The 271,155-nt window shown below is 32.1% G+C and overlaps 4 protein-coding genes and 5 long non-coding RNA genes across 30 annotated transcripts; 5 read left to right on the forward strand and 4 right to left on the reverse strand.

Annotated features, from left to right (window-relative positions):
- Window positions 1–33,596: 33,596 nt before the first annotated feature.
- Window positions 33,597–87,884, reverse strand: LOC127735403 (mitotic apparatus protein p62-like). 2 transcript variants are annotated; one of them, XM_052245581.1, is made up of 10 exons: window positions 87,552–87,884; window positions 81,703–81,800; window positions 66,036–66,158; window positions 64,446–64,542; window positions 60,408–60,559; window positions 59,872–59,916; window positions 57,898–57,989; window positions 57,070–57,097; window positions 41,731–41,781; window positions 33,597–33,745 (listed from the first exon to the last, which is right to left on the reverse strand). In XM_052245581.1, the coding sequence occupies exons 1-10, from the start codon at window positions 87,601–87,603 to the stop codon at window positions 33,686–33,688; spliced, it is 798 nt and encodes a 265-aa protein (XP_052101541.1). In that variant the 5' UTR covers window positions 87,604–87,884; the 3' UTR covers window positions 33,597–33,685. The 2 variants fall into 2 exon arrangements, with proteins under 2 accessions (XP_052101541.1, XP_052101542.1); XM_052245582.1 differs by lacking the exon at window positions 59,872–59,916 and having other exon boundaries at window positions 87,552–87,875.
- A 135-nt stretch (window positions 87,885–88,019) lies between these two features.
- Window positions 88,020–111,437, forward strand: LOC127735407 (nucleotide exchange factor SIL1-like). Its single transcript, XM_052245586.1, has 10 exons — window positions 88,020–88,251; window positions 90,103–90,254; window positions 91,860–91,955; window positions 92,512–92,628; window positions 102,579–102,676; window positions 104,107–104,295; window positions 105,134–105,255; window positions 105,814–106,075; window positions 106,773–106,828; window positions 111,064–111,437. Exons 2-10 carry the CDS (start codon window positions 90,110–90,112, stop codon window positions 111,353–111,355), a joined length of 1,377 nt encoding a protein of 458 aa, XP_052101546.1. The 5' UTR covers window positions 88,020–88,251; window positions 90,103–90,109; the 3' UTR covers window positions 111,356–111,437.
- On the forward strand, window positions 97,714–100,173 carry LOC127735413 (uncharacterized). Of its 5 annotated transcripts, none has more exons than XR_007998403.1 (5): window positions 97,714–97,765; window positions 98,948–99,012; window positions 99,273–99,337; window positions 99,740–99,934; window positions 99,999–100,173. It is a non-coding gene; the product is annotated as an uncharacterized LOC127735413 (long non-coding RNA). The 5 variants fall into 5 exon arrangements; XR_007998400.1 differs by lacking the exon at window positions 99,273–99,337 and adding an exon at window positions 99,111–99,207 and having other exon boundaries at window positions 97,716–97,765; window positions 98,948–98,980; XR_007998399.1 differs by lacking the exons at window positions 97,714–97,765; window positions 99,273–99,337 and adding exons at window positions 98,588–98,610; window positions 99,111–99,207 and having other exon boundaries at window positions 98,948–98,980.
- Window positions 97,909–102,581, reverse strand: LOC127735410 (uncharacterized). Of its 13 annotated transcripts, XR_007998392.1 has the most exons (6): window positions 100,189–102,581; window positions 99,865–99,929; window positions 99,670–99,734; window positions 99,268–99,397; window positions 98,878–98,942; window positions 97,909–98,475 (listed from the first exon to the last, which is right to left on the reverse strand). It is a non-coding gene; the product is annotated as an uncharacterized LOC127735410 (long non-coding RNA). The 13 variants fall into 13 exon arrangements; XR_007998396.1 differs by lacking the exon at window positions 99,268–99,397; XR_007998387.1 differs by lacking the exon at window positions 98,878–98,942.
- A 3,341-nt stretch (window positions 111,438–114,778) lies between the features above and the next one.
- LOC127735397 (uncharacterized) lies at window positions 114,779–159,413 on the reverse strand. Of its 2 annotated transcripts, none has more exons than XM_052245573.1 (4): window positions 159,285–159,413; window positions 147,509–148,620; window positions 125,840–127,722; window positions 114,779–114,887 (listed from the first exon to the last, which is right to left on the reverse strand). In XM_052245573.1, exons 2-4 carry the CDS (start codon window positions 147,960–147,962, stop codon window positions 114,870–114,872), a joined length of 2,355 nt encoding a protein of 784 aa, XP_052101533.1. In that variant the 5' UTR covers window positions 147,963–148,620; window positions 159,285–159,413; the 3' UTR covers window positions 114,779–114,869. The 2 variants fall into 2 exon arrangements, with proteins under 2 accessions (XP_052101533.1, XP_052101532.1); XM_052245572.1 differs by lacking the exon at window positions 159,285–159,413 and adding an exon at window positions 153,629–153,901.
- A 250-nt stretch (window positions 159,414–159,663) lies between these two features.
- On the reverse strand, window positions 159,664–208,596 carry LOC127735394 (exocyst complex component 6B-like). Of its 4 annotated transcripts, XM_052245565.1 has the most exons (25): window positions 208,436–208,596; window positions 203,129–203,294; window positions 202,080–202,218; window positions 200,899–200,944; window positions 199,971–200,175; window positions 198,229–198,390; window positions 196,634–196,702; window positions 194,849–194,932; window positions 191,671–191,717; window positions 189,329–189,449; window positions 188,613–188,684; window positions 187,119–187,168; window positions 184,334–184,487; window positions 181,430–181,444; window positions 180,665–180,774; window positions 179,130–179,241; window positions 178,349–178,428; window positions 177,183–177,237; window positions 176,604–176,676; window positions 175,689–175,795; window positions 171,723–171,743; window positions 167,854–167,995; window positions 167,380–167,453; window positions 166,754–166,866; window positions 159,664–165,768 (listed from the first exon to the last, which is right to left on the reverse strand). In XM_052245565.1, exons 1-25 carry the CDS (start codon window positions 208,591–208,593, stop codon window positions 165,627–165,629), a joined length of 2,517 nt encoding a protein of 838 aa, XP_052101525.1. In that variant the 5' UTR covers window positions 208,594–208,596; the 3' UTR covers window positions 159,664–165,626. The 4 variants fall into 4 exon arrangements, with proteins under 4 accessions (XP_052101525.1, XP_052101526.1, XP_052101527.1 ...); XM_052245566.1 differs by lacking the exon at window positions 181,430–181,444; XM_052245567.1 differs by lacking the exon at window positions 171,723–171,743.
- A 25,782-nt stretch (window positions 208,597–234,378) lies between these two features.
- Window positions 234,379–235,386, forward strand: LOC127735412 (uncharacterized). The gene is made up of 3 exons (XR_007998398.1): window positions 234,379–234,447; window positions 234,802–234,865; window positions 235,121–235,386. It is a non-coding gene; the product is annotated as an uncharacterized LOC127735412 (long non-coding RNA).
- A 1,347-nt stretch (window positions 235,387–236,733) lies between these two features.
- LOC127735418 (uncharacterized) lies at window positions 236,734–238,417 on the forward strand. Its single transcript, XR_007998407.1, has 3 exons — window positions 236,734–236,868; window positions 237,595–237,658; window positions 238,318–238,417. It is a non-coding gene; the product is annotated as an uncharacterized LOC127735418 (long non-coding RNA).
- A 1,136-nt stretch (window positions 238,418–239,553) lies between these two features.
- On the forward strand, window positions 239,554–242,273 carry LOC127735415 (uncharacterized). The gene is made up of 4 exons (XR_007998405.1): window positions 239,554–239,917; window positions 241,411–241,485; window positions 241,744–241,794; window positions 242,152–242,273. It is a non-coding gene; the product is annotated as an uncharacterized LOC127735415 (long non-coding RNA).
- Window positions 242,274–271,155: the final 28,882 nt, after the last annotated feature.

Here is a 271,155-nt window from a genome sequence, read left to right on the forward strand (position 1 = left end):
TCGCAGAGAAGTGTTATCGACAATGTTCAAGTCGCCAGTAATAACGTGGCCAGCCGAATTATATATCAATGGGGAGCTAGCACAAGTGAAATCAAGAGATTAAGACTTGAATTGGTCAATTTTGAGATCCTGCAACAGAATTGTTTATAATTTAAAAATTTAAGTTGCAATTGGTTTGGTATATTCGCTTTAGTTTTCCAATTGTAGAAATGAATGAAACGGTAAGAAGAAAATCCGTCCATGAGACAGCGTTCAAACGATATCGAAAAACTAAAATACATCAGATTAAAAGATAAAGTTTAAAAAAAAAACTGTTATCTCAATTTGGTCTTGTTTGATAAATTTCTGCGATTTATGGTTTCTGGTTGTACCGTTGTAGTTCGTTTGAATCCTTCAGAATTTATCTTAACATATATATAAAAAAAATGCCATATTATTCTTTATGTCTAAAAGAGAATTTAATGATTCCCATTTATTGGCTTTAATATGATTTTATCTCCATTTCGTTTTGCATGCTGTAAATGAAATATACATCAGGTATGAGTTTATGGCATACATTTCGTTTTCAGTTATCAATTTGTGAAAGTTTTAAAACCCTACTTCCGTTTTGAAAGTTTGTCCATGCAATTTTATTAATAAATCTTTAATGATATTTGCAAATGCTTCTAAAGGTGAGATGGGGAATTTTCCGGTAGTTAAGAAGATAAAAGCCCTGTTTGATGTAGGTGTTAAGATGGAAATCAATTTGAAATAAAAATGAACTTATTTAGATAGCTGGAGCCGACTTGCGGGTTCATTTATAGATCTAATAGTAATTCATTCATAAATTGACGTAACGGATGGTTTACGAGATGACATTGAGTCGGTAAAGGATCTGACTTTATCCCAAGTCATTATTTGTCACTGAAAGAAATATTTTTATTCTCACCACAATTAACATACCGTTTGTTCAATACTTAAACTTGATGCACCAAAACATATACCTTTTTTATATTTATGTTGTAAAACCTAGAGCTTATATATTTACATTTAAAGGCAATTACATTTTTTCACTGCAGCCATACAATTTCTTGGCAATAGTGTCTTTGTTTCACAATAAATATGTTATGTCAGAAAATGTATGTTATGCAATATTTTCTCAGGTGGAAGATTACTTTTGACAAAGAAGTTACTTAATCAGATTTGAAGATCATTAGGTAGTAGTCATCCATGAAGATATGTATTGCATGCGTAAGAGTACTGGTAAACAGTACATTATCTCGCATGTGCATGTCTTTATATTGCATTTTAATTTATTCTGAAACACGACTACACGAAACAGTGCTACCAACACACTGTGACACTTTTTAACAGTTTTGGCATAAATGTGCTCATGGAGCATTTCAGAATACATTTTTCGTCCTCGAAAATTACGTTTCACAGCCTCTGCGTCTTCGTAAATGGCGTCTTGGCAAATCAGAACGTTCGACAAAGTGACGTTACCATAATGCAACATCAGATATTAGTTTTGCAATAACATGTTAGCACAAATCCGGCCATTGGTTCTCCATTTTGAATTATTATACATATTGTCATGACGGAGTATTTTAAAGCTTACATTTAGGTATGGGGTTTTCAGGTTTTTGAAGGCTATATGGTGACCTTTAGTTGCTTATTTTTTCCTTTGATATCTGGTGGATAGTTGTTTCATATGCAGTCATGCAACATCTCCACATTTTATGAAATATAAGATAAACTTCACCTTCTTTTGTGTTTGATGTGTTTGATGTGTTTGATTTTTAATGTACTAGTTCACAAGTAATAGCTCGTAATAAAACATGTCACCATACCCGGACTCAATAATTGTGCCTGCTGATTATATGTGTCTAATTTTGACCCGAAAGAACGAAGCAGTTTACTTTCTGCAATTTTATTGGTAAAATGTTTTAGTTAAACAACCTGAAAATGCATGTCATTTGGACCTTGGTGACATCGAGGTAAGACAGTTTATACTGAATAAATTACAGAACCGTTAAATAAATATGCTTAATTTTTTTCCTCACGAAAGTTTTGTGGTGGATTAAATTTTGCGGTGGTTGACAACAGGTGTATTTTTTTCATATATTAGTTTAAGTATGGGATTGTGGTTTCGGGAAAGTCTATATGTATTATCTGAAAATTCATTCTTTGACTTATGTTGTTTGATCAGCTTTTTGAAATTTGACTCAGTGTCATTGGTTGTAAATAAATTACATAATTTGAAAAATAATAAATATTTATAATATGGTAAAGCTCTTTAATTTTTGAAACATGAATAAAATATTGCTAAAGTATAACATATTTGGAATTAAAACATTTCAAAGCTTCTGCTAATACGTTCGAATGAAAGCCAGATATTAGCTACCTACTTGAGTCATAGTGATTGGATGAGCTTAGTCTTCAGAACCTGACTTCATCATAGTTTTGCCATTGCTCGTTTTCCACGAATTTATTTTTTGTTTATTAAGTTGTAATCTGATGACAGTTTTCATAATTCAATATACTAAATTTTCTGCTTACGAAACTCTCAAAGATAATATTTGACTAAAGTAGTTTTAACCTAAGTTTTTGCTTTAACAATATTTATTAATTGAAATTTTATCAAAACGACGATTATGTGGTGAGTATTTTCTTATTTGTCTAAGAGTTAATTGGTTCATCTATATACCGATTTGAGTTAACTTAAACCTACGAACGACAAAACAGAAAGTAAAACAATTGCAAAAATAAACATTCAACAGAAGAGATAATTAAGGGATGCGAACGCTTTCATTTGGAGGAATTCTACCGTATACAAATATTTTAGTTTGTGATTAGGTGGTTTTGCGAGAACCACTGATAATAAGTTAATCAATATATTTTGCATGTAATTGCATAAGTATCGGTCAAGGCCTGTTGTTACAACTTCTAATTCGCCCTCTCAAAGTGAGATTCTGTGAGCAATTGGTTTTATAAAACGGTTGTTCTTCATTAAATGAAAATGCCGAATTTCTAATGTTTCTTATAGGCTCGCTTCGGCAGAAAAGAGTTCGAAATTTTCTTATTAGAATCATACATTTATTTTGAAACATGATTAACGTTGGGTCAGTTTAAATTGGAACCACTGATGATGTCAATAATAGTTGGGTATATAACTGCATTGATATCGGTAAAACTCATTTACATGGAGATTGTTTAGACAAAATAAATCTGTGTTAATAGTTTAATTACGATAGTATCAAATTGTTCTTTTAATGGCATGGTCAATCGATATTATGAATAAAATAAGCCATATGATAAATTCCCCGAATCCACGTTGTTTTTTTTTTTCTCTGAAAAAACTTTTCAAAGATACCAAATTTACAATTTTGTATTTCAGATGCGTATTTCGTCATCTATTGTACATAAGATTCATCATTGGCGCTTGAATCAAAACAGTAGGAAACGAAATCAAAGACAAAGTCGAAGAGAATTATTAAACGAAAAATTCAAATATAAAGTGTGCCAAATCTTGCTAAGGCCATTCATGCCTAGGGTGTTTAAAATCCTTAGTGTTTCAGGAGAGATTTCAACACTTTATGAACAGGAGATTTACAGAAAATGGCTTTCTTTGTGATACTCCATGTCATCATAGGAGTGCTGATTACTAGAATGGTGATACCCTCGGTGACGAAACGTGCACCAGCAGCGTCAACGACTCTGTTGCTAAACTACAAAGATACAAGGCTTATAATATTGTACGCTAGTCTACATAAAATTCATAAGTGGCGCTCGTATCAATATAGAAGAAAAAGAAATCAAAAACGAAGTTGAAGAGCATTGAAAATTAAAAAATTCAAGAAGTTTTCACAAATCTTGCAAAAATTACGTTTGACTGGGGTAGAAATAACTAAGATTTTAATATTTTGTGAACAGTAAATTTACCAAAAAATGCCTGTATATATGATAATCATATTTCATGTCAACATAGAATTGCTTACTACAAAATCGTTTATAATCTTGTCGTTGTATAGAATTAAAAAGTAAAATTACAAAAACACCGAACTCCGAGGAAAACTCAAAACGGAAAGTCCCTAATCAATTGGCAAAATCAAATGATAAAACACATCAAACGAATGGACAACAACTGTCACATTCCCGACTTGGCACATGCCAATTGTTCTCTTGTGTATTGGCGTAAAAGTATACTTACTAGTTTATAAATGAACGATTGGTATGCAAAATATTGAATGAATAGGTTTTTTAAAATTTGAAAAAAAAACGTCAAAGATTCCAGGATTATACTTTGGTACGCCAGACGCGCGTTTCGTCTACAGAAGACTCATCGTTGGTGCTTGAATAAAAACAATTGTAAGGCAGAATCAAATACGAATTAAAAGAGTTTTTAAAAACGAAAATTCCGACAAGGTTTGATTAATTAGACTTAGGCAATCGATGCCTTGTTCAAGAAAAAAAACTTAGTGTTTCGAATAATTCAACATTTCATAACAGTAAATTTACCAAAAATTAACATATAAATGACATTTTATGTTGACACAAACGTTTTCAGCGAGAAAAGGTAAAATTGTTCAACAATCCGTTATACTTTCTTCTTCGCTTTTCTTCCGTAATTTCTTCCAAATACCAACACATTCTATTCTGAATATTTCAATATTCTAATGTTATGGCTAGTCTTATTTTAACCAAAAAAGATCAGCAAAACGATTCAGAGCTTCATATGATTATCTATTTTAATTTATATTGCAGTTTCCTGGAAGTTATTTCGCATTAATCAAATGTGTCTGAATAAAGCCAGACGAAATAACTATGTCATGTGTCGCAACATATATAGTCCTGGTTATCCATTGAAATGAATCAAAATATTTTTTTTGCATTCCAAAGAATTAAATTTCGGATATTGACTATGAAGAATTGTTTACATGTATGTTGGAGATGACATTGGGTGCATTAAAACATAAGTTGTGGTTTATGATGCATTTTAAATGACGTGCTTTCATTGTTTTCTTTCTTTAGTCACTTAAAACTAAATATCAAACTATTAGAGGGTAAACTATTTGACAGTCATCTGGAAAATATGTACAAAGTAATGTTTTATAAGCAGTTTATACCCTGTTTGTATGTAAAGTAACTATATGCGAATTGTTGTTATAAAATAAATAAAATATCTTATGGAAGTGTCACAAATTGATATACATGAATTAGCGCGATGAATATTGTTTGCACGTGTAAAAGATCAAAATCAAGCCAGGTTTGAGTAATGTGGTGGCACAAAACACTTAACCTCTTCAACTGAAAAGAGACCAATTACATTATTCGTATATTTATTATTTTTCTATGATGACTTATAAATGGAGCACTTTGCTTTTTTCCCCTTTTTCTGGGTAATTCAAAATATTAAGAAACACTTTTTTTTAACTGTTACCGAACACATACTAAGTATGTAGAGCTCATGTATGGAAAGAGAAATACACATATAACAAAAGCTTTAAAAATGACAAAAATGCTAAGGAAAAAGCATTCAATTATTATTAGATTTTTGTAAGACTTCATTTAACGTCATAAACCTGCTGTATTGAATTTCGTTTATTCTTTGTAGTCTCAGGTTTTTGAAAATTTACAGATTAAATCAAGATTGCCTATATAAGGAAATTCATTAAGGACCATCCATATATTATTCCTGACAGAATTGTTTCAAATTAGTCTGATATTTAAACGAAGATGATGAAAATGTAAATCTTATAACGACGGTCGAACGACCATTGGATGCAAAGTGATACCAAATAGCTCATATTTGGGCAAGAAAGCTTCTTGTAAAATCCTATGTCGTTTTTTTTTCAAATTTTAAACAATGTTTCTTTTTTTTAAACTTTCATCAATGTGTTGTTGTCTTATTGGCATATCTTTGGATTAAAAAAAATCAAATAAAAAATAGACATGCAAAAGAAAAGCGACGGATACCAAAGGGACATTCACACTCATAAGTCGAACATTAACTGACAATATCATGGTAAAAAATACGAACAGACAAACACCAGTACACCAAAAACAACATAGAAAACCAAAGACTGGGTGATATCAGGTGCTCCGGTAGGGTAAGCAGATCCTGCTCCACATGTGGCAAGCGTCGTGTTGCTCATGTTAGTACAAACCCTGTGATAAAAATTTAGTTTGAAAAAGACTTCACCTTTTTGAATTTACCTTGGAGTTCGGTATTTTTGTTATTATTTTTTATTAATTTTTAATCATTCTCAAACTATTGAGACGACAAATTCAACTAAAATTTTAAGGTGAAAGCTTAACACCACTCTACTGCTAACATGGATAAAGAGAAAGGAGCATTTATAGTTAATTTGTAGGGACTATCACATGGACCCACATTGGTTGCTGAGCATGAGAATCCATAGACGAGCCCTTTTTTGGCATTTAAGCCGATTTTCTACCGAAAAGATAAATGGCGGCGGAGATTATTATGCGGACATCTAAATTTCAGACGTGAACTTTGATATTTTCAATTATCTCGTAAAATTGCTTTTTATCTTATAATTTTATATATTGATAAATCTTTTTTGAAATGTAATAATAATTTTTTTTTTTTATTTCTTATTTATTTTACAAAAACGATTCTGTAGTAACGTTAAAAACCCATGATTCATCTAAAAGAGATAAAGAACAAAACCTACTCATGTTTCAAAAGCGGCGGTTTTATGTGTTTTTTTTTCTATTTATATTAGTAAGGTCAATGTATTATTAATTAAATTATTTCGTAATGATATATTAGCAAATATAAGTTCACCCGGTGTATTTATATATATATACAACTTTACCATATACGTTATCTATCCGATAACCAATGGTAATATAGGGCGAACACCACTTACTTATAACTTGTCTGAAATTTAGCCCATTACAATGTAAGATGTAGCAAATGTTGTTTTTCCCTCACCTGGATTTGAAATCGTGCTTCTGCGATATTGTGGCAACTTTGTCAGGTGTTCAGCGCCCAAGACAACTCTTCCAACCAGGCTATATAAAAAATGTACCTTTCCTTGTCGGCTTCATCAAGGATTATAACATAGTACATGATAATTTATTCATAGTTTGAAGGGGGTTTAAACTCTACAGCTATAAAACTAATCTATGTTGTAACATTTAGATGGAATACCTTGCAGATCAACAACTGTTTTGTATCTGCATTAAAGGATGATAATACTGACTATATGCAGTCATATCGTAATCATTTAATTATATACGTCTTAATATGTAACTTTATGACAGACGTTCTCCTTCGGATGACTAAGGATTATACAGGGCAAACACCACTAATTAATTTTACTTCGTCTAAAATTCAGCCCAACAATGTTAGTTTTTCTTCCCATAGCGGGATTCGAACCCATGGTTCTGTACGTCACCTGCATTGGATATCCCGATGATCTATATTCGTTGCTTGTGGGTATGTTATATCCCTCTTAAAACCTTTTTTGATTATTATTATTATCATTTCCTTATCATTATATATACTTGTAGCCATTGCCATATATACTACGCACGTTTACAGAATTTTCATAATAGCAATCAAAGAGCTAATTTTCGTTTTGTTTTTATGAAATATATTTTTTGATGTATTGAGTAAATTCTTTCGTTTGAAATCCTCATATTCATGATTCTATCAAAAATAAAATCTTAAACAAAACATTAATTTGTTTCCATTCAAATTTTGTCAAATTATATTGCAATCGAAACATTTTACAAGTTTGATGAATACAAGCGAAAACCGCAAAAAATCAAGTGGAAACGTTTGCATAATTTTCACACAGTAATGTCGTTTTGCCTACGATACGTATTCAGTGCATGGGAAATTTCAGTAGAGATATAAAATTGCCAATTATATTTCATATTTTTGAAAACTAAAAAAAAATTTAACTAGTATACATACATTTATGACATAAATTGGTCATCTTATGGAAGGTGACCGAGTATGAAACATAAATACGAAATAATTTTCGCCATATCTTGTCCAGTAGAGAACCATGTAAAATACAATATTGCAGTGACATCAGGTAAACCTGTCAATCAAATATATACATTAGAAACTCATTTATCCTTATCGTGGGAACAAGCTGCAAAAAGTACAAAATGTTTATCTCTGGGATAGTTTATAATGCTCTTAGATAGTAACATATTTTCAGTCTGATGGTTTAAAAAATCTTTTATTACCATTTATGTCTGGACTGAAATGTCGTTCATAAATACAGACCGTTATAGCTAAAGAATGAACAAGAAATAAAATATAGTCTTTATTGCTCAAGATATGTGGCGCATTAATAAATAATATAAACATGCAGCTCACACAAATTTTTAGTGTATTTAGAATACAATTGGATGGGTACGTTGATGGAAAATGAAAAGATTAAAGATGAATAAAATCTACTATCTGTAGACATTTTATAGGGCCATATTGGTTAAAACCAGACTAAAGTCAAGATTTTAAATTGTGATTGTTAAAACTGAAATGTAATTATATCAGATAGCAAACTCTTTTCTGTCAAACAAATCGAATAAATTAACACTCGTCGTTTTGAAAAATGATACCATCCTCTTTACAAAAAAATATATGTTTTACAAATGAGGAACATGTTTTAATATCTAAAGATACTGTAACATGGTCGTCTTCGTTCATTGTCCATTACTTTCAATGAAAATCTTATAATTGGTGATCGAGCCCCAAATGAAATTAGATTTTTTTAAAGAAAGAAATATCAAATACTAGTGAACGTATTTTAAACAAATAAAATTGTTAATACCTTATATATATCTTAAATGTATATCCGTTAAAATAAAGGAAACTCCTAAGAAATTCAAAAGTTTAATTTACCAACATTTAGATTATATTAAATTTATAAAATTCCAACATCTTCAAACCGTTCAGAAACAACTAGGACAATGACATAAACAGTTTGAAGATGCAGGTAGACTTTGCGGACTTTCTTGGATTAAACGACTACAGACAGAGTATCCCCTAGGTCTAAATGACATTATAATGGGCCAATGGAACATATCTTAAACTTCCTCTGTTGATATCATGACTATTGTTGATAGAAGACAACGCAATCATAGGTCTCATGTCAATCGCATTAACCGCAATCAACGAAACAAACATCGTTCTAATTTTACACTTGATGATTTTTTATCTATATTTAAAAACAATTATTATGCCATCTGGGCCAAATACCAATTAGTAAATAACATAATATTTATAACGAGTGTGATACAGTATCGTCTTTCGGTCCAAAATATGAGTGTATGAGTCACACTCATATTTTGGACTGAAAGACGATACTGTATAACGAGTGTGATACAGCATCGTCTTTCAGTCCAAAATATGAGTGTACACGTATTATTACAGCCTTTTGTCACCATAGACTGTTCCCTCAAATTGACAAACCTGAAGATCATAAAAAGTATTTTATAAAAATAAAATAAATTAATACAGGTATTGATTTTATAAATTTTTCTGGTATTTTTCATGACTCTACCATTCAAAACTTTATATCTCCATATTTTGATAACATAGAGCCACTTAAAATTTCTTATTCGTATAAAAAAAAACCAGTAGAAGTTTAATGTTCAGTTACATCAGACGTCATTATAGAAAATAATGCTCCTTCGACATGAGAATGTGAAACATCAAAGTTTAGATATGATCCCTATGGCAATGTAATTACAGGGGACCTCAACATCGTTCAAGACCGATAGTTTATAAACTTTCCGAAAAAAGGACGAAAATATCGTCCACCGTCGAAAATAAATTGGGAAGAGTGTCATCAGGTTATTAAAGATACTCTTTCATCCTGTTGGAATAAATGGTGTAAACGGGAGAAATCTGACAAAAAATCATTTGATTCCTGTTTGAATAAATGTCTGAATATTGTTGATATTCGCATATCACATTTCGAAAATAATTTAGAAGTAAATAAAAGAATAAGTAATACGCCCATTTCTAGGATTAAAACAAAATTCAAGTACTCGCAAAGCGTTTTGTGTTCGTACCGGCCTACAAATCAGCCAACAATGTGGTGGATGTATGACGTAAGTACGCTCCACAGAGAGTTATATAGTAAATAATCATGTCACAACCACAGCTCAGCTTTAGGCTTCTTCTGAACATTTGAAGATCCCCACTATGTATTGGTTACCTAAACTACACAAAAAAACCGTAAAATATCGTTTCATCTTGCCTGCTACTAAGTGTTCTACTACTAGACTTTCAGTGCGTTTAACTAGTTCCTTAATTACTATTAAAGAACTGATCATTAATTTTTGTAATAAAACATATGAAAAAAGTGGAATTAACCATTTTTGGAGTGTAAATAATTCTTTGGATGTTTTAGATAAATTACGTGCTTTTGATGGTCCTTTTGATTCGGTTGACAGTTTTGACTCTTCCACTCTTTACACTGCAACTCACATAAAGCCTTTTTCTCAAACGAGAAAGATAAATATGCTAGACATACTAACTGGAGGTGTGATGAGCTGATTAAAGCCATAAATTTTCTCCTTGACAACACTGATGTACGTTTCGGCAATAAAGTTAATCGACAGATTGTAGGTATTCCTATGGGCACCAATTGTGCCCCTTTAATAGCAGACTTGTTCCTGTATTGTTATGAATCACAGTTTATGGCCAAACTCAGTAAAGACTCGTCTAAGTTCTATTTAATTGATATATACAGCACTTACCGTTATCTTGATGATATTTTGCGTTAAATAATCAAGAATTCTCTAAATATACTGCAGAGAATTTACCCACAGGAACTTACCTTAAATAAATCAAATATTAACAGCAATTAGTGTCCTTTCCTAAATATAGGCATTTCAGTTTTACACCAGAACCTCTACACAAAAAATTACGATAAAAGGGGTGATTTTTTATTCCCTATTGTTAATTTTCCTTTTTTGGACGATGATGTTCCTCTGGCACGATCTTACGGTGTTTATATAAATCCCAACTCGTTCGTTATGCCCGTGTCTGTAGTGACGTTTTAGATTTCAATGAGCAAAATCTATGTTTTACTGGTAAATTATGAAGTCAGGGATTTCGTTACCACAAATTACTAAAAACCTTTACTAAATTCTTCCATAGTTACAAAGATTTTGTTTTCAAGATTGGATGTACCTGTAAAAAACTTATTTCAGACGGAATAGCACATCCTAAATTTTACGGTGATGTTGTTTACCGAGCCCGGAATAGTATATACGATCCGGGTAAACTTATCGATCCTTTAAATAAACTTAAATTCAACACTGTAATTAGATCTTTTAAAATTATTTATATTGGTATAAATATTGATTTTGTTATCAGTAAATTAAAATTATACTAAATAGTTTTATTATACACATATGCACTTGAACGGTACTACAATCTGCCGGTACCTTTATTTTGACATTGCACAAGGACATGTTTTTCTCTGACTGTTAATGACGTGTTTACACTTAATCCATTGGATGTTGGATGTGTACTGGTTGATATTTTAGTCTTAGATACATGATTTTTTTTATTAGTGTTATTGGCTTTCAGCTCTCAGTAATTGCGAGTACTCTCAGATCTGTACTTAGTGTCCTTTTTGTTATTAGGGATGAAAGATGGATAAATACCCTGCCACGTCGGGTCTATGTTTTTGTTTGATTGTTCTGCTTTGTATCGATCTGATGAATGAAGCCTTCTTCAACTGATTTTTATAGTTTGTTCATATGTTGTGCCTTATTCACCACTGTCCAAGGTTAGGGGAGGGTTGATTATTACCCCCCACACACAAACACCCCCCCCCCCCCCCACCACCACCACCACCACCACCACCACCACCACATTCTTAATGTGCCTGTCCCAAGTTAGGAGCCTGTAGTTCAGTGGTTGTCGGTCATATTTGTTTTTCGTAAATTTTTTTGTTATAAATTTGGTCGTTAGTTTTCGCAAATGAATTGTTTCATATTTTTTTATGTCGGGACCTTTTATAGACGATTATACGGTATGGGGTTGAAGGCCGTATGGTTGCCTATAATTGCTTACATCCACTTCATTTAAACTTTAGTGGATAATTGTCTCATTGGCAATCATACCTCATCTCCTTATTTTTAAAATGAGATCTTAGTTGTTAATTATATACATTGTCCGGATAATATGGGCATTTGCAAAGTTTACCTCTTTGTCGGATTCATCCTTATGATGAGTTGGTCTGCACTTATCAACACAGCCTCTGTCTTGTGTACTTTGCTCTCTGTGCTATAATTTCTTCATCTGAAGTACGTGTATTTTCCCATATTCTGTGGCGAGGGATGAAACATAAAATTGAGAATGGAAATGGGCATGTCTTTCTTAGGAGCTCATATAGCAACGGACAAAAAAATAGCACCGAAAAAAGCGCGATTAAGAGTCATGTCCGGAAATATGAAAAATGAATAAGATATAATGTTAAAATAGGTATAAAAAGAGAGACGAAGGATACTAAAGGGACATTCAAACTCATAAGTCAAAATTAAAACTGACAACGCCATGGCTAAAAAAGAAAAAGACAAACAACAGTACACAAAACACAGCATAGAAAACCAATTAAAGATTGAGCAATACGAACCCCACCAAAAACTGGGGGTGATCTCATGTGCTCCGGAAAGGTAAGCAGATCCTGCTCCTCATGTGGAATCCGTCGTGTTGCTCATGCAATTATAAACCCGGTGATAGGTCTAGTTCGGTAGGTCACATTGGATGGAAAGGGGACGAGATAGTAGTTACGACAATGGAACATATTCATCGTCATCTGTGAAGCAGATATTCCATAACGGTCAACCACCTCGTGATGCATATGGCGTCCGTAAAATTTACGAAGGGATGACTTCAACTTCACCAATTGGAACTATTCGTTTAATATCTTCCTTGTGAACAGTAACCCTCTGTCAAGGAAATCATGATAGGAAATACAAGCCCTGGAATATCGTATCAATTTGGAGATATATACTCCGTTTGCAGGCGCTGCTGGAATGTTGCTACATAGAAATGGAAAGTTCACAATTGGGAAGCTGAAATCATCTCTTTTGTCGTAATGTTTTGTTTTCAACCGACCCTCATTGTCAATTTCTAGATGTAAGTCAAAATATGAGGCAGACTTAACTGTACCTGTTGTATCCTTTATCTCAAGTTCGATGGGATAGATGCGTTCAACATAGTCACCAAATTTTGAATTATTTAGTGAGGGAACATCATCTATATAGCGGAAAGTGAAGTTTAAGGATACTGCTAACTTCTTTTCTTTCTTCCTAAGAAATTCATGTATGAAGTCAGCCTCATATGAATAAAGGAACAAGTCGGCAAGAAGAGGAGTTGGTTCCCATGGGTATGCCGATTGTTTGTTGAAAAACACGTCCTCCAAACATAACAAGTATGTTGTCAATCAAGAAATTAAGCATCTTGATAGTGTCAGTTTCAGAGAATTTTTTTGTTTGAATCAGAGTGATTTTTACAAAGTACGATTTATCCCTCCCTAAGACAAGAAATGTGTATCTACGTAGGCCATTCTTGTTTATGAAACACGGAGCACTTGGAAGACCCATAAATATAAAGTTGTTTGTAAGGACACTTGTGACACAACTTTATACTATTAAGAGACAAGTGCCTGTAAAAATAAATAATTCGAATTAAATATTCCAAACAGTCAAATTCACACTACAAAAGTCTAAAAGTCTGAAAAGACCAGTTTTTGTCTTAATTTGCATGAATTTTTACTCGACATTCTCCAAAAGTATGACTTGTGTCTTAATTTTTCTTGACAAATTCTCATTTATATTAAATTTGTATGAAATTTACTCGACATATTCTCGACATTCTGAATATGGTCTTAAAATTTCTTGACAAATTCTTGACATTTGAATACTGTCTTGAAATTTCTCGACATATTCTCGACATTCTTATTTTTTCTCAGTATGGCTTGACATATTCTGAACATTTTGAAACGTGTCTTAAATTTTACAGTTCTGAGTTATACAAATCATGACCAATATTCATGATATAACTTTAATCTTTATTTCTCTTTATATGATATACTGTTGTTTCAAGTTACACTTCTTTACAACAAAAATAAAAGTTGGGCATGTAAAATAATTGAAAATTTGGGTATATAAATATTTTTACAAATGCAAATATGGCTATGAAATCTAAAGTATAAAATAATTCAAATGTGGTTGTGTTGATATAAAACAATTTCAATGTGGGTTTTTAAATAATTACAAATTTTGATTCCTAAATCTTATAAATTAAATGATTCAAACCAATCATACTGTAGACATATTTCATTCTACATTCATAATATTCAATGTTGATATGGTAAATAATTATTATACCAAAATGTGGTTTATATAAATAGCAAATTATGATGATATACAAATCATTCATTTAACAGAAGAAAAATTTGTGTAATGTCATCTGTTGGAATATATTAAGTATTACACATGGACAGGATGTTCCCCATAAAATTAAGGTATTCCACACCCCAGAGTACACACAACTGTCAAATAGAAGTTATTGCTTTACCTGTAATCAGCCATACAACTTATCAGTTGACCGACCATGCCACTACAATTTAAAAAGTTTGTTGATAGATGAAAATGAAAATCATCATTTTGATGAAAAAAAATTGAATTGAAATGGATTTTCTTCATCAAAATTATGAAGTTAATTATTTTAACATAAAAACAAATTGAATAATTCCCAAAGATTAAAAGAAAATTATTATCTACTCCAGGAATAATAAAAAAAATGTATTTATAATGGGTCCCATCAATGATTTCTATAGAAATGGTTCTCAAACAGACATGCATAATATAGCTCTAAACATTTTTTTCTTTTCAGGAAGGAGTTTTTTTATTATTTATTAATATTTATTTTTGATAAAAAATTATAAAATTCAACACTCAAATTTGAATAAAAAATGTTTTTGGGTTGTTCTAAAAAATAAATAAGGTTTTTGAATCAAGATGGGAACAAATTCTTTGACCTGAACGAAAGCCCCCCCCCCTCTTTTTTTAGCTACACAAACCCAAAAGATGAATTGTGGGGTCCAAAAGAGATACAAGACACCTATTTTAGTAAAGCAAATTTGACTGGCAGTTTTGCGAACGGCAAAAATCTAAATTCTGTTTGTCAATACCTTCTACTTATATTCCAAGTGAAAACAATTACTTAAATGTTTAATAAAAATAAATCAAAATTAAACTACATGGGGGATTATTCAGGGTATTACAACTTAGTTGCACCAAAAGGGTATCTTACTATATATACCAAATTAATCCTTGATTCTTCAAAGTTTAGTTTAGCCATAATAAAAAGGAGTATATAACAGCAATAGAATGTCATAAACAGTGCAGAATAAGTCTGTTCACATTTCAGGCGAAATTTATACTGTTGAGATAGTGTCAAGACATATTTAAGACTGTCAAGAATGTGTCGAGACATATTCAGACATTATTTAGAATGTCAAGAATATGTCGAGACATATTCAGACATTATTAAGAATGTCAAGAATATGTCAAGACAGATCGAGACAAATTTAAGACAGTCAAGAATTGGTCGAGACTAATCCAGACTCTTATCAGATGATACAGGAAGTGTCGAGAAATTTTTAGACAATGTTCATACTGTCAAGACACTTGTCAAGAAAAATCAAGAACCTTATTAGACAAATTCATACTATGTCAAGAATTTTTAAAAATTATTCAGACAAATTAAGAATGTCGAGTAAAAATTCATGCAAATTCAGACAAAAACTGGTCTTTTCAGACTTTTTGACTTTTGTAGTGTCAGGTTGCGTCACAGATGACCATGGCATATTTGCCGGTATTTTTTTCACGCACGATTCATAATTGGGCTTTTCAACGAGATACTCTGTCCTTGGTTTATTGACGCTTCAAAAATGTGTTTAATACATAATATGGTAATTGAAGACAAACGGATTTATTGCAAACATATAATAAATCATGTTATATGTTACAATTTGGTTTAGTCGAGTTTTTACAGTTTCTTACTTCACAGTGCATATTTTTATTTGAAATAATATTCTAATTCCAATTGAAGATATACTAGATTTCACATGGATAGGATATTCTTATTTGTCAAGAATATTATGTGTTTGATTTATCATGTTATATGATTTTTGACGAAGATGAAACATGTAGTTTTACTTGTATGAGGGAATCAATATGCTTGAAGTAAAAAATTAAAAGTCGTTTTGAAGCAAGAAATACATAATTTAAGATCACATTTTATAAATATTTACATATGTAATCACCATAGTAGGGTATGAATGGAAATTTTCAAAACAACAGCTATGAATTCAAATGACATCAAATGTAATAATTCTTACAACAAGAATATTTTTCTCACGTTTTAGTGATTTGCTTATAAATTCCTTAGGATTGAAATCTCAGACAAATAATTTAAACTAGCTTATCAAAAATTGTCCCAAAAACTTGTCCACACTATTTTAGAGATAGGGCCAATCTCCCCTGAATTTATTTCACATTAGGATTGTCTTTAAAAAATTCATTCAATCTTAACGACAGTATTGCAGCTTCATGTGTGTACCTAGTTACTAGTATATATGGTATGTTATTAAACATATAACGAAATTATCAATTTTTGATTGAGTACATGGGAAAATATAAGAATAAGAAAATTATCAACCAAAAATTCTATTGGAAGAAAACCAATTGTCTTTTATAAACTAGTATCTATTTACTCATTTTGATATAAAATTAATAAATGCATTTTGGTCTTGAACATTCATTTTCATCTTAACAACATTTTGTCAATTCAGTACTGTTCGATAGCATTTTAGACAATTCAGTCTGTTACTTATGCATACAGGTAAATAACAACAACTGAACAGTCTGAACAAATCTTAGTTGACTGCAACCGAACTGTGTGAACAGTACTGAATTTACCGCAGTGAATAAGTGTGAAAATTGACTGAAACACGGAAAATTACTTACAAATTATTGTTCAGTCTTTTAGAAACTATGGAGATCAAAATTACCATGTCAGATCAAAATAGGTTTAATAGTGGATGTCCTTTTATGAAAATTTAGAAAATATAAACAATTAACCTTCAAAAGCAATGAATAGCGAGGAATAAAAGCACTGGTCAAATCAGGGAGAATTACAAATTTTTCGCTTTGTCTGGACTAGTCATCAAAAGCATATGTCAATAGTTTAGAATATATCCGTTGAAAGGTTGAAGCTAACGATAATAAGATAATTCAGGTTAAAGAATTTTTTTAAGTCATGTAAGTTTAGGTCACCGTTATTAACGTGGGCTTTATGGGTTTTGAATTGCCTGCTTCTAGTATAATGTCTATGAAAAAAAAATGAAATTCACCTTTGGGGTTATTTTCGAAATCAGACTTGTGAAATGTCTGATGAAATTCGCTTTGTCGTATGTAAATTTTATAAAATGTCATTTAGGTTTATGAAATCTGAAACTTAAATATTTCCTTGATGTTGCTTTTGAATTAAAATATAAAGAAAGAATGTAATACCGGATTGAAGTAAGAATTGACTCAGTAATTTATTATATTCTTTATGTTTTAAATAATTCATCCAGCTTTCATTTTATTAAAAATCTTTATCCAATAAATGTTTGTTCAGCCTTAAGAAGTTTGGCAATAAGGGTTTAAAAATTCAGTCTGATGGACATATTTAATCATAACAGGGTAAATACTTCATCTCCGCATCATTTTTATATCTTGTTTACACATTCCAGAGTATAAAAACAGCTTTGTGTCATACCACGTATCCTTATTCTTATATAAAAGGAAAAGCTGGCACTAAATAAAGTAATATTTTTGGAAAGAAACAGAGCAATAAAGCAGAAAATGACCATGAAGGGAAATATGTTTAGTTCCTTTGGCCGTTGTTCATTGGTGCATGGATTTAATTAGAAAATGTTTGTTGTAATTTTTTTTTTTATTTCTCTTGAAATATGGTTAACATCATAAACTATCAATATCAAGTGCCATGTTTCCGACATCGTATAATTTTATGTGCTTTAAAAAGGTTGTCAAATCGATTAAAGTTCAAAATTGAAATATTTAATAAATAATCAAAATTCACATCACTCGTAGAATTAAAACAAAATTGAATAATGACGGTGTAGACATCAATTCTGTCAATTTCATAAATACCCGAATACAACTTTTGTGATGCGAGTAATCTTTTTTATTAATATTTTAGAGTAAATAAAATTGTTATTAAGATAAGGATATCATAAAAGAGACTGCAACCCATTGAGAAGAATATTAACATACAGAGGGCAACATATAGTCTTAAACAAAGGTTTTCTAAACTGAATGTCGCGATAAACAATTTTAAATAGGAAATCCACCATTGTCTACATAAGGAAATGCCTGTACCAAGTCAGGAATATGACAGTTGTTTTCCATTCTTTTGATGTGTTTGAGCTTTGATTTTGCCATTTGATAAGGGACTTTCCGATTTGAACTTTCCTTGGAGTTCGGTATTTTTGTTATTTTACTTTTTAGTTTTTAATTGGTAGAATTTATTGTGTGGGGTTCTATGAATTCAAAGTTGGCCGAAATGTAGTTTATATCGTGATATTTCCAAAAAATATAATAAAACAAATATAGATCGCCGAGCTTCAAGCTACAGATTGAATGAAAAGTCCTTTTTTTCAATAAACAATTCTTCTGCTTAAATTTATCCATTATGATAAAGACCTTGTACTAAATATACAGATTGTTTAAGTTTCGTTTTTCGGTCTGGTGTCTTGCTGTTGTTTATCTTTTCGTTCCTTTTCTTTTTCGCCATGCATGGTGAATGTAAAACCAATTCTTTGTTCGTCTTTCGGCACTTATACATCTTGTTTTTCAATGTTTTGGCTTTGAACGTTCCTACTAAGGTTAATCCAACGAGCAATGTCATACCGTATTGTAAGCTATAAAAGCCCTCAGTATGACAAAATGTGAAACAATAAAGAACAGAAAAACGGCCTAATTTATACAACAAAGAAAAACCAATATGGCAGACAGCGGCAACCACTGGGTTATAGTTTACAGAGAGGCGAAGGATACCAAATGGACATTCAAATTCATAAGTCGAAAATAAACTGACAACGCCATGGCTAAAAACAAAAAGATAAACAGACAAACAACAGTACACAAAAAGGCTTTAGAGAGGCATTAAAAAGCATGTGGCGGTTTTTAACATGTTTGTGAGCACTCGATTCTCACCTATTCTGGGACAGTAGTGTAACAGCACAACCTAAGGCCAAACTGTAAAAATCAGTTGCAAGAATTGACTCATCAGTTCGATTGACTGATTGTTGATGTATCGATTGATTTGGTAACTGTTTAATGTCGCGTCAACGTAAAACGGCTAACTCGTTTTAGTTTGTCCCAGTCTAAGTCTTGCAGTTATATATTTAGTAACTAATCAGTATGTTTGTTTATATAATCAAAACTGCATTTAGTACATGTAGTTTACTAGTTAGGAATGACTGTAAACCAACAAATGGAAACAAGACACAATAGCAGCGCAAGAACAAACTGCCCAAATGTTGAATCCTCATTGAATCAACGATGTATTATTGTTCGACGTCTGTTCAGTCCGAAATGTCTATATCACAACGAAAACACATCGGTTTTACGTTTGGTTCAACTACATATATGCTTTGCAGAATCATTGGATGGTATCTAACGCCCAGTTCGCAAATCTTTTGGCTATATCCATACCAAACTCATCAAAGATATCAGGCTTATACTTTAGTATGCCAACGTGCGTTTCATTTACATAAGACTTATCAGTGCACGACACTCGAATAAAAACAGTTAGAAGACTGTAAGGAAAATATTTTGCGAAATTGAAAAGCATTGAAAACCAGAAGTTTTAGAAAATTGTTTCAAATATGGCTAAGAGTGTAGAAAACCCTAGGCGTTTCAAATGATTTTAACAGTTTATGAACAGTTAATATACAGAAACCTATCTTACCAATGATATTTCATGTAACTAAAGCATAGAAGTGCGGACTTACTGGGCTTGTGATTTCTTTGAAGGACAAAACAGTGGTATCGACCAAGACGGTTGATGTGACATGAATATTGATATGCTGTTTTTACCACATATGGCACAATATGATGTTTATGGCAGGTTTTTGATTTTGTTAAATTTAGTCCCTGTTCACCAAACAGGGATCAAACCCACAACCACTCTGCAATGAGGCGACCATGTCAACACCAGCACACCGAGGCAATTTATATACTAGTTTACGAAAAAAAATCAGTCTTCTTTTAAATATCACAATTGGGCTTCTCGGGAATATCTACAAGCAATTGATATAGATGATATTATCTAAACAGATATAAAGATTGTATGGAGTTAGTTGATCAATTAAAGCATTTTTGCAAGTAAGTATGAATATGTTACATAAAGGATTATTACGGTTACAAATATTATAATTGCAACCATATATCTAAAATATATTTGCAACTAGATATCTAAAATATATTTTCAACCAGATCTCTAAAATATACTTGCAACCAGATAATAGTGTCTAAAATGTTCCAGTAAATTAAATAACAAAATTTGTTTGATAAAACAATTCAGAAGTGTGGTCGAAAAGTCGTTACACTAATTAAAAGTCAGTATATCACATTCGAGAAATAAAGATTTTTGGTATATTCTACTTATAACGAAAACCTCCATAATGAGTGTTTTCTCTAGTATACATTTAGGAATATGTAAATTGAGACTACCAGAGACGTTCTCAATCTCAAAACATAAAACATGTATATTTAATTCAGCAAAGAAAGTGTAAGTTATTAGTAAATATCCTGCAAATAAATCATAATTTAGATATCATATTAGAAATAGAAAAATGATTTACTTTCTTTATATTTCACCTCGGGGTACTTATTGAGGTAAACACGTTTTGTCCTATTCATTGGACGAACAGACCATTTTGTAATGATTAATTTCCAAAGTATGCATATAATTTGGTTTAAGTGAATGAAAGATGCAGGCTCATGGTCTTCCAGATAAAAATCTATCACATTTAAATGACTTTGATGTTCAATTTAAAGGTAGATGTAAGGTAATTTGCGTTTGATGGTGTCACTTTCTTTAATCGTATCAGTTTAATAATCTTCATTAATTTTATTCCACCACTAAATGTGCAATTTTGTGCATGCAGTATACACTTTGCATTGCTGTCTAAATACTTACATATTACTGGTGTTTTTTCTAAAAACTGTTATCATATCAAATTTGGAATTTATAACTCAAAAATTCCTTTATATGATTAATTGGTTTAATTGAGCATTATTATGTACAATCTGTTGGTTTTGAAATTATGGAAATTACGATATACACTTATAAATCACTTTCTAGGCATAACAGTCAAAGATCAACTTGCTGCTCAGGAAAAATAATATTAAAGCAAAATTGATGTTGCCTCCTTTGTTTGTATGTCTTTATTATGGGTGTCCAAATATTTTGGACTATTGTAAAAAAGTATAACAAAAATACCGAACTCCAAGGCTAATTCAAAAACGGGAAGTCCATAAAAACTGACAAAATCAAACGATATCAATCAACGGAACAAGTGAAAAGCAACTATCATATTCCGAACTTGGTACAGGCATTTGCCGAAGAAATTGGTCGGTAATATTTGCCAAGTGACGTTGAGCAGTCATCGATCAATCTATTTTCAGGTAAGATAGACTTAACGGCTCTTTCTTCACTGGTATTTTATTTTACTGTGAACTTTTTGTTTTTCCACTAATCGAGAATTAAAAGGGAATGGTTAAGAGGTCAAAATACTATGTGTTTTAATTCAAATGCGTGATATAGGAAAAGCAGAATACGCTTACCCTGTCCACGCAACCGGTCTCACTCGTTTGTATTTTATGCGATTCTATCAAGTGCTTTCTCTTGGTTTGTCTTTTCGACTTTTGCACATCGGTAACCGACGGTTGCCTCTTTTTAATCCCAGTCACGTTTTAGATTCCTATACCATGTATCAGGAACCCAGTCAATAATTGGCATTCGTTATATCTAATTATTTTTGGGGTTTCGAAAATTTGACGTTTCCATCTTAATCACAGCAAGTCTACACTATATACAAGTTGTAGCTGATCTTGAATAAGCATTTTTCAAGTCCACGTGTTGATCTCTAACTGCCTTTTTTTTTTTTTTTTTTTTTAAAGAAGGCGAAATGTAGACTAGTATAACCACAAAAATGAGGTCTTGGAGAAAGATGAACGTGTGTAGATTGGATATGGTGTACGCCTTACTATGAACTATTACCTTTCAAAATGCGTAAAAAAAATCTGCTTAAGAGTATTAGATTAGTAAAACTAGGTTTCTTATTCATGTCAAATTATCATGTTCTCGTTTTTTTTAATCAAACTTGCAGGATTGTCAGTGCAGTATATTTTTTTTCGATCACTTCTAATGTCGATGGTAACTTTGTAGCTTTCCCATAAAAACTTTGTAAAATATCATACAAACAGTCTGGTTTGATGATAGGAACCACAATTTGATCATGTATATAATCTAAAGCTTGCAAATACAGAGCGTGAGACGCTTGGAATTAAGGAACAATAACTGTTATAGATCGTGTTGTATACAGATTATCTTGATGTCAATATTCTAATTGGACAAACATCAAGGTAGGAAGCGGATAATATAAGTTGACAGGATTGATGTCAATATTCCCAACATTTGATAAAGGCAACGGAACAGATGGTAGCCCCTTTTTTCTCTAGCCCCAATAAATCACCATACCGCCACTGTAACCCCCCTCCCCCCCCCAAAAAAAACAAACAAAAATCAAAAACAAAACACACATACATACATACATACATGATTTAACTATTTTATTTTAATCAACAATAAGTCTTAAATTACTATGTAAAGTTACCATAATCGCCAATTCACCTGCATATGAATCTTTTTTTTATTCATATTCCACTACCAGCAGCAGAATCGAAATTGTTTTACTGGCTTTGTATACTTCCCCCAACATCTTCCACAAGCTTTGTATACTTCCTCCAACATCTTCCACAAGCTTTTTGGTTAATCTCGCTTCATCGAATAAAAACCAAATCCCATTATGAGTTTGCCTGTCTGGTATATAGAGTCCTATTTACGAAACGATCGACAGGATTATATCACTCGAACCTAAAGCATGATTAACTGATTGTCGCTTGCCTAACGTCCAGTGACAAATATTGCATGAATATTCAGACGAGAACCAATTAACTTTAAATGTATAGGTATGTTCTGCAAGGCCAAGGTATGTCGACCGATATAAAGGACAAGAAATTTAGACTGCAAGTGGAAAATGTGGGCATTGGATAGGCAAAAATTTAGTTTGCGACGGACCACATTCAGAGTTGTTGAAAATGTACGGACAGAGAGCGTGTCACTCTCCAAACACGGAATATCGTATTCTGACCGGACGCGGCTGCGTATTTATACATCCGGTAAAACACTTACTTAACGATTTTTTTTCTGCCGGATGTTATATGTTCAGGGATGACCATAATTCTCTACCTCAGTCAACACTTGTAGACCGAACCTTTAGCGGATTTGACCCAAGTATATTAAAATATGTATATCAATTGGAAAAATGTTTACTTTAAGGATTCGTAATAAAATGTATCTACACAACCCAAAAACACACATCGGAAGTGAACAAAAAGTTGTAATTTAAAATGAAATAAATCATGGTTAGTTTTCAAACTAGTTAATGGCAAACCAAAAACACATCAACCTAAGTAGTGATTTCAAAGGATGAAGGCTATTGATGTGGTTTGACTGTGTCATTCTGATGATTTTGTTATCAAACCGCAGACTAGATTCTCCAATACAATATCAATATAGTTTTAATTTATTGTCTGGTATTTCAAATTAATTTTCATACAATTAGAAAGTTAAAACTAAGTTCCTTTTACAGGCGTCAAAGCATAATTCCCCTCGTTTAATGTCTAGTAAATGAAAGAAAAATGGAATATATATTATATGTTCATTGGAAAAAATCTACATAAAATAAACACAAATATTTTTAGGACTAATGTAATTAAAATCTGAGGCATATAATATAATTGTAGTACATGTCTCTGTTAAAATTGAATCTCCACAACGGCTTATGTTTTGTATGCTTGGTAGCAGCATTAGATTGTTTTAGGACTGACCTGCTTTATTATGATTCAAATGTCGTAGGCGAAAAAATTGGTCACATGTATACATGCAGTAACTGATTCGTTATCCCCTGGACAACAGTGAAATGACAGTGGCGGATCCAGGGGGGGGGGGGGGGGGGGGTCCGGAGGTTGAAACCCCCCTTTTTTTGGACGATCAATGCATTTGAATGGGGACATATAGTTGGAACTCCTCCTTTATCCTTGGTTAGGAACCCCCCCCCCCCCCTTTTATAAATGGCTGGATCCGCCCCTGAATGATATAGTCCTACGGTCATTCTGTTTGTCACAATTTTCTTAAACAGTAAAATTGGAAACTGTGTAAATGTACTTTTACTTTTCAGAGTGCTCATTTTACACAGACTTTTTTTTAAGATGGCTTATAACATAGACTGGTAAAAATTTCAGTTAATTGCTAAAACAAGTAGTTAGTAATAAGCAGGATTCGTTTTATCAAAAATACGTAATAATCCTATAATTGGCATGCCCAAACCCTCATATAAATTAATCCACGATTACTTTAGATAAACTAGAATTAGTTAATAAAATTAGTTAGGCTGTATGTTGAATTTTATCTGTTCCGTACCAAGATAATGAATAAAACAGAATGCAAGTTCAAATTTTCTTAGACATGAAAACTAAAGATAGAAAAAAACTGCCATGTTGATGCCCGTTCCCAAACCTTTCGTTAAGCATGCGTGTAATACAAGGAAATCGATCTTGAGCCATAATGTGCTACGTCATTCTAAGAAAAATGTGTATGGACGCATCAGTTTACAAAGTATTATTGGTATGCTTTTTCAATTTTCATACAAAAGTTCCTCATACAAAACCCACATCAAATAAGTCTAACATTTGTTTTCCTCATACAAAACCCACATCAAATAAGTCTAACATTTGTTTTCCTCATACAAAACCCACATCAAATAAGTCTAACATTTGTTTTCCTCATACAAAACCCACATCAAATAAGTCTTAACATTTGTTTTCCTCATACAAAACCCACATCAAATAAGTCTAACATTTGTTTTCCTCATACAAAACCCACATCAAATAAGTCTAACATTTGTTTTCCTCATACAAAACCCACATAAAATAAGTCTAACATTTGTTTTCCTCATACAAAACCCACATCAAATAAGTCTAACATTTGTTTTCCTCATACAAAACCCACATCAAATAAGTCTTAATATTTGTTTTCCTCATACAAAACCCACATCAAATAAGTCTTAACATTTGTTTTCCTCATACAAAACCCATATCAAATAAGTCTTAACATTTGTTTTCCTCATACAAAACCCACATCAAATAAGTCTTAACATTTGTTTTCCTCATACAAAACCCACATCAAATAAGTCTTAACATTTGTTTTCCTCATACAAAACCCACATCAAATAAGTCTTAACATTTGTTTTCCTCATACAAAACCCACATCAAATAAGTCTTAACATTTGTTTTCCTCATACAAAACCCACATCAAATAAGTCTTAACATTTGTTTTCCTCATACAAAACCCACATCAAATAAGTCTTAACATTTGTTTTCCTCATACAAAACCCACATCAAATAAGTCTTAACATTTGTTTTCCTCATACAAAACGCACATAAAATAAGTCTAACATTTGTTTTCCTCATACAAAACCCACATCAAATAAGTCTAACATTTGTTTTAAGCAAATTGGAATTGCAACTATTCACTGCAAATTCTCGGAACGATATCTACTAGAGTGGTTAAAAACATCAGATTTTTTATGAACATTTTAAAGAACAGAACAAATGCGAGATCTGCATGTATTTAACCATATATAGTACAGATATCACACAAATAATTACAATATCAACAGATCCATGGAAATGAAGTCAATGTCAATGTCAGATGTAACCTGCAAGACGAACATGTATACCTTAGAAGAATCAAACACCAGAGAATTGTAAATGAAGACCAGGGGCGTGTTTTATTGGTCTCTTCTGTACATCTCCAGAATGTCTTCTGGTGAAGAGTAAAAAAAAAAATGAATCTGGCCTCTTCTGGAGATATTCTGTAAAAGAAGCAATAAAACAAAAATTCAATTTGCCGTCGAATATAATAGATTTTTTTTATGTTGGATAACATAAACGAAGTTTACGATGATTTATCAGAAAATTTAGTTACGTCAGTTCATTCGGTAGACATGACTTTAATTGCGTTCTCCGTTTTGGCATTGATGTAATTATATTATAAGGGAAAAGACAAAGAAAATTGTTGGAAAAAATCGCTGTGTATGTGAAATTGTTTCTTTATGCTTTTCTAACTTAATTTTAACAAACAAATCCGGCTTAAAGCTCAGACCATTTTTTTTGGAATATGTATGTACTGGTAAATGCCTCCGTTATCCGAAGAATCCCTCGAAAGCTGCGAGGGTACAGTGGCATCCATGTACACTCCCTATCGGGATTAATGGAGATGTGTCACTAACGTATATGTATACGACAATTATTTTTACAAGGACGATCAATCCCCACCTAACACAAAGGGAGTACTAGGACACCGGGAAGTCTGTTATGGTGGAGGAAGCCGAAGACCTCGGAGAGAACCACCGGGCCACTCGGCGGAAACAGACAAACCAGGGAGATATCAGAAGATTGATCTCCAGGTCAAAGTAGGGGACAACTTTGACCAACCGAGGCCCCCAAAGTACCCATTCTAGTTTAAACTCCGGTCTGGGTACCAGAGATGTGTGTGAGAGGGTGAAAATTACCCTTCTGATGTACTGATATTTTTAGCACCCCGAGTGAGAATCGAACTCGGGACCTTCAGCACTGTAGCCATCGGTCTTAACCACTAGACCACGAACTCACATAATCTATACAAGAATTTGTCAATTTTTGTCTGGTATATGATCGAAAAGGACATCTTGTCTATAAGCATTGTATATAAAAGATATCGCAGAGTTCTCAAAATCTGTAATCCCTGTTAGTCCTTGAAGAAAAATATACTGGTCCTAACTATTACTTCTATTTCAAAATACCAAAATTGTGCCGATCCTTGCAATATTTCGATGGCTAAAACCTTCGGACCACCACTTTTTGAGAACCTTAATTGTATATGTTTTTAAGATACTATAGTATACAAGGATGACTAAATCCGTTGGTTGTGTACTGATTGATACTTTAATCTGGGAGAGCATGATTTCAAGCCGTTCAGTTACCGAAACACTCTTTATTTCGGTGCTTTACGTTTATCCTTTTAATGTTAGTTGTTTTTGTGTCTCGTACCGATTTTTTGAGTAAATCCAATTGCAACTGATTTTTACAGTTTGTTCTTATGTTGTACTGTTACATCACTACTCCAGTTTAAGGGAGTGTTGCCGCTCACAAACATGTTTAATCCTGCCACATTCTCCAAAGTCAGGAACCTATAGTTCAGTGGTTGTTGTTGGTTCATATCTGTCAACTCATATTTGTTTTTTTTTTTAAAGGTTTTGATATATATAGTTAGGCCGTTATTTTTTTTCGTTTTCATTGTTTCATATTTTTCATGTCGGAGCCTTTTATAGCTGACTATACGGTATGGGTTTTTGTCATTGTTGAAGGTCGTACGGTTGGTTATAATTGCTGACACTACTTCATTTGAACTCCGGTTGATAGTTGCCTAATTGGCAATCATGCCACATCTCCTTACTAGTTTGATATTCTATACCTGACTTTTAAATTCGTGTTTTTTTCTGAACATGTATGGACGTTAAAAATAAGAAACCAACTGAAATCAATCAATTTAAACTCGTGTTAAATAAGGTGAAAACCATTTGAATTTTTAGGGAGGGGGACAGGAGGATTTTGAATATGAATATGGTGGCCTGGTAAGAGCTGGAAAAAATAGGCATGCTTAGCGACAGATTAAAAATTTAAAATGAATAAAAAAATCCGCAAAAAATCCACCTGCCCCATTCCCCTTCCCAGAATATTAAAGAGTCGTCCCCTTACTGTTATTGTCCGTGTAGTTTTTATATTTATCCAGCTTATTGTCCTTAAAGGAATGTCCTACTAAGGTTGCCATACCATAAAAACGTTTATCACACAACTCACATTCTATTATATCTGCATTTATAAATTTATTAATGTCATTTTAACTAAGCGGCGTCCTGTTTGTTATGTGCCTCTGCCGTCTAAAACTACATATTTAAAAAGAAGAGATAGAAGAGAGCCAGAAGATCTTCCCAATGCAAAAAAACAGAAATGAACCTCTTCTGGCTCACTATTGAAGAACAAAAAAACACGCCCCAGAAAAGCAGGCAAGACATGTCAGCGTGTGCACTCTGTCGAATATTCTGCTGAATTTCGACATTTAATCATATAATGGTTAATTACATGAAGATCTCGTATGAATTTTGTTCTTTAACATTTAAACATTTTCATAAATAAGCTATAGAGAAACAAACAACAACCAAGACTGATTGGTGCTACAGAAAGACATAGACATCTTAGGTACATAGGATGAAACTTGGGTAATGCGTTTTCAACCTGTAAAATGTAGACCACCGAATTTAGGTACACTTTAAAAGACATATAACTAGAACTTTTAAAATCAATAAAATACCTTGGAGTGAGCATCAGTAGCGATTTACATTGGGGAAAACACATCGAGGATATACGCAATGAATTTTATAGAACACTTGGGTTGTTAAAACGAAATCTGACATTATGCCTTATTACCTTGACCAGAGACATATTGTATTATATGTCTCTGCCTTGACACACGCGCGATGTGGTCATGTCCATGGACGTGATATCGTATCCAATCAAGATCAAGATCAAGTCAAAATATAGTTTATCTTATACTTATAATATCTGTTTAACCTACAGAACCACATAAACTTAAAAGTTAACAAATGAACCATGAATATGAGGTAAAGGTAGGATGACTTTCCTGGCCACCTTAAATTAGAGGCAACAGTAGTTTACTGATATTCAAATCTCATAAATACATCAAGAAGTGAAAACAAAACTCAGAGAATCGTATATGAAACCCATAGGAGAAAGACCGGGTGTTTTGACAGGACGAACGTCTCCTATGCATGCATCACCTGCCAAAAATCATTCCTTACACCATATAAAAGGTTGACATTGGAGAAACAGGCCATGCAAATGAGATCAAAGTCAGCTTAATCCTGCCAGGCATGTACTTCCGTTACAATCATTCCATACCTCAAATATGGCTGAAATATTGCTTATAGTAACTGAGAAACAAACTTAACCGCTTGATCACTGATCCTTGGGTCGAGGCAAAGGTCATGTGAACATTATCTGACAGATATGTAGCTCTGTATATTCTCATTATGCAAGTACCAAGCAAATACTAAGTTAAATCGATTTGCTAAGCGATTGTTCACAAATCTGACACTTTTTCAATGGAAACTTCTCATTTTATTGATAGGTTATTGGGTCAAAATTGGGTAAAATGGTACGAAACTCGCAGACAAGTTATACATGGTAACAATACCATGCTTTACATCAAACAATGATCAACATCAAGGCCATTAAAAAACAGAAAACATGTAAATTTTGAAACTGTATTTTGTATGTTTCTTATCTTTATATACAACATACATTAGTTGTCCATTACTATACACCTCTATTTGGATCATTCTATTCTCATAACATGTATGTATCTGTATGCCCCACAAGGGCTCCGAATTTGAAATAAAATATGTTTAATGTTTAATGTTTTAAACCTGGTAATAAGGATTTTACATTATTACTATTAAAATCCTTGCTAGAAACAATAAAAACAAGTAAAATATGGCACTGCCAACATGTACTCCCCAAACTGCTTTAAGTATTTATTGAAAACATCTTTATTTCAAGGGTTAAAATACTAGTATAATCTGAAGGACAAATAAATATAAAGACCCCTCTAAATTGCATTTAATTCATAAATTCAACAACACCTACTGTTATCTTGATGATTTTTTTGTTGAATAATCAAGAACTTTCTAAATATACTGCCGCAATTTACCCAAAGGAACTTACTTTCAATAAATCAAATATAAACGGTAAAAACTGTCCTTTCCTATATTTAGACAGACATATATATGTCTTTGATTTAGCTTAATTCAGTTTTACACGGGAAACTCTACACAAAAATTAACGAAAAAGGGACGATTTTTCGTTCCCTATTGTTAATTTTCCTTTGTTTGGACGGCGATGTTCCTTTGGGACCATCTTAAAGTGTTTATATATCACAACTCGTTCGCTATGCGAAAAATCAAACTAAATATGTATATGCACTTTCATGGCTCTATTATCTTTCGATACCTGTGTCTTGGCATTGCACAAGGTCGTGTTTTTCTCTGACTGTTAATGACGTCTTTACACTAAATCCATTGGATGTTGGATGTGTACTGATTGATATTTTAGCCTGAGATGCACGATTTTTTTATAAGTTGATATTGGCTTTGAAATAGCTGTCAGTAACTGCGAGTACTCTCAGATCTGTACTTGTGTCTTTTTTGTTGTGGGGATGTATAAATATCCTGCCACGTCCGGTCCGTTTTTGTTAGATGTTTTTCTGCTTTTTATCGATCTGACGAGTTAAGCCCTTTTTAACTCTTTTTTATGGTTTGTAAGCATGTTGTACTGTTACACCACTGTCCCAGATTAGGGGAAAGGTTTGGCGCCAGCAAACTAGTTTAACCCCGCCATTTTCTGTGTGTGCCTGTCCCAAGTAAGGAGCCTGTAATTCAGTGGTTGTCTTTTGTTGCTGTATATCCTAGTTATTTTTCGTTCATTGTTTTGTACATAGATCAGGCCGTTACATTTCTAGTTTGGATTGTTTTATATTTGTCATTTTGGGGCCTTTTATAGTAGACTATACAATATAGGTTTTGCTCATTGTTGAAGGCCGTACAGTGATCTATAGTTGTAAACTTCTATGTAGTTTGGTCTCTGGTGGAGAGTTGTCTTATTGTAAATCATACCACATTTTATTTTTATATGTACAATTTTTGCCAATTTTTCACTTTTTTATGTTTCAATGCACAATTGGATCCCATTTTGAATTTTCTAAAAGGAAATTCTATTTAATAGTGACCTTGACATTTGATCTTAAATCAATAGGCTTTCATCATCCATCAGTACAAGTTTCCTTCCAATCAAAGAACAAAAACTCTAGCTATATAGAGACCACATTTCAATTTTTATTAAGTAACCTCATTCCCCCTTATATATCTTCCATTTGTACAAGTTTCATTCCCATCAAGCAAAAAGTAAAATAACAAAATACTGAACTCCAAGGAAGTGATACAAGTAACCATTTGTTTCTGACAATTGAACCGACGGACAAAGCGATTACTATATGTTCTGGAAAATGTTTTTGTTGAGCATGAAAATAATAACTCCACTATGATCACAGAAATGTGAAATAAAAATTCATCATTTTCAACCTTTTTTTTCGGATGTTTAATGAGATTTGAGATTGAAGATGAAACGTTTCACCAAATTGAAGCCTGGAGCCTGGAGCCTCAAACCTATTTTTTCATTTGTATGAAGAATTATCTACCTGCAAAACTTGGCAGACAGTAATTTAGCTGTTAGTACTGCATGTGTAAAGTAAAAATCTGGTACCAAATGATGCTACTCCAAAATGAACACAAGAGAAATTGTGTTATTTCAAAATACTACTATGCGGAGGATGAATAAACATGTGTAGGGCCTTTTATAGCAAGTTATGTGGTATTGGGTTTGCTCATTGTTGAAGGCAGTAGAGGGAAATAGTTGCTAACATCTCTGTCATTTGGTCTCCGGTGGAAATTTTTCTCTTTGGCAATCATACTACATCTTTTTTTTTATCTAATAGTATAGCATCTTTTACCTGTAAAAATGTGTAATAATTCATATCGAATACCAACAAGAAACCAACCAAAAAAATCCATTATTGCAGCAGATACCTGGACTTTTGACCAGATTGCCTCCCAAACATAAAATTCTACCCCTTTCCTTCTGTATACAATCAAGCAAGAGAATCAGTTACAACCCAGAAAAACCATTTTCTATTTTAGATAGAAGTTAACTGGACCTTTAACCTGTCCACTCCAAAATCAAGACTTCTTCCTCTACCTCAGCAAAATGGAAAATAAATGTTTCCTTGTTAGTGTTAAGGTATATTAAAACTCTTGTTACGCCATAACAAAAAAACATCCTAGATTCTCACTCCCTCTAGGATCAGATTTAGCAATTCTTTTTTTAATCACATTTCTACCTTTCTTTCAGTTAGGTTTTCACCAAAACTAGTGAAAATTGAATGCCCCCCACTAATTTTCCCAAAATTTTTGGAAGAGAAACTAGGCAACGAACAGGTACACATTCATGTCAATTGTTAATCATATCAGATTTCCATGTGCAAACCAATCTTTCTCGAATAACCTTGAGGTATGCTTTGGACTTTGAAGTTTTGGGGAAACTACTTCTGTTAAGTGGTCCAAAATATTCCATTAAAATTTCAAAAAGATGTTCTCCATTTGTCATCCAGTAATAACAAAACAAAATTTTCCGACTATCAAGAATCACAACTCTGAAATGGTAAAAGTGAAAACCACGAAAAATTAAACAATCTGTTTTTAGTGGTCCAAAACACTCCACAATCAATTTTATAAAGGGCTCTCCATTTATTATTCAGAAACCACAAAATTTAGAATTTTTCCTAAAATAATGTATCACAACTCTGAAATGGTAAAAGTGAAAACAACAAAAATCTAAATTGACCCGACTTTAGCGCTCCAAAACACCATTTAAATTTAAATTAATTTCAAAAAGTGGTTCTTTACTTATCTGGAAACCAAAACGACTGACAGACAAAAAAAAATGTGTATTTTTTCCAACAATCAAGTACTTTGAACTCTTGATTAGTAAAGGGGGGAAAATCAAACTTACCTAGTCTTTAGTAGTTCATAACATTCCATTAAACTTTCAATCAATTTCAAAAAGGGGTTCTTTACTTTAATATCTGGAAACCACAAACTTTTGAATTTTTCCTACAATTAAGTACCATAACTCAAGAGTGAAAGTAAAAAACAACCAAAATAAAAAAAAAACCTGTCTTTAATGGTACAAAGTAGGCAATTAAAATCTCAATTTGAAAAGCAGTTCTCTTATCATCTGAAAAGCAAAAGTGTGACTGACAGACATGAGGATTCCTATATACTCTTGACTCTGTAGAGTAGGGGTAAAATGAAATATTAATAGCATAACTATCAACTGATAAACAAGGAAACATGATAACTATAAGACTCCTTTGAATTGGTGGAGCCTTATAATCTTAAGGTTCTACTTCATGTTGATCAATCTATAAAAAAGTAATATATAAAAATGTTCTGAAAATTTTATTAATCTAAACAAAATGTCGAAAATATCAGCACTTTTTTACTATCAAGTCCATAATCAGATGTAATACTATCTACTTGGCTTTAGTGGTTTTCTTTGCTTTCTTGGAATTTGCATCTTTCTTTGGAGAGACCTGTAAAGATAAAAAGAATAACTTGAGTACTCTAACCATTATTGAACTCACAATAATGTTTAAGAAAATCAACAAGAGTGCACACGCTGAAATGTCTCGCCTACTATACTGACCATTGATTTTATGTTGATAGTCCTACATATAAAGTTTTACTACAAGTATCACATTAACATTTATGATCCAAGAAAATGAGGTCAAGGTCAGATAAACCAAACCGGAAATACATGTACACCTTTAATACAATCATTTCATACACAGAATATAGATGACCTATTGTTATAGTATAAAAGAAACAGACCAAACCATGGAAATTCTATACTGACCAATGAACCATGAAAATGAAGTCAAGGTCAGATGAACCCTGCCAGACAGACATGTAAACCGTAAAATCATTCCATGCATCAAATATAGTTGACATACTCCCTTAAAGTATCTAAGAAACAAAGTTAACCAGGAAAACTGAACATTGACCAATCAACCATGAAAATGAGGTCAAGGTCAAATAAAACCTGCCAGACTGACATGTACATCATAAAATATTTCCATACACCAAATAAAGTTCACCTACTAAATACAGTATTAGAAAAACAGACCAAAACACAAAAACTTAACATTGAGCAATGAACCGTGAAAATGAGATCAAGGTCAAATAAAACTTGCCAGACTGACATGTACATCGTAAAATATTTCCATACACCAAATATAGTTGACCTACTGCATACAGTATAGAGAAAAACAGACCAAAACACAAAAACTAAACTATGACCACTGAATCATGAAAATAAGGTCAAGGTCAGATGACATCTGCCAGTTGGACATGTACACCTTACAATCATTACATACACCAAATATAGTAGACCTATTGCCTATAGTATCTGAGATGTGGACTTGACCACAAAAACTTAACCTTGTTCACTAATCCATGAAATGAGGTCAAGTGAAAACTGTCTGACAGGCATGAGGACCTTGCAAGGTATGCACATACCAAATATAGTTATCCTATTACTCATAATAAGAGAGAAATTAACATTACAAAAAATCTTAACTTTTTTTTCAAGTAGTCACTGAACCATGAAAATGAGGTCAAGGACAGTGGACATATGACAGACAGAAAAGAAGTTAGTTAACGCCGCCGCCGGATCACTATCCCTATGTTGAGCTTTCTGCGACCAAAATTCACAGGCTCGACAAAAATGAGGCCTTGGGAGTAGAGTAGTTCAGGCAGATATTTTTTTTAAGAAAGAAATTGTATGGATAACTGCAGTGTATCATCATGAGGTAAGTCATGTTTATCTAACAGGCAAACCTTTAACACTTTTTCTGAAAGTTTTATTTTAAACTCTTTATATTATCTGTTTCTATGAATGAAGCATTTATAACTTCATCTAGACTCATTGTGCAAAGGGCCATAATCCATAAAAATTGATGTAATACAACCTGTGTTCACTCCTGTCTACTTCCTGATATGACTAAAATGTTTAAAAATTTTAAATCAAAACTTACAGTAAGCTCATAACCTTCTAAAAAACAATTGTTGAAAACAAATAACCTCCTGTTGCACAACTCTTCTTCAGAACTAGAATTTATAAGCTGGAGCAGGCAGAAGTTTCATTGAACATCTAGTAATTATAAATTGTTTATATGTCTTAAAATGTACAGAGAATCTGCCACCATTTGACCATGCATCACTAAAAATATGACCGAACAACCTAAGGATGTTACACCATCCCAAAATTGTACCTTAACTAACTTCTATCATAATCTCATTTTGGTATCATAATAGATACTTTATATATATTCATTTTACTTTTTATACAGTATGGATGCCCAATATTTGTTTTTCTTAGCAAAGAAAATTCCTTCAACCTTTTCTAAATTCTAACTCTTTTGTATTCAAATAGAGTTATATATATATCATCCAAAAAGTAACAAATGTTTTTAAAATAGTTCATTTGAAGACCAAGATCTGATAGGATTCAAAATCATTCAACAAAAATCTATTCTTTCCATTTGTTTTTCTTTGCATGGGGTAAAAATTAACATTTAAACAGACATCTTTAGTTCATTCAAGATTTCTGAAAACAATCTAGCTTGATTAACTTTTCCAACCAGTATTTTTATGAATGAAATTTTCAAGTTGAAATTCAGAAATGCTATGATACTGTGGAATGTTTGTAGTTTAAAAATAATAAATTATCCATGATAAAAAATGTGGGTCATTGATAAAAATTTGTACACCATCGGGAAGTATACCATTAAGAAAGTGCATTTAACCTGCAACACAACAGCGAAATGCAAGGTCGTAGAGCAATACAAGATTTACTAGTTTATGTAACAAGCAACTTATATTTCTTAAAATAATTTCCCAATGCAAAGTTTTGATGTAGCTTTACTTCAAATCGAATCAATACACAATGACAGATTATGCAATTTAAAAAAAAAATTCTTTTACAACCCAACTGTTTCTCTGAATATGTTGAAAGTGTCAATACCTAGCCTTCATAAACTCCTAAAATGTTAGTCTTAAGCTTAAAGGTTACAAAGCTCAATGCCATTAATGCTCATCTCTAATTTCATATCTGTGCAATACAAAATTAAAATGGCCAACAGCAGTTTGTGCCAAATACATTTGTACTTACACATACAAGCCCAAGAGCTCTTTTCAAGGAAATACTTTCATATATCTATCTTTATCGAACTTATTCAAAGATTATTCTATTAGCAGAAAGCCCTTCTTTAAAAGTAATTATCAAAGGGAAGTTAATGTTTTTTATGTACTTTTGATCGATTTATGTAAACCCTGAAATATTTCTTTATTTAAACCTTGCAACTTTTTGAATATAAATAATTTCATTTATTGAGTTGTTTTCGTGTAAATTTGCTAGTTGTCATTTGTTTTAAAAAGCTATGGATAGGAAATAAAATATTTGATGAAACGGCTCATCCCAATAATATAGTTTCTTTTTCGACCCAACAAAACTAGATCGCAACTCTATTGAAAATTCAAGGGGGTATGTTTTTAAAAACCCTAATCATTTAATCGACAATAAATCAACAATTTCCTATTTACTTAATCCTGAATTGGCCACCGATAAGAGCACGAGGCTTGACATTGACTTCCAACACTTATCTAACTTTCTTGCATTAATTTTGCACCAAAAATAGCTTGTGATTGACAGAAAATCCTGTCACATTCCACAGTGACATGCTGTAATCGGAGATTTGCAGAAGAGGATTTTGAATTTTTCCCCCTGCAACGATGGAGCCATGAACCTCAAGTGTGGCAGTGTGATTAGACTAGCACTGTGTCAATACATTATCTACGACATTACATAAAGCCCTGTAACAAAATGTTATCAGGAGTTATGCAGAACTGATCCAGGTTTTGCAATAGAGAGGGGACCTTTAATCCATAGCTAAACACTTAATCGGACTGTTTGAAAAAAATTAACGACCTCCTAAGGACACAGAAAACCACTTCTTTTTCTCAAGAGTGTTGACAAGTTGTGTCTATCATTAAATAGTCATGGAGAGCGGCACAGTGAACAAATATTGGTACAATTTCTTCAGATAAAACTAAGCTAATTTTTGGAAAATTATAAAAGTCTTCTCAGTAATGCAGCTAACTTGAATGATCAATTTGTTCTGTAATCTGACCACAAGTATTTTTGTTCAGAGGTAAAGATATCACAGATTGCATTCATCATCTAGCTAACAATTCCATTGTCTTTCTCAGTAATTAACGGAACAATTAAGAGGCTTAGAATTTTCTGTCAAGTTTGCAGATGATGAATTGTGTTTTAGACTGTATATCCAATAGCTTATTCCACAGGAGCTATTTAACATAAAATTTACAAATATACAAAGAATATATCTTGTACCTAAGAAAAAACTACACACATACCTGGCATTTTGTAAAATGGTAATATTTCAGTCAAAAATTGGTCAATCTTTACCAAACTCGCATGTGATCTACAACTACTCATAATACAACTATATACAAAATATCAACTCAATATCTGCAAAGAAGGCTAACAAGAGAACAAAAGATTGTTTTGGAAATCCAAGGACTGAAACTAGGTCAAACGAGGTCAACTGGTATGAGTTATCCATTTTTAACTATGCATCTTTACACTAAAAACCATGTTGGATATTATTATTTTCCCGGTATTTCTAAATGATAACAGTAGTTTAATTTTAGTTCAAATTAATATATTCCTTGAAATTTGATAGCAAATTGTCTAAAATAATTTTTAGTTTATTTTTCAACATTAACAAATATTTTGTATCAATAATTTTGTTTAATCAGTTCTGAGGAATGTAACACATACAATTCAAAGTAAATCCCCAAGCATCATGGAGGCCAAAATTTACAAAGAGGTCTTTAGAATAAATAATTGACAACAGAAGTAGCTCACTCTTGATGTTCAACCATTTTAGCAAGATACCATCTTCAAGACAACAAATATCTGAAAACAGTCTGAACATCTGATTTCAGGGTTTTTGGGCAGGCACAATGAAATGCTAAACAATTTGGACAGGAACAATGAAATGCTAAACAAATTGGACAGGCACAATGAAATGCTAAACAGTTTGGACAGGAACAATGAAATGCTAAACAGATTGGACAGGCACAATGAAATGCTAAACAGTTTGGACAGGCACAATGAAATATTTAAGGCCAAAATAAAAATATTGTATGTTTGCCCAAACGCGACCGACCCAAAAATAAAACTGCTGACTCAAATTCTTTTTTGCCGTTTTTGGAAGAATTTTTTTTTTTCCGGATTTTTTCGTGTTCGCTCCGTCATCGTATAAAACTTAATGTTCGTCGTCTTTGCGTTTGAAAGTAACTGTGAATACGATTAAAAGAAAGCGTGTAAGAGGCGCAGTTAATCGATATATTCCATGTTCTCGGTTTTTATCTTCTGTCACAGATTTAACGAACGTAAAGAAGTAAAACATGTGAAATGGCAGACAGTTTTTTTACGCTGTCGTCATCTGTACTACTTAAAATAAACCAAAAAATAAAGCCTATTGTGTCTAATAGGCTTTATCGCTTTAACAATAAGAAAACCTGGAATGATGTTTTTGATGACGTTGCCGATCCTGATGAGATGGACATGCGGAAAACCGATGAAGTCGTTGTTACTGTATCCGACAAGAGTGGGCTACAAAATTTCGAGCCTGACATGAGTGAACCTATTGAGGTTGTACAGGAATTGACAATGTCTCTACAAAGGTTTGACGGAAAAAAAAGATATACTGTTTTAATATTTTCATGCAAATTCTGATAAAAAAAAAAAAGAATTTGCCTACCTACCTACCCACAGCCAGTCATCATGGGTCAGGTTTGGGCAAACTGGAATATTTTTAATTTCGGCCTAACAGATAAAAATCACTCCTAATACTTCTGAATGAACCTGACTTTAAGGTGGTTTTCCAGAATTTATTCACACTGTCATCGAGATCATTCTGTCCTGTACAAGAAGGTTAGATCTTCAAGTGCAAAAATACATTTCCAAAGATAAATCATGACTCTCCACTGTCCCTTCCATAGATCTATATAAAACAAGATTGATTTGAACATTTAAATGTGTGCCTGTCCATCACCTGTTCAAACACAATAAACCTATATAAACCACAAGTCATAGTTTGAAATTGGCACAGGATCTACCAAATACAGAGGCAACCACAATATATCTTCAACAATATCAATAAAACACCTGGTAATTCAATCCAAGGCCATAAATTACCATGCTGGGTTGTCCCCCTTTAAAGTCTTACACGATTGATGCCTTATCACACTTTTCATGAATCTCTTCTTTGAACTGAGAGATAAACAAGTGACCAATGGCCTCTAACAACCTAGTAAATCTGTTGGTTTATTGTCAGTCTGAGTACAGTAATCTGTTAAACATAAGTGTTCAATAAACAAATGGGGAAAGAGATACCCAGCGATGAAAACTCACTATTTACAATGCTCCACACAAATCTTCATGTCTGTAGCTATGTATATATGACTAAAAGATATGTGTGGACTGCCCCCTACTGTGCATTTCAACATCATGACAAGGGTCAAATTAAATACAGTAGGTACCAGCTTCCCGTTGTCCTAACACCTTGCTTTTTAGACATACAAAGTTTGCAAGTCATTCTATTTTATGTTGAGATTAAGATTTTCAAAATGCCCACTTATCAATTAGCTTCACACTTTAAACAAAGTAGAAATTGGTGCCAATTCACATTTGCAGTTTTGATCCACTTCAAATAATTTTAGTGTATAATAAACAGATTTAATGTTTTAAAAGTTATTCACTAAGCTGTGCACTAATCTGACACATGCTGAAAACAAATGGACATCAATTTTGTTGTTGTTTGAACAAAGATATTCATTTTGTAACAATCAGAAAAATCTTGTCAGCGGTTGAAGTTTCTGTTATGTCTATAAGAGAATGTCCTGTTTATAGTAATCTTTGGTAGTACCTAAAATTCATTAATAACCTAGTCAACTCTGGACAAATTACACCCGATATATGGACACTAATATCAATGTTGGAAACCAAATTTTGACTTTTTTCTGACAAGACTTTATAATGATGTTTGGTTGCCATCTTCCAACTATTCAGCCCACATCTTTCAAAAGCAATAATCTTGATTAGATATTGAAAACTGCTTTTGACACACAGGTCTCCCCACTTGGCACATATCAAAGCATGCTTTTTCACAAGTCATTCAGATTCTGTAGTTCTATATTGAAATAAGGAGATGTGGTATGATTGCCAATGAGACAACTATCCACCAAAGTTCAAATAAAGTGGATGTAAGCCATTATTGGCAACAGTACTGCCTTCAACAATGAGAAAAACCCATACCGTATAGTTGGCTATAAAAGGCCCCGACATGAAAAATAAGAAACAATTCAATTGAGAAAACTAACGGCCTAATGTATAACAAAACAATTTACGAAATACAAATATGAGGAGCTTGAACCAACAACCACTGAACTACAGGCTGCTGACTTGGGACAGGCACATAAAGAATGTGGCAGGTCTTAAACTTGTTTTGTGAGTGCTCAATCCTCTCCTTAACCTGGGACAGTGGTGTTACAGCACAACATAAGAACAAACTATAAAATCAGTTAAAAAGGACTCATCAGATCAATACAAAGCAGAAATACACCCTAAAAAAAACACAGACTGGGCGCTTTAGGGTATTTATATATCCCTAACATCAAAATAGACACAAAGTACAGATCTGAGTCTATTCACAGTTACTGACAGGAACAGAATAGAATTATATGTATACTTGGTTGTTGAAAATGCAGCTTTTTTATTCTTTTCTATATGGAGATGATGTTTTGAAATTTTGATTAAGTTTGTTCAACTTGGATTAAATCACAATAGGGTTCAATAGACCTTATCGCTATTTGGGAATCTGTGACACTTGAACTATTGACGTCATACAACAATCACTTTTCCTTTGTGGCGTCAGACATTTTCTATTGTGATGTCAAAATTTGACGGGAACCTTTGTGATGTCTAGTAATGGCGGACAAATAGCAATAACATGTATTTTCTTGGGTAAAGGTAAACCAGTTATTTAAATGTTTTATAGGGCTGCATGCAGACTTTGGCAAATCTACCAATCAAAGAAAAATGTGATTTTCCCTCAATTTATTATGAAGGTGAACAATACAGATGCAAATAGTACAATAGACTATTTTCCTATTACCGACTTTTGACTCCGGATTATATAATTTGTCGACTGGTTACCTTGGACATCATGGTACCAAGCCAGGTAAGAGCAAGCTAAAGAAGTAAAACCAAGTGTTTCTTAGAGGATCAAACATGTGGGGTGAACTGAAAACTGCAAGACGTAACAGACATGGTCAAAGTGTCTTTGTATCTGAATGTTTAGAGGGCTTCAACATTGCTTTCTTGTATGAAAAGAATAAATATTTAGTTTTTTTATTGATATTTTACCTTGGCCATCTTTCCACCTTTCTTTGCCTTTCCATCATCTTTCTTAGCTTCCTGTAATCACAATTGACAATGGTTAGGGTAGTACAAAAAAAAATATCTAGATCTCCAGTAAAGAGATATCTACAACAGGATATGAATCAGTATGGATGTGAATATTTCACATGTTTCTACTCAGAATGAGTTTTTAATTTACTAATGTGATAAGTAGGAAGACTTTAACTTAATAGTCACATAATAGTCAACTGGTCATATCTGGACCTTCATTTAAACATTTTAAACAAAATACAATAATAACATGGCAGTAATAATAATTTCATAACTGTAAACCAACTTTTTTTTCGTGGATATTTTATTTTGCGTTTATCTCTTTCTTGCCGTATTTGTGGAGATTGATTTGTTTTCTTGATACATTTATAAAAGGGAAGATACAAGTTAACATATTCACAATGATTTACATTTGTTTTATTTTTCTACCTTCAAAAGTCACGAAAAATAACAGAAAGGTTGTTTGTTAAGTCAGGTGACCAGTTATGCCAGATTCTTAGCCATTTAGCTGCAGTTCAAGAAAGCAATTGCAAATAAAAATAATAGGGCCATCAATGTCACAGCTATTATCAAATACTAAGAGGTCAATAATTCATAGACCATCTACAAGTAAACAATTGTTATTACAAAATTTTAATAATAACAAACAGTGAATCTTTAAGGGTCTTGTTTGCAAAGTAATTCTCATTGAATGGATCAGATGTCCAAATTCCATATCAACTCTTAACAAAAGGCAAACATTTAAATTGAAGGTCAAGCTTAAGTAATTGATTTGTTCAGGGCAAACATTTGAATTAAAGGTCAGGTAATTGAGGATGATTTTTTTTCTTAAATTTGTCATGAAGATGGAACAATAAGCATTGAAAATTATTTTTGGGTACAATCTAGAAACATTGGGAAAAATTAAACATCAATTTATCTCTACATATAATGCATGTTGAAGGGGCAACTTAAATTTAGACCAATTTCCAGGATAAAAACTGGAGACAAAAATTTCCCCTCAAAAAACAAAATATTCAAGGTTACACATACCCATGCTACATTTTTTAATTACCTCAGGCCGACATGTTTAAGCTGAAATATTAATAATTCAAATTCTATAGAAGTTCTATGCTTCAGTTTTTTAAGTCATCTGATCACCAGACAGCAATGAATTACCACAAATTACAATAACCATTTCTTCTTGAATGCATTATAACATAGCAAAAGTTTTGTTTGATAAAAGCCAACCACAACAAAGGCTTGGCCAAACTGAGGCAGACCAAGAATCAGAATCGGCAAACTATTTTTGATTTATTATGAAGCTGCACCATACAGGGAAATGCAAATAGTATAATTGTTGTACTTTATACAGAATTTATCAAAACAAATAGGTTTCACAACTATAAGCTAGATAAGCTCCTAATGAATAGCAGAACATAAGAAAATTGGAAGAGTAATTTAATATGGTATATCAGATCTAGTATCCCTTCAGTTTTACCAAAAGAGCATTTCTAGTTAAATCCTATCCTTATGGGTTCATGAGATGACCTGAGTAAATGGACAACGTGTGGTTAACATCAATGATTCAAAAGACCAACATAAAACCAGGAAAGTGTGCAAGAAACTGTCAAACTTTTTTTTAATATTTTTCTTCAAGTTTTTCAAGATATGACAATTAGTTGCCTTTTAACCCTCATGTTATAACAATGTTTTTTGGTTGAAGAGATCAAAAACACTTAATACCATTAGGATTATTCAGGCAAAGCTTGGTTGAAATTTGTCAAGGGGTTTCTGAAGATTTTGGAGCTTTATGACAAATGCAAACACAGGAATTGCTTAGATAGAATTGGCTACTACTTAGTAATATAAATTATAGATCACCAATTTTTAGAAGTTTACAATTAACAAGTACTTTCAGCTTTTAAAGGGGTTTTCATCCATATAGAAAAGTATCAGCTGTATGCTCAGCATGTCTCAAAGTAAACTCCGGTGTACATGAAAATTTAAAAATGACCTTATATGACTCCAATACACCAAAATGTGTACCTGCCAAACACCTTGTCCAGGTGATAATTAGATTAATATGTTAATATGTAAACAAGAGGTTACCAGATAATGACGGGTCAATGATAAAAGGTAAATACATGATTATTTCAAATACCACTCATGTTTACACTGTTGATGTGATGGTAAATGAACTATGAACATCCCTCAGTCTGTGAAAACATAAAATGTCTTGTTAAAAACAAATCAGAATATTCTTATTTTGTTATATATGGTAATAAAGTTATATCCAAGAAAAATAGTGATGTGTAAACTTGACCGACTCACAAAATTACAAGTCTGCAGGACTAAATTGGTGAATGAAAGGTCCTTTCTACACATCAATGGCGTCGGAATTAAATTTTTGACCAACAAGTCAAAAAAGGACAAGCTTAAATAATAAATTCTGTAAATACTAGTAAAACTATCAGCAAAGCTCACAATCATACACAGGATTTGCCATATGTATAGATGATCATATATATGACAAAGTCTTGGGTTTGCTACATAAACTCTTATTTGAATTGAAAAATGGAATACAAAATCATGAACTAAACGGCAATATGTAAGCAAGATTCTTATCTTGCTGTTCAGTTTATAGTCATATGATACTTAAAATCTTTAAAAAAGTTGGAACATGTTTTAAGTACTTGAACTGCTAAGTTTTACTTTAAAACAAGTGTATGTAAATTTCATCGTAAAAGAAACTCCTTTATCTTATCAAAATCTTCAGAAATGTACAGCTATTGAATAATTGTCTTTCTGTACTCTAATCGCAGACATTTTTCCGTTTGCAGTGACCTAAACTATGAGATCTCTTGTTGGAACTTTGGCCACTGCACAGTTCTAAGTGTGAGGGGAAAACCGTCATGAAAGAAAGTAAACAAATGTGCACTGGAAGGTTAATAGTAATAATTGATTCTTATAGAACAAATTAAATGCACCAAATCATTAAACAATTGTTACAGAAAAGTTAAATTAACAAATGGGAATGCATGAAATTTTTTTTTAAAAGTTAACATCGCTCTATCAATTCACTTATTTTTCACGTGATCCATGATTCTGTCTTGATTGTTTATCAATGTCACTATCTGATAAACTTTGGCAACAAACTTGAAAGTTAATAAACTTGCTATAAACAATCACTGAATTAAATATTTTTTGTCAATAATAGGTTATAGATTTGTAATAAATGTTAAAACGTGCATAGAGGACTTAATGTAGTATATATGCATGCATTGGTTCTATAATTTCCTAAACTTTATAATTACAAGACACTGGTTTCAAATAATTAACATAATATGCAATATGTGGTTTCTTGTATTAAAATTTTTGTCTATCTTGTTGTAATGGTCATTTTTACTGTACAGCATTTGTCCATCTACTGTAAATTCAGAAATTATTGTTTGCATTTATTATTGTGATTTTTGAAGAATGGACATAAATGCGAGATTAATTATTGCGATTTCTGGAAAATATACATACTGATATATGTATCGGATATCTGAATGCGAGTTCTCACTCAGTCGCAATATTCGCAATAATAAAAACCTCGCAATAATTTCTGAATTTACAGTATAAAAGTGAAAAGGCAAAAAAATTAAAATTGGTAAAAATGGTCTGTAAGGGAAACAATGCCTACAAATAGTTGTCGATAACTTAAGTAGAAGAAGGACTAGAACAAGTAAAACTGAGAGCTACTGATCACTAATGATACCCCCGCCGTAATATATTTCGGTAAACAGGAAGTTGTTGAGTGATGAATCTGAAAACGCATCACACAGTAAAGTTGACTTATATAAACCCCGAAACCAAATTTCAGAAACCCTTGTCAAGTAGTTCCTGAGAAAAATGTGATGAAAATTTTCAACTTGGCTATCATGTGTAAAATAATACAAGTGTTCGATAAACAGGAAGTTGCTAAGTGATGAATCTGAAAACGCATCACAGGGTGTAACTCACTTATATAAACCCTGAAACCAAATTTCAGAAATCCTTGTCAAGTAGTTCCTGAGAAAAATGTGACGAAAATTTTCAACTTGGCTATCACGTGTAAAATAATACAAGTGTTCGGTAAACAAGAAGTTGTTTAGTGATGAAACTGAAAACGCATCACATGGTGTAACTTACTTATATAAACCCTGAAACCAAATTTCAGAAATCCTTGTCAAGTAGTTCCTGAGAAAAAAAATGTGACAAAAATATTCATGGGACGGACGGACTGACGGAAGGACAGACACAAATAAAACAGTATACCCCCCCTTTTTTAAAGCGGGGGTATAATTAGCACAAAAGGAGATGACACAGTGTCTGAGTAGAAAGTTGATGAACCAGGGGTATGTCAAAGAACGTCTCGTCCTTTTTCTAAAAAAGTTCATCGGAAGGTAACAAGACCTTGTTGACAAATATTTCGTATCAACTTCACAAATAATATACGATGGTCTTGAAGTAAAGATTCAGGGTACTGACGTTGTTTATCGTCTTAATAACGTGTTATAGCATTCTTTTATTCGTCTTTATGAATATTACTTTTACTGTTTGGTCTGTTTTTGGTGATATCCATTTGACGTGGCTCTGTACTTATACATCCCGTCATTGTGTTATTGTGCTATGTTAAATTTTGTATAGTTGTCTTTCATTCTTGCTAAAGTGCTTTGTCTATATGCCTTTTTGTGTTTCTTTGTTACATATTTGTTTGTTTTTATAGTGATTAAGATTATAACACAATGTTGACTGCTGTACCCCTATTTGGCATTTTAACCTATTTTGTCTGTTTGTTTTGTTCACATATCGCGGTCAATACATTTATAATGGAATTTTATGTGACTGTCATACAAGTGAGAGGTTTAGCTAGTTATAAAACCAGGTTTAATCCAATATTTTCTACATAAGAAAATGCCTGTACCAAGTCAGGAATATGACAGTTGTTATCCATTCGTTTGATGTGTTTGAGCTTTTGATTTTGCCATTTGATTACGGACTTTCCGTTTTGAATTTTCCTTGGAGATTGGTATTTTTGTTATTTTACTTTTGAATGTTTTTATCTATGATGGTTTTCAGGTAAGAAGACAATTACTTTCACAGTACTTTTGTGTTCGTTTTTTTTTTTTTTTTTTTTTTTTTGCAAGGGCACCATGTGGTTGAATATGAATCATCATGCAAACTTGCTGAGGCAAAATCATATTCCTTATATAAACGGATGAACATACAAACAGGACTTAAACAATTCACTATCAAATTATTGTCAGAGGTATAAAACTAAATATCATCAATTCCATCCCTTGAAGTTTTTCAATCTCATATATTTTAAAGCTAGAAAATTATAGAAAACTAACTTTTATATATATTTGAAGTGAGAAAATCCATAAAATTCTAAAAATTACATTTTGTTTATTCAATTCTTCATACAGATTTAAATTATGTAGAAAATTTTTCCTCATAAATTTCATCCCATACTACATTTTTATATTAAAAGAACTTGAAATTGAAATATAAAATGGTAATGAACGTAACAAATCTTCCTATAAAAGATACATACTCCCTATACATATTCTATAAATTATACAATGTATCCTTGATCCACCCATGTTGTTAAACAACCTATAATATGCTCGAACAGAATGGAGGAAATTCTTGGGTGGCCATTGACAACAGAAGTGGAAAAATAATTTTCTGCATGGTCATCTGTGAAGAGTGCTGTGGTGAAAAGGTCATTAGTACCAATTGATGGGAGTGAATCGAATTGACAACATGCCTGTGACAAGTCAAATCCTACACAGATTAACGCTGTAGAAATCAACTATCCACGAAAACCTTCTCATTATACTGAACATATGTACCATTTGAATCGTGACATCTTTTATAACTAGCTTTATGGCATCAATTGTAACATGCTGGTTGATGCAGTGCACTCCTTTCAAAATTTATCCAGGCCTTATTTCACCTCTGTCTAATGGAAAAATAATCGGACATTTTCTTTATATATTAAAAGTGAAATTCTTCAATGAATGAATTTTTCTTACAGAAGTTCAAGCTTTCCTTCACTTTTCAGTGAATGTTTGATACAGCATTTATATGTTTAATTCAGCTTCTTTTGAACATTTGGAAAATTTATTAAACCCAATAAAAACGGAGAAAATTGAATCATTTGCTATCAAAAATAGAAAACTTGACATTTATTTATTATATTTTTAATGCTTGTTCTTATGAAGAGTTTGTTAATTTACAGAAATGCCATTTTTGTAGTTATGTTACTATTCCCGTTTTTGCAATAGAACTGGGACAAAAAACTACACAAATTGTTTGAAGTATGTTTTTACCTTTCCTTCTACCCTTCTAGGTTTTGTAATTTTTAGAAAATCTTTATAAAAAAATACAATGAAAAGTGCATAGTTCGAATTTCAATTACTTGTTTTTCCCAAATACAAAAAAGTTTTATATGACATGCTACACAAACTCTTAGGGAGGCAAAATAAATAAGTCTTAATTTAATTTTCAAATGAAAGGATTTTTTTCAATAACAAGTGTTTTTAAAAATTTGCATTTTGCAGGTGGTATTTTGTATGGCCATATAACAACATACCATAAAGATTGTTGATTTAGAAACAAATCTATGTATACAGATTAAAATTCTTCACTGAAATGAATCCAGTTTAAATTGAAATGTCAATGTCAAAATACCAACTCATCCCATGTTATAATAAAATCTACATTCCAAATTAACACTTAAAATATGTAACTTCATCTTCAAATACAGAATTATTTTCTCAAAGATTTGTATCCTTTTTTAAAGTTAAAGCCAGTATGAAACAATCAATGATAGTTTCTCCATGGAAGCATAGGGTATTTGTATCAGTTGACTATTTCAAGTATTATTTCTCAATATAAATTGTTCACAATATAAAACTAGAGGCTCTAGGGAGCCTGTATAGCTCTCCTGCATCTTCAACAATGGCCACTTTTTTAGTAAAAATTTGTAAGGTGTTCCCCGGAACTCTCTGTCTCGCTAACTATTGCTGCTGTCAGTGTAAAAGTGTACTGTTGACTTAAAAAGTGAGTCCATTTATCAGTAAAATACAGAATTTAAAAAAAAAAACACTCTTCAGATGCTATTTCTTGGTCTTGAAGATTAGCTTCTGTCCAAGATTCATAACAATCCTTGAAGGTTTACTAATTTTATCATGTCAAGAAAATTTAATCCCAGACTGTCCATCTATCAGAAAAATACCGAAATTTAAAAAAATATTTTCAAAAGTTTGCTTCAGACATTATCTCATAATCATAAAAAAGTTTCATAAAATTCTATGAAGGTTTGACAAAGTATTTTATGTGTAACAAACTTTAACCCCAGACGGTATCTACTTGTTAATTGTAAATAAAACTAAGTCCATTTATTAGTAAAATACGGAAAAATGTAAATAATTATTTTCAAAATTTTGCTGGATACTGTATTTTGGTCATTAACAAGCTGCTGTCCAAATTTCATATGATTCCATGAAGGTTTGACAAATTTATTGATGACTGAAAAACTTTTACCTCAGGTTATGTGTAAAAAAACTAAGTCCATTTATCAGTAAAATATGGAATAAAATAAAAATAAATATTTTCAAAATTTTGCTATGGATACTGTATTTTCGTCATAAACCAGCTTCTGTCCAAATTTCATAAAATTCCATGTAGGTTTGACAAATTTATTGAGGTCTTAAAAAAATTTTAACCACAGACTGAACCTAAATGTTTACGTCGCCGACGGATTCTAGGATCGCTATGACTCGCTTTCGCGAAATAAATTTTGCAGGCTTGACAAAAATCCAGAGTTCGCGAAAACTTATTTTGACCCGTCGGTCATGGGACCGACAAAGCATGATTATTTGTCAATCCTACAAAATTTTAGCCAGTCCAACAAAATGTCAATTTTATCCTGAAATAAAATTAATAACATATTTTATCGAAAAATAACTTTATTAATATTAGTTTTATTCTTCACACCAACAGGCAAATTAACAATGAAGTCCCAGTTCAGGTCTTCTGATTGTTCTTATTTAAAGTCATCTTCACTATCCATTTCATCATCTGAATCACTTTCTCGGCTGTTACAGTATTTGTTTGCTCCATTGAAGGGTTCAATCTCCTGTTTTTTGCCAGGGATGGCTCTATGAACAAATTTAGTAGGCCACGTGTAGATCGTCCCTTTGGTTTGTTTATAATGAATCCGTAAACCAGTACCGGAAATTGGCAGCGGGTACATCTGATAACCGATGTAAACATGTATTGGAAACAGTTGCGGTACATCTAATAACCGATGTAAAAATGTGCCTAAATATGCACTACAACAGCCGTTTTTACATCGGTCATCGGGACCGGCAATAGCCTTCAAAATACTGGTCCGAGCCTCATTTTGACCGACAGGACGGACCATTTTCACGAACTCTGAAAATCATCAATGGGGAATAACTTTTTTAAGAGCTATATAACAATTTCAGTCATGTTGACATATCTTGTCCTGCTGGTGTTTTTTTTTTTGCTTTTTAAAGATTCTATTTACATTTGTATTTATTATACTTTTCAAGATAATAAAAACTAAAAAAAAAAGAAGGTAAAAATCATCTTTAAAGGGCAATAACTCCAATAAAGAGATGACTGAAGATTTTGTCAATGTGGCTTATTTGTACATCTCGTCTTGCTGATCGTTTTTGTTATCTAAAGTTTCTGTCTTAGTTATCAAGATAATAGGCAATAAAGAGTTGCACCTTGAGCGCATGATACTTTTCAACGAATAAAGTTCCATAACTCCTCAATATCACATCCGAAATTTATGAAAATAAAGAGCTGCGCCATGAACGCATGATACGCCCATCGCATTTCAAAGAATAAAGTTCCATAACTTCTCAATGTCATATCAGAAATTTACAAAAAAAACTAAAGGGAGGTTATTTCAATAGATATAAACCAGTTACCAAAGTTTCATAAAAAATGCTTAAAGCGCTTTCGAGTTATTATACGAAAACTGGAAAATTCCCCAACTTGGAAACGTAAAATCTAAAATTTATAAAAATCAAAAGGGAGCGTAGGTCAATAGATATCAACAATCCACCAAAGTTTCACGAAAACTACTAAAAGTATTTTTGAGTTATTGTTCGAAAAACTGGGAAATCCCCCTTTCTTAATGAATAAAACCCCATAACTAGGAAATATAAAATCTAAAATTCATAAAAATCGAAAGGGAGCTCATATCAATAAATATAAACAATTCACCAAAGTTTCATGCAAATTAGTTAAAGCGTTTCTGAGTTATTGTCTGAAAAATGGAAAATCCCCCTTTTTTAATGAATAAAACCCCATAACTCGGAAACGTAAAATCTAACATTTATAAAAATTAAAAAGGGAGCTCACTTCAATAGATATAAACAATTCACCAAAGTTTCATGCAAATTGGTCAAAGTGTTTTTAAGTTATTGTCCGAAAACTGGAAAATCCCCTTTTTTTAATGAATAAAACCCCTTTATCTCAGAAATGTAAAATGTAAAATTTTTAAAAATCCAAAGGGACCTCACGTCAATAGATATAAACAATTCACCAGTTTCATGCAAATGGGTCAAAGCGTTTTTGAGTTATTGTTCGACATGTTGACGGCGGACAACGGTATACCATACTACGTCCCGTAAACGAGCCTATAAAAATACTAAAGGGAGTTTATCTTTATAGATATAAACCAGTCATCAAAGTTTCATTAAAACTGCTCAAAGCATTTTTTAGTTATTGTCCGAAAACAGGAAAAATCGAAAGGGAACATATTAAGTCAGGAGCCTGTTGTTCAGTGGATGTTGTTTGTTGGTGTGGTTCATAAGCGTTTCTTTTTTTTTATATATAGATTAGACCGTTGTTTTTCCTGTTTGAATTATTTTACACTTGTCATTTTGGGGCCCTTTATAGCTTGCTGTTCGGTGTGAGCCAAGGCTCTGTGTTGAAGGCCGTACTTTGACCTATAATTGTTTACTTTTTATACATTGTGACTTGGATTGAGAGTTGTCTCATTGGCTTTCATACCACATCTTTTTATTTATATTATGTCAATATATATAAACAATTCACCCAATTTTCATGAAAATTGTTTAAAGCATTTTCGAGTTATAGTCAGAAAACTGGAAAACACCCCTTTTTTTTTATGAATAAAGTCCCATAACTCAGAAATGTAAAATCTAAAACCTATAAAAATTAAAAGGGAGCTTACGTCAATAGATATAAAAAATTCACCAAAGTTTCATGAAAATTGGTTAAAAGCATTTTTTTAGTTATTGTCCAACATTTTGACGACAGAAAAGGGTATACCATAATACGTCCCATAAACGAGCGTATTTAAATGTAAAATCGTCATTAAAGGGCAATAACTTTTATAAGGAGTCAGTTGGAAATTTCAGTCATGTAAACTTATTTGTAGATCGTCTTTAAATCATTATAGTTTCTATCTATTTTAGTATTTAGCATATTAGGCAAAAACACAAACAATTGGTAAAAATTGTCATCAAAGAGCAATAACTCCAATAAGGGGTCGTCTGATTTCATCCAAAAGACTTATTTGTAGATCCTGCCTTGCTGATCACTTTTCAGGAATAAATTTTCTTTCTATCTATTATAGTTTTCAAAATAATCAGCAAAAATGGAGAAAAACAAGAATGTGTCCATAGTACACAGATGCCCCACTCGCACTATCATTTTCTATGTTCAGTGGACCGTGAAATTGGGGTCAAAACTCTAATTTGGCATTAAAATTAGAAAGATCATATCATGGGGAACATGTGTACTAAGTTTCAAGTTGATTGGACTTCAACTTCATCAAAAACTACCTTGACCAAAAACTTTAACCTGAAGCGGGACAGACGGACGGATGGACGGACGAACGAACGCACAGACCAGAAAACATATTGCCCCTACTATCTTAGGTGGGGCATAAAAATGGTAAAATGTGACATTTATGGTTATTAACTCCTATAAGACATCTGACAGTTTTGACGTACATGGACAGCAGATAGATCAACATTCTGAACATTTCTGTCTCTATCAGATTTTCTTTATTCAAAGTGGTTTTCAAGATAATAGACAAAACTTGCATTTTACCCCATGCTCTTTTTTTTAGCCATGTCGACCATATAGGTTGGCAGGTGTGGTCAATTGACATTTTTCAAACTAGATATTCTAATGATGATTGTGACCAAGTTTGGTTAATTTGGCCCAGCTGTTTCAGAGATGATTTTTGTATGATATAAATCAATAACACAAAAAAATGGAAGAAATTATCATTAAAGGACAATAACTCTAATTATCTATTTTTAGCCATGTTGGCCATCTTAGTTGGAAGGCGGGGTCATTAAACACATTTTTTAAAACAGGATACCCTAATGATGATTGTGGCTAAGTTTGGTTAAATTTGGCACAGTAGTTTCAGAGGAAAACATTTTGGTAAAAGTTAATGACGGACGCCAAATGATGAGAAAAGGTTACTTGGCCTTTAGGCCTGGTGAGCTAAAAAAAAAAAAGATGTGTTATGATTGTAAATGACACTACTATCTACAAGAGTCCAAATGACATGAATTTAAGAAACTATAGGTCACACCATACAGCCTTCAACAATTAGCAATACCCATACCAAATAGTAAGCATTAAAAGTAAAATAATTCAAATTGAAAAAAACAAACAGCCTGATTTATGATAAAACACAGCATGCTTTAGTGAAAAATTGTTCAAACCTCAACTATACATCAAGATCAGAATTTATCATGGTATCTCTTACATTTATAAGTATTATTATTTGTATGATGAGAGTGGTTGCCAATGAAGCTTTCAAGTTTCTTCTCTGGTATTTCTAGTGTTATTGTATTTTGAGAATGGTTGCAAAACAATATTTCAAGTTTCTTCTCTGGTGTTTATAAAGATGTTCATTGAAGACACACCTGTATGTGCTGGATAATTTTAACATTTATTCTACTTTCTAACAAAAAACTGATAGTGCAAAACTTATGCTGGTAAAGGAAGAAATTGAAACTTTTACACAAAACCTTTACATCCTATAATTATCATATTAAAGTACATATGCCTGTATAGGAAAAGGTGCATCACAGATTCAGCCAAATTGAGGTAATTTTTGTTTACCTTCATGATTTGTAAGACTCAATTAAGGCCCAGAAGAGCCACACGAAACTCTTATGCAATTTTTTTTAATCTTGAGTATTGGTTCGATGTTAGTGCCACCCTTTTTTTTAATCATGTTATTATATGACTGAATGGTAAATCTTAGTTTAATGAAATTAAATTGTCTATGCCCTAAAAATAGTTCATGTTCTACAAGAATAGCAACTTCTTATGTGTTTCTCACCTTTATGAACTTGTATACAATTCAGACCAAATGTGATTCAATATAACCATGAAGACTTGTTTATTCTGCCTACTGGTCTAGTCAGAGGTGAAACAACAAACATTTATACACCACTCAAACTCTCTTCCTTCACAAATATAAACACAATAGTTAAACACTCAATAACTATAATGTTTTTACAACTACAGACCAACAACACTTTTATAACCCATTGACAAATAATGATCAAAGACCTTTCATTTATATCTTTAGTCTTTACAACTTGTAATCTGGATCAAAATGTACAATTTTCAAAATGAATTCATGGAGTCGGTATGATACAAAATTCTACTTGTGTATCAAATCAAGCCTATTTTAAAATAATTAAAGGTTACATAAAAGTGCACAAACTGAAATGACCCTCCAGCTTTACTGATCATGACTGAATTCTATGTTGAAAGTCTTAAAAAGTGGAGATCTTTTTCACATAAAGTTAACATTATAAATAATCCATAAAAATGAGGTCAATGTCAGATGAACCATGCGAGACTGACATGTACACCCTGCAACAATTATATACACCTAGTTATTGTAGTTTCTGAGAAAACATACTTAAAAACACAAAAAAGTGATGAGGCAAATTAACCATGAAAATAAGGTCAAGGTCAAATGAATACTGGCAGACAGATAACAATTAACTATCATTTGACATCAAATATAGTTGACCTAGCTGTTGCTAGTGGTATTTGGGCATGTACCCAATATAAAAACTGAATGTAGATAAATAAACTATGAAAGTGAAGGTCAAGGACAATGGGCTGAAAGTTCATACCACAAGGCATCTGAAACAAACGTGAAGATTATCCAGCTTTTCTATCTTCCTAAGATATGAAGCTTACATAATGGCTGCTGGATTAGCACTCCGGTCTCATTTGTGTTTGACTGTACTGTAGTTTGAAAGCAGTTAAATATCACAACTCCAGATATCTTCTTTGCAAAATGGTGATGTGAGAGGAATTGAGGGCATTTTAAAATACATGATGTAGGAAATGATTCCAATACACGATTTTCTAAAAGAAATATTATGAGATCTGGTATGATAACCAATGAGACAGCAAAAACTCTACTACAGATTATGGTAATTTGTTCCATTCTCCTGCTGTTCTCGGAAAGAAGAAACGATAGTAGACATCTCTTTTCACTCTAGCTTGTCTAAGATATAATAATGGGGTTTCAAAGTTACAGGACTTTAACCATTTGAATTAAGGCATTTTTTCACATATCAAACACTAAACTGCAGTATGTCTGGATTGATTTCCACAAAACTTTATATTATTGATTTATAAAAGGAAGCTCCCTTTTGTGAAGAAGCTTGAAAACAAAGGATGTAAATAACTATAGGACAGGTTTGTGTAAATCAACTAAACTTTCTCAATTATTCTTCAGTTGGCTTTCGAATCATCTTAAAGATTATTTTACAATGGAATAATTTTTTCTTTGCTAATTTTGCCTATTTTCCAATTCTTTCAATGGCTATTTAAACTTCCAGACAAACTTAACCAATAAAATTTAGTATCTTTCAATTTATTTTTTGTCAACACACACTGATCCAAGCACACACAAATGTTTTTTATAAGCCCCAACAAACTCTAGCACCAACCCAGGTGCCTAGTCTGGAATAAACATAGGAACAGGTAATAAAACGTGAACAAAATTAATAAACCTAGCAAAATGTCCCCCACTGCTGTGAAAATTAGGAATTAAATTGTGTGTCACAGTGTGTCTTAGTGGTAGAATAGTCAAAATATGGTAAATGTCCAATAACTCCATTAAAATGGCATTATCAAAATAAAGGTATAACTTCGGTATAACCTAACAAGTAAGAGAGCTTTTCTTTTAAATGATGTCACCTGGAGTTTCATTCAGAAAGCTCCATTGTGGTACAAAATTTCAAAAATGGTCCAAGTCCTGTAACTGCAGTAAAAATTGTCAAATTAAAATGACTATAATATGGTGAACAACACATGATGGTAAACAATCCTACCAAGTATGAGAGCTTTCTGTCAAATAGTCTGCGGAGTTCCATTCACAAGGTGTCACTGATACAATACTCAAAATAAACACTGCACCAAGAGGGCATGATACACTCTTATTGTGCATATTGAAATTGCTGCAAAAATAAAATGGGATATCTAGGAGACATTAAATCAGAGGCAAAAAAATGGTTCTCTAAAAAATTATGCACTGTTAAAAGCCCCACCACTCTGGAATGATAAACCCGATAATTTTCATATTCACCAATTCAAACAACAGCATTAAGTTTGTAGTAATTTGATCCAAGCAAACTATAGCTACTGCACACACTATTTAAAAACCGCCTTTTATCTAAAACTCTGGATCATATCGGAAATATTTTCAAATTAAATGGTGTGTTCTGTTCACCAGTTCCAACAATTATGTAAAGTTGTGGTACAACATGTGAAAAAATTTAATTAAATTAGACAAGTTAAGTCCTGCAACTCTGGAACGTAAAAACAGAAAATTAAAAAAATCAATCCAGACATACTGCAGTTAGTGTGTGATATGTAAAAAAATGCCTTAATTCAAATGGTTAAAGTCCTGTAACTTTGAAACCCCATTACCATATCCACCCCGGTGTGACAGCCAGGGGACAATAAAAGGAGACTGTGTATACAAGACTACATCAACACAAATTACCACAAGGTAGGTGTCTGTTCAATGTCTAGCTTGAAATAATCAGTAGTCTGAAAAGTTTTGAATAAATCTAACAAACTATTAAAGAATTGCCATCAACACCAATAACACAAAAATTAAAGATTTAACACAAGACACTGACATGGTTCCCTTCTTATGACAAGCATATGGCTATGTGGAGGGGTTAAGTTAGTAAATATACTCACTTTGGCATTCTTCCCTTTCTTTTTATCACTGAAACAGAATATTGAATTTCAGTAAAAAAAATATACAAAGAAAGACAACTGCATAGACATTTGAAACCCAATGACCTAATCTTCCATGCAAAATAATTTTAACAAAAAATAAACCAAAGCATGAAATATACACAATAGATATAGGAAGATGTGGTATGAAGCATGTTGTATTTATTCGAATTGTCAAAATCAAAATATCAACATCTAATACTGTTATAATGCAGGTTGATTTCTAATATCAATCATTGTCGAACACATTTCTCTATAATTGCCAAGCAACACTATATATCTATAAAGCTCAACAAGCTTTGAAATGTTCAGAATTAAAAGCAGAAACGGAAAGGTATGTCTCGTACAATAAGAACTCTTCATACAATCATTAAATTTGGCATACTAATTTTAAGCTTGCATCATAATAAACGTGTGTACTAATTTTCAAGTTAATGTGACCACTTCAATGTATACTACCTTAATCAAAAACTTGAACTTGATAAAGAATTAACTGAAGAACAGACAGACAGTGGATGCATAGACCAGAAGGTATAATGCTCCACTGATATCATAGGCAGAGCATGAAAAGTAGTGCAATTCTATAAGAAAACATCCTTCAGATGTTCACAATACACACTACCTGAACAGATGGAACATTTTTGACCTAGAAAAAACAACAATATAGTGTCAAACCTTACACCTGCATGCAGTTACCCACCAAATTGTGAAACGTTTTAAAAATCATGTGGCAACACCAACTATTCTGCCATAAATACAATCTTTGGTTTAATGGTTAGTGATGCTTACCTTTTTTCTGGACTACTCATTTCTTCTTCATCCTCTTCATCGTCCATACTTTCATCTTCATCCTCTTCATCCATATCTTCTTCAGCCTCATCCTGTAATATATTTGGTCAACAACAATCACAACAATGTGATAGACAAAAGCTAAATACAGGATACAGAGTATTTTCTGTCCATCAAACAAAAATACCATATATAAAACTGTGATGCTAATAATCAACATTAGTTTGTATGCTATCATTCATTTTATTCTCACTTCTCTGCTCATAACTTCACGACTTTTGATATGAAACAGTTTCAACATTAATGCCTCCTTAAGTTTGAACCAAAAAAGATCAAGTCCGTGTTCTACCAAACCATTTTCAACAATTTGACGACATAAGCACAAATGCTTGGCCACGTTTTAGTATGGCAAACTCTAATAAACATCTGTGCCATGAGCGCATGATACGCCCGTCGTCTTGTGTGTGAATTTTTATGCAATAAGCATAAATAGTTTCTGACATACGGTGTGACATGCGAAAACCCCCCTTTTTTTTTACAAAAAACTCAATATCTCTAAAATAAAATTTTGAATCAAAACCAAAAAGTATACAGATCTTTAGATTAATATAACTAAAAAGTGTGTAAAATTTTAAGCAATAATCATAAATCGTTTTTGAGATACGGCGCGACATGTGAAACCCCCCCCCCCCTTTAAAAAAAAAAAAATCAATATCTCAAAAATAAAATTTTGAATCAAAACCAAAAAGTATACAGATCTTTAGATTAATATAACTAAGAAGTGTGTAAAATTTTAAGCAATAATCATAAATCGTTTTCAAGATACGGCGCGACATGTGAAAATCCCCTCCCCCTTTTTACAAAATACTCAATAACTCAAAAATAAAATTTTGAATCATCACCAAAAAGTATACAGATCTTAAGGTTAATATAACTTAGAAGTGTGTAAAGTTTTAAGCAATAATCATAAACTGTTTTTGAGATACGGCGCGACATGTGAAAAACCCCTCCCCCTTTTTTAACAAAATACTCAATATCTCTAAAATAAAATTTTGAATCATCACCAAAAAGTATACAGATCTTAAGATTAATATAACTAAGAAGTGTGTAAAGTTTTAAGCAATAATCATAAATTGTTTTTGAGATACGGCGCGACATGTGAAAAAAAACACACACCTGTTTTAGTTACTAAGTCCCGTAACTCAAAAAGTATACAGATCGTTTGACCATCATAAGAAACAACTATATTAAGTTTCATGAAATTTGGATAAGTCATTCTCAAGTTACGGTGCGACATGTTTACACCGGACAGATAGACGGACAGACAGACGCCGGACTTTTGTATACCATAATACGTCCCATCAAAAATTTGACGGGCGTATAAAAACCACTTAATAAAATCTGTAAAGCAGACCATGTCCTGTAACAGAATATGTACAAGTTAAATTGAATCATGTCAAATCTTTTTCAAGGAATTGTTGGATAAACTGATGTAAGCAGAAAGTCCCAAGTTTTGGTATTGGAAACCCCAAAATTGCTCTCAAAAATTAAAACAGAAGCACTTCTTGTCCTGTAAAAGAATCTGAGCAAGTTTGGTTGAATTCTGTTGAGCCAATTTTTTTTAGGACTTTTAGATTAAAGTGTTATAAGCAGAAATGAGTAAGTCCAGGTTTTGGTACGGGAAACCCCAAAATATCACAAAGATAAGAAATTACACAAGCAGGTACACAACTTCATGTCTTAGAAAGAATAACGTCTGGTGATTTTTTTCAAGGAGTTGTGGTTTGACCAAGTGTGACAGAGGACACAAGAAGTGATCACTGATGTCACCTAGGCTGGACACTGGCACAGATGATAAGATGCTTTAATTTCAAAAGACTATCAAAACAAGTGTTTACTTTTTAAGAATGATCACCCCACAAGTGTTATGTGCCCCCTAAAATCTGCAAACATGCAGTTGCACAATGAGATTACCTCATCTTCTGAATCATCTTGGCTCACTTCCATCTTCCCTTTTTTCTAGAAAAAAAAATGATCCCATTAAATGAAATTCTGGGGTGAAGATGGAAGTGAAAACAAGATATACCTCAATTTACCCACAATTCAAGGCCAAATAAAAAACTAGTATACCCAACACAACTGACCCAGAAAAATCTCGAAGTGAAAATCTTTGCCTTCAAATCCTGATCTTTTTTTTTATTTCTTTCTGGATTAATAACATGTTTATATTTGTTCTGTATCCAATATTAGTTTACAGAAGAATATTTCCAAAAAATGCGGCAGAGGAAATATTTTCTACACTTTTATTGTCTGTTGTCAAGTATAATAATCCAATATAAACCAGTTTATTATGTGCTATGCATAAATTACAAGTTCTTTCTTTCTTGATCTATTATAACAAGTGTTTTTTCCATTATTTTCTAGAGTAATTTTACAGAGCTTCATCTACAATATGAATAATACATATAACCTATGTTGCCTAAATACTTTCAATTTTTTTTTACAAATACCTTGTTTTTGCCAGATTTTTGTGATGATGCTTTTCTCTTTTTTGTGACTTCGACTTTCTTGGGTGATTCTTCTTCCTCTTCCTCCTCCTCCTCCTCTTCTGTGCATTCTAATTCTGATTCATCTTGTGACATATTTCTATCATCTGGATATTCTGGAAAATAAAATGTTTTCTTGGAATTTACTGAAAACATAGAAAATCAATTTAAATTGGAATCTAAAATAGCAATTTGTCAGCAAACTTTTAATCTTGAGCCTTTATATTTAGGACAATTGCTTAAAAAAGACTTTCCTTTTAATATAACACATTTCCTATGCATTGAAAAAATTAGACAAATTAAAACCCTTAATGACATAATAACCCTACTCTACTGTAAATTCAGAAATTATTGCAAGGTTTTTATTTATGCTATTAATGCGACTGGGTGACAATAGCCATAATAAAAACTGGCATTCTGGTATCTGATCTTATGATCCTTTACAATAGATAATTTAGCTAATCTGCAATCAATTCCATCTGCATGCCTAATATATCATGTACTGTGTTACAACTCTAGATTCTACTGAAGAGGAAAGGTAACACTAGGCCACCGAAAGCTGATTAGTTCAGTCTAGGTGGCCGAGTGGTCTAGAGTGCTGCAAACAGTGCAGGCGGTGTTTTCTCGATATCTCAATAGCATGAGTTCGAATCCCGGTGAGGGAAGAACAAAAATTTGCTTCCGCAAATTTGCAGATTTAACATTGTTGTGCTGATATATAGAGTAATTATATATATATATCATCTTCACTGGTGATCCAATGGATGGATCTGTCGTAGAGTTGTCACTTGTTAAGACGTACTTATATATATATATCTATATGCATATTTCCTGATATCACAATAATAAATCTAGTATTTTTGTCCATTCTTACAAAATCCCAATAATGAATGCATGCGACAGTTTCTGAATTAACAGTAACTGCATGTTCTTTAAATTCAACATCCTAATTCCCTAAAACCCTTTGGAACTCTCATTTTGCGGAAGAGTCAGCATACTAGAACTCAGATTTCATTTAATATGCATTGTGAGATTTTTTAAGAAATTTTTTTATAAAACATGATACTATTGGGGTGTAGATTTTGTCAGGTCATTAAAGATTGCATATTTTGGCGTTAATATTGATTCACTTATAGGGTCTTTGCATCGGCACTAAACACATTTATTTAAAAACCAGTTGTTGGCATGACACGGGTTATGTTCTTCTCATATATGTTATGATGGTATGATACTAAACCCCTAACGGGAAGGATTGTGCCTGATATTCATATGATGAAGACATAATCTTTCAATCAGTTTAATTGAAGTCTGGAGCTGGCATGTCAGTTAACTGCTAGTAGTCTGTTGTTATTTATGTATTATTGTCATTTTGTTTATTTTCTTTGGTTACATCTTCTGACATCAGACTCAGACTTCTCTTGAACTGAATTTTAATGTGCTATTGTTATGCGTTTACTTTTCTACATTGGCTAGAGGTATAGGGGGAGGGTTGAGATCTCATAAACATGTTTAACCCCGCCGCATTTTTGCGCCTGTCCCAAGTCAGGAGCCTCTAGCCTTTGTTAGTCTTGTATTATTTTTAATTTTAGTTTCTTGTGTACAATTTGGAGTTTAGTATGGCGTTCATTATCACTGAACTAGTATATATATTTGTTTAGGGGTCAGCTGAAGGACGCCTCCGGGTGCGGGAATTTCTCGCTGCATTGAAGACCTGTTCTGTTGGTGGCCTTCTGCTGTTGTCTGTTCTGTGGTCGGGTTGTTGTCTCTTTGACACATTCCCCATTTCCATTCTCAATTTTATTACTTGCAAATTCATTAACTGCTCTCTTTTTTTAACATACAGTGGGAATGGACATCCTCTTTTCAAAACTACCCTGGTGAATAATTAAACATTTGTAAGGTAACATGTTGCGCAGGGGACAAAAATAAAATAACAAGAGTTCCAGTTTCCCCCGCATTGCACATATTTTATCTGTTAAACATGTTAAAGGGCAATAACTATAATTAACCTTTTTTTTTTTTTATCTTTAAAACTTTTTATAAATATCTTAGAGAAATGAAGTTTTGAGAGCAATTGCAATGCAATTTCCAACATAATTAACTGGTTTGACAGATGCCCACTATTTCTATGTCCCCAGCAACGGGTCACGCGGGGGGCAACAAAAGCAACTAGATGTGTCCAACAACAAGAATGGCCCTGCTTTCAAATTTTCAAAGTCCAAAGCCTGCAATTCGGCAAAAAATCAGCAGAGCAGAACCAAACTGCACTCGATCTGTAAATCATCATAGTAGACTCGAATACTAAAAATCAGCACAATATGTGAAGGCGGTATAACTGTTTGTTGCGGAATGACAGAATGACTGAGATGGATAAGGTTAATAGTTAAAACTATATGACCCTGACCAATTTTTGGCGGGACCATAAAAATATATCTATCTAGTATATACAAGAAAACAAGATTCCCACAAACCCGAAACAAATATAACTAGAGGATAGTAATAGGAGACATCATAGAGGGCACCCCTGGAGTTAATAAGTAAACTGTGATGCAACTGATTATTTCATGAAAACACAGCTTATACTAATGGATGGAAGAAATTTTATAGTTGCACCACTAATTCATCCCTGAAGTCCAAAGGGTTTCAAAGTTAAAGAGAAGACATGCTATTTTTGTACATATGAAGGGGGATGGTTAAATAAAACAGGTAAACTAAGTTTTTTTTACCATGATTTTCAAAGAATGACTTTTTTCCTTGTACCCAGCACACCTTCTCTAAGTAGTCATAACAATGCCAAATTTCATTACCTCTGGAATGGTAAACCAGAAAATTTTCAAAATAAAAAGGGTATATTCACCAATCCCAACAACAGTATAAGCTTTGTAGTAAATTGATCTAAGCATACAATAGCTAGTGCACAAAATTTCAAAAATGCCTTTTATTTATCTGACGGTCAAAGTCCCATAAATCTGGAATGACATATCAGAATTTTTTTAATTGAACCCTGTGTCATACACCAATTCAAACAATTATGTAAAGTTGTCAGCAAATCAATCCAAACCAACTGAAGTTATGGAAGAACGTGCGAAAAATTTACTGCCAATAAAAGTACCTAAACTCTTAACAGAGAAACAGAAAATTGAAAACATTGAAAGGGTGCTTCCTTTCACCAATCTGAACAATAATGAGGCAATCAATCCAGGCATACTGGTTTTAATGCGCAATATTGGTAAAATTGCCTTAATTCAAACAGTTAAAGTCCTGCAACTCTGGAACAACAAAGCAAAATAAAACAATATGTCGGAGGATGTGAACGCCCCAACTCAAGCTTTGCAATTTTCAAAGTTAAAAAGGAGCATAACTCAAGAATAGTAAATGACTATCTGCAAAAATACGAAGTCAGTGTGTTGTTATCCGAAGCATTGTGTAGGAGTTTCATAAAATTTGGATGAGACAAACTTAATCTAGAGTGCGGAAATGAAAATGGGACAGATAGGACAGACGGAGTCCAGGGTAACACTTAATGCCCCCATTGTTAAGCAGGGGCATAAAAAATTGAAACTTGAAAGGGAGCTTTCCTCTATCAATCCTAATGTGTTAAAATAACCTGAGAAATGGTTACGGCAAATTTAAATTATCTTACAAGATGTTGACAGACAGACAAACCATAATGTGTTCCTTTTTCGACGGGCATATAATAAAATTTAGTTATTATGATTTCAAGGAATGCAAAATACAAGTATTGATATCAAAATTTAAAATGCAAAATGTTTTGCAAAACCCATCCTGTCACAATTTTTGCATTAATAAAAACAGCACAATTTTTTTTGAATTTATAGTAAGAGACTGTCCACACATCACTGGTGCTTGGATATGCAGTATTGCTACCATTTTAATCAATGAAAAAAATTATCAAGGCATTACACTGCCCGTCTATAAGAGTTGTTATGAATTAAGTTATTCTTTATGTCTGAACAACACTACATCATGATAACAACTCACCTACTAACTGTTGAGCTGATAAACAAACTGGTCCACTACCCTCCACAAGTCGAAACACTACAGCTACTTCATGGCCGAAACTCACATCTAAACTTGTCTACAAAACAAAAACATTATCATGGTTACTAAAGACAATGCACTAAATGAAAACAGAAAAAATGTTCTGAATATAGAATTTAAAATAACATGGAGCTTAAATGTATTCAAAGTGAAAAGACAGAATAAAAAAAAAAAAAATTCAGCCTTTTTATGCAACTGAACCATGAAAATGAGGTCAAGGACAATGGACATATGCCAGACAAACACTAAAGAGTATAATTATCTGGATACCAGATATAGATTGATTGTTTAACATGGACACACATTTTGACTTCAACAATCGGGTCACCTACAGACCCTTCAAATTAACTAGATCAACTAATCATAGACACAGATTAAAATTTTGAATGCCAGACACGCATTTTGTCTACAAAAGACTCATCAGGGATGTTCAAATCAAACATATGGAGAATGTGTCCACACAGATGATGATGATGCCGCCCCCCCCCCCCCTCCTTTTTTGCATATAACTTAATAAAGGGTCATAACTACAGAAATGGTAAAAGTGACGCCACCCAAATTCGAACTTGATCTGTGTTAAGTGGTAGCATAAGTTTCATTTTAGTTTGGTTGAGGCAAACTAAAGAGAACGAAAACCATTTTGGGCCGTACATACAGACGAACAAGGGTCACACTTCATGCCCTCCCATGCTGCGACAGGGGCATAATAAATTAAAAAGGCTACATAAAGTATGAAATTTTGAAGAACATTTAACAACCCAAAATTCCGCAAAGTTTTGCCAAATACAGCTAAGGTAATCTATTCCTGGGGTAGAAAATCCTTTTTTGAAAAAAAATCAAAAGTTTTGTAAACAGTTAAATTTATAATTATGATCATATCAATTATAATTCGTGTCAACACAGAAGTGCTGACTACTGGGATGGCGATAACCTTGGGGAGAAAACCTCCCCAGCAGAGACATCGACACAGTGGTTGTAAATAAACTCGTCATAGATGCAGTGTTTCTTTACTGTACAGAGAGTATGGCACTTTTGTTACACTACACATTGAATATAAAACGGAAATTCTGACGAAACATGACTGTCTCATTACACCTTTATACAAACAATCTATAGTCTCAATAATGTAAATGGTAAGCTGACCAATGCTTGAAAACTCAATGTTTGAGAAAATCATTGAACCATAAAAAAGATGTCATAACCTGATATTCTATTTCCTTTCCATGCAGGATGTACTAATTTGCTGCAACAAATAAGAATAGTGAGAAGTAGATATAAAATAGTTTTACCTCAAGATGAAGAGACATTTTCAGAATTATTAACAAATTAGATTACTTGTACCATGGAAAAAGTCATGAAACTTCAGTAGTAGAGGAAATCAAAAGATTTTTTTTAAATGGCAAATGTCTTTTTTCACTACTGCTCTACAATATAGAGAACCAGCACTAAAAAGAAAGAAAATAACTCACTTTCAAAAGACCCCTGTTTTAAGTTAGTTCAGTTTCCTCTTAAATATATTGTAGTACTTGCCATATCATTTTTTCCTAATGTTAATGATAATAGTGGTTGTTTCAATTCTTTTTGATCAAAATTCTTTGTTTCTATTTGTACAAGATTTCTTTCATCTTTTACTGCAGATGCTCCTAAAACTGCCTGAAATGGTTCAATATATTATTATACATGAAGGCCAATATAAAAAGTATATTTGTTTGTCCTTCTATTACCAATCATTTTAGGTGTTGGAAGGTAGGCAAATTTTATTTCATTATAAAATTTTTTACAAATTTTGTCACAATAACCAGTTTCTATTTACAGTATTCTTTTGCCTATTGTTCACAAAATGCACATCTGCATTTTTTTGTGCAATTACTAATGTTGCATGACAGAAATACAGGCACTGCTTTGTTTTTCTAGTCTTTTTACTGTTTTTTATAGTATAAAATGTACATGTATGCAACCTCATACCTTAAGCTATTGTCTTAACTTATTGCTAGCAAGATTTTGCAAAATTATAAACAAGAATGTGTCCATAGTACACGGATGCCCCACTCCCACTATCATTTTCTATGTTCAGTGGACCGTAAAATTGGGGTCAAAATTAGAAAGATCATATCATAGGGAACATGTGTACTAAATTTCAAGTTGATTGGACTTCAACTTCATCAAAAACTACCTTGACCAAAACTTTAACCTGAAGCGGGACAGACCGACGGACGGATGAACGAAAGAGCGAACGCACAGACTGAAAAACATAATGCCGCTAGGTGGGGCATAAAAATAATGTGCGTCATAATTGCTTTTTCTCAAAAGACCTAAGGACAAGAATGTTATCAACTACAGGTCCCCAAATTGGCTTCAATAACCAGCAAAACCATACTGTAAAGTAAAAAGCTCTGGAGGGCACAGGGATATCAGAATGCAAAAGCACATCCATGCCTTTTTACAACATGGACAGGAGCTTCTGTGTCACAATGTTTTGCTTTATATTTCATGTTATGAGAGATCTTGTTGTGCTGAACAGTTTTACTACCTACTTTTTCTATTATAGTTTCTACTACAAAAAAAATATTTGATTTTTACAGTTTGTTATTATGTTGTGGTGTTTCGCCACTGTCCCTGGTTAGGGGGGTTGAGCGCTTAGAAACATATTCAACCCAGTGCCTATGTCACCTAAATTTGTTCTGCCCAACAGAAGTTCCCAGGGAACTGTTATAAACAATGCCGTAATAGCTGTTCCTGTTGGAACAAATATTCTCTACCTTTTATTCTGTTAGGAACAAAAACATGAAAATATTTGTTCCAGTGGAACACTACTATAATATTAGTTCCAGTGGAAATAATATTGCAGAATACTGTAAATTTTGAAATTATTGCAAGGATTTTATTAATGCGAATAATGTGACTACTTGAATATCGCAATAATAAAAACTTGCATTCTGATATCAAATACATATATCTGTATGTAGCTTTTCCAAAATTCGTAATAGTTTAACTCGCATTTTTGTTAATTTTCAAAAATCGCAATAATAAATGCACGCAACAATTTCTGAATTTACAGTTTTTCTTTCACTTGGAACTTATATTATGAAGGAACTTCTATTGCATGACACCTATCCCAAATCAGGAACCTGTAGTTCATGTATGTCAAATTTGTTTTTCATCAATTCATTTGTTATAAATTCTATCTTCTATAGTATCTGCAAAAAAGAGTAACAAGAGTGCACACGCAGAAATGTCTTACCTGCTTTACTGACCATTGATTTTATGTAGAAAGTCTTAAAGATAAAAGTTTTACTACAAGTACTGTAAATTCAGAAATTATTACATGCATTCATTATTGCGATTTTGTCATTTTAGACTAAAATGTTATTTTAATTTTTGCGATATTGAGAAAAATCCTGTTTAATTCATATAATAAATTTCAAAATGCGAGTTTAAATTATTGCGATTGTTACAATCAATCCATACAACAAATATGGTTGACCTATTACTTATGGTATTTGAAATAAAATGCTTCGCTAGGCGCAGCTTGATACGACCGCAGAGGTCGAACCCTGAACAGTTGGGGCAAGTATGGACACAACATTCAAGCTGGATACAGCTCTGAATTTGGATTGTGATTAAATATTTGACACAGCATAGGTTTCTGACACAGAAAGAATGTGGTCTAAGAACTTCAATTTTTTTAATTTACCTATTATGGTCCAATGTCCAAAATCAAAATACATGGTTAGATTCAGCATATCAAAGAACCCCATATATTCAATTTTTGTTGAAATCAAACAAAGTTTAATTTTGGACCCCAACTTGGACAAACTTGAAAACTGGTCCCATAATCAAAAATCTAAACACATGTTTAGATTCAGCATATCAAAGAACCCCAAGAATTCAATTTTTGTTAAAATCAAACTAAGTTTAATTTTGGACCCTTTGGACCTTAATGTAGACCAATTAACAAAAACGGGACCCAAAATTAAAAATCTAAAAACACGGTTAGATTTGGCATATCAAAGAACCCCAATAATTCAATTTTTGATGAAATCAAACAAAGTTTAATTTTGGACCCTTTTGACCTCATATGAACCAATTTGATAGCGGGCCCACAAATAAAAAATCTAAATACATGGTAAGATTCAGCATATCAAAGAATCCCATATATTCAATTTTTGTTGAAATCAAACAAAGTTTAATTTTGGACCCCAATTTGGACCAACTTGAAAACTGGGCCAAAAATCTAAAATCTAAATACATGTTTAGATTCAGCATATCAAAGAACCCCATATATTCAATTTTTGTTGAAATCAAACAAAGTTTAATTTTGGATCCCAACTTGGACCAACTTCAAAACTGGTCCCATAATCAAAAATCTAAACACATGTTTAGATTCAGGATATCAAAGAACCCCAAAAATTCAATTTTTGTTAAAATCAAACTAAGTTTAATTTTGGACCCTTTGGACCTTAATGTAGACCAATTCAAATAAACAGCTGCGCCACGAGCGCATGATAGCCCTTCGTCTTGTGTGTGAATTTTTATGCAATAAGCATAAATAGTTTCTGACATACGGCGTGACATGCGAAAACCCCCCCTTTTTTTTTTTTTACAAAAAACTCAATATCTCTAAAATAAAATTTTGAATCAAAACCAAAAAGTATACAGATCTTTAGATTAATATAACTAAGAAGTGTGTAAAATTTTAAGCAATAATCATAAATCATTTTTGAGATATGGCGCGACATGTGAAAAACCCCTCCCCCTTTTTTTTACAAAATACTCAATAACTCAAAAATAAAATTTTGAATCATCACCAAAAAGTATACAGATCTTAAGGTTAATATAAATAAGAAGTGTGTAAAGTTTTAAGCAATAATCATAAACTGTTTTTGAGATAAGGCGCGACATGTGAAAAACCCCTCCCCCTTTTTTAACAAAATACTCAATAACTCAAAAATAAAATTTTGAATCATCACCAAAAAGTATACAGATCTTATGATTAATATAACTAGAAGTGTGTAAAGTTTTAAGCAATAATCATAAATTGTTTTTGAGATACGGCGCGACATGTGAAAAAAAACACACACCTGTTTTAGTTACTAAGTCCCGTAACTCAAAAAGTTTTAATCTTATTTTCACCAAAAAGTATACAGATCGTTTGACCATCATAAGAAACAACTATGTTAAGTTTCATGAAATTTGGATTAGTCATTCTCAAGTTACAGTGCAACATGTTTACGCCGGACAGACAGACGGACAGACGGACGGACACCGGACATTTGTATAACATAATACGTCCGTCAAAATTTGACGGGCGTATGAAAACAGGACCCAAAATTAAAAATCTAAAAACACGGTTAGATTTGGCATATCAAAGAACCCCAATAATTCAATTTTTGATGAAATCAAACAAAGTTTAATTTTGGACCCCAACTTGGACCAACTTGAAAACTGGGCCCATAATCAAAAATCTAAATACATGTTTAGATTCAGGATATCAAAGAACCCTAAGAATTCAATTTTTGTTAAACTCAAACTAAGTTTAATTTTGGACCCATTGGACCTAAATGTAGACCAATTTGAAAACGGAACCAAAAACTAAGAATCTAAATACACGGTTAGATTCGGCATATCAAAGAACCCCAATAATTCAATTTTTGATAAAATCAAACAAAGTTTAATTTTGGACCCTTTGGACCTCAATGTGGACCAATTTAAAAACAGGGCCCAAAATCCATAAACTAAATACACGGTTAGATTCAGCATATTAAAGAACCCCATGAGTTCAAGAATAAAACCCCATTGAAATTGGTAAGAAATAAGCAATTTATACGAAGTATCTTCTTTTGCACAATACTGTGCAATAGAATATTTCTTGCTATTGTGCAATACTGTACAATTGACAATTTCTTGCTATTGCGCAATATTGTGCTATTGGATATTTCTTGCTATTGCTCAATACTGTGCAATTGAAGATTTCTTGCTATTGCGCAATACTGTGCAATTGAAGATTTCTTGCTATTGTGCAATACTGTGCAATTGAAAATTTCTTGCTATTGCACAATACTTATTATATAATAATTTACACATCCTGTTTGGTGTGTATCTCCTACCATATCATTATTATTTGCTTTTAAATATAAATCAGAAATAACCAACTTAAAATGGAAAATTTTAAAAGAAAAAAAAAAAAAATCCCCCCCCCCCCAAATTTTTTTTAACCCCCTTATGATTCATCACCCCCAAACTCAATCCCAGCCTTCCCTTTGTGGTATGGTACCTTGCAGTACAATTTCAGAGAGATCCATACACTTGAACACAAGTTATTGTCTGGAAACTAGAAAAATGCTTATTTTTGGCCCCTTTTTGGCCCCCAATTCCTAAATGTTTCGGCAATTACCCCCAAACTCAATTCCAGCTTTCCCTTTGTGATATGGAACCTTGTAGTACAATTTCAGAAAGATCCATACACTTACACACAAGTTATTGTCATGAAACTAGAAAAATGCTTGTTTTTTGCCCCTTTTTTGGCCCCTAATTCCTAAAATTTTGAGGCAGTTACCCCCAAAATCAATCCCAGCATTCCTTTTGTGATATGGAACCTTGTGGTACAATGTCAGAGAGATCCATACACTAACACACAAGTTATGTCTGGAAGTTACAAAAATGCTTATTTTTGGCCCCTTTTTCCTTTACTGTTGGTACCATAACCCCCAAAATCAATCCCAACCTTCCTTATGTGGTATTGAACCTTGTGTTAAAATTTCATAGAAATCCATTCACTTAAACTAAAGTTAGAGTGCGAAAACCAATGTGTCTTCGGACGACGCCAACGTCATACCAATATACGACCACAAAATTTTTTTTGCGGTCGTATAAAAATCACACTTAACATTGACCTATGAACCATGAAAAATGGTCAAGGTCGGATTATATCTGCCAGACAGACATGTACACCTAACAATCATTCCATACATCAAATATAGTTCACCTACTGCTTATATTATTTGAAAAATTTGTAAGGGGTTCCTTGGAACCCAGTGTCTAGCCTGCTATTACTGCTGTCAGTGTAAAAGGTTAGTATTGACTTTATAACAAGAGTGCACAGGCTGAAATGTCTCGCCTGCTTTACTGACCATTGATTTTATGTTGAAAGTCTTAAAGATAAAGGTTTTACTAAAAGCATTACAGATACTTAACATTTAAAAAAATCTATGACAATTATGAAGTGAAGGTCAGATAAATTGTGTCAGACAGACATATACACCTTACAATTCTTCCATACACCAAGTATAGCTGACCTATTGCTATAAGTATTTGAAAAACAGACCAATACACAAAAAATTAACATTGATAATTGAACCATAAAAATGAGGTCAAGGTCAGATGATACCTTAAGCTTCCAGACAGACATGTACACCTTACAATCATTCCATACACCAAATATTTAGTTGACCTATTGCTTACAGTACTTGAAAAACAGACAAAAACACAAAAACTTAACATTGACCAATGAACCATGAAAGTGAGGTCAATGTTGGATGAAACCTGCCAGTCTTAAATTAAAATATTGTTTGTTTGCAGTTTACCGACCGACCCTCGAAAATCCGCCCGACTGTGAAAATTTTATTGCTTTTAATTTGAAGAAATTATTTTTATTTTTCTATTGACGCAATCCGGAACTTCTGGTCGTTTCCGGAATTGATTTAAAGTCTGGGTCGATTACACGTTTCAAGTTCGGTTTTTCTTACCTTCTTGTCAAGCGTACATGGGACCGTTTAATAATAAAGCACATGGAGATTGTTTACAGGTATCGATGAAGACATGGATGAGTACTTTGCGCTGTCGTTTTCTGTCAATTTTAAAACAAATAACAACCAAAAAAGTTTAATAGTAAACTGTTTATACGGATTCAGACAGATATCATTGACGATTTGAGAACGCATGATGCAGCGAATATTCATAAAATTGACACGATAACCCGATTTCCATCTCAAACAGATCGGGTACAGAATCTCTTGAGCCTGACTTTATGGAACCAATATCATTGGTTAACCGTTAAACAATTTGACAGCAGCCTGAAGTATGCCATAGTTTCTATAAAACGTTGTGAAGACAACAAGGATGAAACCACTTCTCCATGACTTCATGGATACCTGTAAACACGCCAGGAAGGGCACATTTGAAATTTATAATCGATAGACAATGCCAAATCTATAAGAAACCACAGAAACTACACAAAGATGTAAAGAAAATAAATGGTTGGCTTGTAAAAATAAATATACTTTCTCTATGTTAAATCTATCTTCTATTGCAATGAGTATGCTCCTTTAGGATAAGGGGAGCTACCCCACTCATTGCAATTCTTCTCCCTCTTACAATATTAAATATACCCAAACAGTATGGCTTGTGTGAATTGAATTAAAACATGTCCTTAGGAGCTATGCTGCCAATATTTTATGCAGTCGAAACATTTCAGCACAGACCATTTACTTTTAACGAGTTCTGTGCCACAGGGCCGATTATCGGCCCAAAGTCATACTCCTGTCAGTGCCAAAGGGCCGACTCATCGGCCAATTCAAATAATGTTATGAACTACGTAATGTACTATGACGTCGCCGTTTTTGCGCTAAATTTAATTCCTCCATCTTGTAATTTTCGCGCGTTTTTTTACCAATATTAAAAAATATGGATTATGAAATTTATGAAAATAAAATTATGTAAGGATTCTTTTATAAATATTATAGAATAATAGATATAATAATTTTATTATATTTAGAAGTATAGAGTCTCAAATTTACTCTCTTTTTTTTGGCGCTTTTGCAGTATATTTTATATATGCATTTTAGGCTTACATTCCTGAAATTTTCAAGGGTTTACTTTAAAAAATGTATCATAGTAAAAAGAATATAAGTAAAAATGTAAATACATAAAATATAGAAGATAGAAATTATTCAAATAAGAACAAAATACCTTTATAAAGAACGGGTGAGAAAAAAACGCAAGTAAAATAATTATAAAAAAAACCCTCAAAAACGTGAAAAGATGAAAAGTACACAAAAAAGTGCAGTACACATTAATGACGTAGTTGAGCTAATGACGTCATCCATTAATGCATCCATCGGATTATGGCTTATCCTAACCCTTGGTTTCGAGTGTATCCTCCGGCCGAAGTTAGGGATCACACACAATTTTAGAAATGTAGGACATAAAAGAATGCTGCCGAGAAATGCCAAACCCATTGCCTATTTCATGCTGATTTTCAACAATTCATTCAATGAAGAAGTTCTCTTGAAAACAAAAAGGTAGTTTTAAGCCCATGTTACTTTAAAAAAAACACTTGTGAATTTTTATGCATGGAATAAATTTTAATGAAAAAACTTTACTGTGTTCAAATTTTTGAGACTATATTTATATATACGGCATACGATAGGAAAGGCCAAACAGTTAAACAGAAATAATAAATCAAGGGGTTGGATACAAGAGATACAAATAATCTAACTTCGATCGGTTCATGTGTTTACTCATTTATTATTTTGTCCCTTCTCTCAACATATTATCCCTCCATACTAGTCTTTATTAAAAAAAAGCGCACACAATCCTCAGAACTTTGTGAACAATTATAAAATTTTAAATGACAATTACAGTGAATAATTATTGTACGCGTCAAGAATTAAGAACACATTTTTTTTTATATTAAGGTACGATAGAAGTTTTATATTAAGAGAACTCTCACAATGTTAGATCTTGCCTCCATTTTATACAATTATTAATTGATGACATTTTCCGAAGATCATATGACAAGAAATCGTGCCTCTCTTGGGGTCTTGAATGATGAAAGAAATAACCAACATTTGAGGAAATTGCCGAGTCGAAAAGAAAGAGATTGTTCTGTATGTTCTGTACAATATGTCCCTGGTGGCAGGAAAAGGTGGAAACATATATAATTATATGTGTTCTCTGTCGTAAAGTTGTTCATAAAACATGTTATAAGAAACACAGCAGACGAAGTAAGGCTGATGAATAAAAAATCTTTCTTGATAAATGATTATATGACATGAATCTTGACTTTTGTATCCCAAGCTCATGTAATGAAATTATTCATAAAGAACAATCACAAACTTTCTTTTAAAAGTAGTGATAACTTAATTTGCAATAGTTCTTTTTCATATTACCGACTTTTGACTCGGAAGTATATGATTTTTAAACAGGTTACCTTCTCTGTGGTAGGACATTTCTGGTCTCTATTCAAGTAAGAGCAACCGAAAGAAGTAGTGTCAAGCTTACAATCAGTGAAATTAGTTTGTCATGTATAGAAAACATAAATCAGTTTATCCCCCCCCCCCTCTAAAAAATACCCCCCACCCTCCAAAAAAAATGTTTTACCAATTGTAAGCTTGATTTTACTTTATCTAGTTGCTCTTACTCCAACAGGGACCAGAATATCTTACAAGAGAATAGGTAACCTGTCTAAATATTATTAACTCCGGAGTCAAAAGTCGGTAATATGAAAATAAACTACTGATTTTGATTTTTGGTGTTTTAACGCCACTTTTAAGCACCGCTTTTGGGCTATTTCGTTGCGGCCAGTTTTTATTGGTGGAGGAAGCCGGAGCGCCCGGAGAAAACCACCGACCTTCGATAGGAAAACTGACAATCCTAGTCAATTAAGATTGGAGTCGAGTGCACCCGCACGAGCGGGGTTCGAACTCACAACCTCATTGTTGACTGGCTAGTGATTACAGTAGTAACTACTTAGACCACTCGGCCACCGAGGCCCCGAAAATAAACTTTTAAAAGGTTGAATTCCCGCCAATTTTCAGTTAAAATCTTTTGGCGCTATCAAACCTGTACTATAACGTCGACGTTATTTGCGTAATCGTAAAGACAATAAAAAAAAAAAAAAAAGCCTTGGCATTGAAGGGGTTTTGTTTACAATTTGTTTGGCAGCGAAAGGGTTAAAGGGGTGCTATTGATTTCACCCTGAAGTCTAAGATTTTTTTTGGTTTTAATTAAAGCCTGATCACATCAACATATCTTTCAAAATATAACCTTATTGCATATAATTAAATATTTTTAGATTTATGAAAACAGTCAGATGTCTAATATATTTTTTCAAGTTTCCTTTTTTTTTTTTAATTGAGAAAGATTCAATGGTTCTTTTTATTGATAACACTCTTACATTGTCTTATGAATCTTTGATATCTACATTTTCCTAATGAAAATACTCTACTCATGAAAACTTTCTAGTAAAGAAGCATATGTCAGTGAACAATTTCTTTAAAACAATTCTAGTCATTCCTTGTTTATAAGATCTTATAAGTGTTCCAGTACTAGTATTTAATAATGTCATAAATTGGATAATCACACCATGTTATCATGGTTATAGTTTCAATTTTGGTTGAAAAGTTTGTATATGAAAATGCCTGTTCATTTCATGTTGGTTTTCAGTGTTTGTTGTTTTAAAAAAAAATTTCTTCACAAGAAACTTGGTTTGTGTAACTGCTTGTATAAACTTCATTTTGGCTGATAAAATAAAATATTTTTCCTACCTACCGACCCTTCAGTCTGAAGGTACAGTCGGAAAACTGCAAACAAACATATTTTTAAGGTTGGCCCCAGACTGACATGTACCCATTACAATCATTCGATACACCAAATATAGTTGACCTACTGCTTATAGTATTTGAGAAACGGACCTAATCATGTAACTTTAACCTTGATCACTGATCCATGAAATGAAGTGGAGGTCAGCTGAACTCTGACAGACATGTAGAGGTTGCAAGGAACCCATATACCAATTATTCCTATCACTCAAAAGTGAGAAATTTACACGACAAAAAAATCAATTTTTTTTTCAAGCAGTCGCTGAACCATGAAAATGAGGTCAAGGACAATGGACATATGACAGACATACACTAAAGAGCACAATTATCTGGATACCAGATATAGATTGATTGTTTAACATGGACACACATTTTGATTAGCAACAATCGGGCCACCTACAGACGCTTCAAATTAACTCTAGATAAACTAATCATAGACACAGATTAAAATTTTGAACGCCAGACACACATTTTGTCTACAAAAGACTCATCAGGGATGTTCAAATCAAACAAATGGAGAATGTGTCCATGGGACACAGATGATGCCCCTCCCCTTTTGCATATAACGTTAAAAAGGGTCATAACAGAAAAGGTAAAAGTGACGCCACCCAAATTCGAACTTGATCTGTGTTTTGTGATAGCATAAGTTTCATTTTACTTTGGTTGAGGCAAACTAAAGTTAGAGAACGAAAACCAATTTTGGAACGTACGTACAGACGGACAAAGGTAACACTTCATGCCCTTCTCTGCTGCGGCAGGGGCATAATAAATTAAAAAGGTAACATAAGGTATCTGCATACAAGGTATTAAGCATCCAGGTCTACTACCATCTGAAATATAAAGCTTTAGACAAATAGTTTAGGCCGCTGCCTCTGCCACCGGATAGTAATACCTAAGTCTTGCATATGCAAGTCGCAGGAGAGACAAAAATCATCATTCAAAGGCTACAGCACCTATAAGAGGTCAATTTATGATTTCTGCCATGTTGAGATGTATAGATCATTTTGTTCTGATTTCAGGGGCACTACAAAATAGGTTGTCCCAATTTTTCTGTAAATTCTAGAGATAGACCTTGACCTGCCAGAGCTCAAGATAAGCTGCGTATTTGCGTTATCACGCAATAAAAAGAATTGAAAACCCAATTCAAATGGCAATTGCAGCATTCAAAAAACCCAACTTATGCAAAGGAAAACCCAATTATATGTCAAAACAATGCGTTCTTAACCCTTCTAGTCACTATCGTGTGCTTTATTTACCCTTATTTATTACATTGTCGTTATGTAAATCTATTTTTGTAATATTTATGATTGGAAATGTCCTTTCTTTCTAAAAATAAAGCGTTACTTCAAATACACATATTTTGATCTTCTCTGCATTTATCCAATTAGCATAAGTCATGTGATCATAATTATTTTCGTATTGATCGGGATTTATCGTTACACATAGCAATGAATTAAAACGAAAGTAAATTTTCGGTAAATATATTGAATAGGAGCATGTTTTCAGCTTCTTTTTGATAGCTGAGGGAAAATTATGATGATAACAAAACTCAGGCCAACCTTAAAAATATGTTTGTTTGCAGTTTTCCGACTGTACCTTCAGACTGCAGGGTCGGAAGGTAGGAAAAATATTTTATTCTATCAGCCAGAATAAAGTTTAAACAAGCAGTTTAACACAAACCAAGTTTCTTGTCAAGAAAAAAACATTTCAAAACAACAAACACTGAAAACCAACATGAAATGAACAGGCATTTTCAGGTAAACACCTTTTTAACCAAAACTGAAACTTAACATGGTGTCATTATACAATTTATGACATAAATTTATGGTATTATGAAATACTGGAACACTTATAACAAGGAATGACTAGAATTGTTGTAAAGAAACATATTCACTGACATATATGCATCTTTACTAGAATGTTTTCATGAGTAGAGTATTTGCATCAGAAAAATGTAGATATTAAAGATCCAAAAGACAATTTAGGAGTGTGTTAAAAAAAAATCAACAATTGAATCTTCCTCAATTGAAAAAAAAGACAACTTAAAAAAAATATATTAGACATCTGACTGTTATAAAGGTTATATTTGGAAAGATATGTTGATGCCAGGCTTTAATTAAAACAAACAAAAATTTACAGACAAGCTTTGGGGTGAAATCAATAGCACCCCATTAAAAGTAAATGGTCTGTACTGAAATGTTTTGACTGCATAAAAAAATTGGCAGCATAGCTCCTAGCTAAGGACATATTTCAATTCAATTCACACAGTTTGGGTATAATTAATATTGTAAGAGAGAGAATAATTGCAATGAGTGGGACAGCCCCCCTTATCCTAAAGGAGCATACTCATTGCAATCGAAGATAGATTTGATACAGAGAGAATATATTTATTTCTCAAGCCAACCATTCATGTTCTCTACATCTTTGTGTAGTTTGTGTGACTTCAAACATTTCAAATGTGTCCTTCCACCGTACAGGCGTGTTTACAGGTATCCATGAAGTCACGGAGGAGTGGTTTCATCTTTGTCGTCTTCACGACGATTCAAAGAAAATATGGCATACTTCAGGCTGCTGTCGAATTGTTGAACCACTGAAATTGGTTCCATAAAGTCAGTCTCAAAAGATTCTGTATCCGATTTGTTTGAGACAGAAACGGTTATCGTGTCGGTTTTATGAATATCCGCTGCATCATCATCAATGACATCATCGAAGACATCATTCCGTGTGCAATTCTTCCTGAATCAGTATAAACAGTTTACTATGAAACTTTTCTGTGTATTATTTGTCTTAAAATTGACAGAAGACGACAGAATAAGGTACTCCTCTATGACTTCGTGGATACCTGTAGACAATCTCCATGTGCTTTACCATTAAAGGGTCCGATGAACGCTTGACAGGAAGGGAAGAAAAACCCGTCTTCAAACATGTAATTGACCTAGACTCGAAATCAATTCCGGAAACGACCCCAAATTCCGGATCGGGTCAATAGAAGTATTAAAAATAATTTCTTCAAATTAAAAGCAATAAAATGTTCACAGTCTGGCGGATTTTCGTAGGTCGGTCGGTAAACTGCAAACAAACAATATTTTAATTTAAGCCTCAGCTAGTGTTATCAGGAAGTGTCCCTGGGACGCACAGGTTCGTGCAATGTCGCGTCCAGGGCTAGTATGCATGCCTGAACAAGAACATTAATTGTTACTGTAAGTACAACACAGGTTTGGTCTCCATATGACTAATCAGTGGTGCAAGAACTAAATCAGTCGGAACAGTGAAAGGCCAAATCAATTATATAGTTGAAAATCAATGGAAACCAAAAGTTCTAATAAGGGACAACTAAAGATCAGATTTATGCAGGGCTTCCAAAATTATTTTTAGCCAGCCGGACATTTTATATATTATCCCGATTTTAATCCCTTAAGACTAAATAAACAAAAGGCAATTATGGTAATCAGTTGCCGAGTTGGCCATCCCAATGATTGACATTAAAAAAACGATATTAAACTTTCTTTGATTCAAATTCGAAGTTCTGACGTAAATTGTTAAATTGGCAGTGCATCATTCAAAGTGTGCAACATCAGCGTACTTATATCTGCCTTAGACTCTTTATTTGTGCAAAATAACGTTGTCAAAAACTTTACTTTCGTTTTTATACCAGATGTTATCTTGACAATGGTAAAACATGGACCAGAGACGGATACGTAAATTCCGTGTACGTTTGCAAAGCGTGAATGAGTGGAAGTAGCTCTTTCTGCGTTATTTCTTCAAGAAAATATTCGAAATAAACGTGAAATAAAGGTATCAATGACAATTTAAACCTTTTTTGAAGAAATTAGGATGCATAATTAAATTTCACACCTGCGCACATGCGCACACGTGTACTAGTTCAAACAGAGACATGTCTCTAGGTTCAAACAACGTGGTTATGACGATTTTTCATTAAATCATATTTGTAAACATATTTCTGATAATTTAAATCTTTTTGACTAAATTAATTCGATGCAAACCGCTGAAATGTAAGAAAATAACTTTGAATAGACCGATCAATGTCCGGTTCAAAATAGTTTACCTGTCACCTGAACAGGTAAATTTCAGCTGTTTGACAACTAATTAGCCTTGATTAAAATGAGAAGGTATTAAAGTAGGGGTTGTGTTGATAGTACTTTATGATCATGTCACTTTTATGACCGGAAATGTGTGGCTGTTAAAGGAAAAACGCTGGGTCAAAAAGATCGCGAATTATGTTAAAATGACCGTCTCTTAAAGCCTTGAAAACTAAAAAGTAGATGACCGTTTCATGCTTTGACCAGCCGGACTTTTACCTGACATTCTACAAATGTCCGGCATATATGACCGTTTTGGAAGCCTTGGATTTATGTAAATAAAATTAAACAAAAACATTCAAGTATTATTTTAGTTTTAAAAGAGTAATTTTTTTTCTTCTTCATTTTAGTTGATGAGTGAACACACATATTCGTTTTGACGTAAATGTAGCTTGCCACTTTCTTTGTTTTTGGTCTAATTGTTCTTATGCTATAGATAGTTGTCTTATTGGCAAGTGCAGTACAACATTGTCATTTATTAATTTGATGTTGCAGGATTATTTAAATTGAATGTAGTCTCAGTCATTAACCCCCCCCTGGTCATATCCTTAACCTGGTAGTTCTAGTCAAAGTTTTAAGGTGTATCTTAAATCAATTATGGGAACTACTTATAATTTAAAGAAAAAGTAGGTCTGGCAAACAGTTGATAGGACTGGTAGACTGTCTTACAGGACATAATGTTCACAAATACTACATGAAAGTCTAAAAACTTAGCCACACCTACTCCAAATAAACTGACAGGTGATAGTATGTGCTCTAGAAAAGTAATTAGTTACTGTCCCACTAGTGACACCAGTTTATGTAAGTTGAGAGAAAATACAAAACGGTTTAAACTAGACACAAATTAAACGAACAATTGCTCGTACGGGTATAAACTAAATAAAACAGCTATCACATATATAATGAAAGAAACATATTTAAGATGAATGAACATCTCGGTTTGATGTAATTTCATTATAACATACCTAAATCTTGTTGATGAAAAAACCCAATACATTAAGGAGCTTGGTGGTGAAAAACTCAATTTGATATTTGCTTGAGGGGTGAATTAGAATTAATAATGCAATTGAAAAAACTATTTCACTCAATTACATAAAAAATGGTGGATAAAAACCCCAATTTGTGAATTCTTATCTGGAGCTCTGACCTGCTGATATTTTTTTCCTTTTTGTCAAGTAATGCTCCAACTTCTTTAGTTTAAGATATGAGCCAAAACTCATTTTACCACTATGTTCTATTTATTAGCAACAGTGGCCATGTTTGTTGATAAATCAGATCCCCAGATACAATTTTTGAACTAATTCAGGTTAAGTTTGGTAATATTTGACCCAGAAGTTTCACATGGGGGATTTTTTCTAAAGTTTACAATTACGGATGGGCTACAAGTGATGACAAAAGCTCACTTGGCCTTTCAAGCTAGGGGAGCTAAAAAGGTTACACATATAAAAAAAAATATAATTGCTGGTCGGTATAAACCATCCATATATTAGTACTTACTTGCTTAAGAAACAAAGTGTGTACCAAATAATCTGTATCTTCTTCCTCCTCTTCAAATGTCCAGGTAAATGTTGGATTTTCCTTGTCTAATGTTATTCCTGAAATACACAACATTTTAAAATAATTGAAGCCATGTTTAGGCGAGGCATATGCAGGCGGAAACACAGTTGAAATTAAACAAAAGAAATGGAACACTTTGTTAGAGAAGGTAAAAAAGCAAAATTGGTATATTTGAATTGTTTACATTTGTTTCCATGGGCTTTAAAAATTTAATAAGGTGCATAATTTAGGATTTTGTGCATCTTATATACGTTTTTTTACTTGAATTATAGTATGGAGCTTCGAGATAATTTTAAACTTTTAAATTATAGACAAATTTTCATAAAACAGTTGAATGTGACAGGTTCAAATCCAAGTGGAGTTTTTTTGTGTATAATCATAAATTCTGCAGAAGAAAATTCCATAGAAAGATAATAGATTAATCTTTCTGAAGAATTAATTTGCATCTCTGCCCCCAGCAACAGTTTTTCGGGAAAAAAATCCCAAAAATGGGCAATAATTGCATTGAAAAGAGAAAGTCGAGTGCACCTTTTTATATTCGGGCGTGTTAGAGTTGACTCTTCTATCTTGGAAACGTATAAAGCAAAATTATTTGATACATCTTCCTGCTTCAGATTCTATTATTTTTATATATATTCAGGCTACAGGTTGATTTAATAACATTAAAAATTCACAGTGCTAAAAAATGAAATATATGGGTCAAGTGAAATACCTTTCTGATGAGTCATAACAACAGAGTAGGTGTGTTCGACTATCAAATTATTACTAAAAGTACTTGACAGACTTTCCAACTGGATCTTAAAAATGCATAACTTAAAAAAACACTTCATTTTTGTGTGTGTTATCTAGGGTTGTTAGTCTTCAACCTCTGAAAATATTTAGTCTGCCCTCCCACGAAATATTTAATTAGAATCTTTTTAAATGTTTTTGAACTTTCGAAAAATCCACCTGACAACTGATCAGACAATAGTTTTAAGTTGACTGAAAAGTACATAAAATGATGCTCAATAGCTAGTAGATACATTTGTCTTTTAAAATTCAACTGGCATATAAGGATCTTAATGGTACTATGTAGATAAATTTATCGGTTTTCAAGAGCTAAATTGGCACCGCATCATCCCTACAATGGCTTCCATTTTTACAATTGAAAAAATCCCCTTGTAATGGGGAGATAATTTTGACGAAGTAGAATCCTGACTGTATGTATACATATCTAAACTAGCTGAAAAAAAGAAACTGTGCTTCCTAAACTAGAGGCTCCAAGCCATGTCACTCCCCCCAACAATTTTAATCAAAGTGCTTGTGAGCACTGAAGGGTAAAGACTGCATTCATTTTGCAATTTTGTGAATTTTTCAATAAAACATTGAATTATTTTTGCTCTAAGCAAGTTAAAAATTTGAGTTGGAGTTATCTTTCTTTGTTCATGTTTGAACATTTGTAGTTGAACCTATTTTTATAACAGATTCATACACCATGCATTAATTGTGAAATTTTTCATAAAAAATGGTTTCTACACAAGTATGGTAATTCAAATACACATCATATTGCAACTGTTAAAAATATCAAAGAATAACATATCATCAATAAATTGCTTGACATCGACTGGATAAGATCTAAATAATGATCACTTCACTGAACTATTTTGTTTGAACCAGTGATCTGGAAGGATTTTTTCTCTATGGGCCCAGGGCCCCCCAAAAATAAATTCAATGGGCCATTTTTAGAATTAATGGGCCATGTTGTCAAATGAGTGGGCCATTCGTTTACAATAAAAAATAAATAAAAAAGTGTATATTTCACTGTACTTACAAGTATGATCCTAATTAATATCATGGATATTGTTCCTGTGATTTTGTAATTTCAATTTCAATGAATATACAATAACTTCTTCCAAACCGGGCAATATTTACGATAACCTTTATTTACAATGTTAAAACTGGTACTGTTCCCTTGAATTGTTCATGTTCATGGTTTTTTTTCCATTAAATTTGGGTCTTCGTCGATACCATACTTACTCCAAACGTTCCGTATTAGAGGACGTTTCTGGCATTTCCTCTGCATTTGTATTATTATTACTTCATCACGATGACAAGAATAACAGTAGAGAGCAACGTTAATTGATAAGACACAACAACAATTCGATGAAGGCATGTTTATAAAATGTCAAAACGAGCCAAAGACCAAAAATATTGACAAAGACAGTTAAGCCCCTTTTATGGAGACAAATACTATGCTATTCATAAAAAGGCTTTTGGATTTTTCAATCGAAATAATAGCAAGCTTACTTAAAAGATTATAATTAGAGAAGAATTCTCGCCTGTACTAGCCAATTTTCACAAATTTAAAGTTGTTTATAAAAAATTATATCATGAATGATGGTTAATTACGTTTTTTGGGTAATCAGTCATACCGCATGTTGCTATTATTACCATAGGAAAACACCCGAGACGTCCCAAAATTATATAGGTGCTCCTATCATTGGAGTAAACACGACACAGTTGTGTACTCACATATGGCGACACGAAATACGATCGGAAATCCATTTGACGATATCTCAACGTTTCAAAACGAAGTGAAAAATATCATGCGCCACGCGGGCGCTTACATTTGTCACTCTATGCGCCATTTCTGGTCGATAAGCGCAATTGGTGCAAGGCGCACGTCCTTCCCGATCACTGTTGAACTATCAAAGGTAGTGATCAACCTTGGAAGATATAGATATCAAGTCAGTACCATAGGGTTTTGATTGCATTTCATGTAATCTTTACCCAAAAATAAGATGCAAAACCCAGCATTCTGAGAGCTTTAAGAGTCACTGTTCTTAAATGGCTGTGGGTAACCCACAGCCTAAGATGGAGCCACCTGGCGTTGGTAAGAAACTTCTCTCCTATAGTATATAATAGCAATACCATGAATACAACACTAATGTTCTGTAATTAAAAAGTTGTATCAATCTTTTAGGGAAACTCCTAACGTAAAAGGTGATTAAATACTACAAAATAAACGATCACAAGACGATTTGCGAAAACGCTTAGGATGTCCGTATCTTGAAATCTGAACTTGTCCGTAACTTTTTTTCATTATACCAATAGGGATGTCCCTAACTTTAACATGATGTCTGTAAACTGGGACATATATTTTAGTACAATAGACCCAGTCGTAACTTTCAAAGAATCGATATTCGTGGATGTAATGTTTAAACATATGATAGAGATTGTATCGAATATATAATCAGAAATAAAGTTGATTTCTAGTATGATATAATTCTTTTGTAAATACCATGATTTCTGGTATTATCCTCGATGATTGGAAGTTCGCTACCCTAACTTGAAACGAAAAAAAAAATCACAACCTTCAATGGAGCAAATATTATCAACTGTGAATGTAAATATTCTCTAATTATTTACAAACAGTCTGATACACTTAATTGACGAATAGCTTTAGAAACGGTCAATCTGTCTATGTATCATATTGTGACCCAAAAAATAAATAGACATGCTTGGAAGTTCGTGACCTTTGTCTTTGATGGTGGCTTTTGCAAATGTGCAACAATATATAGGTCAGGCCTATTATGTATTATGTTTTTGAACATTACAGAATAAATTTGAGATCAAATAACAAATGAATATCTCGAGAAAAAAAAAAAAAGAAGACAAATTAGGACACTTTTTTATTCTCCTTACAACAATTATTCTATTTTTTACACGTGACTTCCAATGGTCAATTGGAAAGTCCAGAATTAAACACTTTAAACATGTGTAAGATAACTATAATGATGTAACAATGTCATTAATGCATCCAAAGTAATAACTAAGGGGTTTGATAGTGTTTATTGTCCTGTAATTGTTGAAATTATTAGTCTAACAATTTTGAAAACAAAAGTTACCCACATCCAAAAATAAAGTTACGGACAGTCTGATTAGTTTTGACCAAAAAGTAACGGACATCTTATGCATTTTTTTTAAGTTGGCCTTGCATTTAAGCTAAATCAAAATTAACAAATTTATCGTAATGGAAAGTGATATCTTTATTCTAGAATCCTATCAATATTTACATAGTGCATGAAAAACGTCGCAAAGAGTAGATTTTGTATCAATTAAATATCAACACAATCTTGGGCTGTGAGTAACTTAAGTTACCCACAGCTGTTTAAGCACAGTGAGAGTCATGTTTTGAAGATACCAAATATATAAATTCAGTAAGAAAGTCATTACTAGCCGGAGCTGTTTACCTTGTAGTGGACATCTTTTCATGATTTTAAACTACCTTTTGTTACATACTTCGAAAGATTGATACATCAGACAATTATTTAGAGGTGCTCCGAAAACCATTGAAGTCTCTATCTCTATCATGTTTTATATGTGGTCTCTTAAAAAGATTGGCAATGATTGTCAAACTCTTCCAAGACCTTGTTGATACAAGACGGATATAGAATTCCATAGAAATCTGATAAGAAATGTAGTTGTGAGAGTGCTATGTTAAATACAATTTACATATAAAAGTGAGACAATTCCTGTAAAAATAATTGATCTGTACCATTTTCAAACTTGTCAAAGACATTACTAATAGAAACGTTTATACAAATTTTATTAAATTGTGACACTGAATGAAGAATATAAACATTTTTCTGGAAAACAATAAAATCAAATTTGATAAAAAAAAAAAAAAGCAAAAAACGCACCAAGGCCAAAGGTTACATCAATAAACAATCTTTTATTGGCAACTTTGCTTTTGACACAAGTTCAATTAATTTTTTCACTTTAGGACGGAAATAAAATGACTTGGGGTCGGCGCTCAAAAGTAGCCTGTAGGGTCGGTCTGCTAACCGTAAAAAAAAATTTTTTTTGGCCAAAACAACCACCCACTGCAACATCCTGCATCATACAACTCCTGGTTTAAATTATCAGTAAAAACTATGTACCAGGTACAAACAATGTACTTTCCAGGTGCAGATCCAGCCATTCTGAAAAGGGGGTTCCAACCCGAAGATCACTATGAAACGTTCACATAATAAAAATAGGGGGGGGGGGTTTATTTACTCGACAAAACTAGGGGAAAAAAATAACCCTATAATCATTGATCTCCAAAATCAACCAATCATTCCCAATGTCATGATTTTTATTAGAAAATCAATAGGCAATCCTGTAAGAGAAGATGGAAAAATAGTAACGATAAAAAGCCCTAAAAAACGGCTGTTTACAGGTGAATTTGGTGAGACAATAATAGTTGCAGGTTCCTTTTGGGTCCTAATACGTGCGAGAAAAAAACATACTTAAATGCATGTTGATACAATATTTTGTGGTCAAGGTGAACTGGATTGGTGACTTCACTGCAATATGAAATGCAGAAAACCTTGGACGGTTAAGGGAACGACCTTTTAACTTCAAGGGGGGTTATGGTTTTTTTTTTCTAAAAAAATATTCTGATCCCCAATTTGATGAAAAAAAATATTCTGAAACCAGATTTTCCCCATACCTTATACTTATAGTGTTAAATAGAAAAAAATAATTTGATTGATAGTGTTGAAAAACTAAATATACTTGATATGCGCGAAAAAAAATTATGACTCGAACAACCATACCCCCCTCCTTGAAGTTAAATGGTTGCTCCCTAAGCAGGTATAACTCGGAGAGCCCATAGGACAATTAATATCATTTCATATTTGTTCTTTATGATTTGTTACGCTAAAATTAAGTGTATCTAACAAAAATACTGAAATAAAATGCGTCTTATCAAGAATGTCTTTTTTAACTATTGAAATCCTTGGTCCAATTCAATATAATTTTACCCCAAAAGTACTCTCTTGCAGGTTCATTCATCGTGGAGGGTAGTCTGTCCATTTGATGTTATGTCTTGTACCTCTTCCGGCGAAATGCGACAAATTAAATAATACAACGGATACATCATGATTTGCACGTGCAATTGGGGTTTACATGTAGCAATCAAACACGCCTTTAATACACGTGGTTCCGGTTTATGCTTCAACTTGTTCTTTTCTTAATATAGAATTTTCCTACGTTGTTATGTTAAACAACAAACCAGAACTTGTTTATGTCAATTCAATTTGAAAGTGAAAGTTTTAAATCATGTATAAATCTTGTAATGCTGTTCCCTGTTCACGTCCGTTTAAAAAAAATCATCCGAACGGAAACATATTATATTCTGGATCCCTGTTTCAACATTTGCTATGTATTGTTGTCTGTTTGCAATGAAGGAACCAGCATGGACAATCCATGAGGTGTATCGAAAAGTAAGTTAAGACGACGTGTTCAACAGACATGTTGACAAGTCATATTTACCTTAATTCAAACCTTTCTGATGCAAGATTTCGGTATAAACGATAAAAATTCTTAAAAAAAACCACACGACACTATTTACTATTTTACGAATTTAGAACTGCAAGAAAGATTTATTTCCACTCCTGCAACTGACCTGTGCAAGCAAGATAATTTTATCGACACATGTTTCACTGTGTAATGAAATTAGATGTGAGTATAGTTAGGAATAGTTGTAATTATTATGTATAGCGCGTACCCGGGGGTTACTTCCTATATTTTTAGTGGTATGAGTATGCCGCAAAATAGGGTCCCTTTTTCATGCCCTGCTGGTTAGAACAGGGTCCCTTTTTAAATGTCCCGCTGGTTACAACCGGGTCGCTTTTTCATGCCCTGCTGGTGAGAACAGGGTCTTTTTTAAACAAAGTATTTGTCTAGTACAGGATCGCTTATTTAATTGTTTAAGATACAGTCTAGAACAGCATCTATTTTTTATACGGTCTAGAACAGGGTATGTTTTTCAATGTTTTCTGGTTAGAACAGGGTATGATTTGGCAAGTGCTGTCTGCACAGTTATACCCGAAAGGACAGTCAGTAACCCCCCCCCCCCCCCCCCGGGAGTGTGTACAAGATAATCTTCCAACTGTCTTTTACAATAAGTTATTTTAATATGTTATTTATTTACAATCAATGTTTTTACATTTGTTGCTTAGCAAAATGCTAAGCATCACATAATAATCTTTTTTAAATATTATTTACATTTATTTTGCTATTAGTTGATGTGTGCTACATTGTAGTTGACACATGTGCATAGTATATCAGTATTATCAGAAGTTTATTACTAGGGGAAGCGTGCAACTGGCTTTACAGGATAGGTGATCACATTGTCTTCCTACTTGCAACTGTGATTGAAATGGGATTTGAATGTGATTTTTATTTAAAGCAGTACAAATCTTATTATGGCCAAAGTTTTTGCAATGCAAACTTGGTAGAAACAGTTTATGTAAAGCCCCTATAATTTGATTAGCACACTATTGACACTTATGTATGACGCTTACTAGTCCAAATAATTATGACGTCTTGAAAGGCTACGTAGGAAGGCATCGCAGCAAAAAATAAAAATAGCCCTTCAAGACGTCATAATTATTTGGAGTAGATGCTGACATGTTAACTTTATAATGAATAGTAGATTATAGATACCATATAATACATGTAGTAGAAGAAAGTGTCATGAGCCATGATGGTTTTAATTTATCAAAATTGTTAGCATTGTGTAACAGGAGTGAGTTTTCCTTCTGACTTCGTTGTCTTCCCGTTGTCTACCCAAGTTCTGGGATATTGGACAAGTAACTACGTATATAAACAAGATGTTTATTTTATAGACATATATGGTTTCAGAACACAAGTTTACATACAATAAATATAATATAAGTGGCGGATAGTCTACTTGTTGTATATATAGAGTATTTATAGAGGTTCCATATCTGCAAGCCAAAGTATCAGCGTCTACTCATTTCAAATCCTAAGCTGTAGACTGCCCTGAACCCGGTGAGTGACGTCATACTTATAGTTCCCAGGGACACAAAGCCCGGCCGGGATGTCAGGCATGTGTAAGAAACAGGCCGTCCTGACAAGAATAATTACATGGCCGGTCTAGGGAGAAAGAGTTACGAAACTATAAATAATACTAATATTAACCAATTTCCCCATATAAATAGTATAATTAACAAGTAAACAAAGTGACCACCATTACAATTGTTTATCAGTTTAAAAACTACATTTATTATTGTAGGAAAATTGTTCGAATAAAAAAGCTCACTTCTTGTAATTAATACAAATCATGTTTAGTTTAAGAGTTAATAGTGAACATTTTGCCGTTGGAAAAGTGATGAGTAAAAATTTGGTTGGAAAATCATGCATCCATTTTTTACATACATTTGTAGTCCAAATAATTATGAAGTCTTCACAAATGGTTGGACCATATGAGTATATGCATATGGTCATGGCCATACATGTATGGTCCAAATACTTATATGGTTCAGAATATACACAATGTATTTTCAGGTAGAAAATGTTTAGTTTGGTGAACAGTATTAGAGCATTTAATATAACCAGTTTGGTGTTGTTTTTGATCTGCTGTTATTATATGTGTGTAAGCAGTGAGCATGCACCAGGAGCACTAACTGTTGTTAACACAGACACTGATGATGATAATGGTAAGACCTAAATTAATAACTTATCTATCTGGTTTTTCCATCAAATTTTTGAAAAAACATACTTGTCATTCTATTACTTCACTTTAACCAATGTGACAATAGGGGGAAATGGAGAGACGATACCAAGAGGGCACTCAAATTGTTGAAGAAAATCATTAGACAACTTATTTTCCCTTTCTGACTTATTTACAGCCAATTTGACAGTATTTGCCAATCCGAGTACAATTATGTTGTTGATACATGGACCAATCAGAGGAGACCTATCTATTTCAGGATACTGAGAGACAATAAATAAAATAGGTGCACCTTAACATCTCCTTTTAAATCTGGGAGCAAAGGTGAAATTAGGGTAATTGAAAACAGTAATTATAAATTTACCCCTGATATTTATTTATGAGCTCTCTGTCTTTTAGTCACAAACTATCTAAGGAGAGGTTTTTAGTGGGTAAAAAAATATGTCTATATTCTGTACACAATTATGGGTGTGAAAACAGTATTCTAACATGACGTTCTTCAAACGCTTTGAGTACACACCGGTGGTAAAATATGAATATATTGTTTGGGCTGTTCTGATCGTTCTCCCGCGTCATATGCTTTTTTATGAATGAGCTATCCGACGTCATAGAACGATGACGTAAGAATATAAGCATTTTATGGGAAAATACACGCTTGTGAAACCGAAAATCATCACAACAAGGAAACGTAAACAAACGATGCTAAAATGTGTTATATAAGCCATTTTTTGTTTCCATATAAGATATATAAATACAATTATCATTTAGATTCATTCAAACCTATCTAAATATGTCATTGTAAATAGTTTCAGCATGCCATTTATTCAGTTTGCTCTGTTCTTTTACGTCAATTTAAAAGTGCGTTTATTTATGGGAACGGCAAATAATGCCTTCACCTAGAGCGCTTCGATTCAAAAGAATTGCCGTATTTGTCCTATTAGAATAGAAATAATTCATGAGGGCTTGAATATATCGTGATTTTACCACGGGTTGTCCCTTTATGCTGATATTTTACCCCTCGCTATCGCTCAGGGTAAAATATTTGTCATAAAGGGCCAACCCGTGGTAAAATCACGATATATTCAAGCCCCCATGAATTATTTCTTAATCAATCCCATACTTAAGATTGCACATCAATTCCAGAGAAACGTAAACCTGAACACAAGGAATTGATTTTGCCTTCATAATCATTAATGACAGTTAAGATATTTCTTTGACAAGTACAAAATTTGGACCAAAAAATTTATTGTCACTTGAAGGGGGATGTTGTAAAAAATAGTTAATGTCAATATTATGGTTTATTTTATAAAAATTTCGGTTGTGTTGTATATCATTTTAGAAATTTGCTAGTCAACGGTCATAATTTTGTGTGAAAAAAATGTTCTGCTATTTTATTTAGTTTCATTTAGTTGTTGTATAACCTGTAGAATTGGAATAATATTACTAAAAATAGCTTTATTTTCTCAAAGTAGTAAGGTAAGTAGATTATAAACAAGTAGATAGACAAATTTAAGAAGTAATTTTGAAACCCATTTCAATAGGATTGGCAAATCTAATCTTCTCATTTTTAAGTAAATATTTTATATTTTAGGTGAGGTAGCTGTAGAGAATGAAGATTCAGAGATTACAAATGTAGACCCATTAAATGTGTTTTATCCAGAAAAAGACTGGAAGAAAATACAGCCAGGTATAATTATGGAGATATTTTACATTTTAGATTTCTCTTTACTTGTTAAATTATGTGATCAATCTCTGTACAAAAATATCAATGAAAACTTTAAGGTAGGAATCTTTAAGTACACAGAGATCAGGGTAGATACACAAATGTAGGGAAATCCTGAACTAACCTTTACTTTCTTTTATAAATATCATTTTGCAAATTCAATGTATGAAATAATATGATATAGGCATTTTTTTACATATTATTGCTGTTCTGTAAGACAAGGAAGATGCTCAAATTATTTATGAAATTACTTTTATCATGCTTATATCTATTCATTCAAATGAAATCGCTATCAATTTGCTGTAAAGTAATTTTAATCTTAAATTTAAGTTTTTTATTGTTATGGTGGAAAAGCAATGATTCATGGAAATTTGAATTTTGCATTCACATATCAAATTATTTGAAAACCTGCCTTTAGTTGAGTATAACTTTTTACAGTTTAAGTCTGGACAACAAAATATCACGTTCATTGGTACCCTAAGAATATATCTTCAAAGTAATCACTTCCAGTTGTTTTCAGGTCAAGCAATTCCTGCAGGTTTACACATCAGAATGAATATGCAGACTGGAGAGAATGAAGCCAAATTAATGGATGGTGATGATGGACACAAGTACTGGAAAAGAGGAGAAAAAGAAGGTAGCATTATATAGTCTCCACTGTAGAACAGCTAGCATGTACCTGAGGGACATTCTTAAAAGCATGTGAAATATGTTTCTAACTGAAAAAATCCATATCTGTTTACTGGTCTGAAAATCTTAAAATGACTTTACTTTGTAAGATGGAGTGCGTTTAGCCTTTTTAGCTCACCTGGCCCAAAGGGCCAAGTGAGCTTTTCTCATCACTTGGCGTCCGTCGTCCGTAAACTTTTACAAAAATCTTCTCCTCTGAAACTACTGGGCCAAATTTAACCAAACTTGGCCAATATCATCATTAGGGTATCTAGTTTAAAAAATGTGTCCGGTGACCTGGCCAACTAACCAAGATGGCGGCCATGGCTAAAAATAGAACATAGGGATAAAATGTAGATTTTGGCTTATATCTCTGAAACCAAAGCATTGAGAGCAAATCTGACAAGGGTAAAAATGTTTATTAGCTCAAGATCTATCTGCCCTGAAATTTTCAGATGAATCGGACAACCCGTTGTTAGGTTGCTGCCCCTGAATTAGTAATTTTAAGGAAATTTTGCCTTATTTGGTTATTATCTTGAATATTATTATAGATAGAGATAAACTGTAAACAGCAATAATGTTCAGCAAAGTAAGTTCTACAAATAAGTCAACATGACCAAAATGGTCATTTGACCCCTTAAGGAGTTATTGCTCTTTTATAGTCAATTTTTAACAATTTTTCGTAAATTTTTGTTATCTTTTACAAAAATCTTCTCCTCTGAAACTACTAAGATGAATTTAACTAAAGTTGTAAACAATCATCATTAGGGTATGTAGTTTAAAAATTGTGTTTGATGACCCCGCCCTCAAACCAAGATGGCCGACATGGCTAATAATAGTACATAGGGTAAAATGCAGTTTTTGGCTCATATATCTAAACCCAAAGCATTTCTAGCAAATCTTTCAAAAACAAAATTGTTCATTAGGTCAAGATCTATCTGCCCTTAAATTTTCAGACCATTCAGGCAACTCGTTGTTGGGTTGCTGCCCCTGAATTGGTAATTTTTAGAAATTTTTTCAGCTTTTGGTTATTATCTTGAATATTATTATAGATAGAGATAAACTGTAAAGAGCAATAATGTACAGCAAAGTAAGACCTACAAATAAGTCACATGACCAAAATGGTCAATTGACCCCTTAAGGAGTTATTGCCCTTTATAATAAATTTTTAACAATTTTCATAAATTTTGTAAATTTTTACAAAATAATTTCCACTGAAACTACAGGGCCAAGTTCATTATAGATAGAGATAATTGTAAGCATCAAGAATGTTCAGTAAAGTAAGATCTACAAACACATCACCATCACCAAAACACAATGCTGTCATGAATCCACCTGTGTCCTTTGTTTAATATGCACATAGACCAAGGTGAGCAACTCATTAAGTAAACATATACATGATGGATGTCTGCAGTCTGTAAGCCTTTTATGTGCTGTCACTGTAACGCTTTTTTTATAAGTTTTAGTAGAAAAATATATTAGAGGCTCAAATTCACAATGTCTTGATTGAAAAACAGTGTAAACAATTTTGTTTTTGCTCCTTAGAAATATTATGCTAAAATTTTTCATGTAAGTACTCTGCTCTTGAATGTATTTTGATAGAGTACAAAAAGCAGTACTTATAGAAAGTTTCTTGAATATATAAATGATATGAAAATTGCCTTGTTATTATTCCTGCCCTTACAATTCTTTACAGATTTTGATAAAACTTATATTAAAGATTGATTCCATGATATTTAGATAGAGTTTGAAACCCAGTGCCTTTCAAAAATGTCAAAAAATAAATTGTCTTGTAGGCCCTCTCATCATTATAATTCTGGATGGATTTTCTATTAAAAGGTTTACAAGGTTTATATCAGCACTATCCAAAAAACTTACTGAATTTTTTGTTTTCTTATTTTTTTTTGCATTTAAATGTCATAATGCATGTCTTGTTGGTGATTACTACTGTCAAAGTGCATGTCTTGTTTGTAGTAGAGTAGTGTTCCACATATTATCTTGTTACTATAAATTGAGAAATTATTGCAAAAAATTGTGACACATTATGGCAAAAATAAAAAACCTCACATTTCACATTCTGATAGCGTTATTTCTATGCAGCATTTATTGAAATAGCAATAAATAATCTCATATTTTTGTCCATTTGATCAAAAATTGCTATGATAAATGCACGCAAGAATTTCTGAATTTACAGTATATCATACTTCCCATTACTCCACCATCCAGACACTCTACTCTACTGAATGTTAAAGTCACTTAGCAGAAAGTCAATTTGTAACTCAGTTTATTATTTGTGCCATATAAAGTGGCTTAAAGAAATCTCCAATTCAGTAGGTGTAGATTTTATAATGGATGCTCACACTTGGATTGTTTGCATTTATTTCTTTCATTGGTAAGCATGAATTTTTATGCCCCCCGCCGAAGCGGAGGGGCATTAAGTTTTACCCTTGTCCGTCTGTACGATTGTCCGTCCGTACGTCCCAAAGTTGGTTTCCGTTCTCTAACTTTAGTTTGCCTCAACCAAAACTTATACACAATGCTTATTACCACAAAACACAGATCAAATTTGAATGTTGGTGGCGTCACTTTAACCATTCTAGAGTTATGCCCCTTTACAAATGGAAAAATTACTGAATTTTTCATTTCCGTTCTCTTACTTTAGTTTGCCTCAACCAAATGCTATGAAATTGAAGGACAATGCTTATTACCACAAAATACAGATCAAGTTAGAATTATGTTGGTGTCACTTTAACTGTTCTAGAGTTATGCCCCTTTACAAATGGAAAAATTGCTGAATTTTTCGTTTCCGTTCCCTCACTTTAGTTTGCCTCAACCAAATTTTATGAAACTTATACACAATACTTATTACCACAAAACTCAGATCAAGGACAAATTTGGGTAGGGTCACTTTTACCGTTCTTCAGTTATGTCCGTTTATAATTTTATATTATATGCAAGCGGGGGCATCATCTGTGTCCCATGGACACATTCCACATTTATTTCCATTGAACTTCAAAAATGTCCTGTGTTCAGCAACATCCTATACAAATTGTCTTACAGCAAATAAATGAAATTTTAAATGGATTAAGGGATGATTATACAACTGATATACATTTTTTATAATTAAGTTAGAAAAACACTTGATATTGATAAACTGAATGAGATTTATATATTTTAGGTAAAAGAAAAACAAAACTTGTCAAAAGACATTCAGATCTTGTCATAAGAGAGACAAATGTTGCGAAAAGAGAGACTAATATTGCTAAAAGAGAAACAAATATTGCTAAAAGGGAGACAAATGTTGCGAAAAGAAAGACAAGTCTCCTTGAAATTCTCAGACAGAAAGGAAGAGATCTGTAGTACTTTAAGGCTGCTTTTATATTTTTGGGAGGTGAAGATTGCATTCATGCAATCCAAACCCTTATGTGACTGGCTTGATAGTTATCAATTTTCCAAACGTAATGACTACTTTTGAGATAAACAAAACATAGAGCATTGAGCACAACATTCTGTATAACCCATCCTTGAACATTTGAAAAAAAATTCCGATGAAATTTCAATTTTTTGATTAACAAAATTGTGTATATGTATATCCATACTCATCAAGAATATTGAATTAATTGTGCATGTTGCTTGAATCTTGTATATATATTCTGAAAATATCAATGATGTCAGTGTTAAAGTAATATTTGAAATTGGAGTTATCTTCCCTAGTCCACAATTACAGATTGCAAAAAATAATTAACATCCCCATAGAAAGTTGATTTTTAGAACAAAACCTGGCCAGAATTATAGAAAAATTATTAGGACAGTATTTTTTTAAAAACATAGGTTTCTGTTGCTTTTCATAACATAATTTGTACTTATCTCCCTTGCCTATTAATTTTGAACTTAAAAACATGTGTCTCATCACAGCGTAGAAAAGACTTCTCAGTTCCGTTACAGCTAAGGAAAATATATTATTTTGCTTTTGATATAATGCTCAGTGCACAAAGTGTCTAGTAATGAAAAATACTGGCTGCACACATCCACCAATCAGGATTAGCCATACTCTTAATTCTGATTACCATGTTATCGTCATAAAATGGCTGCACCCATAATATTTAATGGTTGATTGTAGCTTACAGTTATACCTCCAATCCATTGTATTGCCTTCTAATACTTATACAATGCAATGTTTAATTTTAGTTTCAACTGCAAAAGGAATGCAATCTTTATCCTTCAGTGCTCACTAGCACTTTGATTACAAATTGTTACCTTTTTAATCTCAGTTATACATCATCTGCATTTAGGACATGATGCTACATGCAGTAAAGAATTAGCTTAGCTTTGAGCAAGACTGTAGAAGTTATTGTTATATATATGTAACATGCATGTTTTATTATTATCATTAAAATTGTTTTATTGTCATGTTAGTTCTTCCTGAATGCTATAATAAATGTAAAAGGAGCATCCAAAGGCATTTCTAATAGAAAATCTTTTAATAATTAATAAAATATTGATATTCAAAAAGTCTGCTGTTAGTCACAATATCACAATAGGATTTTTTTTTGTCAAAAACACAGTGGATCTGTCCAAAATATTTATCTGGTGTCCAGCAATTTCAGAAAGCTATGAAAGCTCAGTATCTTTAAATTAAGTCTCAGCAGGACAACATAGGTGATGTAATAGTCAGAAATTACTAAATCATAATATAATATATATGGAGGGCTTATTAAAATGTCATGACCCCTAATCAATTATTTTTTCAACACTTACTTCATACACACCAAATTGCTTTTTCGAGATTTCTTTTCATTTTCAAGCACTGGGTCAATAACGCTGCTAGTGGATACTAGTCTTTGAGGTTATCATCAGCTCATACAATAGTTAGTACCTCAGCACTGATATAATTTATAACATACCTTTCTTAATTTTTCTGTTGATATTTTTAGGATACTAAGGTTACCACTTCCTCAGACAAAGTTGACTTTAGGTTGATTTGGCTATTCCTTTTAGGGTTACTAAGGTTACCACTTCCTCAGGCAAAGTTGACCTTAGGTTGATTTGGCTATCCCTTTTAAGGATATTAAGGTTACCACTTCCTCAGGCAAAGTTGACCTTAGGTTGATTTGGCTATTCCTTTTAAGGATATTAAGGTTACCACTTCCTCAGGCAAAGTTGACTTTAGGTTGATTTGGCTATTCCTTTTAGGGTTACTAAGGTTACCCCTTCCTCAGGCAAAGTTGACCTTAGGTTGATTTGGCTATTCTTTTAAAGGATATTAAGGTAACCACTTCCTCAGGCAAAGTTGATCTTAGGTTGATTTGGCTATTCCTTTTAGGGATACTAAGGTTACCACTTCCTCAGGCAAAGTTGATCTAAGGTTGATTTGGCTATTCCTTTTAAGGATATTAAGGTTACCACTTCCTCAGGCAAAGTTGACCTTAGGTTGATTTGGCTTTTCCTTTTAGGGATACTAAGGTTACCACTTCCTCAGGCAAAGTTGATCTAAGGTTGATTTGGCTATTCCTTTTAAGGATATTAAGGTTACCACTTCCTCAGGCAAAGTTGACCTTAGGTTGATTTGGCTTTTCCTTTTAGGGATACTAAGGTTACCACTTCCTCAGGCAAAGTTGATCTAAGGTTGATTTGGCTATTCCTTTTAAGGATATTAAGGTTACCACTTCCTCAGGCAAAGTTGACCTTAGGTTGATTTGGCTATTCCTTTTAGGGATACTAAGGTTACCACTTCCTCAGACAAAGTTGACCTTAGGTTGATTTGGCTATTCCTTTTAGGGATACTAAGGTTACCACTTCCTCAGACAAAGTTGACCTTAGGTTGATTTGGCTATTCCTTTTAAGGATACTAAGGTTACGGCTTCCTCAGGCAAAGTTGATCTAAGGTTGATTTGGCTATTCCTTTTAAGGATACTAAGGTTACCACCTCCTCAGACAAAGTTGACCTTAGGTTGATTTGGCTACTGTAAATTCAGAAATTATTGCGTGCATTTATTATTGCGATTTTGTCATTTTAGACTAAAATGCGATTTTAATTTTTGCGATATTGAGAAAATTCTGTTTAATTCATATAAAAAATTTCAAAATGCGAGTTTAAATTATTGCGATTATAACCCATTCGCATTTTTCGCAAAAATAAAAACATCGCAATAATTTCTGAATTTACAGTATTCCTTTTAAGGATACTAAGGTTACCACTTCCTCAGACAAAATTGACCTTAGGTTGATTTGGCTATTCCTTTTAAGGATATTAAGGTTACCACTTCCTCAGGCAAAGTTGACCTAAGGTTGATTTGGCTATTCCTTTTAAGGATACTAAGGTTACCACTTCCTCAGACAAAGTTGACTTTAGGTTGATTTGGCTATTCCTTTTAATGATATTAAGGTTACCACTTCCTCTGGCAAAGTTGACCTTAGGTTGATTTGGCTATTCCTTTTAAGGAAACTAAGGTTACCACTTCCTCAGACAAAGTTGACTTTAGGTTGATTTGGCTATTCCTTTTAGGGTTACTAGGGTTACCACTTCCTCAGACAAAGTTGACCTTAGGTTGATTTGGCTATTCCTTTTAAGGATATTAAAGTTACCACTTCCTCAGGAAAAGTTGACCTTAGGTTGATTTGGCTATTCCTTTTAAGGATATTAAGGTTACCACTTCCTCAGACAAAGTTGACCTTAGGTTGATTTGTCTATTCCTTTTAAGGATACTAAGGTTACCACTTCCTCAGACAAAGTTGACCTTAGGTTGATTTGGCTACTGTAAATTCAGAAATTATTGCGTGCATTTATTATTGCGATTTTGTCATTTTAGACTAAAATGCGATTTTAATTATTGCGATATTGAGAAAATTCTGTTTAATTCATATAAAAAATTTCAAAATGCGAGTTTAAATTATTGCGATTATAACCCATTCGCATTTTTCGCAATAATAAAAACATCGCAATAATTTCTGAATTTACAGTATTCCTTTTAAGGATACTAAGGTTACCACTTCCTCAGACAAAATTGACCTTAGGTTGATTTGGCTATTCCTTTTAAGGATATTAAGGTTACCACTTCCTCAGGCAAAGTTGACCTAAGGTTGATTTGGCTATTCCTTTTAAGGATACTAAGGTTACCACTTCCTCAGACAAAGTTGACTTTAGGTTGATTTGGCTATTCCTTTTAATGATATTAAGGTTACCACTTCCTCTGGCAAAGTTGACCTTAGGTTGATTTGGCTATTCCTTTTAAGGAAACTAAGGTTACCACTTCCTCAGACAAAGTTGACCTTAGGTTGATTGGCTATTCCTTTTAAGGATACTAAGGTTACCACTTCCTCAGACAAAGTTGACTTTAGGTTGATTTGGCTATTCCTTTTAGGGTTACTAGGGTTACCACTTCCTCAGACAAAGTTGACCTTAGGTTGATTTGGCTATTCCTTTTAAGGATACTAAGGTTACCACTTCCTCAGACAAAGTTGACCCTAGGTTGATTTGGCTATTCCTTTTAGGGATACTAAGGTTATCACTTCTTTAGACAAAGTTGACCTTAGGTTGATTTGGCTATTCCTTTTAAGGATACTAAGGTTACATCTTCCTCAGACAAAGTTGACCTTAGGTTGATGTGGCTATTCCTTTTAAGGTAACTAGGGTTACCACTTTCTCAGACAAAGTTGACCTTAGGTTGATTTGGCTATTCCTTTTAGGGTTACTTGGGTTACCACTTCCTCAGACAAAGTTGACCTTAGGTTGATTTGGCTATTCCTTTTAGGGTCTTTTTGTTCATATAGTTCTTCACGTATTCAAGTGCTTTAATAAACACCCTTAACTTTCAAAATGTTGGGCTTGATCATTCCTGATGAAGATAAATCCAGAAAAGTGCTTTGAACACGCCAAACTTATAAAGTGTTAATACATGTATATATAATTAGGGCCCCTCCGAATAGCGGCCGCCCTATAGTGATCAGTCTGTCCGTCCGTCCGTTCGTCTGTCCGTTCGTCCGTCCATCCGTCCGTAACAAATCGTGTCCACTCTATATCTAGAGAACCGTTATGATTTCAAAGTTTATACTTGACATGTATATTTACCAACACCAGAGGGTGTGTCATAATGTATGTTCAACTTCCTAGGTCAAAGGTCAAGGTCAAAAACTTTGGTTTTAGTTGACAACCCCATGTCCTATGGTAAAGATCGTGTCCGCTCTATATCTTGAGAACCGTTATGATTTCAAAGTTTATACTTGATATGTATATTAACCAACACCAGAGGGTGTGTCATAATGTATGTACAACTTCCTAGGTCAAAGGTCAAGGTCAAAAACTTTGGTTTTAGTTGACAACCTCATGTCCTATGGTAAAGATCGTGTCCACTCTATATCTTGAGAACAGTTATGATTTCAAAGTTTATACTTGATATGTATATAAACCAACACCAGAGGGTGTGTCATAATTTATGTACAACTTCCTAGGTCAAAGGTCAAGGTCAAAAACTTTGGTTTCATTTGACAACCCTATGTCCAATGATAAAGATACAAATTTTTTACCACACATTATTCACAGCGGGGCCCACAGAGATGGCTCCCATCTCAATGATATCTAGTTTTTTCTGAAAGTAATCTTCATGAATTTTTATTTCTGCAAAAATTGGTTTGCAAGGTATCGGGTTTGTATTTTATGAAGTTAATAAGATATGAACATGTATCTAAATGCAAAAAAAAATATTCTTTACAAAATGAAGAATTAAGAAAAATTGTGAAATCATATACATGTATCTGCATTTGTCAAGATATTCTTATGCCCGCCCTACAACAGTACAGGGGCATTTTGTTTTCTGATCTATGCATCCCATATTCTGTCTGTCTTATATCAGGTTAAAGGTTTTTGGGAGTTTACCATGAAGTTGAAGTCAAATCAACTTATCAATTAAAACTAAGTAAATTTGTTCAACTTTCTAAATTATATGCAAATTATTCATGGGTCACTGAACATGGAAATTTGATTGTTTGAAAAATACTGCATCAACGTGAATATTAGTACATGTGCACATATTCATTGTGATGTAAGCTTTTTAAAATTACATGCAAAATTACAGTTTTGATCCTGATTTCACAGTTCACTGAACAAGTGGGGCATGTTATCCTACATGTCCATTGAAGGCATATTTCTGTGCAGATGTAACTTAACAGTAAATGATGTCTTGATCAGTAGGGGACTATTGACAAAATTTTAGTCTAATTCAAAACATTTACCAAAAGAAAAATAATTTAAAGGAAAAAGATGAATATCATGAAAAGCAATGATATTTGCAAGAATTTAGTTTTTGGTATTTTTAGTTGCTTGGAAGTCAATCCACTTTATTTCTTATTATCATGGTGAATCAATCAGTACACAAATTAATGAATAGATGTGTATTATCATTTAGCAATATTCAGGGCAAGAAAATGTCACTGTGTTATAAATTCTATAGATTGATTATTTGTGGTTGGATACCAATTTTTGTGGATTTTTTTTGTATAACATGTATAAGGAAACCACAGATTTTAGTCGTTCAACTGTTCAAATATCCTTGAAAATACAATTTTTCCCCAATTCATGAAAATAGGAACCCACAAAAAATAACTGAATCCACAGTATGACCATTCTTTGTGAAAGACCAGTACGCTGACACAGATTTTTTACATAACAGTTTACACCAAGATTGAGGAATATTTTAAATTCCAGTATACGATTTTTCAACAATATTCAGGATATGAACATGTCAGTGTGATATGAATATGAATTCTGCTTTATATTAGAATGAAATGCTAAGCTTTAAATAGCAGTTGAAACTATGACGGGATGCATATAATGGAAATTGAATATGGTTTTCATGTTCCAACTTCAACTTCCAAAAAATTAAACTATCATTTAATCTAAGTGGAGAGTGGATTTATTTCTAGGCATGGTCAACACTGACAGCAAAGAGTTTACACATGAAGAATTAAAGCGAGCTCTGAAAGACTTCAAAGCAACAAAGCATGATGTTCCTGATGAAAAGGTGAGATTGACTATTCATTTGTAAATGTCTGTCCATGTTGCTTGAAAAGGTGATTTTTTATGAAAAGTGAAAAAAGTATGCAGCAACACAAAACTTAAAAAAAACATATGTATGCTAGTTGAAAAAAGAAATTGCATTTCTCAATATGTTGAAAATACTTTAAACATTAACTTTATACCTTTTCAATTTATATAAATGATAAAAGTTAGTGTTTTCAGAAAGTTGAATGGTGTGCAATTCCTCTTTTTAAACCCGGTCATGGTCCATGAACACATGCTAGCGTGCCGTTAGGAGACACTATCAAGCCATATTACTGAAATAACAGTTCAGGAGCAATTTGAATTCTTTTTAAACTTTCCTGGCCCATAGGGTATCTAGTTTAAACTTGTTTTTATTCCTGTTTGCACCAAAACAATCAGATGACTCCTTAAGGAGTTATTGCCCTTATATGACGATTTTTGGCAAATATTCATGTTTTTGTGTATTCACTCAAAAACTATATTAGATGTTTAGAAACTATTATAGACAGAAATATTCAACAAAACAAGATCTATAAAAGCCATAATGATGGAACCATTAGGTGGCCCCTTAAGGAGTTCTTTCCTGTAAATGACGATTTTTATGCCCCACCTAGGGGCATTATGTTTTTCAGTCTGTGCATCCGTTTGTTCGTTCGTTCGTCCGTTTGTCTGTCTGTCTGTCCCGCTTCAGGTTAAAGTTTTTGGTCAAGGTAGTTTTTGATGAAGTTGAAGTCCAATCAACTTGAAACTTATTACACATGTTCCCTATGATATGATCTTTCTAATTTTAATGCCAAATTAGAGCTTTGACCCCAATTTCACGGTCCACTGAACATAGAAAATGATGTTGTAAGTGGGGAATCCATGTACTATGGACACATTCTTGTTGTACAAATTTTAATGTTTTTGTCTCTTTTTTTTTTCAATAACTATGAAATGTAGATAAAATGCGTAAACAGCTAAAAAATATACTAAAAAGCCAATATGAAGGAAACCATTGGATTTGTTTTCCTTAAAACAAAAAATGATGCAAAATACTGCAAAGGCCATCTATGCCTTGGGGTAAAACAAACCTTATTGTTACAATTTATTCAACATTTAATAAACAGTTAATTTACAGAAAATGATAGTTCATCAGTGATGGTAAAAACTCATCAAAGGATACCAGGCCTATAGTTTTGTACGCTAGACATATGGTTTTTTTTGGGTTTTTTTGCCTTCATAATTCATTAGTGGCGCCTGAATCAAAACAGTTGGAAGGCTAAATCAAGCATAAAGTTGGAGAACATTGAAAACCAAAAATTCTGGACAGATATGGCGAAGGCCATCATCTATTCCTTTGGGTAATTTATATATATTGTATTCATTAAAAGCCTCTCAGTATTTGCATAATATTTTGTACATTTTTAGAAAGCAGAAGAAATAAAAAAAAAATATAGAAGTTATGATGAATTAAAAGATGATTTTAGAAAGATAAACATGGGGATCAAGACTGGACAGGAAATTGTAACAGAGCTTTTTGAAAAATTAAATTCCACAAACATATCAACTGAGGCCAGAGAGACTTTGCTAGAGGACTTAGAATATCATCTACACCAGGTATATTTTCATTGTCATTCATAATATATCATTTTGCTGATTTGTTATCCAAATTTCTTTAGAAAATTGAGTATCTAATAAAAAAACAAATATGAAATGTGACCCATTATTGCTATGATTGTTTTCTCTTGAGACATTACTGGCAGGTATTTTTAAGCATATTGCATTGCTGGTTTTCTGCAACAGATACATGTAATGCAATGATTCATCATAAATCATTAGCAAATATTTATAAACCTGAAGGTCACAACAAAATGCTGGGAAAAAATGGGTTTCCTCCTTTGCTTAATTTTGAAACTACAGTTATAGGGATTTAAAGCAAATTTTTAAACCATTTACATCTTGAAAATAAAGGCTAAATTCTTTTGATAATAAAATAAAGAAAAAAATTTTGATTTGTACTCAGGTGTAAAAAAAATAAAAGATAATTTATTAAAAACCTGAAAGACTTATCACAGTTAACAAAATTGTAGATATTATGTAATAACAAAACAAGATTATTTAAGTTGGTGTATAGCCTTCATGGAGGTTCTTTTTATGCAGGTAAACATCAATGAAACAGCAGTCAACAAAAAGACCGCCATAACAATTTTCAATGATTGAAACATTCCCAACCAATATTTTTAAAAAGGTTTAAATTAAATAGTGAATTTAAACAAATATAAGTTGATTGTATACACATGTATTAGAAATCAGTAAATTACCACAGATCTAATTTGAACAGCCAATTTCTCAATAAACATATATCGACCATAACTTTGAAAAAAATATTTCGTTTTGGACAGGCGCTGAAACATGTAGCAAGGAAAAACTGATTTTAAATTTACATTTCTTTCAGTATGACAATGCTGTTTTGTTTGGTGATTTAGGAGGGATTTCTCTGTTGGTTAAAGGACTTAATCACACAGATCCAACACTTAGATCATTGTCTGCATTTGTTCTCGGTTCTGCAATTCAAAAGTAAGTACTTGATACAAAAAGATTTGCATTTTGAAGACATTAATCATATATTTAATTTTTTCAAGTCTGTTGTCTCAAGTGTCTATAAATTGCTGTAATTGAGAAGTAGTGTGAATGCCATATGGAAGTCGTGAAAAACAAATAAATGCTGTTAACTGTTTAAAGAAACATTATTTTTCTTCTACTCTTTTGTGTTTGAACACAAATGAATTATCTCCCCTTTCTCATGTCTCTTTTTTCAACATTTGATTAGTGATTTTGAAGCAAAATGTCTACAAAACTGTAACAATAACTCTTTACATATTCACATTTGTAAAACCTTCGAAAAATGAATAAATTGAAAATTAATAACTATTAACTGACATTATTTATAGAAAAAAAGTAAAGAATTCCTTAAAAAACAACTGTAGTGATTAATATAGATCATATCAGGGACAGTGAATGTAGGTCCTAGGTCATATCCTGAAAAATTCACAGGGATTTTACTCAAATTTTGATTAGATGAATAGTCCCTGATAATGTATATCTTATTTGTAAAATACAAATTCTGTTTTTCAGCAATCCTAAAACCCAGATCAATGCTATTGAGTCTGGTGCTTTACATCAGCTGATCAGATCATTGGCTACAGATCCAGTGATTGCAGTGAAAAAGAAAGTGTTGTATGCTATCTCTAGCATTGTTAGACATTTCCCTTTTGCTCAGAAGAAGTTCTTTGAGCTTGGAGGTTTACGATCATTGATGCATTTGTTTGAGGATAATAAACTCCATAGTTTACAGGTTAAAGTTATCACATTGATGAGTGATCTTTATGAAGAAAGGGTAAATATTAAATAAATTGACACTGTCGGATTAAAAGTAATTTCTTGCTATCAATTGATGTTTGTCATCTGTGTTTATAAGAGATGCAGAGTTCTCGAAAAGTGGTGGTCCGAAGGTTTTTACCACCAAAATTTGCAAAGGACCAACACATTTTTGGTATTTTGCAATACAAATAATAGTGAGGACCAGCAGATTTTCTTCAAGGACCACCAGGGAAAAAAAAGATTTCGAGAACTCTGGAGATGTGGAAGATACCAAATGGATTTTCAATCTCATAAGTGGAAGACAAACTGACATTATGACACAATATGAAAGGCAAACAACAGTCTACAAAACAAAACATATTTAACCTATTTATTTCAAAAAAGAAACTTTTGCTCTGAAACATGAAGGATGTTCAAAACCAAACATGGCTAATATCTTACTAATTCAAAATATTACCTGAATTGATTTGACCACTTTTTACTAAGAAATGTTATCTGTATGTGCAGTATCAAATTCCAATTAAATATACATGTCTGACGTAATAATATTTTTCTTGTATTTAAAAAAGGAATGTTAGTCATATTAAAGGGTATTTATCTCCCTTTGCCTATCAAGAAACCAAAAATGTATATGCTTAATGACATACAATCTAAATGTTGAATAACTTTAAACTTATTTTGCTGTAGTAACATATGAACAAATATTTCTGTAGGTACATTGGTTAGGACATTTAGCACCAACTGAAGAGAAATACAAACAGTATGAACAGTAAGTTTACATTTTTTCTGCTCTAGTGGATCAGAATATCTTTGTCTTAAGTCATAATTTGAAAAAATGCACTGTAATTTTGCTCAAGATTAGATTGGTAGCAATTCTACTATAAGCATTTTTATACCACATGCACATAGTATAATCAAGGCCAGGATACTACGTCACATGCAAGGATACATTTTTATTTTTTCATCGGAAAACGGCTTGCTTCAAGGCAAGTTGATACAGTTTTATACAACTTATACTCACTACTCCAAATAACCAATTAGAGTATAAGTTGTAAAAAAAACTGTGTCAACATGCCTTGAAGCGAGCTGTTTTCGTATGAAAAAAAAAAGTATCCTGCATGTGACGTAGTATCCTGGCCATGATAATGTTTTTGACCCATCCGACCATCATCACTTTGATGTGACCATGCTTGCGCCTTCATTTTTTGTCAGATCCTCTTTTAATTTTAAATTTCCACTCATAAAACCCATGAATGATTTTGATGACCAGAAAAATCTGAAAATGGAAACCTTTTTTTTTTTTTGGGGGGGGGGGGGGGGGGGGGGGGAGGGTAACATAGAATACATAAAATTTCTTGTCCCTAGAGTGTCTGGATTAAGGTTTCAACAAATCATAACCATGGATAAGTTCTAATTCGTCAAGAGTGGGAACAGTAAAATTATACCATATTTATTATGTAAGAGGCGTAGTTTTTATATGAGCTTGCTCACTTAATGTTCTATCATTTTTCTTGTAAATACAGTTGATATTTTTAGTTAGGGAAATCTTAAGTTTCTTACACAAGTTACCTATAGTTGCTTAAATCCACATCATCTGGACTCTAGTGGATATTTTTCTCAATCATACTGCATCTCCTTATTTTATTTATATAGTACTATTAGCAGTAGCTATTTAAACTTAGTCAATCAAAACAGCTATAAAATTATAGTTTGCTTTGAACAGTCTGACAGATATTTTTACAGTATTAGGATAAATGATGTTAAATCTTAACTTGCAGTGTTATCTGCAGAAAACAATTTTATGCATCGCTTAAGTTAGTCTGTCTGTCTTCCATCCATTAAAGTTTTAGTCTAGGGTAGGTTGAAGTTACAGTTGAAGGTAGTTTATGGTCGCATCAAATAAAATAATATTTCTAAATAAGAACAAATTCGTTGCACCCTGTGTCGACCCTCAGAAAATGGTTAAAGGCATCAGTAAGTTCTAATCATCACCCCTTTGTTGATCATTAAATGTGTATTTTTACAATTCCCAAATACTGTTGTTTAAGTAATCATTTGTCTATAGATGTTTATTGGTCAATTGATTAAATAACTGCCAGTTTATATAATTAGTACTTGTAGTAAATGAACTATAAATTATGGTATGAAATCCTTGGGCCTGTTATCTAGTCCTAGGTAATAATGTTGAGGGTTTTATGTCCATAAGACAACGATCCACAATACGTAAAATGGGTATGATTTTGTGTTTCCATTTTGTAGATGTTGTTCTGAGCGAGTACTCAAGTATCCCTCGGTAAATCCAACGAGTACTCGATTACTAAATCTTCACTGAGTTGACATCCCTAATATATATATATTTTTTTAGCTCACCTGACCTGAAAGGTCAAGTGAGCTTTTCTCATCACTTTGCGTCCGTCGTCCTGCGTCCGTCGTCCGTCGTCCGTAAACTTTTAACTTTTACAAAAATCTTCTCCTCTGAAACTACTGGGCCAAATTTAACCAAACTTGGCCACAATCATCATTGGGGTATCTAGTTTTAAAAATGTGTGGCGTGACCCGGTCAACCAACCAAGATGGCCGCTACGGCTAAAAATAGAACATAGGGGTAAAATGCAGTTTTTAGCTTATAACTCAAAAACCAAAGCATTAAGAGCAAATCTGACATGGGGGTAAAATTGTTCATCAGGTCAAGATCTATCTGCCCTGAAATTTTCAGATGAATCGGACAACCCGTTATTGGGTTGCTGCCCCTGAATTGGTAATTTTAAGGAAATTTTGCTGTTTTTGGTTATTATCTTGAATATTATTATAGATAGAGATAAACTGTAAACAGCAATAATGTTCAGCAAAGTAAGATTTACAAATAAGTCAATATAACCGAAATGGTCAGTTGACCCCTTTAGGAGTAATTGCCCTTTATAGTCAATTTTTAACCATTTTTCGTAAATCTTAGTAATCTTTTACAAAAATCTTCTCCTCTGAAACAACTGGGCCAAATTAAACCAAACTTGGCCACAATCATCATTGGGGTATCTAGTTTAAAAAATGTGTGGCGTGACCCGGCCAACCAACCAAGATGGCCGCCACAGCTAAAAATAAAACATAGGGGTAAAATGCAGTTTTTGGCTTATAACTCAAAAACCAAAGCATTTAGAGCAAATCTGACATGAAGTAAAATTGTTTATCAGGTCAAGATCTATCTGCCCTGAAATTTTCAGATGAATCGAACAACCTGTTGTTGGGTTGCTGCCCCTGAATTTGGTAATTTTAAGGAAATTTTGCTGTTTTTGGTTATTATCTTGAATATTATTATAGATAGAGATAAACTGTAAACAGCAATAATGTTCAGCAAAGTAAGATTAACAAATAAGTCAACATGACTGAAATGGTCAGTTGACCCCTTTAGGAGTTATTGCCCTTTATAGTCAATTTTTAACAATTTTTCGTAAATCTTAGTAATCTTTTACAAAAATCTTCTCCTCTGAAACTCCGTGGCCAAATTAAACCAAACTTGGCCACAATCATCATTTGGTTATCTAGTTTTAAAAATGTGTGGCGTGACCTGGTCAACCAACCAAGATGGCCGCCACGGCTAAAAATAGAACATAGGGGTAAAATTCAGTTTTTGGCTTTTAACTCAAAAACCAAAGCATTTAAAGCAAATCTGACATGAAGTAAAATTGTTTATCAGGTCAAGATCTATCTCCCCTGAAATTTTCAGATGAATCGGACAACCCGTTATTGGGTTGCTGCTCCTGAATTGGTAATTTTAAGGAAATTTTGCTGTTTTTGGTTATTATCTTGAATATTATTATAGATAGAGATAAACTGTAAACAGCAATAATGTTCAGCAAAGTAAGATTTACAAATAAGTCAATATAACCGAAATGGTCAGTTGACCCCTTTAGGAGTAATTGCCCTTTATAGTCAATTTTTAACCATTTTTCGTAAATCTTAGTAATCTTTTACAAAAATCTTCTCCTCTGAAACAACTGGTCCAAATTAAACCAAACTTGGCCACAATCATCATTTGGTTATATAGTTTTGAAAATGTGTGGCGTGACCTGGTCAACCAACCAAGATGGCCGCCACGGCTAAAAATAGAACATAGGGGTAAAATTCAGTTTTTGGCTTTTAACTCAAAAACCAAAGCATTTAAAGCAAATCTGACATGAAGTAAAATTGTTTATCAGGTCAAGATCTATCTGCCCTGAAATTTTCAGATGAATCGAACAACCTGTTGTTGGGTTGCTGCCCCTGAATTGGTAATTTTAAGGTGATTTTGCTGTTTTTGGTTATTATCTTGAATATTATTATAGATAGAGATAAACTGTAAAAAACAATAAATGTCGGCAAAGTAAGATCTACAAATAAGTCAACATGACCGAAATTGTCATTTGACCCCTTTAGGAGTTATTGCCCTTTATAGTCAATTTTTAACCATTTTTTCGTAAATCTTAGTAATCTTTTACAAAAATCTTCTCCTCTGAAACTACTGGGCCAAGTTAATTATAGATAGAGATAATTGTAAGCAGGAAAACTGTTCAGTAAATTAAGATGTACAAACACATCACCATCACCAAAACACAATTTTGTCATGAATCCATCTGCGTCCTTTGTTTAATATTCACATAGACCAAGGTGAGCGACACAGGCTCTTTAGAGCCTCTAGTTTCTATTTCTATTTACAATTTATACCCCCACTCTAGAAATAGTGGTTATATTAAAATCACCTTGTCCATCTGTTCGCCCAACAAATATTTAGTAATTACTAAACAAAATGACTTCATATTCGGTCAGCATCATTCTTGTTGTGTTATCATTAGCATATCTGAGAAGTGATGAGTTATTCATATATGAGTTTTTTATATTTTCAGGTGTAAATCATAGCGTTTTAAAAATTTCAGGTATAATTGTCGTTCTCTACTGACTTTGTTGTGGAGGTGATAAATAAACATTTTCTTATTTTATGTTTTTAACCTCATTATATATTGTTTGTTTTAGAATTCCACTGAAAGACAGTTTATTAGACCATGGTTTCTGTGATACGATGGTGCCATTGTTAGAACTACCAGACCATGACAGCCGAGAGAAGATTGTTTTTGCCATGTTATCTTTATACGACTGTTGTGAAAAGAAATTTCATAATATTGTGTCATATCTTAGTAAACTAGAAGATGAATATCTTGTTTTGGCGGTAGGAGAAGATGATGGAGATTACTTTCAACAAATTCATAAAAACATTAACTCATTACGACAGCAGTTGTCTGTGGCTTATAAAAAGGAGGAATTGTAATGTTTGCTGTAGTTAAATGTAAATGTTTTGTTTTGTATTTGCATATTTTGAATCTTTATAAATATATTCTTTTTGTTTTGTAGATTATTTTTTCAAAAATTACTCAATTATGCATATGGAAAAAAGTGACATAACCACACAATTGTCTATTTTGAAACAGTGTCTGGTTTTGGATTGTGGGAAAGCATATTTTCATTTAAACAGATAAAGAACTTTAACATTACTTTCAATATTTACATTAGGAATAAAGGAAATGTAGTATAAATAAATAAGAAAAAGGAGATATGATATGATTGCCAATGACACAACTATCCAGAAAGACCATAGAACAAAGATATGTCCAATCAGACAGCAATGCAACAATGCAATGAAATTAAAAAGATATGAGCAAACTGTCTTTGTTACTCATATTATCTGTCATGTAGCAGTGTATTTTATCATCTGAATACTGTTATTGAATGGGTCCGTTTTCTTGGCAGAATTATCATTGTTTTGTCTGTTCTGTTTAGCCCCTGACTGGTTTTTGTACCCTCTAGTTCTGAACATTTTTGCTTTTTAAACATTTGGCCTGGAGCTTACCTGCTGCTGATAAAAGATCATAAGAAAGATGTTGGCAAAAAAATGTATATCATATTTATTTTACTGTCATGTGACCTTTAAGAATAAGTAAAATGGGGAGGTTTGTTTGAGTGCTCACAAAACTAATATAACCTATTCGCATAATTCGGTTCAGGAATATCATCAATGCCTGTCAATGACCTAATATAGTTTTTATACGACCGCAGTGGTATATTCATCTGCGTTGGCGTCGTCCGAAGACACTTTGGTTTTCGCACAATAACTTTAGTTTCAGTATATGGATTTAGGGGCCAAAAAGGGGTAAAAAATAAGCATTTTTCTAGTTTCCAGACAAAAACTTGTGGAAAGGTGTATGGAATTCTCTGAAATTATACCACAAGTTTCCATACCACAAAGGGATGGTTAGGATTTGCTTTGGGGGTTTATGGCTCAAACCGTTTAGGAATTAGGGGCAAAAAAGGGGGAAAAACAAGGGTGTCCTGGTTAATAGACAAATACTTTAGTACAAAACATAATTTAAAGCAGTGTAAGGGAGGTAATTCAAATACATCATTTGAATTACCTCCCTTACACTGCTTTTAAATTATGTATAAAGTAATAGTTAATGAGCAATTAAGACAATTTAAAAGCAGTGTAAGGGAGGTAAACCAAATACAACGTTTTGATTAACTCCCTTACACTGCTTTTAAATTGTGTTTAAAGAAATGCATATTTATAAAGGAAGACCAGTAAAAATATCTGCAAATGTTGCATCTTTTTTTTTTTTACAAAAAAATAGATTTAGCACTATGTTAAGTTTAAATGGGTAATTATGGTTGCAAATTCCATTGGAAATTTGAATTGAGATTAAGACCATATCTCGAGGGAAAGAATTTTTTTGGGGTAAAAAAGGGGGGGGGGGGGGGGGTAAAAAGAATTTGTGGGGGGTCAATTTTTTCTCATTTCAGATTTCAGAAATCAAAAAGAAAAATTCTTCAAATATTTTTATTTTTTTGAAAAAAAAGGGGGGGTTAATATGGAACAGCATAGTGTATTGCACAAAATGACAAAAAAAGGGGGGGTAAATTATTCATTTTTTGTTGTGGGGGGAGGGAGGGTCAATTCACAACAGCAAAGTGTATTGCACAAAAGCAAAAAATTGAATATAAATTCAAATCATATAACCAATTCTAAGTTCTTTGACTACAGTTATTCTGTCAGAAACCTTTTTTGTGTCAAATATTTAATTACAATCCAAATTCAGACCAGTATCAAGCGCGAATATTGCATCCATTTTTGCCCCAACTGTTGGACCTCTGCGGTCGTATCCAGCTGCAATCAGCGAAGCAATTTATTTTTTCTTCATAGGAATTTAATGTTTCCCTCCCTTTTTAGCTCACTGGGCGCATAGGGCCAGTGTGAGCTTTTGCCATTGCTTGGCATCCGTAGTCAGTTAACTTTTACAAAGATCATCTCCTTTGAAACTACTGGACAAAATTAAAACCATGTCTGATGACCCTGCCTGCCAACCAGTGATTGCCCTAAAATGAGGATTTTTACCATTTTTTCTTTTTTGCCTATTGTCTTGAAAACTATAATAGATGGAAACTTTTACAAGCAAATATGATCAGCAAGAAAAGATCTGCAAACAGCTCAGTTAACATGTAGATGAATTTGTCAGTTGTCTTTTTAGTCCCCTTGACTAGGGAGACTTAAGGTTTGCACTCCGTCCGTCTGTCTGTCCATCAGTCAGTCCGGCAAATCAGTTTTCCACACTTTTTTTCTTCGTACTTAAAGATATTGATTTGGTATTTGGTATATGGTTTTGTCATTACAAGTTACAGATCAAGTTCGAATTTTGTTCTGGTCTGATAATTTTGTGCAGAGTTATGGTCCTTGAATCTGAAAATTCACTCAAATAATCAGTTTTCCTCTTTTTTTGTGTCATGCTTAAAGATATTGATTTGATAATTGGTATATAGTTTTATGATGACAAGTTACAGATCAAATTCAAATTTTGTTCTGGTCTGATGATTTTGTGCAGAGTTATAGTCCTTGGACTCTGAAAATTCAATTAAATAATCAGTTTTCCACACTTTTTTTTGCATCCTGCTTGAAGATATTGACTTTTTATTTGTTATATAGTTTACACCATGACAAGTTAAAGTTCAATTTTGTTCCAGGACAATGAATTTTTAACTGGTAGGGGACTATGTATTACCATGCAATACTCTCAGAATGCTTGTTATAGGAGTTATTGCCCTTAAATGACGATTTTTAACACTTTATTGTGTTTTGGGCAAAAACTATAGAAGATAGAAACTATTAAAAGAAAAAATTATCAGCAATACAGGTTCAATAAAAAATATTTTTAGTCATGAATAATATTCTAGTCTAGAATGTTAGAGATTATTCATTGATTAAGATGCACATAGACCTAGGTGAGCGACAAAAGCTCTTTAGAGCCTCTAGTTAATAATATTATTACACAGCCTCAATAGTCTCATGGTAGCATGTTTGCCTCAAGTGTAGGAAGTTGTGGGTTCATACCCTGGCTCAGTCAAACCAAAGACTTTGAAATTGGAATTTGCTGCTTCTCTGCTAAGCACGCCGCATAAAGGAGTAAGAGCAAAGACTGGACGGTTTGGAATCAGAATAATGTGTCTGGGTAGGGTGACTTGTCTTCCTGTGGACTGTTACCCTTGGGAACTAGCACCTTAACTATCCGACTCGGCGTGTCATATCATGTTCTGGTCCTGAATATGTTTATGATTTGGCACAGGATGTTAAACTGTCATCCATCATCCTCATATCAATATTGTTAAAGCTTAGAAGTTGTCTTATGGCCAGACAAGTAGGCATTACTGACTCTGAATAAATATTTTATTTAGCCAAATCCAAACAGCAAAAATATAAAAGTCAAACTTTCATTTAAAAAATCCTAGATTCTTTACTGTTATTTCTTTTGTTCTTCCTGAAAAAGAGAAAAAATGTAAAAAAAATATACTAAATATAGATATATGTATTAAAATACCTTCTGGTTAAGAAATAAATTACATGCACATACTTTTGTTGATTCATTTGGCAACATTACAAGACATCTTTTTACTGACAGTGATATAGTTTTACTATAATCCTTTAGAACAAAAAATATACCACATCTAAAGCTAATGGAATACACATAGTGAATGATATACACTTCAAAGCACCTAACATCACCCACTTTAAATTTTATTGTTTATGAAGTATTAATAATTGGTAATTGCACTTTATTCTACCAATCTTTATTGTGTGTGCCCTGCTGCAAAGTGGAATGTCAAAGGATCCGAGATTTAGTTGAAAATTAGTGAGAATTGATTATTTTTAAAGAAAGTTATGCCCGATGAAAGTACAGGTGATTTTAAAAATTTCAATACATAGGCAGGGGAATATTGGCTTCTATCATCTTTCCCTGTTCCTATATCACCCTGCTCAGTCACTCTGTAATTCTTATATCACAGCTTTGACCCGTGAGAAGAACGTCACAATGCCTTAGAGAAGTTATCAGTGACACCGCACTCGTTTGACAAAAAAGTTTCACTTGTGGCTTGTGCCTGATATTTTATATCATTGTGCAGAAAACCCAATAATCGATACCTCGATAGCAATCTTGTTTTCAATTTTGTATTTACATTTTTGGCTGGTTAGGGTTTGTTGTTACTTGTTGTTATTGAATGGTTCCAAAGTTTTGTTGGTCTGGTTTGTCCTTCTTGATCTCTGTTTGGTTTTGATTTGTTTTTGTCTTTGTCATCCTCACAATCCATTTATTGGTTTTGAGTTGTATTTGTCATGTTGGTCCACTTGAATTCTGGATGGTTTACAAATGTGTTTAAAGTACTTAGCATTTCTGATGGATGTTGATATTATTTTCTATATCTTCTGGCTAATTTCTAAAGGGTTTTGGTTGTATCAGTTTTGTATTGTATGCTTGGTTTATTATTTGATTATGTGGTCCAAATCTTGAATGAACTGCAGTCATGATTTCTCAGCGCAATTCTCAGTATTGTTTCGGCCTTTGGGTCATTTATTGGTTTTGGTTGGTCATGGTCTTGTTTAGGATTTGGAATTTCTGATAAGTTTTCAAATGTCAATGTCTTGAATGTCTTCTGGATTTAAAATATTTGGTATCCCTTCTAGTTTTTTTTTTTTTTTTTTTTTTTTAGTTTTTTTTTCCTTCCAACAAGACTGCTTCAATAATCTCCTTGTTAAATAATGAAATATACAATTGATCCACGTGTAAAGGGAGGAGTCATTATCTGGCCCCTAAAAATTCTAAAATTCTTTCAAGATGGGTAATTTTATTGATAAATTAATTAAAAGGATAATATGGTCTTGACAATTCAGTGTAGACATTTCAGCTGTGATGTCACTTTAGGGTTCATAAATGTGTTGAAATTGTATGACATTTTGTATGAAAATACGCTTTTCGGTAAGGCTGTGCCATGTTTATTTCAAAGAAAATGAGACTAAATGTATTTTGACAGTTTTTGCTATAACGTAAAAAATACTATCAATTCAAATACATATATTTGACAGTCTGATGGAAACATTTTTAGCATTTTTTAGTGTTTATGAGTATAAAATACGTTTTTTACTATTTAAATGGAAATAAGCTCGTATCTTCTACTTATGATCAATTAAATATAAGAACTGAAGACAAAATTAAGGGTTTGAACCATGTTAATTCATACATTTGTACTTGCCTTGTTAAGAATGATATATTTTTTATTTCACCAAGATTTTAAAAATGCATGCTATGTGTACCAATTAGCCTTGGTTGAAATAAAAGCATATACATAAATCATAACCAATGTACTTCCAGCAGAGCCTACGTACAGATCTAACATTCTTATAATTCTACATATATTAAAAACTAATTTGGAAAGAACAATTATTTCTTGCTAAACCAGACATAAACAAATAGAAAAGCAACATGTTTCGTCAAGAATATAAATGTCTACGAGAAACCACCTTCACAGATGTTTAATGATCTTCTAGTACAGAGTAATACGAGTGATTGACAGGCAAATGGATATTACAGTAATACCAATGCATTCACTGTTTATACCCATCATGCTGTAAATTGTCTGCATTTTTAATGCAAAGTGAATTTTTAATGTGAAGCTATCGGATATCTGTTAATTACACACCCACTTCAGAATACTTCATTTGGAGTTGAACGTAATAACTTACTAATGTGGGACGCATATACATTTCAACGACTAGACTAAAAGAGTAATCCTAGTAAAACAAAGAAAAGCAAATAATAAATCAAAATGTTTTCATAAGCAACAGACAATAAAGAATACTTGAGTTGTACAAACTCACAAAACACAGGAATTATGATACGTACTCAGGGAACCGCAAGCATATCCCGTTTCGTATGCAGCATCCCTGTTGTAAAAATCATTACTTTAAGATATCTTTTAGAGCCAAAGTTTTTTATTTTCTTTGTTACTTTAGCGTCCCATTGCAAAGTCAATATCAATCTTTGTTTTGCGTCCGCTTACTGACTGGGTTTCGATGGTCTATTGTCAAAACCATTCTTTGTTTTGCGTCCGCTTTCTGACTGGGTTTCGATGGTCTATTGTCAAAACCATTCTTTGTTTTGCGTCCGCTTTCTGATTGTTTTAGATGGTCTTATATCAAAATCATTCTTTGTTTTGCGTCCGTTTTCTGGTAAAAATTTTTTGATGATCTAAATACTAAACCATTGTTTGTTTTGCGTCCGCTTTCTGATTGGTTTTTTATTGATTGATTGATTGTTGGTTGCTTAACGTCCAATGGCAAATATTTTGTGCATGTTCAGGACGAGAACAAGTTAAAAATAAATACAATAGGTAGGTCCGGTAATAGAGGTCAACTGGGTTGCAGGTCGGGAAAATTTGGACTGCCATGGGAAAATGAGGGTATATTGGATAGGGACAGAAATTTAGCCTTGCAACAGGCCACCTACGGACCCCTCAAAGAGTTGTTCGAAGGGTTCTTAACGTGTAGAGATCGTTACACTCTCTCTACACGAGGCATCGGATTTAATGTCTCCATTCTGACCGGACGTGGCTGCGTACTTGATACATCCCGCACAGCCAAACGGACGCCCCCACTTTAGCAAGGGTTTTACTGCCGGTCGGAAGAAGACCTATAGTGACCATATTTTTATTCCCGGGAGTCACCCTTGGGAATGATTGGTCTTTGATGTTCCAAAGTCAAAATCAGTATTTGTTTTGCTTCGTCTTTTTAATTGGTTTTTGATGGTCTAAAATCAAAATCATTAACTATTTTTGGCGTCCGCTTTTTGATGGTCTAAAATCAAAATCATTATATGTTTTGCGTCCGCCTTGTGGTTGGTTTTTGATGGTCTAAAGCCAAAATCATTCTTTGTTTTTCGTCCGCTTTCTGATTGGTGTTTGATGGTCTAAAGACGAATTCATTCTTTGTTTTGCGTCCGCTTTTTTATTGGTTTTTGATAGACTAAAGTCAAAAAACATTCTTTGGGACTTTGTTCGACATCCGCTTGCTACGGTTGGTTTTTTGATGGTCTGAGGTCAATATGAAACGCATGAAATATTCCAGAAAATCTTGTCTACAGAGTTATAATTTTGGGGAGTGTTTTGAAACTGTAACACCTTTTAATGTTTTCGAATTCCCTTTATTAATACTATGGCATTCATTCATTTGTGCTCGACTAAAAGTGAACCATTTTTAATTACAATAAAACTCTTCGAACAAGAAATTTCCAGCTGAAAAAGACTAAAAAGTCTACAGAAAACAAAAAAATATATAATAACTGATGGGAATAAGAATTTTCCAACAGCAGAAACATCACTTTAATAATAAATTAAATCATTTTCCCATATCCCTTTTAACTTCGGCCTCTTTCTCCCTAATTCAATTTTCTGCAGTGATGCAACAGTTGAATAGGATGTGTATTGTAATGTGATTTTTTAAGGTCTGGATATAACATGGTAATATCATTGCCCATTCGAATCCTTGTATATTGTATACAGATCGAAGTTTTGTCCATCTATTGTCTTCAGATGTATTTCTTATTTACCGATGCTTACAAAGTTGGTAAACAAGTCAACCAAAGCTTTTGGTCCGCACATGCAATTATATAGTACCTAAAAAAATGAATCAATTTGAAGCAGACAATGGAACTGCAGTCATGTGTATATATTCTCAATTATTATTTGGTTCAAAATTGAAACATGTTATACTGAAGTGTAGTGCTAGATAAAATTATTTGAGGTTAACTGGAGGCTTTAGGGGGCCTGAATCATGAACTTGTCAAAAATATGCCATTTTGATATCATTTTCACCTTTTTGAAATAAAAAAAAAATATTTTGAAGAAACAAATCAAAACTTTTCAGATATGCATAATTTATTAATCTTAATTCAGGACAGAGAATCTTCCAAACCCCTCCTCCGTATAAAATGAGTTTTTGCCCTTAAATATCGATTTGTAACTTAATTTCGCGTTTTTTTGCTATTATTTCAATTTTAGACAGGTGAGGGGTTCGGGCTCTTAGAAGGTTTTTATTTATTAAACCCAAGAAATTAATTTGCCCCCAAAAGATGAAAGATTTATTCATGAACTTATATACGCCGCTGACGACATTTATTATTGGGGACACATTCAGTTCCACTTGCTTATTAGTATAATAGAAATCAAAAGCTAGAAATCATAACGTCTTGCCTTACACTATACTTTATTTTGGCATTTTTGTAGATCTTGTATTGCTGATAATTTTTCAGTTTCTACCTTTGACTCTTTTTCATCACATATTTAGAGATAATAGATACTTGTTGGAAAAAAAAATTCAAAGGCAATTTGTATTAGACAGGGACTGCCAAGGGTTCGGTCTTGTTGGCGGTTCTTGTAGATCTTGTATTGGTGATCATTACATTTTAGTTGTTTACAGTTTCTACCTATGTACATGTTGTATTAATTATTTTTCGAGATAATAGACAAAAATTAAGGCGTCTTCTGATGGTTTCGGTCATATTGATTTTTTGTTGATAATTTTTGTAGTTTTCAGTTCCTACCTGCCTTTTATAGTTCACGAGATAATATGTTCAAACAATAATTCCTATAGGGAGTCTTCCAATGTTTATCGGACATCAAGTATTCTTGTAGATATTGTATTGCTGATCATTTGTGTTTACAGTTGCTACCTACATAGATATAGGAAGATGTGGTATGAATTCCAATGAGACAACTCTCCATCCAAGTTACAATTTATATATAAAAGTAAACCATTATAGGTCAAGGTACGGCCTTCAACACAGAGCATTGGCTCACACCGAACAGCAAGCTATTAAGGGCCCCAAAAAATTACTAGTGTAAAACCATTCAAACGGAAAAACTAACGGTCTAATCGATATAAAAACGAGAAACGAGAAACACATAAGAACTACATAAACAGACGACAACTACTGTAATCAGATTATCTATTATAGTTTTCAAGATAATAGGCAAAAACTACTATCTTTTTTTTTTTTTTACTATTGGTATATATATGATGTTGTTTAATATATATTTTATGAAGCTTGCATTGTATATTGTTGTTTTGTTTGCCTTCAACCCGTCGGGATATAAATGTGAATTTCTTGATAACTTAAATTAAATAACGCTTTTGGTGCAAATTGAAAGGAGGTAGTTTTTGGCATGTTGTAGCATTTTCGCCCATGTCAGATTTTCTCTTATCTATTTTTCAAAATATTAGACAATAAATACATTTTACCCTTATGTGTTTTATTTTAATTCATGTCGGCCAGGTTGGTTGATGGCAGGAACAAAAAACACAAACTTTATGTCACACACACTAAGGATCATTCAGTCAAAGTTCTGCTGAAATAAGTACAATGGTTTCGGGGAGGTAGATTTATGTAAAAGTTTATGACGACGATAACGCAAGTGATGGCAATAGCTCACTTGGCCATTTGAGCATTTTTCCCTTCTGAAACAATTTTTTTTTCTCAAGAAATTTTGAATCAAACTATTTATTTAAAAAAAACATGCCCCCTCCGATCTCCCCCATCAAAGATGAGTGGTCGATGCCTACGGAGTCTGCTCTGTCAACGTGAGTTCTGTTGAATTTATTACAAAGTGTTCAGATTTGATAATACTTCACAAAAGGTATGAACACTGGTGTTGATTTCATCATAACTTTTTTCAAAGTCGAGTATCCCCAATCTGAACTGAAATCTTTAAAGCTGTATAACTATAAATGTTGTTATAGAACCATGATTCAATATTATCAAAAGTCAACTTGGTCAATGGTTAATCTGCATCTTCTGTGAAATACCAAGGATGCAGGCAATGCCTAAATTAACTTTTATCTTGGAAAAGAAAATACAGGAAGGTAGAAAAATGATTGATTGATTGTTGGCTGCTTAACGTCCAGTGTAAATATTTCATGCATATTCAGGACGAGAACAAATTAACAATAAATACATTAGGTAAGTCTCGTAATTGAGGCCGTCCGTGATAAGGTCGGTGAAATTTCGACTGCCACTTGAAAATGAGGGTATATTGGATAGGAACAGAAACAGGCCACCTATACGGACCCCTCAAATAGTTGTTGCAAGGGTTCTTAACGTACAAAGAGCTTGGCCCTCTCTCTCTCTACACGAGGCATCGGATTTTAAGTCCCCATTCTGACAGCACGTGGCTGCGTACTTGATACATCCCGCACAGCCAAACGGACGCCCCACTTTGGAGAGGGTGTTACTGCCGGTCGGAAGAAGATCAAAGTGACCATTTTTTTATTTCCCAGTCACCCTTGGCAGACAAAAAGGTCAAAGTAAAAGTGGCCGACTGTTGATAGATAACCCAGCAACAGCAACAGCACAAACACCTAATTGACACCTTGAATTTAATATGCGGTCTTCAACATATTTTGTACAATATCAAGCTTAACATGCGCGTAAGTATATTGTCAATCCAGAGTGTATGTATTTATAGTATAACACTAGTTCTGATGATCATGTTTCATGCTATTTATGAAATATCTTTAATACGTCAAAATATAGAACTTTCAAATGATGCGCCAAGTTATGCAACAACTCGCAACAACAATGATATCTACCAGAAACAAGCTTGATTGAAATTTAATGGTCTGGTGGTATAGATCAATGTACAAGATTGACGTGCATATAAAAACGGGAACATAATGGGATTAATCTTGTTTTTAAAGTTGCTGCAAAATTGTTCTGCTGCTTTGCATTTCTTTTGGAAAAAACTCTAACGAGAATATTTTAATACTGAAAATAGCAAGGAATGTCAGAATATTATGGTTTCCGGGTCGTTTATAGAAAAAGAATAAAAGGTCATATAAAATAAAACATTGAGACTGCAGAAACGTCGAATAATTTTTATAATATTCAAAATAATATTCAAAAAATATGCCAGTTTAATATTTAGTTTGTTCATTTCATATCAAAACATTTTTTTTTCTGGAAATCACGCAACTTTAGTATAAAAAAAATTGGAACCGAAATGGTAAACAGCTGGACAATCGTTCCAATGAATCAATACAAAAAAGTTTCATATATTTTTCAACTTCCTTAAAAGGTTTTTCGATGTGCTTGTAATGATTTTATGTCACTAGCAAACTATTATTTCTTTTCCAAAATCAAAATGTAACGTACGGTTGTCTCATTTACAATATAAAAAACTTGTCTCTGAAAAAAAAGTTACCGATATAAAGTATGTACATTGTTTTTGTCTGTAAAAAAAAAATTATCCATATACTTTATATAGATAACTTTTTTCTAGGACAAGTGCCTGTGCTGATTTACCAATTGTTTGGTGCTAGTACTATTTTTCAAATCATCTTCCTACATCTACTAATTTTTCATTTTAGCTTACAACTCGCGCGTATCTAATATAATTCATTCATTTACTTGTTATGACTTCGTCCTGGCAATGAAATCTACATATGATGAATCATTTTCACGAAAGAAGAAAAATTGTCAATAAATATGGATAATGATTTCTAAATGGAGCATTTCGTTATCACCTCGTCGTAATCTGTAATTTAAAGTCAACAAGATGAAAATTCAATTTACATTCTTCAATTTGAAATCTTCACATTTAGTTTGCTTCATCTGTCAGCTTGATTAACTGTTTAGCTTACTCCGGGATTAGCTTGATTGATAGGAACCGAGCCTCTCATAATTGAGCCATGCCATCACTGTTCATTGAAAAGTTTACAAACTGTTGGATAATGATTTATCCAGATACAGATATACATATAATGATAGAGTTTCGGTCTACTTTGATGGTATTAAGCAATTTAACTCGTGTTTATTTGCACCAGACTCGTGTTTTATTACAGATTAAAGATCGCTAAAACACAACCACGGCAAAAAGAAGAAACAGAAAGCAAACAATCCATACAAAAACTAAAATTTACAAAATCTAGCGCTTAACTAGGTAATTTCCAGTTGAACTCTCAAGTTAAGGTCACACATAACTGAGTGAAAAATTATGACAAACAATTAAAAAAAAAGTAAGTGCCGAGACACGATATATGGACAGATACGAGACATAAAATGTTCAGAGGTCACGAGAATTTATTGCCTAATGACAATACATGTAACTATACTCAGCCCAGTTACATTATGAACAAGTGTCTGTCAGTAGCTGCTTACTGTATATCACAAAAGTAGAGTCAAACTATTAAGTATTGTATCAGCTTTGAAATATGAGCTTATAACATACAAGAAAACCTTTGTTTTCCTGTTGGTATAGCCTTAATTTCAACCTAAATATAAAATAGGAACAAGGCAAGAGTGACAAAACCTAACATTGTATGAAGAAATACATGTAATGTATGGATATTGGAAAGGATTGAGTTCATCTTTCGTTTTTAGTGTTTCAGTCTTCCTCCTCAACATAGTTAAATAAGCCGACATGAAAACTATATCACATTACAGCAATTCTAGAGATTCCAACTATGAGCTAAAAAATATTTATCTTCGTCATTTGAACTCTGGTGGATAATTGTCTCATTGGCAATCATACCACATCTCCTTATTTTAAAATTGTGGTCTTTAAAAAATCTTGTTCCATATTGGCATAATATCTCCAAGTTGAACCACCCAAAGGGTTACTGGGGAATAGAAATATGGTAATTTTTGGTCTTCTTTCGACCGGCAGTAAAACCCTTCCCGAGTGGGGCGTCTGTTTGGCTGTGCGGTATATATAAGTATGCAGGCACGTCCGATGAGAATGGGGACGTTAAATCCGATGCCTCGTGTAGTGAGAGTGCCATGCCTTTGCACGTTTTCTATTACAGAATTTACTATGTCTGAGCTATTTCACTGCATTTTTTTTTAGTTTTCGTTATTTTTTTTCGTTTAAAAATCTTCTTTAAAGTTCTACATACACCGCGGTGAGATCATTTTGTCATAAAAACATTCGAAAATTGTCTGCAGTGTATATAAAACAAAGATTTTAGTACTGTTTACTGTCTTTAGTGGTACAACATGCATGACGAAATCTATTATATTGGCACTTAAGTTAGAAAACGATGCTGAATTAATATTGGTCTTGGCTACAATGGTATCTCGTTAGTAAGGTATTGTCAACTCTGAGTTAAAGAAACCAATTGGAACTACCAATTACTTACAAATTAATGTTGAGGCGTTTCATTTCATTTCCTTTTCTTTTTTTTAATCTATAAAAACCGCAATTATACAATCGACTTTTTGTAATTATTAAGATAAGTATTCCAAATTAAAGCAGTCCTGATTTCTTATACTTTCAATTTCATTTATGATGCGACCAGATAACAAAAACTTGTGTCGTTCTTTTTTTTTAATAATATATTTACTGTCAAAGACTTTGACTTATAAACAACATCAACAAGTCGTGTCCAGTGTAGATTATGCTGATATTACTTGCTTTGACATGAAACTCAGGTCAAAGATTTGGTTTAGCATAAAAACACAACACACAAGTTCATTTATAGCTTGAAGTTGGCTGGTGACTGACTCTAATGTTTTCATCGTTTATAGAGAGCCTAATATCGTCTACCCTTGATATTTAGAACTCTTTCACCTTTTATTTTCAGAAAGAAGGTTTTTTTAAAGTTGCCTATCAAAATCACAATAGTATCTTAAATCTGTGTTCTTCGTCCGATCGTTACGAACATAGGACCCTTCATATACTACATCATAAAAAAAAACAAAAATAAAACAAAAAACAAAAATATGATAGACAAGCAACGAACGACAACCATCCGACTTGAGACAGGCATTTATTTAGAATGATGTGGTGTGGTGGCACAAGTGTCACCATAAGAAAAAACTGTAAAAATCAGTTGAGAAGGGTTAGACTTATCAGAGCGTAAAACGGAAAAGTATATAACATATATACAACTTATAACATATGAGGTATTTCTTTGTGATTACGAGAACTTGATATACGATATTGCTATTTTTGCGTAATAATTTCAAAGAAAATTGTGTCCATCATATATACATGTAAACAAGTACATGATGATTTCCTCGCACTTTTTAATCTAACGAAAAGGAAAATGTTTATAAAATCATACACGTATTCGGAAAGAATTAATGGAAACACATTAATTTGGAAATGTATACGTAAATATGCATGTGTTTACATATTATTTCGATGCAAGATTTTGATTGATGGTTTCCTTATGTGCTGATTATGTAATGAACAACACACATTTCTATAGATTACTCAACAAATAACTTTGCCAAAATACACAAATTTCACACTTTTAATAGCATGCAGCGTAATGTAGTATAGCATGCATATAGTAATAAATAAAACAGTACTTATTTTTTGGCAAAATGATTCAGAAACCATCATGCAAGAAAACAGTCATGCGTATCAATAAAAGTCATACTTGACTGTACAAAGTCGTCTGCTCCGATGAGTCGTTCGATGAGTTGTCCTGTGATGACGTTTGTGAATAGTTAGCCGAATCTCTTCGGATATTTTCTTGCTTTCTTGGTACAAATTTTATCGGACGTGGGTAAACTTGACCTCTGTTTTCATTCGGCACTATATCTGGTTTCTCACTCCTTGTGAAAAAATCGTTATTTTGTTTTTGTATTTGCTTGTCCTCATTTGAAATAAGTTCACCCTTTTTGGCTTTTTGTAAATTTTTGTTGTTGGCCAGTTCTTCTGCTATATTGTTTTTAGTAGTTTCTGGGTCTGAATTTCGGTTACATTTATTTACAAGATTCTTATTCAATATTTTTTCGGGCGTCTGTTCGCGCGAATTTTTAGGACCACTATGTCGAAGTATCACTTTTTCAGGTGTTGACCCTTGTGGAGTTCTAGGACGTCTCTCGGGCCTATTGCGGTTAGGCGATAAATAGTCAACTTCAATTTCACATTTTTCGCCGTCATCTGCGGAAGTTTCTCTATGATTTTGTGTGATTTCTTTTATATTTGCTATATAATCTGCGAGTTCATGATTAAACTGCTTATCAGTTGCACCATTTTGACGCGGTACTGAATTACAGTTATGTCTATTATTCCGCAAACGTTTAGCATCTGGATCCGAGCTCCTACGTACATACTTATTTCTGCTGCCAGAATGTATATCTGCAGTTACATTCATTCGTAAGTCTTCCGACATGGGAGATTTACTGCGCTGTGTTTCGTTCAGCGCGTCAGTGCTTAACGAACCCCTTACATTTTCGTGAAATGTAACACGTTGGCCGCCACTACGTCTATTACGACTCCGTCGTAAAATTACGTCATTTTGGTCCATGTGTTCGTCATATTCTCTCAAAGGTGGAAGACTTATTCCAAACTTCTCGTCTTCGGTTGACGGAGCAGTTTCTCCTTCATCAAAACCACTTTCACTTGGAGTTATATCCATACTTTGGATCGAACCGGGACGTTTTGGCTTTACCATTGGTAGTGTAAGATCCTTTATGTCAATGGAGGCTATTGAAATGGACGGCGTTCGTGTTAGATTGTTACTTTTTATCACAAAAATAGGCTGTCCAACATTGGCGTAATCTAAAATTCTAAAAAGCCAGGTTTCTTTGATCGTGAAGATAGTCCATAAAAATATCCAGAACACTAAATAGCAAACTTCTATAATAACAACTGTTAACACTAAGGTGTCTTTCGATGCTCGATAAACCGATATCAAGTCATATAAAATTGGGCCTTTGAAAATGGCCGACAACACAAGAGTGATCATGGCAAATGTGTGAGCAATATGACCATTACACGGGCCCCTGTCTTTTAAAATTTTTCGAGTATAAATTTGTGGATTATGCCTTCTGTCAACTAATTTGTATTTGTCGTAATATTTGTTAAATCCGTACTCAAAAACGGCAAATGATGACAAAATTAAAACAATTCCGGAAACTATGAAGAGAAAAATGACACTTCCGCAACCCAGATTAAGATTTATATTTCCATATAAATTCGTATTTAGAGCTATTTTGTACAGAATAGAAAATCCACTATACGAAAATATTGAATTCACACTCATGAATAATAGCTGAAAAACGAACACAATCGAAAGATATTTATTGGTATACCAAAATACGGAGGCATACCTGATGGCATACGTCGATAATGATGCTAGGAAGTATACGAACGCTGCAGACGGTCGGTATCCGCCATTGTTTGAGGTAGTATACAATGGATGAATTGTTAAGTTTATGCTTGCAGGGGTGGCGTTAAGTCGAACTACATGATCAGTGAGTAATGGTCTGTCCTTTGAATACAAAAAGTCGACATCACTTGACCACACAGCATCTGAAATAAAACGATATAGTAAGATTACTGAATTAATTTTGTTTCATTTTATTGATTGATTGATTGTTTGCTGATAATACAGGGGCAAATGTTTCATGAATTTCGTAACGATCTATTAAATGAAAGCACATAAAAACATTAATTAACAATGAAAATGTCTATTCGTGTGCTTAAATTTAGTTAAAGAACAGAAACGAAAAATTCGGCAATTTTTCCATTTGTAAACTGGCATAACTCTAGAACAGTGAGAGTGACACCACCAATATTCAAACTTGATCTGTATTTTGTGGTAATAAGCATTGTGTATAAGTTTCATAACATTTGGTTAAGGCATCCTAAAGTTAGAGAACTGAAATGAAAAATTCAACAACTTTTATGTTTATAAAGGGGCACAACCCAAGAATGATAAAAGTGACGCCACCCAATTACAAACTTGATCTGTATCATGTGGTAATAAGCATTGTGTATAAGTTTCATAACATTTGGTTGAGGCAAACTAAAGTTGGAGAACGGAAACGAAAAATTCAGGAATTTTTCCATTTGTAAAGGGGCATAGCTCTAGAACGGGTATAGTGACGCCACCAAAATTCAAACTTGATCTGTGTTTTGTGGTTATAAGCATTGTGTATAAGTTTCATAACATTTGGTTGAGGCAAACTAAAGTAAGAGAACGGAAACGAAAAATTCGGCAACTTTTCCATTTGTAATGGGGCATAGCTCTAGAACGGGTATAGTGACGCCACCAAAATTCGAACTAGATCTGTGTTTTGTGGTTATAAGCATTGTGTATAAGTTTCATAACATTTGGTTGAGGCAAACTAAAGTTAGAGAACGGAAACGAAAAATTCGGCAACTTTTCCATTTGTAAAGGGGCATAACTCTAGAATGGTTAAAGTGCCGCCACCAAAATTCAAACTTGATCTGTGTTTTGTGGTAATAAGCATTGTGTATAAGTTTCATAACATTTGGTTGTGGCAAACTAAAGTAAGAGAACGGAAACCAACTTTGGGACGTACGTACGGACGGACGTACGGACGTACAGACGGACAAGGGTAAAACTTAATGCCCCCTCCGCTACGGCGGGGGCATAAAAAACAAAGGATTAACTATATTTGAATTGTATGTTCATCTTGGCTTACCAGCTCTTTAACCTTTATGTAACTTTTGGTTTTTCAAATAGTTCCAGCTAGGGCATCACTGAAGAGACATTTATTGTTGAAATGGTGCAATGCAATTGGTACTGTTAATGTTATTCTAAATACTGCTTTAATGTATGTGGTTGGCTTTAATTCAGTAATGTTGGAATTTGGCATTCTTGTCCAAATGTCTGTCTTGTAATTCCAGACATTACGTGGACAGACGTCTGGAATTGTCATGCCTGCTCAAACTGATATGCAAACAATGAATAAAGTGCATCAAAATTGCATGTTTATCGCCAGAATAGTTACGTAAATTAACATATAATTTAAGCAATTCTATGAATGCGCCAAAATATAATTGTAGACAAAACATAATGTGACATTTGTACAACTGTCATTTAATGAGACATTGAATGATTAAGAACTAGAATCTGATATAGCATTTCAAATATTATTCTATTTCACAAGAGGCGTTAAACTGTGTACAGTTATCGGTTGAATGTAAAATCTGTATATCCAAAAGACTCCCATTTGTCCTTATAATTCTTTTATATACAATAACGATTCATAACTTTTATTTTCAGGGCTAAAATAATAATTATAATAACTGGGAAAATTAAGTTAATTTTATATACGTATATTTTTTTTTATTTTGACTAATTATTTCGATTGAATAGACAGGAAGTAAGATACCCATGTAACAATGTATGTTGCATCATTGATCTAGGGTTTAGAGAAGGAGTTTAATGATGAAATGCAACATGCTTGGTTTCCCAATTCGTTAAAGCCCGATCTCGTATATATATCTTATATTTGTAACGTCTGGTTGGCAAATGGATATATATTAATCAGTGGCTAAAATTTTCATTTGAGGATTACTGGTGGAATAAAACGTGATTAATGAAGGGAATCTTCTTAAGAGAACTTTTACACTATATTGATATATCTATTCAATCTTAATAGATTTCCTCGCAGACAGATTGTTTGTATCCTTATATATCTTTTCCCTACGTAACTATACTTATAAATAAGAAGATGCATGTGGTATGAGTGCCAATGAGACAACTCTCCATCTAAGACACAATGTATAAAAAAGTAAACAATTATAGGTCAAAGTACGGCCTTCAACACGGAGCCTTGACTCATACCGAACAGCAAGCTATAAATGGCCCCGAAATGATTAGTGTAAAACAACTCAAACAGGGAAACCAACGGTCTAATCTATAAGAGAAACGAGAAACACAACAAACGACAACCACTGAATGACAGGCTCCTGACTTAGGTCAGGTGCATACAAGTGCATCGGGATTAAACGTTTTAACAGGCGCCAACCTTCACCCTAACCTGAAACAGAAGTGTAACATTACAACATAAAAAGACACACTATTTGTATGGTTATAATTTGTTATCTTCCCTCTTGAATAGTCTGCAGCAAAATATCCGCTATTCTAATATAAAAATGAGAAGATGTGCATGGTATGATTGCCAATGAGACAACTATCCACCAGAGTTCAAATGACGAGGATGTAAGCAATTATATAGGTCACCGTACGGCCTTCAACAATGAGTAAATCCCATACCGTATAGTTCGCTATAAAAGGCCCCGACATGAAAAAATGTGAAACAATTCAAACGAGAAAACCAACTGCCTAATTTATAACAAATCAATTTACGAAAAACAGAAATGAAAGAGGAAACGGGAACTACATGCAAGTGTTTATCTAAAATAAAGTAGCTGTTCGACCAATATGTTCTTAATTTCAAGGCAAATGACATGTCAAAAGTTGGCAGTAGATGATTAAAATGGTGTATGTCATAAAAATACATAATTAAGGTTCATGATATGTCTTCAACTTAGAATTCTGCACCACCCCAAAATCTGGAGTGATCACATAAATCCAGCATGGCTGAATAAAAAATGTGGCGGGGTTAAACATGTGTGTGAGCGCTCAACTCTCCCCTGTCTTCTCGTGGCAATATGACCTACCTTGATATTGATGCTATGTTTGGGTTTTTTTTATCGATTGGTCAAAAGATATATCGAGGTCATAAACATAAATAAATATGAGATGAAAAGTGTGTGGGATTGGACACAAAAGGGGGAAATATACGGAGCGTTGGGAAAGGTTGGATAACTAAGCCCAGCATGGATCGGCCCTAGTGATTCAACAATTGACGGAGGACGGCTAAAAAGTCTTAGCGGTGAATTGAGGGACTTTAATACGTAGATTTAGATTGGATATAAAGCATAGTTTTCTACAGACAAAACGAACGTTGTAGAATTGGAATTATGTCAAGAAAACTACTATCAAATCTATACAAAACCGCTTAAAAACTTGTAAGAGACAAGATTTATCAAATAGAGATTCTAATGATTGACTGATACACCAATTTTGAATCCATTAATGATTTTATCATAATTCTATATACTTTTAGAATGCACTATACATAAATTTTATATACTTTTAGAATGCACTATACATAAATTTTATATACTTTTAGAATGCACTATACATAAATTTTATATACTTTTAGAATGCACTATACATAAATTTTATATACTTTTAGAATGCACTATACATAGCAATTTTAAAATAAATTTTCCTCGATAAGCATTTTAAATATAAAGATTTAAATCTATCCATTTTTAAATGACTCTATCCCCCATGCCTACTTGTAGCAGTATACACATTTCGTTGCTTTGACGTTTCATTTACATAGCCGTATGTTTGTGGAAGAGTCGGTGTATTTGGAAACACACGCAACATACTTCACATCTACTTTTATTCGCATAACATACTGAATAGTAATTAATAAAACAAAACTTATTATGTAACCCTTTCTGGATCATGTCCAAACATAAAAAAAACAATATAATTTTACTTCATTATATTATAAAAATGAGTTTCGTAAGTATCACGAATAGTGGGCGTAGTTCAGCGTAATATGCAATTTGCGACTAATTGTTTCACGCAAAAAAGATAAATTGCAAAGAATTCCTTATTTTTATTTATGAGTTGGCATAATATGCAGTAGATGTGGTGAATGATCTAAAAGCGATGAAAATTCCCTGGAACAGACCAGTGGTGAAGGTCAAATGCGTCAGAAGAACGAAGAAAATGTACTGAAAACATAAACTTATATTCATAATAGTTTTTCGTGTTGTTTGGTTGCTGTCTCATTGTCGTATCCCAAATCTCTTTTTATTCATAACCAAAGACGTTTCAGGCAAAACTAAAGGAAAACGTTTATTGATTTTAGTTCCAAAATAGTGAATTTTCCATCACATCCTATATGATTTGTTTTCTTGTCATGAGACTACACTGACTGTTTAGTGACTTCCTGACAGATCACATTCATTGTCATATAACTTGACTTGTCGACCTGGATTATTTTCAGGCTTTAAACTGGTACCATTACTACAACAGTTTCGAATTGCTCGATCGTTATAGGATGAGTGTACCAGACTTTTCTCAAAGTGCTTTAATTTTTGCGTCTTATTGTCGCATTATACACACTAGCTGTAGGCTTTGGCCAACTGGACAGTTGTTGTCGCATTCTTAGCAGATCCGTTACTTCGTAAACGCGATAAATATATTATAATATAAATAATGTATGTACCTACCACCGTCATGAATGCTTGAAATAAGGTCTGACAGAACGCATATTTTAATAATTCTAATGGAGCTACAAAATAATGCTTTAAAGTTTTTAAAGGGACCAATCATCTGTCTTAAAACACGCACTGCCTAGAACATGTTAGAAAGCAACAACTTTCACAATTTATACAATTTATACAAAATGTAAATTGTTATGGTCTTCAAAAGATGCATCTTGTCAATAACAGCTGTTCCAGCACCAGGTATCCGTCCAAAATACCTGTTTATCAATTAACCTTACAACCTGGTTATCAAAACAAAGTTGCTAAGATCAACACAAACTACATCTGATTAATATAAACAAATCTAATGTAATCACAAACAATATCATCTACAGCTGACCTCAGGTGTGCAAATAGTAATGCCCACTTTATGCAATAATCCTCCTCCATGGAACGTTCAATTGTTTAGTCTGGTAATTAAGCCACATATTTAACTCAAGAGGAGATCAAAAGGAGATCTGGTCAGTGGAGAGGGTGTCAAGTAGTTTTTTCTTTAGCAATAATCTCAATTTGGAGAGGGTATCAAGTAGTTTGTTTTTAAACATTAAATCTCAATTGATCTATATATTTTTGTAATAGCTTTGAGTGAAACTCTTAATTCTAGTTATAGCATTCAACGATACCAGTTTTACTGTAACAGATGCGCAATTAATATATGTTCAGTGATGTTCGAGGCAAACAGAATATTTGGTAAATCCAAAAATAATATAGAAATATTTAAGAGCTGATATAGCCGAAAAAAGACCAAAAGTATAACCAAACTCGGACGGGGAATCGAAGCTTTGCATGAGGGAGCTGCGTTCCTTTATTTTTTAATGATTTCCTAACTTTTATACCAGAAAATTTCAATAAGACAATAAACATAATTTTCTTCATGACAGTACCAAAGTACTGAGTTATTGGCTGGTGATATCCTGGGGGACTTACAGTCTACGAGATCTGACAGAGGTGTCGATCATGTCGTAGTAAAAACATTAAACAGCATTGATTTTACTGCATTTTTTAGACGCACCTAGGTGATGAATAGCAATATACTGCTCTGGTAAAGTTAACTTGATGTCTGATATAGAAAAGTACATTACATTTTGCATATTCGAATGCTAATGACTGAAGACAGACAGGTGATCAAGGATCTTTTTAAATAATGCGAAATCGACATTAAATGATATTTGTTTCATATTAATTACAGATGAATAATATTATAAAGGTTATATATACAAGCAAGAAACGGAAATTAGAAATGTGAGGATGGCTGGTAAACAGCTGTAATGAAGGGAGAAAATATTGCAATATCAGCAAAGATAATAACTATATGTACTAAAGCATTAGGAATATATATTAATTTTAAAAGAAAGGGATCTTAAATCGATTAAATGCTTTAATAAAATGAAGCAATGTTATTGAAAGTTTAGCATCAACAAGTAGGAGTGAATCTGTCTCGAATTTTAAGCAACTCATCAAATAAACGTTCAATTCATTACGCTTCCCCATCAGCCTGTTTTAGAATATTATCGTACATCATATAAACTTCATTGGCATGTCGGGTTAGGATTAAACTGCATTAGGTGATGTTCAGAACACATTAAAGTCTATTAAGTTTGTCGTTTGCACAGACATATAATATATTAAGTGTCAAGACAGTAGGATTAATTGATTTCTTGAAAATTAAAATGTTTAGAACTGTGACGCTTGTAACGGTCGTCGTTGCAATACCGACAGAAAGACAAACAAACGTCAGAGAATAGGACAATTTGGTTGTGCTTAATGACTCTTTTGTAGTACAATTTGGTCGTGTTAAATCTCTCTCTCTAGTACAATTTGGTCGTGTTTAATCTCTCTCTCTCTCTCTCTCTCTCTCATAGTACCATTTAGTCGTGTTTAATCTCTCTCTCATATTACAATTTGGTCGTGCTTAAGTTTAATCGCTCTCTCATAGTACAACTTGGTCGAGTGTAGTCTCTCTCATAGAACAATTTGGTCGTGTTTAAATCTCTCTCTCATATTACAGTTTGATCGTGTTTAATCTCTCTCTCATAGTACAATTTGGTCGTGCTCAATCCCTCTCTCAAAGTACAATTTGGTCGTGTTAAATCTCTCTCTCATAGTACAATTTGGTCGTGCTTAATCTCTCTCAAAGTACAATTTGATCGTGTTAAATCTCTCTCTCATAGTACAATTTGTCGTGTTTAATTTCTCTCTCATAGTACCATTTGGTCGTGTTTAATCTCTCTCTCAGAGTACAATTTGGTCGTGTTTAATCTCTCTCTCATATTACAATTTGTCGTGTTTAGTCTCTCTCATAGTACAATTTGGTCGTGTTTAAATCTCCCTCTTATAGTACAGTTTGGTCGTATTTAATCTCTTTCTCATAGTACAATTTGGTCGTGTTTAATCTCTCTCTCATAGTACAAATTTGGTCGTGCCTAATCTCTCTCATAGTACAATTTTGTCGTGTTTAATCTCTCTCTCGTAGTACAATTTGGTCGTGCTTAATCTCTCTCAGTACAATTTGGTCGTGTTTAATCTCTCTCTCTCATAGTACATTTCAAAGTTTAAAAACTAGTTAATTTTTACAATTTGGTCGTGTTTAATCTCTCTCTCTCATAGTACATTTCAAAGTTTAAAAACTCGTTAATTTTCGTTCAAACATATGGCATTGGACGAAAGTACCCCTTTCTCTCTCTCTCTCTCTCTCTCTCTCTCTCTCTCTCTCTCTCTCTCTCTCTCTCTCTCTCTCTCTCTCTCTCTCTCTCAATTTATAATATGATGCTTACAAAAATAAGAAGATGTGGTATTATTGCCAATAAGACAACTCTCCACCAGAGACCAAATGACATAGATGTTAACAACTATACGTATGTATGAATGTTGTATATGATTAATAAATAGTACATATTCTATTTTTTACACCCTGCAATAATCACACTCAGTACAAACTAATGATATAAGCCAAGACAAAAAAAATGGTAATAACTGTCAGAAAACTAATATTTAGTTAATATGTACAGCTGTTGATACATTGTGTAGTAGAGAAAAAATGTTGGGACTATTTCAGATACAGATAATCGTTATTGACCCGATGAAAGGTAATTATCTAAGAGGTAAACGAAAGTCAATGATCCGAATTCAAAATTTCAGGAAAAACACAGTTTTGGTTATGAATTTTGAATGTCTAAATAACACACGATCGAACCGAACCCACTTCTGCATCCCGTAACCGTCATATATATTTTTTTTCTCATTTATTCTCTCAAATCATAGTTTATGGGTAGAACTGAATTTTTATAGACATATATAAAATTTAATCATTAGAACTTGAATAAAACCCTGTAAAATACGTCGTTTACCCATTCTTTCAGTATATTTGGAATCAAAATTGAGTTTAGTTCCTTCCAACCGAAAACCATATGCAGATCTTTATATGTTTTAAAGTTGGTAGAGAGGAGTGTTAATAGTTTACTGTCAAATTATTAGCCGTAAAAAACCCGAGTCTATGTTCTTTTATTAAACACAGACCGGCGATTGTCTTTGAGATCGTTATTATAGACTATCGTCAATGAGTTCGTTATTATAGGCTATCGCCAATGAGTTCGTTATTATAGACTATCGTCAATGAGATCGTTATTATAGACTATCGTCAATGAGTTCGTTATTATAGACTATCGTCAATGAGATCGTTATTATAGACTATCGTCAATGAGATCGTTATTATAGACTATCGTCAATGAGTTCGTTATTATAGACTATCGTCAATGAGATCGTTATTATAGACTATCGTCAATGAGATCGTTATATACTATCGTCAATGAGTTCGTTATTATAGACTATCGTCAATGAGATCGTTATAGACTATCGTCAATGAGTTCGTTATTATAGACTATCGTCAATGAGTTCGTTATTATAGACTATCGTCAATGAGTTCGTTGTTAAAGACTATCGTCAATGAGTTCGTTGTTATAGACTATCGTCAATGAGTTCGTTATTATAGACTATCGTCGTCAATGAGATCGTTATTATAGACTATCTTCAATGAGTTCGTTATTATAGACTATCTTCAATGAGTTCGTTAATATAGACTATCGTCAATGAGATCGTTATTATAGACTATCGTCAATGAGTTCGTTATTATAGACTATCGTCAATGAGATCGTTATTATAGACTATCGTCAATGAGATCGTTATTATAGACTATCTTCAATGAGTTCGTTATTATAGACTATCGTCAATGAGTTCGTTATTATAGACTATCGTCAATGAGTTCGTTATTATAGACTATCTTCAATGAGTTCGTTATTATAGACTATCTTCAATGAGTTCGTTATTCAGAAGTCTCATAATTTTCGGATTTTAACTTATTATCAATTTAAATGTTATTTCTTTGTTATATTTTTTGTTTATTCTTTGACACAAACAACTATAAGTTTATATGACAATAAAGTATTATTGTTTATGTTATTAGACTATGATCTTCTTTGGGTTTGTTATAAGACTATCGGGTGTGAGTTTGTTGAGACTATCACGTTCAACTGTCTGCTGTTAAATGCATTTCCACTGATAAAAAACCAACAAAACGCAAGCATCTGCCATTTTTTCGATGACCTTGAAAACTGCATTACATAATCTGCCTAAAAGTTCCTATTTAACGTCTTGAAAATCTCATAAAAGACTTTAAATTGTTAATGTTGAATGATTTATTTGAAATTCACAGAGTTTGGATTTATACTTTAATACGATAACATACGATAAAACCTTTTTGACATAAATGAATCTCCCACGTATTAATGGTGTTAACAAGCTCTGTTTTCTAAATCAAAAGGTTTTGTTTTACCAGATGCCACAACTTGTGGATTGTTCAAATAATTTCACATACTGTTATGGTATCTGATAGATCATACGCCCTCTCTGACAAAGAACTGCAGAAACTTCCGTTTTACATCAAATTCTTAAGAATTTACAGTTTTTATGGTTTTGGCTAAAAATAAACGCAGGGAATTTTCAAAAAGTACAAAACCAACGATGTAAGATTAGATATTTGTACACGATTCAAACCAAATTGGCAATTTGAAAGAAATTTTAACTGTAATTAAAACAAAAAGTACGGGTGAGGGTGTCCAGATAGTTTATAATAAAACAACATAGCCAGAAAAGACAATAACGCATTTTTTTTACCCGTATCAACGTCATACTGATGAATTCAGTGTTAGGACAAATATTCCTATAATTTTATTTATATGATATTTAATGCATTCTGTCTATATTAATAAGTAAACAAAAACAACAGACTATGCTACACATTCCTACAGGCGTTCTAATGGCGAGAATGGATGTCTGTGTTACTATTTTATCAAAGATAATACATGTCAAACATAGTAACAATGACATTACCATTCGATGGAATCTCGATGACTTTACCGATTTGTTTCAACACATGTTCAAGATAGAGATGATGAGTAGAAATTGGCAACGGAAGATCTATCAAGTTTTTTTTTTTATCATATAATCGTCATATCTTTGCTTAAGTAATTTCCACTTTTAGTTAGCAATCATACGGAAATCACGTCACTGGTTAGCAAACACAGAGGGGTAAAAGGCTATTGGGATTTTTTTAGGAGACTATGGTGTAATAATGAGCTAGCCTAAAAAGTATGTTCGTAGATTTCATATTTTTGATTAAAATGATTTGTACCAAAATGCTTCATTTTGAACATTTTTAAAAATTACAGTATAAAAAAAACATACATAATCTTAAATTATAAAACCTATTTGTTTACTCGGCTCGAAACAGGATAGAATGCTTAAATGTGCATGTTTCTAACCATGCATTATCTGCATGTATTTGTACTCAACTCGAAAGAGGATAGAAAAGTCCGACAAAACCTCGCATTCTTCCTGTTTCTAGGCGTCATACAAATAAAGTTTATATTATAAGACAAATTGTACGGTTCTCGAGGTACGGTTATTTTATATTACATTGTATTAATAAGTGATCTACCAAAATTATCTTAAACGTCCGCCAAAAATTAATGAAAACCTCATTTTGTTCCTTGTTTATGATTATTCTGACTGCACCTGAATTTGTAATTAAACGCCCCACAGCTGATAAGAAGATAAAAGAACGAAATGCATATTTCCACAGGTTCTGATAATGGTAATTGTCAATGCATATTTTGTGATATTGTGAAGGCATGTTATTATTAGAGTTACATTTCAAGAGCAACATGAAGGGTTTTTCTTTTGAGGTATCTTGTGGTGTCGTATATATATAGATGTTGGGTAACAGTAAATTATACACCAGAGAAAAGATAATAAATATTTCTGTTAATTTGACATTCGGTGTCACAGAAGCCTTGGTAAAATGCCAAATTGTCAGCAGCATACGTCGGTGGATATTGAAAATGAAAAGTTCTAATATTCATGATGTTTTAATGTCTTGTGGGAAAAGGTCTGGTACTCAAAGCACAGGGAAGGAAGGGTGTGTGTATGCCGAAAATAGGTATACAAGTACTCATTGAGAACATGTATCATCCGAACTACTATCACATATAAATCTGACCAAAATTACTAAAATTATCCTACAGAACACCATGGCTTAAATAATTAAGGATCGAAAATTACCTACGAACTTTCAAAATATCAAAGGTAAATTGAACTGAAATAAAAATGCACTCATGTGTGGAATTCTGTGATTAGAGTGGAAGCTTTGGCGGTTTGGTTGATATCAATATAAAGTGGAAGCTAACTACTTTTGGCGGTTTGGTTGATATCAATACATTAACAGCTAACGGACTTTTAACGGATTGGTTGATATCAATACATTGGAAGCTAACGAATTTTTGCGGTTTGGTTGATATCAATACAGTAGAAGCTAACGACTTTTGATGGTTTGGTTGATATCAATACATTGGAAGCTAACGACTTTTGACGGTTTGGTGATATCAATACATTGTAAGCTAACGACTTTTGACGGTTTGGTCTGAATCAATACATTGTAAGCTAACGTCTTTTGTTGGTTTGGTTGATATCAATACATTGTAAGCTAACGACTTTTTGCCGGTTTGGGTGATATCAATATATTGGAAGCTAACGACTTTTGTTGGTTTTGTTGATATCAATACATTGTAAGCTAACGACTTTTGACGGTTTGGGTGATGTCAATATATTTATCAATTATGGACTTTTGAGGAGGTCAATACGTTATACTGATATGGACCTGTTCAGATTATATTGACCGAGGACGAAGTCCGAGTGTCAGTATAATCTAACAGGTCCATATATAACGTATTGACTGAGTGAAAGTCCTTAATTTATATCATTACATATGTAAATAATGTATTAGGAAAATGGCGTTCAATGTTCTTTCTGTGTATTTTTAAATTGTTTTTGCAAGAATTTTAACATGTTATTGAAAATATCAATATTCTTTGAACAACTTCATAGCTTGATGCGTTAGCTTTCTTGTATTCTTAGCTTAACATAAAAATTCTTGTAATAAACTTGCAATATTTCTTTTCATCTGCTGCGGCGCTTCATCCATGATCATCCATGGTTGTTATGTGTGACGTCATGACGTCATTAATCTAAATTTAGCAAGATTTTTCATATTGACCGTCAATATACATATAAATAGAAACATAGCGCGTCAATATACTTGAAAATAGAAACAAGGCTTCGGATACATAAAATAACCGTTCAAACACGTGATCGTAAAATCCAATGAAAACAGGAGAATGCTACACCATATATGTAATATTGTAAGCTAACGACTTTTGACGGTTTGATCTGTATCAATACAGTGGAAGCTAACGACTTTTGTTGGTTTGGTTGATATCAATACAGTAGAAGCTAATGACTTTTCACGGTTTTGGTTGATATCAATACATTGGAAGCTAACGACTTTTCACGGTTTGGTTGATATCAATACATTGGAAGCTAGCGACTTTTCACGGTATTGTTGATATCAATACATTGTAAGCTAACGACTTTTGATGGTTTGGGTGATATCAATATATTGTAAGCTAACGACTTTTGACGGTTTGGTCTGTATCAATACAGTGGAAGCTAACGACTTTTGTTGGTCTGGTTGATATCAATACAGTGGAAGCTAACTACTTTTGGCGGTTTGTTTGATATCAAAGCAATGGAAGCTAACAACTTTTGGCGGGTTTTCGGTTGATATCAATACATTGGAAGCTAACGACTTTTAGCGGTTTCGATTTTATCAAACTAATAAACTCCAGAAAGATTGACACTATTTCCACATGATAACTGCGAAAGACGAAAACACGCTTTAGGAAAAATTCGGACATACATTAGCGCCTGTCCCAAGTCAGGAACCTCTGGCCTTTGTTAGTCTTGTGTGTTTTTTTTTATTATTTTAGTTCATTTATATGTTTTTTGAGTTTAGTGTGACGTCCTTTTTCAATGAACTAGTACACATTTTTGTTTAGGGGCCAGCTGAAGTCCGCCTCCGGGTGCGTGATTTTCTCGCTGTGTTGAAGACCCATTGGTGGCATTCGGCTGTTTTCTGCTCTTTGGTCGGGTTGTTGTCTCTTTGACACATTCCCCATTTCCATTCTCAATTTTATTAATGCAATGTTCTGTAGCTTTCATAAAATATACCTTGTTTCATTATTACCAAAAAACATGTTTTTGAAAAAGGTTAGCTTAACCTTAGAACTGTTTCCGAATTCGGTGTCTTATCTTGAATACAATATGTATATGTATATCATATATATCCGACACTATAACTATTACACAATATAACTGTAGACGGTATTTCATTAAAAAAAAGAAAGAGACTTTCGGAATAAAATAACTGGAATTCTAGATTGAAAATTAAAAAAAAATGTAATTTCATAGCAATAAAGTTATTTTAGAGTTTGTATAAAAAAAGATTCATGCAAAGAGTAATTCTAAGGATGTCAAAACTGTAATAAAATGACTACATATGCAGTCTATGCAGCCGTTATGGGATACAATTTATGAGCATAAACGTTTTTGATCATAGTTATACAGATGTATTATGTTATGATCATTTTAATGGTTCAGAAATGTTTATCATTTGCGACTACTATTTCTTTTATCTGCGGACATAAAACAGCTCAATTTAGAACTCGAAAATTAGGCAAAAGTATAAACTAACATAAAATTACATGTATCAGTATATTTTTTATCTCCAGAAAGTAAAATATAAGGAGCAATCAAACTATATATTTATTTCAAAACAGAGTTATTTTTTAATAGTCTGGCTTGTTTTAACCAAGGAGGTAGGAGATCTCATACAACCTCTTTGTTTTAACAAAAAGGGAAATTATAATTTGAATCCAATTTTTGCTACTTTAATTTCTGTTTTAATGATGTTTCAAATTTGAAAATTGTCTAAAACTTGGCGAAGTTTAATTTCATCTGATTCGAGTCTTTTTAGTGTCAGAATATTAAAACATATTTTCTGCTATTGTTTCTTTTTTTTATGTAAGCCTCTGCAAACTATAAAGTTTGTCATGTGTAGTACTGATGTTTTGCATTTATGCTTTTACTTTTTTCCAAAGTATAACATTTGTCGTTTATATTAAAAATCGTGAAATAATTTCATGACACGAGGACTGTGAGCAATGGCTTATTATCTAAAATCGCATATACATAAAAATAACGATAATAAAAATAAAAAAACATGCACAACACACTGAACAGTTAATGCAAATACTATTACCATGTAAAGATGATGATTTAAAGTTAATCGGATTTCTCAAATATGCAACTCGATGTGTGACAAACAAAATCTTATTTAAATTTCTCATTATAATAAATAACCGTTGCACAGTAAAATTCAAAATATCGTTATTTTTCCCACGAACTTTCAGTCAATTTTTATAAGAGTCAACTAATTTGCTTTCAAACCATAACAATCGCATTTATATTGCATGAGAAACTTGAATCATTTTAGATTATTATATGTTTGCTCATTTTATTTATTTATTTATATTCAATGTTTGTTGACACCTTAAAAACTCCTTTCATAAAATAGTTTAACTTTATAAGTATACATAATCAAATTGTATTCCATGTTCTCATGTTCTGTATGCTTTTATTATATACCTATTCGGTATTAAGATCAACCTGAATGGCACGTGCAAAAAAACTGATGGTAAAATGTGGTACAACAGAACGTTAAATTATTATTATAATGCACCTGCTTAAAATTAAACTGACTTTAATTTATTGAAAAAATCCAGTTTCCTCTTGTTGTGGTTAAAACGTTAGCATTTCAAAGTTTTCTCCTTCAATATGTTCACAGTCAACCAGTGCTCAGCTGTTGACAACAGAAACAAACCCAATGCTTTAAATGACGGAACCATGCAGATCGAACTTCTTCGTTATAGTTATTCTCTATTTTCCATATCGACAATTCACGAGCTGTGGACAGCTGTGTTTTATGCAAAAAAAAAGGCATGCAACGTGTGCAGCTATCATACTTTTATAAGTCTATAGATTGTCTAATCAATTATTTGTCATTCCGTTTTGTTTGGCTCGTACATCATGTACAAACATGTTACCATATGGGTTTGTCTTCCTGCACGACTCTCTGTATACAAGTTGTTCAAAACGATATATCACTTTACACTACTCAATTTCACTTCATTATTCCTTTTTGAAAAATTTTCATAGTGAAATGTATATAATAATTTAATCGAGAGTATATTTTAAGAAGGCGTGGTTTTTAATCAATCGCGAAAGTACTTTCTGGTCGTATTTGCCTATATGCATAATAGCTAGTTTTTTGTTTTACTTGTGGCTTTTAGTCTGAGTTTTTCCGAAGATAGACGAGTTTACGAAGGCGTTGTTTTCAATCAATTTATAACGTACTTTAAGATCTTATTCATGCAGCATAGTTGCATGCATTTTTCGATTAGCTAACTTTGTTATACTTCAGGCTTTTTTTGTGAGTTTTTCTCTGAATACTGTTGTTGTAACAATGATCGAGATATATAACAGAGGAAAGTTGAGTACTTTCAAGACTACTATTCTAATTTCGCAACATTTAAATATGTCTGTCACAAGTCAGAAACTTCTTCGTTAGTTTGTTCAGTTGATTATTTACTGATAATGGTAAATCTGTAGTTATTTCTTATATAACACACTCGGGGGAGATTTAAGAGCATTAATTCACCCTTACTCAACAACTCTGACATTTCTTGTTCTTTTTTTTTTTTTTTATATAGATCTATTTATTATGCTGTCTTTTTGTTCAAGTTGATTAACGTGATGAACAACTTTTCAAATATTCATGAAAATCATGATGAATTGATATCATTTATGTGTAATTCATAAGGCCATTGATGGCAAAGAAATCTGTCACTTTCAACATCTCAGGCGGCGTTACCATTGGCGTAATGCGCAACGAGACAAGAATGTCATTTGCATTTCCGTAAATGAGTTTTAATAGTACAATCACCGATGAACCGTTTGATAACATCTATATTTCTCCAATCGTTTTAAGTTTAAATTTCAAAGAGTATGACATTATTTCTGTGGTTTCCCGCGAAAGAAGAATGTAAATATAATAGCGTTTACAATCCAATCGCACACGTGTGGTTACGGAAGTTATGTCGTACGTCTGACGTCAAGCAGGTTTACATTTAAAGCTGCAATATGCAATGAATAACATGTCTCCCACACGTCGTAAAAATACGACGAATTAACAAAAGACATCCCAATTTAAACGTTTTATACTTAGTACGGTCTTTACGAGAATTCTTACCAAAACATATACCAACTGTAAAATATAATATGATATCTTAGGTAGTTTTTCTTCTATTATTGACTCGAAGATATTCTTTCGGTAAAATTTCAAAAACAAATAATGTCGATATTTTAATTTCGGCGTTGACGAAGATGAATAATCACATGTCAAAATACATATCGTTACAATTTACATTGCAATCCCTTAGGATTCTTTGTTCATTTTTCGCTAGGCTTCTTTTTAAATGGATTTTAAATATTTTGCATTGTCGAAGATGGCCAGGTTCCATGCATTTCTTATTATAAGTCATTTGCAAAGTTTGGCGTTAAATGTAGTAACTCCTTTTAGACTAGATGTGATTAAAAGCTTGACATATATTGTATTGACACCTGTTTATGTTGAATACCGTAGATTATTGACCTCTATAGTTGCAGTTGCAATTCTGATGGGTTTTTTTTTTGGTGCGTGTCTTTGGGTTGCTACATCTCACTGACGTTACATACTATAACTTCTTTCTCTGATCATGTAAGGCCTTAATGTCTATGGTATCTAAGAAGGTAAGAGTAACAGCTCAAATTTGGACCAGGTGCACAACGAGTATGATATGCATGAACAGACATATATATTATGCCATATGTTTTCTACATCTTTTATTTTTATTCCCCTATAAATTGTATTTCTTTATTTAAATCAAAGCTGAAAATGCTTACTCATTGCTATCAGTCAAATTACATCCAGGGATGTTAACGACCAGTAAGTATTTTATTGCTGTTTATACGGCAATTGAACCATTGAAATACCTAAAACGCACAATTATATAATTCAAACGAATTATACTGTAAACCGTCAGAATACAATTATATTTTTTTCTTTTTAATTTTAAAGCTTTGTGCTTTAAAAAACAAATTATGCCCACATTAAGTAAAAAATAAAATTGCATCTTAAACACGTTTTTACACTTTAATCGTTTCAACTGTTGTTAAATACTATAATTTTGTCATATCAATAGTGACTGTGGGTTTCGAGTTTCAGCACATCCTTGATTATGGTGATATTCAGCAGATTTCTTTTACCAAGTAAACCTGATCAAGTGATCAAATTCATACTCATGAATTCATAATGTATGGATAGATAACAATTAAGACATGAAGTTCAGTAATTACGTTCCGATACGTTTATACTATATTCTGTTGTTTACTGCTCGTTCAAAGACCTTTCTGAAACATTTTTTATTTATATAAATGTACTATAAATTGGTTAATTTTTCCTGGGTTATCCAGTGTATTCTTCATTTATTGTTTACGTTGACTCTTGAGATCGAATTATTTATCTTTAAGCCTGATATTTAAAGTGTGCATGCATGGGTCATATCGTAACTTTTACTTTTTTTCTTATTTTGCTTAAATTCAGCTGGAGAATTGGTCAACAGAACAAGAACCGCACTGAAATTCGAACCGAATAGTTCATAGCTTTTTTCTTATTTTGTTTTAAAATTCAGCTGGAGTATTGTCAACAAGAATAAGATTCGCACCGAGATTCGAACTGAGAAGTCCATGACTTTTTTTCCTTTGTTTTAAAATTAGCTGGAGGAATGTCAATAGAACAAAATTCGCCCCGAAAAGTTCTTTTAATCATATGAGTTCTCATTTCCAACTCCTTATCCCAAATCTACAGATACAGTATACTAAATTGTAACCAGAGAAGAATTATATCTATATATAGCATTTAACACTAACGCTCTCTTTGGGTTCACTTTTACAATAATAAAGTAAATTGTCGGTACTAAGATCTGCTAAAAGCAATGTAAGGGAAAATTAATTTAATTCAAGCGTGTCGGAAGAAGAGGGTGCAAACAATACCTTCTCACTAATGCGCTAAGACATCTTGGCCACATTTCTTCAAACACATTTAAGTCAAATATTTACTGCCTACATTGCTTTCACTTTTACGAATTCTGTGGGTAAAGCTAGCAATACCATTACTCTAAACTCGAATTTATCATCTGTTCTTTAGTTTTATTTCATGAAAGGGTTAGTATACATGTTCACTTTCAACAGGTATATTTTAGAAGGGAAAATTAAATGTCTAACCATGAAATATTTTTTAGCAAAGAAAACATTCATTTACTCCCAATCGCACGTTATACATGTTATACGGAGGTTAAGAATAGTAACATAGTGACTTGGTTTTTCTGCCTACGCTATTTTGTTGTTCGCTTGAAATAATTAAATCATTTACCACCATTAATAAATATACCCAGATATATACAAACAAACATTTTGTAGTCACTATATCTTTTATAGTTGCATGTCTTCTCTTGCTGCCTGATCACGACACCCTCGAGTCCAGATGCGGATCTAGGATTTTGAAAAAGAGGGAGGCAGGCCCCCAAACTAGGCAACGTATGGAGTGGGACATGTGAAAAGTCTATGCATGTACCATATATGTAGCTCCATTCAGGGGCAGGGTCCTAAATGCGCCTCAGGAGATTACATGATTTATTTCATTTAAACTGTAATGAAGTAAGCTAACCGTGGCTTGATACTTTAACAAGTTTAATGTATTTTATCATTTGAATTTTGAATAAAAAATATGCAATAAACTGAATCAACCTCAATGAGAGGCATTTCATGCTAATGTGGTATGATTTCAATACTGATTAATTCAGTGTATATCTCACATTAATGAATTATTTATCTAAACGCAAAGCGGGAAATCTAATGTTTAGGTCCAATATTTCCAGAGGTTGATTCATCATTTAGAACAAAATCGAACAGATGTATCAAATGTGATGACCACATGCCATCAGTAACGATTTTCTTGCCAGCTTTTTACGTTAAAAACCCATTTCGCCATAGCGCAAATAAAAAAATATCGTATAAGCCAAGGTGTCAACAACAAAAAGAGGAAAAAATAATGGAAGTAGAACCACACGCTGGGTGTTTTGACCACCCATTATTTTTTTTAAGATACTGTTCGATTTTGCTCCGGATATAATGAGTTGGATAATGATACTACTGTTCTATTATGCTCCGGATATGATGAGTAGAAAAGCAATATTACAGTTCTATTTTGCTCAGGATATATGATGAGTAAACTAACAATATTACTACTCTATTTCGTCCGGATATGACAAGTTGAAAATATATAATATAAGTAATTATCAACTGAAAAATACATAAAAAAACCCAACAATAACAAACATGACAAACACAATGTTGTTGCAATATAAAAATAAATACTTACCAGAATTTTGATGGCCATACTTGACATCCAGTCCGGTTAAAATAGTGTCTGGCAGGATCAGAGAAAAGGCTATAAAAAGATGAAGTGTTGGTGCAAAAGGGCAGAAATTCCGCCAGATCCTTCTAGTCAGCTCTTTCTCAAATCTATCACCAAAAAAGTTCGTTTGAGCAGTTAAAGCATGATCTCTTCCTATCTTGAAACCGTCATTGGCATAGTTTCCAACTCGAAAAATACTGAAGAGTATAAAAAGTGGTAAAACAAACAATCCAATAATAGGAAGGCCTAGTCTAACACCATATCCACTCCGATATGTACCGCTCCATTTTTCGTCCAATGTTGTCTCGTATGGACCGAGATATGAATAGCATATGTAACACTGGGCAAGAGTTGCAATAACACAGTATACGATGGATGACAGTGAGTTAACATAACTCCCTCTAGGCTTTAATAACATGTTGGTGGATCTTTTCTCCGCTCCGAAGATTAATTCCTCTTTTTCGAGATTTCTTAATATGAATGTCTCTGTGGTATGGTGATTAATTCAGTCCACTTTATTGGATTATTTCCCTTGATTTATCAACAGTTCAAAAGTTCAATTTGTATATTTCTTCAAAGTTTCAATTTGAAACAGAGACATATAACATTAGTATTCCCATGTTGTTTTTTTGATAATAATGTTATGATAAGACGAATCTGGTATTCATTGACGAAGTTCTAATCACTGTGAACGTATAAGTTCCAATGCATTATCCCGCTAACGAGAAAATTGCAACACAAGAGACTTCATTCTGTAGATAATTTTTTACTTTAATTTATCTGTTACACAATGCGATTAATACGGCGTAGGGTGCTCCTAAATGCACAAGAATAAACTATTTTCGTACAAGATTGATTTCCATGGCAATCAAGGCGTCGTTTGATTAGAGTTTTTCATAAATCACATCATGTGTGTCTTTCTATTGTCTACACATCTCTAATTTGTAATGAACCGCGACAGTTGTTTGTTTTTTCCGAGGAGAAAATATTCACATGTTTAGCTGTGGTAAATCATCGCTATCTGTGCAAGCGATTGGTTCCTATCAATTTAAACCAGCCAGTGGAACTTCGTCTCTCTGAAACACAGGAAATTAGGTCTAGGATCAGTGAACCACGGAGCATTAGTTTAAGATGATGAGCTTAGTAAAAAGTGATCAAGATAAATTAGCTTAGGGGAATCGATTGGCAGATTGGACATATACAAATACCATATAACTCCTTTTTATTGGAATAACAAACAAACTAATTAGATAGTTTTTGCGACAGAAACATCTTTTTATTCCTATAGCAGAGAAACGAAATATTTCTAACAGAAGGGAAGTTTCTTTCTTAGCAATAATCAGTCTTTACAACGTTACACTTTAATAACTAGCAGCTTATATTCATTTCTTACTGAATTACTTGAAAATTCTTTTTCAACATATGTTTGTTTATTTTATCTATGCTGCATATTGTAAGACACTCTGTTCAAACTTTACTGTTTTTTAAACAGGTTCTGCTGTTTATGAAATCGCAGACATCAATTTTGTTCAAGAAACATATTTCGTTAAGGGTTCTTATATTTTGGAGCAAAGTCATGAAATGAACATTTTATTTTGATTAACAAATATTCATTGGTTTTTATTTTCGTTAACCCCTGAACTTTTGCCGCCCGGCAGTAAAACCCTTGCTAATGTGGGATGTTTTTTTTGGCTGTGCGGGATTAGATTACCTGCCGGCAGTAAAACCCTTGCTAATGTGGGATGTTTGTTTGACTGTGCGGGATTACATTACCTTAACTTTTTGGAATTTTGGGTCCTCAATACTCTTCAACTTCGTTCATTATTTGACTTTCTTTGATTCGAGCGTCACTGATGAGTCTTTTGTAGACGAAACGCGCGTCTGGCGTACAAATGTTTATTCTGAAGTGGTATCTATGATAAGTTAAATTAAATACGATACCCCGTTCGGTCGTCATGTGGACATTAGATCCGATGCCTCGTGTAGGGAAAGTGTCACGCACTCTGTGCGTTAAAAAATCATTGCAACAACTCCCTGAGGGTCTCGATAGTGACCTGTTGCAAAGTAAAAATTTATTCTACTATATATCCAACATACCCTTATTTTCCAGTGGCTGTCTAAATTTCCCGTCTCCCATCCCAGTCAACCCTATCAATTGCTATTTTATTCTCGTCCTTGATATGCATGACATACTTGCCAATTGACGTTTTAGTAATCAGCAATCAATCAATTTATTTTCGTATTTTTGGTATATAGTTTGGTTTACAAATAATTTGGTGAATATATTTATTTACTGTAGAATAACTGGTATTTTTCATCATAACTTGGAAACAGTTTTTAAGAGTACTATTTGACCGGTACTTTTTTCAAGTTACTTTTGCGCTTCGTGCCGATCTGGTGAGCCTTTCCGACTGATTTTACAGTTTGTGTGTTCTTATGTTGTGTTGGTACATCCCTATCCTAGATTAGGGGAGGGTTGAGCGCTAACAAATATGTTAAACACATTCTGTATGTGCCTGTCCCAAGTCAGGAGCCTTAACTCAATGGTCGTCCTGTCCCAAGTCAGGAGACTTAACTCAATGGTCGTCGTTTGTTTCTGCATGTCGGTCATATTTATTTTCGTTTGCTGTTTTGTTAAGCATGGTTTTGTAAAAACAAATGTAAATATCAGAACTTATTGTTAAATGAAACTATTTTTTTGGCAACAGATCATGGCCTCAATGTATATAAGTTAACATTTAGTTTAAGGTAAAGCCATATTAATATTGGTTCTATATTACCATAGAAACCGTTTATTCCTTTCTCGTATATACTGGGATATTTTGGGTGATAAAATATCGATGACAATATGTACAAACTGAGCTTAACGTTTCACATGAAGATTTGTTTGTTTTCGGTGCATCCTCTTAGAACAAATTGTGAACTCTTCTGCACTGGCAACAATGTTCAGTTGTCAAGTATGTTTTCTGATCTTAGACTGAAGTAAATACAAAATGATAGGTTCTACCGTTCAATCATATAAATATGACAACTAAGTATGAAACTCGATCACAAGTGCTCTTTGTTATACGTATTAAAGGCATATCTTAAAGAAAATGTCAACTGAAACTGAAAACTTTTTCTCTCCTTGTGTTGGTATGCAGAGTACATAACAAAATGCCTAACATAAAAGGCATACCAAAAAAAGGTTGCGCAATGGTTATCATAAAATCAGACGAATCGAGCTACTGAAATGTAAAATCGTAATATTTTCATCACCAACATATATACCTGTCTAATTTGATAAACATAAGCAAGATTGGCAGGTTAACATTATCTGGAAGATTAAGTTTTGTTCCATTAAATCAAGGCGGGTTCTTGTACCAACAAAAGGAACACCTTCATTTTTTTAAGATTACATCGATTCAATTATACTTTCAGTGTTTAAAATGGAATAATCTTTATTTATTGAGATTGCAAAAAACATTTATTTAGATTTCATTAATGCATATAACTGGCAACATGACAACTTCGAGCATCTTTACGGTGCATCAATGAACATTGTTTAACTATTGTACATGCAACAAATTAAGTGTGTTGTCGTTACGTAAATACAATATTAATATGTTGGTTAAAGTGCTCTGAACCTAGGGACACCTATAGAGACACGAATATGATATTGCAGTCACCAATACGTATTGCTTGTATCTGGTATTGTCATGAGAATAGTTTCTAAACTCATGTATACGGCCCAGTTTTGTAAGTCAGGTTACTGGCATATTTCATTTACACACTTTTAACACCGACAGACTTTATAAGTGTGCCAACTTGCCAATTGTAAACCTCGTCAAAATCAATAGCCCAATTATTACTATATTTTTTAAACATATGTAGAAAATCTATAGATAGATCTTTTTTGTCTTGTTTACTTTTACAAATTGTGACTTGGATGGAGAGTTGTCTCATTGGCACTCATACCACATCTTCTTATATCTATTGTAAAAGGTGTTTTTGAAGGCGAACAACATTTATACAGTATATATTCAATATAGAATCTATTATATTGAATGGACAGACTTGATTTAATTCGTTTTTTCGTGGAGTTCCTGATTTATTAAGTGTACTCTTTGTTCTATGAGAGCCAGGATGGGAGTTACCTCACTGCTTCTGTACATTTAATCTTTTTATGCCATTTTTCTCTATTCTTTTTAAGTTTTGTCTCATATTTCTTTATTTTTGGGCCAATTTTTCTCTATTCTTTATATTTATGTCCTTTGATCGGCACATTTTTGCCATTATTCTATATTCTGTAAACCACATCCAGCCCCTCTTCTATATATACTTGTGCAGTTACTGTTATCCTATGTTGTGATTATTTATTTTGGGTTTCAAAAAAAAATGTTTAGATATTTTTTCTGGTCCTAAACTTACATGGATTATTTGTAGCTGGGCGTTAATAAAAAATGATAAATCTTTTTTTTTTGTCTTACACCGAGTATAAGTTAATATAATTCCACTGCTATAATTTAAATTACAGAACCGAGGTAGAAAAATTAGAAGCTATCCACCACGATGGACAAACATACAAGTAAACCATTCAAAACTGATTCACAACATACCTTCATGGAATAAGACTGCATGTAAATCGGAAGAAAACTTTATCCTTCGAAGAGTAGGAAGCTGTTACACCCGACGAAAACATTTAACTTTATATTTCTTCCAAGTAATACTAACTTAACAAATGACTATACGAATATAGGTAGCATAGAAACACTAATTCAATATTCAGACATGTATATGTAATCCACTTCAGCTCCGATTGTTTGAACTTTACTCTCGTTGATGTTTTAAAGAGATGAAGATTTTTATTAAAATTGTCTGTTATGTGAAAATTATTTAAAAACAAGTAAAAACAATTATTTTAAGTGATCTAGTAATTGCTTGAGTAATTTAATTAGTTTACTTTCAAATCAAAGCACAACTGGTATGAATGAATAACAGTTTTCACTGAAATGAGAGAAAAAAATTGACACTGCGAAATGGATTACACTGTTATACAAACAAGTCAACTTGTGACTGAAAGAGTATATGATAAACAGGAGAAATGATATGTTTGTGCATCATTACCCACGAGGTAGCTTCGAAACCATTAGTGTCTGAGTGACATATAGTGATGAAGAATAATTTCGGAAAAAAACTTCAATAGTAACAATTTGAACCACTCAATCGAAAAAGAGATAAAGTTCGAAAATATGCCGTCTTTATCTTAATCAGCGTATTATTTTCTACTCTGTACAATTCTAATATGTTGCACTGTTTATAAAGTATGCTATATAATCAATGAAGTAATAAAACCTGTTGAGATCTCTAGCCAAATCTTATCAATGATCTACCCCAAAACAAGAATGTTATCTCTGATGGGATTCTAAAATAGATTATAAAAGGATGTAAGATCGCCGGAAGTTTAACTTTAAACCTGAAAGATTTAATTCAAATTTAAAACTGGATGAACTGAATCAGTTGTGTATTTAAGTAACGATATATTTGAAGTGGTTCTAACAAATAAAACATGTTTACATTGAAATATCAAATAATGATGCTGATATTAATCAGCTGAACTTTAAATACACAGTAAGGTCGTACGTGAGAATAACATATATTTTCAACATTTGAAATGTTTGCCTACTTATAAAACTTTCAATCAAATAGTGAATATTATGATATATGGACGAAAATCGACACCATGTGTAATGTTTAACTTTAGATTGTTATTTACAATTGCATTTAAAACCCATTTGCACGCAGAGAGGTTGCTATGACCTTGGTAATATGCACATACACAAATATTTTCGACGACGATTTCTGATTTGATGGAATGGCTGATTTCAGATTTAGGTAATGTTTATAGCAGGACACAGAAAAAATGCTGCAGAAAAATCAATACACAAGTATATAGGATCAGTAAAAAGATAAAGTACACTTCGAAAAATAGTGTCAATATCTCGTAAAGAATAGTTTTACATAAAACAAATAATTTAAGTGACATTGGTATACATTGCTAACTCTAAAAAGACAAAAGGTGTCCAAAACTAACAAATAACTTACCTGAAATCTTGGCATCTCTCCTCTCATGATGTAACGTGTAAATAGACGAAAGCCATGTGGTTTAAATACAGTTGTAATCGTGTTCACAGAGCCTTGAAGTTATTGAAGAAATATTTTAATAACTTCTACCTTTCTGATATTTACATCTAGCCACCTTTATCCGAGAGTTTGTATTTCCGAAATATCAGTTATCTAAAGAATTACCTGAATGTAGAATCCCAAAGCCAATTTCTATAGCGTTGCATTTATTATTCATATTTATTGGAGGACGGTTTTAAATGTGATGGTTGATTACCCCGCTTCAATCAGTACAGTTATATGTTTTCCATTACTTTGTAAACGAGGTTCAGATAGCTTCATCACAAAAACTAAAATGACAATTTACAGCAAACAAAAAGTGTTATTATATTTATTTCATTGACATATTGGAATTTTGTCGTGATTAAAGTGCTTGAAGGGAAACTCATCAAACAGTCGGGAACTGGATTTTGCATACGCTCGTGATTATTTAATGATCCGCGAAAATCAAGTGCAATTAGATGGGAAATGCACGTGTAATTAGAAAGCGAAAATAACTACATTTGCATTCTATGAAATAGACAGATCATCATGTGTTATGGTTCTCCAGTAACACGCAGCTTCCCAATGAAGTTATACCCAGCTTAAACATATAAAATATTATATGAATATTAATATCGTATACTACTTGTATATATATTGTTTTAGATTAAACCCAGCATTGTTATTCCCTAAGAGGGATTTGAACCCCTGCTTCTGTGTCCAGCGCCGTAAACTCAGCCAACTAGCAAAAAATAAAAATATAGCTTTTGTTACTCGAGTAATGCCTTTCCTCTTGTTGGCTTCATCTATCGTTGTATCACAGAATATGATGGATTGTGGCATGTACTGAATAAAATACTTTGCAGATTAATTGTTTTCTTCAAATCTGTTTCCTGCTAAGCATGCAGTAACTGTAGCAAGTCTACCTAGACTCTAGCGAGAGAGAGAGAGAGAGAGAGAGAGAGAGAGAGAGAGAGAGAGAGTCTTGGAATAGGAAATGTTGAGAGAGAGATCATAGTTGCAAGTTCATCGAGACTCTTGGAATAAGAAATGTTTATAGAAAGAGACCGAGAGAGATCATTGTAGCAAGTATATCGAGACTCTTAGAAAAGGATATGTTTAAAGAGATAGAGAGCGCTCGCTCGCGAGAGATCATTGTAGCAAGTCTATCGCGACTGTTGGAATATTACTAATAATAGTTCAGAAAGAGACATGTTCATTGTAGCAATTAAAGTTTATTGAGACTCCGTCTTGGAATAGGAAATGTTCGTAGACAAATCCGCATGATGGCATAGCAAGTTTTCGATCCTTATTACATATCTGGCCTAAAAGTAAGCTATGATCATTTTCAATACAAATCAATAAACACATTTTGCAAATAGATATGGAGCACAAGTTTTGAACATATATTGCAGAACCAAATAGAACCATGCTCACCAGAATATGATTTTTTATGGCCTTTATTGCACTCAGGGTAATTTCTATGGACGAGCAAAACTCGAAAATCTTACAATCGGCGTAATTATCACAGACGAGCAAATATTAGCATGTTCAAAGTGACTATAATAGACATTTTTTTACTGAAAAAAAATAAGATATCAACAGTGTCACATAAAGGCGTAATGTTTCTGGTCGCCAATATTGTGTCTTGTAACATATGATAAATTCTCTTTAAATTCCAATTTCTACTGATTATACACAATTCAAAGACTTAAAGGGCGTTTATACTGCTTGAACAAATAAGCATATACGCTATTCAAAGGTTTTAGATTACCATCCTCAATAGAAATGTATCCGAATACATTTGGCATTTATTCCACATCGTCAAAGTATAATAGTCTTTGTTCTCATACAATTTGAAATAAAATTTATCAATTAAATACATTTTTACTTTTGATACAAAGAAAATCACTGATGTTTTGCTTCACTGGGGAAATACATTAATGTCATAAAAACAGCCAGTTGTAAAAGGTCGATAAATATTATAGAAAAATTTGATTTAAAATATTTATGACGCGTGTCAGATTTACTTCAGTTTACAGTAGCGTTAGATGTGGTCGTGGTTCAGTGAAGATGCAGTGTTCGAACTTGCAATGTCATGGATAATCCACGCGTCGGTAATAAAAGATTGAAAATGAATTAACATTTCCAGAATTATAGTGTTTTAGATAGAATCTTACATCTCTAATATATTCATTCATTTGTTTACAATCCCATTTAATCGTGTTTTACCGTTTGCCGTATCCCAATTAGTCAGTTACTGGAAATCAAGCGGAACGCACCAACACGCAACAAAGCCAACTATTTCGCTGATTTTTTTTTATCATATTTTGCTTATCTTTAATAATTCAATAATGACAGTCAGGAGCCTGTTGTTCAGTGGTTGTCGTTTGTTGGTGTGGTTCATAAAGTGTTTCTCGTTTTTTATATAGATTAGACCGTTGGTTTTCCTGTTTGAATTGTTTTACACTAGTCTTTGTGGTGCCCTTTATAGCTTGCTGTTCGGTGTGAGCCAAGGCTCAGTGTTGAAGGCCGTACTTTGACCTATAATTGTTTACTTTTTACACATTGTGACTTGGATGGATAGTTGTCTCATTGGCACTCATACCACATATTCTTATTTATTGTTATATTCCACTTGCTATATGATCGCTTCTTGGGATTTCAAACTACAGCTATAGTATCCATTCCAAGGTTGGATACCGTAGGTAAAAGTTTGCCCTCGGAAGGCATGCGGCATAGCTTAATATAATAATGAAGCGAGACCCATTTTGATTTAAATCGGTCTAGTTGCTTCCTTATAGACATTCTGACTTTTTAGTGCACTGTCCATCAGGCTCATATGCTATGACTGGCCGGACGGTGGTCAGGTGGCGGACTAAATCGTAGATGTTAACGTTGGTATACAGATCATATTTGCTCTGTTTAAGCCAAAATATCTTGTGTTAAGATAACCAGTACATAAAACCAATTTTGTTTTTACAATAGGAATATAATTTAATGAAAAAATCAGTTAGTTATTTCAAATCACGTTACGGTTTATCTATTTGTAGCTTGTGTTTGTGGTTGTTATTACATATTTTTAGACTGTTCAGGGGGTTTAAATACACAACTGATCTTGGAAGGACCGTTGGGAGTCTTTAACGTCCTACACAGCAACTTAATGTTTCAATTAGAAAGGTGTTCGGATCTGGGAGTATACATGCTCCCAATAAAACTGTATATTGTTGTCAATATAGTTGTCTTTATAGAGCATGTCAGGCACTTCTCCAAACACGTCGCATCAGATTTAACTTCTCAACTTCCAAAAATTTCCGTGTTTTTTTTTAAATACCGCGCTGGCAAATGGACTAGAAGAAAAAACAAGGGCCATACTGCCGAATATAAAAGAATATGCAGCAAACTGCTTTAAAGCAGCTTTCATATATATAGATTAGAATCAATGCTGTCATTGTTCAGTATAACTGTTGTTGACGTCCAACTTCATCAGACTTTATTTTGGAATTCATAACCATTTATCTTTTAGCGGTATTTTCCCAAGAGATACACTTAAGTACAACTCTCACATTAATTCAAACTTTATTGCCAAGTCTAATAGCCAGTGGGAGGGTTGAAATCTCACAAATTTTTGCGCCTGTCCCAAGTCAGAAACCTCTAGCCTTTATTAGTCTTGTGTGTTATCATTTTTGTTCATTTGCATGTTCCGGAGTTTGGTGAGACGTCTTTTTTGTTGAACTAGTATACATTATTGTTTAGGGGCCAGCTGAAGCCCGCATTCTGGTGCAGGATTTTCTCGCTGCGTTGAAGACCCATTGGTGGTCTCGATGTGTTTTCTGCTCTTTGGTCGGGTTTTTGTCTCTCTTCCACATTCCCCGTTTCCATTCTCCATTCTACAGTAATGGTCAAAACCGACATCATTTAACGAAAAATTGACACATTATTTATTTTCTATTTACATTTACAAATTCATCGAAATGCTATAATGGATGTTACTGTATATGGGATAGCCATGTTCAGATATTTCCACCATATTCAAAATACATGTGATAATTTCTTTGTGGATTTGGTATCTTTCTATTATGTGGAAGACATCAATGTTTCTTTTATTGATTTTCCAATGTCCTAGTCTTAATCTTAGATATCAAATATTTTTTAATAAAATTCTAAACCAATAACAATTTGTTTACATGTAAGAGTTAGAACCTATAAGTTATGAAGATATTCAACAATGAAACTTTTAACATTATTCAATCCATTTGTTCATGAATATGCATGACATATTTGACACTTTTGATATTGAGTCCAGCTGCTTCAGGTAATGTTATTTACTTTAAATCATTTTTGTTTTCAACAATGTTTTTATGCAGTTCATTCAGTGAATTTCAGGGATAGGACTGATTATATATATAACTATCTACACCAGGTATATAGAATGTCACTTTACCTTATTTTGACTCCAATCTAATTTCACAACACAGGCTACATAACTGTACTGCATAGTTAGCATGGTAAAGAAGAGATATAAAGTTTTGCTCCATTCAATTCAGTGGTTTGAAAGCAAAAGAATGTTAAAATTAGAGAAGTTTCTGTATTGTAAACTCTCAATAAATACAACAAAAAACAGGATGCACATATTCACAACATAGAGAAATAATGTTTATAGATGGTATCCATTCAGTAGTTTGAGAGTAAATAAGCAGTGCAGGTATTCAATTTACAGGGGAATTCCCCAATGGTTTTCAAAAAACAGCAATAAATGCACACATCAAATAAGGGATGCACAAGTACACTATATTGAGAAAAGGTGGGATGAAATCCAATGTGTAGTTTTGAAAATTGCTAGGAAATAGGAGGGGTAATAATTAAGTGTCATGATATCAGTGTTTCATCTCCTACTTTACTCATCGTACATTAAAAAACAAAATTTTGTTGATTGATGGTTGGTGTTTAATGCCACTTTCAGTACTATTGGCTATATCTTGTCGGTCAGTTTTTATTGGTGGAGGAAGCCGGAACACCCAGAGAGCCACTGACCTTTGGCAGAGAAAAACAATACAGAAGTACATTAAGATTTGCAACAGAATACACTTTAATAAAATGGTCGACTAGACACCTATTACATAACTTACATAATACCACTATTAAAAATGCCAGTCTGATTTTACTGAACAGATTGCAAGCATTATGTCTCCAATCCATTTTACCTTGAATCAAAAATCTATGATGAATGAGAAGAACCTGTTGTGTATTTAATGTAACTGATTTCTGATCTTGTCAAGGTAAGATTTTTGATAATAAAATCAAGATCTTTTTCTGCCAAATTTTTTTTCAAGTACTTGTATTTCAGAAACAAGCTCTCTTAAATAAAAGATCTGATTTTAATCCTATTGTCCTTCACATGGGTGTGGTTTTCCTTATTTACACATCCCCATCACACAGACCCATCTCAGATCAGGACTTACTGAAGAAGAGGTCTAAGTAATCATATATGTATATACCACTCAACTCTGGTTTACTTTCAGTAACATACAGAGCTATCTAGAATATATACAAGAACAATACTCACCTGAGATAACCTTTTTTTTTCTATACTTACTTTCAATTTTAAAGTTAATTCATGCTTCCGCTACTTTAATCAGAATATAATTCCACATCTATGAACTTTCCTTTGATTCAACCATGCTTTTGAATTCATGCAGCGCAATGGTGGACAGAAATCATCTTACTAGTTGAAATAACTTATGAGCCCACTTCTTAACAAACTGATACTTGAAAAAAAATGTGTCAATGATGACAACTGCAGAGGTTAATTACTTAAAAACTGATGTCAACATAACTATCATTTATGTCACTTAGTCATATTCTCTGTTTTTTTTACACCACCTGCCATTGAGGTGGGATACAAACATTCCAAGTATCATATTCATACAAAACCCTAAAGACTATACTAACAAGGAAAAACATGAACAAAGATACAAAGTGTCTTTATGTATTTTTATTGGGTCTTTATTTGATATTGCACTTTCAAAAACAGCTTTCATAATGAAAGCTTACACAAATTAAAAGCAATCAACAATATGTTACAATTATGAACAAGTTATACAATTTACACAGTTAACACAAACAGTAGTGCACCAATAAATAATGTTAGATAAACATACAAAGAAAAGGTTGTGTCAACATCTTGACAGATGAGAATTTACTTTTCCCAGGAAGCATCTATTGACATTAGGGAACTTTAATTGAATACATGCTTTCAGTTTGACTGTTTCTTACTTCTTTTATCAATCTTTGTTGTCTTTTAAATTTTGTTTCGTTTTTTTCTTTCTTACAGAATCAAAACTATGATTAAAATGAACACTGGTGTGTGGGAGGCTATACATACAAAAAACAAAATCATATAGCAACAATTATCAGCACAATGCAAACAGTTTCAATCTTTGTTGTCTTTTAAATCTACTTCATTCTTTTTTCTTAGCAAAAATAAACTGTGATTAAAATGAATAATAATGAGTAGGAGGCTATAAATACAAAAATGGAAAAAAAAAATCAAATCGCAACAAGACAATCAAATTATAAGCACATGTACTTAATGCAAATCAATTTGGAAACATAGATTGAAAAAAAAATGTTGCAAGTAATTAAAGTATGAATCATTCTAATAAGATAGACATAGCAGAAGCAAAAGATATCTCAAAATTAGGTTAAAATTCTATTTGTTTCTGAATGTAAATGTATTAACTAAACAATATCAAGTAAATAAATTGTTTGATTAACAGAAGAGGGAATAAAAACCTTCAACATACATATACACAAAGTGTAGTACAATGATCATATTATAGCTAAGTTGAAGACCACCTGAATATTGTTTACAAACCTGAAAAGAGAGGAAAACAACTTAAATTTCTTCAAAATATCTACAGGTGTCCCCTTATGAAAAAGTACCTACATAAAGGAAGATATTTCATTTATGATGCCTCAAATATCTCTTTGAAGCCAACTTCCGTCTAGAATGATGAATACCAGAATGTTTTAAATCTATATCTTTTTCTGTTATCATCAAACAAATTTTATTTTTGAATCTTAGTAGATTGTTCTTTTCAGGGTCGATTCTTGGAATTTAAAAAAGGTGGGCCTAAATATCACAGAAATATTTGTTCATAACATAAGTTTATAATACAGTAAAAATAAAAATAACATGTTATAAATTTCATGCGTCCGAAGCGCTTTTCTGGATTTACCTTCATCAGGAACGCACAAAGCCGAATATTTGAAGCCAAGGATGTATATGAACCAAAACAGTTGAAGAGCTATATGATCAATAAGGACCTAAAAAATCCATCTTAGGTCAACTTTGCCTGAGCTTGAGGGAGTTGAAACCTTAGTTTTTTTATAATTTCAAAATTTATAAATGGACAATTTTAGAAAGTTTGTTATAAATCATGTCAGTACCGAAGTACTGACTTCTGAGCTGGTGATACCCTCAGGGACTGAAAGTCCACCAGCAGAGGTATCGTAAAGACATTAAGATCTGACATCAATAGCACTATCATCTTAAATTTTTTTTTATAAACAAAAAGCATATCTATTTGTGACAAAAATTACAATTCTTTCTTATTACAATCTAAAGCACTTATCTGTATGCAATAACAATAAAGAAAACATATAATTGCATAGCAATACTATAGAGCACATATTTACTGACATATGAAAAATATGAGATATATTTTTAATGCAAATACTAACTGAAATAATACTATACTAACATAATACTAAAATGCCCAAAATAGATAGCTAAAGCATCATGGTACTTAAACTATCTTGAAGGTCAATAATGTGTTGTTATAGTAACTTGAAAAACCAAAAACTATAATATTTTCAGTTCAATTATCAGTACTTACAACTACTTGGAAAAAACTTCATATCACTGTAATTTTTTAGGTTATATCAGACTTATCCTTAAAAAAAACTTAATATCGCTGTAATTTTTTAGGTTATATCAGTCAATTTCTAGCAGACGTGGTCCTATATATGTTAATTATGATGTATTTTAAAAACTAAGACCTAATGCCATTGTGATCAAGTGTGTGTCCTATTATCAAAATGTCTTATCACTTTCAGGGGGAATGTGGTCTATCTTGGAAATGGTCTTCATATTCCTATCTTTTGAACAGCTTCAGTCAGTTGTTACTCTAATTAACCTGTAGACCTATTGTTTCTACTGTACATAGTGCTCATGTCAACTTATAACTTAATTCATTCATGATGACAGACATATTTCAAACAGGTCTAATGTAACTTCAAAAATTCTAATGAAATATCCCAGATATTGAGGGGAAATAGGTGCAACAACTCTCTTATTCCAATATTCCAATACAAAGGGAGGATCCTCATTTAAAGGTTCGAAAACAGGACACCTATATTTGCAAATGCAAAATCCCTCACATTACAAGTGCAATTTACAATGTTTATGCAAGGTCAGTGTACTTCAGGCCATTTTGACTTGCATGTCTTATTTTTCTTCATTGTCCAAAATTTATCTTTTTCAATAAAAAAGAATTTTGCATTCCTCAAAGTGTCAACATAATCCACATTAATATTCATAAGGTGTGAGTTTAATATATAAATAGTTGCAAAGCATGATGTCCAATATTTATTTATTGTTAGGAATCGATGTGGCACCTAAATTGACATTTAAACCACAATAAAAATCCATTGCATCCAATAATCCTTAAGTACTTTGAAACCTTTCAACAAAGGTCATACAGGTTCAATATTATTGGTCATTATCTGCGACAGCTTATCATTAGACTATCAATTGTAAAAAAAATTTTATAAAAAAGCAATACATAAAACCTAACTTTAATTCGTCAATCTAAAATTAATTATTCTATTTTATTTCATCTACAAATGCACTTTTTATGTAACAAAACTTGGCAACTTTTCCATTCTTTGATAAAAGATCCTTTTAGTTTACTTTTATAATTTCATTTTAAAATTCTTCATATTCAATTAAGCAAACTCTTAATCATTCCTACATAATTGTAGAATTTTAAAATTACCTATGTCTCTTCAATAAGGCATTTAACAAAAAAATTCATTAGAAGCATGTTCTTTAAACAGAAATTAATAATTTTAACATAAAACACGAAAAGCTGGGAGGTATTTTTAATAATTTGTCTAGCTTTTATTGATACCGATTTTCATATCTGAGGGTCAATGGTGCTTTAATTTGTGACTAATATGAATTTAATTGACAGTCTATTGTACCTGTGGATTCCACATACATTTTAATTTCATGGTTGAGGTGACCAATCAAAAACCCAGTAGTTTTGAAAGTTATCTACATTGTAAGTAAATTCAAATCTGTCAAAATGAATCCCTACCCTAGCTGTGATGCGTGTTTCAAACCTCTTCATAAATCATCAAACGATTAAGGAATCAGTGCTAAAATGATGGATGTCGCAGGGCCATGTATAAGGAATGACCCCAAAATATGTCATTGTATTTAATCTTACCACAAAGTCATATTTAAAAAGTGGGATTATTTTTTTTACACTTTTTACATACTAAATTTATGAAAGTATTGCATAATATTTAGATGGATACAATGATTAACATTGACTTTTGCTGTCAAGGTTATTTTTACCAAAGTTTAAGTTAAATTATAAAGTTTTCTGACTACAAAATAAGAAGACAGTCCTTCATTGATTTTTCTGGAGTGAATTTTACAGACAGCCACTAGGTATACATACTTTAGATTCATTTATTTTTGTTGGTACATGTACCAATATTCTTGGATTGGGGAAAAATTCTATTTTTATAGAAACTTGATTTTGATGTGAATTCTGCATACAAGCATGTCTATACCAAACTTGTATTTTGTTAACTCTGAAATTGTGGTTCACCTAAACCCATGAAAGATTAGTACTTCATAAATAATAATAAAAACTCAACAACTATATCCTTCATCATAGTTTTCAATTAAACATCCAACATGGGATTTCATGACCATAACAATTAACCCATTTACCGTAAATACATTTTGTATTCCTACATGATCTGGTTTTCTTTGACATATCAATTTTTCACAACATCAAATCTTCATGGTTTTCAAAGTAACAGTATACTCGTGAGTATATTTGCTAACAGGTTTTGACAATAATCATGATATGTATTTAACTTGAAATGTAGTTTTTTCAAGATACTTTTTATCTCACTTTTGTAGGACAACTGAAAAACAGCAAAAATTAGCATAACTTGAAAATCAGCATTTGCTTTTGTATATACTAGAACATGCGGACAAAAAAATATGGCTTAGTTGCTACATTAACACTAAACGACTATATTCATTCATTTGCTTTATATGAATTTAAATAAGAACAAGCAATGAATGTGAAAAGTTCTTTTTTTACTCCTCAGCACAGTTTTTCATTTACTAAGGAAAATTCTGTTATCAAAGTATTATAAGGAAATTATGACATTATCAAAATTTTATTTGGTCCAAACTGCACATAAATGCTGAAACCGTCTATGCTGAAAATAATTCTCACCATGACATAAACAAATTATTTATTTCCTATAACTGAAGAAGTTACTAATTGGTGAAATCCATTTAAATATGCAAGATAATTTGAAGTTTAATCAAAATAATTTAAAAAAAATCATTCCAGCGTATCTTAATCATTCCAGCGTATCTTTTAATTACAGTCTGACAGATAAATACAAGTAAATGAAACATATATGGCCATTTTGAAATACTAATTATATTTTTAACAAATGATTTATTGATATGATCAGAAACTATTCAAACATATATAATGATATGACTTTTACAGATCTAGATATAAATGAAACAAGCTGATTAAAATACCAATCGAACACAAAACTTATCTTTAAAACTTCTTTTTAATAGCGCTACAAAATGCATTAAAGATAATAATTGAAATTCATATACTTAAACTATGCTCTCATTGTGTAGCTTTAAAAATATCTGATGTAAATCTTAATTTACTTGTATTCATAGCCAAAAAGCCTTGGACATTGTAAACCAGATATACACTTTACAACATTATTTTCTTGATGCTTAATATATGCTATGGGGATATATATACTTTTATACTGATCGACTATCCCTCAACTTAATTTAAATGGCAGTAGAATATGCCACTTGTGAATGAAATATTTTTCATGGTTTCAGATTAAGCCGCTTCTTCAACAGTAAACACGATACTTGCATGGTACTGTATCATTATAAAGCATCAAATTCAACAGAAATAAATTGATATTTTTTTTATGACTTGACACATTCAGTTTTTTGAAGCATTATATCATCTGATTGTAACTGTAGAGGAATAAGGTAGATTTCTGATCACAATCATAAATGAAACATGCCCCTATTCCAAGCTTAAGACCATCTAATGTTGTTGGAGCAAATGATAGCAATGCAGGTCCAGGAAAACGTACAGAACAATCTTGAACCAGAAATTCCAACTGATAACAGACAACTTGAAATATACATGTAAAAAGATGGAATTTGAAGATTGAAAAAGACCACTTCAGTTGCTAAGCAATAACATACTGGTCAATAGTAAAATGGTCAACAAGGTAAATTAAAGTCAAACTTAACAAATACTATAATAAAATACCATGGAAATGATCACAGATAGCATAGGAAATTGTGGGATCATCTAAATACAAGGTTATCATGAAATCTGATCACAGGTCAGCAAAATGGCATAAGAGGCAGTGATATTCCACTGAAACTCTAGCCTTCAAATTATCTCCCATGTAATAAATAATCTGACGAGATTAAATCTTATTTCTCTCTATCCTCCTCTCTGAAAGACATTTGGCTAACTCAATTCTGCCATCCACTGGTTTTATACATGGCACATCTTTAAATATTTTGTTAACTTGTCTACTCTGCAAGGAAATGTCACCCTTGTATTTGCTGAGTTGAGCCATTCACTAAACCTCTTAACTGTTTCAATACAGTGTCCAATAATTTCTTCTTGTCTCTTTCTTTTTTATTCAGGGACCCAAAAATGGTGTTTTTCTTTTTATCAGCATTATGTAATCTAAAAAGGAACAGTGAAGATGTAATACATTATTTCCCAAGAATAATGAAATAGGTTATTATTTCTTGTACAACTTCATTTACAAAATTTTACCACATTTTTGGAGAAACTTGAATCCAAAATTAAACAATTTTTTTTAATTGTAGTGACATATATATATATATATATATATATATATATATATATATATATAAAATGTTCTAATGTTTGCTGCCAATGCACATATTCAATCTGGAAAAGGACACATCTCCAAAACAAAATTTCTTTTTGTTCTTTGAAACTTTTTCATAAATATCCTACAAGAAATGTAGACTTGAGGTGGCTAACAATCTTATTTTTTTCATAAAAAATCTATTTCCAAGGGGCATAAACCCTGCTGATATAAACCATTGATATAAATTTCATAAAAATCCGTTAAGAAATGTAGGTATGAGAGTGCTTACAATGCAATGTTCAATATAAATTACAAAGGGACATAAATCCTGTAAAAATAGTCTACATTACAGATATAAACCTTTGATATAAAATTCATGAAAATCTGCATAGGAATGCAAGCTTGGGACTGTTTTGGTGCAATTTCCTATACAATTCACATTTCCAAAGGACAGAACTGTAAAAATAATTGATAAGCACCGATTTTTGATCTCTTATCAGACAATGCTGATATAAACCTGATATAAATTTCATACCAATCCTAAAAGAAATGCAGGCTTTAGAGCTAATGCAATGCACCTTTCCAATATTTCCAAGGGACATAACTCCATTAAAAATAGTTGATGCGCACTGATTTTCAAACATGTCCAAGACACTGCTGATATTAACAATTGATATAAATTTTATAAATATCTAACAAGAAATGTACATCTGAGAACACTTACAAGATAAGACAAACTGATGGATGGACTCCATGCATTTCAATGTATATAAAAATAAAGTACTTTAACAATCCATACTTATAGTTACATTATCAATAATCTAAACTTACTTTTCTAATAAACTTAATGCCACTTGTGGTTGTACTCTAACATATTTAGAATTTGTTTGTCCATAATCTGCTAAATACAAAGACCAATCCCAATTCAGGAACAAATCAAGTAACTGTAAGTATAAAAGTCAACAAACATGAAGTTTTACATGTAAGAAAATATATACACAAAGTCATTTTTCACAATTCTAACATTTGACTTTATAAAAAGCATCAGTGAAAGTACAGAAGGTGCCAAAAATGTCAAAATCAACAAATCAGCCAAATTCCTGAAAACTTTCATTCATGTAAAAGATTGCTAAAATCTACATCATTTGGTCTCTGGTGGATGGTGTCACATTGGCAATCATACCACATCTCCTTATTTTATATTTTCTAAATCTAGCATTCTGCTAAGCTGATAAGGAAAAAATCCTGTTACAAATGATGTTATAATAGTTGATTAGGGGAGGGGGGGAATTTATAGAATAAAATTTTAATTTAAATACTTAATGTAATGTGGTCAACACAATATGACAATTCTTACTTACACATGTTATTCATGCAAGTTATTTAAAAAATTGCATTTTCTGAATGTCATTAAAAAGTGCTATGTAGAAGTTTTACATTATAAGAATCCATTTTACCTGTCTAATGCCAGCAAAGGCAAGCAGCAGATTCCCATCATTTGCCCCAGGAATAGGTTCTGATGCTGCAAACTCTACAAAAACATCAAACCATAATGACATTCAATTACATGTTTTAACAATAAATCTTTATGAATTAAGATAACATGAATTTCTATCTACTAAGGATTTATTTTTATTCACATGATACCAATATTAATGGATTTTGTGGGTATTGGTAAACCACAAATTTAAATGTGCAACCAAGTACAAGTTTTCTGTAGGCTTGAATACAGACTGTGGCAAAACAATGAAATCAATGTAGATGGTGTACGTCGTCCCCATTTGATTAGAAAGTATATAATTTGTACCATAATATATTATCCCAAAATATTTTGCCTCCCTCGCTAGATTTATGGAATTATGCCCCCCCCCCCCCCCCTTCTACCCGTTTTCAATAATCCTGGATATGCCCTTGTTAATAACTATACTTACGTTCACACTGTATAAGATCTAGGTTGAACTGTTGAAGTGATCCCATTGTCAGTTGTCGTATTTCGTTGTCCAACAGGAATTCTTTAAGACTGTTAGCTATGTGTTTACAAGCTGACATACAGGCAGTTTTGGCTACCTTTTCCTTCAAAATAAATGTTAAAGGTACAAATTTTTTCTTAAACCATATTATATTATCAAAACTCTTGCAAAATTGCATAAACTCTTGATCGTTTAAAAACAAGTAAAAGCCATTCAACTTAAAATTTACCATACTGTGGTTTATAAATGCTATGGTTTGACTGATTGTAGACATGGAATGTAAATAAAGAAATTACATTTATTATTGCAAATCCTTTACCACTGGGGAAAATGTGAAATCTAATCAATGTGATTACAAAAATTTTATGAAGGAAGATCACTACAGAAATTATGAATGTCAGTTTTTATTATTGGGAACCTGATACTCTTGTATTTTTCACATTATTAAACAATTCGCAATAATTTCTGAATTTACTGTTCCTTAAAGATATAACTGAGATGTTCCTTTTTAAGAAGGGGTCTGTTGATAGTTACAACAAAGTATCTAGATGTGTTTCTATAGAAGTAAATTTTGTTTCAATGAAATGCAGAAGTTTAAAACACAATATAAATGTAGAAAAATACAACCCATTGTGTAACAGTTATAACACTTATACATAAAGTAATCACTCAAAATTGTAAAAAATAAATGGAGAATGTGTCTATGGGCCACAGATGCCCCCGCTTGTAAAAATGCATGAGTCAACTTCCACATACAGATGCAGGATTCACGTAATTAAGACTGTTTTGTGATTATAAGCATAAGTTTCATAACATTTGGTTGAGGCAAACTAAAGTTAGAGAACGGAAACGACAGATTTAGCAATTTTTCCATTTATAAAGGGCAGAACTAATGAATGGTAAAAGTGACGCCACCCAATTTCCAACTTGATCTGTGTTTTGTTGTTATAAGGATTGTGTATAAATTTAATAATATTTGGTTGAGGCAAACTTAAGTTAGAGAACAGAAACCAATTTTGGGGACGTTCGGGCTGACAGACGGGACAGATGGACATGGGTAACACTTAATGCCCTCTCTGCTATGGTGGGGGCATAAAAACACCACACAATTGAATCAGCCAAGGTCAATAATTTTGGAATACTACAAAAGTACATGATAGTTGTAACTGGGATGACAATATTTTCAACTAGTCAATGTCATCAATCAAACAAAATATTTTCTTTGATTAAATTACCAATGAACATTAATTGAATGTATAAATTTGTTTGTAGATAAGAATGTAATGAGCATTGAAAACATATACCCTTATTTTCCGTAAGAAGCAATAGAAACATATTTGTTATAAAAGTAGTATACCAGAGCTAACTAGATTCCTTATTTCATATTTAAGGTAAGATGATTGGTTTCCAAGACAATGTAATAATCTTTCAATGTATTCACTGAACACTGAAACCAGCTTGATCTTGATTATAAATACTAACTGAAAAGATGTTAACATGAAGCAAGATTTTCTTTACATAATGTGGCATGAAGAAATGTGCATTATAGCATGATGCATTAATGAGAAGGTTTTGCAAAGGTCATAGAAATTATATGGTAGATGTCATTAAGCAAGATGGTAATTGTAAGCAATGATCTCTGTTTAGTTTTCAGTGTGAAGATTAAATCCCAACTCACTACATAAAATGTGCAATAACTCTGACATAATTTGTTCTTAGCGCTAGGACTTTTAAATTGTGGCAGATCTTACATACATATTTTTTTTTATTGAGAAATCCTTTAAAAATTATTTAAGAGGTATAAAAACAACTTTCTCATGTAGTCTCTTCAAGTTCTTTATCTGGGACATCTTGCTGAAACTTGACACCAGATAGCACTTTCAATTTCATATTTTCCTACAGTTTAATAGATTCCATATCATATGAATAACACTTTATATTTAATGTGGTGTTATCTACTGGGGAAAGACATATAAATATAATTCATTTCCTTTATATTGTTACATTTGTATTTCAATTTTTTTCTAGTTTAAATCAAACTTTGACAAATTTGAATAAAGGTTTATCACTCTACCATATCTTCCAAAACTTCTTTGAGAAAAAGAAAGTGCACTTATTCATTCTTAAATTGAATTAAAATGAAGGAATTTTTTTTTTAATGAAATTTGTTCAGAATAGGATTGAATAAGCATATGGAAACTGTTTGTGAACATTTCATTTTGTCACTCTTTAAAAAAAATGCTATTTTTTTTTCTTTTCCAGTTAAAACATGGTTAAAACCCTATAACTTTTGAAATTAACATTTTTCAACATATCTTTTAATTCAAAAATATTACAAGTATACTGTTGAAGTGCATATTCAACACAATTCATCCTTGGAAGAATACTTGAAACAATACAAAGGGGAAGCATACATGATACATACCCGCTGATTTTCATTTCATGCAATGAAATTAAAACTAAATTCAATTTTCACTTATGTTTAAAAGGGAAATGCATATATTCTCTAAATGCAATCATGCTTTAGCTATGTATTCTAAGTTCTGGTAGGTTTAGTTTTATCTTTTATCTACTTTGTTTTTCAAGTTTAAGTGTATTGTAGTTCAAAAATAAAATATAGGATATGGTGGTATTCACATCCACTCATGGCTCATTTAGGTATACAAACATACATTAGTTACACTCATTCAAGTCAGATCTATAATAATGAATGAATAGCCAATGATTTTTTTTTTATATTTAAGAGCCACTTTCAGAACTATTGGCTATTTCATGGCAACCATTTATTATTGGTAGAGGAAGCCAGAATGCCAGGACTGAGGAGAGAACCATGACCTTCAGCAGGAAACCTGGCAATTCTAGTTGGATTTGAGCACATCTGCCAGGAGAAGGGTTCGAACTCACAATCTCCGTGTTGACAGGATGGTGGTACAGTAGTTGAACTACTAAGACCACTCAGTCATTGATGCCCAGAATAGCCAATGAAATGTGGCTAAGATATTCAACAATATTATTACAGAAATGAAAATGTGAACTTTTAACAAACAAATTCATCTGATGTGTGACTTGTCACAATTTCACTATATTATATGCAAGGACCACATGTCATTGTATAATTTTATCTTCAGGAGTTTCTGTGAATATAATGTAAATTTCCTTCAATTTTACAAAATACGCCATCAATTTGTGTTTCATAGTTTCACAAGCAGAGGTAAAGGTATATTTTGAAGATTCATATTTCCATTTATAAGTCCACAGATAAAATCTTCCCTGAGAAAATCATGAAGGAAATTATCATATTGACATGAAAATTCAAATTACATCATTTCATATGATATTGATAATTTCATGGATAAGGATGGTTTCTAGATAAGTACATGTTGATCATTTAATCTCATTTTCATTTAAATCACGATTTTTTTCTCAAAAACATTACCATAAAACTGCAGAAATTTTATAATATCTATATTATACTGTGTATGAGTGAGTCATAGACTAACTTTCCTTTATAGCTAAAAACAAAAAAAAACATTACAATATTTTTGCATTTCATTACTTTTGTCAAAATAAGTTGTAGTTATAAAAATGTAATCAGTTTTTATATCTATGTACATGTAGAGGCATGCCAGTTATACAGATAACCTTGAGTCAGGGTCATACTAAGGGTACCATTCTGATACTGCAAACTCTAATCTCTGTCTCAAAAATCATTTTCTATATAAAAAGAACTGCTGAAGAAAAATCTAACTGAAGCATTAAAATGTTACAACAGATGTCATAAATACAAGAAAATGCAACTAACAAGATGCTAAAGAAATAGAATATTTTACCAATAGATGTAAATATATATCCTGAAAGTTGTATACATGTATGAATGAATGTTATCAAACTAATACAACTAATATTGATATTTTAACAAATCTTTTATCTAAATACACATCAAACCAGTTTATATTATGTCACTGTTCATGTATGCTTTCAGTTCTTCTTTCTAAGGGTATTTTTGTTTTTAATTTAGAGTAAATACTAAATGTACCACAAAAGATGTGGTTTGATTGCCAATGAGACAACTATATACCAGAGTCCAAATGATGAAGATTTAAAGTAATAAACTATACATCACTGTTGATATATATATGCAGCTATGTTTTCTTCAAGTTTAAAATAGTTAGACTTTATTCCCTTGTTGATTTTCATATTCTTACAGACGTGTATCATTGAAGTACCAAGTCCTGAGGAAGAACAAAGAAATTGTTTCTGAATTCAAACATGGTTCAGCCAATGAAATAGATGATGGAATTATTCAAGATAACATAAGACTATCCTTTTTTTTTAATAAAGCAGGTAATGCCAAAAACATTGGAACATAAAAACTTGGGATAAGCTTTTAATATTTGACACAGCTCTAAAACAGGTCAAATTAAACTAGCTTCAAGTACTGGTGTTAAACTGATAATCGTAACTGGAATTACGACGATCCCAATATGGCGACGGCAGAAATAGGTAAAATCTTTTCAGTCATTTTTCTCAAATGTAGCCCGTTGTTGTCAAGAGTAACTCAGCTGCAAGGTTTTTATATACCATTACATCATATTTGAATCGCAACGGTGCACTATAATTGTCTAAGCGCTTAGAAAATTGCCATAGAAAAATTCGGGATGATAATCGTAATTCGATGGCATTTTTCTTGTTTGATAATCGTAATTTCTTAATGGGATAATAGTAACTGAAAAATAATAAATGTATCTTCCAGCTTGTCAATGGTATTTTGTGTGTAAAAACGGCAATGTCCAGTTAAACGATGACACTAACGCGCAAAATAAAAAATAATGAAGCAACTTACAGGTTAATATTTAGGACAAATTTAATTACATGTATATATATCTCGATTTATAACTGACAACAATATGCATAACCTTTTAATATATACATGTACCTGTTAAAGATATGGAAAATGAAGCAGCTGTCGAGTCAGTTATTGTGGTAAATAGATAATTTAATTCTTTCAAAGTTTCAATGTTGTTTTCGCTTTTAGGTTTTTTTTTTGAAGTGGGGCAGGGGGGGGGGGGGGGGGGGGGTGGTATTAGCATTATCCAATATCCCAAAAGTGCAATCCTTTCAAATGAAAGTCCTGTATACCACATTTCAATATGCCATATGTTTTGCCTCAAATATTGCATATATCCAATCGACTTTTAAATCAATAAAAAGGGCAAGTTAACCTCCCCTATCTCAATATTCCCTATACCACGGGGGTGGCTGTGGGTTACTTCCTATATAAATATATAAGTTATAACATGGATCAGATTTTTGGTCTTCGGCAATATATGAAAGGGGATATTTTTTTTTAATTTCAGCAGCACGCCAGAAGTGACACCACCCCTTCGTTTATACTAAATTTCTGCAAGAAATGAACAAAATTAAATTTTCCATCAGTTACTTAACTGCATTATTGGATTTAACAGTTGATACTTTGATTGGTGGATATGAGTTTTCATTTTGCCCTTTTCCTTATATTTCAATAGAAATACATATAGTTTAATTTTGGAGTGAAATGTATCCCGGTTAAACTAGCCGTTCATATTTTTCAAGTGAATTCACTTTTGTTCTGTTTTACACTGATATTTTATATGATTTTAAAAATTAAATTCAAATATTTTGATTAAATACCCATGTATTTTAGGATGTTTCTTTAAACAGGGTGGATGGTAAAGGATCTAGAATAGTTACCAGTTTATTGTTACTATTGTTTATTGTGACTTGTGTTTATTGTTCCTTGTGTTTATTGCTACTTGTGTTTATTGTTACTTGTGTTTATTGTTTTTATTAGCTTTAACTAAATGGCGTGTATAGTCTTGCGAAGCATTTGAAGGACTGAAAAAAAAACACAAATATATATTATATATATATGTGTATTGGTCCTCAGAAGGCATAATATGTAGATCATCACAGTCGAAACTGGTTTAATTACAAAGACTTTAATAGATAATCAAACAAATATTTTGTGCTTCAGAAAAATGCATGACAATTATGAAAGGCTAATTTTTGTTTTCATTTGATAGAAAAGTACTAAGTATATGGTAATTATGCAAGTACAAAAATGTTCTTTGTTACCTTCAATATTTTTTCTCTACAATAACTTCCATGCATATGTATGCAGCATATTTTTCATATACCAAGTATTTATGATTTCTTAAATCAGTTTGTTTCTGATATGGCGGAATATGCGCTATGATTTCTTAAAGTTGCAGTCATTCTTTGAATAAATATAGCTTGTAAGGTAATTGAAGGCCACATCAATTTGATTTCTTGATCTTCGGGCTTTTGGCCAAACTATTAAAGAACACAAATCCATGTTTGCCAATGAACTCCACGTCACCATGTGCTTAACTCCATAACACACAAAGCATTCCAACTTTTCTCTACTCTTTATATTATCATGAAACGTTTTAAGGATGTCATATTATTAGAATGCCAAACTAAATTGGTGTTGTTAAAATTTATAGTTATTTTCTGAGATATCGAAATGTCAGTGACGGTCATAAAGTAGCTAAGCATTTTTATAGTATTTATGGGCTATACAACTTTTTACACATTCAAAAAGGTGTGACATTTGTTTTGCAAGTCCGTATTTAAATAGAATACCAAACAATATTTCTTTTTAACTCTAAACATGAAGAGATCATGATGACATTTTTTAAAAATTTTCTCCCATATTTTGTGACGGTCCTAGTTCCCGGAGTTTTTAGTATTTTAACATAGTTCCTGTTTCCCCATTTACAAATTTATTGAAGCTGGTCCCCCTTCCAATTTTATGATATATACTAGTATGTAGCTGTTTACATTAGAACTATTAATCATATATGCACAAAAAGAAATGTCATAAGATGTGGGAACGTTTTCGTGATTAATTCATCACCATATTTTCATCATATGCTATTAGATAGACGTTTTTCGTGTCAATACCAATGAAACACTATCCAGTTACAATTATCTTCTTATTTACTAATACCGAAATTACGATTATCATTTTTGCGAGTTACGATTATCATCCCGAATTTTTCTACGGCAATTTTCTAAGCGCTTAGACAATTATAGTGCACCTTTAAGATTCAAATATGATGTAATGGTATAGAAAAACCTTGCAGCTGAGTAACTCTTGACAACAACGGGCTACATTTGAGAAACATGACTGCAAAGATTTTACCTATTTCTACCTTCGCCATATTGGGATCGTCGTAATTCCAGTTACGATTATCAGTTTAACACCAGTGTTCAAGGGGACTAGCTAATGTGATATTTCATAATTAAGAAAAATTTACAATTGTTTATAATTTTTCCTTTCATTCCACCCCTAAAACTATTTCTTGTAATATGACAAATATCATCTGTTCTCTTTCTATCAAAATTAACAAATCAAAATTGTCAAAGAATATAACACATGTATGTTCCACACTGATGTTATTGGTTTTATTTTTTTAGCACAATCAATTTCATGTGCTTTAATGTTTTTTAAGCATGAATTGATCCTAAACCGATACAGAAGAAAATATGAAAGGGACCAAAAAAGAAAATGAGTTAAAGAGGAAAATAAAGTTTGGGTGAAAATATGAAAATATAACAGACATGACAGCATTAGTAATAATACTATACACAACCAGTAATAATTATATTAAGTAAAAATAGTTTATTACAGTGTTACAATCTAATTCTATACATAATATACACAATCAGTAATAATACTGTATCCCATCATAATAATAATGTGGTACTTCATATTCTATTGATATACTTACAGGTAAATTTGTGAAAGACATAAAGGTACTTTGTAGGAATGCCACTAAATCTATGACATAGCCACTGGCATGACCTTTGGCTTCTGGTAGCAACCAATCATAGCTTGCTGTAATATGGTTAAAAAAAAATTTTTTAATTTATCAAAAATATATAAAGTGTATAAAAACTTTTTTCTAGAATATTCAATAATGGAGCTTACGTACTAAAATCTAAACCAGATTTTAACTTCCTTCACTGTTAGTATTTGAAAATTGGCATTGACTCTCAAAAATACATCATAAAGGGCCATAATTCTACAACAGATTTATGGTACATATACATCAGTAGAACCATACAAATTTAAAGGTCCACAACCTTAAATTTATAACATAAAAATATTGTTAATTTATCATGTTTCTCATGAACATACCTATCCCCCCAAAATATTCAGTGTCTATTTGCTAGCTGTAAGTTACATATATACCAAATATTGCTGGTATGCATAAATAGTTATAAAGAAACAGAACTTATTAAAGAAGATAATATAAAGGGCAATAACTTATCTAATTAAAACGACTGAATAATATGACCGGCTACACATCTAATCCAAAAACCAACCAAACATGAGTGCTATCAGACGAAAAAACTTCAACTAGTTTTGTTCACGAGTTATTGCTATGCATAATTAGTGTGAAAGAGGCCTTGATGATTAGGTTAAGTAAGAAGTCGGTTAACATCTTCTTGTACAGATCACTCGATGTGTTGTAGAAACATAATTAATTTAGATGAAAATAGGTTAAGTAAATTTTTAAAGGGTCAAAGGTCAATTAACTTTGAAACTGAGCCAAAAACATTATAAAAGTCAAATTTACATTTCCTCCCCTTGCCAAGCAGGGATTATGAGCTTGTTCAAACCATGTCATAAAGCAACTCACCAAGATCCAAAAATTCATCTATTTTCAAATTAAGCTGTTTGTATATATGTTCCTCTGCATCACTTTTTGCATCCTAAAACCGTGAAAAAAGAATGTATGAACATCACATAATTGAAATCTGTAATGTCACAGGCTACCTCAAGTGCTATAAAGGTTGATAATTTTAATGAGTGAACTTAACTATATGCTGTAAAATTAAAACAGTACATGCTGACCACTAGAAGAACTGCTGAGAATGAGCTCACACAAAGATACCTTTATTTAATCTACCGTAAAAATATCTAAGTTTAACAACTCCCTACAAGGTGTCAGAGATTATATTTCTTCATTCAACTCTTCATATGGTAATCTATCTTTGAGAGAAGGTCATTGAAACCTATCAGACAGTTGAAGAGAAACATCATAGACAAAACTTAGTTTGCAAGGAATATAACAGTTTTCACCCCAATATTACAAGTGATTTGGGGTTTTAATCTTTATTACCTTTAAACTTGAACATAAGTACATTTGTACTTCCTTATTCAACTTACTACTAGGTAAAATAATTCATAACAGTCTTTATAAGTATCATGTACTTACCTTAAACATGGTTGTACCATGTAATCTTGCCATATGAACACTGTCATTTTGAGCACTGTAATAAAAAACATATGTACTGTAAAACAATATATCTATCTACCTGTATATGCATATATACATGATATTTTGGGATCTTCATAGGGGATATGGGCTGATATCCCGTCAAGGTTACCAATCAAATTTCAGGAGCATCGTATTTTACTCCAGTATGATATAAATATACAGCAGTGTATGCGTGAAGAGAAAGCAAAGGAGAATTATTGAATATTTGTAATAAATGCTTATAAAGAACCCTATCATATTGGTTTTTTCCCTATCCAATGTTGTGTAGGCACTCTTATTTTAACCTTTCCAGATGCTTCTAATAATCACTTTTTTATCCTGATACATGTGCTTTTAAATGTATACAAGTGCTGTCTGTAATCATTACTATTGTATTGCCTAATTCATATCATTTTTGTTTGAACATGTTGAAGGTAATCTGACTTTAACATTTTTCAATTTTCATATTTTTTGAACTAAATTTATTTATACATATACAAAGAAATTAATATCATACTAGACATACAGAAATAGTTGACTCGATTCTAGTCTTTTATTTTTTTTTACAGAATTTAAATTTCAATATGGTAAAATGAAACATTTGTTAAGAAATAAAAATAAAAAACAGAAGAGTTTAAAGTAGTCTCTTATGAGTGAATAAACTTTAAACAGACTTATGTAAGCCCAATTTATATTTTATTTCTTATCAAAATGTGTTTAAAGTATTATTGATCTGTAAGGCTTTATTAATTAATTTTAAGAAAAAATAATTGAGAGTAATACATTTCATTACATTTAATTTTAGATTTTTAAATCATTTATATGACCTCTCTGTTTTAACATGCCAGAAATAAGATATTCAGTTGTTGCCTTTCTTTTATTTGTTTTGAACTGTCACTTTCAATGTTAATGTTTTGTGTCTATTGATACTGATTTTAAGGCTTGTTTATACATTTATTCACATGATCTTATGGTCTCTGTATGTTGTGATTTAGTCCCATTGTTGAACACAATGGTGTAAACTTCACTTGTCTGTTTTTGTTCATATACTTTGGACATTTTCTCATTTACAACTATCCATATGCCTTTTCATATTAATACAATCACTGACAATAAAGACTTACCCAGTTATACTGGAAATATATTCTTCTAAATATAAACATGATTTCTCTAAGTAGTTCATGTTTATTGAAATCTGTATTAACTAAAATTAAAAATTAAAAATGATTAACAATTTTGTTGCTGTAGGGAAACCTTAAAACAGAACATACCAACTATTGTTTTTGAAATCTTTGATGTAAAATGTTAGTAAAAAATCATAAAATTATACCTTTATCATAGTGATTTTTTTACTTTCAGATCAATAGAAATCCAATTAGTGGTAGCAACGTAAGTAAATAGATTTTGAGCTGAAATAACTTTTTTGGTCCGAGACACCAAACAGACAGACCTAAAGCTGTATACCCTTGTCCTTCAGAGCAGTAAGAACGGGGTATAATAATAATAATAATACTGTGAAACATGTATGAACCAAACCCCTTTGGGACTTGCGATTTGTTCAAAGTGTTAAAACTTTTAAAGAATACACATTGCTTGAGTTTAGTTAAGAAAGTTTTCTGTAAAAAAAAAGGTTCAATATCAATTTCCAAAGGTTTCACTATGATTATTATAGTTATAAGAGCAATACTGAAAAAACAGTATGGGCTGCTCATCTTAATCTTAACTATTACCAGTGATAGCAATCTAAAAAATTTTGGTTAACTATTCAAAGATGCAATTTGAATATTTCCCACAATTTTGTTCTGACAATACCATATTTTTGAGCCCCAAAACATAACGGTCTGAGGACAATATATGTTAGAAAGGCACTGCAATAATTAATAGAATCTGATGGATAATACATACCTGTAACAATGTAAGACTAGGTTTTTTTATAAGAGAAGACAAACAACTCCCAAGTGTTCGAGTCAACAGCAAATTTGTTGATTTTCTTATCATATCATCAATTTCTGTGTGACTGCAATGATATAAATGATGTAGTTAATAAAAACCAATCACAAATACAGGAATATAATTACAGGTTTCATAATGCGCAAGAATTGGATATCGCTTGACGTCAACTCGAGTTATTTAGTTTGGATATAATAATAAACGAGCTTGTGGCGAGTTTATTATTACTATTTAAATTAAATAACGAGAGTTGATAGCAAGCGATATCCAATTTTCACGAGTTGTTAAACCTATTTCTCTTATAGTCACACTCTCATTGTGTAAATACAAAAATTCCCTGAAACATTGATCTAGTTTTTTGCACATACCAGTATGACGTCATATGTCCTGTTCCGGCGTCAAACTTTAACATCAGACTTTTAAAAACTTTTTGTACACTTCAAAATGTAATAAAATTTGACAAAAAGAAGATTTTCATGTGAAAAGTGTAAGTGTTTTTGTATATTATTGAAGAAAACACATATGTCCATTGCCATGTAGGAAATGTACATCGTCTTAACCTTTGAAAGTCATCAATGACCTAACCAATTGCAAATGGAAATGTCGTAATATCGTCTCATGATGCTGAATAAGCCAATCAAATTAACGGCAAATTTTTCGTATCACCCTTCGTGCAGTGTGATACGAGAAATATCACTTCAAGCAAGAAATAGATAACAGGCCGTAACCATAAGAGAAGTGTGTATTTTATATGAAGGTGCTTTTATTATTATACCCAACATCTCTTTTTGTTCACAAAACATTAACAATTAGATTTACACAGCAATGAGATAAAATCTTCAAATGTATGCCAAAATTAGCATTTCCACTTTAATAATAACATTTTTTTTCAGTACATGTTCATGCTTAGAAGATAAATAAAGCAATTTAAAAATATATACCAGATAATTATTAATAGCTATAATCCTACTTGCAAAATGTAAGGTTCTTAAATGTATCCCGGTTTTAAATTGTAAATCCAATGAAATAGAAAAAACATGGTATTCTCCTTAGATAGGTACATTGTTTTGTTAAAATGCTTTTTGTTGTCTTCTGATTTCAGTGATGACAGCAAATCTTTGGTAGTTTTTGTTGATTTTTTCAAAACCTATCTGGCATCAGGTGTATTTACGGCCAGACAAACATTATGAACAAATGGCTAAAACTATACACTGCCTTGATTGGTTAACATCATCTTAATCTTAATATTCAAATAAACAGAAAACCAAAGCAACTTTGTACTCATAATTAGGCTCTTTTGGCACATCATCAACAAAAACAAGCTGCAAATTGTTATCTTTTAATCTTTGGCAAGTGTTTCATAGTGCTGCCTTAAAACTATGTTTTTTACAGTTCAAAGCTAAATTGAAGGTCTCATTTTACTCCAAATTTCATCTGTAGCTTGCTTTGTACAATGACTTTATAGCTGTTCTCGTGATCTTTATACTTACCTTAAATGCAGATCTGCTGAGTATTTTAAACATGCATTGATGTATGCTTTGACTTGATTGTAAACATCAGGGACAAATTCAGAGAATGGAAATCTCTTTGGAAAAGATTCCTGAAAATAAAAAAAAACAGTTCATACATTATAAATCTAATATTCTGAGATAAAACAAGGCCTTATAAAAGTATATTTTGACATTTGAATATATTTTTGCCTATAGACTTACATGTGTCAATTTAAGAGTAAAATGTGTATTATATATATTAGAATATTTAATTGTAAAAGGAAAAGGCGGCTATCTAACAAACACAAAAAACTTAACATCTTCTTTCCAAGCATAACCACAAATGTTTCATCTAGAATCTTTCAATAAACAATCTATAATCAAAACCAAAAAAATCAAAATATGATATAAAACTGAGGAAAATAAAGGAATAATTTACAAATATGATATTAAAGCAGCAGACAGGCAGTGTTGTATTAAGCAGTGTTTACACCTGTAAACAAGTTTTTAGAAAAAAAAAAGATCAAACTTTTCTTTCTTTCATACAAAAAAAAAATAAAGCATGAATGATATTTAAAAAAATTCTTCAAAATATGATATTTGATTTCAACATGCATACCGAAATGAATATTTAATTAGATGATAGAGGGTTCATTCAAAAAATAGCCAGAGAAAGTACAGTAGATTTATAATTTTAAAGGCTTTAAAATTTCATTCCTTTCAGAAAAAAATGCTATTTTCCAAGATTTAAACTTCAATACATACCTCCAGTTTGAAGAACTACATAAAATTTTCACATAAGATTTTGAAGAAAATTATCTGATTTTAAACTCCTGTGTGTTACAAAGCGGTATTGATGCATTCATGGTTAATGGGAATTATGAGAAGAATATATACACATCAACATGTGAAACATGGGATCAGTATATAAGGCAAATAAAAGGACATATGTAGTTACTCACAAGAGCTGCAACCTGTTTTACATGTCAATTAATATCTTAATATTGCAGATATATATGGGGAGTTTTGTCCTGAGTAGAATATAAAATTGTACAAGCTTATAAGTGTCATTTAAATTTTAAGAGAGCCAATATTTACCTACATAACCTATGTTGATGTGTTGCTGTCTTGATGACATTTAAACCTTATCTCCTTCATTCATACAATGTTTCTTATTCATATCAAAAGACTTTAGAAAATCTTTTTTTTAAATTGTGAAGTTTTATTTTATAAAAATATTCAGATGTGAAAAAGACCAATTTTTGTACAAAGCTATCACTGATAGTGTTAAAAATAAGTAGGAGATATCTGTTTGAAACATATGTTATGGTTAACATGCTACTGTGTGATTTAAGAAATGAGAAAATGGAAAATCAAAATTATTGGAAATATGGAAACGGTATAAATATGTTAAGTTATAGAATTTGACTATAAAAAATTACAGAAGTACCATGGTGCATACGTCCAATTGTCATCTTTATAGATTTGTAATACAAGAAAATTTAAAAAAAATCCTTTTTTGTATAGAAAGATATAATTTGTAATTTTCTGTTTTCTCATTTGGGGAAACGGCACTATTAATTACTAATGAACATAATTTGTAAGAATACTGGGTAAATATTACCACTGTGAAAGTACTTATATTTACTGGATATCAATTTTCTTGAATTTCATTTAAACAAAATGCATTTCTTCCATCCATTTGTTACATGTGATATACACATGATATATATTTCAGTGAGTACAACACATGTTTACACAAGATATATATGTCAGTGAGTACAGCACATGTATACACATGATATATATTTCAGTGAGTACAACACATGTATACACATGATATATATTTCAGTGAGTACAACACATGTATACACAAGATATATATGTCAGTGAGTACAGCACATGTATACACATGATATATATTTCAGTGAGTACAACACATGTATACACATGATATATATTTCAGTGAGTACAACACATGTATATACTTATCCTCAAATTCAATTTCTCCGGAATTTAAAAAAAAATCCTTTTTTGTACAGAAAGATATAATTTGTAATTTTCTGTTTTCTAATTTAGGGAAACGGCACTATTAATTACTACTGAACATAATTTGCAAGAATACTGGGTAAATATTACCACTGTGAAAGTACTTATATTTACTGGATATCAATTTTCTTGAATTTCATTTAAACAAAATGCATTTCTTCCATCCATTTGTTACATGTGATATACACATGATATATATTTCAGTGAGTACAACACATGTATACACAAGATATATATGTCAGTGAATACAGCACATGTATACACATGATATATATTTCAGTGAGTACAACACATGTATACACAAGATATATATTTCAGTGAGTACAACAATGTATACACATGATATATATTTCAGTGAGTACAACACATGTATACACATGATATATATATATCAGTGAGTACAACACATGTATACACATGATATATATTTCAGCGAGTACAACACATGTATACACATGATATATATTTCAGTGAGTACAACACATGTTTCTGGAATAGCTTTCCATCGGGAATACTAAAGAGTCCAGGAAGACAAATACATAAACAATTGGGAAGCATCATAAGTACCTTAACTTACAGCCAAAACAGTCTGAGACCTCTTTTATCAAGAGGGAAGTCTCAATCTAAGTTTAAAAATAATCGACATCCACAAATAAAAGAACTTCCACAGAATGTGTATGATTTATGAAATTGTTTGTATAATGATCAGTACACAACATTTATACAGAGAAAACATTCATATAAATAAAAATTATTATTTACAACCCATTTTGTACTCACACCATTTTGACTTATACTCAATCGTAAAGCCAACTATAATCAAAAGGACTTGTGTATTTTAAATAGTATAATGACATTCATTTTATGTGTATTATTGTAGCCTACGGATAATGGTACTCTTATAAAAAACTAATTGGGAAAATAGTTAAAGATTAAATATTTTCTGGTCAGTCTCTTCGAGGGCTTTAATATTGTAATAATTTAGTGTCATTCTTCCTATGAATAATATAAGGCCATGTTTAAAGACTTGATGAAAACACAAGCAAATTTCTGAGACTTAATTAAGAATATTAATCAATTATCATAAACAAAACTTATATTTTATAATATCAATTGTATAGAAGGCACTATAACCTGTCATAATAGGGGAGATAACTTAAGAACATCTTATTCATAATTTGTTTTTAGATTGACAGTCAACAGATATAAATTTAATTTATTTTTGACTGGGCACTAGTGTAATATCAGAACTGCATAAATAGTGAGTAAGGCTTTTTTCTGACCATGTCTCAGAATTTTGGATATTGTCTGAATCTGACAAAATCATTGACTGGTTGATATACTAAGGTCAGTAAATTTTGCTATTAAATCGATTAACCATTATTTTGCTAAATGTCAATTTAGACAATTAAAAAGGTTGATATCTGACAATCATAACTTTCTTCCTTGAAAAGAATCTTTGTCCCTGACTTAATTGTCATTCATAAAAACATTTTCACAAAAGATGTCTTTTGAAAGAAGGTTTGTTATTTGTCCTTCTAATAACTCAACAAATAACACAATATTTAAAATGGAACAAAAAATGAGAGAACATAGTCAGTACCCCTTACAAATACTAACCCTTTCCAAGTTTTCATCCTGGATCGGAAACTGGGTGACAATATCTGTATACGCCTCTATGGTTTCAACATAGATTGGGGTATAGTTATCTTCACTGAAGATTTCATTAAAAATGTCTACCCACTGCCGTGTCAGTACGTCATTATACTGGTCTCTGTAAAAAAATTATTTGATTAATTATACTGTTGATACATCAAAGCAATTCCTTTAAGTTCTCATTATTGTAAGAATAATGTAAATTCAGAAATGTTTGTGTGTATTTATAAATCCGATTGTTGAACAATGAACAAACATGAGAGATTAATTATTGCAATTTTAGGAAATGGTGAATACAAATAATGCTATAAAATTTTTAAATGGAAATTGTATTCTTGCGAAACCTATACATCACAATTATAGCAAAATAAAAATCAAGAATTTTCTGCGTGTTTTTTCTTAGAAGGATAAATGAATGGATTTGTGTATATCTTCAAGTGGCAAATATTACATGCATATCAGGATGAAAACATGTTGATGTGATATGAATATAAACTGTTCTAGACAGACAAGCTCTAAAGTGGAATTCTAATGTGCAAGGTCCCAAAATAACAGTCTGCAGGAAGATGTGTCACCCTACATTAACACATAATTCAGCCTCTGTAATGGGGTCATAGCAGGTGCAGCGATCGATGGCAAATCCACTGAGAACACAATTAGCTAATACAGTAAAATAAATGTAAAGACAAGGTTAAGAAATATAATACTAGAATGTCTTCAAGAACCTTAACCACAGACTTAATTTACATGTTGATGACCCGCACAATGATAGAATGAAGGATAGCTGTCTCGCCTTCAAGACTTTCTTACAGGTGAGACAAAAATAACCAAGGAAAGTCTGACAAAAGATACCATATTCTGAAGGTATAATGAAGTTTCAAATTATCTGTAAACTTGAAGTGAATGCATGGGATCATAATCTGAAAACCACTTTAAAAGTAAAGACTTTATTCAGCAAGACCAAAAACATCCTGAACACATGAGATGAAACATATGCTAGTAATATTTTTAATACAAATAGATTGATATATACAGTGAATTTGCTAGCGCTCGTCATTTTCGTCAATTACGAAACGGTTTTCAAAATGACGAAAGTATTCCAAATCAATTTCGTCACTTAAATTTGGAAAGAGTAAAAATGTTTTCCCATGAAAATACTATAATTCTACCTGTCTTATTGTTTCTGACAAGTTTATGACCCTCAGCTAATTAACATATACAACAGGTGTTATAAGTTGTGATTATCGCCATCGGATGGGTCACTAATCCGTTAATTATTTATCAACCTCATAAATATTTTCCCCAGTAAAATCAGTCAGTCGGCATTTCAATTTCAATATTTATCAAACGAGCACAATTTGCAGTTCGTTTGTCGTAGTTTCGTCATTTGAGTTTTCCCTTGGAAAGTTCGCATTTTAATTTCAATATTTCGTCATATTTGATATAACTTTTAATCCAAAACTTTCGACAATTTCGATTAAAAAGATAGAACTTTATTCATAACATTCAGAAATGTTTTCACCATTCAAACAGGTGCTTCCTTTACGATGAACTGCGCATGTGCAAAAGTATTCTTATGAATTTAAAGACACTAAAACGTAGAATACGAAATAATTAAGTATCAAACTAAACGAGAGAGACAAATATAGTTCTTATCTAGCAAATTCAATTTAAAAACTGATAATTTCCTGCCTTTTTTAAACACGAACCAATCCGTAGATGAATCCGGATTCATTCTGAATTTATTATCCACTAGTCACTTCCCGTTTTCATTTCATTTGGAAATCGAAAGTAAACGTGATCTAATTCATGATAAATTTACAATTTAAAGTCATTAGAATTGTTCCAATAAGGATTTGTACAAATCCTTGATTCCAACTTTATAGAATTAATTCTAAATATCGATGTAAAACGTTTTTAAGGATAATGAGTATGAATAATGCAGTGAAATAGTCATAACAAGTTCATTTATGCTGTGATTCCTGGTTTAAAAAAAAAAATGGATCCCAACTTTTGCTGATAAGGAATGTACCCTAAAACTAACTAAGGTGAAATTGTGAACTAGATTTCTAGATCTTATATCCTAATCTTCGTATTAAAGTGCCACATCAGTCAAATCATGCAGGAACTGCCTAGTATGCCCAAGTCCTTCAAAGTCTGACAAAGATGTATAGATAGTAATATACATCCTAGGTCCCTTGCTGCTACCCAAAATAAGGTTGATTTTCATCCCGTGCAAAAGTGACTAAAGCCCTCAAAATCCTAGCTTAAACCCTGGATATATAGATGGAAACTGTCAATGCACTTTATCCTCATTTCTATGAGAAGGATGTAAATTTAACATTTGTATGGACTATAAGATTGACATTTGTATGCACTATAAGATTGATCTTTTTAAGTCAGAACACATCTAATTAATAGCACATTTTTTTTCAAGCTGTCATTGAAGTTTTTTTTCTTGTGTTTAAATCACTTGTCACAAAGAATAAACCTTAACAATAAAATTGTTAAAAAGTTGGATCAAAGATCCTGTGAATCACATGCTGTGATTCGTGGCTGGAAATTTGTAAAACACAAAAAATGTAAATGCTTTCTCTTTTGGAAATTGATGTGAATCAATCAATTCAATGTCTAATGATCAAATATATCAGTGTTTTTTATGTAACTCCCCTCCCCTCCCCCAAAAAAACTCCTATCTAATATAAATTTGTTTTTTTTTTACTTCATTAGGCTTATTATGAATATTCACCTCATTTCAAGCAGCAGCTCCAGTACATGGCCAACACTAAAGCCATAGCCCTGAAATAAATATAATCACCATTACCAGAAGATCAATTGATATTTAAAGAGCAATTGTTCAAATGAGAAAACAGAAAACAAAAATTTAAATATCATCATAATCAAGCTATATATTTAATCAAAGTGTTTGTGAGTACTGAAGGGTTAAGATTGCATTCATTTTGCAGTGGGCAATAAAAGGCAATACTATGAATAGGTTCAACTACAAATATGGACAAAGGAAGATAACCCCAGTATAAAATATTACTGATATGATTGATATTTTTAGAACAGATACTAGCAGGGTTCCGCTGGCGGTCGCCATTTTCGCATTTTGTGAAAAAATAAAAATTGTGGCAATCAAAATTCATTATTGGCGATAGAAATATAACAATTCCTTGTCCATCTTGTTTATCTTTTTTCTGTTTTTTCAGACTTTTCCCCTGATCTGACAATACTGGGATTTCACCTTGAACTTGTCAAGCGTTACGATTTTGACAGAAAATCAATAATCAGCTGATTGCATTTTGATATAGATATTGGCTACAATGAAATAATTAATAAAGGTGTTGATTGTATTGTTTAATGAAATTGTGTGGTTAAATGACTTATTATTATAAATGGGTTAAATGGTTAATTATTTTAACGATGCAGCATAGTTTTTTGTCTTCAAGTTTTTTAACGATGGTGCGGAAAAGAAAACTGTTGTTACGAAGAAAAATGTTCAAAAGTAAGAAAAATTTCTGACTTAGCCTTTATCATTCAACTAGACAGGAATGATCCGATAAACTTATTGAAGTTAAATCCTGTTTTCCCAGAAGTCAAATGTGATATGATTTCACGATTTACATTGCAATTTTACAGTATCTTTTAAAAAGTAAATGTTTATAATGAGTGTTTAGTTATTACAATGTACACTGAAGAATAAAAAATAGATATGTAGAATTATCATGATTATAATAGATTAGACATTAATGCTGTAAACTGGTTTTTTTGTTAGCAAGTAGGAAAATTTAAAATGAAAAATATGTTATGCAAGTTGGCGAAAAAAATTGAAAGAGGCAAAAAAAAATATTGTGTTGGCGACAGAGGTGGCGAAAAAGAAAATTGACCCATGGGAAACCCTGGATACTAGATTCATGTACCATGCACAATTTATGTTATTTTCTTGATAAGTATGGTTATACACATACACATCATGTCACTTGAATATCAGAGTATATATTTCATTGATAAATTTCTTGTAATGTTCATGGATAGGATGTATATAATGTTATGCTCAATACAGTATATTTTGTTTATCATAAAGTCTGGAAAATTGATAACTATCAAGCCAGCCACATAAGAGTTTTGATCGCATGAATGCAATCTTTACCACAAAAATCAAATCAAATTTGTCAATATTTACTTCCATCTCTACACATTTATAACACACCTACTACATCAGGTTATAAAGGTATCTTACCCTTAAGGTGTGGCAAAACAAGATAATTAAGTTCTTGACATCCAACAACATACTGGTATCTTTACACTGTACCTGTAAAGGACCATATCAACAATAAATATGTAAGCAAAAATAGTGAATCAGACATAACTATTTGAATAATACACATTAACATTTGTAACCTTTTATAAAAGTGAATTTTACACTAGCAAGTTGTGTATGGAACAGGTAGTTGTTTTGTTGTGTATTGTATACCTATCTATTGTATCTCTAAACTATATGCAGCTTTGTAATTTTGGACTCAATACTTCCTCTTTTTTCTTAAATTGTGTGTAACATACGTGAACACATTTTAATTTTTTTTCTTTCTTATTTTAGTGTTGGGAATCAAAACTTTCATGGTAATAGTTGGTTGACTATATTAATTTAGTTTTTCTGGTTTATTGACTGTTGCTTCTCCTTCTTTTAGGATCCATCAGGATATGGAGGATGAGAACTATAAATACATGTGTCACGTTTAGCACTTTTTTATAGCAGCATTTTATTTTGGCAACAATGTAACTTTGCAGATGAATTCATAAATGAGAAGATCTAGGTACGACATGTTTGCAAGGATTTATATTCATATTATTTTTCCTACTATCAGAAGCCACGTTAATAATTCATTCTTAAAATTAGTTGTTTGCACTATTCAATTTGGGATGCCATTTTTAAGTTTATATATTTATTATACATACTGTGTTTGTTCGTAGGGATGCTGCTAGTTTTGATACTGCCATTTCCCACAGTTCATCAATGTAAGCCCGATTAACAAGTCCTTGTGTTGTATTTAAAATATGATCTTCAACAACGAAAAAACTGTAATGAAAGCAATTTATTTTAATTTTATATACGTGTACACATATGAATATTAACAGACAGTACTTCAAATTCATACTTTTTTTCTTTAAATCATCACTATTTTCTTATTGATTTACCTGTATTAGCAATTTACTTACCACCCAAGTTCTTTGGGCAAACAACAGAATCAATGCAAATATGTAATCCTTCTATATAAATTATTTTATTGTCATACAATTTATATTTTTACAGTGTTCTATGTTTTTTTCAAAAACAAGAAAAAATCAAAATAAAATGAAGGGCAAAACAAATCCACAATAAAGGTATATTTTCACCCTAAAAATTTTAATCAAAAAATTATGTGTAGTTTTCAGACTTCTAGAATTTAAGAAAACAATAATCATAGTTTTTCTTGACAATGGTCAATTCCCTGTGTTATTTAAGCAATGGGCACACAAGATACAGAATTTGTATTGCACATATATACCAGTATATAAATTAAATATGATGTATAATGCCACTTTTGATTGGATGAGGTCTATAAATATGACAGTCACAAACATGTTCAGTGTTCTCCCCAGGATTTTTGCATAGCACCAGGGTAACGCGTGTGGACTGCTTGGTAAAATGATTCATACAATCAGTTGTGTAGCGCCGTGTCGCGTTGCTTAGCTATATTTCTAGTACCGGTAACTGTAGTTTTTATGTCTCCTGTTTTGTTTTAATGCTGTGGTACTGTGTTATGTAGACATTGAAAATTATTGGTAAAAGAGAAGTAAATCAATAAACAGTTTGACATGTATACTTTAATATTTTTTAAAAATAAATAAAACATTATACATTACAAAATATTCATCTAAATTTAAAGTTATTAAATCTTTTATAAAATCAATGATCAATAAGAATAAAATATCATTCAAAAGAGAACAAAAATGTTAATTTAAAAAACTTTCTTATTTCTAGAATGAAAGATGTTGTATTGTGAAAGGATTCCTGTCATAAGGAGATACAAAATTAACAAGAATAAATATTGTATTATTATTTGAACCAGTTTCTATCTTAAATTTTAATAAAAAGAAATTTTTCATAAATTTCAAAACATTTTGCCTTAGATTTCATGTAAATATTAACTTTTCTTGTCTTTAGTGATAATCAAACATAGATTAATACTGCACTGAAATCTAAATCTTTTTGTCATGATCCATTTAAAAAGAATTCCTAAATCTATAAATTTATCCTAGTTCTATAGATCTATAAGTAACCCTATTCAATGTCAACAACTAAGTCTCCCTATTTTCCCGCCTAAATGACAGGAAGTAGATATAAATAGATTTAACATGTGCTTATGGATAAAATTTGCAAATCACTTCTGTTATTCATTAATTATCATACATGTCATATGGATATAGATATCCAGTTTGAAGGTACAGTCATGCATTTTATTTATAAAATAGAATAGATTGCAGTTAATTGTAAATAATCTTGGGTATTCTATGTGAACTAACTTGGTCATGTGATCCGTCCTCTTTGATAGTTTGAAACCGGAATATCATGCAATATAAACTATGTCAAAATTAAAGATAATTTGGCCATGGTTTAATCAGAGACATATAATACTATTATATAAGTATTGAGAAGTGTATAATGGTCAATTATACGTAATGAGCTAACTTTATAATGTACAAAATGTGTACCGTCGTGTGTACAACTATCGGGTCAACACGGTTTGTGTACAAAGTATTTGCCGACTTGTCAGGTGGTAAGTGAAGCCATAAAATAGTTATCTACGATCATAAAGTTATGATCTCTTAATTAAAACACAAAAGAATCATTGTACAAGTGTTAATTACATCAATTAAATCCAATCAACAAAAAAAGGTTAACCTCATAAAGGTAAATCGATCACGTGGTGTAAACAATCTGAACTGGTTTGAACTGGTCAAATTTCACCTGGAATTTTATACCGCACGGAAAAGATTTAACAAGTCGTTTAAAACTTTATCGATTTTCGATTTTTTAACCAAAAATTTTAGCACCACGGAGAAATATAATACATCGCGGTAAGAACGATACCACCACGGTAAAAAAATATACATCGCGGGCCCGCGGTCCTTGAAGGCCCTGGGGAGAACACTGATGTTTTTTTGACTCCATGTAGCCAGTAAAACTAACCATCAAATCACAGATTGACAGTAGCAACTATTCAAACACAGAACTGTTATTCCTTAAGTGTACTTACCCAACAATATCATGAAAATATCTTTTAAAACTATCTAAAGACTCATGCTGAAAAAAACATTTAAAAAAGAATAAGGAATTTGCAAATATTTGTTTGAGAAACTGATGCAGTATACAAATGCCTCTCATTTAGACAAACTCAAATGTTTGTCTACAAATAGGTTCTTATCAATAAGGAAAAGAGTTACTATCTAGTAACCTCGGTCTCTGTACATTTTATCTATTTATAATAAATGATGTGAGCTCTATGGATTAAATTTACTCTTCTTTTTATTCTAGACACATAGTCACATACACAGTGAATTTTTGGAAGCATGGCCAACTAAAGGTTAATTAAGATCTTTAAATGAAAAAAATACATACACACAGAATTTCATTCTATAGTTCTCACAAAATTTCTGTCACAAATCAGTGAAGAGATTTGTTCAAATTTCAAGTCATAAATAATATTTTATGACATAAATAAAAGTTCTTACACTCTGAGGATTTCTAAATTTGTCAAAGTTATTTTCAAAACAGAATAACAGGTTGTTACCTAGTTTGCCCCAATTTTTTTTTATTTATCTTCATATTTTTTAAATATTTACAATGCTTGTGATAAAAACAATTACTCTCATATGGATCAGAGAAAGAAACTTAAAATGCAATAATAAATATGCTTGTAAATTTTTAATGTCAATAGAAAGATAGTCTTCACAAAAACCTTTTGCAGCCACAAGCCCAACACTCATCTTTTGGAAAATTTCGTATAGATTCTAGTTGTATGTAGTAGAAATTCTTTCAGGCCCCAAGAGAAAATTAGCAAGCCTAGGCTGTTGGGCATGTTGCCAAGCTTAAAGACTGAAGATACATCAGAAATGATAAGCAGTTTATGTTCACATTTCAAGTGTTAACCTTGAGAATATTTTGGAATCAACAGATTGCTGTGATAATATGCACTATGATAGTATAGAAAGACATATAAAGAAGCTTTTAAGCATATTTTTTTTGCCATAGTAAACTTCTTGCATAATGAGAGTGCACATGCTGATGTGTTTCACCTGTTTTAATTATCATGATTGATTTTATATTAAAAATCTTTAAGATAAAGGTTTACAACATTCACATAAATTTAACATTATTAATGAGCCATGTAAATGAAGACAAGGTCAGATGAACCCTGCTTGACAAACTTATACACCTTACAATCATTCCTTACTCCAAATATAGTTGACCCCTTGCATATAGTATTTTAGAAATGGACCTAATCACATAACCTTAGCCTTGATCACTGATCCATGAAGTGAAGTTGATGTCAGGTGAACCTGGTCTGATGGACATGTAGATTGTAGACCTTATCCTATTACTCATAACAAGTGAGAAATTTATATGACAAAAAAACTATACAGTTTTTTTAAGACCTAAAGGAACCATAAAAATGAAGCCAAGGAAAATGGCCACAAATGACAAACAGAAACTTGTAACAAAATGCAACAATATACACAGTATGAAGCATCTAGATCTTCTGAAATATAAAGCTTTATACAAACAGAAAAGCAACCACTTTGTCCTTCATTCTGCAGATTTCTTGAGACGAGACAAAAACTCTTTGACAAGACATAATAAACAATATGCAGTGTAACTGGTCTAGGCCAAATCTCTTTTGGACATAAAGTTTATCTAAAGTAGATTATTTCTACAAGGAGTTTATTTTGGCTTATTTCAAGATAAATTCGGAAAATATCTTGTCATGCAAAATCCATCTTTAAGGAAGATTCGAATAGGGGACAAGAAAGAAACAAAAAAATTACTTTTCAGACAGGTTTGCCCCTACAAATTGTGAAATGTAAACTCAGAAAAAATATACCACCTTACAGTATTCATCTGATGTCATGCCAATACAACAGTTTAGTACAGACATTTTCCTGTTTCCACAGGGATTTATATAGACAAGATTCACTGTACATGTTAAATACATATAGTTATATATATTTTCATAGAATCATACATAATAAGAAACAACAGTTGTGGATTACAATATTATTATTAGATATTTAATAGAGAATGACTGTAATAAAATGCTTGAATTATGATATATACAAATAAATTAAAACAAGACAGGAAATATAATGCTTAATAATTGTTTTCCTGTAATTTGAATCTCACTTCTGTTTGCTGTTGGTCTGAAGTATGACCTTTAATTAACAATTCCTGAAAAATATGTTTTTTCCTTTATCCAAGTTCTTATAATAATGTTGTTGTTTTGGCTTATCTTTTTAAATAATCATAAATATTCACTTTATCAAAATTCTTAAACAGTTAAAGACTGATTTCCCGCTCACAAAATTGTAAACAAAAACCAATCTAGCTTTCTTAAAGTGTAATTCAATACTCTGTTCATAATTTTGTTCCTTTAAATTATACTGATTTGCCTATCTTGTAAAATGTATCTTTTTTTTATCATAATATGTGAAGCAATTTCTAATAGATTACAATGTACCCTTATGACTCACCACAACGTATGATATTTTGTTGTTGCCAAAGTTGAATTTGACACATAATCAATATACCCATGGAATTCATTGCATCCCCTCCCAATACAACAAAACTTTTATTATTAAGAACCAATTTGGTAATTTCACTTACTGTGGATTCATTTATTTTCGTGGGTACCAATTTTCGTGGATTGAGGAAAAATTACATTTTCGTGGATATTTGATTTCGTGGTTTTGGCAAAGTCTGCATACATTCCTATAGAAGATTTGTAATTCGTTGAATATTTGAATTCGTGGTTCTTGGGTAACGACGAAATCCACGAAAATTGGTATCCAACGAATAATAATGAATCCACAGTACTGTGGATTCATTTAATTTCATGGATTTATGGAGCATTGTATTTTCATGGATTTATGGAACATTGTATTTTCATGGATTTATGGAGCATTGTATTTTCATGGATTTATGGAACATTGTATTTTCATGGATTTATGGAGCATTGTAATTTTGTGAATATTTGATTTTGTGGTTTTGCAAAAGTCTGCATACATGCCAAAAGAAAATTTGTACTTCGTTGAACATTTAAATTCTTTGTATACCTATATCCACGAAATCCACATAAATTGACATCCCACGAATAAAAATATATCTACAGTATCATCAACCGACACTTGTTACCGCTGTGAAACACTATTTAATCTTACCATATTTGACGGTGGTTGTAATGACAGCCTAGCTTGCTTCCATCTCTGTTTTCTATAATATGTTTCAAATCTTTCACGATCTCCCTAAAAGAAGTAAAAAAGTGCTTTTGATTTTTTTTCCATTTTGTACACACACAAGATATCAACCATTTTTTTCCCATTCTAAACCATCAGGTGATATTTTATGGTCAACAGTATTTATAGTAAGATAGATGTTGGCTTAAGCAAACTGGAGTTATCATCCCAAACTAATTACAAATGAATAAATTTGTAAATAACTGCTCATTAGAAACTTTTCTCAACAGCATAATAATTCTAAGTTCTTTTCAATATATCTTTAATGTATTATGTAAATCGTGTGTTTTTATCCAAAGGTGTCAAACTGATTCAAAGTTCATTTTCTTTTGCAGTGTTCAATGTACATACCAAATCCTGATACAAAAACCAATGTAACTGTATTAATCACAACTGGGACTAATACATTGATTATCTATTAGTTCCAGATTACAACAACAATAAATTGCTTCGCTGAGAGCAGCTGGATACGACCGCAGATGTCCAACCCTGAAAAGTTGGGGCCAAAATGGACACAATATTCACGCTTGATACAGGTCTGAATTTGGATTGTAATTAAATTTTCGACACATAATAGGTTTCTGACACAGAATAACTGTAGTCAAAGAACTTCAAATTGGTTATATGATTTGGATTTAAATTCAATTTTTTGCTTTTGTGCAATACACTATGCAAATTGACCCCCCCCCCTCCAAAAAAAAAAAATTATACCCCATTTTTTTTGCGTTTGTGCAATACACTATGCTGTTGAATATTAACTCCCCAAAAAAAAATATTTGAAGAAATTTTCTTTTAATTTCTGAAATCTGAAATGAGAAAAATTGTCCCCCTCCATTTTTTTTCACCTCCCCTCTTTCCCTTATTCAAAAAAATAGTTCTTTCCCTCAAGTTATGGTCAGTATCTCAGACAATCATCATTTCTTAATACATAATTTACAAGCAGTGTAAGGGAGGTAATCAAACATTGTTATTTAAATTGATTTGGATTTTGATTTGGATTACCTCCCTTACACTGCTTTTAAATTGTCTCAATTGTCCTTTAACCAGAAAAACCCTTGTTTTTCCCCTTTTTTTGCCCCTAATTCCTAAATGGTTAGAGCCATAACCCCCCAAAGTCAAACCTAACCATCCCTTTGTAGTATGGAAACTTGTGGTATAATTTCAGAGAGATTCATACACTTTAACACAAGTTATTGTCTGGAAACTACAAAAATGCTTATTTGGGCCCCTTTTTTTGCCCCTAATTCCTAAACAGTTGGGACCATAACCCCCAAAATCAATCCCAACCTTCCTTAGGTGGTTATAAACCTAGTGTTAAAGTTTTATTGATTTCTATTTACTTATACTAAAGTTATTATCCGGAAACCATCTGTCTTCGGACGACGCTGACGACGACATGATACCAATATACGACCAAAAAAATTTTAATTATTGCGGTCGTATAAAAACTATCTGATCATTCAACTGTGCATACAAAACAAGAATTTTTGGAATTCTGCAATCCATGTCATGAAATGTTGTGACACTTTACCTTTTAACATAATACAGAAATATATTTTACCCAGTAACATCATACATTTTCTCTTGTGATATCCAAATTTAAATGGAGCATTCTTGATGTATTGTAATATAAAAATAATATTTAGGTGTTTAAGAATAACAGAATCATGGAATTAAATACCTCCTATAAATCATAATGTAATTACTCACCAATACACTGTATATATGTAAGCACCTATACACAGGAGAGAAATCTATCAGATCTTGGGCACTTAGTTCCTGTAATAAACATCAATCAAATATATCAAGCAGTTTTCTTGAAAACTTTACTCAAATTCAGTTCATCTACAGATTATATACTATTTTTTCATAGTTAAATTTAGTGCACAGGCAAAAGAGTGTACTGGAAGATATAAATATTAAGGAGGATTTCTGGAAAAATTTTGGTGGAAGACTGGTTAGGCCATATAAAAAAATAAATGTGTTTAAAAGTGTCTCTATTGACCCTTATTTGTAGCTATCTGATCCTACTGTTTTCATTAGGATTTCTTCTGCAACATATCAGTTACAACTCATTCTATCAAAAAAGACAGATTGATAAAAACTACACTTATCATTGTGTTCATCAACAAGATCACAAATGGTGAAATGTCGGTAAACCATTAATCAAAATACACAAATAAAATTGAGAATGGAAATGGGGAATGTGTCAAAGAGACAACAACCTGACCATAGAGCAGACAACAGCCGAAGGCCACCAATGGGTCTTCAACACAGCGAGAAACTCCCGCACCCGGAGGCGTCCTTCAGCTGGCCCCTAAACAAATATGTATACTAGTTCAGTGATAATGGACGTCATACTAAACTCCAAATTATACACAAGAAACTAAAATTAAAAAAGATACAAGACTAACAAAGGCCAGAGGCTCCGGACTTGGGACAGGCGCAAAAAACCATACTTTGTGAAGACAACATGTTCGGGCTCATAACAAACAAAAATCCCAACCTACAAACCCTATAGTTCTTTGCCAAGAAACTTTAAATACACAAATATTTTTCCCTTATTGGAAAATTGTATGGTGGATATCAGCACAAGTGCAATCTTTTCCTTGACTTCACCAATCAAATTAAAGTGCAATGAAATTCTTATTTTAAATAATGTTTAAAATTTCTTCTTTTCATTATTCAATAACTATATTAAAACAAGAAATGAATGTAATTTCAAACATTTTGAAAAAGTGTAAAAAGCATTGTGTTGATAGTAGATGGTCAGGAAATATTCAAAAGACATCTCACCCAATCATCATCATCATCACTTAAAAAATCACTATCCTGTAAAATGTGCATGTCTTATTTCATACATCTCTTGTGACAATATTCAATGTACATGTTTTCACATTGTAACTAGCTTTAAGTTTAGACTAAAAACTATCAACCATTTCCAAGACAGCCAATTTTTATGAAAAACATATAACAATAAAAATAATATATAGTCTCGTTAGAAATTAATGCACACTTTAGACTTGAACATTCAAACTTACTCACATGAACAATGTAAGGTTTATCAATTATACACTGGTGACTGAACAATAATTATTATTCATCTAACTTATAAAATTGATAGTCTCCACTACCCCCCTTTTTTTTTTGGTTAACTTCGTGATTTGAACACAATCCTACTTAATTTCTTTAAATAAAGCATCGGCAAAAATTTGACAAGCTTTTTATTTTTGAAAAATTCTATGTAGAAATCCAATCATTGGTGACAATGATAATGGAACATAAATTGTTATATAAAAACTTACTGCACTATCTTCTATTTCTTCCTCCTCATCCTGGATGACTGGAGAAGGTGGGGCATCTACTTCCCCTGTGAAGGGGTTTGGTGGGGGAGGGGCTCTTCTCTTTTTCACTTTCTTGCGAGTAGCTTTTACAATTGCAGGATCCATATTATTTTGTTCAGCTGCCTATAACATAAAGAAAATGTTTGAAACAGAAAAAAAGATACAATTATATTTTTTTAGCCAAAATTGTTGGTAAGTTTGCTCTATAGAAAATATTGGCACTAAATTATTATATTAAATTTAAACTATTAAAACTCAACAATTAGTATTTTAATCCACCATATTTATAATTATAAAGACAGTTCATAAGTTATTTGTTGTAAAGTTGTCTCCAATTATTAAGCTACTGCTTGTGTTTTTAAAAGAAATCAAAATTTGTTAGAAATTTTGGTGAAAAATGTATGTTATGTGAAATGAAATGGAGATAATATTGGTTGCTCAATATAAAATATTTTATTTGTCAAAATGGCAATAACTCTAATAATTTATGTTATTTTGTTTTTACCTTTTCATAAAAATTAAACTTGAATTTTAGACATGAGAGCCCTTTCAAAGTAATTTTCATTATTTCTATTTCCAAGGGGCATTACTCCCTTAAAAATAGGTTACCCTGATCTCAAGAATATACAAATCTGATTTTTGTTTTGAGAAATATTTATCAGTGTTACCATCTGATCTAAGAATGTATTTATGTAAATTCTATTGCCTTAATAATAAATTGCCCATTTACATTGAAACTGGCAGATTTTTTAATATTGATAGAACTGAAAGACATTGCAATCTCTGTAATGCTAATGAACTTGGTGATGAGTTTCATTACTTATTCAAATGTACCTTTTTCAACAATGTAAGAGCTAAATTTTTACCTTTCAATATATGTAATAACCCAAACGTTTTAAAATTTAAAGAACGGATGAATACATCAGATTTATTTACACTAACTGGAATAGCAAAATTGTTATTTAAACCTTTTAATACATGTGCTTAATCATGTTACTATAATGCATCACATATCAGTATTCATTATATATACTATTATTGTACCTTTGTTTACCATGTTGTTCTAATGTTAATATGTTCACACTTGTATTGTTTTTAAATGTTGTACTAGCATACCCAATGTGGGGGCTTTAGTGAAAATAAAATGTCTTAAGTCTTATTTTGTCCAACTTATCAGAGACACTGCTGATATAAACCTTTGATATCAATTTCATAAAAATCTGACAAAATGTAGGTGTAATATAGCTTGAATGACCAGACAGATGGATGGACAGATGCCAAATGGATGCATAGTATTTCTATGTCACACTGAGTGGGAGACAAATGTATTCAAATTACAAAAAACCACAATGACTTTTTTTTTTGCCACTAGCAATGGGCTCATTTTTCTCACCAGATGATCAGTATAAAGAGATTTATTCACACTGCAACATAAACAAATTTTTGGTCAATTGGTATTGTGAAAGGGGAATGCCTAGAAAACAAGTGCAGTAAAAAGACTTGGTTTTTAAATTTCTCATAAAAGAAATGCAATATCAATCCTTATAGTTACTGTTGAAAATGATATTCAAAACCTTGACAGAATTAAAAACAATTTTCCCATAATGCACAATTTCTGTATTTCCTATTTCTATTTCATTGTGTCATTTATATTACTGCTTCAGAAAGTTATTAGATATCCATAATATTAAATCCATTCTTACATGCAACATGGCAACTTCTCCAATTTTTCCAGAATGCTTTCTAATATTTTCTAGGAAATCTTTCAGGTCAGACATAGAAGCTTCTTTGATACTTTCTCTCTGTTTAGGTATATCATCAGCCATTGTCTGAGCAAACCAATGGGAGTTAACTCTTGGTAGGTATGTATGCTCTAATTGTTCCAATGTTTTCAATGCAGGATAAAACCTAGAAATTAGAAGACTTTTTGTCAAAAAAAATCATTATATCATGGTTGTATGGTTCATATCTTATTGGCCATATTTAAATGTCTATAATTTATTTATGATTTGCATACCTAATAATACTTGAATGGGATTGATTTGTTAGAATTGTTTCCCTTGGTTTTTACTTCCATAGAGCATGTTGCCATAACTATATTCGTAGATCCATTGTTGATTTTATTGTAATTGATTCATCCAGGAGATCCTAATCATGGAAAGACACGACATCAAAACGAAAACTCTCCAGCTGAAGATTATTCCATTACTTGTATACTTTAAATTCAGATAATATGTCATTGAAATGGATTTTTTTCTTTAATTTCTTTAAGTAATGGTGTTGAGCAGGAACAGCTGACCCTTCCTCAGCTCCCAAGTTCAACACCGATTTTTCGTTGGGATCTAGTTGCCTTATCTTTAGTTTTTTGTGTAGTGTATTGTTGACTCTTGTCTTTGTCTTATTTCTTGAGGTCATAGTGTTATCTGTTTTACTTCCGAATGTGTATCCCCCAAACCCCCACACCCCTGTATCTTTTCCCCTACATTTTGTGTCGTTTCAGACATGGAATATAGACAGGCATATTCTATAAATATTTGGTAGATAACAAGATTTGAGTTGTTTGTTGTTGTCATTAGCATACCCTGGTATGTAAAAATAAAGGGAAACTAAATGCAGAAGTTGAATTATTACCTTCGACTTGTCATCTGTTCTTGTAGTTTACGGTACATTTCAAGAACTGGAAAAATAAAAATGATTCTTCTATCGAAATACATTAGTAAAACAATTTACAATTAAAAATATTGCATACAAAGGAGAAAGTTCACAAAGGGTTAAAATTAGCCCTAGGATTTTGACATTTTTTCAATCAAGCCAATATGCCAAAAATTCCACATAGAAATTGTTGTGATATTACTTCCAATACAAAATAACTTTTTGGCAAATCACATTAAAAATGACTAAGTAATGACTCCTTTAAAAGTATGCATTATTTGGTAACGTCAATTTTGGTAAAATTTTCAATAATTCTAAACAGTTTTTAGCATAATTTACTTTGGCCTGCCCCTGTGTTCCAGAAAGTTTTGGTGCCCACGAATTCAATATCATCATTGGCAACTTTTGGTTACGGAACATTTTGGATCCTAGGTTCAGTCAAGGGTTGCCTCAAGCTTTTAGATCCGAAAAATGCACAAAATCATCTTATTTTAACAATATATCCACAATGTAATGATTTTGAAGCCTAAAATGTAATTTTATGAAGAGATTTGTTTAACCTAGTGGTAAGGCTTTTGAAATAGATCCATTTAAGAACCAAATAATGGCCATTTTGAAATTCAAGGCCATATTTGGCTAAAGTGAACTTTGTCCTTATCAATTCTACTGCCTATCCTAAGAGGTGCAGGAGGCTAAAGTGAACTTTGTCCTTTTCAATTCTACTGCCTATCCTTAGAGGTGCAGGAGTCAAATGATTTTGTCTTACCAATTAAGAAAAGTTGAGGTATACCAGAATCCTTATCGTATTTTGTCAGTTCACATTATAGTGCTTCACAATAATATATGTTTTGCTATGATAATTATGACCAACAAAAATTAAGAACAGCAAAAACACAATTTTCCACATTACGCTGCTATTTAGCTTTTAAATTAGTATTGTTGTTTCAAAGAACACAGGGCACTACTGACAACACAGAAATTTTTTATACAAAAGGAGCATAGTAACACTATCTATTGAGGTAATTTTTCAAAAGTTGTTTATTACCCTTGACATTCAGAGTTATATGATGAATATTCAATAGCTTGTACAGAATAAAATAGATTGCTTTACATTTTATGCCCAAATAAATTACTAAGTTCCCTTTAAATTGTTAATTTACCTGGAAGACACAAATTTAGACTCTCCACAGCTGTGGCAATATTGCCTTGTATTCTCCTACATTTGACCAGTTCTTCTCCTTTTGTCATAAGTGGAACACATGATTCTTGGAGATGTTGGTCTACCTGCTTAACTTCATCCTAAAGAAAATAAAAATTCCATTTCAATTTCCAACATTATCATGATACAAATGTACTCAACTATTTTATTCCTGTGACCGAACAACTATTATTCAAAAATTTCTATTCCAACAGAAAAATGTTTAAAACCCTCCCCAACAAAAAATGTTACACCATCTCTTCCTCAACAGAATAATGTATAACATGTACTTCTACTAAAATGTAATAGGATTTCAAAATGAAGTATGCAACATATAAATCAGAATAAACATAGAAACTTCTAACTACACAAGATGAAGGCATAAGTGTGTATCATTAATGACGATGAAAATGATGAATAGGCCTGTAATATACCCATTTTCTCAACATTTTTATTATACCATTACTCAAGACATTGTTGTCATATATGTAAAAAATTAACATCACTTTTCCCCCAATAAAATCATGCATTTATAATGAAGACCTTTAACAAAAGTGACCTCAAGGATTTGTACCCTTGACATGTTTTTTTCACGTGTTGGGATCTCCCAATCATCTATGTAAAAATCCCTTTTCTATTCATACAAAATACAAACTTACAAAATATATCCTCTGAAACTATATAAAGTGGATGCATATATCCAAAAGAGGAAGGTACGAAAGTACATGAAGTTCAAAGATACAGAATTTTAAGAAATATTTGTTAAAAAGGAACATCTTGTAATGTAATGAAATTTATGAATAGGTATTATAAACATGATAAATAATTTTTAATATTTATATCAAAAATATATATCATTAACCATTTTTTTATACAATAACATGTATGTTTAGTAAGTTTGTACTATGGTGATTTACTATTTTAATGTGTTGTAGTGATTTGTGCAATATGTGAATAAAAAGAGATATGGGGAAAATGTCAATGAGACAGCAATCAAAAAATTGAACAAACCTTTAACCTGGCAGCATCTTGTCGTACTGTTAAAAGTTCTCTGATTGAGTCAATAAAACCTTGGTAGTGAAAATTACACATGCGCTCAATTTCACGATCATGGTTTCTGATTTTGTCATCAAGTCGAATTCTGAATTTGCTTAATTCATCTCCTTCATAAACAGCTCTAAAAAAAGACATAAAACAGTCTAATCTATATATGCTGACATCATGCACACAAGTTGCTTAAATATACTTTCATCTAAAATCAGTTTATCAATCATTCCTAAAAAAATTTTTATTCAGTAACGACTCAAATAAATGGTACAACACAGGACCTTGAAACTTAAAAAATTAATCTGTTTATCAAAACATAAATAAATTGCTTCGCTGAGCACAGCTGGATACGACCGCAGATGTCCAACCCTGAAAATTTGCGGCCAAAATGGACACATTATTCGCACTTGATACAGGTCTGAATTTGGATTGTAATTAAATATTTGACACATAATAGGTTTCTGACACAGAATAAGTGTAGTCAAAGAATTATATGATTTGAATTTATATTCAATATTTTGCTTTTGTTCAATACACTATGCTGTTGCGAATTGCCCCCCCCCCCCCCCCCCCCAAAAAAAAAATTACCCGTTTGTTTTGCTTTTGTGCAATACACTATGCTGTTGAATATTAACCCCCCTAAATTTTTTTCAACTCCCCCTTTCCCTTATTCCAAAAATAATCTCAATTCAAATTTCTAATGGAGTTTGCAACCATAACTACTCATTTAAATACATCATAAAATATTAAAATATAAAATGACATACAGTCATGGTTAAAATTAATATTAATTAATAGTAACTTCTACAATCATCATTTCTTAATATATAATTTACAAGCAGTGTAAAGGAGGTAATCAAACATATATACAACAGTATTCTTTAAATGGATTGGATTACCTCCCTTACACTGCTTTTAAATTGTCTAAATTGTCCTTCAACCATAAAAACCCTCGTTTTTCCCCCTTTTTTGCCCCTAGTTGCTAACTGGTTTGAGCCATAACCCCCCATAACCATCCCTTTGTTGTATGGAAACTTGTGGTATAATTTCAGAGAGATTCATACACTTAAACACAAGTTATTGTCTGGAAACTGCAAAAATGCTTATTTAGGCCCCTTTTTTGGCCCCTAATTCCTAACCTTTGGGACCATAACCCCCAAAATCAATCCCAACCTTCCTTTTGTGGTTATAAACCTTGTGTTAAAATTTTATTGATTTCTATTATACTTATACTCAAGTTATTATCCGGAAACCATCTGTCTTCGGATGATGCTGACGACGACGACAACGTGATACCATTATATGACCAAAAATTTTTTAATTTTTGCGGTCGTATAAAAATGGCTAAAATTATTTACAAATATCAAAATCTAATCTAATTAAACTTTTACTTGAGTGCACACTTATGTTTTACCTGCTTTACTAATTATGATTAAACTTTATTTTGAAAGTCATTAAGATCAAGGTCTAAATACAGTTATTTCTATAACTAGAGGTTCTATGAGTCTGTGTCGCTCACAATTTTTTTTTCAATATCATAGAAAAATATATAACAAAATGAACTGTTTACATTGACAAGTTGTGCACGGGCCATATACAATGAAAGTTTGGGAAATAAGTGTGACCTGAACCTGGGTCTCAATTCTTAATCGTTTTGAAATAGGAAATATCTGTAGCTCGATGGTCTGTAAATTGACAAAAAATAATCACAAGGACCTAAGAGCTACGGTTCCGTAGCTAGTCCTATAGTGAGAGTGATAGAGACAAATCTTGAGGTGATAATTGAGTTATCTTTCTTGGAACTAATTCTCCTATTCAAGGCTTTATATATACAGTAGAATTAAATACAATATCATGGCTGTCATTATGTAGGCAGCAAGTTTGAGAAAACCTGTCTGATTTTAAAAAATTTAATGGATAAAGTAATGTTATCCAATGAGTTCATTACAGTTTTCGTCTTTCTGTAAATTACCTTAATATAATTGTATGAAAATTTACACAATAGAAATTCCAACTGACAGATTCTTTTCAAATGAATTAATTTTTGGATCATTAAGGACCAATCAGATAAGCAGATTACCTGCAACACAAAATTATGACACCTGTTGTGGCCGTTAATAACAGAGTTCTCAATATCTTTTTTTGCCTGGTGGTCCTTGAAGAAAATATGCAGGTCCTCACTATCATTTCTATTGCAAATTACCAAAATTGTGTTGGTCCTTCCCAAAAATGTGGTGGTCAAATCCCTAGGACCACCACTTATCGAGAACTCTGTAATAAGCTTGGGGTCGTACCCTTCTAATATACATGTCACAAGGTAAAATTGCAAATTTTTGTATCAAATTTTATATTACTTTTACCAATTTAAGTGACAAGATTGATCAGAAACACTTTTTACATTTTGAAAATCATTTCATAAAAGACAAAAATGTAGAGAGCTAGCTAAATTACTGCTATTACATGTATATACAGTATCTGAGAAACAAACTTTATCATGAAATTTTACATTGACGAATGAACAATGAACACTTTTGAGACAGACCTGAATACAATTTGAGGTAAAACACCGGGAATCCCACCTCTTCAAAATTTAAAGTGCCAGGATGTTCATAAAGTATGTACACTATTGTAATCTAGATTGTCATTTGAGGTTCACTCTTGTGTATAGCATCATTCCCAACTGCCCCTTACTTCAGAATAAAGCTCATGTTACATTTATGATTATAGTGTATACTATTGTAAAGATTAATTAAGATTTTGTGATTTGACTTTAACAATACTTTTTCTATTGTAGACTAGATAATCATTAGGGTATATGATGGTAGCAGTCAATGACCGGTACCACGATTTCCCCCAAGAACTCAAAAAAACTCAAAATGAATATGAGAACCCATAGATATTACCCAAAAACTTTACTTAATGTGGAGTAATACTGCTTTTATAGACAATGAAGTCTATAATTTTGAAATATGTGTCATCTTTACTAATAAAAGTAGGATTTGTGTGTCTTTTATGGTCTGTCTTTCATGCAAGTGCCTTTTATAACAATAAAGGGACGTAAATATTGAGACTGCGTAAAGTATGCCTGTGTCTTGTGCAGGTTACTTTTGTAGTTTATAAAATTTAAATAACTTTAGAGTTTAGAATTTTTAACATATAACAGTTACCTACTTTTTGAATAATTACCGCCGCCAAATTGTTATACATTGTACAAGGAATTTGCTTATGACACAAATCAAGTTCTTGAAGTTAAATTATACTTTTATTGAGTAAAAAGGACAAACATCTCAAAATTATAGTCCTTATTATCAATTAAAACAATATTACACTTTAAAAAATTGAGTTTTCGGGTAATATCCATACACCAAATTGCTATTTGTCCGCCATTACTTGACATCACAAAGGTTCCTGTAAAACTTTGCAGGGATTTTTCTGGGTATTTTGGGAAAAAGGACCCTGGCCAGTGTGGGAATTTTTTTACGCGATTTTCAATGAAATTGGGAAAACAACAAATATACCAGATGTGAGTTTTAGTGTGTTTAGTTCACTAAAAAATATCCTTTTTTGTGAAAATAGAGTAAGAAACTACATGATTGCTATTTACAATTTTATTTTCTGTTCTTTTTTGTTTTTAAACTTAACAACACAAGGCACTCAAGTTGATTTTAGTATCACAATATTGTAGTTCTTAAAGCACACATGATAAAAATTTACCGCCTTTTTTATCTTCATAGACAGTAACAGTTAACATGGTGAATATAATAAATAATACAGGGACAGAAATAAGACGTAGTTTAACTGGCCAAGCAGACTAACAGTTTTTTAAATTCACTTGCTCTTCCAGATTTTTACTGGCCCTTCAAAATTTTATTGATTTTGACATGAAAATTTATGAACTATTAATTTAGAGTTTCTGCATAAAATATTTCCTGTTTCTTCTTTCTTTTTCATATACCTTTTGGTTTTCAATTCTGGTGTATATATTTCATAGCTGTATTTAGTCACCTGCCTGGATTTTTTTTTTATTTACTTATTGTTTTTGATCGGCAAACCCAGAATTACCCTTATCCGCTCCCGGAATCTGATCCTGTATTGTATTGTCTACATTTCCCGTTTATGGCAGCCATTGTTTGTCAATGTTGTTGTTTTCAGTCAAATATGTTTTAACTCGGATTTACACATTACTTGTTGCTGATTTTCTGCATAAAGCTAGCGGTTGAACAAAATGAATATCTCTGTCATGAATAATAGAGATGAAAATGAATTTTGATATCGTTTGGGAATTTTTCTCCCAAAATTGGGAAAAAATATAGGGTTTTTGCCATTGGGAATGGGTCCTAATACCAGAACCTGTGGAATGCTAGAAAAAAACATGCTTTGACGTCATAATAGAAAATATCTGACGCCACAATGGAAAAGTGATTGTTGTATGACGTCAATAGTTCAAGAGGCACAGATTTCCAAATAGTGATAAGGTCTATCGGTTCTTGGGTTCATATTGAGTTTTTGTAAGTTCTCGGGAAATCGTTGTGCCCTTCAATGACAGCAAGGATTTGTATAGTATAGCAACATCGTCATTTGACATTATTGTGTTATTACAAATCCTTGACGACAGCAACAATGTTATTAAACATTTTTGTGTTATTTGTAAGAAAGGATAATTCTTCTACATCTACATCTACATTGTACGTTGAACTGTCAATCTTGGCCAATACTCAACGCTTCCGATGGGCGCAAGAAAGAGTCATTTGATGAGATAAAACCAAAAATATATAAAGCAAGTATAAAGTATGATAGGAAAAAAAAAAATAGAATAAGGAAAAATAATAATAAAAGGGGGGGTCTTATTTTTTTTTGCCTGAACCAATCTGGCTTCCGTGGTGGTACCAGGAAAATAATCCTGCCGGCACAGCTCAAGTCCATCATTTGACTTACTTGGCAAATGGGGGACTGAACAGACTAGAAATAGAGTGTTGAAAGCTCCCACTTGAAGGATACAAAGGAGGGAGCCTCAGCTACTGTTGCTGGTAGAGTTCCAGACGGTCACTGTTCTTCATGGGAACAATAATGTTTCTTCTGTGTCTGTGATGTCATTGGCGAGTTGATAACCAAATAACGATGTTGAGTTTTCTTTATCAAATTTATGTTCGTTTTAAGTATTGAAAAAGAATATATAGTAAATTCAAATGCACTGACACCACCAGTAACCGATTTACAGAAGTCTTAAAAATAAATATGCAGAGATTTTATGCATTGATAACTGGAGTATACCTCAACGTCGTTCCTAAAGGGCCATCAGAAGTTTCAATTTCGGTTATAAGATGGTCGTGTTGGGCATTTATTGATTCTTGTCTCAAAGATTCAGCGTCGTGAACAGTTTCAGTCAAATGTTTCCAATCAGGAGGTTTCTTGGGTGTTGCTTCCGCCATCTTATTTTTATTTTTGGAGCAGAAGCAAAGGCAACTTCCGGTGGTAAATTTACTTCAACACCCCCTTTTAGCTCAATTTGGAAATAATATTCGATTCACTTCGAATCTTTTTTCCTTTAATAAGGTGAATAAAAACAAATTCATTACACATTCGAGAAGGGTCTTGTTTTAAGAAAAACAAATAAAAGCTTTCAAAAAAGCTTGTCTGATACATATTAAGAGTTTGCCTGATCGAGATTTATTTCGGCATTACAGTTTTAAGGATTTTTTCGTTCTCTGAAGGGCTATATTCGTCGTTTCAGATTTTAAATGACTACTGGTTATTTCATTGGTTGTACCCGAATATAACAATAACGTCACGTCATTTGTTAACCCTCTTCAGTGCTACACGGCGCTTATGTAAGATGGTTGCATTCGTGCGCCTGAAAAAACGGCACGGCTCGACGTCTGTGACGTCAAATACCCAACTATGAAGCCATTCGATATATCACGCCATAACGACTTTACACATCGAAGACCCATTGAAGAAAAATATAACAATGTATAATCTTCGCCGATGAATTAGTTGAAACAGATACAGAAATGAGTGAACACGGGTGCTTGTATGAATTACTTTTGAACAATATGACAAATGTGTCCCTGTCATGCGTTTAAATTCTCAGACTGTTCATGACGCTTAAATTAATACTAAATCCGTTGGATGCATGTGTCATGAATGGTTGATACTTTAGTATGGGAGAACATGAATTGTTTATTAGTTGTAACACCACTTTCGAGTTATGTCCTTCACAGGAAAAATTCGTCAATTATGCACGCCTTTCTGGCGTCATTTACCAGATAGAGGGTACTGCCTGTATCCCTGCAATATTAAAGTTCATCAAGCGTCTTCGTGCTCGTCCTTATACGGAATAAACTAGAAATAATGTTTGTTCCGTAGGTACTTAATCACAATTCCCTATTGACAACAGTGCTGATGAACAATTATGTGAATTTAATTTGCCGAATAATTCGTGCAATAAAAATATCATATTTTTTCAACCGCTCGCTCAGCGTGGGAAGGAAGTGACGATGCGAATGATGTTCACTAAAACCAAAGGTTTTGACGGAAATGCAACGAAATCGAACAGTAACAGTAACTGCCAGGACTCTTATTTCGGTGCATTTTGTCTGTTGTTTTTATGTTAGTTTCTTGTGTTTCTCGTATCGATCTTTTGAGGTAAGCCAATTGCAACTGGATTTTACAGTTTGTTCTTATGTTGTGCTGCAAAACCACCAGATTAGAGAGGGGTCCGGGTTGAGCAATAACAAACAGGTTTAACCCCGCCACGTTCTTTATGTGCCTGTCCTAAGTCAGGAGCATGTATTTCAGTGGTTGTCGTTTGTTCATATCTGTCATATTTGTTTTTTTTTTGTAAATTGTTTTGTTATAAATTAGGCCGTAAGTTTTTTCAATTGAATTGTTTACATTCACATTTTTCGTGCCAGGACTTTTTCTAAAGCCGACTAAACGGTATGGGTTTTTTTCTCATTATTGAAGGCCGTACGGTTGCCTATAATTGCATGCTTTCATCTACTTCTTTTACTTTTGGTAGATAGCCTTTGTCTCATTGGCAATCATCATGACCACATCTCCTTCTTTATTTATTTTGTATAAATAAATAGTCCCATGCAGGTTAAATGAAGGGCATACGGAAGTTTTGATTCTTCAAAGTTGAATTTTATGATTAAACCATGGGAATACTGAACATTTTCGACATTACAACCACAAATTGCATTCTTAAAAACATTTTCAAAAAAATCATTGATGTTCCAAATTTATTCCAATTTGTAATAATTTTTTTTACTCGCTGAAGCTGGACAGGGATGTTTTTGCCCTTGACTAGAACCAAAAGAAACTGTCATGATTAGACTTGGCTCTGTGATTACTTTTTCAGCAAATGATTTAACCATGAAAATATCGTAACCCGAATAATTATATTCAGCTGCTCTACGATTGCTACATTGACTGAAATCCTATTTTGTTTGTTGGTCAGTTAAGGTCATTTTAATATTTAAATATGTTAAAGTCACATGGTACAATTAAACAGACGTTCAAAGCACATATATGTGATTTCTTGTTTTGATTTTGGCTGTTACACTATTTATACTAACTCCATCTAGTATCTAACACTTCGAGCAATAAAATTAACATAGAAACCTAATAAATAATTTAAAATTATATATAGACCCAAAATGAGGAGATTAGTTGTCTGAGTTCATACACGTTCATAGTTAACATTCCATATTCAAAAATGATTTGAAAAAATGGATTGAAAGAATTTTTTCTGCAAGTATATAGTAGTCAAACGAACAATATATGTGAACAGGCTGATTGTAATTTATATTATATTTAAGATTCTTAAACTGTGAAGTTAATTATTATCGTTTATATATCAGAAGTCCATTCCTGTAATGTTAGTATTATCGTTTATATATCAGAAGTCCATTCCTGTAATGTAAGTAGTATCGTTTATATATCAGAAGTCCATTCCTGTAATGTAAGTATTATCGTTTATATATCAGAAGTCCATTCCTGTAATGGACTTCGGTCGTTATTCTTTGGACAAACTTTGATAATATACTTTGAATTTTCGTTAGAAACAAGAAGTAACTTGCCTGAATCAGTGGACTAAATGGGATATACAATTTTTATATTTTTGAAGAAATCATTCTGTAATTTAAACTGTTCATTTTTTGTGACGCCTTTATATTGAATCGTAACAGAAATTATGGACTCGTCCGGGATTGAATTAATAAAATTATCATGATTAGGGCAACATGTTGTAGTTTTCGGTTGATGAAAATTGTCAGTACTTTTGGCGCTGGTCCCATTAAATTAAAAGAACAAAGATTTAACTTAATAAATGTGGATAGTGTCCACATGTGGACACAGATGATGCCCCCGCTTGCATATCATATAGTTATAAAGGGACATAACTGAAGAACGGTAAAAGTGACGCTACCCAAATTTGAACTTGATCTGAATTTTGTGGTAATAAGCATTGTGTGTAAGCCTCATAACATTTGGTTGAGGCTAACTTAAGTAGAGAATAGAAACTCAAAATTCAGCAATTTTTCTATTTGTAACGCGCATAACTCTAGAACGGTTGTGTATAAGTTTTATAACATTTGGTTGAGACAAACTAAAGTTAGAGAACGGAAACGAAAAATTCAGCAATTTTTATGTTTATAAAGGGACATTACTCAAGAATGGTAAAAGTGTCGCCACCAAATTTCGTACTTAATCTGTATTATGTAGTAATAAGCATTGTGTATAAGTTTCATAACATTTGGTTGAGGCAAACTAAAGTTAGAAAACGGAAACAAAACATGTGTACTTGATCTTAGTTTTGTGGTAATGAATATTGTGTATAGGTTTCATATTGTTTGGTTGGGGCAAACTTAAGTTACAGAATGGAAACTAAAAATTTGCAATCCTTCGATTTATAAAGGGGAATAACTCAATTATGGTTAAAGTGACACTACCCAAATTCAACTTGATCTGTGTTTTATCAGTGGAAGTCAAAGTTAAACATTGCATTTTATAAAGCATTGATTGTAGTTGATTCAACTATAATCATGCACAAAGGAATATAACTCCAATTTTAAAAATTACTTGATATTTAGAAGAAAATCAAAAATTTGCAATTTTTCCATTTATAAAGGGGCATAACTCTAGAACGGTTAAAGTGACGCCACCAAAATTCAAACTTGATCTGTGTTTTGTGGTAATAAGCATTGTGTATTAGTTTCATAACATTTGGTTGAGGCAAACTTAAGTTAGAGAACGGAAACTAAAAATTTAGCAATTTTTCCATTTATAAAGGGGCATAACTCTAGAACAGTTAAAGTGACGCCACCAAAATTCAAACTGTGTTTTGTGGTAATAAGCATTGTATATAAGTTTCATAACATTTGGTTGAGGCAAACTCAAGTTAAAGACGTACAGACGGACAAGGGTAAAACTTAATGCCCCCACCGCTACGGCGGGGGCATAAAAATGACAGGATGCGAATTATAAGTAAGAGAATTCGAAAAAAATAACATCGAACAAAAAGAAGGGATAAAGAAAGAAAGAGAACGTAAAGAAAAAGAAAAAAAAAGAGATTAAAGGATAAAGGTTAAAACAAATGGAACTCAAATAAAACATATGAAGTTAGATAAAAGGTGCACCTCAGTTTCAGACAACAAACAAACTGAAACTAATATGATGATAGCAAATGTGTGAAATTTGTTCATCCGTTCACAGTACAAGAGGTGGACAACTATTTGTTCCGGACTTCTAAAAACATTTGTAAGTCTAAATTGACCCCTGTAATTTGGAACTTTGCAGTGGACGATAGTTAAAATTATGTGTTAATTACACTTATAAATACGTTTGGAAGGTGAGTGTATAGTAGTAAAAAAATATGACTATTTCAGACATTTTATTTTAAACGAGGAGTTTAAAAAACTGCATCCATATTGAGAATTAAATTTGACAAACCGTGGCTTACAAATCATGCTGCAACTATACATGCATGGTATGGTTATGCGTTAACTCTTAAAATTTCAAGTAAAAAAAAAACCCATTTCCAATAGAAATCCACATATTACGATTATCGTCAATTAGGCCGCGAGAGTTTGAAGATTCTGAATATTTCCAAGTAAAGTATTTTCTTATACAAATGTATATAAGACGTAGAGCCAAAGACTGTACCTCATTAGAGAATTTATCAAACTGTGCACATTGGCAGCTACAACTTGCTGAACAAACAGTTATTCTTCTTCGTCTTTAATATCGCAAAGGGTGACGTTGAGTAAACGACAACTCAAAAACACAAATAGCCATAATGGCAACACAACTGAAGTTACCACGATCCCAATATGGCGGAGGGGAATCTCCGCAAGATCTTTCCCTCTTAATTTCTTTGTTTTTACATAAATGTGGCTAACATAACTCAGCCGTCGTTTGGTTATTAACATTTCAACATACCCAAGAATGATGGACACTAATGGCCGATTACCCTTATCAGCGACACCCGGGGTGCAATGTTTTTAATGATGTTCGATTTAATTAATTCCATGGATTTACATAGAAAAAAGTAAAATCACAAAAATACTGAACTCCGAGGAAAACTCAAAAAGGAAAGTCCCCAATCAAATGGCAAAATAAAAAAAAACCAAACGAATGGATAACAACTGTCATATTCCTGACTTGGTACAGGCATTTTCTTATGTAGAAAATAGTGGATTGAACCTGGTTTTATAGCTAGCTAAACCTCTCACTTGTATGACAGTCGCATCAAATTTCATTATATTGACAACGATGCGTGAATAAAACAAACAGACACAATAGGTAAAAATGTCAAAAATAGGGGTACAGCAGTCAATATTGTGTTATCATCTTAATCACTATAAAAACAAACAAATGTAACGAAGAAACACAAAAAGGCATACATCAAATTTAAAGTAATGGGAAAATAAATGGGTACCCTTCATTAATTCTTCATATTATTTTTATTAATCATCTGAATTCTTATTAACACATACGACCGAATTCTACATAGATTTACCTTTCTGGTGGTATAAAAAAAATCAGTTTATCTTATCTCATTGTTAGGTCTCCGATTTTTTTTAAATTTCATTATCTAAATTCCCTTACTCACATCAGTAAATAACGATGAATTACCTCAAAAGAAACGAGACAGCAGTAACTAAAAAAATTGAAGCACACTTAATATGCAAAGGAAATACTATTAACACATACTGTTGAATACTCCTGTCAAAAAGCTATATTTTGATGTCAGAAAAGTCAGTTTAGATTAAGAAATTCTTAGGTCTCCGGCGTTTTGAAAAGTTGTCTTTGAAAAAAAATAACCAACACAAATGTAATATACGAAAACAACGTACATTAGCGAGATCATACTGTCATACATGTAAAATAAATTCCAGTTGTTCTTAAATAAATGAAATAATACATAATAAGTTCAAATTCAAAGTGTTCACTGCGGCTATTTTTTATTGTTCAAATAGAAACGATAAATATTGAATACAAAATATTTGGCGAAACGTATTTAATGATAAATGATAAAGTATACATTTACATTTAAATAATAATAAACGATTCGCTGTTCAATTTTTTTGTTCACCCGTACAACATTTTTCCATCAATATTTAAAGAAAATGTAAAGGTGGTATATTAAAAAAGCTCGAAATTGATATATTGTCAAATGAATTTTATTATCAGCAGGCAACCTGTCGCTTGATTATCTTTCCTATCTCCAATAATTACGATGTCTTATATATGCTCAACAGGATGCCACTGTTTCTTTTATTAAATTGAATCTGAAACAATACAACTTGTGTTAATTGGTGACATATGTACATGTAATGAATGTATGCACGGTTTGTTATGGGAGTATCATCCTGTAATGACATTACATCAATGTGGTGGAACTATTAAAACAAATTTGAGAACTCGAAATCTAATGCAAAAAATCTTTCAAATCACTCTTTTTTAGGGAATCGTGTTCCTCGCTCTTAAGTTTGACCATGGAAGTAAATTGATTAGTGTTATCTATGTATAGATAGTTTAATTTGCTGCTTTTATTTTTTTATTTCTTCTTTAATTTGTCATTTTCTATATATATGTTATTTTTACTTAATGGTGCAATACAAAACACATATAAGTTGACTCTCGGTCATTTTAGAAATACACTGTTTAAAATGTTCTTGTGTGAAAAAATGTAACGCTTACAACACATGCATTGAATGTTGGTTTCTGTTATAATGATGAATGTGTTGTCATTGTAAATGAATATTAAAAAGCCGATTGCTGAAGACCTGGTGCCAAGTTTTAATCTTATGCACAGCAAAAGAGGCCCTTCTTCGTTGATATGTTGGGTTTTCCTTGTATTTCAAAACACCTTTTGTCTGGTGCATGTGCCACGGCTCATAAAATCTAACTTATATTTATTAATTTATTTTGTCCGAGGAATTTGTGACACTGACTTTTTTTTAATTTAAACTGATTAGCCGTTTTTTTTTATCGTCTAAAAGAAAGTGTACATTTTATTGTCATGCACCAAAAATTACCGTTAACATCATTTGACATGAATTTTTACTTTTATTTGTCATGAATGTACCATCCATCATGACCCTCATACAGTGTGTTGAAGTCGAGCACATTTGAAATGTTAATTAAATCTAAAAAAAATCACAGAGTCATGTTAACTACTAGTATTCAAGTACTTAAGTTCTTTATTTTGTTTGATTTTTAAATTCATGACTAATGATGCTTGATTTAAAAAAAAATACAGATATATAACAAATGAATTAGTATTTTTTCATTTTATATATGTTGTAGCAAGGGTGGATCCAGCCATTTTTAAAAGGGGGTTCCAACCCAGGATAAAAGGGGGTGGAGTCCAACCATATGTCCCCATTCCAAAGCATTGATTGTTAAAAAAAAAGGGAGGGTCCAACCCCTGGACCCCCCCTCTGGATCCGCAACTGTGTACACAAAGGTCTAATCAGAGACTTTCTATACTAGTTTAGAAAGTCCCTGGTCTAATGAATAAATACAAACAAACAGGTTATTCATGGGACCCTTTTCATGGAAGAAAATACTGTTTTTAATTTGGGTGATTCTTTTAAAAGAATTAAGTATTGCTGGACAAAAGACTGGCATCTCCTGCGAAATAGGCAAGAGTTGGCAGTATTGATATTTTAAGTAAAATTTTAAAAAGGTGAAAAGTCTGCAGAAAAAAATTAAGATCATGAAGAAAATGACGAAGAAGAAGAAGAAGAAGAAGAAGAAGAAGATGATGATGATGATGATGATGATGATGAAAAAGAATGGATTATCTCCTCCTGATCAAAAGAGACAAAAAAATTGACAACTTAAGACTGTACTGTACTACAATTAAATGTGATGGACAAATTATATAATTTTTTCATTGTTGTATCTTTCATTTTAGCTAGTAAAATTTACTTTCATATTCTGTTTTAGAATTTTCATTTTTGACATATATTGCCTCAAACATAGACTGTATCTTATTTTCGTTACATTGACAACAGTCAGTTTTTACTAATCCATTTTGTCATAACCGCTATAGGGTATAAGATGAATATACTTAAGACAAAAATTTCATGAAATATTTAGAATTATATATAATACAATGAATAAAAAACACATAGGCACAAGTGATGCTGAGGTGAAAGTGTAAAGAAAATAATAATATTGAAAGTAGATCTGTCTGTCACTCTATCTGTCTATTCATCAGTCCTGTTCTTGCCATCCCACCCCTCTGAAACCATATCAAAATCAAACTGTGTAGGTTACTGTTAAGGACATAGTAAATAGATGTGCAAAATGACAGGAAATTATGATTCAATTTTTATTCTTCTTAGAGTTATGCTCCATTGAACTTAGAATTTTGGTCTAAATATACTACTAGAATATTTATTATTCCAATCAAGGGCCCTTGATGGGCAGCATAACATGTACACATAAAACAATACATCATGATTTGTAACAGAAAAACATTTTTATATATTAAAATGAAACATTAAAAAGTTCAGACAGATGTTATTATCTTCATTCTATAAAAAATCACATACATTTAATTCCAGGCAGGATCAGAACTATAACATCATTACAATTATCATTGTTATTACATACATTAATTAACATTTCGTCTAACATCTAGACATGTAATAATATAGTTCCCTAAATATTTAAGTAAAGACAAATTTTCATTAGTAAATAACCAAACAAATTTTGCCTCATTTGAAAGATATATAAAATTGGGACAGATACAGTTTATCTCCTTGAAAAATATCGCCCTATCATTATTGTATGCTGGACAACTAGTAATAAAATGTTGTTCATCTTCAACCAGATTTAGAGTACATTTCTTACAAAGCCTTTGGTCTCTTTCTATATATAAAGTTTTATACCTGTCTCTTTCTATTTTGAGATCATGTGCACTGATTCTGATTTTACATATGGCACTTCTCAATTGAAAATTGTATAAAGATAGATACATTTCTTTCGAAAAACAAGTTTTAAGTTTGAAATAAGTATCTAATTTACTACTCTTTGTATCTCTTCTTTTTGTGTTCCAAAATTTTACAAAACTATTACAAAGTTTTTGCTTAACTGACTTGATAAAAAAGTTGAGCTTTACCTCCAAATTATGAATATTCAGCTTTTTAAAAATGTAATGTATGGATGAATACCAGCATTCAATATTATTATTAAACAAGTTTTTGTTACACATATAGGTATCATTTTATCATACAGTAAACCATCTTTCATATTTTTTATTCTAAACCAATATTTCAGCATTGATAATACAACTGAAAAATATAAAGGGAATCTACCAAGCTCTCCTAGCACAGCTAGGTTAGAAGACTTTTTGTTTACACCTAATATATACTTCATTGATCTTAAATTGGAGTTATCTAAAAAATCATTCATATAAATGTGCTGTAATAAATATTCACTTTCTTTCTGGCATGCTGCAGAGCTAGTTTTAAACATACCTGTAATTTCACTGCCATACATTAAAATGGGTTTTATTGTATGGTCATATATATGTAATAGAGTAGAAATGCTTGGATTGGAAGATGATAAAGATCTTTGCAATTTGAATACAGCTTTTAGTGATTTTTTGTATAATTCTTCCTTTCCTTGCTTAAAGAGTCCACTAGATATAAATTTTAAACCTAAATACTTATAATTGTTAACACATTCTATTGTATCTTTTTCGAAATAAAAATATTCTTTTAAAAGTTTACCAGGTTTGTTAAATATGATAACTTTGGTTTTAGATAGATTGACCTCTAAACGCCATTTAGTACAAAATTTGGATAAACCATCAAGTCGTTTTTGAAGACCTGCCTTGGAACTAGAAAAAATAACAATATCATCTGCATACATGAGGCAGTCAATCCTGCGACCGTTTATATCAACAGAGTCTGGGCTTTCCTTAAATACATCCGGTAAATCATTTATAAAAATCTTGAAAAGGTTTGGACTTAAAACATCCCCTTGCTTTACTCCAATTTGAGAAAAAAAAAATTAGGAGTAAGCACATCATCTATTTTAACACATAATTCACTACTGCAACAGTTAGTTGAAGCAACTCATCTGAATCCACATAACAGAATTTCATGAAACTTTGTAGTTAAATAGGACATAATATGTAGATGTGTATATCTACAAGAACTTATCTTTTGTAGGAGTTATGAGTCTTTGAACTTAGGATTCTGGTGAGATTTTGTTTGTTCGGTGACAATGTGGGGGCATGGGGTACATGAGCATGCTTGCTACGATTCTTTAAGTTTCAAAATTGAAATAACAGCTTGAATGAATAAGATTAAAAAGAGATGTGGAGTATATGCCAATGAGACACATCATAACAAAACAAAAACAATAGGAAGAGATCTTGATATGATCTTCAACAAATGCCTATATAATGTCAAAATCATTAATGTGACTATAAGAGCAAAAATATTCTTCAAATTGATTTCAACTGTGTCTGTTACTCAAATATTAGAAATAAAATCGGTGACATTCCAAGATTATTACAAAAAACCTGTATCCAAGACTGCAATGGAAATGACTGTAACAGAGATCTTCATTCAAGAATCTTACTCTTTTAATCTTTTACTTTACACCATTTATGGATGAAAATAAGAATTTTGTTTAAAAGAAGAAACCATAGGTTTTAAAAATACACGATCTTTCTTTATAACACATCCCAAACATCTACTTTTATTCTAAACTGTGGGATGAATTAGAAATTGACCAACACTATCATGAGGTGCATCAATTTTATATAAGATTTTTTTCTGCAAGCAACCAATAACAACTTTGCTTCTATATTGGAAATAACTATTCAAAGAACTAATAATGGTCCCACACAACAATAACAAATTTGGTGGATATTATAATGGATCATAATGTCTCTACTGTAGATGAACAGCTTAAACGTATCTAATATAGTAATATGTGTCTGTCCGTCTGTGTCAGGTTACTTTTATACTATTCAACTTACGTTAACCAAACTTGGTATGCAGTTGCATCATGGGCTTCAAGGATGTGTCATATCCAAAAGTCAGGTCACTCATAATTTTTGTACCATAAAACTTAGGTAGACCAATTTTGTTATGCTGATACAACATGGAGATTGGGGTGGATCATTTACCAAAGTAAGGTCACTCTGACTTTGAAATTGTCCTATGACCCCCGTGATAGTAAAACGTTTTCTGATTTGTGTTTGGTGTATAACTATTCTTCTTTATCACACTATTCTGATCTTGATATTAACACCAAAACACCAAAAATCAATCAATCAAACTTTTTAAAATATGCCGAATCTACTCTTGTATTCAGATTTTGGGCCCTGTTTTAAATTAGTCCACATTGGGGTCTAAAGTGTCATAAAAAATTGCATTGTTGAGGTTCTTTGATATGCTGAATTTAACTGTGTATTTGGATTTTTTTAATTTTAGCCACATTTTACTATGGGTCAACATAAGGACCCAAAGGGTCCAAAATTAACTTTGTTCATATTGTAAAAACGTTTTTTTGTAAACTGAGTTAACCCAAATATCAGTGTTTAGATAGGTACTCATTTAAATGCTTTAGGGAGCTACCATTTGATTTTTAGGGGGGGGGGGGGGGGGGGGGCTAGGATGAAATTTGAAAAAAATAGGCAGGACAGGAGTTTTGAGTAAAAAAAAAGGCAGGATGAGACACTTTGCAAAAAAAAAAAGGCAGGATGAGACACTTTGCAAAAAAAAAAAGGCAAGATAAACTAAAAAAAAAAAATGGCAGGACCGAATAGTGTGAAAAATAAACAGAGGCAGGACAGAGATTACAATTAAAAAAAAAATGCAGGACAAAATTTTTCATCCTAGCCCCCCCCCCCCCATTAAAATCAAATGGCAGCTCCCTTAGACAATATCATGCAAAATTTTCACAAAAATTATGCAGGTTATTGGAGCCTCATGTCTTTAGGTTTTACTGTTCATTTTTCCTTTAGGGGAATGCTTTATTATCTGAACAAAATTCTGTTACATATTTCGTGAACCACCTTGTGTCAGGTTTCATTTATTATATTTTTCTACCCAGCCAGTTACTCAATTATGAAGTGAGTAGATTTCAAGTGAAAAGATTTTTACCTGTACGTATGATCATGTGACTTACAGGTTAGGATTTGAAATCAAATTAGTTTGATCTTTACTTGGACAAAGACTTGCATTATTTCCTGAAAATTTTAGAAGACATGAAAAAGTTTAAAGTTTCATGACGAGTTTTTAAAAGGTATTTAATGTAGTAATAATTATTTACTTTAAGGATTATGTACCCTTCTAGATCTGTTGATTCAACATGTTCAATGCTAAACATATGGAAATTTTATAGAAAATCCACAGCATTTTCCCTTGTAATCTAATATTTGACAATTCGGTGCTTGATTGATAGACGATTATTGCATGCAGTGCTAGCAATGATTTCCTTAAAACAAAATTATAAATTAAGATATTGGTTAAAACAAATGTAAATATGGACCAATTCAAGTACACCTTCTAGGGTGCGCTAGACTTTAATGACTTTTTTTTGGAACTAAAAGGTTATTTAGGACTTTTTGTAAACAATAAACGCTAGCACAAGTAAGTAATCTATGTTTAGAATTTTATAACGAAAATCTCAATATTAAAGTCTGTGGATTTTCTACAAAAATCTGGTTTTATTTGTCTCAAAATTCCCATTTTCTATCGAATGCAATGAAACTATAAATAATAATGCTTTGTTTGAAGTTTCCCCTTGGTATATGTACAAAATGGCCAATCTCTACTGTACATTACCTTTGCTGTTTTGATATTATTGCAGTTTGAAAATTTCGAATTCAGATGGCTACAGAAGGGGTCATAAACCTTAATGTATTCTGTTCTGGATTTCAAACTTTTAGTTCCAGAAAATTACTTTTAAAGAATTAAAGATTTCACAAATTTTTCATACATAATAAGGTTGGATGGGAAACACAATGATGACTCTTAACCATTTCTTCATGTTGGTTTATTTATTTGAGAAGTATAACGTTTTTTCATTGACTTGTTTTAATATTAAATGTTTCTTTTCAGTTCTTGGATTCTAGGAACTTATAGTCATCTAAATTAGTATTAGATAGGAAAACCAGACACTATATGCCATTATATAGATTTTCAACAATGCTAGACTCAGAGTATATATAGTCAGGACAATAGTGAGTTCCCACTGAAAAAACGTCCTATCATTTCAACTAAAATCAATATTTTTCAAAGAAATTGTACTTTCAGTAGCTATTTACAATGCCACAAAGGTCAGTAAAAAACATTTAATTAAACAAGGAGGTTATAAACACCTTCTCCTTGAGTTTACTAATATAATAAATTGGGACCATGGTATCTATTTGGTAACAAATGTAATTTTCCTTTTCAAAATCTAAGGACTATGGGTAATCTCATTGGTTGTACACCAAAAAAAAAAACAACGTTAAATCATTGATTAATTTCCATTTTTAAGATTTTTTTAAACCAATCATAATGTTTTTGTGTATGCTTTTGAAATAATTACAGCAAATTGATCACAGAAAAACCAGTGCAGCTGAAAAATGCATATATATATGGAAAAGTAAATTGAATTTTGTATTTCAGAGAATTTAAAAGACTATCCACAACATTCTCATTTTGATGAATTGTTAAACCACAGAAACTTAAAGAAGACCTACAGAAAACCTAGGCTGTATAGTATATACAACAATATAAAAGAATCAGCCAGTTGCGTTCATCTATAAGGTTTGTATTGGTTGAATATTACATTTCCCTTCATCAATTTTCAACATTAAAATGATTTTTTTTTTAATAACAATATTAATTACCTTGCTTATTAAAAAAGGCTTTGAAAGGCATAAACATGTTGAAAAGATACTGCACAGCCCTGTGTTTTGAACTTTGTAAAGAATAATAGTGCATATGAACTTTAGATTCCAGGATATAATTTTTGTCTCGCTTGACAGAGTAAAAAAGCAAGACATAGGTATGCTGTTTTCGGCGGCGGCGACGTCAACAATGTGCTAGTTTGTGATAAGGTCTAGTTTATGGGGAACCACTAGTGGTAGGTTAATGATAATAGGTCTGCAGTTGTATAAGCATTGACATATCTCATTTCCATGGAGACTATTTGGCCCTGCCCCCTTAGTTATGGTCTATTGACTCTGAAACTTTTGCTTATAGTTTTCATGTATTAGTTTGTGATTAGGTCTGTTTATGGGGAACCACTAGTGGTAGGTCAATGATATTTGGTATGCAGTTGTATTAGCATTGGCACATCTCATTACCATGGAGATTATTTGACCCCACCCCTCAATTATGGTTTATTGCCTTTGAAATTTTGCTTAGTTTACATGTATTAGTTTTTGTTAAGTTTGTTTAAAGGAAACTACTTATAAGTCAATGGTATTTGGTATGCAGTTGTATTAGCCTAGGTACATCTCATTTCCATGGAAATTGCTTTGCCATGTACCTTCAGTCAGGGTTCATTTACTTTGAATAATTGCAAAACTTACATGTTAAAGTGTTGCTATTTTAATTTCAACATTTGTATTATTGAAATTACAAAAAAGCGAGACATTTCTCTGTGTCTGTGATAACAGTTTATTTACAAAACTTTATAATATTTTTTTTTTTTTTTACCCTTAAAAGGAGTTCCTTTTGGAAATTGCATTGTCTATATTAACAGAGGTTCAACCTATAAGCTAACAAATCTGAACAGAAAGAAAAAACAAATGACTGGGTTTGACAGTATAAATAATACTGGTATTAATAAGATGATGTGGTATGATTGCTATTGAGACAATTTCTGTTTATAAACAGCCATAGTTCATGGAACAATAACCATAATCAAAGTAAATGATACTTGCATGCAAAAAAAATTTTGATCGGTTAATTTTTACAGGACAATATTAATATCTTTTTGAGATAAATATACATGTACTGTAAATTCAGAAATTGTTGCATGCATTTATTATTGCGAATTTGTCATTTTAGACTAAAATGCAATTTTATTTTTTGTGATATTGAGAAAATTATGTAGAATAAAAACATTGCAATAATTTCTAAATTTACAGTATAAGAATTTAAGTGAAAGATAGCAATGATTAAAGGAGATGCTTCAAAGAAAACATATGACCATGATGACTGTCTTAGATTGAATTTTTTAAAGAACCAGAAATAATATAAGTTTCCACCCTTTCAAATATTATATACAAAACCGATGTTTTTCAGGAACCCAAAAATTGAGCAATGACCTTGAAGAGTAAGCAATGTGTACAGTAAGATATCCATCTTTGTAGTTACCAAAGAGTGTGGTAAGAACCTTGTCTATAATTATACATGGTAAGTATTTTTTTGTTGGTTAAAAATTATGCATCAGGACACTATAATTTTTTTCTTAGATCCTCATTAGGAAAAAAAGGGATGCAGGTATACATCAATGAAGCAGCAACCCAACGAAAGTATTTTTTTCATATCTCAAAGCCCACCCTTAGAAATGAATTGAAGAATGCTCAAATTTTTAGACCTGTTGATACGAAAACTTGTGCAATGCCTAAATCAAACTACATAATTTCAAGCAGAATTATTTTTTTGAACGGCTTCAAAGTTTAGATTTGCTAATTTATGTTCTTTTAAACAAAACTACCAGATGCAACTAAACATTTTTGAAAATCTATGAGATGACACCAAGAGAAAAAATTCAATCCTGTTATTTTTTTAAATACTTTATCATTGGCCTTTAACATTGTGAATTTACCAATTGCTCTGGTACTTTAATTTATTCAAATTTTTACAAGTGAATGGAAGTTGTTTTGATGAAAATCACCTTTTATCATTGGGAGATAACTTCGATAGCTTTTTTTTATGTGTTTTTAAATGAAGCAAAATTTCATTTTTAAAAGAAACTGAATTTCTTCTCTCAATTGTTCCTTTTTGTTATGTCTTTTATATTCATAATTGATAACTGAAGATAAAGAATTACAGAAATTTGTTATATAACATAACCCTTTGCCATGCTTACATCAACACTTTATTTTTTTCATTTTCCACAAAAATAAGGCAGTGATGTAGGATGTCATTCTAACAAAACATCACAGCATGGAGACCCACATCATCACACTAACATGTCAAAAGTGTATCCTACTTCATAATGCAAATATTATTTAATAATGTTAATATACAAGTTTGTGAAAAAGAATTTTTATTTAAAAGATTTTACTCATTTCTACTCTGTAGAGACTATTTCATCAGCACTTTGACTGATGCACAGAGACTTATAACTGCCAGACATCTGATTGACTTTGACTGTAGACTTATTTTTAGTGTCTGCAGAGTTTAAATGAGTTTGATTAAAACCCAGCTTATCTATTCCAAGTGTTGAGAAGATTTGATTTCAATATTCCATTAATTTATATTTTTTACTTTTGATAGCAAGGCTGAGGGTTTATGCACTAGAGTAAACTTTTTTGGACAAAGAGGTTGTCACTGTTCCTCAACAAAAAATTAACGAACAAATTTGTAAAGCTAAGCTAGAGACACGCTTAGGAAAGACTATCTTTTTCTTTGAGGTTGATATGGTTATAAAAAACGTTTAATTATACTGTGTATTTTAGCCAGCTTCCACTCTTTTTTTAAAGTTTGAAAAAAAAAACCATTTAAAATATTTATCTCTTAAAGGGTAACAGGCCTGATATATTATTGTTTTCCAAGACGAAAATTGAACCTCATTTTGGTCTGTATTGTATGGAACATTATGTACAGCATGGTCAGATCTTTAAAGTAAAGAAATGTCAAAATTTAATAAAAAGGAAGCAACCACAAAAAACAGCATCCTGACTAATTTGGTCCCCATAAAATATTCTTTCACAGGTAAAACTAAAATTTTTATGCTTCCATTTTTGACTAGCTTGAGAGAAATTTTCTTCAAAAGTAAAAATCTTATATTGTTTTTTGACAGCAGTCTTATTCCCTGCAAATTTTATGGTAAAGTGAGGTAAAAAAAACTTTGAAAAAAAATATTTCAAGTTTCTATAAAGGTTTAAAGTTACTTAAAAGAACTGAAAAAAAGGTTGTTTTATATATAATAATCTTTTTTTATATGTTTATGTGTAATGCATATTGTATACTTATTGACTGTGTATGAATATAGTAGTAAGTTTATTGTCCCTCATGGTGCAACTATTGTCCTGAGGCAGAGCCGAGGGCAATAGTTGTATCCAAGGGGACAATAAACTTACTTTTCCACAAATATCCAGTCAGTAAGTGTTTTATTATATCAAAAAAAGACAACAGACAATAAATGGCTGTGATAAATCAACTATCGTAATTTATTAAGCAGAAACCCAACCATAACATTTACTTCATAAATATTCTGAAATGCTAAGGCTACATCTTTCACTGACGTCAACCCTAGATACAATAGGTAAAAATTACTCTCCCCGGTATTTTCAAAATCCTCCATTATAGCTGCATTGGAAATCCCGTGAAATATAATGAAGCTTGCAGTCAAGTAATTTCAACGAGGTCCAATAGTTCAAAGCTTGTAAGTCAAAATATTGTGTACTTATTTTATATAGAAAATGATAATTGAGGTATAATAAATATTTATATTTCATTTCAGGGGGCAAAGTTACTTCAAAGAATTGAAATAAGGTTGGTTGATCCATTTTATTTATGTTTTTATGTGTAATGTTTTATATGTATTTCTATTTCATTTTTAAGGTTTACCACAGACATTTAATTTATGAATTTTATTTTTGTTACAGATGCAGCTGGGAGGATGTTTCAGTCATAGACCTTGGATAGACTCCGTTGTAGCAGACTAGGGAGAGTAGCATATAGTTCTCGTAACGCTATACAATAGTAACAAGATCATTCTACTCTGAGATTGTTAAAGGGCCTGTTTGATAGAAGTGACACCATCGTTCTCCAAAACTACTAATTTATGAATTTTATTTTTGTTACAGATGCAGCTGGGAGGATGTTTCAGTCATAGACCTTGGATAGACTCCGTTGTAGCAGACTAGGGAGAGTAGCATATAGTTCTCGTAACGCTATGCAATAGTAACAAGATCATTCTACTCTGAGATTGTTAAAGGGCCTGTTTGATAGAAGTGACACCATCGTTCTCCAAAACAACTAATTTATGAATTTTATTTTTGTTACAGATGCAGCTGGGAGGATGTTTCAGTCATAAACCTTGGATAGACTCCGTTGTAGCAGACTAGGGAGAGTAGCATATAGTTCTCGTAATGCTATACAATAGTAACAAGATCATTCTACTCTGAGATTGTTAAAGGGCCTGTTTGATAGAAGTGACACTAACGTTCTCCAAAACTACTAATTTATGAATTTTATTTTTGTTACAGATGCAGCTGGGAGGATGTTTCAGTCATAAACCTTGGATAGACTCCGTTGTAGCAGACTAGGGAGAGTAGCATATAGTTCTTGTAACGCTATACAATAGTAACAAGATCATTCTACTCTGAGATTGTTAAAGGGCCTGTTTGATAGAAGTGACGCCAACATTCCCCAACACTACTAAATTGTAAATGTAAATTTAATGTTTGTTACAGATGGGGGCCAGTCAGGCAGATTCAGTCATAAACCTTGAATATGGCTTATTAGAGATCTGCTTCGATGGAAGTGACAACAATTTTCTCAAACACATCACTAATCTTTATTATCTGTTTCCATTACAGAGTTGATACAGAGAATATAGGTATACCGTATTTTTAATTTTTTTTTGGTCCTATGTAAGTTTGTCATAAAGAAATAGTATGTGGTATTAATGTCAATGGGATAAAACACACAGACGAAAATAAGTTAAATACCTTTATAAGTATGGATGAAGAAAGACAGACTACCCCATAACCAAAAGAAAGGACAGACAAAAATATACAAAACAATACACAAACTAAAAAATGTACAACACCAACCCAATCAAAGACCAAGGATGAACTCAGGTGATCCAGGAAGTTGGAACCAAAAGAAATGACAGACAAAAGTCTACAAAACACTAAACTGAAAACTAAAAATGTACAACAGCAAGCTAACCAGAGACCAGGGGATGAACTCAGGTGACCCAGGACAGAAGTACTACTAGGATGGGGTTTTTACTACCAGGACAGGACAGAATTGGGTAAGTAATTAATATGTTAACAAATTTACAAATTGACAAAGTCAAGGGTGTTTTTTTCATTCTTTCATTTCTTCAATTCTAAATTTTAAATGTGACAAGATAAAGAATTGGCACATTATTTTCAAATATAGTTTTTTAGAATTGTTATTCTTTGTTATTTTGAAGTATCTTCATGTTTGACAAAATTTAACTTAAAAAAATATGCTCCAAAATTTATTAAATTGATACACCTTTTTTTCACAGAAAATATTGGTTATCTATTTTAACATTCATGTGAGTCAAGTTAAGATAATGATGACTCAGTCTTACTCCATGAAAACACTGGTATCTTGCATTATGAGGGGCTTTAGCAAGGGGTGCTACCAAAATTTGTGTAAAACAATAAAGCTTTCACTCACTGAGTCAGAAAAATTACTCATAATTCCAGAGTTCTGATAAGGGTGAATCAAATTCCCACGAAAAATAAAGTCCTTATACTGAATTCCCTTTGGCTTCAAAAATAAATAACCTTGAGGTCTGTAAAAAATCCTTATGCCTCTCCATGATGATAGAAAATTTAAAAATTTCACTGAGTGAAGGGGAGGTAACTCATATGAAATAAATTTACAAATTTGTAAGAATTTAAACTACATGATCCAATTGAGCTATACATTTGTAAAGTAAGACCCAGGGACCATGCTCAGAGAAGTCATTTGTGTATATTATTTTACATTAGGGAAGTTGAGTCAGTACAATGTGTGGATACAGCCATTTTGAAAAGGGGGGTTCCAAACCTAGGAACACCATGAAACGTTCCCATATTAAAAAAAAAAAGAGGAATCAGAATAAAAGGAGGGATTCCAACCCCCAGATATTTATGTGAAGTATTTATCAATTGAAAAAATATGACTGGGTTCAGATTATTTAAATTTCATATTTTTACTCTTAATATGTACCAGTATTTAGAACAAAATTTGAATGCAGTAATTTTTTAAATATCTCAACTTTTGATGATTTGAAAATGCACACATTTACTTCTACTACTACTCCTATGTGGTTAATCTGCAGGCGAAATTTCTATAACACAGATGTACTGTGTGTGTCATCCAGTACACCCCAAGTTAAAAATACTTTAATTCTGAATTAGTTATTTTTATATGAAAAAGTTTCTTTTATATTTGTTATAAATTTTCACCATTAAAATTTCTAATATTTCTGAAGGATTATGATGAGCAATTTTTAATTGTGAAAGTTTTCATGTTATTTATTACAACAGTAGCCAAATGATCATTTGATCCATGATAGCCAAGTACCTGTACTCAAAACATGTCTATCTTTTCTTCTTGAATGCAGTAAAAGCTTTGTCCATAATTTTCAATAGTTAAATTATGCATCTATTAATATGCAACAACATAAGAAGCAAAATATAGAAGTTGGAGATTAATCCAGGGTATAACGCCTTCTTTATATTTGGGGTGTTAATTTAATATTAATTAAAAGTTATCAATACAGAGATGATGATAGTTGCAATAACTTCAGATGAGGTTTATCCTGGTTATGATTAATTTCTCTGTATTTTCACCACTACAGACACTCATTTGATCCAACGATTGAATGTTTTTTTTTAACATTGTCTTAAAGGTCTATCAGTGCTTTTTTTGTGGTGAAAAAAAAAGTAAAATCACAAAAATACTGAACGCTGAGGAAAAGTCAAAACGAAAAGTCCCTAATCAAATGGCAAAATCAAAAGATAATGAGTAAATGCATTTATTTTGGTTCTTCGTTAAAAAAAAAGATGTCATTTTTAATTAAAATTTCAGATTTATAATGAAAATGTTCCTAAGACATTTAAATTAAAATTTAAGATTTATAGTGAAATAATAATTTTCCTAAAATTTTTACATTTTCTAAGCATTGTAGTTGTCAGATTATAGAATAACATAGTACTTGAAATTGATTTAAACTCGTAGTCTAGTGCATGCAAAGTTCCGAAGCAAAACATTCTTTATCTTCAGAGTTTTGGTGTAGACTTAACAAATATCAAATGATCATTTCAGAAATACATTATGCTTGGAGCGCTGCGTGTCTTTACTAACATAACAAAGTTGCTTATTGGTGTTTAAGTAGTAGGGTTGGTTATATCTTCTGTTTGTTTCAGTTGTTCTTTGGATGGTTCTTTGGTTTTGAGGTATTTAGTGTGTGGTGTTTACCATTCGAAGGAATCTATATATGTAATTCTGAAATGAAAAATATTTGATATTTTTAGTCATAAAAAAAATAATCAAATGTTTGAGCATAAAGCTGCTTTGAACTTTGAATCTGTACGATTTTCATACTTTCTTTAATTTCTTATTTTCAATCAAAATCTAAATTGTATTTGACATATTATGATGAAATGGAAAACTAGAACACATATTCTCGTAAATTCAGTTGAATTCAGGGGAAGTGGAAAATGATCCCAAAAGTTTTTTAGATATACTTTATCTTCTTCAAAATTGTTTCTGGGTATCTACATCTTTAAAGCACTGATCGCTATTAAGATAATAAAGAAGTAAAAATACATTTTTAAAACAGTCAAGCCATAATGAAAATTCTGCCATACAAAAAAGAATTTGGATGTTTAATCTACATTTATTATAGAGTAATAAATTTAATCGCAAAGGTTATTAATTCTTACATGACTGAAAGCTTGTACAAGTCTTAATATTTGGTGAACAATAATAAATTTCTATGATATATATATTATTATCGAATTTTCCTTTGATCTTACTGATAATTTCCTTTCTCAGCATAGTAGAAAGATATGGAAAGTATCTCTAGAAACTAAGGCTGCACGTGCCATTGTCAATGTAAATTTCAACGTCGTCATAAGCAAAATAGCAATAAACAGATTATCATTGGTCATCTCAACTTGATTGTTTTTCTCACTTTCGCAGTACGTATACCGGCTCAAGGGAGAAAATCAATCTCGTTGAGATGACCAATGTAATTTATAATGATTTCCAATACCCTGAAAACTTCATTTTGAGTTATCTGAAACTATCATCATCTCCAAGTGAAGAGTTATCTAACTTATCAATCCCAATATCTTACAGTATTTATCTCCCTTTGCTTCAAGCTTCTCAACCTTGGGTTAATTTTCAACTCTCACCTTCAACACTAGGTTTTCATCCACAGATTTCAGACATTTAATGATAACTTCATTATTATGAGACCATAATTGACAAGTGGTATTAATGTTTTAATTTTACTTGTTAGTCCCATTAAACAATTGCTCATCGTAATTTGTAAAATTAAATTGTCTTGAGTTTAAGCATTTCTTTGTAAAAATTTCCTGTTTAATAGAAAATTAATCTTGTTAACTTCCCAAGCCATTCTGTAATCAATATATTAAAGGATAATTTTGTCCAGCTTCTTGAAACAATTTTTCTTTTTTGCAATCAAAAGTATTGACAGTGAGCAGGATCATTTCAAGATCACAAAAAAGGAGCTGAAAACTGGTCTATTTTATTCTATTTATCATGTGTACATGAAAAGGAGTAGATTGTACAACACAAATATTTCAAATTTCAAATCATAAGTTTGTTGAAATATAGCTCATTTTATACAATTTAGATCTTTTATTGAAAAAGATATTAGACTGATCTTAACCCTATCATACCGTTTGAATTACAACATAAATTAATGTGCTCCTTGATATCAAACCATTCTATCTTTTTCAAATTTGGTAATTACAATATAGGTAAAGCACTTGCCATCGTAAAATATAAAATACTTTAAAAAAATAAAATAAGTAAAACCCAATTATCAATAACTGACTGCAGCTATTCTTCATTGGATCCTTTTTGAAACTCATGGCCAGACAAAGAGTACTGTGGATTCATTAATATTCGTGGATACCAATTTTCGTGGATTTCGTGGGTACAGGGGAACCACAAATTTAAATGTTCAACGAATTACAAATTTTTTAAAGGAATATATGCAGACTTTGCCAAAACCACTAGATTAAATATCCACGAATATGCAAGTTTTCCTCAAACCACAAAAATTGGTACCTACGAAAATAAATGAATCCACAGTAATCTAAGAGCTTGACTCTTTAACAGGGATCCAGCCTCATTAGTTCAAAGGAGTTTTCCATTAGTCCATAATAATTAAGAAATAATTGTTGCAAGCTATACTTTATTGTAGTTTTAACATGGGTAGGCATTATATACATGATTATTTTTGCCTGACCGATAGCTTACAATCAGTTCTGTTAACCAAGCAGTTTTAGATTTATATTAGACCCTGTTTCAGACTTTGGGGATTTAATCACTAAAAAAGTTAAAGATAACCAGACTATTTTAGATTTAACTGGTAATCTGTTTTCTTTTCCCGGTAGCAAAAAAGAGCTGATTCCTGTAAGTCTGTATATTGGCTGCTTCTGGTTCTTATCCATTTAAGGAACCAATGATTCCGGAGAGTGAAGTAACCTTGCCTCAGTCCATTATTGTCAAGATATCAGTGATTTTCCTTTTTTTCTGACAAAAGTCATTGGAAGTAATCTTACATAAAACAAATTTTGTTATAACCAATCAAAAATGCTATCATAAATAATCTGGGAACAAAAAATTTTACTTTTTCAATTGTAAATTTTACTACTATTTTTCTTTTCAAGTATAAAACTAAAGTAAAAAGTAAAAATCTATTTTATTGAAGTATTACATGCCATTTGAGTTTTGAAATTAATTTAAATTGTTAAGTATTGAAATTAATTTTTATTATAAAGAATCAGTATTTATATCATTTCTTTGAGTTCTTAATTTTTTCTTTCTAAATTTTTTATTAAATCTAAAGATTTCATGCTTGATACATGTAATATCATTTTGCATCATATTTGTATTTTTTTCATTTCAGCTTCTTTTTCTTGTACCACTGAAACTTCACAGAATAATTGCGTACATTTTGAAGTTGTGTACCTGCTTATATGAAATTGTTGGAGGAATTTCCCCCCATTTTTCCCTTAATTCTGATCTTGAAGATTGTTTTCCAAAATTTTTCAAAGATGGTACTGATTTTGTGTAATCAACTCCTGCAGTTTTCAATCTCAATCTTTTTAACTTCACACAATGATTGTACAAATATTTAAGTTGTCCACTTGGTACTATGGAATTGTTTGATAATTTTTTTCCTGACTTGGGAACTAAGTAATTTTTCATCAAAGGTAAAATAAATAGTTTTTAACCCATATCTTTTGGAATTCACAGAGAGTTTGCAAATCTATAGAGGCTTTTTTTACAAATTTTGGGACTATACATGCTACTATGTACATGAGTAGTAAACCTTAAAAATGAGATATTTTTTATTAAACTATGCTTCAAAATATTTTGAAAATGTTGATTTATATGTGTTTATTATACTATTACTACACTGTACTTTTTTTTCTTACATTTGTATAAGTATTTTCATATCAGATGTCTGGTAACTTATATAAAAGCTATTATCAAGAGCTCTGTAAATAAAAAAAAATGTAAACATAGTTCTAAAATATACTTTTAATGAGTGGAAGAAATTGTCGGGTACAGAATACAGTTTGTAAATTATCAAAATACAAGTTACCTGTTTAAAAGCATGTCTGGTATTTTTACAGTACTTTTTAAATGAATTTAATAAATTATTTGTATTTTAAATTGAGAATTTCTTCAGTTTCCATGATTGGAAAAATAATGTGAGATGCCTTGGAACATTCTGGTGACTATTGTACATTTTATAATGTACAATGGAAAGAACATTTCATTACTTAGATAAAATGGATTCAGTGGACTGATTAGCATAAAAAACTATGATGGAAAACCTTTGAAAGCAGCCAGGATAGCAGCTCCAAGGAAGATGGTCAAATAAATCTTCAACCAAGTCTGAGGCTTTACCAAGAAATTAAGAAGGCAAGTTTATTTAAGCCAAATATTTGTATACATTTTCTACAAATATTCGACAAGAAGCGCATATTAAGACAACATACCAGCACCCTTCTGATCTTCTGCATGCAAAACACCATTGATGTATTAATTTTAATAAGTTTTATAATTTAAGTTACCATTTTCTTGAACAAGATTTTTGATCAAAATATTTAAAACTTCAAGGGGAGACAAGTACAATTAACAGCAAGATTTGTTCATTCATTGGGATATAACTCTTAAATTTGCACATCACTTTTGTGCAGTTAAATTCCAAACAAAAACCTTTGACTTGTTTTATTTTTATTATGTCAAGTTTTCTGTTTAGTCAGGTTAATAGTTACTCCTTGCTATAGATCAATGACATTTTGTATTTATTTGCATTACTAACAAGTTATCGAATTAATTAGCAATGTTGCTAATCATCAGATGTTTTTCATTTTCCGCTGCTAGGCGAGACATCTCTGTCAACAGTTTATCTTACAAACTTGTGTTGATACTATTGTGTACATTTTGTAAGAAATCAGAACATTATACAGTGACTTTATATTTATAGAGAAATGGATTTGTAAAATATATAATGTGTCTTTTTTAATTCTTTTTAGGTTCTTCTGTGATATATTTTCATGGTGTGGGAATAAGACTTGGTGGTCTAATACAGCTAATACGAAGGTATGTACCAGTATGTTAGTCCTGTTTTGAAAAAAGAAAAAGTATTATAAAATGTATTTGGAAATAGCATGTGCTCTAAGCGTGAAGGTTTGTAGGAGTTTGGTAAGAAGTCTTTGCTTTCTTTAATTGCCTTTAAAAGAGTAAATTTAATTATCTGATTTGATTATGTAAAAGTTTGTTGGGATGCTGGTTTGCTGTTCTCAACTATTACATATATAGACTTTTATTTAATTTGCCACTGGACATTTAGCAACCAACAATCAACTGAATCATTCAAAATATGGAATATACATACAGTATATCAAAAAGGATCCTTTTAAACAATCTTGAATGACTTATCATTTTATTTTTCAGGTTAGCATCACAGCTTGTCTGTAAAGATTGAAGCTGGGAGTGGGCATTGGAGCTGACTTTTATGGTAAGAACCAATACAAAAAAAAACAATATGTAAAAAAAGAAATATGTTAGACATCTACCATTTACTTGTTTTTCATCCTTTTCTGCTAATAAAGACTGGTAGTTCAAAAAATATATCAGCAAATCACTTTTAAAAAAAGTAAGAGAAAGGTTTTATGAATCATGATTATAATGACTAGTTATTATTTTGCATTTGATATTGTTTCAATTTTCAGATTTTGACAATTACGTTTAATTCTGTATATTTCTTTTTCAGGTAACTGTGGCTGCATAAAAGGGCTATGTGATTTTACTGTAACAGTAAAGAATGTAATTCAGACTAATTTTGTGTATGTTTGAGAAAATGTTTATAATTTTTACAAAAAGAAAAAAAAAAATTATGTACAGGTTCTCCATTTTCAACAAGATTGGAAGTTGTAGGTTAATAGGTCTTTGAAATTTCAAAAATTACTTTCTATTTTCTGTTCATACTCATGTCTAGGCAAAACACTTCCAGTAGTTTAAGAATGGAGAATCTATAAAAAAAAAGAAAAAGAAAAAATGTTCAATTATTGAAATGTTTTTTATTTTTGCAAATTGTAATATATTTTTTCACCTTTGTGTCATTTTTAGCTGAGTTTATTACAAAGATATTATTTTAAGAATATTTTACAAGAAGCATAGTTGAAGAATATCATGATGAAAGTAGATTGATTAATTTTTGGTATTTAACACCACTTTCAGCATGATTTGCTATTTCTTGGCTGCCAGTTTTTATTTGTGGAGACAGCCTGGTGAAAACATCCCCTTCAACAGAGAAACTGGCAACTCTAGTCAATTAAGATTGACGTTAAACAAACCTACAATGTGAGGGTTCAGAGTGTTGACAGGCTAGTGATACAGTCGTTAAACAAACATACAATGTGAGGGTTCAGAGTGTTGACAGGCTAGTGATAAAGTCCTCGTACTACTTTGACCATTCAGCCACCATTACTCCATCCGCACTAAGTATGTTATTGAAATGTGTTGAATTTTTGTAATTTAATTATTTTTTTATTTTGATTCCCGCTATACTATTTATATTTTTTTGTTATATATAACAAAGATGTGGAGTTCTAACAGGGTGAAATTTAGGTCAAAGGGAGGTTATTTATTATACTGTGTTTAACTTCAAATACTTGAAATTCCCTCAATGTTAGATTTTTATTTACTTGGATACTCACATTTATGCACTTTTTTTACATATCGGATGTTTTCTAGATAATAGAAATTTAGGTTGGGAAAAATTATGTCACTTAAAATAATTACGTGAAATTTTTCAAAAAGTTTATTAATTGAAAGTGCATCTGATATTTTTTATGTATGTTACTTTATTTTCTAAAAACAAATGGACACAACATAGATTGACAATAAGATATTGAGAAGAACCACCTTGTCAGCCAGGATAGCAGCTCTTAGGAAGATGGTCAATTAAATCTTCAACCAAGTCTGACTCTTTACCATGAAAATAGAAAAGGCAAGTTTATTTTAGCCAGATCTTTTAAGATAACAGACCCTTCTGAAATATTGCATTTAAAACACCATTGATGAATTAATTTACCAGTCTAGTATTTAAAGATACAAGATACATGAACAATATTTTCTATTAAAATATCAATAGTAAATCTTAAAAATAGTCATTTAACTTCAAGAAAAGACCAGTACAATTTAAAACACGATTTTGCATTCAATGGGAGATAACTTTGTAAAATATTCAGATATTTTTTGTGCAGTTAAATTTAAATCTAACGTTTTATTACTTTTCTATCTTTTATATTGGTTTAAAAAAAAAAATGATTTTATACAATTGTCTACCTGCAATAAGAAATCAGAACAATATTTAGTAAATTTTAGGTTATCGGTAACACATAAATTGATTTACAAAATGTATAATGTGTTGATTATAATTTCATTTCAGGTTCTTTCTGAGACATGTTTTCATGGTGTGGGAATAAGACTTGGTGGTCTTATACAGCTAATACAAAGGTATGTACCAGTATGTTAGTCCTGTTTTGGAAAATTCAAATGTATTATAAATATTTTATGGAAAAACAAGATTTGAACGCTTAATAGATTTTTTACAGGAATCTACTCTTATTATTATATCAGTAACCAAATAAGAGTAAAGTTTAGGATCTGAATTGTTTACATAAAAATGTGTTGGCTTGTTGGATTGCTGTCTCATCCATATGTTCTTGACATATATAACACATTTTAAGACTATTTCTATTTAATGATTTGCCACTGGACCTTAAGCAACCAACAACCAATCATTCAATCTATTCAATATACATACATAATACCAACAAAGAACCTTTTAAACAGTTTTTATAGGCCCGTTTACGGGACGTATTATGGTAAACCGTTGTCCGTCTGTCCATCCGTCTTCAACATGTCGGACATTAACTCAAAAACCCTTAACCAATTTGCATAAAACTTTGGTCAATTGTTTATATCTATTGACGTGAGCTCCCTTTCGTTTTTTATAAATTTTAGATTTTACGTTCCGAGTTATGGGGTTTTATTCATTAAAAAAAGGGGTGTTTTCAAGTTTTCGGACAATAACTCGAGAATGCTTTCACCAACTTGCAAGAAATTGTGGTGAATTGTTTATATCTATTGACATGAGCTCCCTTTCAATTTTTATAAATTTTAGATTTTACGTTTCCGAGTTACAGGGTTTTATTAATGAATTATCATTTTATATTTTAGGTTAGCATCACAGCTTGTCTGTAAGGATTGAAGCTGGGAGTGGGCATTTGAGCTGACTTTAATGGTAAGAATCAATACCAAAATTTATGAACTCTTCATCCAAGAGCATTTTAAAGCCCAATATTTTTGTTAGGCACAGATGTAAATCTTACATATTAATGTCTTCTTTACTTATAGTTGAAAAAACAATTTAGAAGGAGATATAAAGATATATAAGGGAAGTCAAAAAGTATAATGTATAATGCGAAATCTTGGGATTTCAGTTTTTTTGTTATCTATAGTTGTCCCCATATATGAAAATATGTAAGTGTGGTATGTATGCCAATGAGACAGCTATCAACCAGAGACCAAATGATGTGGATGCAACTAAATGTCACCCTATGCCTTCAACAATGAGCAAAACCTATATTGTATAGTTAGCTATAAAGGTTCAACATGACTAAATGTTAAAAAATTCAATCAAGTATGTTAATAGCCTGATATACTATATATAGCTATAAAACAATGTTAAAAAGATATTTGTCAAGACATCAGCCAATGACTTGCTTTTCATCCTTTTTTTGCTAAGAAATACTGGTACTTTTAAATTAATATCAACAAATCACTTTATAACAAAGAAAAAGAAATGTTCTATACATTATAATTGTAATGCTCAGTTAATTGTAATTGTTTTGCATTAAATTTTATTTCAATGTTCATGAGTAATGTATATTTCTTTTTCAGATAACTGTGGCTGCATAAAATGGTTGTGTGATATAACTGCAACAGTAAAGAATGTAATTCAGACTATTTTTGTGTATGCTTGAGAAAATGTTTATAATTTTTTTACAAAAAAAAAGAAAAAAAATGTAAAGATTCTCCATTTTCAACAAGATTGGAAGTTGTAGGTTAACTTGTATTTGACATTACAAAAATTCTTTCTATTTTCTGTTTATACTCATGTCTAGTCAAAACACTTCCAGCAGTTTAAGAATGGATAATCTAAAAGAAAAAGAAAGAAAAAAGAAAAAAAAATGTTCAATTATTGAAATGTATTTTTTTTGTTGCAAATTGTAATGTATATATTTTTGCCATCTTTTTGCTATTTTAGGATTTGAGATACTTTCAAATTTTACAAGTTACTTTATACATGTAGTTAATGCAATTAAATCTGCCGATGTGAATATTCCCACTAAATTTCTTAGCAAAAATTTTAATTATTTTTGTTTTTTTTTTGCAACGTTTCAAAATACCTTACCATAGCAAATGCCTCTCTAGTGTAAACTAAAAAGATGAATAATGGTCTGCAGTAAATATGTCCCCTTACAACCTTTTCTTTCATGTTAATTTTAATATCTTTTAGATATGTGACAAGGGTGCTCTAATGCAGAGGAATTTATGAAGTTAAGAAGGTAGAAATATATTTTTTGCACTTTTTTTGTCATTTTTAGCTGATTTTGGTTTGTAACCAAGGTGATATTTTTTAAAGAATAATTTTACAAAAGGCATGGTTGAAGAACATCTTGTTGAAATTGGATTGGTTGATTTTTGGTGTTAAACACCACTTTAAAATGATTTACTATAATTTTGGCTGTAAATTTTTATTTGTGGAGACAGCCAGAGTGCCTGGTGAAAACATCACCTTTGTCAGGGAAATGGGCAAACCCTAGTCAAATTAAGAATGAAGTTACACATTTCATGTGGGGGTTCTCAGTGTTGACAGGCTAGTGATATGGTAGTTGAACTACTTATAGGCTATAACCACTCTGCCACCATAAGTCGATCAGTACGAAATATTTTATTGAAATGTGTTAGATTTTTGTTATCAATCTATTTTTTAATTTTAATTGTACTATTTTATTTATTTTGTTTAATATAACAAGGATGTGGAGTCCGAACAGGGTGAAATTTGGGTCAAAGGGAGGCAATTTATATTACCCCTGTTTAACTCCACATACTTGAAATTCCCTCAACGTTAGGATTTTCATCTACTTGGATAATCATGTTTGTACATTTTTTTTTAATATCAGATGTATACTAGCTAATATTGACTATTATTTAGAGCTCTGTAATAAAAAAAAAAATCAATGTAAGCAGAGCTCTAGATAATAAGTATGCAGGGTGGGAGAAATCTTGGGTCATTAACAATTGATTTGCTGAAATTTTCAAGAAAGGGGATTTATTGGAAAAACATCTGATATATTTAATGTATAAAACTATATTTAAAAAGAAAAGATGTTAAGATGATGAGGAGAGCCACCTTGTCAGCCGGGAGAGCAGCTCTAAGGGAGATGGTCCAATTTAATCTTCACCAAGTCTGAGGCTTTACCATGAAAAAGATGTGGTAAGTTTATATATTCCACAAATTTTATGGTAATAATATATATATAGGCATTTAACATTATATTTTAAGGGTTCTTTTCTATCAGTGTTTGATGTTTAGAGTATCTAGTCTTACATTTGTTTTCTGTCTGGTATCGAGTGAGCTGTGTTGGATAGAAACCAACTGTATGCAAGTTATTATCAATGAATTTGTAAACTTATTTGGGTCGAACAAATTTTTATGCAAAGTCTGTAACTGTTTGAGTATTGAATTGATATAGAATCATTTTCATAAAAGCGTGGACAAGACGATTTCTTGGCGCTCTTATGTTATCTATTGACTGGGTCAGATAAGGTGAAAGTTTGTAACGCCCACTTGTCACATTGAATGTGTTATAGACATTTAAACTGGGATGGCCAAAGGTTCTAAATGCCTACATCAAATAGTACGAATTACTAGCAGAGGACTTAACCTTGTGTGTTGATTTAAATGTTGAATAATTATTTTCTATTTTTCTTCTCTTGTGCCTACATGTACTTTGCTCTTTTATTCTATATAAATCCCTTTTGGAAGGCCTCTGACAGACTGAGTGAGCGTAAAATCACTGTTATCGATAGCCAATGGCAAACAAGTTAAAGGTACTGTAAATTCAGAAATTATTGCTTGCAATTATTAATAAATAAATTTGGTGTATTTACTGTCTTCTGATTGGTTAAAAGAATTACTTTTATATTCAATGTTGTCAATTTTTATGGCGACACGCCCACTCTGACGACGTATATTCATACGCCAACATTCCTGTATGTTGTTATGGTTAATATAAATAAAATAAAAAGTTCTTTGAGCCTTATTTTTGATAGAAATTTATTTATAATGAATGGCTATAATTTATTTTGAATTTATTGAACCATAAAATTAATTTTTGACTCTCCACATTTTACATAATCTGCTTCTCGGATTATTCAATGCGAAGAGTCAAAAATTAATTTTATGGTTCAATAAATTCAAAATAAATAATAACCATTCATTAATTGCGATTTTGTAATTTTAGACTAAAATGCGATTTTAATTTTTGCGATATTGAGAAAAATCCTGTTTAATTCATATAAAAAATTTCAAAATGCTAGTTTAAATTATTGCTAATACAACCATGTTGCATTTTTCGCAATAATAAAAACATTGCAATAGTTTCTGAATTTACAGTAATTGAGTTAGTATTATTACCAACATAAGTATTGGGGTTGTCTACACTGTTATGAGAATGATTTTAAGAACCATCAAAAGAGAACAAAACCATCCGATTTTGTAATTGAATATTCCAAAATCATTGTCATACATATACGTGCACTTGCACAAGGTCAGTTTCTATCTCTAGCAGTTTAAAGTTTATATAGTGAAGATGATAATGTATAACAGGTTTTAATAAATGAAACATAGCGTTATTTTGTTAGTCTTCTTAGAGACAGATTGATCTGTAAAACAAGTAATTATCTTTTTATTTTTTTTATTTTTAGGTTGTTAATTTATAATGATGATGTTTTCATGGTGTTGGGAGTAAGACTTGGATGTCTGATATTGTTAACATGTTGGTAGGTAATCAAGCATCTTTTTAGTAATATAATATTTGAAATCAATTTCATAAGGTTCTTTAGTACCAAAAAAAATAATTTTACACTGATGAGATACCGGTTGAATTTTTTTGGTAAATATAAAACTCAGTTTATAATTCAGAATACCAAATATTTTTTCCATGATTTTTTGTTATCCTAGTGCAATTTTAAATTTAGTACATGTGTAATAATTTTTTTTTGGAAAGTTTAGTATAACTGACTACTTTTATATTCCAGGTTAGCATCAGGTTTCCATTGGGTTACTTGCTGGGATAAAGCTGTTATAAGGTGAGAACTTATTCATCAACATACAACTTTAATGTGTTTATGTTATAGTGTGATGAATGTCACTAAATAGATTTCAATATATATATTATTTTTTAATTTACAATTAAAAAAAATCAGTATTCAATCTTTTCATTTTAAAAAAATGTACCCTTTTTAAGCAGATACTAGATCTGAAGAAGATATATGAAGGGGAGATAACAATAAAATCGGATATTTTTGATACTATATATTTTTGAGTAATCAATATAAGTAATAAACAAATTGTTTAACATACACTGATGTCTGTTTCTTTATTCCTGTTAGATTATTTTAAAATTAAGAATCAACAATTGAAATTTAACTTTGTTTCTTTTCCAGTCGAAAGAGTTGCTGTTGCTGCCTTCCTTATATGGTAAAATCCTCAGACTACAATCCTGCAAAACATTGGATGAACTGTTGCTATCTTTTGTAAAAAAATCAGCAGATATTTGTCTTATAAGCAGAATTAATTATAAATGCAATTAATTTTTAATGCTTTATTATTCAAATTATAAATATTTATATCATTATTTTTTCTTGCATTCAATTATTGTTTTGTGATTGAAGAAATATAAAAAAAAACTGTGAAATTATTGTTATTTGAGAGGTCCCAAAGGTATGATGTATGGTTTCACAAGATACTTGCTTCAGTTTACATATATTTTTTAAGTTATGTACACTGGTTAAGAATTATAAGTCCTTTGTGAAATGATTTTTTCTGGTTAGAAACCTATTAAGTAGGACTTTGATGGCCAAACACTAAAAGGGAATAAAACAAATCCCCTATTAAACAATTTAAGTACTGAGTTTTTGGTGCAATATGAACTAGAAATAAAAATGTTTAGTTCGATGGTTTGTTTTGACTCTGCATTCCTTACATTCATACAAATTAATGGCTGTCAGTTTTATTTATTGGTTTTGTTTATATATTATAAATGCATTTTTCAGCATCTGAGACCACTCAAGTGAAAATAATTACATAGTTTTTGCAGTTTGTCATATTTTCTCATTTTTGTGTGATTGATTTCTATATTTTTTCTCATTTATGATTATTTATATTTTAATGTTTGATTTTTGAGGCTTGTACTCAGCTTCTAAACAATTACCCCCCCCCCCCCCTTTTCCACATGTATAACCAGGATCCTGTAAAAGAAGTTTTGATTTTGAAGGATGGATGGATAATTAGAAATGCAAGATTTTTTAATGACGTGCTAGTTCATAATGTAAAAGTCTGCACAAGACATCTAACCCTACCTGAACACAGTATTCTGACTTCCAGCTGACCAGTCTTTGCTTCTACTCCTAATTGCTGAATGCTTAGCAGGGGAGCATCAAATGCCAATTTTCAATTCTTTGATATGACCCAGGGCAGGACCAAATCCCATGCCCATCTGCACTCATGTTGAGCATAAAAAGGTTATTAAAGAAGATTTATCTGTCTGTTTGTCCATCATCATCTCTCATCCACAGCTTATAAACTATTGGAAGGTTTTCATTTAAACTTTCAGATTATCTTCTGTATCTAATGGCTTTGTGTATTTTATTTTATTATAATGAAATTTTGGGGTTCTCAATTGTAATGAATGGACCTAAGTATTTGAAAAAAAGGGAAAGAAGCTTCTCATACCACCATTTTATCATGTGAAGGATAGGTTGGTTCAAATATATTTGTTTTTAATCATGTTTTTAGTAGTTGGATCTCATTATGACAAAAATTTTAATGACTTAAATTCAAAATAAATTTGGGGTTCACACTGATATATATAACCACTGTAGCTTTAATGTAAATTTTATAAGGCTTTGCTATAACAAGATTTGTGTTTTATCTGGTTTTATATGATTTTAGTGGTTTTTATGTGATTTTATTTATTTTTACTGTCAAATCTTGTTATACCAAGCCTTAGAATGATTGAGTTTATATATTTTGATTATACATGCAATTCAAAATATAAATTTACATAATGAGATCAAACATTTATTATGCTTTTAACTCTTCTTAGTGGATAAAATAGAAAAATGAATGAACATAAATATTGAAGTGGTCGTTGAAGATTGACCAAATTACAAGATTTATAAATGCAGAATCTTGCTCTAACTAAATCTATGTTCTTATCAGCTGAACCAACCTATCCTTCAATATGAGTAATAAAATTTTATAAATGGAAAAGTCCATTCTTCGATTGGGGAACCTTTGGATGTGAAAAAAATATACACAATGCCAACAGATACTGAAGATTATTTGAAAGTTTAGGCAAAAACAATTCAATCCTTTAATTGTGATTGGAAGTTGTAGACAGATGAGCAAACAGATGATATACTTGCTTACTATGGCACATTTCCTAAAGGATATGGACTATGGGTATGGGTTTTGCTCATGGTTGAAGGCTGTATGTGACTGATAGTTGTTAAATTCTATGTCATTTGGTCTCTGGTGGAGAGTTGTCTCATTGGCAATCATATCTCCTCTTTTTATTTTATATGAAATAATTACTTATTACTTCCTGGGCAAAAAGTTCTGGTTCCAAGAAAATAATAAAAAAAAATATTTATATCATACATGTATTGTTAAATAACTATCAAGAATTGACTTTGGTTAGAAATTGGGAGGAATTATAAAGAAACTTTATATACAATATAAGAACTTGGGGTTATAAATGTTTAATGAAATGCAGTTAACTATTTCCTTGGTGATCTAATAATTTTTGCAAAGATCACGATATTAGTTTATTTAAATAACCCAGTAAATAAATTGAGTACACCTCATAAATGAATTTGATTCATGTATTTTTATGCATTTTTTATCTTAGTATTTACCATTGTATTCCTTGTTATATTTGTAAATTCTTCTTCGTATGTGACAAACTGAGGATTCATATATTTTATGGAATTATATTAATTCATTTTAAGTTTGGTATTTAAAAGTATTGGAAAGCACCAAGTTTAATATTGAGCAAAAAAAATATTCCTTTAAGACCTAAGGATATTAAAATTTAAGACATGTATCTCAGAACAGAATTGATTTTCTAAATTCTATTTAAACAGCTAGTCTGGGAACTGGTACCAAGAAGCTAAAAAGAATTCTCAGCGCTGTCAGTTATTTTGTTTAATTGTAATATTTAACCAATGATACCTTACCCATGATGCAGATCCTTTTCCTCCTTTTACTTATAAAGGGACTAAAACTTATTATTATTACAATTTCTTTGGTATTTGTACACACTTGATGGAGCAGAATGGGTCTGGTTTCATTTGGGTATTTTATATTATGATGCATGATAATGATATAAATAAATAGGTAAATAAAAATTTAATTGAGAAAACCTATCTTATATTTTATTTGAGTCTGAATGACAAATAAAGGGGGAAGAGGTTTTGCGGTCAAGCGTAACACACAGCTGATTTATTGTATGGTATGGACGAAGATGAAAAAGCGAGACTGGGCATGCTTTTTCCATAAGCAGCAGCTTCAACAATGTATTTGATTGTGATAAGTTCAAGTTAAAGAAAACAACTAGTGGTAGGTCAATGATATTTGGTATGCAGTTATATAAGCATTGAAACATCTTATTTCTAAGGAGATTATTTTGCTTCTCTCCCTCAGTCATAGTCGACTTAAAACTTTTAATTAGTTTACATGTATAAGTTTGTGATTAGGTCAATTGAAAGGGAACTATAAGTGGTATGTCAATGATATTCGGTATACAGATGTATAAGCATTGACAAATCTTCAGTTCTATAGAGATTGTTCAGCTCCAGCCTCAGTCATGGTTTATTGACTGAATGTTTTGCATTATTTACATGTGATTTGTGATAAGATCAGTTTAAGATGAGTGACTAATATCTGATATTTGGTATGCAGTTGTATTGGCATTTGCAAGTCTCATTTTCAGATTATTTGGTCCCACTTCCTTATCATGGTTCATGGACTTTGAAACTTTCACAGTTTAACAAGGAACCAATTGGTAAGTCAATGGTGTTGGGTATGCAGTTTTATAAGCATTAGCATTTCCATGGTGTTTTTATTTTGCCCTGAACCGTCAGTCATGGTTCATTGCATAGATAACAAGTTTAAATATTGCAATTTAATTTCAACATTTGCATTATACCACCAAAAAACGCAAGACATATCTCTGTGTCAACAGTTTATATTTCCATCTCTTGGTATCTTTCAACATCATGTTTTGAGTTTTAAATGTCACAGAAACTTCTTTGCTAGTTTAAACAAGACTTGACACAAATGATACTTAGGAATTACATGACAGAAATGTTTATTAGACTTGCTGATTATCTGATTGGCTGCCAAGTCTATAAATAGATCTAGAATTCTAAAATGATCTAGTTTATATAATAGCTCATCAGATACAAAACACAGGGATACAGATCTAGCAGTGGATGCTCCTGATATAAAACTTCATAATCCAGACTGAAGAAGAATGAGTTAATCCATATCTTGTATGCAGTTGCCTTATGGTCTGGTTTAATCTGGCATATGAACATTATCTTGATTCCATTTTTAAAGGTATGTGTACACTATTTGTTTTCATATTAATTTGACAGTTTTTATGTATAATAAGGACAATTAATTTTTTTATGGTTATTGCCTGTGATCTATTTCTCACATGAAGAGATATATTTTGTATCACATTGCATGGATTGGGATAAGAAAAAGGTTTACGAAAAATTTGTTAATTTGAGTGGCTTATCCTGCACCATTTGGTCATCATTTAGGTTCCATGATTTGGTCTGTTCTCGGTCAGATTCTCTAGATCAACAATGTATGGTGTACAGAATGATTGTAATGTGAATATGATTGTCTGATGAGATACATCTGACCTTGGCCTTTTTTTGAAGTGTGGTCAACATTAAGTTTTTATAGACTGCAAAACTTTTGCCATTTTATAATGGTGTGGATATGTGGTCATTGTGGTCTGTAGACATATGTTTTCCAGACAATAACTTGAGTATAAGTGTATAGATCTCAAAGAAATAAAACCACAAGGTCCCATACCACAAAAGGAAGGTATGAATTGAATTTGGGGTTATTGCCCTAACAGTTTAGGATTAAAGGTTAAAAAAAAAGATTTTCCGGGGTTTCCAGACCATAACTTGAGAATAAATCCATGGATTTCTATGAAATTATTATACAAGATTTCAAACCAAAAAGGGAAAGTTGGAATTGATTTTGGTGATTATGGCCCAAACTGTTTATGAATTAGGGACCAAACAAAAACCAATACTTTGTATACATTATTTGTTTCTTGACCAATTTCAATTTTGATGAGAAGCATGTATTCTTTGGGTTCTTTAATATGCTGAATCTGTTACCATGTTTGTGTATTTCTGTTTTCGAATTGGTTCACATTCAGGTCCAAAGGGTCCAAATTTAATTTAAGTTTGATTTAAACCCAAAATTGAATTCTTTGGGTTTTTTTATATAATCAAGCTGTGTATTTAGATATTGGGCCCATTATCAAATTGGTTCACATTGAGGTCCAAATGGTCCAAAATTAAACTTTGTTTGATTTAAACCAAAATTTTAATTCTTGTGGTTCTTTGATATGCTGAATCTACTGGTAACTGTATTTAGATTTTGGATTTTAAGCCCTGTTAACAAACTAGTTCAAATTGAGGTCCAAAGGGTCCAAAATAAGCAAAATAAAAATTGAATTTTTGTAGTTCTTTGAAATGCTGATTCTAACTTACTTTAGATTTTCGATATTAGGGTACAGGTAAATGTATTTTTGAATTCTTATACCACATTCATTTGAAGTCCGAAACCTATGCTGCGTCAAATATTTTATCACAATCCAAATTAAGAGCTGTATACACCATTTGTGTAAAATATCGACAAATATAATGCCTACCCATGTTAAAATGAGCATAGAGCATGACGTGAAGAAATTATTTCTTAAATAACTTTGTCAAAGTTCTCAAATTGTAAAGGGTCTAAATTAAAATCAATAGAATTTTTTGATAATTTGCAAAAATAAAGTTAATATCTTGCTTTATTCTTTTTTTATATAATCTACAAGTTGTGTAAAAATTGTCAGAATTTGTATAGTTGATAAATGGAAAAAACAAACTTTGTGTGATAAAGAACAATAAAATGTATAATTTTAAAACGAAATATGAGAAGATAAATCTAAGAATTTTCTTAAAATGTGAGAAAATCAAAGTCATGGGATTTGATTACTTGCTACACATGATGTATATTTAACAAAAGTGGTAAGTAAGTTTAATTGACTTATCTCCCCTTATTAGGCTTAAGGTGCGTTTACACGGTACGATTTTCCATCCGATTTTCAATCCGATTTTATACCAACGCTCAGGTAAATCGTACAGCGTCCTGTTTACACGATACGTTTTTCCATCCGATTTTGAACAGATTCGAACAAGTGCTTTTGCTTGATAATTGAACAAATATCACGTCGAGTATCATAAAACTAAAACGGAATAAGTTTCCTGGATAAAACAATTTCCTTCGTTTATTTATTAATTTCTAATGGCATATACAATGATATTCTTTCGACATTGTGACGTTTTGTTTCGTGGAAGACCGTCAATTGCATGTTTTTGGCGATATTTATGGAAGCTTGAAACAGTTACGAAGAACTGTTCTGTATTTTTAGACTGGGCCTCTATGGTGTACCAAGAAAAAAAATCTATTTAAGGAACGACTGTAATATTTTTTCTGTCTATGAAGAAATAACATCAAAAAATGTGGTGCACACTGAATAACCCGCGTAGCGGGTTATTTTAAAGTGTGCACCACATTTTTTATGTTATTTCGAATAGACAGAAAAAATGATTACACTCATTTCCTATAATTTAATTCTAAATTCCATTTTAAACCGGAGTAAACCACAAAAAAACGTTGATGACGTCAGGGTCACATGACAAAATTATGTCTATGAGCTGATAAACATAACAACGTCAGCCAATCAGAAGAAGCGTTACATCCAAAATTATATAACCCTAAATCCTCACTGTCCTTCAAAACAATAAACATACAACTTAATTATTTTATCTTTTATGTATATATATATATATATATATATATATATAACTCGTCTAAACATCAGCCCAACAATGTTAGATCTTTAAATTTGCTATCGCAATTTTTTTGTTCTTCCCTCGCCGGGATTCGAACTCATGCTACTGAGATATCGTGACACCAAATCGCCTGCACTGCGCTTCACAAATAATAAAGCTTTCGGTGGCCGGGTGTTACCTTTCCTCGTCAGTTTTAATCTAGCGTCGTAATACAGTACATGATATATAAGGCATGAAGATGGTATTGTTACAGATCAGCTGAAATATTTATTGTAAAGGATCCTACAAATTAATGCAAGATACAGTCACAAAAATAATTATATTTATAAGTACGTCTGAACCAGTGACATCTCTACAACAGATTTATCCATCGGATCACCAGCAGACGTACTTATATATATATATTTCTCTAATTCTTCGTCAATTTATCCCTTTCTGCACCCATTGTATAAAAAAAAATTAATCAACGTGTGGTTCGTTTGATCTCAGTTCTTCATTGGTTAAAATCCGATTATGACGTCGAATTTTCTTGCTTTCCTCTGAATTTCCTATTGTGACGGCATGAAAAAAGGCGACCATGCCTGATGACATCACATAGAAAGAACACATCTTTTTGCAGATTATTCGAAAAGAAGGAATAAATTTGCCTGCGTATTGTTTGAAAATCATTAGAGAATCAGATTCCACCACCAAATCTCGTGTAATACGATATTTATCCACTCTCGGCAGTTAAATTTTAAATATTTAAAACGCTCGGCGAGCCTCGCGTTTTAAATTTTGAAAATTTAACTGTCTCGAGTGGATAAATATCGTATCACACTCGATGTAGTGGTAGAATATATATATATATATATGTATATATATATATGCAAGTCTAAATTGAAAACAACGTTCATATATATATATTTCTCTAATTCTTCGTCAATTTATCCCTTTCTGCACCCATTGTATAAAAAAAATTTAACCAACGTGTGGTTCGTTTGATCTCAGTTCTTCATTGGTTAAAATCCGATTATGACGTCGAATTTTCTGGCTTTCCTCTAAATTTCCTATTGTGACGGCATGAAAAAAGGCGACCATGCCTGATGACGTCACATAGAAAGAACACATCTTTTTGCAGATCATTCGAAAAGAAGGAATAAATTTGCCTGCGTATTGTTTAAAAATCATTAGAGAAACAGATTCCACCACCAAATCTCGTGTAATACGATATTTATCCACTCTCGACAGTTAAATTTTAAATATTTAAAACGCTCGGCGAGCCTCGCGTTTTAAATTTGAAAATTTAACTGTCTCGAGTGGATAAATATCGTATCACACTCGATGCAGTGGTAGAATCTATATGTATATATATATATATATATATATATATATATATATATATATATATATATATATATATGTACAAAAACCTTTGCACCTTTTGTTTGCGGTATATCATCTTTTCCGCAAGTTTATTGTTTTCTGTTAAGTTTTAAATTTATAATTAAGATCCATTTATTACATCGGGGATCCGTTTTTTTGGCAATCGCCAATGGCAGTAAGCAGGGTTTAAGAACATTTGTTGTTCGACCTGTTAGTCAAATGCGTTTTGTTAAAATATACTTTTTCACTTTTTTGGTCTTTTGGGAAATGATGTTTGTGCTGTATTTAGACCCCTCTAACAAGAAATTTGTTTTGCATGCACACGTATAAAAATTGCGGTTTTTATCCAACGCAATCATAGGTTTGAACGTTGTTTTCAATTTAGACTTGTTTATATTTTTTCGTTTGGGCTTGTATTATATTTGCCTTCGGGTTTATATGATCCGTTCATCCTATTTTGACTCCTCAAAATTCAAGAGTCTATCCTAAATTGAGGTAAATTGTATGGCTTTCCAAATACCGTTTCGATTCCTAACATCACTGAAGAGACATTAATTGTCGAAATCCGGATATGGTGTACAAAAACCTTTGCACCTTTTGTTTGCGGTATACCATCTTTTCCGCAAGTTTATTGTTTTCTGTTTAGTATTAAATTTATAATTAAGATCCATTTATTACATCGGTGATCCGTTTATTTGGCAATCGCCAATGGCAGTCAGCAGGGTTTAAGAACATTTGTTGTTCGACCTGTTAGTCAAATGCGTTTCGTTAAAATATACTTTTTCACTTTTTTGGTCTTTTGGAAAATTTTGTTTGTGCTGTATTTAGACCCCTCTAAGGTAGCAATACACAGTTAGGAGTTTGGATTCGCATTTTGGCCCCGGTGGATTTTTCAAATATGAAAGTTATTGTGTAATAAAATTCATTTTTAGACAGCTGAGTACTAATTTAGCCTTCAATAGTGGTTTATAAGAACACCAAGATTATTTTTTACATGTTTTATGGGCTATTTTCTGTTTGACTCTCCGTATTTTCATAGCTAGACCGGTCATTGGTCCAGAAATTAATGTATGTTTACAAACACTTTTTTCCTACACGAAGTTTTTGACGCAATTTTACAAAAAAATGAGACGAAAGACATATGATTTTCATTGGATTTATTGAAAAATATATGTAAACAGTTTCAGAAAAGGTATTACTTGTTGAAATTTGTTTTACATGCACACGTATAGTTTATATATATCTATAATAGAATTCAAAATAATAACAAAAAAACTGCAAAATTTTGTTAAAACTACCAATTCGGTGGCAGCAACCCAACAATGGGTTGTTCGATTCGTCTGAAAATTTCAGAGCTGATAGATCTTGACCAATTGAACAATTTTACCCCATATCAGATTTGCTCTAAAAGCTTTAGTTTTTGAGATATAAGCCAAAAACTGCATTTGACCCCTATGTTCTATTTTTAGCCATGGCGGCCATGTTTGTCGATGGACCAAAACTTCGGATACAATTTATAAACTAGATACCCTTAGACCCATTTAGTTAAAGTTTGAAGGTATTTGGCCCAGTAGTTTCAGAGGAGAAGATTTTTTAAATAGTTTAGGACGATAGACGACGACAGACGACGACGACAGACGACGGACGACGACGGACGCCAAGTGATGGCCATTGACGTAGCTTACGTTGAGGCAACCGAGGCAGTTGCCTCGGTAGCCTCGGTAAAAAAAAAAAAATAATAAAAACTTTTCTTTTAAACAATTTTCACAGCAGCAGACTCGCTACTAAACGTTTAAGTACCGACTTGTATCGTCTTGTTACCGTTATTGAGTCATACCCTTTGCAAGTTCAAGACTTATGGAAACATTTTCCTCCTCTAATTGAAAATCCCGATCCCCAGTAATCTAAATATGTCGGAGTCAAAGAAATCGACACAATTGAAGCTAGTATATCTGTATAATCTTACCCCAAGCAAAATCAGTAGAATAGATGATTACTCAACTTACGAGCCTTCCCCGATCGAATGACTTGACCATTCAGGTATAAATTATTAACTTTTTGCAAGAATAATTTCTAGTATATGAGGGTCTGGGTGAGGTTTACAGAATACAGAAAAATATCCTGAAATTGATTTAAACTTAAAAGAATAGAGATTTGAATGGTGATAAATATAAAAGAAAGGAAAATCACATTATGGACAAAAAGAATTAAAAATAAATATTTGAGGACGCCCATACCAATCCCCATATATAATTGGTAACGCTTGTGATTTTTACAATGGGAAAAAGTTCAAAACCGTATAAGAATTTGAAGACCTTACAAAAAATATCAGGACAAAACACAACCAATAAAAGTGCCGTGGTGCATTTAACATGTAGGATGTGTTAATTTCCTAGTTTATCAAGAAATGCTGCAAGCTTGATGTCTGGTAATGTTTCTGGCATTAAAACCCACTTACAGCAAATCCAATCAAGAGCATATATCTGCATTGCAAAGCGCACTTTTTGAATCTTCTTCTTGTGTCATATACATATACGTACTTGTGTCCACTTGTAAAGCGCTAGCTGATATCCAGATTTTTTTTTATTCTGTAAGTCAGTTGATATGGTTTCTTTGAGGATTCTCAGCTGTATTGTTGACTTGCTGTGTCATTAAAATAAACCCCATACCAATTTCCTTTTATTCGTAAGGATTTTAAAATATGAGACGTTCACTGGAAGGATTCAATTTGAAAAAAAGTGGTAAATGTTATTGAGAACATTTATGTATTCATCCGAACATTGGAAATGATGTAGGTACCAGTAATCAACTCAAATATCTGTGGTATATCTTAGTGTAAGGCATATTAACATTATTATGATGAAGTAAAATAAAACAACTGCTATTATTTTTAATAGATCCTTTTTTTTCAAATTGCGCCCCCCAGACCCCCTGCCTCGGTTATAACAGAAAGAAAGCTACGCCACTGATGGCATAAGCTCACATGGGGCCCTTCGGGCCCTGGTGAGCTAACAAAAGAAACGAAGCTCTTTGTTCGAGAAGGCGATAAATGCTTACTGTAATGTTTATAATAGTAACAAAATTTTTAAAAGTAAAAGTTGCAATAAAATGACAATTTTCTGCTCAATTACGAAGTATTTTATTTTAAAAACACCATTTGCATAAGTTTTCGATTTGTCTATTACATAGTTAAGCAGAACAATTAGATATCAAGTCGACGACATGGGTATCTATCAAGTTGGATGTAGAAAATGCATAACCTCCGATTTAAAAAAAAAAAAATACCACGGACGGAGAAAATATCAATCTATTCGTTCAGTAATTTTCGTATCTGCCCTTCCAAGTTATGTGACTCAAGAAAAAATTCCAAAAAATGGGTAACAATTGTATCGAAAAGAGAAAATCGAGTGCAACTTTTTATGTTAGGGCGTGTTTGAGTTGAATATTTTGTCTTGAAAACGTATAAAACAAGAGTATTTGATACATCATCTCGATTTATCAAGGCTACAGGTTGACTTTTTAACATAAAAAATTCACAGTACTAAAAGATGAAATACATCAACAAACGACAACCACTGAATAAGAGGCTCCTGACTTGGGACAGTTTGTTTTCTCCACTTTTCATAATAACAGTTTGAAATGTAAAATGATCACTTACACTGACTAGAAGACAAGATTCTTAGCTCTATCATGAAGACATCATTAGCTTTTGAGATGAAGAACTACAATCGATTCTTGTTCCTTGGTTTTTGTCAAATTTATGTTTTGATATCCTTTCTTTTATATTGCGGACTATAATTGCTTCCGTAATAAAGATATTTAAAAACTGCACCGAAATATTTTATTACACTTTTATTCCCAGGTCTGCAATTAGGTTGTGTTGGTATTGGTTTTATGTATAATAGATTTGTACTAATATTTTGTAATTTTCTCTAATTTAAAATAAGAACAATTTTAATTTTATGGTCAGTTTCGGTCTTACAATTTTTTTATACTACTACTTATTACAATATTGGAAATGATCATTTACAAGAAAAATATCTCTTGACAGCTAATCCTTAACCATGCAATAATGTCACACCTTTTACTTAACTTCATGTTCATTTCGAAGACTAAAGTCTTGTTATTTCAGCAAAAGGCAAAATTTAAGAAAACAAAAAAGACAAAAAACATGAATTTCATAAGCAAATATTTAAAGTTCCGTATATACGTTTGGTCCACTGGTGTCATTCGGTTCACCACTCATGGAGCAACTGGAAGATTGGTACTGTCGTTGGTACTGAAACTGTGGGTTATAAAGACTTCCAGGAGGGGTTTGATTGGCAAGTGCCTAATACTGTGGATGTGTTTTAGATGGAGTTTTGTTGATTACAGTTGGCAAAGGTGCTTCATTAACATATGACTGGTAAGGATTGAAATTGAAGGACGATTGGTTTGGATACAGTTGGTTGTTTGGCACCTCTGCAGGCATACACAATACACATTAACTGTGTCTCATACATCAGATTGTGTATCTTATGTTTTAACATCATCTTTGTCCTCTTGTTAGGCATTGTCGAGAGTGATTTCCCCCACCAACTTTCCGAAACAATAGTCCTCTGTCTCTTCTTCTCCAGTAGAACTTAAGGGCATATCCAACAGTTTATTTCTGACGGTGAGAATGTTTCCCTTTAAGATATATAGGCTTTTTTATACCTGCTTAAATGAAATATGTAATAAAAAATATACCTTCATGTGCTACTTTTTGAGTAAAATGAGGTCGAAATTTCAGATATTTGCTCAAAATTCGGATTTGTGAACGTATTTTTCCTCCCGACAGAAATGCATAACTTTTTTGTTTAAAAAGATAAACACAAGCTGTTTTCATGAAATTTGGTATATTATAATTAATCTTCATACGTAATCAAACCGAATGTCATTTTAAAAAATAGGGGTCCATGAGCTCGTTTAAAAGTTAAATCAGTTTGAATGATAAAAATCAGTCGAAAAATGCATCTTTACCCGATATGTCACAGTTTGACGTCGCGAAAATAACATTTCACGTTAGCAACGTCATTACCTCCCCTGTAACTGTAACGTATGCCCTTAAGGGCATATACAGTAGCAGTGGCAGATAATAACGTTTTCAAAACTTTTCGTGTTGTTTTCGCGACGTTGTAATTTCGCGAGGTTTCTAATAAGAACGATTACATTTCGCGACGTCGCTTTAGATGTAGTCACATTTGCGGAAAATCCACTGACGTCATAATCCCGATTACGCGAATTTGAAAAAAGTACCTGCAATGAAAATCGGCCAAATCACGAGAATTGTTATATTTATTCATTAATAAGGAAGTCAACAATATTAACTTCGAATGGGGAAAAAATCAAATCCACATTCTTAACTTTGTATGTCTGTTATTTCATATAGGAAATGAATAAGAGATATGAAAAACATAAGACGTCGATGAGAGAGAAACCCAACTACACAAAAAAAACCAAAACAATAAGTAATTTATATAGTAACTTCACCATTTGGCTCACAAAAAAACGTAATAAATAATGACTGCGCATCTTACTGTTCCTGACTTTGAAAAGGTACAATAAAGAGTTTAACGACATTTTTAGAATTTAACCCGTGGAATATATATGTGTATGAAGAAGAACTGTCAGTTAAAATGACACAGTTATAAGCCCCGTATTATAGCCCAAAAACAAAAACGCACCCGTTGATGTGCTAAGCATATCCTCAATGTACATATTGAGAGAGAAAAATCGGCACACAGGAATTAGGTATTTGACAGACCAGAGTTGCAACTCATTGATGTTAAGTTACTGAACAATACGAATAAAATTGAGAATGGAAATGGGGAATGTGTCAAAGAGACAACAACCCGACCATAGAACAGACAACAGCAGAAGGTCACCAACAGGTCTTCAATGCAGCGAGAAATTCCCGCACCCGGAGGCGTCCTTCAGCTGGCCCCTAAACAAATATATATACTAGTTCAGTGATAATGAACGCCATACTAAACTCCAAATTGTACACAAGAAACTAAAATTAAAAATAATACAAGACTAACAAAGGCTAGAGGCTCCTGACTTGGGACAGGCGCAAAAATGCGGCGGGGTTAAACATGTTTATGAGATCTCAACCCTCCCCCTATACCTCTAGCCAATGTAGAAAAGTAAACGCATAACAATACGCACATTAAAATTCAGTTCAAGAGAAGTCCGAGTCTGATGTCAGAAGATGTAACCAAAGAAAATAAACAAAATGACAATAATACATAAATAACAACAGACTACTAGCAGTTAACTGACATGCCAGCTCCAGACTTCAATTAAACTGATTGAAAGATTATGTCTTCATCATATGAATATCAGACACAATCCTTCCCGTTAGGGGTTTAGTATCATACCATCATAACATATATGAGAAGAACATAACCCGTGTCATGCCAACAACTGGTTTTTAAATAAATGTGTTTAGTGCCGATGCAAAGACCCTATAAGTGAATCAATATTAACGCCAAAATATGCAATCTTTAATGACCTGACAACAGTATCGTAACTATATCCCTTCTTAATAAGTCTATTTAAAGGTTTTGTTAGCTTCAGAGGTGAATACTGACATTTTTGTGCTTTATAAAGAATATTTCCATAAAAAATTGGATGTGAAATACCTGAACGTATAAGAAGACTGTATGTTGAGCTATATTTACGAATGATGTCCTTATACCGATGATAAAATTTAGTAAATGTTTTGACTAGTTTGTGATATCGAAAACCCTGGTGTAATAATTTTTCAGTAATACATAAATTTCTCTCGTTAAAATCTAAAACATTGTTACATACACGAGCGAATCGTACAAGTTGAGATATGAAGTCTTTTTGTAAAGAAGTTTCTCAGATAAGAAACAAAGTATTTGTTGGACTGGACAAACAATGTGGTTGTACTCACTCCTAGATTGAAGGTATAATACAGACAAGTAATTCAATGATTATATGTACCGTAATAAAAAAAAAATACCCTGAAGACAAGCTTAGGTAACTTATCTATTGATACAGAATCATTAAATTTCATTCTCTTATATCGACTGCTGTATGAAATGTTATACTACACTGTAATGGACTAAGCTGACCCGATTTAATGTGGGTATGATTTTGTGTTCATGTAATGCCTATAGAGTAGGTCGTTAGTTTTCTTGTTTGAATTATTTCACATTTTCATGTCGGGGCTTTTTAAAGCTGACTATACGGTGTGGCTTTTTTTTTTCTTTTTTTTTTGAGTTGAAGGCCGTAGGGTTAACTTACCTTTAATAGCGTTTATCTTCGTCATTTGAACTATGGTTGATAGTTGTCTCTTTTTGCAATCATACCAAATGTCCTTATTCTTATATCATCCCCCTTACTCTATAATTGTTGCACATTTTGTCATGTCGGGGCCTTTTGAATAATTAAAACTATGTTCAAGCTGTGTTGTCTACATGAATTGTATGACTAATGTCGGACATGCAGAGATGCAAATTAATTTTTTTATTATATATATCTGTTTTGTTTCCGAACATTTCTTTTCTAAAAGTAATTTACTAGAATACTTTTTCTATCCAAGTTTCGTAACAATTCATAAAGGTTTGGCAAAGATGATGCTTTTTCCGAGGAGCCAGCTTTATTAATTTTCATGATTAATATCATTGGTTTAAAAAAAAACACCTTGGCTCTACCACTGAAATTGACAACGTAGTAGTGAACGGCGGGAAAGATTTCACGACGTTGTTGCGAATAAAACTTATTCCAACGTAGTTTGGCGCCTTATTGGCAAACGTCCCGTTTGCCAATAAAAATTAAGGTTTATTGCTTTTATTGAAAAAACAAGCACATGGACCCCCAGTTTTTTCTTTTGCAATCAAGTTCTGTTTCAAGAACGCTCCGCCAAAATTTTAAGAAAAAATCAACGATAGAATTTTTTCTGCACTTCTGTGTAGACGCAAAAATATTTTCATCTTCTTTATTTCACTTGTATTAAAAGAATTTAGGATATAATTATTTATTTCAACCGTTAACTTGTTACAGCACGCTGATGCCATGGATCAAGGGAACATTTTACAAAAAACCCGGTTAAATTATGACTGTTCGTTCAAAAGTATTGGTACTTTCCTTAAAAGTCCTGATTTTTGAAATTTCAGGGTTTTTCCTTTAAATATGCAAATTTCGAACCAAATTATCTCAAAAAGTAAGTCATGAAGGTGTATTTTTCTTTGCATATTTCAAAAGTACACATCGAAATTGACCTTCTACCAAAATTTCAAGAAAAAATCAACGAGGGATCTCTACTGTATCGTATGCCCTTTGAACATCAATTGGTCTTCAAGCTTAACTTTAATCTTTTTCCCATCGGAAGTTGTTTGTTTGGCCTTTTTGGGTGACGGGCTTACGTCTGAATCAACCAACACTTCTGTATTCTCGTTCAATAATGTTAAGTTCTGAAATATGGAAAAGTTAATTGTAAATAAAATAGTTATGGTACTAGTAAGTTGTTGTTATATTCGTTCAACTTTCAAAATATTTTAAAATATTAAATAGATATCTTACAGAATAAAGTAAAAGAAATATCAAAGGTAATTATACCTATACAAACCATATCTTCTTAATTTTATTGTCGAGCCTGCGACTTTTGTCGCAGAAAGCTCGACATATGTATAGTGATCCGGCGGCGGCGGCGTTAGCTAACGTATTAAAAGCTTTATATTTTAGAAGGTGGAAGACCTGGATGCTTCATACTTTGTATATAGATGCCTTAAGTTACGAAGTTTTCGTCAGTCACATGTCCAATGTCCTTGACCTCATTTTCATGGTTCAGTGACTACTTGAAAAAAAAAGTTCAGATTTTTTGTAATGTTAAATTCTCTCTTATTATAAGTAATGGGATAACTATATTTGGTATGTGCGTACCTTGCAAGGTCCTCATACCCGTAAGACAGTTTTCACTTGACCTCGACCTCATTTCATGGATCAGTGAACATGGTTAAGTTTTGGTGGTCAAGTTCATATCTCAGATACTACAAGCAATAGGTCTAGTATATTCGGTGTATGGAAGGACTGTTAGGTGTACATATCCAACTGGCAGGTGTCATCTGACCTTGACCTCATTTTCATGGTTCAGTGGTTATAGTTAAGTTTTTTGTGTTTTGGTCTGTTTTTCTTGTACCGTATGCAATAGGTCTACTGTATTTGGTGTATGGAATGATTGTAAGGTGCTCATGTCTAGCTGGCAGGTGTCATCTGACCTTGACCTCATTTTCATGGTTCAGTGGTCAAAGTTAAGTTTTTTAGTTTTGGTCTGTTTTTCTAATACTATATGCAATAAGTCAACTATATTTGGTGTATGGAAATATTTTATGATCTATATGTCGGTCGCGCAGGTTTTATTTGACCTTGACCTCATTTTCACGGTTCATTGCTCAGTGTTAAGTTTTTGTGTTCGGTCTGTTTTTCTTAAACTATAAGCAATAGGTCAACTATATTTGTTGTATGGAAGAATTGTTAGCTGTACATGTCTGCCTGGCATGGTTCATCTGACCTTGACCTCATTTTCATGGTTCATTGGTCAATGTTTAGTTTTCTTGGTTAATGTTAAGTTTATGTGACAGTTATAATAAAGCTTTATATTTAGGACTATCAACATAATATCAATGATTAGTAAAGAAGGCGAGACATTTCAGCGTGTGCACTCTTGTATTGATAAGATATCGTTTAATTTAATAGAGATATCTTTTAAACTAAATAAGATATCTAATAAATGAAATAAGATATCTAATAAACGAAATAAGATATATCTTATAAACTAAATTAAGGGGGTATAGTTAACTACATTTGTATTTGTTTCACTCAGACAGTTGATGAAACCTGACCAAAAAATTAATATCAATCTAAATGATAAATACTAAAGCGTATTAGCTACACACATTAATTCAAGTTTTTGGTATTTCTTCCTATGTTTGCATTAACGCAAACTGTTGCGATATAAATTAAGCAAACATAGAAAAAATATATAATGCGTGGCGCTAATACATTCCCTTCAGTAGAAATACATGTTAACTACCGGATTTTACTGTTTCATGAAATAATTAATTTATATACAAAATTACAGATTTATGGGAAAAAAAGTCAGTTAACGTCATATGTTTTGTATCATTTTTGTATTCCAGGGGTTAGGATAAATGTCATTTATATATATAAAAAAAAATGTGTTATGACTGCCAATCAGACCACTCTCCACATGGTAAAGACTTGTTTTTGTTTTGTTTTATAGGTTCCATCATCTGCATGCACATGAATGGTTAACTATTGCAAAAGATTTCAATGAGAAATTGAATTTTCCTAACTGCTTGGGTGCGGTTGATGGAAAACATGTGGTTATCCAAGCCCCAAATAATAGTGGGTCGTACTTCTACAACTATAAGAATACACACAGTGTAGTACTTATGGCAGCTGTTGACGCAAGCTACAGGTTTATTTACGTTGATATTGGAACCAATGGCAGAACCAGTGATGGGGGTACTTTCCAAAATTGTTCATTGAACCAGGCTTTAGAGTGCAATGACTTGTACATTCCTGAACCCACACCATTACCAAGCCGAAATAAACCAACACCATATGTTTTTGTTGCTGATGAGGCATTCCCATTAAAAGAAAATATCATGAGGCCTTATCCCCAACGAGGAGCACTTGGTGATTCCCGGAGAATTTTTAATTATCGTTTGTCCGGAGCTCGACGCATTGTGGAAAACGCATTCGGTATTCTTTGCAACCGTTTCAGGGTAATGCGTGCCCCTATTTTATTATCACCTGAAAAAGTAACACATGTGGTCATGGCATGTTGTGCTTTGTACAATTATTTAAGACCTGAAAGTTTCCTGGGATTACAAGAAACTGAAAATATTGAAATTAACAATTTAAAGCCACCAATGGCAAGGGGAGGATACCACAGCTCATCTAAGGCTCGTGATATTCGGGAAGAATACAAAGAATATTTCACAAATATAGGCCAGGTACCATGGCAGCACAAAGTTCTTTCTAAAGCTAAAGTGTTGTATATTCAATTCATTGCAGGTTGGAAATATACTGTCCAGTTACTTCATTGCATTTCTGTATTCTTGTACTACTATTTGTAATAGCTACATTTGTACTGACCTAAAGGTATTCATACATATCTGAGAAAACATTTCTCTTTTCTTGTCACTAATAATATATTATAGGACAAAAAGTTTTCATGTAACATGATTATTTTGAATATAATACGTTTATCTACCAGTGTGTGTTTCTGTGTAATTTTAATTTCAGTGGCAATCTTTGCCGGGTGATGAGTAATAAACAAGATTAAGAATTGGCTGACTGGAGGAATGACTATTCAATAAGCAGTAGGAAATTAAATGCATATTCAGGACGAAAACTTGATAATGGTATATGAATATATTAAAGCACTGCTTAAGTTAAAAAAAAAAACGCATCTCAATCAAACACAAAAAAATGTAATGCTTTTTTTTCTCAATCTTACAGTATTTTACTAAAAATTGGACTCAGTTTTTTTGCAGTCACCATTTACTCAAGTCTAAGACTAAATTTTCAAAATATTAATTTCTTCAAAATAAAAACAAGGCATTTATGTGGGGAGAGGGTGTGGGTGGGTGGATATTTTCTGAATGAGTATTCATGAGGTTAGAATGTTTGCAAAGGAGTAGGCCCGGAAAGACCCGTTTTTGGCCCCAAAATATAGCATTTTTACAAATTTGTCAAAATGTTATTTTTAGCTATTTATTGGAAATTAGAATACTTGTGATCCATAAATATGGGCTGTATTTTTACAAAACAATGCACATGCATTAGGTAAAAGCATCATAAATTCATGAAATATTACTGAAATCTTCTCAATTTGACCATTTGTGCTAATTTTAAGACGTTTTTTTTGCTAAAATGGAAGTGGCCACATTCGTGTTCATCCTTAATATTCAAATATATGTTGTATTTGGGTGATAATACATAACATATATATAGGTTGAGACTAACCTTGGACAGACATATTGACAACATAGTGGGTAAAGGCAACAAAACACTAGGCTTCATACGAAGAAAATAAAACTTAAAAGGTTGCACTAAACCAGTTAAAGCAGCAGCATATTCAACAATAGTAAGACCTTCAGTTGAATATGCATGCACAGTATGGGACCAAGAAAGGTACAGTTTGAGCATATCTGACTTGCTGAAAAGGATAAGCAGGACAAGTTCTGTCTACAATAACATTTTTCTACTTTAATATGGTGTATAATTAAGTCAACATGACCGAAATCATTAATTGACCCTGTAGAGAGGTTTTTGCTCTCGTAAGAAGATTTTTACCAATTTTTGTATTCATGTGGAAACCAAAATAGAATGAGAGAGTTTTCAGCACAGTAAGATCTTCAAATAAGACTGACAGGCCTAAATTGTCAACAGACTATTTACATATTTATATTGCAATTTTAACACATTTTGGGGCATTTGAAAAAATATAAGGTAGATAGAGAGAAACTTTATAGAGCAAAAATAGTCAGCATAGTGAAATCTACAAAAAAGACGATATGGTTGAAATCGTCAGGTTCCTTTCAGGAAGTATGATTTTATCAACTATCTTGAAAACAATAAAAAAAACGTTCAAAGATAGGTAGAAACAGAATTCACTATTACTAATAGGAAATCTACTAAAATGCTGCAAAATAAGAAGTTAAAAAAAGCCAACATAACGGATCCCAATAGATTTAAAATAAATCTAAAAATTAACTGGTCTTGAACATGCATGAAATATATGCCACTTGACGTTTAGTAACCACGATCTATCAATTAAAATGAAAAAATTTTACCAGGTGAACGATTCAGATTTTTGTTTATTTGTTCAGTGCTCTGGGGTGTCCATCTGGTATAAGTCATTTGTATTTGACCTCATTTTCATTGATGACTTTTAGCATAAATCTTCCCCAAGATTAAGTCATTGAAAAACTTAAAATTAAGGGACTACCAATAACGGTAAGTAAATAATAAATATTTTTCAGTTAAGTGAAATTTGGTATGCAATTGAATTAACATTACCAAATCTCGTTCCATAGAGATTGTTAGGCACTGCCCTCCACTTTTCTTCCTCAGTCATAAAAGAGAATTGTTTGCTTCTAAGTACTAGTCGATCCTTTAAATAAACTTATTCTAAAAGGTTACCAATTCAACACTGCAATTAGATCATTGAATATTGTTTTAATTGGTATTAATATTGATTTTGTTCTCAGTAAATTAAAAGCAAACTAAATATTATTGTTATATACATATACACATTCATGGATCTTCAATCTGTCGATACCTGCAGTGCACTAGGTCTTGTTTTTCTCTGACTGTTTATGGCATTTTACACTAAATCCATTGGCTGTTGGATGTGTACTGATTGATAATTTAGTCTTAGATGCATGATTTTTGTCGAGCCTGCAACTTTTGTCGCAGAAAGCTCGACATGGGGATAGTGATCCGACGGCGGCGGCGGCGTTAGCTCACTTTTTAAAAGCTTTATATTTTAGAAGGTGGAAAACCTGGATGCTTCATACTTAGTATATAGATGCCTCATGTTACGAAGTTTCTGTCAGTCACATGTCCAATGTCCTTGACCTTATTTTCATGGTTCAGTGACTACTTGAAAAAAAAGTTCAGATTTTTTGTAATGTTAAATTCTCTCTTATTATAAGTAATAGGATAACTATATTTCGTATGTGCGTACGTTGCAAGGTCCTCATACCCGTCAGACAGTTTTCACTTGACCTCGACCTCATTTCATGGATCAGTGAACAAGGTTAAGTTTTGGTGGTCAAGTCCATGTCTCAGATACTATAAACAATAGGTCTAGTGTATTTGGTTATGGAAGGACTGTTAGGTGTACATGTCCAACTGGCAGGTGTCATCTGACCTTGACGTCATTTTCATGGTTCAGTAGTTATAGTTAAGTTTTTGTGTTTTGTCTGTTTTTTCATATACTAGTACTGTATATATGCAATAGGTCTACTATATTTGGTGCATGGAATGATTGTAAGGTGTACATGTCTAGCTGGTAGGTGTCATCTGACCTTGACCTCATTTTCATGGTTCAGTGGTCAAAGTTAAGTTTTTGAATTTTGGTCTTTTTATCTAATACTATATGCAATAAGTCAACTATATATGGTGTATGGAAATATTTTATGATCTATATGTCAGTCGCTCAGATTTAATTTGACCATGACCTCGTTTTCACGGTTCATTGCTCAGTGTTAAGTTTTTGTGTTTTGGTCTGTTTTTCTTAAACTATAAGCAATATATTTGTTGTATGGAAGAATTGTTAGCTGTACATGTCTGCCTGGCATGGTTCATCTGACCTTGACCTCATTTTCATGGTTCATTGGTCAATTTTTAGTTTTTCTGGGTTAATGTTAAGTTTATGTGACAGTTGTAATAAAGCTTTATATTTAGGACTATCAACATAATATCAATGATTAGTAAAGAAGGCGAGACATTTCAGCGTGTGCACTCTTGTTTTAATAGGTTGTTAGTGGCTTTTAACTAGCTGTCAGTAACTGCGAGTACTCTGAGATCTGTACTTAGTTTCCTTATGTTGTTGGAATATACAAGTACGGCCACTTCCACCCTGTGTTTTAGTTTGATGCATTTTTATTTGTATCCATCTGATGAGCTAAACCTTTTTCAACTGATTTTTATAGTTCGTTCTTATGTTGTACTGTTACACCACTGTTCCAAGTTAGGGGAGGGTTGGGATCTCGTTAACATGTTTAACCTAGCCACATTCTGTATGTATGTGCCTGTCCAAAGTCCGGAGCCTGTAATTCAGTGGTTGTCGCTTGTTGGTGTGTTACATATTTGTTTTTCGTTCATTTTTTTTGTGCATAAATTAAGCCTTTAGTTTTCTCGTTTGAATTGTTTTAACATTTGTCATTTCGGGATCTTTCATAGCTGACTATGCGGTATGGGCTTGGCTCATTGTTGAAGGCCGTACGGTGACCTTTAGCTGTTAATTTCTGTGTCATCTCTTGTGGAGAGTTGTCTCATTGGCAATCATACCACATCTTCTTTTTATACGCCCGTCAAAATTTTGACGGGACGTAATTATGGTATACAAATGTCCGGCGTCCGTCTGTCCATCTGTCCGACGTAAGTTTTCGTTCTTTCTTGCTGTGTGGAAAAAAAATCTCAAACAAGAAAAATTGTTCCCAAGTTTTTATAATCTATTGTTCATGAACAATGTAAAATGCTTTTTTTTAAAGGCAATTTCTTTATCAAAGACAAACAATGAATCGTATACATGAGCTTTGATTTAGGGACGACTCAAAAGATCAATGTAAGATAAAAAAATTGAATTCAAATATTTGGGGGTGGGGTAAAAAGTGCTGCAAGTTTTGTTTATTTGACATCGATTTTACAAATATCTGTATTGGTCAATCAAACTGATTTTTCCTAGATTAAGTTGGGTCAGTGAAAAAACTATGTGAATTAACTTTGTTTATCCTACATTGAACTTTTGGTGTCGTCCCTTTTTGTCCTGTGAATTTTTATCCATGACTTAATTCAGGCAAATTTTTTGCCTTTCTTGCACTGTTGAAAATAAGGACAGAGGGACATCAGATAGAAATACGGTTAGTATTAAATCGCACTGATAGCAGTTACAAAATTTTAGATAAGTGAAAATAAGTTGAAATATGAAAGAAAACTTTCAAATAAGTATTACTCCTAAACACATATAAAAAGGGAGACCCACTATAAAAGCGCTTGCGACCTAACTCGCTTCATGATGATGTCTTTAGTTATTGCAATTGATAAATCTTCACTTATCAATCAGAGAGAGAGCTCTACTTATCAATATCAATAAAAATATATTTTAACTGTTGTATGACTTATTCTTCATTTATTTAGTCTTAAAATTTATATCTTTTAATTTTCACTAATTGTCTATTTTTGATTTATTGAACCTTTTTGTCTGCTTACGCCTTACCTAACTAAAGATGATTGAGATATGTTTAGCCGTTTTTACATAAAACATCTAAAAAATTAAAAACATCAAGCTTGTAAGTTATTTCTTCAAAGACATATATAGCATCATTTTAAAGCAAACGTATTTGTCCAAGGCATAAATGAATGATTGTACTGAAATGAATGAATATATATAGCCTATTGTTAGAAAGCTGGACAAACTTCTGTTTGCTGGTGTTTATATGTTTATAAAAACACAGCTGGTATTATGCCATATAATTTCATTACTAATAGCAGATGATTAAAATGCGTAATCTACGGTTCGGTACCAATTTCGTCGTCAGTGCTAATGAAAATATTAAATTTCTTTGTAACAAGGATGTCATATAACCTCCTAGATGGTATTTTTAAAGATATATGAACATCAAAACTCATGAGATACGTTTTATGAGTGTTTGTTAAAAAATGTCATTCAAGATCAATTAACAAAAATAATGGATTTTTTCCCTAATTTTTCAAAATAATTTCCCCTTCGTACATTGATTTATAATCTCGACGCGGTTTTGATCTCAATATCATAGCCCTTTTAAAGACCACTAACTCAAGTATCGTAATCTATAACTCCCGTGAAGACGCTAATTAATTTTTATCAGAGACATGTCTCTGTTGTATTTAACAAGATTAGTAAATGCAACGACGTCTATTGGAAGGAGTTAAGAGTTATCGTTAATTATCTACTGTCCAATATAAACAGATTGGGTTATCTCGCTTGGAAATGTGACCTATCCTTGCACATGTGCAATGAGTCTGTAAAATATTTACCTTAAACAGCTGTCCTTTACTGAGATAATTGAACACAATAAAAATGCGATGATAATATTAACTCCAAGACGGGATGGTGGTAACTGTCGATCAAAATAGTGAGGAGATGATGGTAACTTTTATATTACGCGAGGTTTGTTTTCAATCATACAGTGTTTAACATCACTATACATGAAATGAAACACAATAACCCATCTTAACTGAAACCACTATATTGGAGTATAGACCAATACTAGGCGCAAGAGACAAAAATGTGTTGGAGAAACAAATTAAAATGTTTTGTAAAATGAAACTTTCTTTAATGCAACAATTTCACAAACAGATTTGTAATACCAACTATTGAAAAACTATATATGTTTCAACAAAGAATCAAATAATTAAAGCAAATGTTAATAACCAAACGACGGCTGAGTAATGTTAGCAACATTTATTTAAAAACAAGGGAAAGATCTTACGGGGATTCCCCTCCGCCATATTGGGTCGTGGTAACTTCAGTTACCATCATCCGCTGGTCAACAGTGCTAGAGGATAATATAGGTCGCCAGGCCAGGCGGCTATAATACTAGTAATATGGTAGACCATTATACATACAATGTCTATAAAAATATACCCGAGTCTTTACAAAATGAAGATAAAACTTTATAAATTTCGTGCGTCCGAGGCGCTTTTCTGGAGTTTACCTTCATCAGGAATACTCAAACATAAACATGTGAATGCCAGGGATGTGTAAGTATGTAGAAACGTTAGGAGCTATATGACCAAAAGGGAAAAGCTAAATCCATCTAATGTGAACTTTGTCGGAGGGAGTTTGAACAAAATGTGAATAAATTCATCTGAAACGAGCAAAGACCTGTCTTCAACATTCCTCAGTGAACAAATAATTTACCTTACAAAGCTGAATACTACACAGGATAAAATATAATTGTACTTAGGTAAAAATGTCAAATTTTAATTTTACTTAGCGTAAAAAACAAATATGTTCGCTTCACTAAGGGCTGACACGAAATATATAATATCATTCACTGTACAATACTAACTAGACCAAACATACTTAAAACTAGCCGGCCGGTTTAATATAATGTACAAACTAACATATGTGACTTTTCATATTTATAAAATACAGCAAAGGAAATAATAAATTAGGCTAACAGTATATGTCCATCTTGATTTTTGGAAACAACTATTAAAGATTCTTTAACTTATATCTTTTATATGCTCAGTCATAGAAATAATTTCATGGTAACCTGTCACTCGGATGGAATGGCTAGGATGAAAATATACTCTTTGAACCATACCATACACTTTGAAAACTTCCATGTTTTCTATATTGGGGCGGCAAGTTTCTATCTCACAATCGTATAAGATCCCATACGGTGATTCAAGTATGCACATGAACAAAGGTGACAGTTGTAATCTGTCAATGCTCTTGCACGTGTCCGTTATATAAACAATTTATTGTTTAATGGAAACAGTTTACGACTTTTGATCACTTTTAGTGTCGAAGATCTGTGTCTGGGTATTCCCAGAGAGATATTAAAAAGATGAATTATTTCAACAGAATGGTCTTTATTATGAGTTTAATTTGTTGATCTTAAACTATAAAATTTATGTTCGCTTGAAGGCTGACACAAAATCTGAAAGTAAATCACGTCGATAGACACAAAAACAAAGTATAAATATAAATGATATAACCAGCGATATATCGTTTAGATGATATTTTATTGTTCTCTGTTCATGTTTGTATCTAATTCTCAACATTGCTGGATATTCTAAGCAAAAAAAAATAAATAGCGCTATTTAGTTCCCCCCCCCCCCAAAAAAAAAATCGTATCACGGTCATGTATTGTTATTATCTTTTCCCCCGAAGTTTTTTTTTGTGGATAAATATGTAAAAGAGTAAGTTCAAGAGAAAAAATTAAGGATAAAAAAGAATAGTCTTGACAAGTTCCAAGATGGATGAAAGCGTCCACGGCTAGAATGAAAATATACTTTTGGAGCCATACCATTAACCTTGAAAATTTCCATGATTTATATACTGGGAAGGCAAGTTCGAAATCGTACGAATTTTTCGTTTTGTCGTGTGTCGTATACAATTCATTTTACTTCAGAGTTCTGAGAAGTTGTTGATTGTAGCTGTGTCGATTCCAGTTAGAAATTTCTAATTTGTGGACGTTTTTGTAAATGCTAATATTGACACACCTTCTGATGTGTTGAATTTGCACAGTGCTCGGGAGGGGTGCATTTACTATATGATGTGTGATAGGGATGAGCCGGTTGGAATAGGTTACTATTTTCAGCTTCATGATATATGATAAGGTCAATAGAATTAAATGAAATATACGACAAGGTTGTTGATTCAATCATAAGTATATGAAACCTTGAAATTGATCAAAGGTTGATCATTTTTTTCACAGATGCGATTTAAACCACTACCGAAAATGCAACAGATATTTGTCAAATCTTTTTATCTCGCAGAGAAATAGCGAAATAATGATATTAAGATATATCTTTGACAGGGTATGTATTTTTATTCAAATTATACGAAAAGGTGGGCTACTGGATGTGTCAGCTGCTCACCCCTATCATAAAGGATCGAAGTGACCCCGAGGCACAATGTACATTAAAGTTTCTCCGAGTGTTATGCTAAGTTGTTCGTTTCAATGAATCCATTATCACTATGATAATGGACTCGTTGCATACAGGTTTTACGAAACAAGTAAAGCCTTTTATAGCCGACTATACGGTATGGGTTTTTCTCATTGTTGAAGGCGGTACGGTTGCCTATAACTGTTTACATTCACTTCATTTGAACTTTGGTGGATAGTTGTCTCACTGGCAATCATACCACATCTCCTTATTTTTATATTAGTAAATCTAAAGTCTACTGTCACATGAAACGAATAAGAACTACTCTTAGTTAAGTAGCAAGTATGTAGATGTAAAAAGTGAGTATCGGGTTATAAAATGTGGGTACCGTATCTAGTTATAAAAAGTGAGTATCGAGTAGCAATAAGTGAGTATCGAGTAGCAAAAAGTGAGTATCGACTCTCGGAGTTATAAAAAGTGAGTATCGAGTAAAACAAAGTGAGTATCGAGTTACAATAAAATGCTCCGCAGGGCGCAGCTTGATACGACCGCAGAGGTCGAACCCTGAACAGTTGGGCCAAGTATGGACACAACATTCAAGCTTGATACAGCTTTGCATTTGGATTGTGATTAAATATTTGACACAGCATAGGTTTCTGACACAGAATGAATGTGGTCTAAGAACTTAAAAATTTTAAATTGGACATTCACCTATTATGGTCCAATATCCAAAATCAAAATACATGGTTAGATTCAGCATATCAAAGAACCCCAAGAATTCAATTTTTGATGAAATCAAACAAAGTTTAATTTTGGACCCTTTTGACCTCAAAAACTACTAACCTTAACGATGGTTATTAATTTTGCTACTCGATACTCACTTTTTGCTACTCGATACTCACTTTTTGCTACTCGATACTCACTTTTTATACCTCGATACTCACTTTTTACAACTTGATATACTTTTCATTTTCCTTTTTTTTTTATAATTTTCTTTTTGTCTAAAAGGAGGGGGGGCAAAAACATAGTTTTGATGCTCCTACTCCGCTGAGGTAATATACTTCTGCATGCATATGCTCACATTTTATAACTCGATACTCACTTTTTACAACTTGATACTCACTTTTTATAACTCGATACTCACTTTTTGCTAATCGATAGACGTTGCGCACGATGTTGGTACGAATTCCATTTTGCCATAGATTAGCATGAAAATAAATACGTAGACTGGTCAGTTCGATAAAAATATAGTGATTTCTGGTTGAATTTATTACATTAGATTTGAAAATAAAGAAAATAAAATGCTCCGCAGGGCGCAGCTTGATACGACCGCAGAGGTCGAACCCTGAACAGTTGGGGGCAAGTATGGACACAACATTTAAGCTTGATACAGCTTTGCATTTGGATTGTGATTAAATATTTGACACAGCATAGGTTTCTGACACAGAATGAATGTGGTCTAAGAACTTAAAAATCTTAAATTGGACATTCACCTATTATGGTCCAATA

Source organism: Mytilus californianus, unplaced genomic scaffold (assembly GCF_021869535.1).
Source record: "Mytilus californianus isolate M0D057914Y unplaced genomic scaffold, xbMytCali1.0.p SCAF_3, whole genome shotgun sequence".
NCBI lineage: Eukaryota > Metazoa > Mollusca > Bivalvia > Mytilida > Mytilidae > Mytilus > Mytilus californianus.

Excerpts from the sequence above, each read along its gene's own strand:
- LOC127735403 (XM_052245581.1), bottom strand. The coding sequence starts at position 87,603 with ATGGACAGACTACCCTCCACGATGAATGAACCTGCAAGAGAGTACTTT. Across the intron at positions 81,801-87,551 it reads TGCAAGAGAGTACTTTTGGG|GAATAACATTAGACAAGGAA; the intron begins GTAAAATTATAT and ends TGTGTATTTCAG. Across the intron at positions 41,782-57,069 it reads AGAAAGGGAAGAATGCCAAA|GAAGCTAAGAAAGATGATGG; the intron begins GTGAGTATATTT and ends TTGTGATTACAG.
- LOC127735407 (XM_052245586.1), top strand. The coding sequence starts at position 90,110 with ATGTTTAGTTTGGTGAACAGTATTAGAGCATTTAATATAACCAGTTTG. Across the intron at positions 90,255-91,859 it reads AGACACTGATGATGATAATG|GTGAGGTAGCTGTAGAGAAT; the intron begins GTAAGACCTAAA and ends TTTATATTTTAG. Across the intron at positions 106,076-106,772 it reads GTGATCTTTATGAAGAAAGG|GTACATTGGTTAGGACATTT; the intron begins GTAAATATTAAA and ends ATATTTCTGTAG.
- LOC127735397 (XM_052245573.1), bottom strand. The coding sequence starts at position 147,962 with ATGTTATTAAAGCCTAGAGGGAGTTATGTTAACTCACTGTCATCCATC. Across the intron at positions 127,723-147,508 it reads GTATGGCCATCAAAATTCTG|ATGCTGTGTGGTCAAGTGAT; the intron begins GTAAGTATTTAT and ends GTTTTATTTCAG.
- LOC127735394 (XM_052245565.1), bottom strand. The coding sequence starts at position 208,593 with ATGGCGGAAGCAACACCCAAGAAACCTCCTGATTGGAAACATTTGACT. Across the intron at positions 200,176-200,898 it reads GAACAGATGACAAGTCGAAG|GTTTTATCCTGCATTGAAAA; the intron begins GTAATAATTCAA and ends TCTAATTTCTAG. Across the intron at positions 198,391-199,970 it reads GAGAAGTTGCCATGTTGCAT|GCAGCTGAACAAAATAATAT; the intron begins GTAAGAATGGAT and ends TTTATGTTATAG.